The sequence below is a fragment of the Sebastes umbrosus genome, chromosome 21 (genome assembly GCF_015220745.1).
Source record: "Sebastes umbrosus isolate fSebUmb1 chromosome 21, fSebUmb1.pri, whole genome shotgun sequence".
Taxonomy (NCBI): domain Eukaryota; kingdom Metazoa; phylum Chordata; class Actinopteri; order Perciformes; family Sebastidae; genus Sebastes; species Sebastes umbrosus.
Window position 1 is genome coordinate 8,233,941 of NC_051289.1, and position 243,793 is coordinate 8,477,733.

A 243,793-nucleotide genomic window follows, 5' to 3' on the forward strand; every position below is an offset into this window, starting at 1 on the left:
TCATTGCTACAAATAGCTCACAATTAAGCATTTATTTTTTAATTGTTAATTTTCAAATCATGAGTAGGAGAAGAAAACTTTACTTTTTCCAGGGTTGCAGGAGTTGATGAACATTAATAAGGTTAGATCTTTGCCCAATTAGCTGTAATTAAATCTCTTGAAAATCAGAGGGAGAGCTTATTACCCTCGAGAACAACACTGCAGCATCAATGTCACATTTAGACAATTAGCAAATCTGCTATTTGCAAATTCTTTAACTTCTCTGGATTCAAAGATTTTAAGCGACTTTTCAAACATTTAGACACAGAAACAAACTAATGAGGCGCAGCATCCGTGTTTTCTCTCGACATTGAATGCCACGTCTCAAGCGTGTGCCCGCTGCCCCGTGGTTAGCATTGCATAAATAACTTTTTTTGACACTAAGGAGCATGCCAAAACTGTCAATCACAGCTGTCAAACAACAGAAATGAGCTCTTGCCATGCAAACAGTTTGTGGCCTTCACATTTAACCTTCTGATTTGACAAAGTTCATCTGGAAATTATTGGGAGCATCTAAAATAGACGCTAGTTTATTTTGTAGGGACCCAGCATCTGGCTGGTTTCAAGTGACCTCATGACCTCAGTAACCTGATCCTTGACCACAGGACTCATCTCAGCTCTCATTGGCTACAGTAACATTTCACCCAGAGGTGTGAAATTCACACAGAACAAAACCAGAGGAATGTCCTTTGTTCCTCCCCTTTCGACTCTTTCTTCTCATCTGCTCATCTCTCCTGACGTGCCAGAGGTGAGCTGCTGCGCTCTCTCTGCTCTTCATCTCCTCAACCCAGGCTGACCTGGTTGAGGTGAACGGCTCTCAAGTCCAGAACTTGCAAACAGTTCTGGTTCTGATCAATGGCCTGTTAGGAAACAGCCATTGCAACCAAGGAACCAAACGGCAGACGACGCGAGTGCTCTGCCCTTTCCACCAGCTAACTTCAAGCTATCAAGCAAAGAAAGCACCAAACTAACAGCAAAGACGACCTCTTTGACTTGGAACCACAACTTCAACACATGGAATCACAAACCCTTTTCTTCCATGGATTGGTAACGTACCGGGCCTTAGCATTAGCAATCGCACAGGGCTGAGCAAGACTGTCCAACTTTGATTTCTAGAAAGTACTTGTATTGATTTGGTTTAATGTTATTCATTGAGTTTGACTGTGTTGATTTATCTGTATTTGATTTTTGGGTAACTGGCTTCGCCACATCTGATGTGTTTAGTTTATGCTTCACATAGACAAGGTCTTGCATGCAAACTAACCATCTTTTCTAACCCACTGCATATCTAACACACATTAAGATCACATACAGAAACTGTGAATTAGTTAAACATAAACATACAGCTTCAGATAATCTTAACCCCCACATCACCCCCCTTCTTTGCCCTTCCTGAGCACATGGGTTCAGAAGAACAAAGAGGCCATGTGGTGACATGCTGATGGCCATCTTTGATTCCGCCATCTTTGATTCAGCCATCTTTGTAGTTTTACAGTGCCCGCCATTTTGTTTGTAGGCCATACAGACATTTTGAGACAAGAACCCATCTTGTTCCCCCCCCCCCTCTCTCTCTCTCTCACACACACACACACACACACACACACACACTTTGTTTGGTTTGTTTAGTTTAGTTATTTAGTTAGATTAATATTGTGTTTTGAACCTTTATTAACTTGTAAATAAATGTTTGTGGAATATACATGCTGGTCTCTTTAATGTTGCACAAGAGTGAATACTGCCAACCTCTGCTATGTCAAGAACTCCGATATCCTTCAACCTTTACTATCTATTTTGGTTATAGTTATTAATTTAATTATTAATCAACATTCCAAATTGATAGTTTAGCCTATATAATGAGACTATATTAACGTTTTGGTCATTGGTCCCTGATTCCAGGGTGGTGCCCCGTTTATTATTAATGTTTATTGATAATCTTTATTAATATTAATAATTATATTATTATTTATTAATTAATTTGCTAATAACCAAAACCTACCAAAGTAGAACCCCTACAATTTTTAACGTATAGTGGAATAAACTAACTCCTGAAACAGGAAACTGATGTCTGTAGTTCCATTTAGGAAGTTATTATCACAGTTTTGAATAAGATATATAGCCTAAAAAATAAGTCATTTCCGAATATCACATTTCCAAGCCGCTGCCCCCAAATGAAGTTTTACTGGGCTGTGTCTGAGATGCAGCAATGTCACATCGGAGGTGAATCTTATTGTGAAAAACCTGCTAAATTATTTCACACAAAGACGGGGGTGCGTCATCGGGACAGGAACATTTTGTATTACTAAATCAGTTATGACATTTTTATTCAAATCTTACCCCTAAGCTAAAAATTTGTGAGGCATGTATAACCAGGACACCTCTAGCAGGTAGTGAAGGACTCTGATCGGAGCCAAGGACATCAATATACCATGAGGGCCTGTTTCCTCTGTGGCCCGGAGACAGGTATAGGTCCTGCTCTATAGAAACTTAATTATAATAATCTATAATAATAATAATAATAATAATCTAAATTAATTTGTAGTCCGTATCATTAACTGATGAAATAGAAAAGTTTGTATACTCAACTTCTTCAGCATGCCTGTGCACAAATAATTAATGATTCTCTTGGTCTCAGATGTACCTTATTAAGATGTCGGTCCCCAAAATAGCCTAATTGGTGAACACTTTTCAAATGTGTTTTCTTTGCTTTTTACATAATATTGTGTATGTAAATGTTTTGAAAAATTTCTGATAATTTCCTCAGCTTTAATAACAGGCCAACTGAAAAGAAAAATAATAATTACTAAGAAACTGGCAGTTTTGTGAACATTAGGAGGAAAATGTAATTTTATTTTTGGGGTACAGATATGGTGATTAATGCTGATCTACCAGACAAATATAAACTGCACTTAATATTTCTCCTCCTTCATATGGATGGCAAGACTCCCGTTCCTGACTCCCGTCAGTTCATCAGTATACAATGAGATGATCTGAGTGGTCTCTGTGGGGGAACCGGATTATTAAAACGTCTGTGCGCCTGCATTATCCATGGTGCTGTGAGTTTGTCCTATGGGGACATTATGGGCATTAAATTAGATCATGGAATCAGTCACCTTCGTTGTTTATTACCAAGAGGACCGGGATGTGGTTTAAAGAGTTTCATAAATACAAACTTGCCAGGAGTGAACTTTTAAATTCAAGTTTTATAGGGAGATAATAATCCTGGCAGAACGCATTAGAAAGAAGCATAAATCCTTTCATGACTTCATCAAATATTTACTTGTTTTCGCACCGTCTTCTCATATAAATAACTGAATTTATGTAATGAAAAAAAAAGAAGATATTTAGCTGCAAACAAGACGTGAGTGCAGATTACAACAGATGAGCGTTGGAGCCTGTCGATGGTGGGTCATTGTCCTCTGAGCTGCAGGAGCTCCACACTCATGTTACCCCGTAACAGTAGTGAGCCAGACAGCAGCAATTATTCACCATAAAGCTATGTAGCGCTCGCTGGCTGAGAGTAAATTACAGAGAGAGCCTGGACCAATTACTTCTTGTTATGGTGAGACAAATCTCATTTGACACCATAACACCCTTTGCATTGAATGGACCAATAATGAGCAAGTCTTACAAAACAGAGACGAGGAGAGGAAAACACTCATGATGCATCCTCTCAATTAAACGTGAACAAGGGGATCTGATATAATTACACCAAGCTCATTGAGACTTTTATTCATTTTGGAACAGCATAATTCAGTGTAATTTTCACTACAGGTGGCCGGGGGAATCTTTTCTCCTCCAGATAGATGTTTTTTGTTTGACCGGATCCTCTTGGGGGTGTATGAGCTGATGAGATTCAGGGTGAGGTCACTGTCACTAGAGGGGGCATCGCTGTGGACAAATGAAAATGTCTCCCCAAGAACACACAGGCCGTAACGAGCACTATTAATAACACGCCCACCTCTTGGATTGTGGAAGATCACCTCAGGGTCACATGCTGGTGTGAACTTTAACTATATGTGGTAATTATTTGTTGAAAATTACAACACGGCTTCGGTTAAAGGGAAGTTTAGAAATGGAGGGATGTTTGCTGTCAATTAAAATATCCTCTTATTAATAAGACATTTTTCATGGTATTCCAGCTGCCTGAGGAAGAGATCACCTATGACTGCATGTTTAACCTCATCATTATATTTAGGTGTATGTTATTTGTGTGCTAATTAAGTCATCAACTTTAGTTTTCAAGTGGCTTCTCCTTCAGTTTTTTAAAAATAGCTTTTTTGCCTTATAAGAATTTTTATATTTTGGCCTTTTTGCCTGTAGAAGATATACAGGATAGATAGATTGGAAAGGAGAGAGAGAGGGGACAACATGCAGCAAAAGGCCACAGGTCTAAGGTTTATTGGTCAGCCAAAGTTTGCTTTTTTAATCAAGTCTTCATTAGCTTTATAATGAATAAGAAGTCACATACAACACAACATTGTGTATTCCAACCCGGCACCACGCCAAAGCGTGTAATTGACCCACCTGTCCACCAGAGAATGGCATGTCAGTGTTACATTGTGCTTTGCTGAGAATATTACAAGCATGTATGAGGGTGCAGTACCAGCAGGGGGCAACAAAACCACTCACTTAGGTTTAGGAAAAATGTCATGGTTGGCCTTAAAATAAGTACGTAAAATATGTACAAAACAACGTAACATAATTACGGAAAAGACGTCGTTAACGTAACTTACAAAACAAAAACACCAGTCTCCTGGTTTAAAGTTGTGTGTTTGTTGGACCCATTCACCTCTCCTCCCGCCCACATGCATATTTACGCAGATGCATTTACATTGCAGTCAGTACAGACTACACGGCGTAGCTACAAATGAAACACAGAAAGCAAGAACAGCGTTCTTATTGCACGCTTTTGCCTTGCACATTATCGTGTCATTCATACTCCTTTTCGTGCGACTGAGCTGTGTATTCATATCTGACGATATACAAAAACAAAGCTGAGTTTACATCCATGCATTCTGTTCTCATACACCGTTCGTAGCTATACCTACAAAAAGTAATTCACTGTAATTCCTATATATCCCACAAAATCAATTCGTATGTAATCCACGTGATCGTGAACCGGGAAGAATAAAGAGTGCCAAACTCTGCGTAGGGACGGGGTCAGGTGGATGGGTGGATTAAAAAACACCCAGACTAGACATCCACGCCGTGGATCAAAATCTGTAAGTGTGAGAGAGGAGATAAAGAAAGTCCACCATATGACAGCAAACAAACATGCAGAGTATATAGAAGATGATTGACAGTAGATTATCTTTCATCATAGATGACACTTCTTCACTCTGATTGTCACCGTATATGAAACACCAATATGAAAAGCATCCGTATGAAAAGAGAGAACCTGTACAGAAAATGGTAATATCCCTTAATCTGAGAGGCTGCAGAGGACCAAGTCCCAAGGGTCTCCAACTTGCCTCCCTCTGCATCCGAGCAATACACTATTCACTGTGAATAATGTTTGAATAATGTTTGTATGAATGAATTTGTAAAGTAATGATGGGCTGTGGGTGAATTGTAAGCATGTTATAGTAGCTGTGAGACCTCCTAGTATTATTCATTTCCACTGTGGTGAAAGATTAAAAGAGGAGTCCTTGGTAAGACTTAAAGGAACAGTGTGTAACATTTCGGGAATCTAATAGCAGAAATATAATATAAAATTCATAACTATGTTTTCATTAGTGTATAAATCACCTGAAACTAAGAATCATTGTGTTTTCGTTAGCTTAGAATGACCTCTGAGCGAGGCGAACGGCGTTACCACGGTTTTGCACTCGACGGCTCACGTTACTGCAGTCTTGGAAAGGGAGGAGTGAGCGGAGGCAGTTGGTTGCAATCTGCAACCACACCACTAGATGCTGCCAAATCCTACACACTGTACCTTTAAAATATAGTTTGGTATATACTGAATTCTACGACGTATACTCAGTGGATGAAACGTGAACTGGTCTCATGAACTGACACGTTTATAAACAGTAAATCTGATGCATAAATTAGATTTAATGATCAGGAGCGACTGTGAATCGCCCCAGCAGATGTTACCAGTGTCGTCATTCACACTGGACTGGATACGTCTCTAAAACAGACGTGTTAAACTGGTAAAACTTTGAAGGATTCTTTTTATTTCCATTTTGTTTGATTACAGTCTGATTATAACAATATCAAATTTAGTGAATTAGCGCAAACAACCGCAGCTCCTCCAGAGACAAATCAATGTGTTTTATAATGGAACCATTGGCGATGTTGCTCACTCTACTCAGACTGAAAAGCCTCGTAATCACAAAAACCTCTGTTGCATCCTCACTAACAACCTTTAGAATATAAGCTTGAGAAACAAAATTATTACCACTTTCTCCTCACACCATATGTTAGTTCACAATGTGATCATCCGTCTGAGAAACGGCTCTTTCGTGAGTCTCTCCTAAGTCACCGTGGCACTTGATGAAGCCATCCAACAAATATATGAGGTCATTAGATGGGTTCGAATGGAGCAGCAGGACATAAGGAAGAACGGAAAGTGCATAGGATGACACCCAGGGGTGCTGCCCCTCCACATGTCTCCAAACACTAAAGAAAAAGGCTTTACTGAATGATTCAGGGCCGTCAGCAGATATGGCGCACTCAGTCTTTTTTAATAAGCTCAGAGCTTAATAGTGCGGCTCCCTGTCAGACAGTAATGGTGCTGATTCTGACATAAAGGGTTGTTTGTTGCTCTGCGGTGATTTTTCAGCGCATGCGGGGGGCAAATAAGCGAGCGTCATGCATTTTTCAAGACTTTTTAGCTTCAAGGAAATAGATTTTATGAACGGGATAGAACTTGTTCCGTCTTTAAAGTCTGCAGCTGCTCTGTGTTTCACATCTGTGATGTCTTATTTTGGAATTATTTATCAGCTACAAAATGATGATGTCAATTCTTTCCAGTCCCGCTGCTTCATCAACGCTTTTGCCCGGCAGCATTACCTCAGGAGGAGGAATCTGAGAGAGACAAGAGACTTTATTTCAGGAGCAGTCACTGTCTGCTGAGATGAACTGTGAACAGCTAAAGATAGAGGCTCTATTTTAGTAACTGGAGATATTAAAGATACATATGAAACAGGCAGAGCAGAAGATGAATGATGGCGCGCTCATTCAGATCTGTGGCGTGTGACTAAAAAACTGCTTTTTTATGAAGCACCCAGAGGTTATCCACCAGTGTAATTATGGATGTTTAATTGACAAAAGGTTAGTTAGCTGCTGATTAGCGGTCAAGCAGCAAATTAGCCCGACATCTGAGGAACAAACCTGCAGCTATTTTTGGTCATTAACCTGATGACTCATTAAATAAACCCGGTGCATGTTTGTGTTTCAGGGGCAACATGAAAACAAGACAATTTGCATACTATATTCAGCATCATCAAGGAAATCTACACCAAAGACGCTGGTTGCATCGCAAAGGGATGTTAACGACATGTAAAATCCAAAGAGGGCTGAATGAGTCATTTGCTTAACAGGATAATATTCAGAACAAGCTGTCTAATCATGTATGACAGGAAATTAATTTCTTCCACAAAGCAGATTGTATTGAATGGTCACGCAGCTAATTTAGAAATAAATTTGAGCTGCAGTCAGATCTAATTACCTCTCTTATTCATCACCTGTTTGTCTGTGAGCCATCACGAAGGTGGCCGCTCACAAGGGTTAAAAGAATCCGTGAAATCTTATTAGGTCACCACTCACTTTGGGAAGACTGATGGAGGAAATCTCCAATGAAGATGAATAACAGGAGCCTTTTCTTGAAATGTCAGCCCGGAGCAACTGCTGTACTGATGTGGAGTAAGAGGAATGAATGGACTCTTTATAGCATCAGTGTAGATCTGGCCGTGCACAGTGTGAATGATTCGATTTTTACAAAGATTTATATGCAAGTATTGTTTCCATTGACAAAGTTAGAGACTAGCTGGTGAACATAGTGCAGCATTTAACATATTAAGGGACAGATATTCACTTTAGGAGTTGGTGGAGACCAAAAACAGAGCTAAAAGGGGGGTGAAGATTGGACTTACATTTGTCAGGTGGTCAGAACTGTCACATCATCAACTGTTTGCAAGCAGGTTGATCACACAACCCGATATTACACCAAAGTGTGTAATAAACCTGCCTGTCCACCAGAAGATAGCACGTCAGTGTCATGTTTTGCCTCGCAGAGATGTTAATATTAAACCCCTGTATTAACGTGCAGTACCAGCAGGGGGCAACAAAGCCTCTGATATAGGTTTAGGCAAGAAAAACACTTCGTTAAGTTAAGGGAAAACGTCATGGTTTGGCGTAAAATGACTTAAACTAAGTAAAACACATATGGAAACTACAAAACACATGACAAATGTCATTAACGTAACCGATCGTAACACCGGTCTCCCGGTTGAAAGACCTGTATGTTGGGGCCATTTATACTACGTCACTACCTCTGAGGTGGACAGAAAACACCTGATAACACTTCATAACACTGCGCATTATTAACATTCGCCTCCCGTTCACTTCCATTCTATGTGAGCGAAGGGGCGAAAAAAAAATCGCTTCTGGTGGCGAAACATATTTACATCTACACATTCATGTGGAGTTCAACTTTTCATGAACTTTTGGCAGATGATGGTCACTCACATGAATTTGCACATGTGTGACCGTGCCTTAACCATGTCAGCTGTTTGCTCAGTTGTCATGGAGATAGATCAGTTGTCTTTCCCATTTTTATGAGCAGTTTTATGTTTCTTAGATTTGGACACCACTGAGAAGCCAATTTTAGGCAAAAAAAAGTCAATGAAGACATGAGTAAAGTGTGTCAGAAGCTGATCATTGGTCATTTATCTTATCTTTTGCTATTTAATTTTTTTATATTAAGTTGCCTTTTTGTGTTAACAGATTGTATCTGGTTTATATCGGTAGTGGACAACATGACTAAGCCGAGCAGCTGGCGATTTGTTTGCAGTCGTGTCAGTTACAGAGTGCATGTATGTGTGTTTTGTGTTTCTTCTCTCTGAGTGTACAGGGAATAGAGAGAAGTGACAGCAGTTCACAGCATACCTTGTTAAGTGGTTGGAACTTCTCATCCCACCTTTCTAACTGACGCCGTTTTTATCCTCAACAATATCTACGAGACGCCGTTTGAACACAGACCCAAATCTAAATAATGAATGAGTTTTATTTCCATAATCTTTTTTAGCTCATCCACAGCACACATCCCATCCCATCTTTCGTGTTTCTCCGCCACCTTCCCTCTCTCTCTGTGGACACCGTACGGTACATCAGAGCCCAATTAGCATTCTCCCCGGCTCAGACGTCACCGGCAGTCTGGGTTCAGAGGCCAGAGGTAGGGGAGCATGTACCTGGATTTGGACTGAACGCTGTACTCATTATTGGGCTGTCAGCTGACCCCTGATGTCATTTTCCTCACATCATTAGCGCTACTGTAGGTCTCCAAGGCTAAACTGAGCACACACACACTCACACAGGCCACAGCGCCATTAATATGCATCCACTGACGTCACGCTATCGATCCATCCATTAGCACGCCGTATTACCTCATGAAATCATCACTGAGAGAGGACATCGGCGGTAACTTTGCAGGCATACAGCATGAAGAAGGTCACAGAGATTTGGCAGATATGTACACAATTAAGTCACACACCTCTGCACATTACAGTATGCTCACAGTTTTAGGAGGTCGTAGAAAGAGAGAAGGAGGCTATTAAGTGTCTTGCTGTGGTAGTTTTCTTATCTAGACGTTCATCATTCATCTGACACCAATGAGACGGCGGTGATAAATCAGTGTGGCATGCTTTGCTCTAAATCCTGCTAAAGATAGAGGTGGAGTTAATTCATCTCACTCGCGCTGACGTGGATATACCTGTCTTCTGTTGTTGCGGGAGGTTCACCGCAAGCACAGATAAATCATACGCTACCTACGAGAACAGAGCATTCAGTCATCTCTTACAAGAGAGCATCACTGCAGCCTGTTGAAAACATACTTTTACCTGATAATTCTTTATTTGAGCCAAAGTATGATACAAGACAAAAAGTGTTGTTTTTCTGGGAAAAGCTTTGTATATATGCTACCTTTACTGGGGCTAACATTTATTTTGTAATGTAATACGTTAACATAGCCTATATTAAACCTGCAAAAGAAGATATTTCATTTAATTGTTCAAAACACCCACATTGATTCATAAGTTTCTACGTGATATGCCACCGTTGTCCAGCTATACGCTGACTACTCCTTCTGACTCTAGCATAGACTGTATATAAGAAGTGGACATGGTCAACACGATGTCACCAATTGGTTTGTGAACTTCCGTTTTGAAGTCTCGAGTTCGGCATTTCGGCCGTCGCTATCTTGTTTTTTTGCAACCAGATGTGACACAAGAGCGAAGAGTATAGAAGCAAAGAGTGAAGACTGAAAACACTTATTATATTTATAATATTTGATTGTTCAACACAGGCAACTACAACTACATTTCAGTAGAATATGACAATAGAATAGTGTAGCTCTGCTGCTGGGCGCTGAAGTTGCAATGGAAGGTTTTTCTTTGTGGAATATTACCCCCCTCCCCAGGCGCCGTATTTTAATTTATTTTTTAGACCTACAATGGCCCTAATATGCCGTCGTAAGAATGTGTAAGAATTACATTTTTGCTCCACCTGCAGCACCGAATGGTTAATGCGCATGCCGTATAACCACAACGTCCCGGGTTCGATTCCGACCTTCTGACCTTTGTTGCATGTCATACCTCTCTCTCTCCATTTCCAGTCTGCCTCTACAATGTCATCTGTCTAATAAAGGTGGAAAATGCTCAAAAAACTTCTTTAAAAAATAAAGTTACAGCCTCACACTTCAAGAATGCTCTAAAATGTCAAGGTTGTTACACCTCAACATGAATCACATTCTTGTCATTCTACTTCATTCTTAAAGAGATTTAATCTTGGTATAAAATGTTGTTGACTCACAGCTCCAATACAAAAATGTTGTAAGTCTATAGTTGGTCTTAAAAGATGAGTCCCAACCCAGCTCTGAAGAAATGTCTCCTCCCTTCAAATGTAGAAGATGACAGATCCAAAGTCAGATCCTGTCCGCTCACATAACAAATGAATCCTTTGCTAGAGGTCTGACATTAAAAAAAAACGACACCCTTCACCAGCGTGAATACAGCTATAGCTTTCCATGATGGCTGAACTTTTGCACCATGCTGCAGTCAGTCAAGCAGGGCCCAGGGGGCGGCACTGATGAAAGGGTTTCATGTGGATTCCCCCTCCAGAAAACTGTCACTCACACGGCCCCAAGAGGAGCAGGGGGGATCCTGGGTTGAAGCTCGGAGTTTGGGGTTGTGGAGTAGGAGTTGAATGTGTAACAAAGACAGTCTGAGTTGGATCTGACTGGAATAGAAACAATGTCGAACAACGACACTACATATATTAGAATATATTTGCTGTGTGATCATAGGGCTTGGATCTCATCTTATCTACACTAAACTAAGATGGTGAACATGGTAAACATTGGACTTGCTAAACATCAGCATGTTAGCATTGCCATCGACTGTAATCACAACACTGAATACTTTGACCCCTTCAGGCCTCAAAATCCTTCAAATTGAGATGGAGAAAACACTCTTTGGTACAGACCATAGACTATAAGAAGTGGACGTAGTCACCGTGACGTCACTCATTGGTTTGTGGACTGCCGTTTTGAAGCCTCAAGTTCGTTTTTTTGTCCGTCGCCATCTTGGTTCTTTGGAACCAGAAGTGACACAAGAGGGTGGAGCTACGCCGTGGTAGCAACCTGTCAATCACAAGGTAGCCATGCCCTAAAGCATACTCTACTTTATGGTCTATTTGACTCTAAATGGGACCATAATTTACTAAATGAACATCATGCTGTATTGAAGAAGACTTGAAACTAGCGATTGAGACCATAAACTCATGTTTACAATGTTTACTGAGGAAATAAATGAAGTGAGAAGTATGGTTATTTTCTCATAGACTTCTATACAATCAGACTTCTCTTGGCTACCAGAGGAGTCGCCCCCTGCTGGCTATTAGAAAGAATGCAAGTTTAAGGCACTTCAGCATTGGATTCACTTTTCAAACAATAGACTGTATATAAAGATGGACGACTTGACGGTTCCCCAAAAGTGAAGCGAAAACATCTTTATTGGCCCCTGGTGGCTGGCTGCAGTATCGGTCATGAATTCCGCCTCCTCCATGTTAGCGGATGGGACAAAGTACATGTCAAATAAATACACAGATACACTTTGATTTGTGTAAGCATCAGTGTCTTTCTTTACGTCTGTGCACTTTTATGAATCACTATTATTCAGCCTCTGTTTTCCTCTCTGAGAGCGTCTCTATCAGCCAGTTAAAAAACAACACAGCTGAGACTGAAGCCATTTGAGTGAAATATATCCAGCGTGATCTTTGGGTGCCCAGGAAGGTCCACCGGCGCCCCGCCCACTCCCAATGCACCCTCCTGGGACTGGTTGCCTGGCAACACTGGCTGATTGGGTTAGCCGGGTTAAGAAAGGGGTCTGGCACGGGCCGGAGGAATCAGATCACTCCCATTGATCATCTTCTCTCTGCGCTCCTCTGAGAGCCGAGGCCATGGCCGCAAAATCAAAGCCCTGCCATCGTGTCTGAGAGGGGGTTATTACGCACACCGGGGAGACACGGCGGGCTTTGTGTGGCTGCTCGGTCTGACATCCCATAACGCACATGACGGTGTGTGTGACCACTCACAGTCACAAGAAATGTGATTCTAGTTGAAGCCCTTTAAAGAGATTTCAGGGCCTAGACGGAGGTGTAAAGCCTTCAGTGCTCTGTGGTGAGTTATTATCACATATTAAGAGATATGGGGGATCTATTAGCAGTAATCTGGAGTATAAAGTGGAGGGTGGAGGGCTACAGGGAGGGTGGAGGTATTCCAAATGCCACCTGCTGCACCCACAGTGTGGGAGTCCCCTGAGGGCTCAACAGGAGGGAGACACACTGGACTGATGGGTTTCATGTCACATTATATCATTATATTATAGAGATTATTCCACTTTTAATAATAAATTATGGTTTAACATCCTGCTCCCGCCTAGAGATGAAAATCAATATGAGCTTTAATGTGGGTTGTGAGGTTAATGCTGTCAAATATAATAAACAGACTTTATCTAACATTGTGCGCCAACACTGACTTCATGTTTGCTAGTTTTCTTACAGGCATTTATCTTATGATTTGTTGTGAAATAAATAGATGTAAGAACAGAGATTTTACCTAAAATGTGAGTGAGCGAGCATCGAGGCTGTCTTCCAAAACCTGCATGTGTGAATACTAGCTGCCTGCTTGTTTTTTAGAACTTGTTTTGTATCTGTGCATCTCATTAGGTGCAGTCCACAGCACCACAGGGATTGTAAAGGGAAACCCTTTGAAGGCTAATAAAGCCACTCTCTGCAAGAAGACTCTACCTGTTTGTTACAAACACACCCAAAAGACCTGCCCACCCGACCCCATCTCATGGGAAGGTGTATAAATAGCACAACATTACAAGGACATTCCACATATCATGAGGATGCATTTTAGCCTTTTCATTTATGCACCTTTTTTGAATTTCATTTTTCCCACTTAGGGTTAGGAAAAACATCATGGTTGGGCTTAAAATAAGTATGGAAACTAAGTAAAATGCGTACGGAAACAACGTAACAGAAGTACAGAAAACACGTCACAAACGGTACTAAAAAACATTTGAACAAACGTCACTAATTTGACTCATGACTCATACGTCTTTTAGTGTGACCGGGGTATACTGGCTAGGTGCAAAAATACAAGAAAAGGGGGGCATCTGTCATGTTGCTGTGTCTCCTACTGCTGTACTAATTTTGCATGCAAATAATGTCAGACTGCAACTAGCATATATTTATTTATTATCGAATCATCTTTTTACTATTTTTTGGATTAACCAAATAATTGTTTGACTATAAAAGGTAAGAAAATAGTAAAATAAAATGACAATTTTCAATCAAATTAGAATCCCAGAGATTTGAATCCAAATCCAAAGATATAAAATTGTATTATCACAGAGGATAATGACTAGCAAATGTTCAGAAGCTGAAGTATTTTTATCATATATTGACAATTATTTTAATATCATAATAGATGCAGATTAATTTTCTGTCAATCTAGTAACCGATTAATTGACAAATTGTTCTCTAAAATAATGCTGCAAGAGTGCTGCTGCACTACGGCCTGCAACCTTTAGGAATGCTCTATATGAAAACATATCCATTTAACTTTAAAGAGGACCTATTTTGCTTTTTTGCTTTTTCCCTTTCCTTTAGTGTGTTATATAGTTTTTTTGTGTATGTAAAAGGTCTGCAAAGTAACAAAGCCCAAAGTCCAGGCCAAGTGGGAGAAACATTGCTCCTGAACTGCCTGAAACGCCTCGCTTGAAGTCCCGCCTTTTCTTCTGTAACGTGGTGATGTCACCAAGTAACACATTTTGCATATGACCTGCCAAGCGGCTAGTTAGGCCTCAAACAAAGCTAGTTAGATCGGAGCTGGAGCGGAGTCCGAAGAGTTTGGTTCGGTTGACCAATCACAACAGAGTGGCAGGAGCTCGAACAGAGCGTTTCAGACACAGGGTGAAACAATAAAGTCTTTTTTGAACGTTAAAGCATGTAAACAACCCAAAATACAATCTTGAATCTAAAGAAATAGCATAATATGTCCTCTTTAAACTTTATATAACTGGGAAAGCCACAGCATGAGACTGGATTGCAATGTGGGTGGTGCTGTGGAGGCATACTGGGGGGAGATGGCTTCTCCCATAGCAGCTGTACCACCAGAGAATCTGATGTAAGACATAAAACAATTTCTATCTGAATACATGTGGATACATCCCCTCGTTTCTGAGGAGCTCTCGTGCTTCACGCGTCGACATTGTTGTTTTTGGCAACAGAGTGAATGTACCAGTGTCGAGACCAGGCCAACTGTTCCACCACCATTACCAAAGGCCTTTGGTGGCGACTGCTGAAGTCCTGGAGAGGTGTAAAGTGTGTGGAGCGGCCCGGGCGATCCCTCCCACGTCTCTTTACTCATGCTGTCCCGAGGGGAGGTGGACGGCTGGCCAACTGGTGTCACTGCTCCTCCGCCAGAAAGCCACTGAGTCACCATGAAAACGGGGCAGAGATTTGTCTCATCCTTTGTCTCTTATTTATTCTGCAACATCTTGTGGTTATTGACCGTCGATCCACACACTTATTTTTGTTATTTCAGCATGATTTTAATAGTTTTCTTCCCCAGTGTGTGTTGCTTTGTCTCATGTGATGGTGTGTGGTCTTTTTGATGTTTCATCGTGTCCCTCTGTGATGTCCACAAACTCTCTTTCATCTCTCCTTTATGTAACATCCTGTTAAACCTGTCGAGGGAGCGTCCATCTCCATTCTAATAATACAATCTTTATTACTCGTTTTCATCCTCTTAAATGTGTCTTAACTTATGGTGATATTGGCTTCAAAGATTAGACGAAATTTTTTTTGTTGTTTACAAAAATTTATTCATACAAATCTTACAACACTTTTTTTTTAAACATTTATTGACTTGACCCTTGCAGATCGCCATTTGAAGTAGTAATCTAATGTTCACTTTCTACACAGTAAATATATATATATATATCTTTGAAGATTATTTCATTTTTAGTAAGGCTATTGGCGCTTTCATTATCATACATATGATGCTTCATGGAGACGGGAAACTGATCCTTCCCTCTTATTTTCACACAAATCTAGTGCTCTAAAAACAAAGTGCAAAGGAAAAGCAAGCGAGAGCGCTTGACGTCTAAAAGCTTGGATGCTTTCCTATCAAACGTCCTGTGCAACACAAAAACAACACAACAGAAAAAGGTGAAATGTAAGCTGATGATGTGCAGCATTGTAGGGCCACTAAATAGCCATCTGTGATTCATGGCGATTTTTAAAGTCGATGCAAGGCACCACAGCCGCAAACTGCTTCCTGCGTCACAAAGCCTGGAGGAGAATGCAAAATTAAAGAGAGATTGATACAGTAGACACAGATCGAAGAACTTTTTTTTTTTTACCCTGCTGAACTCGCTTTTTCTGCAAAATATGTATTCCTGCCTCACAAATATGTGTGCAGATGGGGGGAATGTGATTGCTTACAGTCAGTTTTTTAAGTCTTATCTTGTAGATTTGACTCAACTTTTCAAAATCAGCATGTTCTTGATTCTTTATTTGTTTTCTCTAACTGTTTTCTTCTTATGTTCCTGCATCTCATCCTTCCTCTTCTTTAAATCTAATCAGTTATGGCAGCCTTTAAGCCACTTTAAACATCTAAACACAGCTTTTTCTTCATACAATGTGTTACAAAATTAGTTTAGTAACAGATAAAGCATGACATTAGACTGGGAGCTTCTTGCCAGCAGTAAAGTACATTCTTCAACATACAGTTTGTGTAGAAATGTGAGAGTAACAGAACACAAAACAACATCCAGAAATGACAGGATATGTATGTTTGCAGTAGTCAGAAAGCAAGCAAAACCATCTAGTTGGAGTCGTCTGCACGGATGCGGTGGCTAGTGCAAATTACTTTAATCATGCAATCTACTGGTTTTTTTTTTAGTTACATTGGTTCACATGACAGAAAAAGGGAAGCACAATAGACCCAGAAGGTTCAAACACAGAAGTTCAAACTGCCTCGTGTGTCTCTCACAAAAGAACAAATCGATGGTCACCATGTAACAAGTATCTTCTTTTTTTTTATGCTTTTTTTTTTATAAATTTGCCTGATGGTGCTTTAGATGCTAGTGATACTTATTATATGGGCAAAACCGTCAGCAGAAACCAGTTGATAGAAAACACAAGATTTACATGAGTTAAAGGTGTAAGCTCACTCTGTAAAGACTACAGAAGAAGAAGAAGGAGAAAAACCTCAGAAGTACTCTGGTCCTCATCTCAGATTTAGTTTTTTTATCTACTTTAAAAAACTATCATTTTGAATGTGTTTAAAGCCAACAGGGCTCTCGTGTGATCAGATCTACTAAAATAATCATCCTTGCATCCATAAAGAGGATAAATCAATCAGCACTGATATGTATAACATATCAGTCTGAGCAAAGTGTCTCCACATTGTGGGATTAGGAGGGATTAAATGTGTGAGACTCGAGAGACAGGAGCACAAATGAGGCAGAAGAAGAGTGTTTGAAGGCGAGAAGAAGAAGAAGAAGAAGAAGGGAGGGGCATGAGACGCCCCAGCGAGAATTGCGGCCTCGGGAAAGAGCCTGAAACTCACCGAGAACTGTTTCAGCCAGTCTCCCAAAAAAGCCTCAAACTCATCCCCGTCCGGGAGGGCATCAAAGTCTATCTCTTGTAGGATATGGTGAAAACCTATGTCTTCAAGGCTGTTGTGAATAAAGACAACTAAACTCTTAATGTCACTTTACAAAAAGCAGCATTCAATACATTGATTGTCTTTTAAACTATTTATTTTCTCCCACAATTTGCTAAAACGTTTAAAAGACAGGGCTGTTTTGGAGCATGGCAACAAACTGTCTCCCCTCAATAAATAGGTCTAAAAAAAATAAATCAATGAATACATAAATAGATTTTTTTTTTTTTTAGAATGAACAAAAAAATTGGTCCACAAAGTAGATATGTGTGTCCTCAAGTGCTTTAAAGTACAAAATAAAAAACAATATTATTATCAAAATATTCATTTTAATGGCTTACTTCATACATAAATACATGTTTAAGAACACAAAAAGCGATCCACTGATTGTTCAGATCTCAAAATGACTTCATGTGGGGCTGCACACTTAAGTTTTTTGATTTTTTTATGTTTGTTCAGGAGGGGGAGGATGCTACAAATATGCCAGCCGGCGTCCTTTGTTTCTAATTCTCTGTCTATACCTTTTCCCCAGGACTGCTGCCAGGTATTTCTTGACTGCCATTTGCTTCCGGTAGCGGCTGTAGCTGTCTGTGAAGATCCCGTCTGAGTGTCGCTTGGAAAGGGGCTCTGAGCTGTCGTCCAGCGTTTTCCCCCCGCTGTGGGAGAGACAAGAGGGTTCACTATCATCACACTGATACATTCATATTCACACGACCCCCCCTCTGTGTGCTGAGGTGAAGAACCTCATCATCTTAGAGGGGAAATAAATCAGATTGTGTGTGCAGAGCTGTGCAGAGACACAATCTGTGTCCTTAATTTGGAGCCTTTTAGGGAAAATAATTCAAGTTTATTCCATGACAAAGCATAGACTGTGCTTGCAATGTCAGAAGATTTTGCATTAAGAATCTTTGCCTTAATTCACATAGAGATATGTTCTCTCTTTGTTTAACTTCTAGCCCATGCCAGGACAATCTGTCCCATATGTTCAACCTGCACTAAGATGTGATGGGCGTGCTCATAAGGCTTGAGTAACTGCCTCCTCCCTCCTCCCTCTCCTCCATCAGGAACCACTGGGACTCCATCCTATAAATTATTCATATGGAAATAAATTTGAACCTGTGCTGGTTAATCCTTCCCTCACTGCCTGAAAACGACTCAAATCAATCATTGGTGCTCTTATATAGCATTAATTAAGGCTGATTCAGAGGCATGCTGGGAGATAATGGGACATGTACAGTACATATAACAGAGTGAATAATAAAAGATCAGTACAAAAGAAACACACACACAAAAACGCACACAAGACAGTACCATAAAAGAAGAGGTGATCAACCAAGAAGGTGTTCTTACCCTACACGTTTTGCCATCAGAGAATGCAGATATTTCCTTGCTGATAACTGACCCAGCGCTTTCCTGTAGGCTTTATTAAACATGCCGTCTGCGTGCCTTTCCGTTCTGGGATGACACACAGTAAAATCACCACACACCCAGAGCAACAGAGGCAACAATTTCAAGTAGCTGCACTGCAAAAAGAAATCTTAATAAGGCAATTATGGTGGAATTTAATGGGCCTCATGCTCTATTTGTTTGGGAATATAAAAATATTTTATTACTATTATTGTGCCTTTTTTAGTTTTTTTCTAAAAATTAATTTTTCCAGAATATTTTGCTTTGATTCGACATTTTTTTTGGCAGAATATTTCACCTTTTTTTTATTTCAATTCTTAAGAAGTTTTGCATTTTCATTACATTTTTTCATAATTTTCTTGCAGTCTGAAGATAATTTAAAGAAAGCATGCTTTTACTCGACTAAGTTCCCCTGGGAATTCACTTAAAACAGACTATTTTGGTGGATGCATGTCTCCAAATAATAAAATAATCATTGTGTTGAAAGTTACTGACAACATTTCGACACAAAAACGTACAACATACGTGGACAGAAATAGGACTAATACAGCAATGAGACGTTCAACACACGGAGATGTCTCCAACAAGACAACAACAGGTTTAATAGTCACCTTTTCTCTGGTGGGTAATACAAAGTGTAGACGTCGTCAGCCACAGACGGAGGGCTCCTCACGTCCATCTGGTCTCTGTCGTAATCCAGGGACTGTAAGGAGTTCCCATCCTCATCATAAACCTCATTGTCCAGTCTGGAAAGATGAGACAAAGTGAGTGACATTAAAATATTATTGGCATATTCAGAAACCAATTTTTTTGTCTTAAATTTTAAAAAAAAAGCATTATTCTATATAATTATTTATTATTTCTGTATTTATTTGTATTTATTTTGCAATAAAAAAACAAACATTTTTTTCTCAATTTTCAGTAAAAAACAGATCTTTAAACCTTTGTTTTTTACATAAACATTTTCTATTAATTATCTAATCACATAAATTGATCTATTAATGGCTGCAGGATAAATGGAGACACTGTACCTCACTGCCTAATTGGCATTACAGCCACTCCCTGGTGAACGTTTCCCATCTATTATAGCTCCTATCCTATTATCCAGTAATCCAACAGGCTATTATAGGTAAGGCAAGGCAGCTTTATTTGTAGAGCACATTTCAGCAACAGGGCAATTCAAAGTGCTTTACATAAACATTCAAGAACATTGCAACAAAGTGCAAAAGAACATTAAGACATAATTAAAACAGTTATAAAAACATTAAAGATTAGAAAATAAAAACAAGCTAAAAATAAAAGCTATAGGATAGAAGCTAAAATAGAATATAACATACAAGAGTAAAAGCTCTAGTGCAGTATATAAGATCATTATTATAGCCTCAACCTGCACCCTGCTGCTTATTGTGCAAAGTGCCAAATCCTCCTTTTCAAAGCAAAAAAAAAAACAATCAACATGTGTAAAGTGACACTTAAAGGATAAGTAAGAGAGTACGTACCTAACACTGGGAAAGCTAAGCCCCACAGGTGAGCAGTGGATGCTGTAATGCATTATGATCCCATAGATGAGTAAGGCTAAAGTCGCTTTACTAGACATTGTCCTGCTGCAAAAAAAACAACACAGTAAGTGAGTGAACAACTCTTTCTTGTTACTTTCACACCTTTAAGTTCCTAAAAGCAAACAATAAAGCATGCACACCTGACTTCTCTCCAAAAAGTGCCTCCTCTTACCAGTTTGTGAGATGCTGAAGACCTCAACTGTGAGAGAGTGAGATAGGATCTCTCTCTATCTCAGCCTCTCTCTCTCTCTCCCTCCTCTTCCTCTTCCTCTATTCCCCTCGGTGTGAAGCTCCTCTTCAGCCTCCTTGTGCAGCTCAGTTCTGGGGGATTTTTTTCTACGTGTAGTCGGTCATGGAGAGAGCTGCTCTGCGTCCTGAACTTAACTCCCCTTGGTTTTTTATGCATGAATTCGAAAGGCATGGCTTTTTCACTTGGCACGTAGGAGGAGGGGGTTTGGAGAGGAGGAGGTGGGAGGCTGCGTCATCGTCCCATTGGAGAGCATCTTTCTTCACGTCAATGAAAAGACCCCGAGCCACGTCATAAAAAAGAAAAAAGAAATGGATCCTGGACTCAAACATTAATTACATTTTTTTTTTTTTTTTTTTGTCCTTTCCTTTTTTTTTTTTTTTTTTTTTTTTTTCGGTATTGTCTTATTTATTGTAGTATTTATCAACTGTACTGTACTATTTATAGATTTTAAGGGCTGAGAGAGAGCCAGGGTAAAATGCATTTCATTGCATTTCACTGTACACTGTACTTTTAAATGCATATGACAAATACACTTGAAACTAGAAATAACAAGCATCTAAATATCAGAAACAAATGATAATAACTGTATATAACCTATACAGATCTGGGACATATAGGTGAGTTGATTAAAATAAAGTCTAAAACTTATTTTTCTGAGTTTTTTTTGGTCCTTTTCTTTTTTTTTATTCCTTTTTTTTTTGGTTTGGTTTGGTTTTTTTCAGGTATTGTCTTATTTATTGTAGTATTTATCAACTGTACTATTTATAGATTTTAAGGGCTGAGAGAGAGCCAGGGTAAAAATGCATTTCATTGCATTTCACTGCAAACTGTATTTTTAAAATGCATATGACAAATAAACTTGAAACTTGAAATAACAAGCATCTAAATATCAGAAACAAATGATAGTAACTGTATAGTAATCTATACAGATCTGTCTGTATAGACTGATAGAAGTCTAAAACTTATTTTTCTGTTTTTTTTGGTCCTTTCCTTTTCTTATCATTTTCTTTTTCTTTTTCTTTTATTTGTGTGTTGTTTTTTTGGGTGTTTTTTTTGGTATATGTTTCATTTATGTTGCTGTCGGATTTAATTCATTTATATGTGTAAATGTAATTGTTTATGAAGTTAACTCTGCTTATTTAATGGTGCAGTAATATTGTTATAGGGATGGAGGGTGAGGGGGGTTATAATTAGTTTATATAATTATTTATTATTATTTATTTATCTAAAAGCATACTATGTGATGTAGTTGTGTGTTGTGCGTTTTGTATGTTCTTTCTTGTATGACTGTAGTATGTTTCTTTGTTTTGACCTGCCAAGGGACTACAGATGTGAATTAGCTTAAAGCTATAATCTGGTACTGTGCATCAAATGGTGACATTTATGTTTTAAACTGTACATGGTCCCTTTTAAATAAAATAATAATAATAAAATAATAATAATAATAATAATATTTTTGGGGATTTTGTACAGAATACCAATAAAATGACTTTGAGCAAAAAAAACCAAAAAAAATTAAACTGAATTAATGACAACATTTGACGTCACTCCAATAGGATCACATGGGGCCTGGTGGGAGGAGAGGGAGCTGTCCAGTGCTGAAATGTAACTGACGGCTTCTCTTCTGCAAAAAAAGTTTCCCTCACTAAGTCATCAAAGAGATATCTCTGAGTTGGCTGACTTCATTCATCAGCAAACTTTTGAGTTATTTTATCCCCATGTTTCACTCCTCTACCTCTGTTAAGGTCAGACGGCAGGCTAAGTTACACAACAAGATACTTAAAGGTGCAGTCAGCGATTCTAATCCAGTACACTTCTTGTCAAATTCAGTGAATATCTCCTCACGGTACACTAGCTGTCCATTCTCTTTGTGCTCCAAGGGTCAACCTCCACTTCTGAAAAGTGGTGCTAATGCTGAAGTGCCTTAAACTTGCATTCTTTCTAATATCCAGCAGGGGGCGACTCTTCTGGTTGCAAAAAAAAGCCTTGAAATTGCTTGTTTTATTCAACCACAATTCAAATATATTCAAGTTTATAAAGGTATAAAACAGAGATAAAAAAGCAAATCCTAACATTTGAGGATGTGAAACTAGTGAATGTTACTTAAATGATTTATCAATCATACATTAAAGCCAGTGGGAAACTCCGGGGTCTGAAAAGTGAAGCCAATGCGTAAGTGCCTTAAACTTGCATTCTTTCTAACAGCCAGCAGGGGGCGACTCCTCTGGTTGCAAAAAGAAGTCTGATTGTATAGAAGTCTATGAGAAAATGAGCCTACTTCTTTCTTGATTTATTACCTCAGTAAACATTGTAAACATGAGTTTATGGTCTCAATCGCTAGTTTCAAGTCTTCATCAATACAGCATGATGTTCATTTAGTAAATTATGGTCCCATTTAGAGTCAGATAGACCATAAAGCAGGGTATGCTTTAGGGCGTGGCTATCTGGTGATTGACAGGTCGTTACCACGGCGTTGTTCGGTCTTGGAGTAGTCCATGTTTTCGTCTTACAACTTTAACCTTTTCACAGTGTATTTTCAGTTCATGAAAGTTAATTGTAACATTTAGGTTGCCTAAAAAAGTCATATTCAGCGTTCAATTGTACTTAGCTCCATCCTCTCGTGTCACTTCTCGTTGCAAGAAACCAAGATAGTGATGGCCAAAGTGCAGAACTCGATGCTTAGAACAGCATACCACAAACCAATGGATGACGTCAAGGTGACTACGTCCACTTACAGTATGAGTGGGAGCAAGAGGGACGGTAAATCTGGGTATTTGTTTGGGTGTTGAGTTCAAATATGAACAATCTTTCTCCAGAATCGCTGGCTCAACCTTCAAGTATTGTTTGAACCTGAATCATCTGGTTGAAGGATTTGGATTAACTTTTTCATTCTTTTTTTTTGGTTTGTGTTTCTTATTTTAGGCTTCTTGCTGTATTTCTCATTTGCAGAAATAAAATAAACGTCACTCTCATGTGAAGGCCATGTAGCTCCAAAACATCAGCGTTCAATACAGGTTTGTTTTCAGCTTTGTGATGATGCATTTTCCAGATATATTTAACTATTAGCTATGATGTTGAGGAGCTGTCCCGTTCTAAAATATGACTGACGGTCTTTCTTCTACAAAACGCTGGCACCAAAGAGACGTCTCTGAGGCAGCTGACTGATTCATAAATATATTTCCCTTTTTTTTCCATGTTTCATCTCAGTTTCAAGCTCACTTATAAAACCAGAAACTTGTCACGTATCAGTCATCTGATCGTCTCTTTCACCACTTGGTTTCAGTTGTCATACATGCAAGAAATGTATGACACACCCAATTCAAATAATCAATGCAGTGGTGGAAGTAAAAGTACCAACAATATCAACATGCTCCATTACAAACATTCAAACTGCATCATTATCTGTAAAATTTATAAAAAGTAAAAGGACTCCTTCTGCAGGATAATAGCTGTTGTCAGTGAAGTATTATCACATAATTAGATTGTTCATTCTACTAATTGTATATACAGTTAGGTAATTTAGTCCAGTGGTTTCCAACCTAGGGTTCAGGCCCCTTCAAAAGGCCACACGATGAATCTGAGGGATCGTGAGATGATGAGGAAGATTTTATACTCATTTATTTTAATCTTTTTTCTTTGTGAAATAATCAGCCTGTTTTCATTCCCAGGGCACTAAATACCGATGCTTTGTCATGGCCGCCGGTGTTCGATACCGCCGCACAAGGCACATTCTAGGGCCGGTATGAAACGCACCAGGCGTTCCATTAACTACAATGTAAACCCATCCGCGGCAACAGTAAACGCTCCGAGAAAGTGCACCGGGAGTGTGGTGACGTAGTTTAAAGAGCAAAAGAGACATTAAGGGCAGGTACATGGGTCCAACAAATACAAAGCTTTCATACATGAGACCGCTGTTTTGCATCCGTGAGTCACATTACAATCAGCTGTTCGTTTGTGTCCCATCTTCGCAACGTTAAGTGTCATTTTCACTGCACAAACGTAGTAGTTTAAAGCCCAACCATGTTGTTTTTTCCTAAGCCTAACTAAGTGATTTTGTTGCCTAAACCTAGTGATGCCAAGGTGCGTGATGTGATAAGCTGGGATGAGAACCTGCTAGAAATAATGACTAATCTTACCACATTGGGCCTCTAACTGTATTTAAATGGAGCAGTCTGATAAGTTTAGAGGGGACGTCACTCTTTGATGAAACTGTTAACAACTCACAGACATCTGAAACATGACAAGGAGCCCCAGCTAAACTGTTTTTTATGTATTAATCTGAAAAGTAATTAGTAACTACAGCAGTCAAATACATGTAGTGAAGTAAAACATTCAATAGTTCCCACTGAAATATAGTGAAGTAGAAGGATAAAGTACCTCAGTATTATTATATATTATATATTATTAACCTTTATTCTCATGTGGAGGCTCTCATGACTTTATTGTCTTTATTAATCACTATTCACTCAGCTTCATCCACACAGGTGTCAGCACCACGTGTTGAATCTTTAGTGGGTGATTCAGACCGATCGATCCTCGTCTGGCTCTGACGTCGTGATGCGACCGTTCAGAAACACTTTGACTTCTTAAGATTTAGAGAGGATGAAATGTGGGAAACGGTCTGCTGAAGCGGAACACTGTGTTCACTCTGAGAGAGCACCGCACCCATGTGGTTATGAGGAGAAAGTGCACTGTAGTGTGTCAAGGTTTTTAAGTAGTCTTATACAAGATACAGGATCTATCATAGTAGGAATTACCAAACTGTATCAATTCAAAATAAAGAGAGCAAAATCACCGTTTTAATTGTGTTAACTTATTAGAAGTGGAAGCTGGGAACTAGATGATGAGGCTATAGGGTTTTCAAATGGGTCAATAAAGTCTAAATAACATGTTCATGTTTGTTTTATAATGGCAAATACTGTACATTGCTGCATGGAAAAAGACCTTTGTGTGTGCCTTTTTGACCCTTTAATTATGATTAACACAAGACAATCATAATATAATCAGGATTGTCTCATGTTGAGTCAGTGATAACAGTAAAATGCTGATTACACGGCTGGATTTGATCATTTTTTAATCATGCTTTTAATCAATATTTGAGCTGTTGTTACCAGGATGTCACTTTTTTATCATCTAATTACATGCACAGAGCTGAGAACATAAAGTAGATAAGAATATTGACTCATTGCAACCATATACTGTAAGTGCCTTCCTGTAAGAATCATAGTGGAATATTAATAAACTCGTTGCCCTGTGTGATGCTTTTCTTGCCACACTCTTATTACAATGAATGCATGTGTTGATATAACATCTGGATTATTTAGTGAAGCTGATAAGCAATGTGATAAATGTAACATAATACGATAAGTTTTAAAAAATGACTCCTTACAGTAACTCATCAATGACTCACTGTCACACTGTAAAAGCTCTTGTTTGATCAGATGTGTCTGCAAACAGCAGCTGCCTTCATTTCACACTGTTTAATGTCTTTATACTCGGAAAGAGAGCTGTGAGTGATCATACCAGTGTGTGTGTGTGTGTGAGCTTTATATCACCGGAGAAAGAAGAACATATGACTCAATCTAATTTTAGCACTGTTAGCTTTTTATAGCGCCTGCTGGTGTTGACATGTGGTGTTTAAAGAGCTTTATTGAAGCTACCGTCTCATGATTCAAGTATTTTACTGCTCAGCTTTTACAACGACAAGTGTTGACAGAGAGTGGCTTCTTAAATCTAATATGTACAGTGTGTGTGTGTGTGTGTGTGTGTGTGTGTCAGCGGAAGGGCTTACTAAATGAAAGGGACATTAAAGGAGTTATGAAGATGCAAAATGTACAACCTGTACATTTCATTTATTATCTATTTAATTTTACGCGCCATTGTTTTTGTTTTTTTGCTCCTTATTTGCAGCTTATTACTGTAAATAAGTGCTCCTGTAAGAACCATTTATCTCCTCAACATCATCTTTTCATGAGTTAATAAAAACAGATTTGTCTTCAGCTTTGTGATATGATTTATTTAAAATAGTTCTATGTATTTTTAAATGGTTTATTTGGCTTAAGAAGAAGGAGAATTTTCTTAACCCATAAAGGAACACTTAATCCTTGAGACACTACTGTACATTGTTTTTTTCTTTTAGGCTCATTGCTGTAAATAAACAATAAAGCTTTGCGGTCCTGTCAAAACCATGTAAAATTACTATAATACCACTCAGTATACGAGTAGTATCATGTACTAGTGATCTTGCAATATTTATGTTCCATATATGGCCATGAAATATTACTACAGGTCAGTTTATATATAGCAACTTATATTTGCAGTGGTATATGTAATGGCAATTTTCATATCTGCAGTTAACACTGTACCTTTAGATAATCTCAGGGCCTCATATCTAGCAGACCTTGTCACCATAAGCATTAAAACAGTGACCCGACAGTTTTATCTTCTGTGACTATAAACACCAGAGGGCTGAAGTACTTGTTATGTCTTGTGATGCTCTGTTGTCTGTTCTGTGCTGACGTAATGATACACTTTCTATCTTTCTCTTCTTTGCACTTATCTGTGTGTTATGCTTTAGTATGCATAAATACTGACTACTCTTTGTGTTCAGGGCTCACTTGCCACAGTCCACTCAGGTGGCTGTGCTCGTGAGTCCATCTGCAGATGCTTTTCTTATTAATATATGCTTTTTTATTAAATTTACTTGAAAGACAAGTTGTTACCTTGGTTTGTGTCTTGTTTTAACAGAAACTGCCACCACATATATTTATGATGTGGTTGTCCTTTAGCAGCAACTATACTAATGAGTGACATGGCCCTAGACCTAAAGCGGACGTCCAACATCAAACATCATTAAAAAAAGGCCCAGCAGAGGGTGTAGTTCCTGTGCCAGCTCATGAAGTTAGATAGAATAAAACTTGATCTGGGTAGAACAAGGCCAATTGAACAACAATGAAATTATATCCTCTAAGTTATGACAGGGTAGAGTGTGTACTGTTAAGGGAGTGCTGCCTTACTGCAGCGGCCCGGGTTCAAGTCTGGCTCAGGCCCTTTGCTGCATGTCATCTCCTCTCTCTCCTGTCTTTCCCGTATCTCTCACTATCAAATAAAGCAGAAAAAAAAAAAAAAAAATAGATAAAAGAATAAAAGCCAATAAGAGGAGGGAAATAAAAGAGGGATAAAAGGGAAATGTGTAAAATAATATTATTAGAGGAGGCATTAAAACAACCAGGCACTGGCAATGTTGCATCCTGAGCCATAGCTTGTAGTGCACGGGCACAGGTAAATTAATATAAATATAATACTTAGAATAGTAATAAAACATAATATAATATAATAACAATTACAATAATAATAATAATAATAATAATAAAAAAATCTACTGCACGGTGTTGCCATATTGCAACAAACCATTCCTTTGCCACTTCCTTAAATTGTAAATAAAATTAAACACTAACACAGATGGCAGTTATGACACCAGTTTATCAACAGTTCAATGCCACAGTTGGCCACATGGAGCATATATACCAACCACACAGTCTAACAGATTACTTACCTTACTTTACCTACCTAGTAAGGAATTTAACTTGTCCTTTTTCTATATTGAGCTCCTCCAATAGGAGAGCCTGTAGGGCCTATGTCTATTTCTATCTTGTGTCGTCTTGTCTTTTAAATCTTTTTCACTTTTTTTTAGAATTGCTTTTCTGTGATTTTATCCATATTCTATGATATTTTACTTTTGTTTTACTCTCTGTGTGTTTTTATGTGTTTAGTGTTTTTTTTGGCTTTTAGTTAATTTCGTTCTCCTTGTGTTTTAATTACATTGTTTTTATTATAAAGCGCTTTGTAACTGTGTTTTGAAAGGTGCTATATAAATTAAAAGATAAATAAAGTTTTTTATTATTATTATTATTATTATTATTATTATTATTATTATTATTATTATTATAATTATTGTCATTATTGTCATTATTATTACTTTTACTTGTTTTATTATTATTATTATTATTAGTAGTAGTAGTAGGAGTGGTAGTAGTGGTAGTATTGTCATTATTATTACTATCACTCGTATTAATATTATTAGTATTATTATTAGCAGTAGTAGTAGTAGTAGTATTGTCATTATTATTGTTATTGTTATTATTGTCATTATTATTACTTTTATTCGTTTTATTAATATTATTGTTATTGTAATTATTGTTATTATTGTCATTATTATTACTTTTACTCGTTTTATTAGTATTATTATTATTATTATTATTAGTAGTAGTAGTAGTAGTAGTAGTATTTTCATTATTATTACTATTAATCGTATTATTATTATTAGTAGTAGTAGTAGTAGTAGTAGTAGTAGTATTGTGACGGTACTGAGTTCCCCAGACTTTAGTTGTTCAGTCAGAAGACTGAAAAACAGTTCCCATCCACATAATAATATAAAATAAAATGCCTTCTTAATAATAATAATGAACAAATGCCTCTATATTAACAAACAATTAAGGAAACTGAAATATTGGTTTGTGTTTTTCCTTTTACCCTCCTTTAAAGTTTTCCCAAATAAAATACACTAAAAGAAATGGGTATAAAGGGTTTCATTGAAAATCAACAAATGAATAGAATACAAAAATACAGCCTACAGGCGTTAGGCTATTGTAAGGCAAGCCAGATCGTTGCACAAATAGTACCTAAACGTCCCAGTGCAGGAGTCAACACTCTCAACAAACAAAACACAAAGATCACAGAATCCCAAAAGGGCCCAAAACAGACCAGAGTTTCTGGTAAAGCTGCTAACACATGTTGCATTGAGTGAAGGAGAGATCAGAATGACACTGGGTGTGCAGTTTCCCTCCTCTTTTAAGCCCTACAGAAAGGGCGTCGTTACACCCTGATTGGCCAAGAGGGGAATGCACCAAGCTGCTCTCAACTATCATTTAAGAGCCAGTCCCCACACCCTGCGCAACAGGTGAACTGAATAACCCTCTAATCACTCAGCAACTCAACCAAAAAAACACCAGGGAAAAGGGAAACAACAGCAAGCACCAGAGAATTGGCAGCTGCCACAGTATTGTCATTATTATTACTATTAATCGTATTATTATTATTATTATTATTATTAGTAGTAGTAGTAGTAGTAGTATTGTCATTATTATTATTATTATCATTATTATTAATGTAATTATTATTACTTTTACTGGTTTTATTAATATTATTAATATTAGTAGTAGTAGTAGTAGTAGTATTGTCATTATTATTACTATTACTCGTGTTCTTATTATTAGTAGTAGTACTATTAATAGTAGTAGTAGTAGTAGTAGTAGTATTGTCATTATTATTACTATTACTCATGTTATTATTATTATTATTATTAGTAGTAGTAGTAGTAGTACTAGTAGTATTGTCATTATTATTATTATTATCATTATTATTATTATTATTAGTAGTAGTAGTAGTACTAGCAGTAGTTGTAGTAGTATTTTCATTATTATTACTATTTCTCGTGTTATTATTATTATTATTATTATTATTATTATTATTATCATTATTATTGCGTATACAGGATACAATAAATCTGATTCTGATTTGCTTGAGGTGCAGATGTGCAGCTGCAGCACCATCAGTAACCATCAGTAACCATGGGTAACCAGCAGGTGGTGCTACAGATCTATATTAGTGACTGAGAGATTGGTTCACATTGAGGACGCTTTGAGTCCACCCTTTTTTCTACATGAAACCATCCTCTATCCAGTCCGCCGGCCGGGTCCTCTCTCTCGTCTCTCACATTATATCTTCTCTTTTATATAATATCTTTATATCCAGCCTGGTTCTCCTCCTCATCTCCTCCCTGCTGACCTCAGAGCAGCTGCTGGACCGGACGGATCTCTGCTGCTCCAGCTCCTCCAGCTGTGTGAAGCTCACCAGTCCCGCAGACAGCAGCGTCGGCCATGTTGTTGTGTGGTGGGGGTTGATGTAAGTTTAGTAGTAGGAAGTAGAGGCTACAAAAGACCTGGGACACTTTCAGGATCAGGATCTGCACTTTTGTTTTGTTTTTACTGCTGCAAACTGGATTAATCCTGTCTGAGGACAATGACTGTCTCCTCCATCCTCTCACACATCTGTGTAATTTAACTTAACAACATTATAATCTGACCTACAGTCTCTCTCTCTCTGCTGGATGGATGAAGTGAGGATGAAGGCTGTTCGGTCCTGGTTGGAATAACTCGGATTTTTTTTCCCCCCACCAGGATTCAGGATAATAAAAGGAAAAAACACAAGAAGAAAAAGGATTTGTGAAGGTAAAAATCCCAAATTAAAGTGTTTTTTAGTCAACAGGATTAGATCAGGATGGGCCTGTCTGACCTGTCATCAACAAAGGAATGAAACTGTCTTATAATAATACACATAAATGTACCTGTCTATATGTGTACTGTAAGTCTGCTTACAAAACAACATCATCAAATCAGTTTTAAATAGGTAAAACATATCAGTGATCATGCAGCATGTGCTTAAAGTCCCACAGGAATATTAGTGCAACCATATCAGATAGAAGTAGGACAAGGTCAATATACCACAGGTATTTTACACTATAATAACATTTAGATATATTAAATACTTCATAATAAATGGTTTACCTTATATGTCATTTAATATAATAGTAAAATAAAAGGTTAAAAGTTAAAACTCTAGTGAAAAGAAATGATTTAATCTGTCTTTTTTTGTCACTTTAGTCTGTATTTCCTTTATAGATACACAAATATAACACAAATATTACAACAAAACTGTTTATATATGTACTGGAAGTCTCCCTGCAAAACAACAGCTATGTATTCATCATTAAATCAGTTTTAAAAAGGTAAAGATATCAATGATCATGCAGCATGTGCTTAAAGTCCCACAGGAATATCAGTGCAACCATATCAGATAAAAGTAGGACAAGGTCAATATACCACAGATATTTTACACTATAATAATATTTAGAAATGTTAAATACTTCATAATAAATGGTTTAGCTTATATGATATTTAATATAATCGTAAAATAAAAGGTTAAAAGTTATAACTCCAGTGAAAAGAAATGATTTAATCTGTCTTTTTTTGGTCACTTATGCCTTTATACATACACAAATATAACACAAATATTACAACAGCAAAGAGGACAATACAGTTCACAATTATTGATGCAATATACAGAAATATTTTCTTATTAAAACATTTCCTATAACATTATTGTCAATGAAATTATACGGTGCCTGCCTTTATTTCTATACCTAATCCATTTTTACCATTTTCTGTTAAATTTATTCAGTTTAAGAGATTTAATGTCTTTTTTTAAACTGTTAAACAAAAATATCCTCTTTTTTTAATCTGTTTTGAAGATGTTTCCCACTTATTGTATTCATTTAAAGAAAGACACAAGAGGAAAAAAGTGCCACCTCATCATTTCACATATTTAACCCAATCTTTGTCTCATGCTGAGTCAGATTATTGTTAAATCAGTAGCAGGTTAGGACAAGATCAGTAGACTATACCACAAATATTTTACACTATAATAACATTTAAATATGTTAAATAGTTCATAATAGATGGTTTAATTTATATGTTCTTTAATATTAGTTGTAAAACAAAAGGTTAAAAGTTAAAACTTTAATTCAATTGCAAATCAAAATCAAAAATCGTCACTTTTGTATCTGTTTTTAAGACGTTTCCCACTTAGTGCCACCTCATCATTTCACATGTTTAACCCAATCTTTGACTCATGCTGAGTCAGATTATTGTTAAATCAGTAGCAGGTTAAAGGAGGAGGAGGAAGAGGAGGTTCAGGCCCCAGAATTCAAACTTCCTGATCGAACAGCTGAGTCACAGTTTTATGTGTCCTCCCAGTTTTAGTGATGTTGCTTTCTTCTTCTTCTTCTACTGCTTTTCCACCTCCACTTTGAGGGCAGAGACTGGAGGATTGTCCTCATTATCTGCACAGTGTGTGACACATTATAACTAAACTGGCTGTCACGCCTGAGGTGACTGGAGAACTTGTCATGTAAAGGATACAGCAGCGTATCCTGAACAGCTCTGACTGAATCATTGCTAGTGTGAATCCATATAAGGGCTGCTGAACTTGGGAGTGAAGCAAGTTAAAGGGGAATGCCGCAATTTCTAAGATAAGATAAGACAATGAATGGACAGTGACTTTGTTGACTCATATGACTTCTGCATGAGTTATTTTCAATTCCTGTTCATATTGCCAGCTGGTTAGACTGTTATCAGGTCATTAAAGGTGCGTTATCAGTGGTTATAAGCCTCATAGATGTGGGTCAGTAGGGGCCTGCTACACATACTAGTAGGTTTTATCATCGATTGACATGGGCGATCAGCGAAAGAAGGGATAAAAGAAGACGACCTCTAGCGACCGCAGTACAGTAATTATGACAGGAGCAAAAGCGCGGGAACCCTGTTAATAGAGACAGGAGGAGTAGACTAGTACCGAATGCTCGCAAAGCCTTCTATCAGGCACAAATCAACTGAATAGAAATGGAAATAGCAGCTACAATATTGTTACAGCACGTTTCACAACACAACACCGCATAAAACAGTACATAAAGTAAATATGATGAAACAGTAATTCACTGTGTGCACCGCCATGTTACTGTGACGTCAGGTGTGGTTATGTCGGCGAACTCTAGCCCAAGTTTCCGACATGGAATTCCGACTTGAATGGCGGTTCCATTGTACTTTTCCGTGTTGAAGGTCGGGAGGTCGTTTTTTTCCCCGATTACAATGTATTGCAGCATTTCACCCAGGAGTCTGGGGTTCGTGTCTTGTGTTCACAACCTTCGCTTTCCCTTTTGAAACATAGTTATTTTAAGCCAAATATCTTTCGCTAAACCTACCTAAATGGTTTTATTGCCTAAACCGAAAGAAGCTCTTTTGTTTGTGTTCAAAACTAAACGTTTCGTCCAGTTTTACATGTTGGAACGTGTTGCTTTTAAGTTTTGCTTTGACTTTTGACCAAAGGAAGTTATGACTCAACAAACAGGGATCCAACTTCTTCTCTCCTGGTACAGATTCTCAACTCAAGATATCTGCGGATACCAAGTATCGATCTGATACCAGCACTCAGTGTACCTCACTGTGTGGAATCCATTTATATTATTTTTATGTATGAGGTAACTCATGGCAGAAACACTGACTTTTAAAAGGACATTGACAAAACAACAATTATGTAATTGCAGATCCCTGAACCGCTTAATAAGGTCAGTGTCAAGCTGATGCCAACCCAGTGTATGGGATCAAAGTCACTATGACATTTAATCTGTATGGAGCAGCTGATTTTTTATCACAAATTCAGATGTCTTTCTAGCTTTAGGAAAGAGCGTTGCAAGTTCATAGATACTGACTAAATGTTCCAGCATTTGAGAAAGGCAAGGCATGAAATCACCTCATACTAACATGTGAAACATCTTCTTGTCATCAGTCAATATGTGATAGGGGGTTTGGATATCCAGGCCATCGCATGGGCTTCTACAGTCGCTCTATTAGATGTTGACAGTTCAAACACACGGCCCTGTTATGTGCTGACAAATGGATGATTGTAGTCCCAAAATAGCTCACACATTTACCCTAGACTCAGGTGCCAGTATTCAGATATTCCCATGAGTCCTGTTTATTCTAGAAAATGTGTGATGTCTGTTCTGTGGCAGCACAATAACTCACAACAAAAAGCTTTTGTATGAGGATTTGTGTACAGATTTGTTAAGTAAATTTAGTGATAATATAAACTCAAATTTCCAAGACTGCTTTTTACTCAAGGCAGCTGAGGAATTAAGCTTTCAGAGTAAAACAGTCACTTATTGATGTTTCTCTAGACGCTCTGAGGCTTCACATCCGTACCATCACATGACTTTTTCTCCAGACCCAGTTTTAACCCTTCGGCATCAGAGGAATGTGGTAGTAGACAGCATCTGTTGCAGATCTGAAGCCCAGTAAAGCTCCAGAGAGCCTCCCCGTCTGCAGCCGCTAACAGCTGTCCGACGGGATGCTGGGCAGCAGGGTTTCCTGGTTGATGGATGGAGGAACTCCACCTTCATACCCTTCGGCTCGGCTGCTTGACATCCGGCCAGATGACGACTTCATCAGAGTCTAGATAAACTAAAACCCCAGAGGAGTGGACGTGGTTTAAACAATGATGCTAAAAGGACCAAAATATATTTAAAAATCAAGGTTTTCGTTTTTTTATAATGCATGCTATGGAAAAGAAACATTTAAACGCATCTTTTCAGTCAGATTGTAAGTTCTGGATGAGATAACGCTTAGTTTACTTTTGTCCAATAATGTATCCTTTATTCATTTTTACCTTAACCCATTCGATTCGATAAAGTTTCTCTTTTACATAGTAGGGCTGTCATGTTATCAGATTTTCACTACACGCGTATCATAGCCAAAAGAATCAAAATAATTATATTATTGCGATATCTATAGAAAATTCAGTCAAATTCATATTTAACTTTGTTTAACTTTGTTTATTGTGCATTTTGTCTCTTTTTTGGCAAATGAATGACACTCAAAATATGAGTGTAGGGAGGTGAGAGAGAGTCTGTAACCATAACTGTACATATACAATGATTTAAGAAGCGCTGGATTATTTACACAACATTATCATATGTGTATTATTAACATGATATCAATATTTTATTTTTAAATATCACGATTATAGTCAATACCGGTATATCGTGACACCCCTAGTACAATACAAAGACCTGTCATTTCAATTAAAGTTAAATTTAGTTAACGTGTAACTGTCGAATAATACTTCAAAATGCTTATTTTTTCAATGTAACAGTCAGAAAAATTAAAAGGTTTGCAATTAAAAGTAATAAAAAACAGAGAAAAGCAGCCAATCCTCACTTCTGATGAGCTTTAAAGAACGACGTTTTGGAATTTTTAGCCATCAATGACATTAGTATTTAGCTAGCATTAACGATTTCAAATGTATATATTTAGCCAGTTTGCTAGTTCTAGATCAGATAATATGTAGGCTTCTGTTTAGACTGGTCACTAAAAAAAGACGTAGGGCTACAACAAGAAATTATTATTTTTTATGATCAATTATTTACTCTTCAAAAAGCTTGTTTTGTCCATCTAACACCCCGAAAGCCAAAAGTAATAAATTAAAATGATATAAAACAAAGAAAAGCAGCAAATCCTGGCATTTTTGCCTGATAAATGATTATTACGAGTGTTGGCGATAAAATGCCTGTCTACTTGATAAATCAATCAATCTTGCAAGTGCAACTTTAGTAAAGTATATTAAAGCTTTAGGCATCTCTTGGTTTGTAAATGTGGATAACCAGACCCTCCAGTAATCCTGCACTGTCATCCTACTCAGCTAAACTTTGTCTCTGCAGCCTTCTCTATTGTTATTCTGAACCATGACCACTGCAAGCACACAAACTTCTTCATCGTTCTATCAGTGAGTGTGTGAGAGAGAAAACACTGAGCGATCCTCCCGTCTTATCAGCTTTTTGCGAAGCCTGTGTGGAATTCTCTCACTGTGGTCGAAGTAAAGCAGGTCGCTGATAAGAAGAGAGCAGGTTTAAAGTTATCAATGTAACAGAAGAATATGGACAGTCGGGCCTTAAAAGTATGTATGTTCTGGGTGGTAACAAGCTGGGATAAGAGAGGTCAAGGGTCAAAGAACCTCAGCTGTTCATGGAGGGGAACATCTACCACGGCGTTGTCCGGTCTGGGAGTTGTCCGTGTTTTTGTCTTACAACTTTAACCCTGTGTTTTCAGTTCATGAAAGTTAATTGTAACATTTTTGGTCGCCTGAAAATGTATTATGGTACGTCCACAGGGGCATTTTTCATTGTGAGGGATCACCTCGCTTCCCAGCATTGAACGCTTGATGGGCTGTCACTAGACACTAGGCATAGGCACCTGATTGGACGAACGCTTTCCCTCGTGGGCTACTGCTCTCAGCTTTCCATGTGGAACCAACATTGCGGCTCGTTTGGAAACTTTCTTCTCTTATATTATGAAAATAATTCACCAAAATGTGTTTCTGAAAACATTTTTTTTTTTTTTTAAAGTTATTTTTTGGGGGCATTTTCCATTTTTATGACAGGACAGTGGATAGAGTCTTGAAAGGGGGGAGAGAGAGAGTGGATGCGGAAAGGGCCACAGGCCGGATTCGAACCCGGGCCGCCGCGGTCAGGACCAAGCCGCCCGCTCTACCAACTGAGCTAACCCAGGCGCCCTCTGAAAACATTTTATGTGAGAAATAAGACATGCAGTTGATGAATCTGTCTTTATTCACAGAAGGCGCCCCTGATTTGCATAAAGAAGCTTAGACCTTAATGCAAATGAGGAGCGGCCAACGTGATGCCCCGTCTCTCGAATCGCGCCGCCACGCTACCAGAATGCATTGCACGGATGCTTGCATAAACAATGAATGGGAAGTGTGGAAAGGACGAAGCTTGTGAACAAGTACCATTATTCAGCGTTCAGTTGGACTTAGCTCCACCCTCTCGTGTCACTTCTGGTTGCAAAAAAACAAGAAAAAAATGCCGAACGTTAGGTTTCAAAACGGCAGTACACAAACCAATGGGTGATGTCACGGTGACTACGTCCACTTGCAGTCTATGGTTGTTGCTTGGCCTCTTGCAAGAGATGTGTTCTCCCTATATTGGCTGTGTTGGAAGCTTTTTTAAGAGCAAGTGGGTTGATCAAACTTATTTTAGAAGAGTCCAAAGTGAAGCTCCAGAATGACAGATAATTATTCTGCAATTATTTTGATAATCAAATGACCGTTTTAGTCATTTTTTTAAGCAATATTTCCTGTTTTCAGCTTCTCAAATGTGAGAATTTGATGCTTTTCTTTGTCATAAATGATAGTAAACTGAACATCTTTGTCTTTGGACTGCTGGTTGCAAGACACAGAGTCTCTACCAGATATCGGTAGCTGTCGGAGCAATCTGACCCGCCTGGAGGAGGAATATGTAACATAGATAGTGTCAAGTCTGTGGCACTGAGAGCTATTGAGAGAGGAGAGACAGTCGACAGTAGAAACTAAGAGTATTCTTAGAATTCCTTTTTTCATTTTCTGTAGGTCACACTAAAGAAAAGGCTTCTGTTGGCGATGAATAAAAGAATACACATCTTTATTTTTTAAGATTTCACAGTCGTGTTGGCTAAAGAAAGAGACATTTTTGCTTTAAGCGGATCATTTCGAACAGTCTGTACCAAATCACAGTGCTTTGATTGAAGCTGAATGAGAAGTCAGGCTTGCTTTGTATTTATTCTCTGTGTCTATCTGTCAGAACAGACTATAATAGCACAGCGTCTTTCGAGGAAGGAGCCTCCGTTTATACATCTTTGTATTTTATGACATGTAAACTTCCTCATCTAAACTCTTCACCTTCCTCTCTCATTGTTTCTGTGTATCTCTCTAACTGGTGCAACTGGGAATCCTCTCGTGTTTGCGTGCGCTGTGCTGTTGTAGGTCATGTTATCATCCTGGGGGCAGTGGGATGTTGTCAGCAATAAGAAAGAGTTGCTATAATTAGCAGCAAGGCAGATTTTCCCTGTGGTTTCATGGCTCTGCTGTTCAGGAATGAGCTTGTGTTTAAGTGAAGTCAGTGAGGTTTGACATTTCAGATCCAGTCTGGCTGTGCAGTTTCTGACTTACATTATTTATAAGATGAGGCGTGATCGTTCTTGTGACACTTTTCATTAATACTTCTTGCCCTTTGGTGCCTTAAAGGAACAGTGTGTAACATTTCGAGGGATCTATGAGCAGAAATAGAATATAATATTCATGAATATGTTTTCATTAGTGTATAATCACCTGAAACTAAGAATTATGTTTTTGTTAGCTTAGAATGAGCCCTTCATATCTACATAGGGAGCTGGTCCTCTTCACGGAGTACGCCATGTTTCTACAGTCGACCAGAACAGACAAACCAAACACTGGCTCTACAGAGAGCCTTTAGCGTTTTTACGTTACCTGAGAGCCACTCAGATAACTTATGTCTCCGACACGCTTGTGAAACTGCGGTAACGTGAGCTGCCGAGTGCCAAACCATGGTCACGTCATTCACCTCCATAATAACACTACTTTAGGAGCAATGGAAGTCAGACGGCAGCTGGCGGTACCACGGTTTTGCACTCTGCGGCTCACGTTACCGCAGTTTCACAAGCGTGTCGGAGAACTACAGTGGTCTTCAGGTAACGTAAAAACAGGAAAGGCTCTCTCTAGAGCCAGTGTTTGGTTTGTCCGTTCTGGGCTACTGAAACATGGCGGACTCCGTGAAGAGGAACCACTAGTAAAAACACAACGCTGTCCGACTTCCGTTACTCTTAAAGTAGTGTTATTATGGTAAGGATGACCTCTGAGCGAGGTGAATGGCGTTGCCATGGTTTTACACTCGTCGTCTCACGTTACCGCAGTCTTGGAAAGGGAGGAGTGAGTGAAGGGTTACTCAGTTGGTTGCAATCTGCAACCACACCGCTAGATATCGCCAAATCCTACACACTGCACCTTTAAATGCCACCCAAAAGGCATTATTTTTGTTGCATCGTATTTTTACCTCATCTGGGGTCGCTGCATTCTCACTTTGGTGTACCAATCTGAAGTGTGGAGAAAGCTCACAGTGTCATTATGTGATGGCTGAGCTGGTGTGACCAAGGTGGCACTGATGGAGGGTTAGCTGAGATGATTCAGGGCCTCTGGGAAAAGCATCGTATCACAGCAGCCCTCCATCAGAGATCCCTCTCAGCTCTGAAACACATCTCACTGTTGAAAGTATTGAGGGTCACCACCTAAATGACCACGTGCAGGTGTCTGTCAGTCTGGAGTCGGCTCTGTTCCAGCTCCAGGCCCGGGTGGTCACTCCTTTTTTTGTTTTCTGTTATTATCCTCTTAGGGTAAAATCCTCCCTCCATCCTCATAATCCTCCTAGTAGTTCAAGCTGGTGTAGCTGGCGCTGTATGCCATGGTCGCCCCCTCCCTCATCCAACCAACCTGCTGTTCCCCCTCTCCGTTTCTCTCCTAGACTAGATCCAAATCAGTTTCTTTATGCCCACACAGCCACTAATGGGAATTTTTATCAGTGTGTATTCTGTTGCTTCGCGGTGTGCTCTACTTATCACCCTGGATCCAGTGGGAATCGTCTGACATGGATATTGTGGTTTTTATGTGCATAAAAGGCAACGATTTACCATATTTTAAAGACATTTCTGCATTTCATCTGTTGTAGTATAGTTCAGTTTTAGTTCAGCTCTTAGGAAAGATGGTGGAACATAATATATCATATGACTGTATGTACACACCCCGTCTGCTGACAGATAAGCTCTTCTCTCTGCTGGGAATATCTGTGTATTTGTAACACAGCTTGAAACTCAGAATGTAAGCGTATAAAACCTGTGCCAAATCAAACATACGGATCATAAAATCTGATTTCCATACCGGGTCAGTCAAGGCCGGGTTACCAACTAGATGGAAACAGATGAACTAAAGAACGAACAAGCTGACAGTAGAGAGATGACAGGAAATGAGAGGAGAGAGAGAGACGGGGAATTACCTGCAATGTAAGCAAAAATAAAACCTAATTATTACACAAGCTTCTTATACAATATGATTATAAATGACAATATGCTAATGTGGTGTTTTAGTTTGACATCCTTTAATCTCTTTAAAAGGCTCCATTAGTTCAGCTCAATATTTATGCATTAAAGATCATTTTGAAAGAGTGATGTAACGGCTGACGTCTCATTTTTGGAAGTGAAAAAAACATCCTTACTTTGTTTTATAGCGCGGTAAGTTCACTGCTGACCCAACGAGCCTCTCAGACTCGCGTCCGTCTGATGATGATGAAACACAAGCCCACCATAGTCGACTCTGAGCGAAGCCCTCTGCTTTCCGTGACTCTGGGTTTGTCTCGAGGTTAAAGGAAAGGTTGGCTTGGAAACTAAAAGTCTTTTTTCTCCCGTGCCAACATTCTCAGTATATTGGCTCTACATCTAACGTCAGATTTATTGGCCCTTTGAAGGCATTTTTAAGAAATCTGTTTCATTTTGACACGTCCTCAGCGACTGACCACTCATAATATGGTTTTGTAGAGGATGGGGCCGGTGCTCAGCACGAGCTGTAACCTGCAATTTAAACGTTTGTACGGTTTTATTTGAGCAAAGTGTTCTGAATCTTTGGAAGGTTTCTGTGGTTTGTCCCCATTTTGTTGATTTCCTTGGCAGTTCAGTCGGAGAACTCGATGAACTCTGAAAGCGCCCCTCCTTCTCCGATGAGAAAAAATCACTCCCACCTCCCAAAATCAAGGCCACTGTTCTCAAATCAGTGAAAGGTGTATTTACCGCACTGGCAGATCCTCTTCTATTTCACCGATGCATGTGTGACCCTGCAGTCTTGTCACTCCCGTCACAGACTGTGCCACAATGCTGCTCAGTAGCACTGTGTTTGTTTAGTCTACTTTCATCACTGAATAAAAGCTCCTGTTTCACTTCAATCCTCTATTGTTTTACTGTCTTGTAATGTGTCGGCGCCAATTAACCAAGTCCAACTCCTCGAGCAGCTGTTGTTCCTGGAGAATGAAAACCTTCTGATCTCCCCGAGCTTAGGCTTCTTTACGAGCGTGTCTGATTGTCTCCACATTTTTTGGGGCCTTCACCTCACAAAAGAATGCGAGTGAGTGTGACTCCGGCCAAATTATGTTAGGAGGAGGAATGACAACCACGCAGATGGAGACACACCGATGTTTTGAATCTTGTAGTGTGGTCAGGCTGAGGCCTGGATGGATTATGAGACAATGAGCTCTGGGTTCACACATGTAAAATCAAAAGGCCCTCCACCCTTCAGCCCTCCTACGTACTGTAGGAACAAACCAGATTATGTCTGTGACATTTTACAGGTGAACCAGAACTCTCAGACTCAGAGATGTTGTTTGTAGTTGTTTTGTGTCTCTTTGCAGTTGTTTTGCGTAACTTTTGAGGTCGTATTGATCGTCTTTGTGCTAATTTTGAGTCTCTTTGTAGTTGTTTTGAGTGTCTTTGTGTCCTTTTTGCATCTCTTTGTGGTCATTTTGAGTCTCTTAAATCATTTTGCATCTGTTTGTGCTCGTTTTGCGTCTCTTTTTGGTTATTTTGATTCTCTTTGTAGCTGTTTTAAGTCTCTTTGTAGTTGTTTTGCGTCTCTTTTGTTGTCATTTTGAGTCTCTTTAGTCATTTTGTGTATTTTTATGTCCCTTTTGTGGTTGTTTTGATTCTGTTTCTGGTAATTTCGCTTCTCTTTGTAGTCATTTTGCATCTCATTGTAGTTTTTTTGAGTGTCTTTGCATCCCTTTTGTGTCTGTTTGTTGTTTTTAGTGTCTTTCTGGTCATTTTGCATCTCCTTGTTGTTGTTTTGCCTTCCTTTTGTGGTCCTTTTGATTCTTTTTGTGGCCATCTTGCATCTCATTTGATATTCCAAAAACAAATATTAACGTCACACTGTTATACTGTTTTGGCCCAGTGACCCATGAACCCTTGGGCCCTTGGGTCTGTGCCCGGTAGGCAGGTTTAGTAATTCCTCTCTTTGAATCTCAACAAGGAATAAACATAAAACGCAGCACTGATACTGCAAAGAGTTCTTATTTTTCTCCATTTCAAGGCAGATTGGATTTAATCTGTCATTTGTATGTAAACAATAAGGGATCTCTTATTATGGAACAATGACATGTAATAGATCACAACAATATAAAATGATAATCACCTTTTTATCCTTCCGTTTTGCAGATGTCATCCCTCAAATCATGCATGCACAATTGAATCTACACGTTTGAGTCGTGCGTGGTTCAAAGCGGATTTACCATTTACCCATATGTCCCAGTTAGCACACGGCTTATAGTCTTAGTGGGTCGCAACAACAAAATGATTCACATGAAAATATCCCGTCATTAGATTTTCATTTCATAACCCATGTTCCTGCGCCTACAGGCCTTATGTTGCAGGCGTTAATCCTGCACCTCTCTTGGCCCTTCACTTTATTTATGTATCATCAGTGATGAATCGGATGCTGTATTCTTCAATCTGCTGGCATTAAAGTGACGGCTGTGTGTGTTGTGTCTGTCCAGGCAGGGCGAGACGATGGGCTGCATTAAGAGCAAAGAGGACAAAGGCCCTGCGATGAAGTATCGGCCAGAGAACTCCGCGGCGTCAGACCCCAACTCCACCATAACCACACCTCACGTCGGTCACTACGGACCGGATCCCACCCAGCTGCAGCAGAATCAACCTCCCTCCTCCTCATCGGGCTCTGGGGCTGCAAACTTCAACCACACCCTCACGCCGTTTGGCGGCGCTTCTGCCATGACTCCCTTTGGAGGAGCGTCGTCCTCCTTCTCCGGTCCTGCGTCCAACTCGTTCTCTGGTGCTGTCTCAAGTGAGTAGTGTTTTATTGTAAGATGTTCTTACAATGCTGATAATGGCCTTCATGGAGAGCACATCCCTGTTAATATCATACTTAAAGGACCATACCAGGTTTTTTTTTTTAAAGGGTCATTTTGTAGCATTTAGGGAGATCTGGCAGAAATGGAATATAATGATAGTAAGTATTTTTTCTTTAGTGTATAAACACCTGAAAAATAAGAGTTGTTGTGTTTTCGTTACCTGAGAATGAGCCGTTTATATCTACGTACAGAGCAGGTCCTCTTCACAGAGCTGGCCACCATGTTTCTACAGTAGCCCAGAACGGACAAACCAAACACTGGCTCTAGATGGGGACATTGGCATTTATGCATCAGCAATCGTAGTTCTCCTACACACTTGGCACATGGGAGTTTCAATTGAATGCAGTCTGCAACCTCACCACTAGATGCCGCCAAATCCTACACACTGCACCTTTAATGTTGTAGCCCATTTGTTTTAATGCTGACCGCATGTTTTTAAAGCGTATCATCGGGTTTTAGTTTTTTTATGTATTTTTCTTATCTTCCAGGCAGACACTCTAATCTTTGTATCCTTCAATCAGCTTTCTGCAGTAGTATTTCCATAATACCATATGGTATCCAATCTTTAGTTCCATATTTTTTTAATTTAAATCAAGTTGTACATTCTTGACTCGCTGCAGATGTGTAATCCATCATGTTTTCATCGTTTTCAGTCATGCTAGTAGCAACGTGGCTCTAGACATCTACTGCTAATCCTTTCGACGTTGGTGATCCCAAATGTTTTTAGTATCGCCACCATGAGGTTGACAATTTTGGTATATAGGTCATTTTGCATCTTGATAACGATATGTATCACGATATAGCATGTTTTCTTGTAATTCAATAGATAAATAGAATATATATGAAATAACGACATGGTAAAGCCTTTTTTGCATACTCCTGTGTGAGTTAAATACATGACACATGAAAAGTATTGAATATTTCTCATGAACTTTAGTGCAAAATTATCACATTTTCTGAGAAATTTGAGTTATATGTGCTTGTTATTATCAATTTGGACGACGTAATTGTGTGTCACGATATATCACTATGATTTTATCAGGGTATGATTCCATTGAAAGACAATGAATTATCATATTGAATTTATCGTTCAGCCGTAACCGTGACTTTGTCTGAAACTTTTGTTCATGGCCAAACACCGGCAAAAATGACATTCCCATTACTAACTTTATGTTTAGTACTAATTAGATAATGTTTGCATGTTAGCACGCTAAACTAAACTCTTCTTTTGTCATTTTTGCTGTGTGGTTTCTCTAACTAATCTGCACTTGCACAAATGCATGGCCACACTACGATAAGGATAAAAACGTCAAAAGTAAAAACAGACATAACTGTGATATAAAATGCCCTATTCTGAGGAGAAAGGTCAGCAGTAATACAACGTATACATGACAGTAAAACATGCAAACATACTTAACACTGAGCTTAACGTGGTGGTGATCCGACAGGTCGGTGTCACGGCTAATACCGCAGCCATTGTTGTTTTAACTATCCTTGTTAGATTCAACACATCATCTGTGATCACCCTAAACGTGTCTGAGCTGCTTACAGCGACCCCTGAGAGCACAGAGATGAGATTGAACCCTCCTGTTTCGGTGGGATTTAGGTTGTAATCCCCCTCCATGTTGGATTATCTGCTCTCGGAGGGGAGGGGGGGGCAAGGTTGCACTGCCGTGGTATTTGCTTTCTGCGGGACATAATGGGATTAGTGTTGACAGCATTGTTGTCAGTGGTTGGTATATGAATGTCATCTGTCTGGGGGCGTGGCTGTACGGTAGGCAGGATGTTTTACAGGATGTTGGCATGGGACGGAGAGATGAGTTGACTCATGCCATAATTTACTGAACTTTGTCTTATAAAATGTTGTGCCAATAATATGTTTAATACTTAAGTATGGGTATTAAGGATCTAGATTATGACTGTTAAGGAGACGGTTTAATGTATTGACTTTCCTTTGGCTTGTCCCTGAATGTTTAGAGTCTAGTCACAGTCGTATTTCTATGCAGGGGAAGTTCTCATACTATAGAATTATAAGCCATAGAAAATCAATGCAGGTTGAGCTCTCAGACCTTGGCGAGACACATTTATCTACTTTAATTGGCCTTTTATACACACACACAAATAAACCTGCTGTTTCCCGATTCAGTCCCTCTACAGCATCATAATGTCCTCTATTATGTGTTTACTCACTTTCATAAGCTCACAAGGTATTTATTCATTACACGTGGGTCTGTTTTTGTGCTTTTAGGTGGTGTTACGTTCTTTGTGGCCTTGTACGACTATGAAGCTAGAACATCTGACGATCTCTCATTTAAAAAAGGAGACCGCTTCCAGATCATCAACAATACGTAAGCATCTTCCCAGTTTCTCTCTGTTTATGGGGCTTTTATTTAGATATGTTTCCAGTTGGTTTTTTGTTATATATTATATATTATACTATATATAATATTATATTAAATATTTTTATTTAATTTTATTACCATTATTTATTTATTTAAAAAAAATAATATAATATAATTTGAATTTAATTTAATTTTTTATAATTTTTGCTTATTTATTTTTATTTTTATATTTTATAATAATATTTATTATACATTATATTATATTTTATATTTAATTGTATTGCTATTATTTATTTATTTAAAAAAAAAAATACCATTTTATTTCATTTTATTTTATAATTTGTCCTTATTTATTTGTATTTCTTTTTTATTATATAAAAATAATAATCATTATTATTATTTTCTTATTCTTAATTTAATTTTTTCTCCTCCCTTTTTGTGAATACTTTGTTTTTCAATTTACATTTACTATCTGTAATTATATTTACATATTATTTTATTTGTTATGTTTAATGTTGCAGTCATTTTTCTTAAGGAAACAATAAAAAGCATGATTAAAAAAAAAAGATATGTTTTCCAGTTACGAGATGCCTCTCTCTTTTTAGCAGTTATCCTCAACTGCACCTGTTCCTTCTCGTGTCTTCATGAATACGTTTGATTGCAACTTGTTTCCTGATGCCGCCTTTCTGCACACTGCTGCTGTGGATCTTTTGTTTGATTCACGCTGTGGCAGAAATGTCGCCCAAGGTTATATCATTGTAATGTAAAGTAGATTAGTCTCATTCAAATCCCCATTGTGACACTGTTTTTCAGTCCTACCTCACATTTTAGTTCAAAATTTGAATCCGGAGGATTAAATGAATGCAGAACAAATTACTTAAAAAGAGATTTTTAAAGAAGTGCCTTCAGAGCATTTCTATAAGCCACCATGCAAGTGAGGATAATAATTTACAAGGCTGATGCTTAAATTATTAACCATTAACCATTATTAACCGGTTTTCCTCCAGCATCAATCAAAGCAGGATATAGTTCCAGGCCTTGGTAGACTGTTAAATGAGCGAGTCATTTGTCTCATCTCTGCTGTGTCATTGTCCTCCTGCAGAGAGGGGGACTGGTGGGAGGCTCGCTCCATCAACACGGGGAGGAACGGCTACATCCCCAGCAATTATGTGGCCCCTGCTGACTCCATCCAGGCTGAAGAGTAAGGCCTTGTTATAACCTCATTACTTCATCTACGGCGACTGCACCAGGAGGCTAATAGCACTAGCATGATCCCATCTCACGTGGCTCGCAACACGGTCCTGATTTTCAACAGTCAGCTTCTCAGTCACCACTTAAAGGGGACATATCATGGAAAACTCACTTTTTCAGTGCTTGTTCACATACATATGGGTATCTGGAGTACCTACCAACCCTCAAACTGTGGAATATGAGCTGCCTAGATCAGAAAACGTGTGATTCAACAAGCCATTCAGATGTGGCTCCCCTTCCTATGTCTCATGCAGGCCCATTAGAATATATCGCCCACAGCTTGAGAACTACCTTTGCAAAGGTTCACCATATTTTTCTCACTATCCAATCAGAGCAGACTGAGCTTTTTCAGGATGGAGGCTTAAAGAGACAGGGACTAAAACGGAGCGTTTCAGACAGAGGGTGAATACAGGTATATTCAGACAGATAGTATGAGAAAAATAATGTGTTTTTTGAACATTAAAGCACGTAAACATGTTCTAGTAGAAACCTGAAATACAAGTATGTACCAGCAAATGTCCCCTTTAAATTGTGAGTTTGTCAGGTTTTTATTTATATGCTTTCTCTTGACAGGTGGTACTTTGGTAAGATGGGACGCAAAGACGCTGAGAGGTTGCTGCTGAATCCAGGAAACCATCGAGGAACTTTCCTAGTGCGAGAAAGTGAAACTACTAAAGGTGATGATCGATTCTTCTTCATAAACAGTGTAATGTAGTAATAGTTGTAGAAGTTGGAGCGCTTTACGGCAGAAAACTCTCCCGGTTTAATCATCAGTTCATAAGATGAGCAACTGCATCAGAAAATATATGCTTCTTTTGTTCTTTGATTAAATATTCAAAGGTTAAAACTGTGTGCAAAACGTAAGGAAAGAAGTTTACTTCAACTCCCAATGAGCATTTTGGTATGAAGCATCCGATCACAGAGACTGGCTTCTTCTCCAGAGCAACGTCAGCTGATAATCATGGGTGTTGTCGTATTTAAAGCACAAGTCAGACGAGCAATCACACTTTATTTATGGAGACAGAAGCATTCCAGGAAGAAGAAAAGTAGTAAAAGTAGCAGTAAAGAGGGAGATAAAAAGAGAATATAGTGTATAACACGCCTAAGATTCTATAGTCATGCTAGCAGCTCTGTGAGGCTGTACTTAGGCTTTGAACTAAATGACAATATGCTCTTGTCTTAATTGTCTTTTTTTGTGAATAAAGTTTAGATACAGATATGCATTGGAAATTATAAAAAAATATATACATAATTCAAAACAATACATTAATTTAAAAAAATAATAATAATAATAAAAAAAATTAAATTAAAAAAATAATAACTAATAATAATAATAATAAATCCTCCCAAATATAATAAAAATAAAATAAATATAAAATAAAATAAAATAAAATAAAATAAAATAAAATAAAATAAAATAAAATAAAATAGATAATGGCGACTCCCACCCCCAAATATATTTCCGTGTCTTCTGTCTTTTGTTGAGCATATTTAAAGCCGTTTGCCATGCCAAACTGATGGAGAAAAATCACTTCTAAGAAAAGTTTCCATGTTTCTATGTTGAGGAGAAGACATTAAAAGATAACTGGGATCTTAGCGTTTCATCTTATTTATGCACCATACAGTCTGATCTTTGACACTTTTGTTTTCCGTGGATGAAGAACATTTCCTTCGTCTCCTCTAGGTGCTTATTCTCTCTCCATACGAGACTGGGATGAAGCCAAAGGAGACAATGTGAAACACTACAAGATCCGCAAGCTTGACAGCGGGGGATACTACATCACTACTCGAGCGCAGTTTGACACGTTACAGAAGCTCGTCAAACACTACACAGGTATGTAGTTTGCTAATACTTCCTCTCATTCATTAATCATCATCACAGTCTTTAATCACACCTGAAAATTACTCTCAGTCACACCCGCTGCTCTGTGCCACCATGTGCCACCTGCAACAAGCCCCCAGACGTGAATATACTTTAATTTTAATAACAATTGATGGAGCAGTTAGGATTTTTGAGCCTCGGAGTTGAGGTTAAATCTCTGTTATCCCACTACACTTCGACTCTGGAGGGTTTTGCTGTGTTAAAACTCATTTATATTTCATCACAGTTAGTATAAGAGCATGAATCCATCCACATCAAATGGCATGAATGATGCATGAAACCTTTAAAAACACGATATCCTGCTGGTTCAGAGACTCGTGTGTGTTTGTGTCACTACTGGGTGTAATGTACCGTTTTTGATCTCTGCGTCTTCGCTTTCTCACAGAGCACGCCGACGGGCTTTGCCACAGGCTGACCACAGTTTGCCCCACAGTCAAGCCACAGACACAGGGGCTCGCTAAGGATGCCTGGGAGATCCCCCGGGAGTCCTTGAGACTGGAGCTTAAGCTGGGCCAGGGCTGCTTTGGAGAGGTCTGGATGGGTAAGAGCGAGACAGACGACACACGCAGGAACATGTTCAGACAATGCTTGTATTTGTTTAGTATTCAGTTGTAATTATCTAGATGGGGAAATACAACATCAGCCCAGATTTATGTAGGAAATGCAGACATATGCGCATAAATCAAACACTCCTATAGCCTATATTTGTGTCTATTCTTGTCCAAACTGGGGAATTATCCACTTCCTGCAGTCGCTTCCTCTGTTTGTTGTATTCTCTTTATCTCCAGAGATCTCACTCAGCTGCAGCCAAACTTATTTTGAACCGCGGCGGTCTCGTATCCGCTCATCCCAGGCATATTTCTGCGAGGAGTGCACGCATGACAGCACATGTCTGAGCAATTACACGACCTAATTAATGATATTGTCTCGCTCCCAGCCCATTAACAACACTGATTACCCCGGTGGCCTGTGGGCGTTTTTTTCTCTCCCTGTCTTTGTCTCTGCAGGCACGTGGAACGGCACCACTAAGGTGGCCATAAAGACGCTGAAGCCGGGCACCATGTCGCCTGAGGCCTTCCTGCAAGAGGCTCAGATCATGAAGAAGCTCAGGCACGACAAGCTGGTGCCTCTTTATGCTGTGGTGTCTGAAGAGCCCATTTATATCGTCACGGAGTACATGGCAAAAGGTACCCGCTCATTCCCGAAACATACATGAAAACCTTTTTAAAGACTGGCATATTTTATTAGTAGGGCTGTCAAAGTTAAAGCCACGTTAAGGCAAAATCGTTTTAACACCACTTCAGTTTTAAAGCTAGAGTGAAGATGCTGGTATCATATGAAACTATAAAACCTAAGTAATCCATTGGTACCAACTATATCACACTAGCTTGTAGCGAAGGATGTTAAATAACGCTCCAAACTTGCACTAAATTTTGTAGAGGAAAAACTGTCATGGCCATTTTCAAAGGGGTCCCTTGACCTCTGACCTCAAGATATGTGAATGAAAATGGGTTCTATGGGTACCCACGAGTCTCCCCTTTACAGACATGCCCACTTTATGATAATCACATGCAGTTTGGGGCAAGTCGTAGTCAAGTCAGCACACTGACACACTGAAATGAAAAATGTGCGATTAATTTGCAATCAATCACGATTAACTACGGACAATCATGCGATTAATCGCGATTAAATATTTGAATCAAATGACAGCCCTATTTATTAGCAATTAAACTGACTTTCTGAGAACTCTCAACCCTGGGGACTAACAAGACTCAGCTGTTTCCTGTTACATGACACTGATGTGGTCTATTTTTAAAGAAAAGCAAAGCAACATCTTAGACTTTTCAGGCACAAAATTGATCACGCAGCTCTGGTTTTTCAGGCGCTGATGTATGTATGATATATGCATGGAGATTTCCTTAAAGGAGAAATGTAAATTTTATGGGTGCTTTAATTAATGTGCTGCACGGATTGAAAGTCCTTGAGAGTCCCTTGTGGTTCCCCAAGGCCTGAAACTGGGATGTTTAATTGAAAACTGCAGTAGTTTTGCGGGAGGTTTTCATAGCTTCAGCTGCAGTGCGCTTTTATTTATATGTGCATGTGTGTCTAAATGCCTCCAGTGTGTTGATCTACTGTGTGTCGTGATCTCATAGATTTACTGCCGTTCCTCTACTCCTCATGCAGAAAACGCTTCGAATCGCATACCAATTCACAGTCAAGCTTCTTTTTTTCTTTTTTTTATTGGTGCAAAAACAAAACAGCAGTGACTTTACAAGAAGTACAACAATGATAAGAACGAAACAAAACACCCAAGAAAATAAAACAAGGTGACACTCAGAGCTTGACAAGAGACATAACAAACAAAACTAACATAACAAAACTAACATAACACGAAAAAAGGATGAAATAATAGTCATAATAATTCTAGTAATAACCTCTTAAATAAATTAAAAATTAAACATTATTATTATTATTATTGTTATTATTATTGTATAATGTTGTTGTTATTATTTAATTAATAACTAATAGTAATGTCAATAATAACAACAATAATAACAATAACAAACAAACATAACCAACACAACAAAACCAAAAAAAGATTAAATACTAGTCATAATAATTATAGTAAGAATATCTTAAATACATTTTAAATAAAAAAGAAAACATTATTATTATTATTATTATTATTATTATTATTATTATTATTGTTATCAATAACAGCAACAACAACAATAATAATAATAATAATAAAAGTAATAACTAGGTGGTAATAATAAGGAGGGAATTAAAAATAAATAAATAAATGAGTAGTTAGCTATTGTAGTATGGAGGGACCTGAGCTGAGAGACCTCAAGTGTCTTCTTTATATTCAGTATAATTTCCTAACCTGCTTTAGTAACACTTCATATAGCAGTACATTGGTATGCAGCTGGTATCGCGGATCCTTTTATTGCTCCTACAGTATATCATGGCTGTCCTGCATTTACGACTTCTCTCTGTTGCTGCTTTTACAGGAAGCTTACTCGACTTCCTCAAAGAGGGCGACGGCAAATTCCTGAAGCTCCCCTTGTTGGTGGACATGGCTGCACAGGTGAGACTAACCACACATACCTGGGTGGTTCTGCAACTACGGTCACTTTCGACTCTCCCAAATTAAAAAAAACTCAACACACAACGCTTTAGAGATGCTTGTAGGCAGATTTTGTTCCCTTCAGACAGAGCCACGCTGTTTCCCCCTGTTTCTAGTCTTTCTGCTAAGCTACTCTAACCGTCTCCTGGTCTCCTGTAGCTTCAAATTTACTGAACAGATATGAGAGTGGCATCCATCTTCCCATCTAACTGTCAGCAAGAAAGCAAAATTACATATAGGCGTTGAGATTTAAAAAATGTGTATTTTTTTTACGGTTTTCATCACTTATTCCGTAATATTACGATAATGTTGATTTTATACATTTTGCTTTTTAAATTTCTATAATATTTCTAAGACATTTAAATTAATTTTCATCAAGCTTTGTGCATCATTGTAAATATTGATTTAAAAATAGGGGATTTTATGATTTGCTCTACACCCTGAAAGATGTAGATAGTAACCTTAGATGTCTGTCTTCATACACAAAAAATATAAAATATGTTGTATTTTATGACAGATATTTCAATTCTAATGTCTAATGTCCTTACCGCAACAGCTTTAGGTGTTGGACATGTGTAAGGACATGTTGCGTAAATTAAATTTCTGTTGATATTGCAGAGAAATGGCAGCTATTAAGATGTGCTTCGTTAGCTTTGACTCTTAGCATTTAATATACACAAATTCAACAGTAATATTAAGTTATTTTTTAAATGTAGTTGAAAATACACAATTCCTACAATAAATGCTTCTGAAGAAAAGGTGATCTTCACCTTGTTTTTCTTGATCTTGAGGGTCACCTATGTGGGCGGCTCATCCTGTCATCCATGTGCTCACCTGCTAACTTCTGTTTCCATGGAAACTAGACTTGTTTGTCTTTGAATAAAAGTTTTACTATGACATTTGTTCAGTGTAAGGACTACGGACAGGTGCATTCAGACGAAAAACTCATATAAATGATTTGTAAACAAATGAAATAATGTCATATTATAATTGAATTAGCTCACTTTACGTATCTCATCATTGAGACCACAGTTGTGGGACATGAAGAACAGACATGAAGTGGTGTTTGGACCCATAAACTGCTTGATAAATTGTATTAAATCACATTATTTAGTAATTATTTTTTATGTAAAGATGGGTAATAACACTGTGTATGTATTTATCAAGCATTGCACAGCAAATTTAACATAAATCCCAAATTTCATTGGTTGCAGAAATACCCACCTGTATTTTTTTGTTTCTCGAGTCCAGAATTTGTGTTAGTAAATGTTAATTTTAGCTTTCTATTTTAAGCCTCAGATTTTTTTCAAAGAGAACGAAGGCCTCAGGTATAAACATGTCTTCCTCGGTTTGTTCTTTCATTATTAGCCTCCTCTTTATGTCTGACAGAAGGTTTGATGTTCTGTGAGAAGCTAAAAATTATTTAGCGAAGCAGCCGTCGTGAGATGCTGTCAAATGTTTTTGTTTTTAGATCGCTGACGGCATGGCTTTCATCGAGAGGATGAACTACATCCACAGGGACCTGCGCGCCGCCAACATCCTCGTCGCCGACAACCTGGTGTGCAAGATCGCCGACTTCGGTCTGGCCAGGTTGATAGAGGACAACGAGTACACTGCGAGGCAAGGTGGGTTCACATAGACACAGACTGAGTCACAGGTGAATGAGGTGTCAGAGCAGTGACCTCACAGCAGGGACGACTCCCTGTTGTCTCACATCACGGTGATTTGGATAATAGTGGAAACCAGATGCTCCTGTCCCCTCTGATTAGTCGCGCTTTTCACACACTGGGAGAGTTCATCTCACTGCTCCTTAAAGGGCTGGTTCACCCAAATTACTACCTTACCTTTGAGATTTCCCTCTCTGATATTTCTGTCTGCAACGTAATATAATGGAGATCCATCACGGCAGCATAAATATCCCACAATGGAATGCGGCAGTAACGACAACGTTCATAACGACGTTAACGGACAGCTCTGTAACGTCAATTTAACTGTAAGTATAAGATTTCACTTTGCTAGGCGTAATATAGCTTTTAATTTAATTCAGACTTTTAATTCTCAACTCACATGAGGTTGGCACGGGTTACCATGGTTACACTTGTCCAACTGCAAGGAGGCTCTCAGGAAGTGACGACGTGAAATTACAGCTCAGTGCGTCCGAAAAGATTGGGTTTTGTTGTGCATAGTATGTTATTTCGGACGAAGCCCAGGTGTATGTAAATGACATCAGCTGGGAGGAAGTAAACATGGACCCAAGCTGTTGCCTAGCAACGCAATTCCTTTGCAATTGCGCTAAAACGGAGCGTTTCAGTCAGAAGGTAAATACAGGCATATTCAGGGCAGACAATGAAGAAAATAATGTGTTTATTGACCATTACAGCATGTAAACATGTTCTATTAGAAACACAAAATACAAGTATGAACCTGAAAATGAGCACGATATGGGACCTTTAAATTTATTCGAGAGACTTTTCTCTGAGTCGTATTTCCAAGCTAAATACCAAAAAAAATATGTGGTCTTAATGATGTAATAGGCTTTATCACAGACGACATTTTGACTTGTCACGGTAGGAAAAACACAGGTGTAAATAATGAAATGAACGATGGCTGATGCTTGTGGACTCTTGAATAGGACAGAGCCATCGTTAGTGTTATTAGTAACACCTGTGCTTTTCCTACTATAGTGAGAAAGGTCTGTTGTAGGTCATGATGGCCATTATGATTTCCTGGAAACAAAGCCAGACATGAAGGCGTGCGCCCTCTAGTGGAACCACCTCACCCCTCTCCTCTCTATAACATTACAGGAGCCAAATTCCCCATTAAGTGGACGGCCCCAGAGGCTGCCCTGTACGGCCGCTTCACCATCAAATCTGACGTCTGGTCCTTCGGGATCTTACTCACCGAGCTCGTCACCAAAGGCAGAGTGCCCTACCCAGGTAAGTGACAGTGACACACACACACACTCGTTCATTCACACACCGGGGCGTGAAATGAAAATAATAAAAAAAAAGTGCAGGCTGCCGTCGGAGGGCGGTGATTCACGGCGAGAGTTATCAGCTTTCAGTCTGTCAGTAGACGTCAAGCTGGCGTGCTTGTTAATGTCTGAGGATGAAGTGAAGCCGTCTGACATTGTCTGCGCTGGTTGTTTATGCCTCTGCAGGGGGAACACTGACACACACACACACATTTGAGATTAGATGAGACCATCTGGTGGAGGACGATCAGGAGATTGAACACCACTCTTGTTTATAACCATCTGCCAGACTGACGCTGCCCCAGGGAGCAATGCCTGCAGTGTTTTGCACCACCTTCAGATGTAGCACTGAAACCATTAACAGACCAGTCCACTGACGAACTAAAATTAATAAAAAGAAAACTATTATGATAATTGATTTAAGGACATTTTGGGAAATATATTCACTTTATTGCTGAAAGTTAATACGAGACGATCAATACACTCTCATGTCTGTAAGCTAAATATGAAACTAGTATCAAACACCGTCCTTCAGATTGATGGGCGACCCGCTCTACCTCTGCTATTCCTCCGTTATAGTCAAGAACCTGGCGATACGATACGTATCATGATACAGGGGCTACGATTCAGTATATTATGATAGATTGCAATACTGTAAGTAAGGCGATATATTGCGATTTTTTAAATCAAATTTTAGGAAAACTGTTATAGTATAAAGAACAATCCACCATATGCATAAAGTCTGAGTGAAATAAAGTTTAATTTTTTATGCAATCAGAGCAGTGGGATCTACATTTGCATTTATCACAGTCCATATAACATCCAACATTATAGCACTACTTTTTGTGCAATCTGAGCCACGGCCAAATCTTTGCATGTTAATTAAAAATCAATACAGTATCACTAAACATATTATGGTGATACTCAAGTGTATCGATATTTTCTTGCACCCATAAACAAGATATAACGTGTTAATTATTGAGCTTTAGAGATGCTTGTAGGCAGATTTTGTTCCCTTCAGACAGAGCCAAGCTGTTTCCCCCTGTTTCTAGTCTTTCTGCTAAGCTACGCCAACCGTCTCCTGGTCTCCTGTAGCTTCAAATTTACTGAACAGATATGAGAGTGGCATCCATCTTCCCATCTAACTGTCAGCAAGAAAGCAAAATAAGCATAATGTCCCAAAATGTTGATCTATTTTTTTAACTATTTGCGTCATTTATCTTAGAAGAAAATGACAGATATTTGCTGTTTTGAAGCTCTTTTCTCTGTTTTATATATCTGATCTGATTACTATAACTGAGCCCCCCAAAAAGCTATTGAAAGCTCTGACAGCCCTTTGTGCCTCCCGTCTCCCCCTTCAGGCATGGTGAACCGTGAGGTGCTGGAGCAGGTGGAGCGAGGCTATCGCATGCCGTGCCCCCAGGGGTGCCCCGAGTCCCTGCACGAGATGATGAAGCTCTGCTGGAAGAAAGACCCGGACGAGAGGCCCACGTTCGAGTACCTCCAGTCCTTCCTGGAGGACTACTTCACCGCCACAGAGCCACAGTACCAACCTGGAGAGAACCTATAGCCTGCTGCGTATCCCTACGCCTGGGAAGACATGAGCTCTTAGTTATTGGACTCTATGAAAAGTCGACTGGAAACCAGGCTAACCAGTCGCATAAACCACTACTTGCTCTACACATTCTTGATTTTTTATTTGTTTTTGCTTTCAGCGTCCGCCACCATTTCATATAACTTTATATTTTTTTGTTTTCATTCACGGTACGAGACAAGTCTGTGTGAAATGTTTGATTTTTAATGTGGATTTTATTACCATGTACAATAATGACTGTGGTAGAAAGAGACAAAATCACTTCAGTTGTGTTAAATACACTACATGTTTCTCATGAACACAGTATATTGCTGTAAAAAAAATAAGCTGTGATGATAATGCCTCGCAATAGAAAAGTCCAACTGCTGGGCTTTAATGTGGTTTAATGTGGAGATCTCGCGCTCCATTTGCCTCCAAATTGTATTCTTTTGTGGTAAATTGGTAAATTATGCATTGAAACAATGAATTATTAACAGAGATAATATATTAAACTAACAGGGAGAAGCTCTCAGGGGACTGGTGGTCATTATCACAGTCCATTTGGCAGTAATTATTTAAAAGTAAATCCCACACAGCAGTTACATTTCATCAGCTACAGTGCAATTCTTTTATTTGTTATAAATGGGTGACTAGACTGAGACTGTGACATGGTCTTTTATGCCTTTCTAATATTTTAAAATGCATTTTGATTTATTTGTTTTTATATTCTATGCTCCTTTGTTATCACATTGTATTCATATCACATGGACGTGGTTTTATAGCTTCATTTGAAGACTTTCCCGACTGTCCATCATCATCCAGAAATCTCTGCTAAGACTTTGTTTTTATAACAATGCCATAATTCATTCTGTCCCTCAATGCCCGGGCCGTATAATCTCACAGCGATCACTACAGAGACATGCTTACATAATAAAGCTCTGTATAATCAGTGAGTTAAACAGTGATGAAACTCGTGAACTTGCGGCTTCTTCTTGCTGAGCCAGAATGACACTCCACGGACACATGATGATGATTTTACCGGCTATAAAAGTGGAAAACAAACAACAGAATTGGAAACAACCATTTATCTTCTACAATGTGACTGACTGAAGCACTTGGGACTCTTTCATGTTCATGCCGAAGCTATTTGTATAGCAATGATGACAGTTTTTTTACAGTTTTGCTCCTGCGTGGACTCAGTGGGGGACAGTATTATGATGGGTTCGTGGGAATAACACTAATTGATGACTGAGCTTGTAAAGAAGGGCTTTGTATATTATAAAATCCTCATTTTATAAGATTATTCATAAAAAATGGACAAGATTGCAACATATATTTGGGTGGGAGGTAGTGGGTGGAGACTCATCTGCGGAATTTGTACAATAAAAACGTGATTTTACAAAGTCTAGTGTTGTTTTTATTTTATAAATTAAATGTTTTGATTTGTCTCTTTAAAGGTACAGTGTGTAGGATTTGGCGGCATCTAGTGGTGTGGTTGCAGATTGCAACCAACTGAGTACCCCTCCTCTCACTCTTCCCTTCCCAAGACTGCGGTAACGTGAGCCGCCGAGTGCAAAACCGTGCAAACGGCGTTCGCCTTGCTCAGAGGTCATCCTTACCATAACAGGGCCACATTGAGGGAAAAAACATCTGAGATTTCCGTAATAAAGTTATAATATTACGAGAATAGTCATAACTTTACGAGAAAACATTTTAATATTTCGAGAATAAAGTCATAACTTAACGAGAAAAAAAGTCGGGATATTATGAGAATAAAGTCAAAACTTTACGAGAAAAAGTCGTAACATTACGGGAAAAAAATTAAATAACAAAAATTACTACTTTATAATATTATGACTTTATTCTCATAATACTACGACTTTGTAATATTACGAGAATAAAGTCATAACTTAACGAGAAAAAAGTCGTAATATTACGAAAATAAAGTCATTACTTTACGAGAAAAAAAGGAAATAACACGTAAGATTACTACTTTATAATATTATTACTTTATTCTCATAATACTACGACTTTTTTTCTCGTAAACTTCTGACTTTATTCTCGTAATCTCTGATTTATTTATTTTTCCTCAATGTGGCCTTAATACTCCGTCGTACCGTCATACCATAGACCTAAAACAATGATAAATAAAAATGAAAATGTAAACAAAAAACAGTTATTCATTTCCATTTTTATAAATCCACGGAGCCACCTGAAATACCAAAAAATAGATCCCCTGAAATATTACACACTGGCCCTTTAAGTGATTCAAGAGGGTTACTGATTAAACCAATGACAGGCTGAGGTGGGTGGGATCAACTTCTGCAGGTCACTTCAGAAGTGTCTGAATCACAAGACAAGTTGCAAAATGTTGCACAAAATTATTAATTTGACAGTCAGGGATGTGAGATTCCCCACATCTCTGGAGCAACACGGATCTGATGCAATGGTGAGGAAGTTTTGCAAGTGCGTGCATGTTTTTTCTGCTTGCATTTCGCAAGAGCTTTCTAGTGACTGTACATGTAACTTCTCACCCTGCAGCACACAGACCCAGATTACTCAGCCGCATATGTGGTGATCCACACGGACTGCGGGTTGAAAGGCTTCGGCCTCACATTCACTCTGGGGAATGGCACAGAGATTGGTAAAACTGCACTTTATACATGCACTTCTGAAATAAAAAACTATATATATAGCTCCATAACATGACCTGCACTTGCTGCTGCGTTCAGGTGCTCCAAATAAGATCCGAATTTCTACTTCCTGGAGTGTAAATACAACTTATTGCAAGTTCCAATACATGTATTTGTGAATGTAAGCAAAGGGTTTTAATTATATTTATATGTGTTAGGGCTGTCAATCGATTACAATATTTAATCGCATGATTGTCCATAGTTAATCGTGATTAATCACAAATCAATCACATTTATTTATCCATTCAAAATGTACCTTAAAGGGAGATTTGTCAAGTATTTAATACTCTTATCAACATGGGAGTTGTCAAATATGCTGCTTTATGTAAATGTATGTATATATTTATTATTGGAATCAATTAACAACACAAAACAATGACAAATATTATCCAGAAACCCTCACAGGTACTGCATTTAGCATAAAAACAGCTGTGTCTTGTTATTCCCCAGGGTTGAGAGTTAATAAATAGGGCTGTCAATCGATTAAAATACTTAATCCCGATTAATCGCATGATTGTCCATAGTTAATCGTGATTGATTGCAAATTAATCGCAGTTTTTATCTGTTCAAAATGTACCTTAAAGGGAGATTTGTCAATATAAATATGTTTGCTTTATGCAAATGTATGTATATATTTATTCTTGGAATCAATTAACAACACAAAACAATGACAGGGTCTAATTAGTGTCAGTTTAGAGGTCCTTGATGTGATTAAAGAGCCACTGCTGTAGCCTACTCCATGAAATGTTACATTTAGGTATCAGAAAGTTTCCATTATTCTGACTGTACATGAAGGCAACATTTCTTGTCTCACTCTCTTGTGTGCAAAGTTGAACCATACACTGCCATCTTGTGGTAAAGTTTATTAAACACAATACAACAGATTTCAGGTTCCCTCTGTTCAAAGACTAATACAGTAAAACATATGGTGCATAATGAGGTTTGTCTGTCTAGAGCTGTCCTCTGTTGTTAGAGGCTGATGTGTGTTGATGTATCTCCTCAGTGGTGTGTGCTGTGGAGGCTCTGGCTGGACTGGTTGTTGGGAAAACCTTGCAGGAGATTGTGAGCGACTTCAGGGGATTTTACCGCCTCCTGACCAGTGATAGTCAGATGAGATGGGTAAGATAACAGGCACACAAGCACTGGACAATATAATGTTAAAAGATACAGATATTTATCATATTTATAACCTAAACAACTGTCTCATTGTAGAATAACTTTTAATAATCTTTTTATGGATTCCTTTAAAGGTCCCTTATCATGCTCATTTTCAGGTTCATACTTGTACAAACATACATGGTTCTACTAGAGCAAGTTTACATGCTTTAATGTGGATTTCCTCATACAGCCTGTCTGAATATGGTTTTATTTACTCTGTCTGAAACGCTTGTTTTTTACATAGGGAGCAGGTCCTCTTCACGGAGTCCGCCATGTTGCTCCGCCATGTTTCTACAGACAAACCAAACACTGGCTCCATAGAGAGCCTTTCACATATTTACATTATATGAAGGCCACCGTAGTTCTTCAACACGCTTGTGAAACTGCGGTAACGTGAGCCACAGATTGCAAAACCATGTTACCGCCAGCCGCCGTCTGACTTCCGTTGCTCCTAAAGTAGTGTCATTACAGCCTGTTCTCATTTGTGAGGCGTTGTCACAGCTGTTGGCGTTCTGTACCGCCGCACCCAGCACCCTTAAGCGCTGGTATGAAACACACCGGGTGCTCCATTAACTATATTGCAAAACCCATTCACAGCAACAGTAAACACTCGTAGAAAGTGCGCCGGGAGTGTGCTGACATAGTTTATAGAGTGATAAGACACATGGCGGGCAGGCAGGAGCGGAGGTGGAATCGGTCCAACAAGCACAAGGCTTTCATCGTGTCCAGTGCGTCATGTTACAATCAGCTATTAATTTGTGTCCTGTGTTCACAACGTTCAGTGTCATTTTCACTGTATAAACGTAGGAGTTTTAAGCCCAACCATATAGTTTTTAAGTGTAACTATAGTGGTTTTGATACCGAAAATAAAAATGAATCCAAGGGGCGTGACAAAGCGGCGGTATGTGACAAGTTGGGATGAGAACGTGTTGGATATTATGGTAAGGATGACCCCTGAGCGAGGCGAACCGCGTTACCACGGTTTTGCACTCGGCGGCTCACATTACCGCAGTCAGTGAGCGGAGGGGTACTCAGTTGGTTGCAATCTGCAACCACACCGCTAGATGCCACTAAATCCTACACACTGTACCTTTAAGTGTTATTTCAGTGCCTGTGTGTAATGTTGAACTCATTAAGAGGATGTCAAAGGTGACCTTTGTAAACTCTCGCCTGAACCAGTTGGGTCCAGAGAAAGGGGTGATCCACCTGGCCGTGGCTGCAGTCCTGAATGCTGTGTGGGACCTGTGGGCGAGGGCAGAGGGCAAGGTGGGAACTGTGTGATGAGGCATTATTAGAAAACATTTCCTTCACAAGTATCATGACTCACATTCTGTTGTCATCATTTTCCCGCAGCCGCTGTGGAAGCTGTTAGTTGACATGGTGAGTCACAGGAAGATTAGACGTTTGATTCATGTCCAGGATGTGACCACGAGGGAAATATCATGTCTTCTCATGTGTGTCCATTCAGGATCCCAAGCAGATCGTCTCCTGCATTGACTTCAGGTACATCACTGATGCGCTGACAGAGGAGGAGGCGCTAGGTGAGACTGGATTATGACGTATAATATGTGTCCAGTATGCATGTAGTGTAGTCAAAGCGACACTCTTCCTGCTTGTCTTCTCTCATTCAGACATACTCGTGAAAGCACAGGCGGCCAAGCAGCAGAGAGGTGAGCACACTATAAAGAGTCATTAATTACAAGGCTGAATGGGGATGTTGCGGAGCGAAATTGCCTCTTTAGAAACTAACAGGAGTGCTTTTAGCCTGCATAATGGGCCCCTGCACTCCACGATTGCTCTATTAAAACACACTTCTCCTCGAGTGTTTATTACCTGTGTGGACTGCTTCTTTCGCCTCCCAGAGGATCACATGCTGAAGGAGGGTTACCCTGCCTACACCACCTCCTGCGCATGGCTCGGATACCCAGACCAGCTGCTCAAACAGGTCTCTGTGCTGTAAAATACATTTCTCAGGGTTGGACAAGTCATTTTTTAAATAACCATGTGTGTTTCCGAAGCTCTGCACAGATGCACTTAAAAACGGTTGGACCAAATTCAAGGTGAAAGTCGGTGCTGATCTGGAGGACGACATACGCAGGTGCCGCCTCATAAGGCAAATGATTGGACCCAGTAACACTTTGGTAAGGTTGGTTTTCCCCCCATCCCACCGTTGTATTTACATCAGGAAACGACAGCGTACTGAAGTGTTTATGCGTCTAGATGATCGATGCCAACCAGAGATGGGACGTAGCCGAGGCCATCAGCTGGGTGTCCAGCCTGGCTGAATTCAAACCTCTTTGGATCGAGGAGCCCACGTCTCCGGATGACATCCTGGGTCACGCTGCTATCTCCAAGGTGAGAGAGAAGTTAGATTTACCAGCTTTGTAGCCATTTTGCATCTCTTTGTGGTCGTTTTGTGTCTCTTTGTGATCACTTTGCATCTCTTTGTGGCCATTTTGCATCTTTTTGTAGCAGTTTTGCATCTCTTTATGGTGGCTTTGCATGTTTGTGGCCATTTTTCATCTTTTTGTGGTTGTTGTGTAACAATTTTGAATTATTTGTGATCGTTTTGTGGCCATTTTGCATCTCTTCGAGGTCGTTTTGTGGCAATTTTGAATCTTTTTGAGGTTGTTTTGTGTCTCTTTGTGATCATTTTGTATCTCTTTGTGGTAGTTTTGCATATCTTTGTGTCGCTTTGCATCCCCTTGTGGTTGCTTTGTACTCTTTGTGGCCATTTTGCATCCCTTTGTGGTTGTTTTGTGACCATTTTGCATCTTTTTGTGGTTGTTTTGCATCTATTTGTGGCAATTTTGCATCTTTTTTAGGTCGTTTTGTGTCTCTTTGTGACCATTTTGTGTCTCTTTGTGGTCGTTTTGCACCCCCTTGTGGTTGCTTTGTACTCTTTGTTGCCATTTTGCATCTCTTTGGGGTTTTTTTGTGGCAATTTTGCATCTTTTTGTTGTTGTTTTGCATATCTTTGTGGTCGCTTTGCATTCCCTTGTGGTTGCTTTGTACTCTTTGTGGCCATTTTGCATCTCTTTGTGGTTATTTTGTGGCCATTTTGCATCTCTTTTGTGTTTGTTTTGTGGCCATTTTGCATCTTTTTGTGGTTGTTTTGTGTCTCTTTCTGTTCATGTTGCATCTCTTTGAAGTTGTTTTGCGTCCCCTTGTGGTCGTTTGTTGTCTCTCTGCGTACCGGGCCACTGGGCCTCTGCCCGGTTGGCCCGGTTGGCCCGGTTGGCCCGGTTGGCCCGCTCAGTAATCCATACACGGTTGAAGACTGATAAAAGATGTTTGACTTTGTTGTTACAGGCTTTGGCTCCACTCGGGATTGGAGTGGCAACAGGAGAGCAGGTCAGAGCTCATGTTTATTCTAGCATACATATCACTGGCTGATGAATTGATATGTAGTTGATGGTTGGGTGACTGTTTCCTCTCCAGTGTCAGAACAGGGTGATGTTTAAGCAGTTCCTCCAGGCCTCGGCCCTGCAGTTTGTCCAGATAGACAGCTGTCGGCTGGGCAGTGTCAACGAGAACCTGGCTGTGCTGCTGATGGCCCACAAGTTCCAAGGTAAAACTCAACACATACAAGAGTTACACATGGAGCCCCAAAAGAGATAATAAGAAGCTTAATTTTTTATGGCGACTCAAACGTGACAAAAAGGAGTAAAGGGTTATTAGACGAGTCCAAAATATAATTCTTTTACCAACATTTCAGGGGCTCCATAGTATTAGGATATCCAAAGTGTAGTATACTGTATGCATGAAAAACGTGGCTACAATAAACACACTACTATGTCTCTTCCCTCAGTGCCTGTTTGTCCTCATGCTGGAGGAGTCGGTCTCTGTGAGCTCGTCCAGCATCTGATTCTGTTCGACTACATCTGTGTGTCTGGAAGCCTCAATAACCGGTGAGAGCAGGTTTTGTTTTTGTCACCAGTTCTCGACTGTAACCGATCAGCAAATTATATTCAGCTTTGTTTTGTTTTTTTATTTCCAGAATGTGTGAATATGTGGATCACCTGCATGAACACTTCACCAGTCCTGTGGTGATTCATGACGCCCACTACATGCCTCCCAAGGTAAGATGAAGGACAGGTGGAAACTGTGACAGACAAAATTAATCTTTACATTACTTTAAAAAACAAGTGTTACATCTTCCACACTTGTTTCTTTAGGCCAGTAGTAAAAGAAGTACTCAAATCTTTTACTTAAAGTCAAGATGAAATGAAAAATGCCTCTTTTTCGCGGTCCAATCAAACATGCAGGATATTATTTAAGTCCCTCTTGTAACTGTTCACCGCTCAAACATCCAGTTTCACTGCGTAATACTCACAGTATAGAAGCTAAAGACGCTCTAACTTCCGTTTCACTGGGACTTTAAGTAAAAGTAGCAATACCACAGAGTAGAAGTACTTTATCACAAGTAAAAGTCCTGCATTCAAAAAAAGTAAAAGTATCGGCATCAAACATACTTAAAGTACCAAAAGTACTCAATATGCAGAATGGCCCATTTCAGAATAATGTATATTATCTTATAGACCTTTTCATTGTCATTTCGTTGCTAGGGCAACAGCTGCCTGTCAGCTACTTCATTAACAAACAGGAAATACAAAGGGGCCCATTTAAAATGTTATGTTGTCAAGTTTGAAAAGGTCTATTGAATTAGAAAAACTGATGCATGAATATGTACATTATTTTATTGTTGCAGCTGGTAAAGATGGAGCTTATTTTTCACTATATATACTGACGGGCACTTTGTGAATTCCCCCTTGTGGATCAATAAAGTCTTTTCTTTATCCATAATAATACATCAAAATTGATTTGTTGATTATATTTTGTGTAATTAATCTGAATCTGCAAAGTAACTAGTCAAATAAATGTAGATGTGGAGTAAAAAGTACATTATTTCCCTCTGAGATGTAGTGGAATAGAAGTATAAAGTAGCAGAAAATGGAAATACTGAAGTAAACTACAAGTACGTCAATATGTTACCTCTTTTCCATCACTGCTTCAGGCACTTGTTTTGAGTACATTGTGCTTATTGTTCTCAGGATCCCGGCTACTCTTGTGAGATGCTGGAAGCATCAGTGCAGAGACACCAGTACCCTGAAGGAGATGTGTGGAAGCTCATCACAAACAAATAAACATTTTACCTAAGGCTCTTTTTTAGACGTATAATAATCAGACTGGGTTAAGTTGAGTGAAAATGATTTACACTAATAAACTGCAAGTGTAGCAGACACTGTCAAATTCAGACCTTTACTAGAGATAATTTCCAGTGATGGTGGTGTGGTATGACAGACCATACACTAATATGTTCCTGTCTGATTTAATGTGCAGTCTATGGCTATAACTCATCTATGAAATCATCTCTCACATGCTCAGAAATCAAATTGATCACTACCACACTACACACTACCAGTTACCAGCCAGCAGTGACTAATATTTACATTTGAAGGATAATGTAACCGCCATTATTCAGAGTTTCAGCCACTTAAGCTGTAATGTCATCCAACCTGCATGTGCTTCCATGTGACATGACTTGAGGGTGTGTTCAGTGTTTCCACAACAGCTTATTCAAAATACTTTCGTCCATAAACTACCAACATTAATATGATCCTGAACACAATGTAGTCCTTTCAGATGACAATGTTTTCTGCTTTAGGGAGCTCTGATAGATAACCTAGTAGTTCATTCTCAGCTAAAATAGGAGAATGTTGAAATAATTTTAATGGACATTTGACTTTTCCTCTCATTTTTCATGTGTTTTCCAAGACTAGAAAATAGTCAGCTGTTTTCCAGGACATGTGGGAACGCTGAATGTGAAATAGTGTTTTGCTGCAAGGCTCCTGTTGGGTCAATAACAATTCTGTACAAATCCAGCTGACACAAATATAAATTATTTATTTACGAAATGCTGATACCCATTTTAAACTTTAGCTGGCAGTGTTAAATATTGCTCCTTTAAAGTATCAGTTCACAAAAATAAGAAAAAATGAACCCACTTAATCCTCTTTTTTTGTGATTTGGGAGAACTGAACTTTTAAAATATAGTCTTTCTAAAAATGGAAGTGAATGACATACTATAAAGTAAATCTAAAGCAATTTGAAGATTTTCTAAGGCACTTTCCACACCAGCATATTGATCCCCCATCACCATTAAATTTGTATTTTTACACAGCCATCTGCATCTTAATGGAGGGATGAGGGTTGTAATCGCAGATCTCAAAGTCCTCTGCACGGAAATCATCGATGCTCTCCACTTTCCTCAGGATCTTCAGCTTTGGGAAGGGCCGGATCTCCCTGTCCAGCTGCAAATTCAGACACATGTGTTAAGTATGAAATCAGACAGCGAGCAGGGAGACAGAACGCCGTCTTTAAATAACCCACCTGAATTTTTAGCGGTTCTATGTGGTTGACGTAGACGTGAGCGTCTCCCAGTGTGTGAACAAAGTCGCCAGGCTGGAGGGACAGAGTAAAAAAACACAAACACGGCAGGTGAGGCGAGCACACAACAACACGCTCAAGATGAGTTTTGACAACAGTGCTCTTACCGTGAGTCCTGTGATGTGTGCGATCATGTAGGTGAGAAGTGCATAGCTGGCGATATTGAAAGGCACCCCGAGACCCATATCACCAGAGCGCTGGTAGAGCTGACACGACAGCTCGCCGTCGCACACGTAGAACTGACACAGGGTGTGGCAGGGTGGCAGAGCCATGAGGGGCAGGTCTGCAACATGTGAGAAGACGAGATTTAAAATGATAAAACATCACTATGATCAGATTTAAAGAGAGCAGTTTAGGATTAGTTCAAGTAGCCCTCGAAATTAAGGATGTCCCGTTGTCCCAGGGACAATAAACACAGCACCTGGGACACAAAGATACAGGGACTGGACTACAGGTCTGGGACACTTCTGGGACAGTAGAGAAACTTATGACAAATTACAGACTAGACGGCGCAAAAACCCCGCGGTCATCAAAACGCTGAGGTAAGTAAGTAAGACTTTATTTTTAGGTGGCTTAACAACACCAACGGCGGCAGCAAAGCAAGGAAGAAGGCCACAGCGCGCTAGCTCATAAAATGACGTGCCGGCATCACAGAAAGAATGCTAAAAGTCAGTTGAGATCCTTTATCATGGTGGTGGACACTTCCCAGGTTCAACAGAAATACGTTTTAATCAAAGTCTTTTCTTCCCTAAACCTAAATTGTTTTCGTGGTGGCGACACGTAAATTGTAATTGTAAATGCGCTGTTCAGGTAGCTTTAAACTTTGTATATGACGCACCTTTGGAGTTCCAAGCACACATGATGATCCGTCTGTCCTCTGGATTCGTATTGATGGTGTCAATGATCTTCTGCAGCTGGTCAACACCTTGTCCTGTGTAATCTGTTGAAGGAATTGATGAAAAGGATCATTTAAGTTCTGAGGCACAGTAATGTGTGTAGCTGCTACTGTGCAATATGCCTACCAGATATGATCAGTTTTAAATAAATACCTTATAAGAACCTTATTTTAAGTCTTATATACTGCCTACTAACTGAGTGACTAAGTGTGATTTTTACCAGCAGAACTGAAGTACACTCAAGCGACGGCCGGGCCGGTCTCAAGGCACCCGTATGACATGCATTGTGGGGCAGTTGAGTATGTGCAGTAAGCTCACACCGCATACTCAGAATGAAGTATGCATCCGGGCTTTTCTTGCATACACAAAATCCACATACCATGCCGTGTGAACGCACCACAAATTAATTTATTAAATTAATTTGACGTCATATTTAGTATGAATAGTATGTAAAATAAAGGTGATTCTGATTTTAAACGGTTATTATTTTCATGCAAAGATTTGTACGTTAGCAGGAATGTAGCACAACATGGAAGTGAAAGCCAAATATTATATTTAAATGCAAAAGTGAAATAATATTTTGTCCCTAAAATGAATGAATAATCGTGACAAATAAACTCAATATTGATCAATATTTATTTTTTTTGGCCATAACCGTGCAGCCCTAATTAAACCAAATCCAAATTTGGTTACCTCGAATTGTATTTAAGCAGAAGTAGGGGATAAAAGAAAATGTATTTGTGGGGACATGATGTGAAAAATAGATAAAGAAAGAAAATAGAAATGCGTGGAAACCTTTAAAAAGGGAATGTGTGATTGTAAAACTTGAGTAGATACCATATAGCAACCGAAAACTAAAAAAAGCCCTTTGTATACTGGGTGTAGCTCTACTATAACTGTACCTGCGTGCATGTTTGTGTACTCGGCCCCAAAGTGCCTCCACTGGAAACCATACACGGGTCCCAGGTCGCCTTCCTCTCGATCTGTGAAGCCCAGGTTGTCCAGGAAGTTCCGGGACCCATTGGCGTCCCAAATCTTCACCCCTTTCGCTGAGAGCTCCTTGGCGTTTGTTGATCCCTGTGACACACAATAAAAAATAAATATCAGAGCCCAACTCAGTGCTTTTTGACACCTTGGTCCAATCCCAATGTCCCCCCCCCTAAGGCCCTAAGACCTGAACCCGCAGGGACTTATCTGACGTCACCTGGTAAATGGTTGATTGTGAGAGGCTAAAAGGGCTTGAAATGGTATAAATATGAATGGGACAGCACTTTGCGGCGACACATCACGTTACCTTGGCGACGCCAATTGTGTTTTTTGTCAAAATTCATTAAAAGGGGACATATGCTCATTTTCAGGTTCATGCTTGTATTTAAGGTTTCTACTAGAACATGTTTACCTGCTTTAATGATCAACAAACACATTATTTTCCTCATACTGTGTCTGAATATACCTGTATTCATGCTCTGTCTGAAACGCTCCGTTTTAGCACATTGGACATGAAAATCTCACTTTTTACAATATGGGACCATTAATCAAAATGGTAAGAACTGGTTGATAAATAAACCAGGTGTGTAATACAGTCTAATGCTTGCATTAGTCTGATTGCATGTGTTTTTATGCACCATCTTAAATCCTTAATGTTTCTGTGTAAAGTTAAATATGCCTGGCTGAACATCCGTGTGCCGTCCTCTGTTTACCTTTTTTTTTTTCTTCTTTTTTTTTTAACGTCACAACAGTATGAATTGTGGGTAATTCCCTCAGGCAAAGTCTGCATGTGACTTTGAAGGAAGAAATAGTTTCTCAGGTATGTAGCCATGTAGATATGTTCTGGTTTAGGTGCTCAGGTGTTGAGATATTCATCTCTGAGATTTCTGCATCTGATGTAATGGAGAGTTTCTGGAAAGCCATGTTACTGGGTTTTTTTTCCAGATGTGAATATGTCAAAATCTAAGCACGCAAACCCAACAATCTGCATGGCTTGATACCAGAGGAAAGTGAGAATATATATATATATATATTTAAAATAATTTGGGTGAACTGACCATTTTAAAATGGTGATAGTTTTATCATCCTAACCTTAACAAACCACAGCAATTCTTCAAGGACACCTTTCCAGAACACTTTCTTGGTCGTCAGCAAGGGAAACTGATCTGCAAGTAAACAGGAACAGAGGAACAGGTTATTCAACATCCCTGACTACATAATAAAATACAGCAAGTTGTTCCTAGTGGTGGAAATACATTACAGCACATTGTAAATAGCCTGGTAGATACTTTCTTTATAAAAACAGACATAAACAAACATATTTAAGGGAAATTTAAAAAGTTTTTAAATGATCAAAAACATATCTTTGGCATTTCTGTACCAATATATAGCTAATTTCAGCCAATTTATCAGTCTGGGTTGTTGTACTGTACATTCATGCATGTACTGAATTACTTTTAATTGAGTATTTTTCATTTCATGCTCTGAAATTCTGCAGAAATATTGTACTTCTTACTCCACTACATGTATTTGACAGCTTACTTTGCAGATTTTACAAACAAAACATGCACTTTTGATTGAATAAACCACTTAATAGTGTATAAATGTCATTATTATCCAATAGTATATGAAAAACGGAACTTTACTTTTTACATTTTTAGCTTATTTTGCAGTTATTTTGAATTTTGCATGCAGGATTCTTATTTTGCATTATACATTGTGGTAATACTTCCTGGATTCTTCCTCCTCCAGCCCTGTTTGTTACCAGTATTCTTCATATTTACAGTAAATAAAGACTTAACAAACCTCTGAGGCTGTATCTGACCTGAGCACCGAACAGGGAAATGATTCCTGTCCCGGTTCTGTCTCCCTTCATTCGGCCGTGCTGCAGGATGAACTCCACCAGGTCCACGTAACCTCGCTCATCACACAAAACACCGGAGCTCTTCTTCTTCTTCTGCTCCGGCATTGGACAGCCTTCTCCGGTGTGTATCTCTGAAGTGGCGGGCATTGTTGTGGAGAGAAGAGCGGACGGTTTGGCGGGTTGTACTGTTGTGTTGGTTGTATGAGCGCCTTTGCATTACCCGCGCGTTTCTTGAGTCACGTGACCACAGTGACGTATTCCTCCAACATTGTTGGACACCGTTTTATTTCAAGTTTGAAGGGATAGCCAATCACAGCCATCATCTTCATCATCATCTGCCTCGCGGAAGGAATTTAGGATTATTTTTTTTTTTTTAAACAAATTAAAATTTACAAACAGCATGGCTCATGGATCATTGCATTAGAATAAAAGCACAAGGTGCATACAGAACAAGAACAAATAAAATATCTAAAATGATACATGGAAATAATAAATAAATTAAATTAAGGGCTATAGGGCTGTACCTGTAATTCATATTCTTCTATTATACTACAGTTTTTCTCGATTGTTTACACACATTTTCTGAAAGCATGCCTCATACTCTCAGAACTCTACACACAAATCAAAAAACACACACACAATGGGCAAAACCCCTCAATTCTCCTGCAAAATGAAACTTTACATTCAAAACAATGTTATTTCTTCTCAAAATGGTATTTTGTTTTCAAATGACACACACAAACCATCATATGAATAGACATTTATAAGAACCAGTTGAACACTGATGTGCTCAATGTAAAACACTATGATGAATGGAAAACACTTCTTCTCCATTCATCATAATGACTTAGGCCTTTTTTTTGTTCAGTGTTACACTTACTACAGACAGTACATACATCAGTGTGTTGTAAAATATTTTAGAATATTGTTTTTATACTCAGAACACACAAATACACGGTAACAAATATATTTTATTTTCCCCACAAAAACAATGTACACAGTGAACATCCCAACCAACACAGAGTTGCACATACAGTGGTCTACATACAAAACAACAGAAGAATTTACTGTATACAGTTACAGTAAAAAAAAACTATGCTGCATCCTCTCTTCTGTTTCGGTCTGGCCACAGCACCTCATCCACATCACAAGCAATGTCTTCCCTGGCCAAGCAGCGGGGGAAATATTGCTTAGCATGTCAAATACAGCCATGAAAAGCATCAACTGCTATATCTCCACATGCGTCTTCCATAGCTTGGAGAAGGGGTATACGCGTTTGTGGATTTCGGTCATACACTTTCCATGATTGCTAATTGTAACACTGTGTGACAGGTGTTTGCCCATGTGATGAGTCAGTGTGCATAGTAGGGCAATTGACTTTAGAATTTTGAATGACAGTGTGTTCCTTGTGAAAACGAGATTTTCTTCATGAAAATTGTGCCAAATGCAGAGAATTGTGTGTAGTGTTTTGAAAAAAGTGTGTTTTAGAACTGCAATTTGAGTGTAAAGCAGGAATTGTGCTTGTAGTTTAGCAGAATTGGTTCAGGGGGTTGGTGCATGAGTTACATGTTGTGGTCATTGTGTGTCAAGTACCAGTATTTGTGTGTAAACAATTGAGAAAAACTGTAAGAAGTTTCAATGCATTTTTGTTTTTCATGACTTTAAGGGCTTTTATGTAAGAAAGAAACTCAGAATGAGTAACCTAGGTTTCACCTTCATACACTTGTATTTGTGCAAATAAAATTTTCCAAAAATGAGAATGTTATTCACCAGAAAGTTATTTTTGTTATTGTCCATGACAAGTCCATACAATGAAAAAATAAATGATCAGTAGTTTCAGTATCATCACAAAATACACAGTTATTGGTTTCCATTCCAAATCGTTGTCACAACAAATCCCTGGATGGATGGTGATACACTCCGTTTAATATTTTAAAATGGAGTTCTTTTGCTTTAGGAGTTATGGGGAATTTTAGATATTTAGTTTGTAACATGTGAATAGTTTTATTGTTGCTCGTATTATTATTACTTTTTGTTTTTCATGACTTTAAGGGCTTTTATGTAAGAAAGAAACTCAGAATGAGTAACCTAGGTTTCACCTTCATACACTTGGATTTGTGCAAATACAATTTTCCAAAAATGAGAATGTTATTCACCAGAAAGTTATTTTTGTTATTGTCCATGACAAGTCCATACAATGAAAAAATAAATGATCAGTAGTTTCAGTATCATCACAAAATACACAGTTATTGGTTTCCATTCCAAATCGTTGTCGCAACAAATCCCTGGATGGATGGTGATACACTCCGTTTAATATTTTAAAATGGATTTCTTTTGCTTTAGGAGTTATGGGGAATTTTAGATATTTAGTTTGTAACATGTGAATAGTTTTATTGTTGCTCGTAATATTATTACTTTATTCTGTAAATCTCAGATGTCCCCTTTAACTCTTATCATTTTGAAGGTCTGAGACTGTTATAATAAACTAATATGCTGAGGTCAAACCTTGAATGAGAAAGAGGCGAAGCCACGTCGACATTTTGAGGCATAGAAGGCCTTACAGGTATCTTCAAGACACGGTTGACACCCCTCAAAGGAGGATTTGGTTAAATCTCTACATTGCCTCTCAGCCTCCTCTAGTTTCTGCTCCGTTTCCCAGACCAGCTGCATCGCCCCCTGAAGGAACCCCAAAACAGAAAACCCCTGTCACAGATACATTACCTCTTAATAAACCAGAGAGGATAACATGTGGGTTTGGGGGCTTTGGCTCAAAGCCTTTTATTTTGAAATGACATTAAAAAACACATATTAATCTACAGACAGTTCATTTATCCTGACTGCAGTAAAACTACACCCAGACTCCCTAAACTAGCCCCACTCCCACATCCATTATTCACTGTCTGCTTTGAGGTTTCTCTGTGTGGCTTTGCCTTTATGAGGCAGAAAATATGTCATGGGCTTCAGAATAACACACAAACACTGGCATGTAACTTCTTAACTACACTGCACATGTGCTGTAAAAAACTGTTTAAATACAGCCTGACTTCATGGTATTTTGTGGCAGAAACACAATTTATAGCTTCTTCTTGTCGCTGCTGTGTCTCAGGACGTCCATGAGGTGTCTGTGCTTCTCCTCTTTTTCCTCCATCGTTTTCTTCACCTTCTTCAACCCGAGTAACGCTCGCTTTATCTCCTCATCGACACACTGCCCTCCTGCTGCAGACAGATCTACACACACCAATGAAAACTGGACAATATTATTGGACAATATTAGTAAGAAACAGTGGTGGAAGAAGTACTCAGATCCTTTATTTAAGTAAAAGTAACAATACCACACAGTAAAAATACTCTGTTACAAGTAAAAGTCCTGCGTTCAAAATTCTACTTGAGTAAAAGTACAAGAGTATTACCAAAAAGTACTTAAAGTAGCAAAAGTAAAAGTCCTCAATATGCAAAAACGACCCCTTTCAGAGTGTTTAAATATGAAAACTAAAGATTATATGTTTTTTTATCTTACGTACATAAGATAATACGTTATTATTGTGTGCAACAACATTAAAAAAAAACATTTTTGGGGGGCTCTTCCAGGGATGTGGGCCTTTAATATAGAACAATGCATCATATTTAATATATTTGTAAAAATCAATGTAACTACAGCTGTAAAATAAATGTTGTGAAGTAAAAATTATAATAATTCCTCTCAGATGTAGTGGAGTAGAAGTATAAAGTAGCATAAAATTAAGACACTCAAGTAAAGTACCTCAAAATTGTACTTAAGTACAGTACTTGAGTAAATGTACTTATTTACTTTCCACAGCTGGTAAGAAAAGGTACATTTAAGTGTTAATGATGGCCTCACTTTTCAGCGTGTCCTCGCTCAGTGGAGGAGAGATAGCAGCACAGAACAGGACCTCAGTGATGCAAAGGATTTGAACGAGCAGCCTCCTCATCCTCTTGAGCTCTGTATTATCATTATCATTATTCTGCTATGGATTACCACACATCTCTATGTGAACGAAAGGCTTTGATTGTACTAACAGTTAATGGAACATGTTATTTAACTGCCACAAGGTGGTGCCATTTCTCAAGCATTTTAAAAATGAATACAACTTAAATGCAACCAATTATCCCAATTTTCATTCATTAGCACACATGATTACCAAAAAAAGATCCCCATTAACTAAAGCTACTGCAGTTAACAGATCTAATCACATTACATAACAAGGAAAATAATTACAATACATTACAATTTAATTATTTACTGTAAGTTAACAAAATTACAAGCTCATTCCTTAGTAAATAAGTTAGTATTCTAACCCCTGTAAAGGTGGACTGTTGACATTCAGCAACAGTGTGCAGCTGTTATACTATGTATTACATCTCTGTGTACATGTACAGTATAAATTAGGGCCAAAACTAACGATTATTTAATTGCCGATTAATCTGTTGATTATTTTCTCGATTAGTTGTTTAGTCTATAAAATGTCAGAAAATGGTGCAAAATGTCAATCAGTGTTTCCCAAAGCCCAAGATGACGTCCTCAAATGTCTTGTTTTGTCCACAACTCAAAGATATTCAGTCTACTGTCATAGAGGAGGAAAGAAACCAGAAAATATTCACATTTAAAAATTGTAAAATTGTTTAAAAAACTTATATTTACCTTTATGAGAACGTCAGACTCCAGACACAGAAGCAGCAGGTTGTGCTGTAGGACAGATGAGATCTGCTCCCTCAAAGGATTGTTCTATTTCTATGGATATACTCACCAGCACAGATCCTATTAATGTGTTTGCATTAGTAAGCTTATACACATGCAGCATAACTACAGATCTGTTTAAGCCGAGGCTTTACTGCACAGTATAAACATTACATGCTCAACTGTTTGCAGGTCTATCTCACTTAATTGCCTCCCAACATACTGTGGAGTCGTCCTCAGGTAAAACTCTCTGCTCTAATCCCCATCAGACTGACAGTAAGCCTGAGCCCCCTGCAGAGACCTGGCACACACTGGCTGGCAAAGGTCCTGGCTTAGCTCTAGCCATGAGAGGAGCAGAAGGAGTGCATGTGCAAATATGCAAAACATTAAAACCAGTGTGCGTGACTTTTAACTTTAACTACAAATCCTGTGCTGTATTATAAAGAACATCCATCATATTGCTTCCTGTCTTTCAGGCCTCTGTTGTCAGGCTGTTAAATATGTGTTATCGGTCGCTATAAGCATCATAGATGTGGGTCGGTAGGGGCCTACTACACACCATAGTAGGTTTTATCATCTATTCACATGGTCGATCACCAAAAGAAGGTATAAGAGAACATGACAGCGACCTCTAGCGACTGTAATAATTAGACGCCACTAATTTCTTTAACTCATTAATGCATTAACGCACCCTGCGATCGCGAAGGATACTAAATAACGCTCCAAACTTAAGCAAAATTTTGGCAAGGAAAAACTGGCATGGCCATTTTCATAGGAGTCCCTTGACCTCTGACCTCAAGATATGTGAATGAAAATGGGTTCTATGGGTACCCAGGAGTCTCCCTTTTAGAGACATGCCCACTTTATGATAATCACATGCAGTTTGGGGCAAGTCAAGTCAGCACACTGACAGCTGTTGTTGCCTGTTGGGCTTCAGTTTGCCATGGTATGCTTTGAGCATATTCTTTATATTAAATGCAGTACCTGTGAGGGTTTCTGGACAATATTTGTCATTGTTTTGTGTTGTTAATTGATTTCCAATAATAAATATATACATACATTTGCATAAAGCAAGTATATTTGTCCACTCCCATGTTGATAAGAGTATTAAATACTTGACAAATCTCCCTTTAAGATACATTTTGAACAGATAAAAAAATGTGTGATTAAGACAATCAATCGATTCAATATTTTAATCGATTGACAGCTCTAGTAGTTATGTTTGTGTTCACAAGCGTTAAGTTTTGCTTTCACTTTTGAAACGAAACTATTTTAAGTCAAAAAGTAATCTTTTCCCTAATTTTAACTCTGTGATTTTGTTGTCTAAACATAAAGAAGCCTTTTCTTTTGTGTTCAAAACATAACTTTTCATTTAGTTTTACATGTTAGAATGTGTTGCTTTAAGTTTGCCTTCACTTTTACAGCATAGCAGGCGTAGTAGGCCCCTACTGACCTATATCTATGGTGCTTATAGTGACCAATAACGCCTATTTAGTGGCCTGATAACAGCCGAATTGGGTGCTCTAATAGCTCCAGCGTCTCTCTCCTGCTGCACACAAGACAGTCTGAATGCTCTTATCATGATATCTAAACATGGCTGCAGCGTGGTGAATGTGGAATTCCTGTGTGCTTTCTCAGCTCTCTGCTAATCTGAGCCCACTGCTAAAAAGCCTTGACCCAGCAAATGAGGTCCCAACCTCTGAATGAGGACCAGCAGGAGCAGAGCTGTCAGATACCTGAACCCTCAGCTGCTTTTTATCAGCTCGCCGCGATCCCTATCTGGGCCCTAATGCCAGCCCGCTGCTCCAATTATAGCCGACAGTAAAATAACAGTTTTGAAGCCTTTAGGAAAACAAGTAATTAGTCGCTTTATCATCTCAGGCTGGTCTGGTGTCTAAGACGGGGTGGACCGGGTCAAACTGCAGCTATTAGCACTGAGCCCGGGTTTGAAAGCTCTGTTATCCGAAGAGAGAAGAAAAACAGATCTGAGTTTGATGTCAGAGGATGTTAGAGCTGGGACAGTTGGAGTTATCTGTATCTTTTTCCTGTAAATCAATTGGTCTGAACTGAGATTAACATCAGAGCCGCAGCAGTGCAACGTAACCCAGTGACTGTGTGGAGACATATAAGAGTGGGTCTGTCTGATGCGGCTGCTTTCTGCCTTTGATCAGTGATCTGCATCTGCAGGCCGGACAGATTACGGGACACATGAACTGTTGAAATTATCACTGCACCTGCGGAGTCAAAGGGAAATGGCCGCTGGTAAACCTTACAGTCTAATTTTGATAGATTGGGGTCAGTATGCAGCAGAAATCATTGTTATAGCAAAAGTAAACAAATGCAAAGATCAATTGTCACATAATGAAAAGGTTAGGAAGGATATTATCTATCACAGCAAAGCAAATCGATCTTGTTTCCTGTATCAAACAGAAATACCAAGGATGATTGAAGATACAACTATTAAGCAGATACAGATAACATAGAAAAATAGTATATAGTATAGTAAAATGCATAGTGAAATACAAAAAACTATATCTTTAACTGGTAATTTTTGTCTATAAAGAAGTCCAAGAAATGTTTTAATCAAACAAATTGATAAAACTACTACATTTCAACTTAATAAAATAATTTGTTGTCATTTTTCTTGATTTTAGTGAAGCTATTTGACTTTGTTTCAAGATACTAGAACTTATTTCTAGCAATTTCATAAAAGCTTCTTGTTTTTAGCCTTTTGGGGGCCGCTGATCGTCCTAGAAATAAAAAATAAATAAAAAATGAATAAATAAATAAATAAATAAAATGTTGGTGGGTGTCCATCTTAATTTTCTGCATTCAGGTAACAGATTAACAAATAAAGAAAAAAAGAAAAAAAGATACTTTTCACCCCTTTAACTCTCTTTCTCACACTTTTTCATCTGCTTGGTCGCAGTTATTTGTTAATAAAAGTGTAAATTGTCATGAAACTGACTGAACACTTTTAAACTAACGATATCAGGGACCAATCGTTTATTTATATTATAACAAATACAATAATTTATGAAAATAAAAATCTTAATTTAAGTCTTAAAACCATTGTGATGTCTGATATGTGTTGCAGTTTATGGGGCTCCAAATCCAATTTTTTGCTTAGGGCACCAAAAAGGCTACAGAGCCGGCCCTGGGCCTGCTAGACCAGATTGAAATAATTTAAATGTGCTGTTTACGTTTCTCTTAGAAATAATAGATAAATATCTTGAAAATATGTACATTTTTGCAGTTGAATTACAAGGAATGTTGGGTTATTGTGATAAATCAGTTGATAAAATACCCCCAAACCACATTTAATGGGTACCACATAGAGGCCAAATGGCCCTAAAGGAATATCATGTGAATATGAAAGTGATTTTTCATCCTTAAAGGAAATGAGATGTGAATATGTAAAAACACAGGAACTGTCGCTCCACCTCCCCTCCCAAAACCTTTGAAATTATCTTTAATGGGTACCAGATTTCCACCCCGGGGACACGATTGCCATCAACCCCCAGTAACTTAATCTCATCTCCGGCTGGATTACTGCAACGCCGCACGACGTCTCAGGGTCTGTCCGCTCCTCCTCTATCCCCTATAGGGGGAGACTCTGCAGGAGATGATGGGACAGTCACTAGTAGGACTTTAAAAAACCTGGTTGTAGCCAGAGGAAAAGAAAGCTAGAGAGAAATGTGGGGGGGGAATGGAAATGAGGCTTCAAAATAAGAGTTTTGTAGGTTGGCCTTTATTTTTGGGGGGCAGAAATGTCTTTATTGGTTGGTTTGTGAATATCAGCAGATGGAGCTAAAGCAGTATTTTGTTTCTGAAGGTTGCTAGAAGCACATTTATGGCCTTTTGATAGAGTCATTGTTTGGGTAACTGTGTTGAAGCTGTGCTAACGGCTGTACAGAGGCCCTTTGGTGTGTGGTTCTGTGAGGGTGTGTCAGTACATAGCCTTTAGCCATGCAGTTAATCGGGGTTAACGTTGCACTTGGACAACCCAACATGTCTCTGAATACAGCACAGCTAAAGGTGGGCCTTTGTTTGACATATGAAACAAGATAGGATATAGTTAACACAGTATGTTTTGTTTGTTTAATCTAAGGGTCAGCAACCTTTACTGTCAAAAGAGCCATTTTAGGCAAATTTTTTTTAAAAAGATCTGCCTGGAGCCGCAAAACATCTGCAGTGAGGCAGGGGCCACATTGAGGGAAAAAAAAATCTGAGATTTAAAGAATAAAGTCACAACTTTACGAGAAAAAAAGTCGTAATATAATGAGAAAAAAGTCATTACTTTACGTGAAAAAAATTCATAATATTACCAAAATAAAGTCATAACTTTACGAGAAAAAAAGTCGTAATATTACGAGACTAAAGTCAGAATATTACGAGAATAAAGTCATAACTTAATGAGAAAAAAAGAAAATAACACATAAAATTACTACTTTATAATATTATGACTTTATTCTCATAATATTATGACTTTATTCTCGAAATCTCAGATTCATTTATTGTTTTTCCTCAATGTGGCCCTAATACTCCGTCGTACTGTTGTACCATAGACCTACAACAATGATAAATAAAAATTAAAAAATTTGCATATTTCCAAAAATGTTAAATTATTCCTTTGAATAAGACTTTGCGTTTGGAGGCATCCAGATAAATTCCAAACAGTTACAGTAAAAAAAAAAAAAAAAAATTTATAAAGGTTGAAAAAGCAACTTTATTTAATTCCTACACAGTGTTACACAACAACACAGATTTAATTCTGAAAGGAACATCGGAAGTGCAGCTTGTTTTTTCTGTGTAACTTCACAGCTGTTAGTCCAGCACGTCTTCCTCCTGCAGGCTAAACATCACATCACTCCTGCAACAAAACACTCCTCTGAAACAAAGCGAGCAAGAGAACAGAGACGATGGGATTTTAAACTGAAGCCTCGACATGAAGACACACTTTTAATAGTTTGTATTATTTCTTTTATTACTGTGCTCAGTGGGACAAGTTTACAATATTGCACTGGATGCTGAGATGCGCAGAAAGTGACAGGGGTCCTCATCTCTTCTAAAGTCCTCAACGAGTTAGAAAACGCCATGAAAGGTATGTTTCCTTTAGCATGCAGCTGATACTTAAAAAGTTTGTCCAAACGCACAGATCACACTCTTTACAGATTTCTTTGTGGTGCACATCTGGATGACATTACAGTACTGGGGTGCAAGAAGTTGTGAAATACTTGGATTTGTTTTTCTTCTAACACCACTTAGTTTCACCCCATTGAAGGATATTAAAGATCAAATGATGTTGCACAATTAGGATGCTGCATCTGGTACAGAAAGAGTCTTTACTTGTGATTTATGAGAAACAAGATGCTGCTTCCAAACAAACGTTATCATGGTAGAGATCCTGCATGAGTGATGATGACTGCATGACTTAGTTGCACCCCATTGAAGGATATAAAAGACCAAGTAATGTTTGCACAATTAGGATGCTGTATCTGGTAAAGAGTTGTGTCTTTACTTGTGATATATGAGAAACAAGATGCTGCTTCCAAACAACTTTATCATGGTGAAGATCCTGCATGACTGATGATGACTCCAACCAAAGCCTCTTATAGTAACATACTGTATTTGTAGCATCAATAACTACAATATTATTATTTTTTTCCCAGGAGAAACTGAGGTGAAATAGCACTCTGACCCCCCACCAAAATAAAAATCTTAATTTATGTCTTAAAACCATCGTGATGTCTGATATGTGTTGCAGTTTATGGGGCTCCAAATCCAAATTTTGCCTATAGGACACCAAAAAGGCTAAAAATATGTACATTTTTGCAGCAGTATTACTAGGAATTTGGGTTTATTGTGATAAATCAGTTGATAAAATACCTCCAAACCACATTTAATGGGTACCACATAGAGGCCAAATCGCCCTAAAGGAATATCATGTGAATATGAAAGTTATAAAAGACCAAATAATGTTTGCACAATTAGGATGCTGCATCTGGTACAGAAAGAGTCTTTACTTGTGATATATGAGAAACAAGATGCTGCTTCCAAACAACTTTATCATGGAGAAGATCCTGCCAGACTGATGATGACCATTGAACACCTTGTAGTGCATGTGGTTTTCAGACTGCTCCAACCAAAGCCTCTTACAGCAACATACTGTATTTAGAAGCATTAATAACTACAATATTATTATTTTCTTCTAGGAGAAACTGAGGTGAAATAGCACTCTGACCCCCCACCAACAAACACACACTCATCTCAACCCCGTCTCCCCCCCCCCTCAGTCCCATCTGTTTACCATTACCAGTGATGTTCCCCCTGCTCTGCTCCAGTCTTCAGTGTAGTGCAGCCGAGTGTAATTAGGGTTTACTGTCAACAACCAGGGGAAACCGCAGCCTGTGGCTTTTACAGTTCTCTGGACCTCCTATCTCCACAGTTACAGCCTAGAGATGATGCTCCACTATCTAATGCCTAGTTGGCTGCCTCCACTGTGCCAAACAGATCATTGTAAACAAGGATGACATTATGAATTTCCTGCCCTGTAGTCCTACCAATTGCTTTAAATACAATGTACCCCATGTAGCGTGCATGTATGACCTACTTATGTGATGTTTCTGTTATGTCACACAGACGACTTTGCAGACGAGGAGGAAGTACAGTCTTTTGGATACAAGAGGTTCGGTGAGTAAAAAGTTTCTTAAGGTGGAAGAGAGAAAAGCCGACACACTTGGAGGTCTAATCATAAAACGTTTTTATCGTTTTCAGAATGTGTATTAAAGCCACTAAGTGTGTGGGCTCTTTTCTGTTTTCTGCTGTTACTTACCTTGATAAGTCTAATTGAATCTTCTAGTTAACACAAAAGGAACATTTTTCATGTCAAGGTATACAGCAAGCTGCCAGAGCCTCCTCTGTCCTGATATTTAGCTCGGTCACTAATGGTTCCGCAGGGTTTTGGTTTAAACATAAATGTGGCCGACAGTCTGTGAGGTCCGCCTCACCGCAGGCCCAACGACTGCTGACAGGGCTCACCAGATCAAGAAGTTCCACAAACTCTCTCTTCTCTCTTTCATCCACTTAAATTGAGTCACTTGAACACGTTGACTCACGAAAACATGCCGCAGTGCCGCAAAAATATGAAGTTACTCCAACTGAAATTGTAGTCAACATATATCTTTCTGTTGTGGTGCAGACGGAGTTCACATGCATTTGGTTTATGTACAAGTGTACGCACGCACCATGTAGATTGAGTAGCTTAAAGGGATAGTTCGGGTGTTTTGAAGTGGGGTTGTATGAGGTCAGTGTATTACCTACAGTAGATGACGGTCGGCAGGCCTCCAGCTTGGAGAAACAGACATGAGTTACCGCACAGGAGCAAAGCAACGTACTGCTGTGGACGGGGCAGGCAGCAAAACGTATTTTAGCCACCTAAAAGGAACGCTCACCAAAACAAATCAGTATCAGTTTAAGTGTACGCTATATAGAGAGTATTTCTGACGGTTTACCTTGCCGTGAGACAGCTATACAGTCTATGTTTACGACGAAGAAACTGAAGCCGTTATCTATACTCTCGCCAAAGCCACCAGACTCCATTGAAAAAAACAGTAATTTTACCTCGCAGAACACGGGAGTTGCTGGTCTACTGCTGCCTGATCGGTTAGTTTGTAGGCTTGTCGCGGTAGTCGATGTTACCGGTGTTACACAGTGTTTGGGCATACAGCGATAACATAACTTGCCCACCGTTCCCACGGTTTTATAGAAATTTAACCCATTGAGTTAATTTTTGCATATCAGCGCCGTGTTATCAAGACATCGGACGACAGATGATACAAACTGAAAGTGTCTGCTCTATACGGAGTCTCGGAGTAGCAGGAGTCAGATTTCACACACATGGGACGAGAGAGAGTTGACAGACAAGACGATGGTGGAGGATTTGGTGCCAATGTGAAAAGCAAAAGCGCTTATTTGGCAATATTTTCAATTAAAGCCCAGCGCTATAAGGGAACTATAACTTGGCGCAGCGGTGCCGAGTGGAAACCTGCAGCGAAAGTTCGTCCGGAGAGGCCAGACACACAGCCATCCAACATTAAAGATCAAAGTAAGCGCCCTACATATATTGAGCATCATCTTTTCTTGTAAAATGTCCAGTGTGATCTGTAACACCGGGGTTGTCACAAGTTCATTGTAAAATGTCCTCACCGTGACATCCCTATTAGTTTGTTTGTGTTATTGTGTGACTTTGGTTACAGTTCTTTGAAGCTCCTTTAAAGGATGCAGTCGGGCCCCATTTTCAGTTAAGTTTTCCCATTGGACTTGTACACTGGTAGTGAACCAGACAAGACCAGAATGATGAAAGGATAAAAGAGCTTAAAGGGTCAGTACACCCAAATTACAAACACTTAACCTCTAGTGGTATCAAACCATGCAGCCAGTGTTGGTTTGGGATATCTGTCCAAGGCATTTATGCCTCCAATATAATGAAACAACATGTCTTTCCAAAAAAATGTCCCCATTACACTGGGTAATCCACAGACCTCACTGTCAATAGGTTTTCTTCCAGACAAATAGTTCCTATGACTAATACTTCCTGTAAAGTGGAAAAATATGTCTTTTATAATTTTGGCAAACTGACCCTTATAAAATTTGCATTTCTGGTCCATTCTGTTCTTTTCCTTTTCTTCTTCAATGCGATAAGTTCACACAATTTGCATTTTTATGTCATAAATGCACATTTGTTACTCTTACATGCTACATAATGATCATCAAGCACAACTACCTTCATGCAGAAAGGATCCGTTTGTTTCACCTCCAGTTTGCTGGATTTTGGTGAGGCATATGTTTGCCATCAAGTGCATGCGTTCATGCTTTTGGATGAAGAAGAAAAAACTGGCAGCAAAGGGCAAACGCTGTGTCACACACACACTCAAACACATCATTAGAACTTTCCTTGGAGACGGAGCGCGTGCTCCATCACCGTTCCTGTTGCTTCATCATTGATTTGGGATCAGGAGCCTCTGTGTCTCTGTGTGTTCAGGGTGTTGCTGCAGTATGACTCATTCTCACACACAGTTGGGCCGAGCTCCACCAGAGTGGATGTGAGGCAGTGGACTACGGCACCAGCTGAGAGGAGTTCAAACTGTGTTAAAACACAAATCTCTTTTATCCGAGTCACCCGAGTAGAAGCATCCTGTTTGTCTTTCTCCGTGAGCGCGTGCGAGTCCCGCGCATGGATTAGATTAGAGAGCTGCAGGGCGGGGGAAGCCAAATCCTGCTCTCACTTTTAACTTTATTCAGATGAACTCTTGACATTCGGAGGAGTAGGAAGAGAGAAAGCTGCTGAACTCTGAGCTGAGCGCCGTCGGCCCTCTCAGGGACACGGCAGCTGTTTGGAGGGGCCGACTCCGAGGGTCTGTCTCACCACTCCAGAGGCTTTGTTGTGCAATAGAGCTGCATTCATGCAAACCATCACAAACCCTCATTCCTCCACTATTAGCTCTATAATCTCAGCACTCAGGGGTAAACAAGCTTTCCTCTCTCCATGTTTTGCTCTAACTCATTGCATTCTCCCAGGAGACTGATAGTGTTTAAATTGTTTTGATGGGTCAAAGCTGTGACTGTGATAAAGTCACCACTGAGAACACTAACACATGGTAAGAAACGGTGCATACAGTACCAGTGGGTTTCTGTTTTTCTTAGCCTATTTACGTACACATTCCACACATGTTGCTATTACTGCTGTCTTCAGCTTGGCATAATGAGAATAGCGCTGGTCCACTTTAACGGTCTGCCCCCCAAGTTGTGGCTAACTTTGGGGCTAACCCAGACTGTGAGGCTTGTGTCTTGAGTTGTCACATTTATTAACCGACAGCTAGGGATGTCACGGTGAGGACATTTTCCCACCGGTTAATAAACTCGTGGGCGGTGGGCAAGTAATATAATCGGTGTCTGCCCGACCACCGTGTAACACCGGAAACACCAACTACTGCGGCAAGCCTTAAGACAGCCTAAACTGTACACACACTGCACAGCTACGTTCACAGCTTTAACATTACCGCTGACTTCATACTCGCCGTCAGTCCATCACACACACGCTCCCTGTCTCTCTCTGGCTCTCCCTGTCTCTCTCTGTCTCTCTCTCGACCGCAAACACCAACACTTGCTACCGTTAAGCACACAATCTACGTACTGACTTATTCCTTAAAGGAGTTTGCTAGTTGTATAACACATTTAAAAATCTATAATTCCCCGATGCTTAGGCCTGGCAGAGAGTCAATTTAAGCCCAGCGGGCATATGCTGCTTCTAATACACTGGTGGAAACTATGGAGTCTCTGCAAGTTGTTGATTTTCATTCCTTATGTAAAATGATTAGAAGTCAGTGGTTACTGATCAATAAATCAATCTTAAAACTCATGAAAAATGAACACTGTGGTCCTTTCATCAGGACCGACGAGCTTGGTGGCTTGTATGCTTTAAGTTTTCCTTCTAAAACAATCTATTATGAAAGATAATGGAGCAATGAAATAGCACAAGGTCTGATGGTCGGCTTCATCCCCAAAGAAAGTTCTTTACCAAACTCTCCTCCAATTCTTTGAATTCCAAAATTCGATGCGCTCATCTCTGTTTTGTAATAAAATGCTGCAATGCAGTTGTTATAATCCGACACAGCTTTCATTCAGTTGTTTCACTGCTTTGGCTGCAGTTCATCCACAACAACAAACGCAAGCTTTCCCTCCAGCCTTTCTGCATTAAAAAGTACAATGTGTGATATCAATACACATGTACAAATAACACGAGTGACCTGTTGTTGAAATATCTTTAAAAGTACCTTCGGGGGTGTTTGTACGTTTGCTGACGTGCAAAGTACCAAGGCAACTTTCCGAAGGTCAGAAAGAGCCCGATGGGGGAAACACACAACCACACACACACACACACACACACACACACACACACACACATGCACCTTTTAAACAGAGTGAACTGTTTCTGATTCTCTATCTTACTCAAACGTCATCCAGAAAGCATGCATACATCATGTATATTTACACAAACACACACATAGACGCAGATTTTTCCACTCGTTTGTATACAAGTGGAAATGCACAACACACACACACACACACACACACACACACACATACACACACACACCAGTACGTCCACTGAGTGAATTCATCTGGTAATCCCATCTCTCTCCCTGCCAAGTTGAAGCCAGGCCGGAATTGCCTCCACAGTGCTCGAGCTTTAAACATATTTATTTTGCAGTGGGGGGTTGACATAAGAAGGCCATCAGAATAAAATAGAAAACTACCTGAGCTTTGGCTGAACTCTTTAGAGCTGGTATCATCATTGGTCATTGGCAGTCAGCAGTCGCCCCTTGGCATGACTCAAACCAGGAATCCTCCACTTATAAAAACCTTGTAGCTATAAAGTCTGGGTCACGTCTTTGGCAATATAGTCCTGCGCACATCCACAAAACCTCAGTTGGATAGGTGCTGCATACAAAGTTAAGTTATCTCGCTCTTATCAATATGTATTGCTCACTCTCTACATGTATATAACTTTAAACATGCACTATAAAAATCAGGATATAACTTCCAGCGATAATACTATATAGTAATAGCATTCAACGGAAGCAGTATTAGTACTGATGTCTGAGACAGTGGTAGGGTTTTCCTGAACAAGAAATAATGCTTATACTGTATGTACGAGGTCTATAGGTTCAAAAGAACTACAAAGTTTTTTTCTGAAAGCATAGCAAATGCAAGCAATTCAAACATCATGAAAGGATCGAGGCATACATTAGATCTTAACACAAACAATCTTAGTCACAAACACATGTCAACCGTTGAAATAAATTGACTTTCTTAGGCAATGTTAAAGGGTAAATTTGTTTTTTTTCAACCTTGATCCTATTTTCCTATGTTTTTTGTCTAACTGACTAATGGGGACAACAATTTCTGAAATTGGTACCGTATGGAGGGAGAACGCTGTACACAGCAGCTGCTCATGGGCTGCAATACGGTGCTATTGGGGCAAGCTGGCACCGTCATTTACGTGCACTAAAATGCTTGTTTTTGCCATTACAAGCTCTGATTGTTATCGTAAGTGTCTGACATTATGGAAATGGAGTCTCGCTCAAGGTGAAGTCTCGTTCTGAAATCTGGCGAGGTGACGTGTTGCCGGAAGACAACGGTGGAATAGAGTAATACATCCATGGTGGAAACACGAGTGCCAGCCGGGCAGAGAGCGTAGCTTAGTGTTATCTAAAAGATTTTCAATGTCATGGCTGAATATTTAGACGATTTCGACAATGTGGATGAGGCCTTTGACTTCGATGGTTGCCCGTATTTATTTGAGTATACGAATATTCAGATTTCACAACGAGACTTCTCCTTTAGCAGGACTTGGACACAATAACAAACAGACTGAATCAAGAGAAAAGTAAGAAAGACGTTTTATTTCTCTGTAGGGTCCTTTCCATATTGTTGTCGGACACTTATAATAACAATCTGAGCCTGTCAGTGGCAAAAAAAACAAGCAGGATGTAAAATACCATTGCCTTTTAATGCAGAACAGTGTGACAAGATTGAGGCAAAGTCAGTACACCAAAGAGTAAATTGTAAGACTCTGTGAAATTGAAGTTGTAATGCTCTGAACATCACATATTGAAAAATAAATAACTGTGTGCAAATATCAAAGCATTCGTTTTTCACAATTCAGTGAGTTTACAGTTAAGTGACACCATATTTTATATAAATGGCATTCACCACCTTCCTGCACTGGCTCTCATGTCATGCATTGCTGGGCCGTATTGCTCTATTGATTTGTACTGGAGGCGTGTTGGTCTGCAGGTAGGAGTCATTATAATGGAGGCTTGATTGCTCCGTACGCTGATGTCTGGATGAGGGTCATACTCCCTCCGCTGCCGTGTCTCCCGTTCCCACACATGTGGGATTGGAGAGACCGGGCTCAGGAGGTTTGCGGCCGGCGTGGAACCCAGAGTGCACTAATCTATTTCCTGCACTTGTTATGGTTTCTCCAGCGAGGCCCGGAACATTCCTGGAGCTGAGAGCGTTGCATTGGGGTGTCTGTGCCTGGAACCAGCTGTGTCAGCACGGCCGGGGCTCGGTTCGGTCCGGCGGGTTTCTCTGGCAAAGAGCATCCCCCGCCTTCGCAACCACCTTCAGCTGTAGCCGTAATGACACCTCGCCTACCACCTCATCCATCCTGGTTAACATGGAATCAAACATGGTTATGTTGACGCTAGTAGCCAGCTTTTGTCAGAGCCTGACACATTTAATAAGTACCGTCATGTGATACTTGGCAGCGTGTTTGTCAGAATGTCTGATGAGCGTTTTGATGCACTTTGCTGTGGTTTCTTGGCCTTTTCTTAAACAGAGTTGTTTTGTGGTTTTCTCAAATTCTGCCTCTTAGTTCTTTCCTAACGTTGCGTGGCAGGTTTTGATCACTTAATACTTTGGTAAGGCGTATAAAGCCTTCTTCAAAATGTTCCTTTGGCCTTGAGACTTCACAGTCAGCATGCCTTCACAAACTTATTTATTCTGAGTGTGAGCACATGTTATTTGTTACATGTGTTATTTGTCTTTTTTGGACTGTGCCTCTCTTTGCTGCGACATTTTTTCTCACGTGATTCTCATAGTAAATAAAGTCACATTTTCTTATGTTGCTCTGTGTCTGTTAGATGGATGCAAATTTTGCTTACATGTTACCGTATCAACTTAATAATATGTCAACGTTGTGATGCACCTTGTTTCTGCTGCCCCCGACTGGCCAAAAACAGTTATTGCAGGTTTGTTTAAATGCTTCATAGTGACCTTTTCTGTTGAAAGGAGCTCTTGCAGACGCTCCAGACGTAGACATACTTGACTTGAGTCTGCAGCGGGTTAAACACCTGTTTTAGAGAGCAGACAGAAATGGGAAAACACTTACTGAAGTCACCTGCTAAAATGGGGCAGACCAGCAATAAAACACAGGGTTTCTCTTTGACGTTCAAGGAGTAAAAAAAAAGGCTTTTAGAATAGTGATGCAATTGCGTGCTATTTTTTAAAAATAATTTCAAGACATTAATTCATTTTAAGCATTTTCAAGCACACATCATTTATCCTTTATACATGTTTTCCTCCTATTAAAAGGTAACATGCCTCTTTAACACCTATTAATGATTATTTGTGGTTTACTGCCACACACCTGTTGCTTGTTGGCTAATTATGCCGATTCAGTATAAACAGAACTGTGCGCTGTTGCTCTGTTTGGCTCTGATGATGATCTCAAAAAGTGCTGCACTTCTCTGCATGTTAGCTTAATTGCTTGTACAATAATAGAGATTTAATTTAATGCCATCTGGTGTCATGTGCAAGTCCTATAGCCTGGGCACTTACCTTTTTTTTGATTGATTTGTCTCGAAACCCACAGGGTTTTTAAGTATTTTAAAAGCTGTGGGGAGCCCCGAAAACACCTCAAAGCACTTTAGAGAAAATGGAGAATTTGAAGTGGAGAAAGAATTGAATTAAGCGTGGGTGTTTGTGTGAGTGAGAGACTGAAATTGTAGGCAGACACCCAGAAACAATGAAGTATAATGTGATTAAAAAAATAAAGTCAGATGTCAGCCAGTGGCTTACAGAAACCAGCTCCATGTCTCAGTTTCACATCAGGCTTTTAAGTCTTATTTTCTCTGTGCATGGAGAGGAAAGTGCACCCTAACATTTTGGAGCAGGCTGTTAAAACTGCAGCGTCTGTGTGTGAACAGAAAGATGATGTACAGACCAGGGATGAGGGATTTCCTCGTATCTGGTTTTGGGACAATCTCACACCGCCGGACAGACGGGGAGGAGAGATAACACCAAGATGCTGAATGAGCTAGAAGAGCAGGGGCCGCTGACGAGAGCGTATTTTATCCCAGGAGATGGTAAGGGAAGTGGGAGAAGGTGGAGGAGACGCAGCCGGTTGTAAGAGAAGAGCAGGAAGTGGATGGATGGGTTTGGAGGCGCATGAGAGGAGCTCTTTGTGAGGAGATAAGGCTTTGTGAGTGTGTGTGTGTGTGATGGTAGTAGATAAGGAAAAGAGGAGGGAGTTGTAACCGTATAAGATCCAGCTGGAACTGTTTATCTGAAGCACAAACTACACACCTGTATGACATAAGAGCATATGCACTCACATATATACAATTAAAAAATCATTAGCTAAGGGCTGCAGTTTCTCAGACGTCATTACTCACGCTCTCAGACGTTTAGACACTGTCTTATCTCTGTTATAATTCAATCCTGTCAACTTTGAATCCCACAAACTGTCTGAATGTGAAGAACGGCAGCCAGAAAGGGAAATGGCAGCCGATCACAGAGGACTTTTATGAACACATCATTTTTCTTTTTTTTGTGAGTTTATCCTGGGATGACAGAAGCTGTGGTGGAAAGTACATTTGCACACAAGCTGTCCTCAAGTGTATATATATTCTGTTTGTTCTTGTGACGTACGTTCTGTATGTCATCTGGACTTTAGCGTGAGACAGGTTAAAAACAGAGTATTATTGATGATCAATTGAAGCAGCAATGGCTGAGATATTCTGACTTTTAGTTTTCTAAGGCCTTGATCGGACAGCGTTCTATTTAGCAGACTGGGGCGGCTTTTTGTAATTGTTTTCAATGAGATTGAAGCGTTTTACGCACTGCTTTTGTGTTGCTGAGCGCTTTGCGTTTTGCCACTCTGTGAACCTCACATTTATACAGGAGCGCCCTGAACGCCTCGACGTCATAGGCGTTTTTTCTAGGGCTGTCAATCGAATCGATGGTGATTGTTAGGAAGACAAACTGAGATGGTTTTGGTGAGTTTTATTTTGTTTCTGTCGAGTTTGAAGTGTTTTACGATCCTCCAGCTGAAACTACGGTGGCGGGGGAGGGGGGTGCGCGCCGCATCGCACACATACACCTGCACGAATATATCAGCAATGGCGGTGGCCGGTTGGAAAATGTTAACATATCGCCCAAACCCGCAAACCTGCAAACACGCTCTGTCTGAGTAGGACCTTATATAGATCCTACACTTCCCATAATGCAACTTGACACCCCGAGGTTGTAATGCAGTTTTTGGATTAAACATCCAATCCAAACCTGAATGTCACTTGAGTAACTTTCTCAGACTTTAGAAAGCTAATAGTTACTTAATTGAATTTGACGTGTAAAATCAGTGGACTGTAAATGATCTGAATACATGTTTCAACAGTGGACAGCAGGTAGAGAAACAACAGCACAACAAATGGTTTTAACATAACAGTCAGTTCCGAGGGATCCTGTAAACTTCTGTACAAACTTTCCACCCCCTCCTCCTCCTTCTTTTTCTCTCTCTCCGTTACGCCTTCATTAGTCTGAATAAAACAGCAGCAACATGACTCCGGGCGCTCGATATGAAGAGCAGGCGTCGATCAGTGATGTTTTTGCCAGGACGACACATGTGCTGGTAGTTAGCTGCTATTTTCAATCTGGCCTGTGATCATCCGAGTGTCAGTGACTTTTCTGACTCACCTCTAGAGTGAGGAAAAGCAGCAAAGTCCCCCTGCAGCGCTCACACACCATAATAACCCTGGTGTCCTTGATGTGACCCACATGCAGATGTCAGGGGAGGGTTTCTGGAGTTCAGTAAGGCCTCTACTTAAGAGCCTTTAAGGGGGTGTTCAAGCAAGGGGGTCTGAGTCATTGATTCAGTAATTAAATAAAAGAACAGCAGAGCGTAGAGAAAGCGCTCCAGGACACCTGCGTTCCTTTAACGCCTCCCGTGGAAAGACTTGTGCTCGATTTGGCGAGCTGCAGTTCTTTGTTCTGCGGGGAGCGTGCTTCTACATTAGATCTTACATTTGTATTCCCTCCAGTGTGTGTGCATGTGTGTGCAGCCTTACAATAACACACAACATCACGCTTTTGTAATACAAACTGACCTCTTGTGTCCACGAACACTGAAAGTCCTCCAACACCTCCGGCAGCAGAACACACAGCCACACTTTTACAACGAATTTGGGGATTCTAATACCTCCTCTTTTCGTATAAGTAATAAAACCCTTCTAAATCTGTTATTCACGGTCCAAAATCTTAATGAAAGGGGGAAAAAATGACTGCGAGCGCTGCCAAGATCAACCTACAGCTTCCTGGTTTTTCAAAAGGGAGTTGAAGCGGAGAGGAACCGTGAGGAACGGCTCCAAAACTCTGTCAGATGCATAATGACTATCACATTTTCCATGTGTGGCTACAACTGCAGACAGAGGGAATTCACTAAATTCATTTTCTGGCACCTTACAGAGCACGATGCTCGTCGTGCATGCATACCGTAAATTAACAAATTAAAAGGGAATGAGATACAGTATTATTTCTGTTGTTCACATACCTCAGTGAATTTAGTCTGAATTCAGTGACTTGATACGTTTCCAACTTGCCATGTATGGTAGTGTAGTTTAAGAAACAGCAATTTGCCAAACAAAGTAAGGGTTTGTAGATATAACTGATAAAATGTCAAGTGCAGAAGATGTTTTTATCTGAGGAGGCAGTTGTTGAAAAGGGTAAAAACATTAGTGCTGCTTTATCATCCATGTTCTTCATAAAGAAAACGAGCTGTCGCCATCAGGCTTAAAGCACAAACTATCCAACTACGTACATTTTCTCTGGTTGCTCTGTTGTTTATGTTACGGAACAAAAGTTTGGTCCTATTTGTTGATATAGGTGTTCAAGAAAAGTTCATATCAAAATATTACGTTTGTGTTGTTGCACACAACTTATTAGCAACTTTTTAAAGATTTTTTTTGACATTATTGTCATTTTTTAAATATACCAGGGCTGCAACTAATGATTATTTTCATTTTTGATTAATCGATTAATGGTTTGATCTCTAAAATGTCAGAAAATATAGAAAAATGTCCATCCCAGTTTCTTAAAGTCCAAGGTGATGTCTTTAAATGTCTTGTTTTGTCAGATATTCAGTTGAATATGATACAAAACAGGGCTGAAAAATGGCTGGAAATCTTCATATTTGAGAGGATGAAAACAGCATTTTCTGCTTTTTTTGCATGAAAAATTATTTTAATGATTAACCAATTATCAAAATAGTAGCAGATTATTTTTCTGTCGACTAATCGTTGCAGCTCTAAAATATAATTGCAAGTATTTCCATCATATAAAATAGATAAAGTGATATCTAGGAGTGCTAAGTCAAAGGCAACCGGACCGGCTTACAGTATGTTGTTGAAGACGTTTCGTTCCTCATCCAAAAGGTTCTTTAGTTGCCTTTGACTTATCATTCCTAGATATACGACCTGGATGCCTGAGAGTCTTTACAGACACACTGTAGATATATGATGTACTGTATATACTTCACCAGTTTATTTATGTAGTTTGCATGGAGAGCTACTTTGTTTTCAGTTTCTAAAGACGTAAAAGTTCGCTACTATTGAAAGGGCCTCTGAGTTTCTCATTTTCAGCGGGAAATTGTTCCGGGAAGTTTGTGTAATCAGAATACATTATTTTGTTTAGTTAACAGAATGAAAAACAGGATGATATAGTACGTGATCACTGACAGTATTCTGTTACCCGCCTCTGCATAACACACGTTGCTGAAGCTGAAAAGCTCTTTGGTCCCTGATGATCAGATTCTTCCACCGTTCAGAGAGGAGTTTCCCTTCCCGGCACTTCTTCTAGATTACCCTAAACAAACAGTTGTGCGGAGTAATTTAAAGCCATTGTCTGGTGTTGATTACTGCTTTCAGTAAGCGGTGTGATTCATGACCCCAGATGTCAGACAGCTCCTCTTGATACCTCGTCTTAACTTCAGGCTGCTCTGAGGTAGAAGAGCGTGCTACCCTCATGTCTGGAGTGTGTGTCGGAACACATTTTGGCAGAAAAACTTCCTCTTCTCCCTGACCAGCGGCGGGAGAAGATGGCTTGTTGTCATTCAGACTGACAGACCACACCCCCGCATCCCACCGCAGACGTGGCGGGCCACCCAGGAGGAACTCCAGCACCCATGATGCTGCATAACGGAAGGCATTTCCATTGTTACCGACCTCAGAGAGCATCCCATCAGTCTTGTTTTTGTATTTCATCTTGCTGACTTTGGAGCGGAAAAGTATATAATTTTATAATTGAACATTCTGCATGTGGTTTGCTCTCATCCTTGAATTTGAAATTATTGTGCTGAGCGATTCATACAAGTGATCATCATTTTTCCATTCTAAAGTTTAGCACTGCGGACTCATAGAGACACCGCCACCTGTTTGGCTGTGTGGAGTTTGTATTTTTCAAATTTGCATACATTTTCACCTCATCTTTGATTCATTCTAAGCCTCTTTAAGGCAGTCTAATCACCCGACAGCACACAGTCGTACAGCCCTCCGTGTTCTCTCAAAGCCACTGTTAAATCATAGAGCGTCTTATTTCAAGCATCTCTGAAAATCACAGAGCGGCTTTCTCCACGATGACCATAATGTTATACCGACATTACCCACAAGCGACACCAAAGCAGAAACCACCGGGTCGGGTAGAAATTGTGAGTCCATATGAGTAGATCTGTTGGAGGAGAAACATTCACACGAGGTGCTTCGGTGTAGGCCTGCCCTCCGTCCATGTGGCGGCGTCAGTGACGGATGTGGTCAACATGGTGATGAGTTTGGCTGATGTGGGCACGGCCTGTAAAAGATCCGTCCCACTGAGATTTTCCCCAACCGGCTTTCTGTCAACGATCCCAAAAAATCTGCACAGCTCTTTAAAACCTTCCTGGTTTTATCTGGCAGCACCTCAGCAGAGCAGGAACTGTAGTTCAGTACATTTACATTTCACACTCTGTTTTAGTAGGACATGACGTGCGACAGTAGACTGAAGAATGAACTAGAATTGGCCTCTTCCTCTGCATGATATTTTTAGTTTTAGATGTTTGAAGAACATTGTGAAGTTTTGTCAAAGCAGAAAGAAGTGGACACAGAACAGCATTTCTGAAACTGTCTATGTGTTCATTCATCCAGCTGAGACGCCTGTCGTCCAGCAAGCCGACCAATTAGACTGTTATAAGGCCATTAAATATGTGTTATCGGTTGCTATAAGCCCCATAGATGTGGGTCAGTAGGGGCCTACTACACCCAATAGTAGGTTTTATCATCTATTCACATGGTCGATCACCGAAAGAAAGTATAAAAGAACACGACAGCGACCGTAGTAATTATGACAGGAGCAGAAGCGGAAGTCAGGCGCCCGTGTAGTTGACTTTGTGTTCACAAACGTTAAAGTGGTTTTGTTGCCGAAACCTTTGTTTGTGATCAAAACGTAATGTTTCATTCAGTTTTACGTGTTAGAACATGTTGCTTTTAACTTACGCTTTCACTTTTACAACCTAGTAGGCGTGGTAGGCCCCTAATGAGCCACATCTATGGCGCTTGTAGCTGATAACACCTACTTAATGGCCTGATAACAGTCGAACCGCGGGCAGCGAGCAAACAAACCCAACATAAAACACACTTTTCTTTAAGAATTTCAAAATATTTAACAAAAAACACGTTAGACTAAATTCATTTTTGAGATCCCAACTTCACGTAGTCTCAGAAAAAGTCTATTACCTGTATATTCCTGAGGTGATTGTGGGGGTTTTTCTTGCATGTTTAGGAGATTTTGCAGTAGTTTCCAGCACTCAGCTATGGTGGTTGCAGCTCTGAAGTATAAATCAGTCAATACAAGTCATTTTGAATGCAGGAGTATATACCTTCTTTACCACAACCAGGATGCTGTTTACGTTGTACTAGCAGGTAGATACAAGTTTTGGAAACAGGGTGCAAACAAGACAGAAAGAGGTAGATTTTATTGCCTCAAATACCCCTTAGTGGTTTATTATTGCAGCTGCTCATCAGAGGGAAAATGTTACGTTATTTATTTTATTTCTGTTTTTTCTCCGACTGGCGACATTTAGCTGTTTGTTTTTCTTTAAAGTACTCGCCAGTGCTCCGTCGGCACTGGGGGTCTTTGTAGTGGTTTTCACATTTTGACTGGCACCTGAAGCAACCAGCGGGAGATCTAGACATCCATCGGATGAGGTTTCGGAGACAGAAACTCACATCCTTGCAGCTGAGAGTCAACTTTGATATTGACTGAAAGAGAATTACAGATTCTCCGATTTTCTTGTGTTGCAATGTTGTTTTAAAGGGGATAATATTCAAATCCTGTGTGGTTATATTGTGAAGTGCTGCATTTTGTGATCACTTCTTCCAGTTGAATGGCAGCTGACTGAAGACAAACCGCCTTTGAATCTTGTTTTTCATTGGATAAAGTGTTTCTTCTGTTTTTCTTGTCCTGCTCTCCTGCATTCTCACTTTGAACTCACTTCTTCTTTTTGCTGATGGTGTTGTGTTTCCTCCAAAGTTGAGCGTAGGCAGGCTATCAAATTCTGGATGCTAATGTGATGGTCATTAACCGGTGGGCCACACACACACAGGCAAAAAGACACACTTACTAGAGAGCTGCAACGTTTTGGGGTGCTTAAGCTCCGATGTTTTGCTTTGTAACTAAAGCCCAAGTCACTCCGCCGGGCCCCAAATCCCTTAGCTGAGTAAGTCCATTCCCGCTCCCCGCTCCATTGTTGATGTAGTTTTCTGGAAAGACGACCTGTTTGTGTAACTGCAGCGAGCGCTGAGTCTGTGCAGAGCCGAGCGGGGCCTCCGGGCTCGTGGGAGGGGGCGGGGCTGCAGGGCGGGAGGATGCTGCCGCCGCCGCCGCCTATACGTTCCTGTCTGACCACAGCTCATCTGAAAACCATTTTGGACGTGTTTATTTCTCTACCTTTACTATCAGTTGGTGAGACGTCATTATGGTAGGATGAGGAGTGGGCCGTTTGGCGAGCTCTCTGTCTCTTTCCAGAGATATTTGCAAAGAAACCACTTGAGATTCATTGTGTTAAAAAAAAGAGAACAAAGAAAAGAAACCAAGGAAAGTTTTTGTATTTCATTTTTCCCTCAGGATTTGGCTCTTTGGCAAGAAAAAAACCTGCTTTGATCTTTTACATTTGCCAATTAAACTAGGAAGGACATTTTATAATGATATGACCTCAATATAATGATTCATCCTGAAGGTATTTTCACATTAAAGCTGCACTAATCAATGTTTTTGTATTATCAGTAGATCGAATGTGTAATGGGAAATGGGTTGCTAGCAGTTAGAGAATCACCGGGTTCCCCTCAGCTCTTCAGAGTTTGTGTGTCTTTTAGCTCATTGTTTTGGTTTTATGCCTATGATAACTCCACTTTCATCAACTTTGTTTCCAGCTTTGATCCGTGGGCAACCTCCAGTTCTGAGAAGTGAAGCCAATGCAGAAGCGCCTTAAACTTGTATTCTTTCTAATAGCCAGCAGGGGGCGACTCTGATTGCAAAAAGAAGTCTGATGCGGCGATTTCCAAATAATAATCGACTAATTCCCAGTGATTTTCCAATAGTATTTCTGCTTGGAACGCACATCCCTAGCTGATATAAGTGTTTATGTACTCGGTAAGCCAAAATACAACTGTATTAACAACAACCCAAATTCCCTACTTCTTGCCTCTTTCCTTTTTAATATGCGTTTCTAATGGAACCTCGTAAACCTGTCACTGGATCAGAGCAGATCTGACGGATGAATTCGATCTTTTATGTGGAAAAATAATAATGATTCGGGCTCGCTCCCCCACGACGAGGCGGCAGACAGTTGGAGCCGAGAAGAGCTGCTGGATGCTGCAATCTTGCTTGCCTCATAATTTGACAATGCCTTTTGTTGGATGGGACACAAAGCTCAGCCGGAGATGTTCTTTTTTTCTCTCCTTTCCCGTTTTTACGTGGATGATCTGGCCCATGTCACGGCCCCTGAGAGGTTCTTGGCTCATCATGGACGATGTGACAGGGGTTACTGGCTTTTGCAATCCATCCGTCACTGCTTTCTTTCCACCTCTCGGAACTTTAAATCATTTTTTCCCACTCTACCTCACATTTTCTCACATTTCGTTATTTTTCTCTGAATTCATCAGCCTTGCCTTCCCTCCTCCTTCATTCACTCACAGTCATGAGCATCATGCCCGCTTGTCTCGTGTGATGGAGGCGTATGGTTTCCATCACATGTAATAAAAAAAGATGGAGCCTGAATCAGGCCACACATGAAGCTGGGAGGGTGTCGGTTTCCCACAGGGCCCCAAAGCCATCCTATGAACTCAGAAGCCTTTGGCCCTAATTCTGCACTTCCTGTGATTGCATCATTGGCAGGTACGGCTTCGAAGTGAGCGCAACGGGCTCGCTTAGTATATTCTCCAAGCTGTTAAACAGTTAGTTATTAGGCGACCGTGAAGCCAGGACCTCCGCTGCGAGAGAGCTTTGTGCATTGGCTGTGGATTGTGTTCAGCGTGTACTGGAGGGGAAAAAAAGAGCTGTTAGTGATGTAATTTCCATTTCTGTGTGTATGTTTTTGTTTGGTGGTTGCAGAGTTTTGTATTAAAAAATCAAAATCACATTTTCTTTGCTGGAAAATCTCCCTGATCTCCTTCTTTCCGAACACAACAAGTTTACTTCTAATGCTTTCTAGGATATTTTGCATAAGTATAAAATCACCAACTGAGATGGATGCTGCCAAGACAGGTTGAGGGAAAATAGGAGGTACATTGAACCATCACTAAACGTCACAGATTGCTAGTATTTTAAGTGAGACGATCCAAAAGGGGACTATGTCTTTAAAATCACATCTCAAAGTCACTGATTTATGTCCACAATCACTGAAACACTCGTTCACACACACACGTACACACCGTTGCAGCTCATGATTGAGTGCAGGCCACCTCACCATGCCATTGAGAAAGCTGAGCGGTGTATGACTCATTCATTGAGCCATCATCTCCCTGCTGACTGTAAAACATCTTGGCTCAGATTACAGTGTATCAGAGATGTTGTAAAACTGAAACTTATTTCTGTTATGAGTAATGAAGGACAGATGGTATGAAAGATTACTGCTATTCGAGGAAACAACTGGAAACAAACAACTGCACGGTTTTGGCATTCAGTGAAAAAAAACAACTCATTTCACAATCAGCAGAGACTCTGTTGGTGGATAACAGCCGTCCGCTGTCTTGGTGATGCAATGATGAAATGCATTTACTCAAGACTTCAGTAGAGCTTTGAGGTACTTTTAGTCTCTATGTGTAGAATATTTATGTGATTGTCGTATATTTTAAATTATTCTGAGTTTTTCTTTGCAGAAGAATTAGACATTTATGGTGAAAACTGGAGCAGTTTGTGTCATTTTGCGTCTATTCATCTCAATGTCATTGGGTTGAATCCGTGGAATGATGGGAATGTTTAGATACTACCACTAGGGGGCGCCAATGTCAAATCTTTAAAGCAACAAAAGCCGGGTTTCCACCAAAGGTTCCCGGGACTTTAAGTCCCAGGAACTACTTTTCTAGGAGCTAAAAGTGTCCTTCAGTTCCTGATTTGCCTAATCTTCGCAGATCTTTAGACCGCGGTGGAAACGAAGACGACAATAGGCTGAAGGAACCTTTTAGTTCCTTGAAAAGTAGTTCCGGGATTTTTGCTGGAAACTCGGCTATAGTGGCTTTAAGTATTGCCATTTTCTGAGGAAAACTATCGTACTTTTTACTCATCTTTGTTTTATCTGGTTGCTGTAGTTACTTTGCAGGTTAAGTTGACCTTAAGTTAAGTTGTCTGTGTTTTCGTCTTACAACTTTAACCTTTTCACAGTGTGTTTTTAGTTCATGAAAGTTAATTATAACCTATTTGGTCACCTAAAAATGTCTTATTCACCGTTCGGTTGTAGTTAGCTCCAACCTCTCGTGACCAAAATGCCGAACGCCAGACTTCAAAACAACAGTGTCACGGTGACTACGTCCACTTCTTATATACAGTCTATGGTGCATAGACATATTTTGTTGTTTAATTTGGATGACTTGTTCTTTTTGTACTTCTTTATTCAGTTTAAGATCTGTGGCTCAGGAGGTAGAGCGGGTCGTCCTTTAATTACAAGATTGGTGGTTCGATCCCTGGCTCCTACTGTCCTCATGTCGAAGTGTCCGTGAGCAAGACACTGAACCCCAAGTTGCCCCGATGGGCAGACCAGCGCCTTGCATGGCAGCCCTGCCACCACCATCGGTGTGTGAATGGGTGAATGAGAGGCAAACTGCCTTTCTTTATCTACTTATGTCTTAGTTACTTAACTAACTTCTTTCTCTCTTTCTTTCTTTCTTTCTTTCTTTCATCCACTTTCATTCACTGCCCAGAAATAGTGAAAACTGAGGGCCTTTCCTTCTTCACAATGAGTATTTTTGATATTTTAGCAGTAGTACTGTATAATTTTAAATACAGTCCTTTAACTTGTCCCGTTCTAATATACTTTGACTTAAGTGGAGGCTTACAGGACTTCTTCCAGCGCTGCAGTTTGTCTTGAACTCGTCTCTTTGTCTTTGGTGCCAGGTATAATTTGGTGATTGCCCTCTTGGAGTAATCTGCACTCTGGTTCCTGTAAAGGGGTTGAGTGTGTGTTAGGCGAGGCAGGGATCCAAATCACAGTTTGAGTGACCTCAGCTCACAGCTTTGTGTTCTCATCCGTTACTATAGCGTCCCTTCTGCTATTTACTGTAAATAAACATTGTCTTTTAATGAGTAGGGCCCACGCATCGGCCGTGCTTTGCTGTGGAAATTATCTTGGCATTTCTGGGGCAAATGGATGGCCATGTTGAGATGAAAAAGATGGTGTTTGGGTAATCCTGTTTCAGGAAATGAGGCTGGTGAAAGACACAGACTTGGAGACACTCAATTATCAAGGTGGACACAATCCGAATATTATTTCAACATTGAGGTTTTGCATGAACAATGGGTGACTTTATCCAGCCAAAACACACAATGACTTTCACATTTGGAAACCCTCTGGTGTTTTGTTGTTGTTTTGGAAAGGCGCTTTGTCTTTGGAGCATCAGTTTTCTTTCGCTATGAGCAGTAAAAGTGTTGTTGTCATCTTGTGGTCTGAGCATCCTGGACTATGGTTGTTCTTGAGGTTGTGGTCGGTCAGATCCGACTGTGTCTGACTGCGCAGGCGAAGGGGAAAGATGACGAATCAGAGTCCGATTTAATGACGAGCAGCCAAACTAAAGGAAACAAAGTCTCTGAAGTTAAACTGTGAACAAGGAGTTCAGTGTTCACTTTTTTCCACAGTCTGCTTCAAGTTCTCTTCTTCCTAATTTTGAATATTTAATAAAAAAGTGTGTCACACTTCTTTTTTTAACTTCGTCACATGTAGCCAAACTTCATGTGCTACAAACCTCAAGATATTTTATCCATGTGGTGGGATTTGTGCATCTGGGCCCCGTTAGTGTGACAGATATTTGAGAATGTGTGAAAGACGTTCGTCCCGACTCGTCTCATTTCCATCTGGACGTTTGTCATGTACACAGCTAGTCAGGGAATATGGAGCGATGCCATATAGATAGTTTATTATTGCTATTTGTCTTCAAGGAGGAAATATTTTCCACAGTAGGTGCATACATAGCACAAACAAGTAAGACATGCAGGATTATACAAAATTATACAAAGAGACAAAGACATGGATAAACACTCTACATACCACATGTCATGGATTCAGTGTTTTTTTATGCAAACTGTGTCAAATCTAGCTTGAAATTTCTTCTAACAAAACAGCCTGAGTAAGAAGATATGAATGTGACAATATAGTTTACAAAGCCGCATCCCATATAAGCATGGTTTTGGTAATTTGCAGGTTAAAAGAAGTGAAAACTGAGCTAAATTTGGTTGAAAAGTGAGCTTTATAGATGTCTATAGTTACATATAACCATTGTTTTGACAGGATTTCAATGATCACCTTTCAATGTCTAATTAGGACCTGCTTCACATTGAAATGTAGTCATTTAAATGCTGTAAAAACAAATAATCTTACTTACCTTTCAACCCAATCTAGCCCAGCTCTAAATCTAAACACTGGATGTCTTTTCTCTCTCTCCATGTAGGTATGTGGCAGAATCTAGCGTAACTATTGTAGTTATTATTGAACCTCAATACTTCTTTGGCACTGACAAAAATATTTGGCGGCATCAAATGTTTGGTCTAATTCATACTCTGATTCAAACTGTCTTTGATCAAACAGTTTCTAATTTAACTTTATTAATTTAGACAAAGTGTATGGCTTTTACCATTAAATGAAAAGAGGTTTTTGTAGAAAAGCATTTACGCTGCTCAAAGAAAAGTGTGCTGGAAATTCAGGTATTGTTGAATTAGTAGTAGAGCTATACCTATAACGTTATCAGCCTATATTAGAGCTGTCAACGAATATCGCCGTTGTCCGCCTCGCACACACTGATAGCACCACATGATGCAAGTCACACAACGTCACTTTCATTAATTGAAAATGAAATGTAACGTTAGGTCAAGCTGAACGAGGAATAATTCAACAACAACCGTAATGATGGAGAGAACTCGGCCGCAGAGAGAGAGATGCTGTGTCCAAACAGCTAGCGTTAAGTAACGTCATGTAAACAAACCATATACCTATCAACTATGTGCTCCAGATCAGACTGGAGATGTTACCACTTAAAAGATGGTGAGTAGTACTTGCTATCTTCCGACGTTTGTACTTTTTAAACTTTCAGCTGGTGATCTCCCTCCAGCCAACTGCCACCTTATTTAGGAGGAGGAGGTATCATATAGATAATTTCTCAATTCAACTTCACCAATCAGCCGTTCCTCGTCCCTTGTGGCGCTTTCAAAGCAGCGACAGGAATAAATAGAAACAGGGCATCCGACAGAAGCTCAAAATGCTGCGCTGTGCAGTGCTGCGGCGCTCACAGCCTGTTAGGACATGGTGTCATGGACATAATGTGCAAAAATAAACGTTAGAATAGTTCAAACCTATGTGGTGTTTTAGAAGGAATATTCAAATGTAATTTTATTAACTCACTCAAAACAAACCAGTCAATACAATAAACGAATGGCAAACAGCTTCTTGAAGGGAAATAACAGCCCTGATATTTTCACTTATGCTGATGACATACATGTTTATAGAGACATCACTAGAAACAATGTAAACTAGACAGGAAACACAGATGAATGGCACACAAAACATCAATATTATCCTTAAGCTTCACTCGGCAGTCCAGCCCAGCATCTGTCTCTTCTCCTTATTTGTGCTGCTCATCCAGGAAGTGACCCACTGGGAAATGAACAGCAAGCGGGTCACGACCCCTTGATAAAGCCGTAGACAGCCCACTGGTGTGTCGACACTCGGGGGTTGAAGAGATTCCAGCTGCTCCATCTGATGTCCGTGCGCTCATAGAGGAACTGAAATCTCTCCTTTGTTGTCGTGTTGTCGGCCATGTGTTTTGTGTTATGCCAGGTGTCCTCCATATTTGACAGCCAACGCAAAATTCTCCAGTTATCCACTGAGCATCTGAAGATCATCAGTCACTGAAATGGAAAAGCCTCTTGCCTGTGTAATAGTTTATACTGTTACAAAGTGTTTTGGTATCATTTCAGCGCAGCAGATTTGTAAACACTGTCAGCCTGTTTGGATTGGAGAAGCAAAATTTGGGCTGTAGCGCTTTGATTACTGTGAACTGATGAACTGATATGCTTGCTTTATTGTGGAAGCATGCATGAGCTGACACTTCAAACATGTCAGCAGTTATGAATGATTCAGAAAAGCAATCATTTATCGTGGCCGTATTCCCAGAGTGCACTTCTCTGCTTACAGTTAAACCGGTGGCGAGGGAAGACTTTGGTAACTCCTCATACACAGCTGTGTTAGCCCCTTTGTGCTTAGTAACGGGCTGCACACCCAGAGCTGTTCTTTTAAAAGACAAATGACTTTCAGGCGTATACACTTGTAAATACATTTTAAAGAGCCCTTTGAGGCTCTTTACATGATTCAGATGTGAGCATCAGCCATGTTTTAAAGCTCTAAAAGCTGAGATCACTCTCAGGTGTGTGGCACAATATACTGTAAGCCGAAAACAACACAACACAAGGATAGTTTTCCTCTGACGCCACATGATTCTTATCATGCTTTTCTAGCATTTTCTCTCCACCTTTTGTTAAAACTTTTTTGTTCCCACATAATTCTTGCCGAGAAGATATTGGCAAGAAATAGTTGATTTAGTTTATGCAAAGATGTCACGCTCTAAGATTTATATACACATTGTTCAGTGCAGCTTCAGGCAAAAAAAAGTAAAGAAGGATTGTTATTTGGCCTGAGAGGCGGTGGTGTCATCTCTGTTGGCAAAGAGTCGAAACTGTCGAAGCATCACCTCAAAACCCTGTTTTAAAATACTCAGTTTAAGGCTGCTCAAATCAATATTTTTTTATTAACTATCAAATGACTATCTGAAAGGACTAGCTCACAGTGACAAACAGAGAATCATCTCTAACTCTGTACCGACTGAAAATGTCTTTTTCAACCACAGCAGGCAGTTTTCAGTGAAAACTCCAGCACTAAATGACAGAAAGACAAAGTTAGCAACTAGCTGGTGAACATAGTGGAGCATTTAGCAGCTAAAGTGCCAGATATTTCCCTCAGGAGTTGGTGGAGACCAAAACAAAGCTAAAAAGATTGGATTTATATTCGTCAGGTCACTGAAAACACACCTTCAAATGAATGCTAATGTTGCTCCGTATCAGCTGGATGTGTAAATACAGTAGATGATTGTTTGCTAACACATTCACCATCTAAAATGTATAAGGTTATAATGTCAGTGTTGTGTTTATGGCTTGTTATGCTGCCCCAATTGGATGACGGTTTGAAGGTCCCATATTGTAGAAAGTAAGATTTCCATGTCTTGTAATTTTTTTTTTTATGCCGCTTCCTTAGACTAGCTTTTTTAAAGAACTCTCTGTCATGTGTTTGTGAATTACCTCAAACCTAATTTTCAGCTGCGACCAGCAGCTCTATAGCTCGCTCTCTCGGTTGGTCGGTCGGTCAGTCCACAAAAATTTCCCCACACTTTGGCGGCCACAGTTTTCGCCATAGGAGGCTGAAATTTGACATGGATGTCAAGTGGTTATGTATGTGTGTGAATGCATGAACACATGGATGGATGCCTCTATGTGGTTGCAGCTATTGCGAATTTGCGCTTGTTCATTCCTGTACTGCAATTTCTGCATTAAGCGAATTGATTTGATAAGTTCTTCACTCATTTGTGGAAACACACGGCTGCAGCTTTTGGCAGATGAAATATAGTTGGTCTGTATTTGGCGGTGGAGTCATTTGAGTTGGCAAAGAATCAAAACCATTGAAGGATTAAATTTGAAAACCCTTTTTGCAGGAATTGCCCGTGCTATTTTACCGTAAATCTCATGTTCTCTGAGGTTGGCCGGGTGCTGAGGAGACCTCCCTTCCAGCTGGACTTGGTGTTTAACGGAGGTCTAACATTCGGTGATCGTTAACAATCCCTTCACACCCATAAGAACGAGTCAAGTTATTAACTTTGGCATCTAAACTCCCGCTGAGACCCCGACCAGCCAATCAACGCTTCACTTTTAATTAATCGATGAATTACATCATGTATTAAACTAGATGTGTGGTGAAATCTTTGGCGCTAAATGGTCCTGGCTCTTTACAGGTTGATGAATAATGGGTCATGAGATTGACTGGCTTGATGGTGATTTTGCACTCTTTGTGCTGCCATGTTGAATAAGATCTCAGCTATTTCTTCATATTATGAATGCAAAGTGAGTTTCGTTCCAGGTGCATGAAAACCAGAACCCCCCCCCCCAAACCTTTCCACACACAGACACACACTTCCTGAATTGAAAATGAAACGCAGCTGTTTTCCCGTCAGCGCTGCGGATCTCGCCACTCATCTGTCATGAAAGATATCCTCGGAAAGAAATATTCCCCCACTGTCCCCACTAGCGAAGGCCTTTTAGTTTGACTCGTGAGTCAACTGAAGCTGCAAGAAGAGAACTAAAAAGGTGCAGATTCACAATAAGGCAGCATTTAATGTTTCACAAAATGATTTACCTTCAGTGCTTCTTTTGTAAAACTCTGAATCTTGGTGCACACGAGAGAGACGTCGACTGAAAAAGAGGAAGTTTGCCGAGTGAAGCCTGAGTTCAGGAAAACAAGCATGTCGCTGAGTGTAAACAAATCAGCGGGGGGGATTGTTTTTGTGTCCCCTGCCCCTTCACCACCCGGGCCCTGAGGGAACTGCTGGACTCTTTAATGTAGAGTCCAGGCCTGTTTGTCCAGATGTGGGACTCCTGGACATGCAGAATCCCTAGCTAACACCAAACTCTACCCACATGTCCTTTTTAGACCTTTCTGCTCCAGAAAAAAATGTACTGAATCATGTGGTCTTTTCTTCTTTACGCAGGGATCCAGGAGGGCACCCAGTGCACTAAGTGTAAGAATGAATGGGCGCTGAAGACCTCCATAGCTCTGCTCTATGTGCTGTGTACTCTCCTCACCATCGCTGTTGCTGTGCTTGGATATAAAGGTAAGACGGTCCAGTAAACTACACTCTACTCTCTCTTCCTTCACTTTGATCTGATGGGTACAATTATAGGATGACAAACATCTCTAAACATCACTTCAATGATGCAATTTGTTGTCTAAAAAGTTAAAATGATTTGCTCACAGTGCGCTGAGAGAGCAGGCGTCCAAACGTATCATTTGGTTTCTCTTTGTGCTGCCAAGAAATAAGATCATTGCTGTTTGATGAGTGTGTGAGTACACTGAGAGCTAGTGTGTGTTTGTGTGAGAGAAGTCTTCTGCGTGCCCAAGCATGACACGAATCTGCTTAAGCAATGTTTCTTTGTCATTATTTAAAGGAAATAGATCAGTAATGGAAAACTTGAGGCTTGGACCACCACACCTATCAGAAAAAAATCACCAGTCTTTCTCTCAGAAGTCACTTGTACATACAGATAAAGGGTCAGCTTAGTTTAGTTTAGTTTATTTGTGAAGGGACAGTGCAAATTAATAAATACACATGGTAAAACAAAATGCCAGAATTAGCCAAGAGGCTATTTTTCCTTTGTTGTCCCGGGCCAAGGCTTCCTAAAATACATCAAAACAAAAACAGGACATGCAGTTTAAATGTTGGACACACAGTTGTTAAAAGCAGTAGAAGCAGTAGTGACATTTATACATATAAAACAACATTGCAAACAAGCAAGACATATAGATAGAAGCAGCAAAGAGAGGGTTTAGTGCTGACATGTGCATGCATTAATCATCCAGTGTTCTAATTGGTTACTGAAAGATCCATACGTTTTTAGTTGTCTGATATGAATTGGAATTATAATGTTATTGACATTTTGTGAAATACACTTATTGACGTTCTTGCCGAGAGTTAGATGAAAAAGATCAATACAGTTCTCTTGTACTCTATCTGTCTGTTACATATGAAACTACAGCCAGCAGCTGGTTAGCTTCGCATAATGACTGGAAGCAGAGGTAATCAGCTGTTTCCCCCTGTTTTCACTCGTTAAGCTAAGCTAAGCTAACTGGCCATTGGCTGTGCCTTCATACTTAGCGTACAGATATGAAAGTGTTAGCCGATCAATAATCTCATCTAACTCTCGGCAAGAAAGCGAATAAGTGTATTTCCCCAAATGTTGAACTATTCCTTGAGTGCGAGTAGCCATGCAATTACTGTAGTTTTGGTATTATATGTCAACATTTTGGGATATCTGTCTCTGAGGTTTCTGCTGCTGGCTCAATTCATTTTTTGGTTTATTTTTGAAGGGACACAATTAAAACTAATTAACCAGAGTTAGCTAGAAGCTAATTTGCATCTGTTGTATTTGGGCTGGTAGACAAAAAACAACCACATGGCAATAAATACTACATTAAAACAACACAATACATAGAAGTCTATCAATACAATGGAGTTAAAATGAATTGCGTTTTCATTCATTAAATTCATGAGCAGCATCTGTGGAAAGATGCTTTCACTGTCAACTATTTTTATACAGTTATACAGTACAGTTAACTGGACACTCTCAGCCGAATGCGTCGTGATTGCTCGTAGTGACGGCAGCTGTGTCCTCACAAAAGCCTTCAACTTTACTTTAATCAATTTTAAATACGTATTCATCTGTGTTTATTATCTACGCCAACCATTACATTACCATTAAGTTATTACGAGCAACCACGGACGCATTCGACCTAAAGTCACCAGTTAATACTGTTAGCAGACACTGAGTCACTGCGACTTGCCACCGCAGTAATGGCGGCGGCACTAGATGGCGGAACACCTAAAGCGGTAGCCGGATTCGTCTATATCTACTCAGTAAAAAGTATATCCAATAAACCGTTCACAGTAACTGGGACACTGATTTTGGAATGATACTTTTTAATGCTGTGAACACCACATATTAAATGTTCATTTACCGGCATTGTATTTAGATGGAGACAGAAAATACACATTTGATTGTAATTTTGGTGAACAGTCCCTTTAAGTTTCAACCCTGTCCCCTCTCTCTGTCTCCACCCCTCAACCTTCTCTCCGTTTATTTTACCAACACCCCCAAAGCTCACTCCTCCGGGGAGGGTCTTCAGGCTTCGTGGAGCTGAACTTCCTGGTTGGCTCTTTCACATTTTTTCCAGGTCGGGAAATGGTCCCGCCGTCTTTCGGAGAATTGAACTCTGAATGTTCCTGCTGTAATTGTGCTAAACGCTCCAATATGCGGCGGCGTGCGTCCCCCTCTTTATTTTCAGTTTGTGAAAGTTAACATGTTCAGGGGTTATCTGTGCGTCTTGAGAGCATTAACAATGATGTATCCTTACTCTCCGAGCTCAGTCGCTCCTACTTGTTCCGTGGTGCATGTTTTCATGCAGGCCTTAATTGATCCCAGATGAGCGGCGAGTGAACTCAGTGCAACTCCGGCAGAACCCACTGAAATTGGGTTTTTACTGGCACTGAAGCAGCGCTCTGTCAAGGGAACCACAGCTCAGGCTAAACACACTCCCAGCTCCAGATGGTTATGTAGTGAGACCCAGAGCGCTCTATGCACTTAACATGTGTGCTCCTCTCTGTCCTCCATCACTGACCCACAGGAACGTCCTTGATGTCGCTCTTTTGTTGTGATGTAGTTTAACCTTAGAGGTTTGGCAGGAAGTCAGTGACCTCTGTCTTCTCTCCTACAGCCAGGCGTCTTGATTGACACGACCAAAAGCAATATGAGGTCATTCTCTGGACTCTGGAGGATTTAAGTCCCATTCATTTTCCTCAAAAGAAACTGGAGGAGGACATAAGCTGAGCACTTTACCTCCCTCCCTGTGTGAATGTCTTTTTATTCTCAAACATCAACTGGTTTAAATATGAACATGATTTTCCTGCTACAGATCTTCTTGGTCTGGTATGAGCAGTAGCTTATGGTGGCTAATGTTAACAAGCTTTAGCCATTTCTGATTTAAGGACTCTCCTCTACTTATTTAAGGGTTAAGAATTTCCTTTTGCACATGTACCATACTGAACCCAACTCCATGTCTCATGTAAAACACACTTTCTATGAATGAATGAATGTTTGTAGCCTGAAACACAAAGAAAGTCCACACCTCTCAGTCGCTGCTGAGAGTGTAGTTGTTGAGTTATTTACTCTCGACCAAGGACACATTTAGCAAAACACTCAGTAAATAAAACATGATCAAAATCATATTTTCTTAAAGAAACATTAGATGAAAGCTGCAGGTTTATGTGTAGATGCATTCGGAGCTCCGAGAGTTGGTTGTTGAGAGGAGGATGATGCACAAACTGCCAAGCATAATGGACAACAGTTCACATCCCCTCCACGATCTACTGGTCAGACAGCGTTGTGTTTTCAGTGGGAGGCTCCTTCAACTCCGCTGTAATAAGGACCGCTACAGGAAATCATTCCTGCCTACAGCCGTATCAACATACAATGACTCTCCTCTGTGCCAGGAGAGGAGACTTCTGAGTGGCAATGCGCAATGTACATTCAACTTCAATTTGCACAGCAGAGATATACAGTATCTTTAATTCTATTTTACTGTATTTTTTATTTCCTTTATCTAGTTTAAAGGAGTAGTTGGTATGTTATATTATATTTCTGACTTCATATGTCAAGGATAAGGAAGCTGGATTTTACAAGACAACCTGGACGGTTTTAAGAACTACTCACACCAGAGCTGGAAAGAGTTCAAACTTGGTACAATACAGCTCATTTTTACAACACTTGGACCTATAGGGTTACCTTCTGCCAAAATAGCACTTTCCTCCGCAGCCCTCTTGCAATTTCAACTTCTTTGCATGTGTGTTTTATGGTTGATTTTGCCACAGTGTGATGTAATGAGTCTCCCTGGAGGCCAGTACACGAACAGAACATGTGGAAAAGGCCCAGAAATGTCTGAATGTGGGAGTCCGCTTGTGTTAGTTTTGAGTTTCCAGGCTAGTGCACGTGTGAGTGTCGGTGAAAGGAGCAATGTGCCATACTGTAGGTGTAGTGTCGGTCTGTGGACGTGAACTCAAAGTGTCTTTTGTGCTCTGCAATGCTGAACTGTACGTTCTGTGTCTGGAAATGTGTCCCATCTAGTTTGATGTGTGGAACATTTCCGGTACAACTGGTCATTTTCTGTCATAACTAAAAATAAATTTTGTTCCATGAGACAACTTTAGGTGCTATTATTGGACGTCTACGAGGGTAAAGAAAGGAAACAAATAAACAGCTTTGACTATTTTGGTTTAAACATCCATTAGCCATTAAAACAGTAAAAGATCTTTTCTTCTTGCAATCTGGAGACTAAAGAATATTTTTTTTTTGCTGTTGAAGTCTTAAATCTAAAGGAAAACATTGACATTATGAAAAATTACGCTTATTTGTTTTCTTGCAGAGCGTTATTTGAGATCATTACCACTCTGATATCTCTAGAGAGTGGTATCAATCTTCTCATGTAACTCTCAGCAAGAATATTTTGGGGACCGATGGCGTTATCTGCTGTAACCGCCGTATGAGCAGTGGCCGTGAGCTAGCCAGTGGGGCACGCTCACATGCACTAATAGGCACGCACGGCCAGCCTGGCTATGTCAACAAAGCACTGAGAAGCTTGGATTAAAACACAGAGAGAAAGAGAGAGAGTGACTTCATTCTCTGCTCAGGTAGACATTACTCCTCTATATCTTTATATAGACAATAGTTGTTTGCTGCTATATAAATGCTCTGAATGTCGTATAGAGAACCTTTAAGTTTAATATACATGAGATATAAACTAGTAGCTTACTGTACCACGAAATTTAGGCCATTTTTAGTGCTTTAGGGCCATGAATAAAAGGCTTTACCTCTGGAGGGATGGAGGGATGGAGGGATTTGAACCAGCTCATCTCGTCTTTCTGCTGATTTGAACGCCTTGTGACTGAACTGTTGTCGTAACTGTCGGGAACAAACAATTGCGATGCAGCTTCCCGGCAGAGGAGCCCATGCAGTTCCCAGTTAGAGGATGCGTGTCCCCCTGGCGAGGCTGGCGGTAGAAGTGGGCTGATTCCCGGGAATCCCAGACGCATTCCAGAGGAAATGAACGCTGGTGTCGCCTGTGGGGGCGTGAAGAGCCTCCGTGCCACAGCGTCTGTCTCCTCTGGGCTGTCTTTGATCCGCCTGTTTACTGAAGACCCCCCCTAGGTCACTTCCTGTCCCCCAGGGCCCTCGTCAGTGTCTCCCCGTGCACCTCCAACCCCTGGGTCTGTCATTGACCACCCACTCCATCTTTGCTGAGTTTCTTCCTCCCTCCTCCTGTCTCTTTCTCAGTGCCTACCTTTTTCTGTCTCTCACTTAAAAATTGAACTGCCCTCCAACTCCAAATTCTGCTTTTTCTGCGTCTCCCTACCTTCTGTCACACTCTAAATCTGGCCTAACCCATGAGATTACAATAATCAAGTCCAGCATTATTACATGCCTACAAGACATGTATATCTCGTATAGAATACGTCAGCGGTTTCCGCTCTGATCCCTTTTATATATGATGTCTGTGGTTGCGGGCATTTCTGGTCTGTTAATAAAGAACGGAGTCTGTGATGAGACTATGACACTAACCTTTGTCCTACCTGTCCTGTTTTTCTTCCAGTGGTGCAAAGAGTTGACAGTGTTTCTGAGGGTATTGCAAACTATGGAGGAAAGATAGTAGCTGTTGAGACTCATTTGAAAAAGCTCGGTAAGTTCTGTGCGTTAAATTGAAGCAAAAGCTAGAGTGAGTGGTCGAAATATTTTTGTAATTTATTGTACAAATCTCCACCGTCAGATGATCAAGCAGGAGAGAAGTCGGAGAATACCACCACGGAGATCCAGGCTTTCAAGAACAACATCTGGACTCTCCAGAGGCAGCTGTCTGCGGTGGAGGAACGCATCCAGAGCGATCAAGTTAAGCTGAGTCAGCTGCAGAGCGTTGGCTCAGACATCCAGAGCAACCAGGGCTCCATTCAGGGATTGCTGGTTAGCAACACAGCCACCTTGCACTATGTTAACGGCACCCTGCAGTCGTACGGCGGCGTCATCGGCGGTCTGCAGGATGACACGGTCCGGCTGCAGAGGGAGCTCCAGCAGCAGGTGAAACTTCAGGACCAAGCGCTGCTCAGCATCAGCAGCCTCAACTTCACCCAGGCACAGCAGAGAGGCCTCATCGCCGTTCTGCAGCGCTCGGTGGACGACACCAGCCAGGCCATCCAGAAAATGCGCAATGACTTTCAGAGCCTGGAGCAGGCGGCCCGGCAGGCGCGCTCTGATACCGATTGGCTTCGTGGTAAGGTGGAAAACCTGCAGGTCATGGCCAGTAACGCCTCGGCTCTCGCAAAAGCCAACAACGACAGCCTAGAGGAGGTGGGATCGCAGCTCACTTTTATGACCAACGAGCTTCAGAACACCAGCAGCCTGGCTGACGCTCACGACCAGACGCTGAGGGAGATTATGGACCAGCAGAGGGACTTCGGCAACCTCACATCCACCAAGTTTGACCGGCTGGAGGTGCGGCTGGATGAGTCGGAGCAGAGCATGGACCGCGTGACCGGCAACATCAGCTTCACCACGCAGCTCCTGGGCGCCATCAACCTCAACCTGAACGACCTGCGGACTTGTTCCGAGACCGTCGGCCGCCACTCGGATTTCCTGGTGAACCTCAACAGCAGCGTGACGGACATGAGCACAGATGCTGCCAGTCTGAGGTCCCAGCAGGAAGTGCTTGCGGCGCGTGTGGACAAGGAGGTCACCACCCTCTCTATTGTCATGGAGGAGATGAAGCTGGTGGACACCAAGCACTCCCAACTCATAACCAACTTCACTATTTTACAGGGTGAGGGACGTATGGCTGCTGTCTGGTTTGTTTTAGATGAGAGTTTGATGAGAAGATCAATACCACTGTCAAAAGGGTACAAAATACAATCTTCTCATCTAACTCTCAGCAAGAAGCAAATAAGCATGTTTTCCAAATGTGGCACTATCTTTTTTTAAAAATACTTTAAAGTTTGTTTACCTAGCTTACAGTTTGTATTTTTTTTTCAGGTCCCCCTGGTCCCAGAGGGCCAAGAGGGGACAAAGGACCTCAGGGAACGACTGGTCAGACTGGCCAGAAGGGCGAGAAAGGCGAAAAGGGTGGTCCAGGGATACGAGGAACCCGAGGAGAGCAGGGTTACCCAGGACAACCAGGTCTGCCAGGGCTAAAAGGCCTGCCAGGCGTACCCGGCAGCCCCGGATCTAAGGGCTCCCGAGGGTCAGGGGGAAGGGCCGGACCTTCTGGATCTAAAGGAGAGCCGGGTACTGCCGGTCTGCCTGGAAGAGATGGACAGCCCGGTCCTCAGGGGGCACAGGGCCCACCGGGTATCAGAGGCGCAATGGGGCCGGTTGGTGAGCAGGGGCCAAGGGGACTGCCGGGACAAGTGGGGCCTCCGGGGCCTCCAGGGACATCAGGTCTACCAGGGATGCCAATCCAGGCTCAGTTAAGTCCTTTGGGACCGGTGTCTCTGCAGGATGAGGCAGTACCTCCGACACTGTGGGCACCAGGTACGACTCTAAACCTTATCACCAGTTTTAATGTTTCAGCTCTTTACTAGAATCAGCTTGAGTAATGAACTGAATCAGATTGCATCAATGTACATTATGTTGCTTAACTAGAATATTCCCACGATGGCATCTGTTGTATCATTCCAGAGAAATAATACTGAATTACTCAGATTAAATGGCGTGTTCAAAGAATAGTTCAACATCTTGTGAAATACATTTCGCCTTCTTGCTGAGAGTTGGATGAGAAGATTGATACCACTCTCATGTCTGATAGTAGTATCAATCTTCTCATCTATTTCTTGGCAAATAAGCTAATTTCTCAAAATGTCAGTTCTTTTATAATGAATATTTTTATGTATATTAATTTGATAATCTATCATTATTGATAATAATATGGTCATTTTTGACTCCATGTTTTTACAGGATGCCCTTTTGAGTGGGCAAACTACAGAGACAAGTGCTACTTTTTCTCCAAAGACTTGCACAGTTTTGATGAAGCAAAAGCAACCTGTGAATCATCGTCTGCATCTTTGTTGATCATCAGTGATATGGAGGAACAGGTGACTAGTTATGAGTATGAAATCCACTAAAATCATTATGCACTGGAAGGGAAGGTTGTCATTGCTCTGTAATATGTGAGGTCTCAGTTATGACTTTTTTTTTTTGTCCTCATATGATGTCAGAAATGGCTGAAGAAGCACACCGTTGGAAAGGGCTACTTCTGGATGGGTCTGACCGACCGGGAGGAGGAGAACGTTTGGCGCTGGCTGGACGGGACTGAACCTGCTTTCACGTCAGTATTAAATCAGAAAACACCTCCACCATAGGGAACATCTTATCCTGTGTGAAAGTAGGTGCTGTTCCTCGGATGGATATTCTGTTTCAGAGCCGTCGGATATACTGCTTTCCAATAATAATAACAAACTGTAGGTTTTTACTTACAGGAATAACAACCACATAACCACGGAAAATCTCAACTTTCTAATATTTTCTGATTGCTTTGAAATGCAAAGCATGAACTCCACTATTCCTGCTGCCCATTCAAACAAAACAAATACTTTAATATTAGGTAAACCTTTAGGGTGGTCCAATCAGAGCAGTTCACCCTTGCAACAAAAGCAGAAATCCAACATTTAGACAAACATTAACGCTTAGAAAACTGCAAATAAGGATAAAGATACAATTTGTGTTGTCACGATACTGGAATTTCTAACTGCGATACAATACCTTGAAAGATATTGATATTCGACACCACAGGGATAAATTGACACAACATTGAGGGCATAACATTTTTGATTTTAATTAAAAGATAAATAGCAGTGTGTATGTGTGTGTGTGTGACACTTATGAAATTCATCAAACCCAGTATTGAATATTATCTGAACTGAATCAACCTCAAAGATCTACACCTGTGGTCTCAATTAAAAGTGTGCCAAAGAAATCAGATGATCCAACTTCAGTTCCTGCTGCAGTTTCTTCTCTTTTACCTTCTCATTTTCCACCAGACTCTTAGAGGAAATACTGTAAATCTAATGTGTGAGCGCCCCCTGTTGTTTTCCTGCAGGAAGTGGAAGCCAGGTCAGCCTGACGACTGGGGCCACGGGCATGAAATAGGAGAAGACTGTGCAGGGCTCATCCATGAGGGACTGTGGAATGATTTCTTCTGTGAAGATCTCATAAGCTACATCTGTGAGAAGGAAATGGAGACCTGTACGTCTGTCTTCTTTTTCCTTTCCAAATGTCACCATATCTTGGAAGGTTATTTCCTCAGAGGTGTTCTGATGTCATTCTGTGTGTTTTTTCTGCAGCAATGTTGCCCGTATCGTAGCGATGTGTTGAAAGGGAGCTTGCAGTGAGCAGCTAGACTTCCCCCATGTGGCTCTGGTCCACCGACACGGCACATGGAGAGTCCGTACGGAGAGAGAGCAAAGGGACAATTTTGAAACGAGCCCAGGGCTGCAGCGGCGAATGCTGAAGAGACGCCTTTCTCCTCCAAAGTGAACCCAGTCCAACATTACCAGCAAGTGCAATACAGCAGGGCAATCACAGGAGGGAGGACTTTTATTTTTAAGGTACCAAATCACCAATGATTTATATATATATATATATATATAAATATTTTTATGGTTATTTGAAATACATTTTATAAAACTGTATTCCACGTGCAACTGAATATCTGAATGTATATTTCATAATGCAAGTTTTATAGGATAAATTCTATGAAGCCAAGTGGACTCACCGTAGTGCTTTTCATCACATATAACTGTCTTAAAAATGAAAAGGTGCAAAATGATGCGCAAAAAACATGAAATGTCGCTGATGTGCTATCTTTGAGGAACCTGTTATCTAACCTCATGAATGTCTATATAGCATTTTCACTTATACGAGTAGAATCAAATGAAATATTTACACAGAAATATGTCACAGTCAGTTTACAGTTTAATACTCTATGTATGATACAGTTTTTTTTTGTGATTATGAGATTTATTTTTCACTATTACAGGCGTACATATGTTTATGAATCTGTGGATCCTACCTACAAATATAAAAATGTGCCATTTTCTGCACTCAGGTACTGTTTCCTGTTAAGAAAAACACTTGAGTTTAAACAACACTACGAAAGATGAAGGAAACACTCACAAATAAATATGTAAAAAACACACGAGATGTTTGGATTTGTTGTATTTCTACGTTTTTATGCAGATCCAGATAAACAGATCTGCTTATCTGACTGCATAAAGGCCGTTACACACCGGTGGCGTGACAATTAAACAACATAGAGATGCCTAGTTTTACCGTTTGATCGGAGTTGGTGAGTGATTGTCAGCTGCCTCCGTTGAATGAACAACCAATAGGAACGCTCTCTCTCTGACCTGTGATTGGTCAAAGTCTGCTGTCACGGGCTAGAGTTTTTAAAGCCTGAAAACAGAGCCATGAGGAGGTGCAGAAGTCTAGTTATCTCTCAGAATACTTGAATTACAACATACTGAAAGGTTATTATGGATTATTTGCCCAATGATGCCAAAAATATTCTGCCTACTGCAGGTTTAAATGCGAATTAATCACACAAAAAAACGCCTCTGGTGTGTAAAGGCCTCAAGTGTGAAGGTCAGCACAAAACTCTCCACTTTATTGTAGAATTTAGTTTATTGATTTTGCACAAAAAGGTATTTTCACATTTCTATTGTTTTGCTCTTGAAAAATAACTTTTTCCAGTGAATTTTGTGACTTTTATTGTTTCTCTCCTCTCTAACCCAGATTATAATCAACAAAAATGTTGATTTTCTTCTATGCAACATTTCCTCTCAATCATTTCACATCCTGTTTTCCTACTTCAGGTCAACTCCAGACACAGTCACTCCTTCAGCTGCACAGAAGATTGAAATGATCTTACAATAGCACCTTTTAGTAGGAGGGAATACAACTACCTTTCTATCAACACGGGATTCTTTATGTTATAAAACACAACAGCGACTGAAGACTGCGAGTGCTCACAAATAATCTGAATTGTAGTCTCACCTACGGCGGCCTGTAGAAAAAGCTGCTACTCTTTGAAGACTCAAATTTTTAAGATGCACTCTTGTAAATTAATTTGACAAAGTAAACATCAAAGCAACGTAGAAGAATGCAGGAGCCAAGCGGACAAAATGTTAAGTTTGAGCTGTGCTTGCTCTAAGTGATAACAGTATGTGAATACATTATCTTTAAGAAATATGCTTACTATCAACCGCTCATTTCACATTGCATCATTTACAAACGTACACAAAAGAAGCAGCATATTGTCTAAATGTGGATTTATTGTTGAGGTATGATAGAGCTATGAATATTTTCTCTTTTAGTTTGTACAGCCACGCTACTTCTGTATAAAATCACTGGTGGAATACACTTAAAAAATCTGCCAATTTGGGTCGCTTTGGGGATGAACTCAGGAGACGCTACTTACAATCTTCCTCCCATGTTTCATTTCACATTTCCCTGGAAGCCTCTCATTTACCTTTTTCTCCTTCAGACAGGTGTTGTGGCTGCTGTGGCTCATGTGCAACAAGGTGCAGTAAGGCGAATAAAGGATGCTGAGACACAACGTCAGGCTTCTGTCTCGAGCTCCAGCAACACTGGGATTGTAAACATGTTTCCAATATTACCATTCAGATAGGAATTAATCCTGTGAAGACTTAGGATCAGTTATTATTGCTCAGTACTGGTGAACTCCTTTCTTCCTGTTATCGCTCTCGTCAGACAGGTTGTCTCTTCCGGTCCCGTGCGATGAAGAATGTAACGGTCGATGGTGCTAAAGATGAGGTGGCGATGAAGAGGGGGAGGTGAGGGTGAGGGTGATGGTGGAAGCGGGCTGGCTCAAACGAAGGCATGAGGTGGTGGCTCGTCTAGTCGTCCTTCTCCACTATGACCTCCCCGTGAAGCACCCTTCTCCTCTGCCGCAGCATGTGGAAGTAGAGCTGAGGAAACACTGCGGGGATATAAACAGGATAAATCAATACTTCTCTAATTACTGTTGTTACAGGCAGGAACAGTCAACAATCTCCAATTAGTGCCTATTATCATCATGACAATCTCAAACAGGGTATGTTAATGATTCATCCTGTTAAGATGTTTAAGGGCTCAGTCAGACTAAATTATCAACTTCACATTTTGAAGTTAACTAACAAACAATTTTTTGAAAATAATCACCCTGCCTCAATGAAAAGCAGGACACCAAGAAGCATTTTTAAAACATGTAAAACTGAATATTATGTTACATATGTGCAATTCAGTACAACATCTCAAACTATAGCAACAACGTGTTCGTTATCAACTTTTTAAAAGGAACAGTGTGCAATATTCTGTGGGATCTATTAGCAAAAATGGAATATAATATTCATAACTATGTTTTCATTAGTGTATAATCACCTGAAACTAAGAATTATTGTGTTTTCATTAGCTTAGAATGAGCCCTTCATATCTACATAGGGAGCGGGTCCTCTTCACTGAGTCCGCCATGTAGCTCCGCCATGTTTCTACGGTAGCCCAGAACAGGTAAACGTGATAACGTGAGCCGCAGAGTCTAAAACCGTGGTACTGCCAGCCGCCGTCTGACTTCTGTTGCTCTTAAAGTAGTGTTATTATGGTATGGCGTTACCACGGTTTTGCACTCGGCGGCTCACGTTACCGCAGTCTTGGAAAGGGAGGAGTGAGCAGAGGGGTGCTCAATTGGTTGCAATCTGCAACCACTCCACTAGATGGCTCCAAATCCTACACACTGTACCTTTTTAAAGTAGTATTCTCTGCATTCATGTTGTGCTGTATAGGATTATACAGTTATGTTATGCTATATGTAGCATTTTAAACATAATTTATTTAATACCAATTACATTTTCAGAAGTGGAATTTTGTTTCTGCCACTTTATGGCATGAAAAAAAAAATATATGGCTGCAGGTCTCCAACATAGTTTGACATATTTGGGAAATACGTTTATTCATTTTCTTGCCAGGAGTTGATTGAGAGGATCAATACCACTCTCATGTCTGTAGGCTGAATGTAAAGCTAGAGCTTCCTGGAGTCTTGTCGCCACCAAATGAGACTCCAGGAAGTCACTGTACAGATTAAACAAACAAGATATAGCGTGTTAATTAAGGAGCTTTAGAGGTGCTGGTAGGTGGATTTTGTTACCTGTGGACAGAGCCAGGCTAGCTGTTTCCCTGTCTTTACGCTAAGCTAAACTAACCCTCATCTATCTGGGGTCATCCTCCTCTACATGTTCTATCATAACGTGCAGTGTGAGAGTAGAAAATGCTCCTTACGTGGGATGTAGGACAACATGAAGATGATGAGGCAGTAGTAGTAGTCGAACGACACGTTATACTTGTTGGGGAGCCTCATTGAGTACATTCCAGATCTGCGTACGAATGGCAGACCGGCGTAAATGGTCAGCAGTTCTCCGAAAACTCCCAGGGGGTACAAGACGATGAAGAGGTTGTATCTGAGGAGGAAACGATGTACACGGTCACACACCTGCAACAAAACACTCCCGCAGTTAAAGTTTGCGGATGTTAAAACACTCACATGCTTAGATTTCGACACGCACACACTCAAACAATCAATGCATGCTCCCTAAAATCTTCTTTTAAAGAGGACCTATTATGTGTTACTTGGTGACATCACCACGTTACAGAAGAAAAGGCGGGACTTCAATCAAGGTGTTTCAGGCAGTTCAGGAGCAGTGTTTCTGTTGGGGAGAGTAACTCCCTTTGGTGTGGACTTTGGGCTTTGTAACATTGCAAACCTTTTACATGCACAAAAAACTATAACACACTAAAGGAAAGGGAAAAGGCATAATAGGTCCTCTTTAATGTAACCTAATGGAGCAAACCAGATGGTCAAGAAGGATCTCCAGCACTGACGATGGTCAAGCTGGGTATCCCCGGTGAAAAAGGATTTGATTAGTGACAGTTATGTTTTTGATTACTAGGCATACAGATAGGATGATTTGATGAAAACCAGTGTTTGATGCTTACAAACATCAATAGTAGTAATAAAGTATCGATCTTTTACTATATAAACTATTAACCTCTTAACAATCCGACGCTCGGCGGTCGCTAGTCTGTCTTTCAGAGGTTGTAGCAGCCTTAAAGCTAGAGCGAAGATATCACATGAAACTAGAAAACCTAAGGAATCGATTAGTACCAACCATGTATTGTTAGCCGGTCGGGAAGAACGCTAAATAACGCTCCAAAGTTACGCCAAATTTTGGCGAGGAAAAACTGGCTTGGCCATTTTCAAAGGGGTCCCTTGACCTCTGACCTCAAGCTATGTGACGGAAAACTCTGAGATGAACAGAGTGAAAACTGTATCTTATTAGATCAATTAAATGTTGACAAACTTCATAATTTGCAGTTGCAAAAAGGTAATAAATCGCAATATATCTTATCGCAATACTCAGCATATCGTAATAAGATTGTATCGTGACTCAAGTATTGTGATAATATCGTATACTAATAACTTTGTAAACAAATCTGTGAATCAAGACATGGTCCCATATTTGTCATGAAATCATCTAATTCAGAATAGAGCTGCTCTTTATAAAATCATTCATGATTATCATGGCTTTCTGCTACATCACTTAACATAATTGTGACGTAGCCTGCCTCCCTCTGTAGTACGACATACACGCCATGACTCAGTGCTACAGAGGTCCTGTATTTAGTCGGGACCACAGCAAAGGCTCGGGGAAGTGTCTCGGCGGATGTGAGCGAAATGTTGGGCGAGCATTCCATGACCAAAACAGATGGTCTTAAAAACATGAGCAGCTGAACATGAGCCCCTCTCCTCTCGGGGGCCTGGCGTCTCCTCCGTGCTTAAAGAAAGCCGTAAAGGGTGGGGGGCAGGGCAGAGTCAAGACCCAAAACAAAAGAGTAGCTGGCACAAAACTGACGGGAATATGACACCGAAGTAGCAGAAAAAAATATTCTGTTGAACCTGCGGAGACGGAGCAATGTCTCACCTCGTACTGATGTGATAAACGTCACTACTCTGAGATGAGATAGCCTCTCTCGCTCTCTCTCTCTCTTGGCTGTAAGATGCCAAGCCTGTGTGTTGGACAGCTATCAATGTGTACAGCTGACGTTCCTCCCAGCGACTCCGATTTCAGCTCAGCTACTGTAGCAGAGAGACTGCCACGTCACACAAGTGCTCTTCATACAGTAGTAGGCCGGCATTATGTCACCCTAGAGCCGAGAAATGTGTTGATCGTCATCACATTTCACTGATGGTCAGAACAGTTTCATGTTTTCTGTGCTCATAATTGAGGCCTCGGATTTAAAACAACACTTTTTAGATTGCTAATATTGACAAAAACAATTGTTTTCTTTTTTTACTGTAGGTAAACCATAAATTAACAGAAATTTTAATGTTTTTTTAATTACAGGACAAAGTCCGGGTAATGAGCTGCCAGTATATTTTATTTTATTTTACGTATTTATTTAACATTTGCAGTTTTTATACTGTAGGTATACTATTAAATAACAGAAAGTGTATTTTCACTATACAGTAGATACACCATTAAATAATATAAAGTGTCTTGTTTTTTACTAAAGGTACACCATGAAATAAAAAAATATTTTGTTTAGTTTTTTTATGATAGATACACAATTAAATAATATAAATGTATTTTTTTTTACTATAGATAGACCATTAAATAATATAAAATGTTCTGTTTTTTTTACTATGGATACACCACTAAATAACAAAAAATGTTCTGTTTGTTTTACTATAGATACACCATTAAATATTAGAAAATATATATATATATTTATTTTTTTTACGATAAATACACAATTAAATAATATAAAATGTTCTGTTTTTTTTAATATAAATTAGATACACAAATAAATAATAGAAAATGTTCATTTTTTTACTATAGATACAACATTTAATAATAGAAAATGTTCTGTTTTTTCATGATAGATACATACTAGATATATACTGTGGGCACAGTGTTAATTAATACAAAATGTCTGTTTTTTAATTATGGTACAAAGTCCGGGTAATGAGCTGCCAGTACTTTTTCTGTTATTTTACGGCTTTTTTGCTTAAAGTGATCCTTATCAGAAATTATGCTTTTTTTGTTTATTTGTTAGAGCAAATTACAGAATACATTTATACTTAAATCTATTTTTTTAATAATTGATAAAACATCTAAATAAGCCCTAAAATGATTAAATGTCTTCTGTAACTTCTGCATCATTAGCAGTTAGTTCAGCCACTATTGACGAGAGAATGGCAAATGAGGTGCTAATCAATAAACACACACATGCTTCTCCTCTGTGTGTGAGCCAGGCGATACTTAAGACACACACAAGGCTGCACTACTTCCTGATGTAAAGCCCGTCTAGGCCCGGCGGGGAAGGGAAGCATGCCAAGGTGAAATCGCCAGATCAGACATGCTTAGACAACAATGTCCGACACAGTAAATGACAGTTCAATGACAGGGCCACGAGGGGTTAACGGCGACTCCACCTGGCCCATTTGATGAAGTACGGCAGGTGGTGGAGCAGGTTGAATGTGTAGTAGGAATATCTGGTAATCTCTGTCATCGTCCACACGACCAGGAATAGGATTACGCTTTCTTCATTCTGGATCTTCATTTAAAAATCAGAGCAAAATATATGCAGGCAGATATACAAAGGAAAGAGAAAACAAAATGTATACATTTTTCCTCAATGTGGCCCTAACACTCCGTCGTAGTATTGTTTTTTCTCACAGTAAAGAAAATAAGTAAACATGCAATATGTAATTTCTACAACTAGGCGGCTCTCAATCAAAGGAGTAGTTTGATGACGTCGTGAAGTAGCGTGGGATCATGGGAGTTGGCGTCTTCACCATCGCCAATGTTCACGGACGAGGTAATGTATAAAAGTTTTATTCAGGTTATGTAATTTCGTTCTAATGAAATAATCGCAAGTAACGTAACGCTAACTCGCTAACTTACCATTAGATGAGTCGACTGCCCAGACAGCTAATGTTACTGTAATGTTAAACAATCATACTAAAAATTACTTTATGAGTGCGTTGAACGTTGTTGTAACGTTGTAACGTTACCGTAAACATTAGCTTGGTTCTTATTTATTTTTATTTTTTTTAATTTAATTTAATTTAATTGTATTGTATTTAATTTTATTTAATTTTATCTTATTTATTTATTTATGTATTTATGTATTATTAATAATAACAATAATATAATTATAAATAATAATTATTTATTATTTTATTATTAAGAATTATGCTACTCTTCATTGGTTTGTACAACTAAATAAAAGCCCACAGTAGCAGCAGCAGAGTCTGTGATAGTTACCTGTCTGATGCTGTTGGTGATGAACCAAACTATGAAAATCCGTGAAGACACTTGCACCCCGGTTACAATCACAGAAGTCCTCACAATCCCTGCAGCAGAACATGAAGAAAGAGAAAAAAAACAACAGTTTACAGCTGCAGAGATGTCGGCCGTTTACATTTTAACATAAATCATAATCCAAAATCGTCACATACCGATGGCACAATGTCCCACCTGTAAGACAAGGTACATAAAAATCAGTTCATTTCCTCTCATCTACCTATTTAAAGTCACTGTACAGACAGTATTTTATCAGGTCATGTTCTTACCTCAACTAATGCAAAGGTCTGGAAAAACTTGAGCGTCCTTGCTATACTTCTGTACAGACCCTTGCGTGTGCCTTTCTGGATGTAGAAGCGCATCATCGCCATCGCCAAAACCAGCCACCTGCAGAAACAATAACAACAAATATTACATAATGACACCACTGAGTGTGAGATGGATGGGGTAAGAACTTGCCCATAGTTTCCTAATCCCAGTATTGATAGAAGATAATCTGGAAAGTGTCTCTAATGATGAAAATCATGTTATTAAGCTCTGCATGTACTTGTGCTCTGTGTATTTATTGACACGGCAAACGCTCATTTATTTGAAACCCTAAACCTGCATCTTCTCCCAGCTCTGTTACATGCACTTTTCTACTGTATATAGCCTTTAGTCTTAGCCAAAACATCTAAATCATATTCCCACACATGCGTATATTATTTCTTCAGTTAGGAGACTAAAGAACAGCAGAAGAATAGATTGTTTTTCATTTAAATGTCTGGAAGAGCTCCGTAATAAATTGTCAAATCATATTTTAGTTGCTCTGTGTGAGTAGATATAAATGTAACTGATTGTATTAAATGTGCATATCGTCTCATATCGACCGCAGGCCCCTGAATTGAACTGAATTGAAATTGTATCTTGGCAGACTTTGTGATATCAGCAAATATCGTATCGTTGTCAAAAGAATCAATATAATATTGCATCAACACTACCTGAGGACATTTTTATCTGGCTGCTCCTGTGCTTCCTCATAGTGTAAATTGCAAAAGACGTAACGTTAGAGCGGCACCAAACTTGTGATTGTCCTTCAGTGACAGTAGAAGTTTGCTGGTGAGGGATTGACATGCTAATGAACAAGACGATTAGAGACTCAGACAGAATGTTTCAACTCTACTACTTTCGTTAAAAGAACGACATTTGAACAGACGTCATTACTCAGAAAATGTGCATCTACTACAGCAGGAACGTAACAAAGAGCACCAAAAGTTAAGTCTCCATTAGTTCTTTGCGATATGAATCTTATTGTCATGTCTGCTTCAAAATGATTCTTGCACAAATTGTATTTACATTTTCACAGTCCAATATTTACGGCTTCTGTAAAATATTAGCACATTAACACCTTCCCAAAAATGAGTCCTAAAATGCTCCTTTATGACAAACATGTCAACAGTAGCCAACTCTTCATATAAGACAATGCAAAAACTATATTCCTTTACTAAAATATCCTCGAAAAAACTAAACTGCTCTTCATCCTTTAAACAAATCATCACGTCGTCTCCCTTTCTGAACTCAGAAACATACAAACACAATCAAACTGAGGCTGAACAGGAGGAGGAGACTCCTTTATAATCGACTATAACCATGGAAAGTTTGTCTCAAAGAACTGTTATCAGGATCAACGGTATTAATAACTTAAAGGGTTAATATTAAGGCTTGATTGGATACAGGGCTGCAAGTCATTGATTCATCTGCTGATTATTTTCTCGATTAATCGTTTTTACCTTAAAATATTACAAAAAAGTTTAAATAAAATATGCTTATTATACTTTCTGAGAGCAACATCTTTAAGTTCCCTTTTTTAATCCGACCAATAGTCCAAAACCAAATGTAGAAAAGCAGAAAATTGTCACATTTGAGAAGCTGAAACTAGTGAAAATGCGTAATTTTTGCTTAAAACAACGATTAATCGACTAATCCTTTCAGCTCTCACTGGAAGCTTTAAATCTGGACTTCTCTGATACATATTGTATTGTATTCTGTATCATGTTTGTTTAAGTATGTGAAATGACAGTTCAGTGTGATCATTACATCATAGAGGATGACACAGTAATTTGAGGTCAAACTCAAAATGATATCTTACTGTAAGCTGGCATTTTTAAAATCATCGCTGCAGAAATCAGACACACGTTGCTTTTGCATGAATTCAGACAACAAAACTGTAGCTTGAATAACAATAATTTTAAAATGAAGCCCAAGATATGATGGATGATAAACAATAAATACTGCACATAGTAGTTAAAGCTGGAGTAGGCCAGATTGGACAGTGACAGTAGTACGTGAAACAGGTAACCTGAAAAAAATCATGTTCCTCTGTGTCATCCGGGGCTCCTAACGGCATCTACAACATTTCGCAGACCGGAGGAAAGCAAGCAGTAAGAGCTGATCTGAGGTCTTCTGTCCAGCTGCCGTCTATGAGAGCCCGCTGTCAATATTTTGTTACGTTAATGCCTATTTCTCTTCTCAAATGTTTTCAGAATCATCTTGTAGTGTACGGTTTAGCTGTAAAATGAGAACGTTTGTGACGCCGCCTCCATTGTAAAATCTGTTGAAGGAACGCCAAGTTCTGGTCACATGACCGGAGCACAGCCAATAGGACCACTCTCTCAATGAAATAACCTGTGATTGGTCAAAGTCTCCCGTAACGGGCTAGATTTTCTAAAGCCTGAAAATAGAGCAATGAGGAGGTGCAGAAGTCTAGTTTTCTCTCAGAACACTTGAATTACAATATACTGAAAGGTTATTCTGGGATTTTTGCCCAATGATGCCAAAAATATCCTGCCTACTGCCACTTTAATGATAGTATGTTTGTATGACTGGAAAAGTATTCATCCCCACATGTGTTGATGTACCTTACCAATTAGAGCTGCAACAATTAATCAATTAGTTGTCAACTATCAAATTAATCGGCAACTATTTTGTCATTTTTTAAGAAAAAAAGTCTGAATTCTTTCATTCTGACTTTACAAATTAAGATTTTTTTGCACACAAAACATACAAAAAGCCTTTAAAACATGATGTTTTGCTATAAATTGAACTACCCAACAGTTTACACAGCTGATAATGATAATGATCATAACAAATAATCCTTTACAAATGAGCTCCACCTCAACCAAATACAAGAGTAAAATCTAGTTTTTACATTAATGCATGAGTAATAATAATCTAATAATACTATATATAATAGAAGCTATAACAGTCACATGGCCATTGTTTCTGCATTGAGTACTTTAACTTTTAATACTTTACTATATGTTAGTACATTCCTGGTACTGTTACATAAATAGCATTTTGAATGCAGGACTTTTACTTGTAAACTGTAGGCATGTTATAGTCATTATTGATCCACTGGGTGCCACTGATCAGCTGTTTAATAGGCCTAATCATAACTGAAGTGACATGACAAGCACCTGTTTGTCCATCCAGTCTATAAACACCACACAAAACGCTCTGTTTGCAAAATCACAAATGTTATGTTGTTATTAAAAAATCTGCCTATTGAGCATTTGAGTGTCCCAGACAGACCCTGAGCTCCAGTGTCAGCTCTCTCCGGCTATACTTATCACTGTGTGACTGTTGGACTGACTGAGCTGTTGCAGGGCCTTGACTCTGACACCATGCAACTCAGCCCTATTTGGACACAACGCCAGCCTGTCACTTCAACCACCAAACACCATTCATTCATTTTCCTCACACTCACACAAATATCCTGGCCCCTTTTATATTTCTATTAAATATCAAAATGAATCACAAAAGTTTTCCCCCAAACTCTTGGTGAGCTGCTATATTGAGCAGGCACTTTGGCACAGAGACGCACACAGAACTATAAACAGCAACACAGGGGTTTTTAGGGAGCGGCTATAACTTATTAGAGGGGGTTTCTTATTATAGGGGCTTCGTTATTCTTATTATGACGCACGTACCCGGCGGTCATAGCGATGTTGTAGAAGGTGAGCCATGCGGTGGCGAGGGCGCTTTTGGTTCTTCTCTTGTTGTTGTTTTCCTTCTCCTCCACCGAGCCGTCCTCCTCGCTGGACGCCATGGTACCGGGGGCAGGCTGGGCAAGTCAGGAAGGAAGGGAGCTGACAGCTGGGTGAGGGGAGGAGGAGGAGGAGCAGAGGGGTCATCCATCACCTCTCTCTCTCTCTCTCTCTCTCTCTCTCTCTCTCTAGAGGGACTAGTGTGTGGCCTGCTGGTGGTTCCAGAGACTGTTATTATTATTATAGTGATGAAAATTCATTCATTTTTCATTTCAAAATGTATTTCGAACATGTAGAATACAAAGATTTATCATTTGTAGTTTTTATACTGAAAAAAAAAATCGTAGTTTGATAATAAAGTCAGAAGTTTACGAGAAAAAAGTCGTAGTATAATGAAAATAAAGTCATAATATTATAAAGTAGTAATTTTACGTGTTATTTTCTTTTTTTCTCGTTAAGTTTTGAGTTTATTCTCGTAATATTACGACTTTTTTCTCGTAAAGTTATGACTTTATTCTCGTATTATTACGACTTTTTTTCTCGTAAAGTCATGACTTTATTCTCATAACATTACGACTTTTTTCTCGCAATATTATGATTTTTTTCTCGTAAAGCTATGACTTTATTCTCGTAATATTACGACTTTTTTCTCGTAAAGTTATGACTTTATTCTCGTAATATTACGACTTTTTTCTCGTAATATTATGACTTTATTCTCATAATATTACGACTTTTTTCTCGTAAAGTTATGACTTTATTCTCGTAATATTACGACTTTATTTCTAGTAAAGTTATGATTTTATTCTCGTAATATTATGACTTTATTCTGTAACTCTCAGATGTTTTTCCCTCAATGTGGCCCTAATACTCAGTCGTACATTTGCTCTTTCGTCCTCACTGCATTAGACTTATATACTATATACTAGACTATAACCTGTGTTACCTTCATCACATTGATCAAATGTTTTGCGGCTCCAGACAGATTATTTTTTATTTTTTTTGCCTAAAATGTCTCTTTTGGTAGTAAAGGTTGCTGACCTCTGAACTAGGCGCTAATGTTGCAGTGAAACGAACAATTGACTTTCACATCTTGGCTAATATATAAACTCTTTGGACGCTCACAACGTCAAGTGCGAGTTTTGGTAAAACAACATGCCCATATTTGGTGACCGTTACCCCTGCTGCAATTTGATTGGTTGCTTGCCAAGCACTGATGTCGTCACTTGGGTAACCAGCTAGCTGTCAGGAGTTAACGGCGGTGAACGATGAGGATTATCTTCTACAGCACACATTTAAAAGTCTGTCTTTTGAAGAAACAACTTGAGATTAAACACCTCGGTGCTCACCAGCTGCGGGATATTGTCATAAACTAATTTTCGGGTAAATAATAATCGCATTTAACGTCGAGTTAAAGTCCAGGATTAAAACAAACTGGCTAACTGCTAACGTTAGCTTGTCAGTGAAGAGGTGCTTCCGGTGTCGTGGTGCGGCATGGTCACACATCCGCAACATTTGCATTGAGTGGACTTCAACTTTGGTGAACTTTTACTGACGAAGTCACCTCATCCAATAGCAAAAAAGTGTGTGTGGTTGACCCCACTTAGCACCGGCCACATTCAGCATGAATGTCTCTTCATTCATTTGTATTAGTGCATGTGTGACCTTGCCCAAACACCTCTTCCTATCATACAAGGAGCAGCAAACTCTGGATGTTCACGATAATACTGAGGAGGTAATGGCATTTTTTGGGGGCGACATTGTGATTTCTCCTTCTGCAAATGAGTAAGTGTCCAAGTTATTTATTCATACCTAATGTCATTTTCTTACGTTTTAATTTTTTTCTCAGCTAGAATGATTAATTTGTGATTTGTGCACTTTGATATTTTGTATAGGCTTACAACTATATAGGCTGTAATAAAGAATGATATTGATTAACTGTCAGAATAACTGAGTTATTTTATAATCTAGTAGTTAAGATCAGAGGCACATATGTTGATGGATTATCACAAACGACCAGTATATATCAAAGTTTAGTCAGGATACTGTTTTGAAACTATTTTTTTTAATGGTAGCACATTATTTCATCTGTTATCTTCCTGGGTCAAAATTGATCTGAACTGGTGGTTTATAAGGCATGAAGTATAAATGATCACCTAATTCTGTGTTACACCTTTTTAGCCAACTTCATTCCAACTCATTACCACATTTTACACTTCTTTTTTTGGAATTTATGGTCAATAGACCTCATTTACATAAAATTCTACCACTTTATTTTTGAGATATTATGAGTTATTTTTGATCATCACAGACTAGTATACATTAGCCAGGATATCCACAGGTCAGAATTGACTGATGCAATTAAAGTAGACCTACTTTATTAATAAAAAATCTTTGTTTACACTCTGGCTCAGCGAAGTGTCAGCTCAATAATGCAAATGACCACGCTACTTTGAAAAGGAATGCAATGAATAGGGTATTCGTTTTGTTTCCATATCATCGTTGTGATCTTTTGGACTCATTTGGACTAATCGTTTGACAACAGTATGCTGCATATGCTGTTTTGAAACAAACGGAGGACCGAGCGTTGAAAAGTTTAAAATATTGGAAAAGCGTATTGGATATTCTTTATGGCTTTGGAAGTTGTGCTTGGACTTGGATACAATTACCAGACTACGGTTTCTGACTGAGGAAAGGGTGAGTATATAATGCATTTTTGAAAATGTATGTTTTGAATCAGTGTTTTTCAACCACTGATATGTTTCTAGTATTTGTTACATCATTTTGCAGCTGACATTTTACAGTTATCACATTTTGCCACTAGATGGCGATGTATGAATACAAGAAAAGCCACAAGGGCCTTAGTGACTTATGTTTGCTGGTTCAGATAGATTACAGTATATGGTATAACTAATGCACAGCTACATGCATTTTAGATGCTCAAAATAGTTTGGGTCATCTATTATGTGTAGCTGATTGATAAAACAGGATTTTATCTATAAAAGCACAGATATGATGTGTCGTTTTCAAGGCTAAATCATGCCACTGAGATGTCTGTAGTACATACAGTACATATCCTTCAGGGTGCAGAGTTAGACAAGCCTTTGTTTATTACCCTGTATATAAAGAGAGTAAAGGGCTGGTCACATCACCGTCACACCGAGGTACACAATACCTAGTGCAGTGTAAGCAGTTGGGAGAGCAGAGAGCCAGGGCTGTGGTGTGTGGAAAATGCTAGTGGAGGCAGACAATGCACTGGTCCGAGGCCTGACCAGCCCTCGGAGGGACAGGGGTCGCCTCACTGCGACAACAGCCCCCGTCTCCCTCCCTTCTTTTTCTTTTTATGAGCTCCACAGCATGGGCTCGGGGAGGACGCTGAAGTTCGCCCTGTGCGAGGTGCTGCAGTTTGCGGGCCTGTGCGTGCCGCTCTTCATCGTCATGCAGAGGTTCGCCGTCATCGTAGCATTGGTCAAAACGTCGACGCAGCCCCCCGGAGACGGCAGCACGGCCTACTGGTTGATCGTGGCCTCCTCCATTGCCTACGTCACCTCCACCGCCCTGCTGGTCTGGGTACCCATGAAGTATATGGTCTTCGTGAAGAAGAAATTTCTCATTGGGAGGAAGAAGTGGTGAGTTACTCCTGCTTTTGTCCCGCTGTCAGGGGCTCCAGAGGTTCGTAGCTGTGTAGGAGTAGCAGCTGGGACCGCAGCGCAGCACTGACTGAGACCAGACCAGCTGGTTTGTCTGTGGCTAGTGAATACCATGAGCTAGCAAGTCCTGCAACTACCTTTGTGTTCCTTCCTTACTTCTTTCCCTTCCTTTGTCTTTGTACCAGGAGGCCTGTGGCCCTCGTATATGTGATCCTGTCCACATTACCCTGCTTTGCCTTTCTCATCGCCAGCTCTGAGGTACAACATGTTGTGGAGTGTTTGTTTCATTTGTTTTATTACATCAGTTTATCTGTACTCTGATCATGAACTTTGACGCTTAAGGCCCAGACACACCAACCCGATATCAAAGAACTAGCGGCGACAAAGGTCACCAGTTGCGTCGCCTCACGTCGCCTTTGTCTTGGCCACAAAGTTACACTCAAACACACCGCAAAGACTACAGCCGACGGCCAACTACCACGTACATTCTGCGACTGTCTGAGATGAAAAAACTCTCCCTACCAGCAGGTCGTGGTAGTCTGCATTCGTCATTCAAAAAGGGAAACCGGAAGACCGAGGACGGCGAATATAAAAGCGAAAAGAGCCTTCTGTGTTTTTCCTCTTGACTTTACTCGTTGGCTTGCTTTCCTCACTTCCTTTTTTCTTCTTGTGAACTGATTCTTTTAAGCTGAACTGCCAATCAGAGTTATTTTTCTCAGCGATGGGCGCCAGCGCTGATTCAACATGCTGAATCGGCTGAAAAAGCTAAAAAAAACTCAGACACTGGCAGACTAGAGCCGACGGGAAGGGACACACCGGAAAAAACTAGTCCGACCGATGCTCACCAACGGCCCCAAATTGTCCAACGGCCGACCATCGGCTTGGCGTGTCAGGGCCTATATGTTGCCATATTTGTAACAAGAGTCTGAAATTGTAGATCCTTTGTAGTTATTTTGGATGATTGTGTTTATTATCCAAAGAAGCTTGTTGTAAACTTAGAAAAATACTCGCCACAGCTTTACATTTGGGACCAAAATTTAGTGGAATCACAGTGTGAGGCATCTGCGAGTGGAATAAAGGTGATGATTTGTGAGGAACCATTTGGTTCTCAGGGGACGAATATGGATAAGGAGCTACTGATAAGCAGCTTGGTTCCTCTTCCTGTCCAAGCTGCCCTTGTCAAATCATCTGTCCATGAGGCACATTTTCACTTCCTCGCTGGCTGCAGCCCAGCTCCTATTTGCTGTTTTACGTGGCCCTTTCTAGAGCCCAAGCTGACCTTTTGGCCCATGCTTATCTGGTGTCTTTTACATAAGTGCAATAAATTCTGCTAAGATGACCAGCTTGTCTGCTTTGTTCTGTGTCCTGTCAGTATGAAGTCCTGACTCAGGCAAATACCAGCGCTGCAAGTGATTTAACCCACAAACCCAGCGCTAGAGGAGTCAGACATGTAAACGCTTGGTGCAAAGGTGCTTTATTGTTGAGATGTGTTCTATATTGATTGTAAGTGAGTAATTAATTCGATTAAATGTTCTAGTATGTTCCAGCTAATGATTTTCTGGCTGTTTGCCCAGGTTCAGATAAATAACAACATGAAACATGATACGTTCACGGAGCTCCCTGTATCACTAGTCCTCTTCTCTCTCATCTGTATTGACGTTGTGGAGAGGATACGCTACTGCAGACTGACCGGCCAGGGTGAGCGCTGCTCTCTCAACACATTACACAAATCCCTCACCGAGTGCTTTAGATCCTGAACTTTCCCCTGCCTACTTCTATAGTGACACCTGTCTGGCTTTACTTTAGCTAACAGTTCTTTATTTGATTCATCCAGAACAATTTGAACATTTTATTCTTTGGCTCTGTGCCCGCAGTTGAAAAGTATTGGTGCAACAGAGGAAGCGAGCAGGGCATTGGTTAGCCACTTCTTGTAACACAGTGCTGAACGGGCAAAAACTTGACCAATGTTTTTCTAAAGGGAGGCATTGACATGTTCATGTGGTATTCATTGGAAAAACACAATCCTTTTGAGAATTTTTAATGCTGGACGTCATGAAGTTTTGGCTTCAACTACACAGCAGAGTAATGGTTGCATTTTTATTTCTAATATCTGGTGTCGCCATGTTGTGTCTCTATTATACTGATTTCTCAAAATGTCTTTTTGCACAACTTTGGCCAAAATAGGGCTGCATAATATGACGATATATATCGTCAAAATGATATAAAAATGTCTATCTTATATATTTTTATATATTGTTTCTATCGCGACATATACGCTAGGCCAGTATTTATTTAATTTTTCTCTAGAATTTCACTTAAAACTGTTATGTTAGTTTTGCACTTAAGTTTTTAAAATGAGAAAATACTCATTACTTTTCATTTGTATACAAAAATAGGCTTTACCGTGTGGTTATTTCATATAGACTATTTATTTATTGAATTACCAGAAAACATGCTATATCATGATATATATCGTTAGGTCAATTCATATCTTGATAACAATATATATCATGATATATATATTCCGATATACAGGTGCAGCTCAAAAAATTTGAATATTGCGAAAAAGTTCAATATTCTTCGTCTGTTATTTAAGAAAGTGAAAATTGAATATATTCTAAACTCATTGCACACAAACTAAAATGTTTCAAGCATGTTTTCATTTTAATTTCCATAATTACAGCCTACAGCTCAAAAAAGAAAGAAAAAGGTATCTCAAAATATTAGAATATTTCACAAGATCAATCAAAAAAAGGATTTACAATACAGAAATGTCCAACTTCTGAAAAGTATGTGCATTTATTCACTCAATACTTGATATCGAGTGAATAAATGCACAAATAACTGCATCATTGCGACGTGGCATGGAGGCGACCATCCTGTGGCACTGCTGAGGTGTTATTGAAGCCCAGGTTGCTTTGATAGCGGTCTTCAGCTTATCTGTATTGTTGGATGAAGTTTTTCTCATCTTCCTCTTGACAATACCCCGTAGATTCTCGATGGGGTTCAGGTCAGGCGAGTTGGCTGGCCAATCAAGCACAGTAATATCATGGTCAATAAACCAGTTAGCAGTAGTTTTGGCACTGTGGACAGGTGCTAAGTCCTGCTGGAATAGGAAATCGGCATCTCCATAAAGCTCGTCAGCAGACGGAAGCATGAAGTTCTCTAAAATTTCCTGGTAAACGGCTACGTTGACTTTGGACTTGATAAAATACAGTGGACCAACACCAGCAGATGACATGGCACCCCAAATCATCACCGACTGTGGAAAGTTCACACTGGACTTCAAGAAACTTGGATTCTGTACATCTCCACTCTGCCTCCAGACTCTGGGACCTTGATTTCCAAATGAAATGCAAAATTTACTTTCATCTGAAAAGAGGACTTTGGACCACTGAGCAATGGTCCAGTTCTTCTTCTCCTTAGCCCAGGTAAGATGCTTCTGACGTTTTTCTGGTTCAGGAGTGGCTTGATACTAGGAATGCGACAGTTGTAGCCCGTTTCCTGTAGACGTCTGTGAGTAGTGGCTCTTGATGCTCTGACTCCAGCATCAGTTCACTCCTTGTGAAGCTCTCCCAACTTCTTGAATCGGCTTTGCTTGACAATCTTCTCGAGGCTGCGGTCCTCCCTGTAGCTTGTGCACCTTTTCCTACCACACTTTTCCCTTCCAGTCAACTTTCCGTGAACATGCTTCGATACAGCACTCTGCGAATAGCCAGCCATTTCAGCGATGACCTTCTGTGGCTGACCCTCCTTGTGGAGGGTGTCAATGATCGTCTTCTGGACAACTGTCCAGTCAGCAGCCTTCCCCATGATTGTGGTTGCGTGTACTGAAGTAGACCGAGAGATACACGGTATTTGTTCTGTATGAATAGTAATTTACTCAAACTCGAAATTAGATATTCTAATATTATGAGATACCTTTTTCTTTCTTTTTTGAGCTGTAGGCTGTAAATATCGAAATTAAAATGAAAAAAAATGCTTGAAACTTTTAGTTTGCATGTAATGAGTCTAGAATATATTAAATTTTCACTTTCTTAAATAACTGACGAAGAATATTTAACTTTTTCACGATATTCTAATTTTTTGAGCTGCACCTGTACATAACGATATACATCATGATATATATCGTATGAACACCACATGAAGATAAGCAGCATAAGCAAATGTAGTTCTTATATTTGCTTTACTCTGTATAATCTTGACTTTTCTCTCCCCAGCTAATGACATGGAGAGAGATGCTGACATCCCCTCCACTGTCCTCACACATGTGGAACAGGTAACACCAGTAACACCTATCAGTCCAGCTGTGCCGGGGCCAGCTGTGCCTGGGCAAGCTGGACCAACTCCCATGCAACCAGGAGGAAGCCAGCATAATGACAGGAACCAGAACCAGAACGGACCAGGGGCTCGACCAGAGACCAACGGGACAGTCCCGGGGATACCGGGTAATCCTGGGAGACCGTTTAGCATCTCTGGGTTGAGCTCACGATCAGCGAGCAACACAGCGTACCACTTATCTCCGTACGCCTACACGGGTCCACTGAGGTTCCTGTGTGCCAGTGACGCACGAGCTGACGTGTTTGTGGACAGCTTTATATTCTGGATGGACACAGTGGAGATGGTGCGGGTGGCAGGACATCCCCTTGTCTATTACTCAGGCTGGGTGTTCCCCATCTACATCTTCAGCTACCTGTCGTGCCTGCGTGTGGTGGTCATGCCCCACAGCCCCCTGCTTTCCTCGCTAGGAGTGGCCGTGCAAGACTTCCCCTTCTTCTTTGTGCGTGTCGGCCTCATTGCCTTCTTCGGCTTCGTCACACCGATCCTCTATCTGATGAAGAACCTGCTGGTCTGCCTGGCCTTCGTCTATTTCAACTTCATGACCAGGCTGAGGGTCTTCAACACAGAGAGGATGTTCTTTTGAGACCAGCACGTCAAGCAAAGACATTAAAACATACAGTAGGAGCAACAGAGTGGTGCAGGAATGAGTCCTAAAACCCAGAAATGAGTTAGCATTTTAGCACTTCTGGTTCCCTCGTCTGGACATCAATGTTTTTTTTGAATGTTTTTTTTAGTTAGATGCCTGAAATAAGGTCTGTGGTTAACTCAAGCTGAAGAGATTTTAACGTTTTGTTCTACGACATAAAATACATGCCTCCGAAGCTTCGGTGAGAAATATTTAAATGTATTCGAAGCTTCGAGGCGTGGCGCAGCGCAGCAGGCTGATATGTTCTTCTGTCTGTCCGTCTCCATCTCCCTAACTAATAATAATTCATGTTGAATATCAATAATGAATGATGTTGTGGGATTATTCCTTATTTCATGGGCTATTTTAGGATTTATACATTATTATTGGATACTTGTACAGTATATAAAAAAAACAAAGCATTCAAATATTGATATGGAGGTTGATTACCATGGCAATGGTCGTAGCTCCGAAGCATTCGGGTCAGCTTAGATCGTGGTGTAGTTTGTTTATAGCCCAACGTTAGCTTTTTATTTCTGGCGATTGCATTTACGCTTCAAATATGATAAAGTGGTGTTCATTTGTGAAGATTATCTTACAGAACAAAACTTGTCAGTATCATAAACATTTGTTTGCCACACAGAGTTTATTTTCTGCAATAATCCAAAACCCAATGGAAAAATCCCATTGGCTTTTTGTCGAGGGAACCACGGCGATGCTAACTTCCGGGTTGGCATACAAAAATACGTCATCCCTGCAGCGCTCTATAGGTTGGTACAATCAGGATGCTAGGATTCAGGAGGTGGTTGTTCCAGTTCTTAGGAAGAACTTTAGGCACAATTTAAGTAATAGTATGAATTTGCGACATTTTGTTAAAATGCATGATGGTACTTTTCACAGGCCAAAAGGGAGCTCTTAGGCAATGTTTTCCCATAAAGGACATTATGTGTCAAATGACTGTTGTTATGTATTATTTACCTTTCATGTTCAAACATTTTTTTTACCCCTCAAAACCCCTCACCCTCACCAAGCATGGCACTTTGGGAATGTACCTGTCATATATGTTATTTGAGAGTTTATAGCAGATTTTTTTTCGACCATCATAAAGTGCAGTGATCATGTAAAAGCTTAAATCCATGTTGTTTATATTAGGTTTTTCTTTGCCAAGTTATATTCACAAAAGAAAAACAAAGTGTGAGTTTGTATCATTGATACATATATATTTTTTGGTAAGATTAATAAAGAAAATCATTCAAATATACATTTCAAGTTTCAGTAGTGTGATTTATCATGTATGCAGAATGTTTTTGACCTTCATTCAAACGTTTTATACTGAAATTTATCGCATTTCTTTCCAATCACTGTCCAAGAGACCAGGTTTACTGTCATTATTCTGCAAAACATTCTCATCACGTCTTTACTTTAGCTAACAGTTCTTTATTTGATACATCCAGAACGATTTGAACTTCTTATTCTTTGGCTCTCAGCCCACAGTTGAAAAGTATTGGTACAAGAGAGGAAATGAGAAGGGCATCGGTTAGCCATTTCTTGTAACACAGTGCTGAATGGGCAAAACTAAAGAGAGGAATTGACGTGTATCGCCGTTCATGTGGTATTCATTGGAAAAACCCATCCTTTTGAGAATTTTGAATGTCAGCTGTGTCATGAAGTTTTGGCTCCAACTACACTGCAGATTAATGGTTGCATTTTTATTTATAATATCTGGTGGCGCAATGTTGTGTTTCTATTATACTGATTTCTCAAAATGTCTTTTTGCTTAACTTTTGTCAAAATAGTCTGGGCGATATGACGATACATATTGTCAAAATGATATAAAAATGGCTATTGTATATGTTTTTCTATATTGTTTCTATCAATATACGCTAGGCCAGTATTTATTTCTTTTTTTCTCTTTAATTTCACTTAAAACTGCTATGTACATTTCACACTCAAGTTCTTAAAATGAGGAAATACTCAGTACTTTTCATTTCTAAACAAAAATAGGCTTTTCCATGTGGTTATTTCATATAGACTATTTATTTATTGAATTACCAGAAAACATGCTATATCATGATATATATCGTAATCAATATAGGTCAATTCATATCTCGATAACGATATATATCATGATATATATTCCAGTATACATAAAAATATACCGTATATCATGATATGAATTGAATGAATGATATGAATTGACCTACTGTATATCGTGATGGAAGATTTTGGCCGTATCGCCCAACCCTAGGCCAAAACAGTATTCAAAATAAAATCATGCTGAACATTATGATTCTTGTCATGTTTGGTTCATTTTCAAAAAAACAACCGTATGAACACCACATGAAGATAAGCAGCATAAGCAAATGTAGTTCTTATATTTGCTCTACTCCCCTCCACTGTCCTCACACATGTGGAACAGGTGACACCAGTAACACCTATCAGTCCAGCTGTGCCCGGGCAAGCTGGACCGACTCCCATGCCACTGAGAGGAAGCCAACTCAATGACAGGAACCAGAACGGAGCAGGGGCTCGACCAGAGACCAACGGGACAGTCCCGGGGATACCGGGTGATCCTGGGAGACCGTTTAGCATCTCTGGGTTGAGCTCACGATCAGCGAGCACCACAGCGTACCGCATATCTCCGTACGCCTTTGTGCCAGCGAACCACGAGCGGACGTGTTTGTGCACAGCTTGTAGTGTTAGATTCTCCTACATCGTTGTGTTTAACTCATTGTCCATTTAAAGGACAGGTATTTCACAGATACTTGTCTGCATCCCATTTGTCTGCACCATTGGGCATCCCTGCAGACAGTATTAGGCCACAGTGGTCAGATCTCCACTCACTTCCCCCTATAGGAAGCAGGATTTCCTCCTGTCCTCTCTTTCTACTGACTTGTATCATCACTGCACTCCTCACCCGAAGCCCCCGCGGACCTCCTGGGGGCTACTATCCCACGAAAACTCTCACATCAGCAAAGTGCTTCAAACCTCATTTAATCCTTATTCACTCTGGCTCAGTTATTGTGAAACTGGCACATTCCTGATCAGATGTGAATCTTCTGAAACTTCTTCAAAGCCCGTCTTGCTGAATGACATCTGCTCTCGGGCACAGATTTAGCACAGACTGAAGGGCTATTTATAATAGATCAAAAAACTCAGATAAAGGCAATATATTGAACTTTAGAAAAGCCTGCTTGCATAAATTAATTCCCAAAATCCATCATCCGCTTATACTTTTTCCTTTGATTTATTAAAAATAGATTTATTGTCCTATCCTGACACTGAGTTATCTTGAAGCTATCATGGGTGACGTTCTGTTTCTTGTTGAATAGTGAGATGAGATTGCTCGCTTCCGACTTCCTTCCTCTCCTCTTCCAAAAAAAAAATTCTGTGGAAATACGTGGAAATTGCTGTCGCTTGACCAAGCTTAGCTACCCATGTGACAGGATACCCATCACTGTGATTAAGAGGGGAAAACCATGTCTCTGTGTCATTGTTGCTCCATGTCACACACCTTAGCACACACCAGATCCCTTCTCTCATGACTGGAAAACTCTCCTACAACCTCACCCACCACTAAGGATAATGTTACCCTGTTCAAATGTTGCGCTGGTCCTCTGTCTCCTGCAAGTCCTCTGCATCACTGCAGACATAGGTATGTACTCCTGACACAATTTCTGTCTATTCAATGTGGCTGTGAGTTTGAGTAATCGGATTGTAAATTCATTTTCTGAAGCTGTTCTGTTCTGCTCCAGACAGTGGCTCCTTCCTGATCTTCAACGAGGACCACAACAAGTGCATAAGGGTGGAGAGTGCCACCTCCATGACGGTGGCCCCCTGCAATCCTCATGCCAAAGAGCAGCAGTTTCGCTGGGCCTCCGAATCGCGCATCCTCAGCCTGTCCCTCAAGCTCTGTCTGGGGGCCACAGAGATTAAAGACTGGGTGAAGGTCCTCCTCTTTGAATGCGATGAGAGTAGTGACCTCCAGCATTGGCAGTGCAAGAATGAAACCCTCTTTGGCCTAAAAGACCAGGACCTGCACTTAAACTGGGGCAACTTCCATGAGAGGAACATAATGATCTACAAAGGCTCAGGGTCATGGAGTCGTTGGAGGATATTTGGCACCCGGGGCGACCTTTGTTCAAAGGGGTATCAAGGTAGGAATTGTGGGGACACAATTGATTCTAATAAAGACAAAGCCTCAATAGTGTTTACTGTAGAGTCTAATCTTAAGAAAGACTGGAAGGGTGTTTCAGAAAGTCCTGCAAAAGTGTTTGTTGTGCAGAATCTTCCCATGCTGGAAATTGTTGTCAGACATTTAATTTTTCAAGTTAGGACAAAAATAAATGTTTGACAAGCAATACTATATTCATCAAATTGTGATTTCTACTATGTAGACACAGTAATCCATGGCTGTAGATTAGATGTCATTTAAAATGTAAAGAATCTGTTAAAGTGATGGACGTGCTATTTGACAACTTTTTTGACCTTTTTAAGTTAATAATTGATCTTGATGTGATCAAGATTCTGTTTGTCTTGTAATTTATTCTGCACCAAAAAAAAACATAATCAGATCAGACCGCAGTTTACTAAAAGAGCAAGTTGTGGTCCTGATGCCATTCTTGTAGTCAAGACCACCTAAACTGAGACCAAATCACCAAGACCAGAGTGTATTGAGACAGAGACAAGACCAAGACTTTGAGGGGTGGAGACCGAGTCTAGACCAAGACCAGACCAGTGCGAGCGACTCCCACACTGCAAGACAAAAAAAATCCAGAGAGACAGAGACACGACCGAGTAAACATGCGGTTGATTCCTAGACAAGACCGAGACCTTCAAAAAGACCGATCTTGAGTACTGCAACACTGCCTGATGCTTATTTTGCATAGTTGTGGAAAACCCTATACACTTTATTCTTCTAAGTTTGGACATAGTTATTGACCAGGAGATACGTTAAAATGAAGTAAAGGCATCAGCAGAAGTACAGCATTAAAGTGAGTGTTTAAGGCCGACTACCCATTTAATAAGGATTCAAGCACATTATTATATCCAGAATTATCCAGAATGCCACAATCGGCAATGTGTCGCAAATATCAAGCATGTTTGTTACAAGGGGACTCCACAGGACTTATCGGAGCAGCAATGAGATCCTGCAAAACCTATTGGTAAAACTAATTTATGTTACTGATTAGAAATACATCGTAAATGGTATACTAGCCATTAGCATATCAGCATAAAGCCCAAAATATGTGGATTAATAAAATTAAATGAGGCAGTGAACCAATGTGCAAATTCCACATGTGCAAGATTATTACAGGACTAAAACAGAAAGGAGTGTGGTTGAGACAGAAACTATAAAGCTGATAGTTCTCTGTTAGACAGAGGTGAGGTGTTGTGGCAACAGTTTGAGGAAGGCCCTTTTATTAACGTCATCACCACCCTTGTGCGTAAAGTAAGGTCCATAAAGAAATTGAGCTCTAAATTTATTGTGGAAGAACTTGACTGGCCTGCACAGAGCCCTGAACTCAATCCCATCCAACACATCTGGAGCTGTGAGCTGGGGCTTCTCGCCCAACATCAATGGACGACCTCGCTAATGCTCCTGTGGCTGAACGGGAGCAAATCCCTGCAGCCAGGATCCAAAGTCTCTGGTGGAGAACATTCCCAAAACATGCTTGTTATAGCAGCATACAAATGGTCTACAATCATGTTTCAGTGTAATGATCCAGTGTCCACATACTTTTGGTCATGTATATCTAGTAGGTTGCTGATTCATTCTGCTAAACTGATTTCTTTAACTTCATGATGTGTGTCTCTTCAGAGATTTTCACAATAGGGGGCAATGCCTTTGGAGGCCCCTGTCAGTTCCCATTTAAGTTTGCGGAGAAGTGGTATGCTGAATGCACAAAGGAAGGTCGCTCAGATGGACAGCTGTGGTGTGCAACAGAGAGAGATTACGATAAAGTGAAGAAGTGGGGCTTTTGTCCCACCGAAGGTAAGAAACATCCATAATAACCAACATTCCTGAAGAATTCTTTCAACGAAACAATGCAGAATTGTCTTGTTTGTCTGTAATTTCTGTATCATTGAGGAGGTCAGTGCTGACAGGTCTGGTTTCTGATCCCCTCCTCTCCCTCAGCACAACAACACTACCACTTCCTCTCATGAGTTGTCAACACAGCACTGTCCTTATTTTCCTCTTCTCACAGGCCCGTCTTTCCCCTGCCGCTGCTCTAAAACTGGGGCAGGAAAGGGCCAGAAAAAGATAGCGAGCTCACTTTTATTATTGTTTTTTTATGAAACACAGCACAGACAGGGGCGTATAGTTTTGAGACAATTATTATCCCTTAAAATCCATTCAGGTCAACATGTATTACACTACTTTTACTTCAGGAAGTAAATCCGTTTCCCTCAGTTTGATCATTTGTGTCTGTACCATAATGCAGCATCCTCAGGTTGGGACACTGACCCGGTCACGGGGGTTCAGTATCAGAGGAACGTACAGTCAGTGTTGACCTGGCATCAGGCCAGGAAGAGCTGCCAGCAGCAGGGAGCCGACCTCCTCAGCATTGTCGAGCTACATGAGCAGTCATACATTTCAGGTACAACCTTGTATCCGTTACCCATACTACAATGTTATATCATTGAGCTTTTGTAAAACAATTGCATTATAATGTGTGGATTTATGCAGGGTTGACGAGTATTTTGGGAACATCTCTTTGGATCGGACTGAACAGCTTGGATTTTGAGAGCGGATGGCAGTGGAGCAACGGGAACCCGTTCAGATATTTAAACTGGGCTCCAGGTTAGTGAAGATGTAATATACTATGACAGGAGCAGGACTTATTAAAGGGGACATATCACAAAAAACTCACTTTCTCAGTGCTAGTTCACATACATTTGGGTATCTGGAGTGCCTACCAGCCCTCAAACTGTGAAATAAGACGACCCAGTCAGTTTTTTGTGGGTTGTCTAGATCAGAAAACATGTGATTCAACAAGCCATTCAGATCTGGCTCCCCTTCCTATGTCACATGCAGGCTCATTAGATTATATCGCCTACAGCTTGAGATCTACCTTTGCAAAGTTGCACCATATTTTTGTCGCAAGCCAATCAGAGCAGACTGGGCTTTTTCAGGAGGGGGTCTTAAAGAGACATGTGCTAAAACGAAGCGTTTCAGACAGAGGGTGAATAAAGGTATAGTCAGACAGACCGCATGAGAAAAATATTGTTTTTTGAACATTAAAGGCCTTTGCACACATTGTCGCACATTTAAAAATAAGTAAGACCTCAACTTTCGTCCACCATCAAAGTTTTCAGTACAGCTTTGATTTTTCTGAGTTTTTTCACATCCGTTAAAAGGCAAAGGATTTGACCGCTCAGAGCCACCATCCATGCAAACTTCATGATCCAAAATGGCATCTGATAAACTTTCACTTCATCTCCCAACACAAAGCACTTTACGATAAAGAAATAAAAGAATACAGAGACGCAGAATACAGAGACGCAGAATATAAAGACGATTGTGGCCGGTGATTGCAGAACAGCTTGGAATCGGGGATGGTCAAAAAAAAAAGGATGTTCAAAAGATTAGACCGTAGTGATTGTGCTCTAGGGAGCTAAACGATAGCTTCTTGTTAATGTCATTCATTCATTAACCCCCTTTAAAGACTTTTAAGAATGTAAACATGTTCTAGTAGAAACCGAAAATACAAGTATGAACCTGGAAATGAGCATGATATGTCCCCTTTAATGTCACTAGCTGCATGATAACAGTAAGCTTCTTAAATGATTACATATGTGCAGTTTTTGTTACAAATGCTTCTCATGAATTATTAATGAAATTTTACATTAAAAACAAATAATGCATGGATTGATGTTTCCAACAGGTCATCCCTCGTCAGAGCCCGGGCTCACCTGTGCAACCCTAAATGCCGCAAAAGTCTCGAAATGGGAGAGCAGCGCCTGCACCAAGAAACTTGGTTACATTTGTCGCAAAGGCAACTCTACCAGTCTGCCTGCACCACCAAGTAAAATAATATAACTCCAAATGATCTGGCTTATTATTAGAGTGAGTCTTCATAGTACAAACCGAATACGTTTTCTCACCTCTTTTGGTCTCTACCTACAGGCAATGACCAGCCCAGCTTCTGCCCGAGTCACTGGGTTCCATACGCCGGTAACTGTTACTCTCTGCAGAGGAGTAAAAAGATGTGGAAGGACGCTTTGGCTGCGTGTCGCAAAGAGGGAGGAGATCTGGCCAGCATACACAATATAGAAGAGCAGAGCTTCGTCATATCTCAGTCTGGATACTGTAAGTGTGCTATAAGTATTTTCTTTCCAGTGATTTTAGTTTTTTACAACAATCATCTACAGTATGCTGTAGGGATGTCACAATACCAGAAATGTAGTAGTCAATCCCAATACCGGTGAAATTATATGATTCTTGATACCAATTTGATACCACAGTAGAAAACGAATAATCGTATTTCCCAAAATGTCAAACTATAAATCTAAAGAACAAAAAAAATTAAAGCCAGAAGAAAATTGTGAGAAACCACCACATTAACATCCACACATGCATTTAAAACCCTCAGTGCCGACCGATGTGCTCTGGATTGGCTTGAATGATCGGAGGAACCAGATGCTGTTTGAATGGTCTGATCACTCCCACGTTACCTTCACCCAGTGGCAGAGTGATGAGCCATCTCACGCCACCAACCTCCAGGAAGACTGCGTCCTCATCAGAGGAAAGGTACCAAATGCAAAAGGTGATGAATACAATGATAATACGAGTGGTGCTGCTCTTACCTGCTGAATGTGGTCCGTACAGGACGGGAAGTGGGCTGACCACATGTGTGAGAAGACGCTTGGATATATCTGTAGGAAGACGGCCTCCACTAAACCACCCGAAGGCGCCCAAGAGGACACCAACCCGGGCTGCAAGCTTGTGAGTGATGTAATTTCCTTTAAATAATGAGTGTAATTAATACAACAATTAGTCTCACTGTGTTTTTTATCATCTCAAGGGTTCATTTAGGTTTGGTTCTTATTGTTACAACATTGGATCTGAGACAAAAACCTTAGAGGATGCAAAGCGGGCATGCTCAGCGGCTGGCGGTCACGTGGTGGATGTGACTGATAGGTATATTTTCTTATTTATGTCATGTTTATGTAAAATTTCCCCCATATTGTAGTCATAAAAATGATCTAACATACCTGTTTTTTAAAGAGGACCTATTATGCTCCTGTGCTATTTCCTTTTCCTTTAGTGTGTTATATCGTTTTTGTTCATGTAAAAGGTCTGCAAACTTATTAAGTCCAAAGCCCAGGCCAAAGGGAGTTACTCTCCCCCACAGAATCACTGCTCCTGAACTGCCTGAAACACCTCGCTTGAAGTCCCGCCTTTTCTTCTGTAACGTGGTGATGTCACCAAGTAACACATTTGCATAATACCTGCCTAGCGACTAGTTTGGCACGCCCTCAAACAAAGCTAGTTAGAGCGGAGCTGGAGCGGATAAAGCATTTTTTGAACATTAATTTATGTAAATATATAGAAGCCAAAGTATGCACCTGAAAATGAGCATGATAGGTCCTCTTTAAAGTATTTCAATCACTTTGATTAGTCTTAAAACAAGAGTTGAATGCTGTAATAAGTTTAATTTTTTGAAAGTATTTTAAATCTAAGAATGGTTTGTCTGTGTTCAGGCTTTATTTTGAGATGATTTCATTGCTCACCATTCGGCTTTTATATGTTTTCATACAGATATGAGAATGCCTTCTTGACCAGTTTGGTGGGTTTGAGACCAGAGAAGTATTTCTGGACAGGTCTTTCCAACACAAACGACATAAGCACTTTCAGGTGGACCACCAGAAGAAAAGTCACATTCACTCATTTCAACATGGGCATGCCAGGTACGGCACACTTCTCTTTAGCTGTTAATCTGTGCTTCCCAACAATGTCATACTGTCTGATGCAGCAGGTTGATGTGTACTGTTTGACATTGACATTTGTATTGGATGAGAAGAGTCTTGAGGCACCATGTTTGGTTAATTTAATGCTATGCTAAAGGCATGGCTCTATTGAGAGTCGGTCGGTCCACCATTTTTGGTCAGACTGAAACAACTATTGGATGGATTGCCATGAAATTTAGTACAGACATTCGTGTTCCCCTTAGGAAGAATTGTAATAACTTTGGTGATTCCCTTAACTTTTCATCTAGCGTCATCATGAAGTGAAAACTGAGAAGACTCCATATGAATTTGAATTTTTGTGAAAGCTCAGAGTTTACAAGTTGTAACGTGTTTGCTTGCGTTGTCAGAAATGGCGGAGGAAATTGGAAATTTTTCGGCACATAATAAGTTAATATATTGTAATTTTAGTCGTATATTGTCTTTCTTCGTAATTTTATTATATGTCTGAGGAAAATGTTGATATTCCCAACATCTTTTTTCTCTGTCATTATGCCTTTGCATTTCCTTCATTACGTTACCTGCTTGCTAGCTTACTAAATTGTTAGCCTCTGTGGCTTCTAGACGCCGACAGTAACGTTAATATCGCCGTTGCTTGGCAGCGCTGTTCTCACGACTTAACCACTTGAACGCCAAGCATACTGTGCACACGACTTTACCGTGTCGTAACCATGAGCTCACAAGTTCCATTTGAAGGCAGCAGTTTGTGTTTAGTGCTAAGCTAAGCTAGGTTAGCATGCTATTACTCTAAACTAAGATGGTGAACATATTGAACATTATACCAGTGTTTAGCTCAAAGCAGCTCTGTGCTTACATACAACCTCACAGGACACAAGCTGTAGACTCTTAGTCATTTATTGCTATATATCTTTTCTTCATCCACATTCATTGTTTACTCCATAACACCTTCCTTAATCGTTATAATTGATTGCAATCTTTACATCTTTGAGCTCAGTTCATCGATATTTTTCCCATTTCTTCTGCCACGTTTAATAAAAGACAGACACCAAGGATGCGTTGCCATGACAACTGGGGTTTTTGCTGGATTATGGGATGTTGTCAGCTGCAGCAACAAGGAGAAGTATATCTGTAAGAAGCCAGCAGAGGGTGTACACGTGACCACAGTCCCGCCCACCACTCCGACCCTGAGCTGTGAGTCAGGGTGGACCCCCGTTGCCAACAGGAACGTCTGCTACAAAGTAGGAGGACAAACTGAACTAAACTGTGAAATTGGAGCGATTTTAAGTATGTCAAAACACATTTTTCTTTTTCATTAAAAAGCTTTACAAAAAAACAAGGAATCTTAAGAAGAATTGGTCGGAAGCGCGGGACCACTGCAGGTGCATTGGTGGGGACCTGATGAGCATACACAGTACGCAGGACCTGAGCAACACTCCGTATGTAGCCGCTTGTATATATCAGAATTTAAATTATATTATGCTACTCAACCACTGAAGTAATCAGTGCTGGTGTTTTCTGCTGCCATGAAGGTTTCATTCCTCTAGCCCAGCCTGGATTGGCCTAAGGCTTGGTACCAATGGAGCTTTTGGATGGACTGATGGGTCACCTGTATGTAGCTCTTCATTGTCGTCACAAAAAGCTTTTCTCACTGTTATTCTCAACCCTGGCCTAATTATGTGTATTTTTCCCAAAACGGTGGCCTAGTTCGCATTTGAGAATTGGGGCTATGGGGAACCGAACAACCACAATGACAACGAACACTGTGTAGAAGCTCACATTTACTACGGACGGCACTGGAATGATCGGCACTGCGAGGACTACAATGACTGGCTCTGTGAGATACGCAAAGGTAACACCAACCCGTCTCATCACGGAGCTGAAGTTTAAATAGAGCCATTTGTTAACAAAGTTATGTGATGTTAAAGTAGTGCTTTGCCCTGCTGTTAAGACTTCCTTCATGGATCTTTCAGGTGTGATTCCCAAACCTGAACCTACCGTAGTTGAACCAGGTAAGTTTCAGCAGTGGCCTCCTCCCGAAACAGCTCCAGCTTAATTTCCTTGATTTACTGAGCTAACTTTCTATTTCACCAATTCTCTTTTAGTCATGCTAGCGGCTCTATCGATGGCAAGGTCAGTCTGTCGGTCCACCACTTTGGTCCAGACTGAAATATCTCAACTATGAGACAAATTACCATGAAATGTTGTACAAACACGGTTCCTGGAGGATAAAGCCTAGTGGCGTTGGTGATCTCCTGACATTTTTGGCATTTAGTGAAATATCTAAAAATTAGGGCTGTCAAAGTTAACGCGATAATAACGGACCTTGTGATTTGTAGGTTGTAGCGGGCTCAGCTTTAAAGCTAGAGTGAAGACACTGGCATCATATGAAACTATAAAACCTACGGAATCCATTGGTACCAACCATGTCATACTAGCTTGTCGTGAAATAAACTTGAACAAACTTTTTGGCGAGGAAAAACTGTTATGGCCTTTTTCAAAGGGGTCCGTTGACCTCAGGATATGTGAATGAAAATGGGTTCTATGGGTACCCACGAGTCTCCCCTTTACAGACATGCCCACTTTATGATAATCACATGCAGTTTGGGGCAAGTCATAGTCAAGTCAGCACACTGACACACTGACAGCTGTTGTTGCCTGTTGGGCTGCAGTTTGCCATATTATGATTTGAGCATATTTATTATGCTAAATGCAGTACCTGTTAGGGTTTCTGGACAATATTTGTTATTGTTTTGTGTTGTTAATTGATTTCCAATATTACAAATATGCATATATTTGCATAAAGCAGCATATTTCACCACTTGAATGCTTGACAAATCTCTATTAAAGGTACATTTTGAACAGATAAAAAATGTGTGATTAATTTGCGATTAATCGTGAATAACTATGGACAATAACGCGATTAATGGTGATTAAATATTTTAATCGTTTGACAGCCCTAATAAAAATGTATGTATATATACATATATACACAGTATATATATGTATATATATATATAATAATACTTTATGACTAAATACTTGCTATTCCCATTAGCCTCAGCTGTACTTTGTGTTTAGTGCTAATCAGCAAATGTTGTTGAACATAGTAAACATTATATCAGCACATATATCAGCATATTAGCTTTAGCATTTAGTTCAAAACACCGCTGTGCCTCACAGAGCTGCTAGCATGGCTGTAGACTCCTTGTTTTCCATCATTACCATCCTTAATGCTGTATCTGTTGGACATCTGATGAGAATTTTTTCTCCCTCTACAGTATACAACACCACAGAAGATGGCTGGCTTATATACAATGACACACAGTATTTCATCAACCTTCGAAGTCTAGACATGGAAGCTGCTAGAGCCTTCTGCAAAAAGAACTTTGGTGAACTTGCGATCATCACAGGAGACAGCCAGAGGAAGTTCCTCTGGAAAAAGGCAAGAAATGCTCAAAACTTTTTTTTCTCAAAACGACAAATGTTTGAACATTGAACATGTATTTTTTCACAAAACTGATCTGATGTGTCAAAAGTACTGAAAGCCTTCTGTGTAAAAACTGATTTAACCTTAATGTCTCTTTTACCATTATGTTCCAACAGATACTGAAAGGCTCAGACTCACAGTACTACATTGGCATGACGGTGGATTTAGATAAATCATTCAGGTAGATCCAAATGTTGTTTAGGCACATTACTACTGTAGGTATACTGGCTACTTTCCATTAGCCATCCATCAAAGTCTAGTCTGAATATGATGCTAAACATAAATATAGATAATAAACTGAGTTTTTTTCTTATTAGTGACGTCTAATGTTGTTTCCATTTCCAGCTGGGTGGATGGCACCCCCGTGTCGTACACTGCATGGGAGAAGAATGAGCCCAACTTTGCTAATAATGATGAAAACTGTGTGACTATATACAGGAGCATGGGTGAGTCTAACACTCCATAAATCTTAGCTTACCCGAACTAATAATTAATTTATTTTTAATATTTAATCATTGTTCTCTGTAAACTCTGCACATACAGGGTACTGGAATGATATTAACTGTGGTTATGAGCTACCTTCTATTTGCCAAAGAAGCAGTACTTTTATCAATGCAACCATCGCCCCAACCACCGTTTCTAAGGGAGGATGTGCACCGGAGTGGCTCGCTTTTCAAGGAAAGGTAATGATATATAACTGCAGATAACAAAACAGATATCAATGCTGAAACTCAGCTTACTATTCTTTGATCAAGACAAAGATTTCCTTTTTCGGCGGCGCTTAACTAGCAGAAGTAGAGTTGGACACGCTCTAAATGCACTTGCGCCATGCACTTTAGACCGTGCGCTATAGATCGTTTAAATAGTGCCCTTGATTTTGGTGCTCAAATGTCAACGTTTTTCACTGTGACCTCACGTCCGTCCCATTCTCGTGAACGCGATATCTCAGGAACGCCTGAAGGGAATTTCATTACATTTGGCACAAACGTCCACTTGGACTCAAGGATGAACTGATTGAATTTGGTGGTCAAAGGTCACTGTGACCTCACAAAACAGGTTTTTGTCCATAACTCAAGAATTCATATGATAATTACGACAATTTCAAACAAATGTCTAACAGGATAAAGTGATGACGTTTTGGATGTAAACTGCAACTTGACTGGTTGGCGGAGGCATGAAACAGCGCGGCGGTAGTTCTAGTTTCACACTGTCCCTTTGCTTGTTATTCTAACGCACAGTGCAAATTCATCTTGTTTACACAGTGCTACAAAATAGCTGTGGGGGATGACAGTAAGAAGTGGCAGGATGCCAGGACGTACTGCCAAAACCAGGGAGGAAATCTGGTTTCTATCCTCAACGCCAGAGAGCAAGGTGAGCGTTTTCTTGGTGTTTGTCTGTGAAGGTTACACATCATCGTGGAGTGATGTAAATAAACCACAATTTTATGGAGTTTAACAATAATTGTGTCTTCATTTCTAGCATTCCTGACATCGCAGATGCTGAGATACAATGGCGACTTATGGATCGGCATGAATGATGTCAACTGGGAGATGCACTTTGCGTGGACAGATGGCAAAGGCATTTCATACACCAACTGGGCAAAAGGGCATCCAGGATCAGTGCCTGAAGGACGTTATTCATTTCTGGACGAGGTTATTTCAACTTCAACTCCTGTATTTAAAGCTTTATCTGTCCAACTTTCGATCTCAACAATGTGACGGTCATATTCTTATAGATTCTTGTGAAAAAGACACCTGAAATCTCAACAGCCTGTCACCCCTACCAAAGCACCTTGTATATCCTAACCTCAAAATTTAAAATGCCTAACTAATGTCATTTTTCTGCCTGATAGACGTTTGACTGTGTGATCATGGTGGGCGGCATCTCCAAACTAACAGGATTATGGAAGGTGGAAGACTGTCACTCAAAACAGGGCTTCATCTGTAAAAGAAACGTTGGTGAGTAAAATGTTAGCGCTCACTGTGGGGGACTACATCAATTTGAAATTTTGTGTTTTTTGTCATGATGTTTCTTGTTTACAAAGATTCTCAGATTGTAGTCCCAGCCACGACTGTGTTACCAAAGGCTTTCTACAAACTTGGCAATGACTCGTACAAACTGGTGGCCCAGAAGATGAGATGGGACGAGGCGAGGAGGCAGTGCCAAGCAGACGACGCAGATCTGGCCAGTATCCGGAACCCTGTCACCCACGCGTACATCACCTTGCAGATTTCCAAGCACAATGAGCCTGTGTGGATCGGCCTTAACAGCAATGTGGTAATACCACTAACTAACAAACAGGATTTCAAATTGAGACCTTTTAGCTCTGTTTCTACTTTCACTAATGCAATTTTTTTTACACAGACTGGTGGGCGGTACAAGTGGGTCGATAACTGGCTGCTGTTTTATACCAAATGGGGCACAAATGAGCCTAAAGACAACTATGGCTGTGTGTATATGGATGTGGACAGAACATGGAAGACTGCACCATGTACCAATACCTACTATTCCCTTTGCAAGAGGTCACCAGGTCAGACAATCCCTCTGATAGTTCTTCTGCACTATATATATATATGTGTACTTATTTATTCTGCTTTTAATTTTTTCCTTAAGAAAAATGACAATTGAAAAATTGTAAATTGAAAAACAAAGTATGCAAAAACAAGGGAGGAGAAAAAATGGTAGTAATAATAATAATAATAATAATAATAATCATAATAACAATAAAAAAATAGAAAAATATAAATAAATACGAATTGTAAAATAAAATAATAATAAATTAAAATAAGAGAGGAGAAAAAATGGTGATAATAATAAAATAATAATAGAATAAAAATAATAACAGTCATCATAATAACAATAACAAAATATAAAAATATAAATTAATAAGAGTTATAAATTAAATAAATAAAATACAATTACAATATATTCATATTTTAATTTAATTTAATGTTAATACAAGTTATTATTATTATTATTATTATTATTATTAATAATAATAATAATAATAATAATAATTTGCAAATAAATAGAAATTAATAAAATAATTTCACACACCAGGTTCACAACTCCTTTACTATACATGCATACTCTACATAACCAAACACTACGCACGGTTAGCAATGTAATCTCTTGTCTCCTTTTCAGACATAGCACCCACTGATCCCCCACAACTCCCAGGCAACTGTCCAGAACCAAAGAAACGAAAAACCTGGATTCCTTTCAGAGGCCACTGTTATTCCTTCCTCAGCTCAGTGTCTCACGCCTGGGCTCACGCCTCAGTTGAATGCCTGAAAATGGGTACGTTATGAAAGATTTTCACCAATGAATTACAACTTGTATGTGTGTAGAATCTTGACAGTGTGCTTTTGTTCATCAGGTGCGTCTCTGGCGAGTATCGAGGACCCTCAGGAGAGTCTGTTCATACAACAGAACCTGGAGCTTCTGCAGGACGGCGCCGCGTCCTTCTGGATCGGCCTCTACAAGAATCATGCAGGTGAGTCTTACAATTCCTTTTTTCCAAAATATAAAGAAGTTGAGACCCGTCCCACTTACATATTACACAGTACGCTACACTAGACAAATAAAAAGTAAATAAACCGATAAAAGTTACATTAATATAGACAAAACATGACTGATAGTAAATTAATACATTTAGTTCATTTTCATTCATGTTTGACACATTAGAACAAATGTCATTTTTGGCTAGCATCTTGCTTTGAGTTGGGAAATACTGTAGTGTACTGGAAAATACAATACCTACTGTATAATCGGTAGAAATGTACTGTTTAGAAGCACTATTGTCGTATATTTACTGCTTATCCCATTTGTGCCAAAAGACTATATTTAGTATGATAAGGAAAAATGCCACAATATTTGTTCTGATTTGTCAAAAGTCTTGAAAATTGGTACGGCCATACTTTGGGCATGTATCTAACAGTACTAAAAAAATCACATTTTTATTAATAGTCAAAGTCAGGATTTGTGAAAAATGAGGAAACACTGTGTTCATTAAAAGTTTTCCATATGAATTTGTTTTTTTTTAACAACATATGTGTGCAGATCTTTGATATTTAACTTGTTATGAGTTCATAGATGCCAAATACTTGATTGTGCTTTGTGCTCCTCGTAGTTTTTGAGATACAGCCATTTTCTTATCATACTATATATAGTATTTGGGCACATGGGACTATTGTTTTTTACTAAAATATATCGAGTCTATTGCAACAACAGTAGTCCCATCATGTGCCCAAAGACTATAGTATGATAAGAAAAACTCAGCCGTGGTTAGACCGATTTTGTGCTTCGACAAGCCCAGAGAACGCTTCCACCAAAGGAAATTCAAAATGTAATTTGCGGGCACAAATGGGTTATTATAATGCCTGTATTCATTAAATGTGTCTGATCTAGAGATGCACTACTGCTGCCTCAGCATAATGGGACAATATAATTGCGAAGTGTGAAGCTGTCTTGTGCATAATCAGCGAAGGACAGAACTCTGTGTACCGAGCATATCAGAATATGTACCAGAGACGTAGTAAAACTCAACTGCGTATTATCTGATAGTCACCCACATCAAGTGGCCTTGATGATATGTATATAAATAAGTGCCTGTGACTGAGAGACGTTGCTCTTGCAGTCTGAAGCTCTGTTCAAGACTGTTGCAAGTGTGACGAATAAATCTCAGAAAGACACTCTTTGTTTGTGAGCCTTTATTACATAAGTTTCCACCACAGTAGCAACCAGGGAAACGTGTTACAATTCTTTTCTATTGTACAGTGGACTGAATTTTGTTGGAAAATCAAATTACAATACAAGATAAGCAAGATAAGTTTACTGACTAAAGTGACAAGCTTCCTTGTTCCAGATGAGTGGCTGTGGATCGACAACAATGTTGTGGACTACGCCAACTGGAAAACAGGGATGCCAATGTCCGAATTATGTGTGGCCGTCCACTCTGGCAGTGGACAGTGGAGTACAAGCCACTGCGGCAAATACAGGTCTTACATCTGCAAAACAGCCAAAGGTCAGTTTAATCTGCCGTTATGTACAGTACAGTAGTTTTAATTTGACCCATCAGCCACTTACATCGAGTATTTATTCTCTTTTTTTCAGTTATTACACCTACAGAAAAGCCACAACCTATTGGTAAGATATTTGAACTAAGATATATTGAATATAATGTTTCAAAATGTAGTAATGTCACTGTTAATACTTGTGTATGTTTTGCCTCCACAGTCCGGGTCGATAAAGAACCTTCTCACGGGTCCGCTGGCATCACTACTGCTGTAGTGCTAGTTGTGATCGCCGTAGTCGGACTCGGTGCCTTCCTCTTCCGGAAACGGATACCCAGCCCCGTCTCTGTCTTGGGAGAAAACACCTTTGACAACAAATTGTACTTCAGCAATCCGATCCGAGCCCTCGTAGACACCAAAGGTCTGGTGGCCAACATAGAGCAGAATGAACAAGCATAGATGAGGTCAGTGGTAATCAGCACGATGACAATGATGTGATTATGGTTTCATACTTTATTTTGGATCACTTTACCGGTAACTGAATCTCAACCAAATTACCATTTAAAGAGGACCGGATCGAAGATAATGATTCATTCATACAATCACTGGCACTGCACTAAGTGAATTAGGGACAAGATAATATAAGTGAACAATCAATGACAAATTTTACATGATTATGTGATTTGTGAAATGTGTACAGTTTATTTTTTACTTTTACCAATCAAGATAATCAATAACATTTGTAGACCAGTTAAAAATCAAGAAAGGTGAAGATGTTTTATTAATGCAATTATCAAGATTTTTCTCAACTGGGTTGCTTGTTTTTTATTCTCCATGGGCTGCTCATCAGCCTATTTCTGGCTTAAGACGTTGTAAATAGATGCTCAATAAAAGAAAATGAAATAAACAAAACTGAATTGTCCTCTTTTCATGCACTTTTATCTTCAGACCAAAAACAGGCCGACATTGCTCAACCATGATTTGTGGAGAACTGTGATGAGTTGCATTAAGACATATATAAAAGTAACTAAAACTGTTTTTATAAGAAAAGATAGAAACAGAGGTTTTGATGACGAGCACAACATGTTCAATGGACACGAGTTCTGGCACTATTAACTAAGCCAAGCTAAATGCTAACATCAGCATGCTAACATGCTCACAATGACTAAGCTAGCATGCTGATGTTCAGCAGGTATAATGGTGTCTAGAAGATAAGCCCCAAGTTGCGAATCTCTCGCGAGATGGTTAAGGTTAGGATATGTTGTCAGGCAGTGAGTCTTGCAAGAGTTTCTGCAATTTGGGGCTTACCTTCTAGACATGACCGGGCATAATGTTTACCATGTTCACTCTCTTAGTTTAGCATGCTAACATTAGCTAAATAACACTAAACAAAGTACAGCTGAGGCTGAAGGGAATGTCATCAGTGTATTTGGCCATAAACCATAATTAACCTAATGGTGACGCTAGATGAAAAGTAGGGCGATCACCAAAGTCATTAGGATTCATCCACTGGGCACCGTGAATATGTGTACCAAATTTCACGTTAATCCGTCCAATAGTTGTAGAGCCATTTCTCTAAAAAACAAAAAAGTCAACCTCTTGGCAGCGCTGGATGAACAGTCAGGGGATCAACAAAGTCAGTAGGATTCATCCTCTGAGAAACATGAATGGCTGTACCAAATGTCATGACAATCTGTCCAATAGTTGTTGAGATATTTGGAATAAAGTGATGGACCAACCGACCGACCAACCAAGTGGCAGACCAACATTAGCATGAGTGATGGCTCTAGCATGGCTATAGATCTCAAATAAAGGCAATATTAAAAAAAAATAAAAACTCCTAAATATTTATCAGCCCTATTCTTATTTGATTTATTAAAGATATAATATTGTTAAACCGGGATCACTTTTATTTAAGTTATTACAGGAGTAAGAGTGAGAAGGGGATGCTTGCTTCCTGCCTTCTTCTGCCAACAATTATGTGGAAACTTTTGGGAAATTGTTGATGTTTGGAGAACCTTAACCACCCATGTGACAGGATCTCCATCAGTGTCATTGTCACTTTATTTCACACATAAGACCCCTTCTCAAATGACTAGGTACTATCCTACAGCATTGTTCACTTTTGATTGCAAACTGTATAAGAATAATGTTTCCTTGTTTGTATTTTGCTGTGGTTCTGTATCTCCTTACTGCTGATACAGACCAGCTTTGGTTGAAATACCAATTTTAAATTGTTATTTAGATACCTCCTGTTGATGACAGTGAGGCGTATGACCAGATTATGAAACATAAGCCAAATGTAAAAGCTAATTTAAAATGTAAACGAAGCTTTTTATTTGTGAAAAATATTTGTGATTTGTAAAGATTATTTTGATTATAATTAGATCTGAGCCCAATTTAGTAAAACTATCAAGTGACGTCTGTTCTGTAAATCTGCTTTTTGTTTAAATTATAAATGATTCATGCTCATTTTCAAATTTTCTAAGTATAACTCTGTCAGGCATCAGCCATTCAATCCCCCCTACCAGCGGCTGGCCACCCCCATCACTTAATGTTGAAAATGAGGCAGCATTCTCCATGGAAACCGCAGCCCTCTGAGGCTGTCGCAGCTAATCCTCAGAGGCTTACTCAACTCTTACTGCTCGTAAGAGGGTTTTAACAGCAGCACCAATGCCCAAGAATTCTCCCCAAACCAGCTCTGGATCTTCTGTTTATCCCAGCGGAGGAGCAAAACAAACCGAGTTACGTACAGCAGCAGAGAGGAGCAGAGGGGTTCATCATCCGGTAAGCTTTTTCATCTCTTCTATTTCAGGTATTACTGCAGCTTTAGTCCTCTTATTGCTCAGTCGGTTTGACCTGCAGGGTGTGCGGCGTGGGAGGATGTTGGAATGTGTTTTGCTCTGCATGTTTTGCTCTGCATGTTTTGATCTTTGATGAGATCATACAGAATGTGATGTTAATGTTATGTACTAGATGTGGATATCTATGTCCTTATTCTGTTAATAAAAGCTTTTCCCTACTCCCTAATTTTACTAATTTTTTTCTCCTCCTCCATGCCCCCTACTCCCTGCCCCTGTGCTCTCTCACTTGCCTGCACTAATCCTTTTGTTGTGGACTGAGGGGCCCAGGCTTTGGCTGACCGATCGGCATTGTGCTTCATCTGAAGGGAGCCCTCCTGTCCTCCACCAGATCAGACGGGCCTATTACTAACGCCTCTTCTTTTCTGGAAGCTTTCAGGTCTCTCTTATCGTTCTCTCTCAAGTTGTTTCCATCCTCTTCTTGTTGTCTCAAGCTCTAAGCCAGTCCTGGGAGCTTGAGGGAGTCTTGGTAGGAACATGCACTTCAGGAGCACTTTGCTGCTGCTTCTCTGTCTGCTGGAGCTGGAGGTGAGAGGGCAGGAGCGGGGGTACCTGCAGGAGGCTCTCGGGGCCTTGGATCTGCCCCTGGGTACCAACGACGAGCCACAGCTCCAAAAGAACCACACCGGCGTCCTGATCTCTAAGCTCCTCGGGGCAGTGCACTGTGCAGAGCGGACCGGCACCTCTCAGGATGTCTGTGGCAAGGTAAGGTAACTTTTACATCCATATGCTGAACACTTCTCCTTTCTACAAAACATGCTTGTTATGGCTGGAATGTGAGTGAATGTGAAGGCTTAAGTCCTTGACCTGTATGGGGCATTCATGCTGAGTGGCTTTAGACATCCCTCAGTTTGACATAATAAACTCCAAAGAGTGGAGTTGGAGGTACTTCACATGTTTGTGCAGGCGGGTTGACAATAGGATTATGTGCATGTCAAGCCTTGAAAGTGAGATTTAAAAATTAAACTTTCCATCACTGCTTGCTGAATAGTCTCACCCACTCTCCTAACCTTCTATATTTATTTGTGTGGGTCTAATTGGGCACAAACAGCAGCACAAAGCTACCATTTTTCTGGGAAGCAGCGTAAGCAGGGAGAAAATACTGTAGGCCTTTTATTACTCCTCTTCTAAGGTCACTTGCTTTTCAGTAACATGACCTGGTATTTTGCGACTTTCCCTGAGACTCATGGCTCTGTTTTCAGGCTTTAGAAAAATCTATATGAATTAATATTCTGTTACTGTAATGCCTATTTCTTTCCTCAAATGTTTTCAGAAACATCTTGTAGTATACTGTTTAGCTGTAAAACGAGAAAGTTTGCTCCAGCTGGTGGGCGGTGCTTGGTATTTCCTCAACTGATCTCAACATGGCTGCCGGGTCACAATCTTTCTCATTTTACAGCTAAACAGTACACTGCAAGATGTTTCTGAAAACATTTGAGGTGAGAAATAGGCATTACAGTAACAGAATATTGATTCATATTTGATCAGCGCTGCCTAGTTTGACCGTCTGATCGGAGTTTGCGAGTGATTGACAGCTGCTCAGAGACGGCAGGCTCCAGCTCGGCTCTGATTGGTTGTTTCCCTCCGGTCTGTGAAATCTTGCAGATGCCATTAGGAGCACCGGAGGACACAGAGGCGCATGATTTTTTTTTTTCAGATTACCTGTCTCATGCATTACTGGCAGGATATAGTGACTGTAGCTTTAAAATAAGCCTTAAAATGTCTCTCGTTGTCTTTCTTCCTGCTCTTGTTACAGTGCCTGACACCAGATGTAGCTCTCTCTGTGCTAGAGCATGATGGGAAGGCTTACCTCACTGAGGAGGACTACCAGCGGATCTCCACCGTTCTGCTGTACTACATAATCAACTTGCAAGACCTGTGTGTGTCAAATGCCGCCTCCCTTTCTTCCTCCTCCTCATCCTCATCCCCCTCCTCATTTGGGAACTATCAGTTCTACCTTTTGGCACTCACTAATATACACCCGGCTGAGGACAACCGCTTCCTGTCGTCCAGAGAAACAGAAAGTATCCTGCAGCTCATCAACCAGCACTACGAGCCCTCCGATCAGGACGCCTCATCTGATTTGCAAGTAAGGATTTTTTATATGAGATACAGTATCTATTCTGTCTCGACAGGTACACCTCCGGATGTGATCACTTCACCTTTGATTCCACAGTGTATCGATGCCGCTCGCCTCCTTGAGGATGTTAACGTACAAGAAGATCCAGGGGCTGGTGTCTCGTCTGTGCCCAAACTGGCTGCGGCCATCATCAGCCACATCCTGCAGGGCCGCTGCTTCAGACAGAGGAACCTCCCGTCTCCTGCTTTCTTCACCGACTACATCTTCCAATCCCTAAATCGCACAAGTGACCTGCAGATAATAGGTAAGTTCAAGAGTACAGTTGGCTTGTTGTGCACATTTAATTTGGCAGAAATTGGAATGTAATATTAATAAGTATGTTTTCTTTAGTGTAGAATGAGCCGTTTATATCTACATACGGAGTGGGTCCTCTTCACGGAGCTCTAGAGAGAGCCATTCAAGTTTTTGCATTGGCCACCATAGTTCTCCTACACGCTTGGCACACAGGAGAAGTTTCAGTTGGTTGCAATCTGCAACGTCACCACTAAATGCCGCCAAATCCTACACACTGCACCTTTAAGTCCAATATTCACAATCTTTTAGCTCTGTTTTTGGTCTCCACCAAGATGCTTATGGGAAATGTATCGGAGTAAAAGTACACATTTTATTTAGGGAATGTAGTGGAGTAAAAGTGAAAGTTGTCAGAAATATAAAAAACTCAGGTAAAGTACAGATACTCCCAAAAAATACTTTAGTACTAACAAAGTATTATTACCTCATTACATTACACCACTTTGAGCAACAGCTGGCTATCTGCAGGCTCAACCCCAAATCTCAATCTATTCTTTAATCTCATCTGCGTGAAGTTGCATTTTGTCCCAAACAGACATATTGATTTGACTGAATCTCACCTGCTGCACAGTTATCATGATGCAGTGATTTCTCTGCTCAGATTTAGAGGAGTTGCTCCATCAGCTGGGAGTAGGACGGGAAGCAGCGACGCACTCTCACAACAGGAAGAGGCGGAGTTCACAGAAAGGGGCCGGGCCTCCGCCGGATGGTTGCAACCATGAAACTGGTGAACTGAGCAGAGACTGGGCACAGGTGAGGCTGAGGAACTATCTGTTCAGAGAATCACAGGAAGCATGATAGCGTTGCTGTAATCTCACTGTGACTCATCCACACATTTGTCTCTTCCCTTTGAATCTAATCAGGTGTGTTTTTCAGCCAATCAGCTAGTGGATATTTTTGCTCTGAATCCTCATTTGACAATTTCCAAGGAGCACTTCAGACAAATGTGCCCAGCCATCATTCAGCAGTTGCTAGGCAATGCCTGCGAGTCTGCAGAGCAAAAACGAAGAGGATCTCTGCCCACTGCTCTCGAGAGTAAGATATTTTACCTCATCGGCCTACAGTCACTAATAAATACATCAGACAGTTAGTTTGCAACTAAATCAAGCAGATATCGCTTTATATCTCATGAAAAACTCACTTTTTCAGCACACATCCATTTGGTATCTTGCAACCCACAAACTGTGAAATAAGACAACCCAGTCAGTTTTTTGTTGACTGTCTAGATCAGAAAACATATGATTCAACAAGCCATTCAGATTTGGCTCCCCTTCCTATGTCACATGCAGGCTCATTAGAATATATCACCCACAGCTTGAGAACTACCTGTGCAAAGGTGCACCCATAGAAATATATCTGGCGATAGCAATGTGCTTTCCTCCGCTGCGACAAGATGAAGCATTAAGTTGATAAATTTGAGTCATTTACATTTCCTATGTGCCTCGTAACGTTACTACTCCACTGCTTGTTTAGACGTTACTGCAAAACCTCACCTCAGTGAGTCCGCGATTTCCCGCAAGTTGGTTTAGTTTATGCGGAAGTTTATCTCTGGCAACGGAACACATAAAAATGGCCGCCGCTCTGACAATCCTGCTACGTTGATTTAAATGGCAACTCCTATATTCTATTTCTATGGGTGCACCCTATTTTTCTCGCAAGCCAATCAGAGCAGACTGGCTTTTTTGGGGAGGGGGTCTTTAAGAGACAAGCGTGTTTTTTGAACCTTAAAACATGTAAACATGTTCTAGTAGAAACTCAAAGTACAAGTGGAAATGAGCATGATATGTCCCCTTTAAATATTTTTGTTTTATGTCATCGATTGAACTCATCAATAAGGTTTACCATAATTCTGGGAAAAAGAGCCACAAGCAAGAAACTGGTTATGAATTACTTGTATAAATTAGTGGCCTAAATATACTTTTTGTTTAGAATTATAAAAGACAAAAAAGACATACAATAATAAAACTTAATGGATGAGCACAGGTTCATCCCCAATAAAAGCTACAAATATTTACAAAAAGATAAAAATGTAGCCCTCAAAAGATTGATCTGAGTGGTGTTTTATTTTATTTTCTTTTGTGTTATTATCAGACAGAATTTATAATCTTAATATTTGGACAAATGTGTCTGTCCTCCCTGCAGAGTACGGCTACAGCACGGCCGCCGTCCTGCTCATCACGGTGGGCTCCATGCTCGGTATCTGCCTCATCTTCTTCAACTCCTGCCAGGAAACCTACGCGCTCATCCTGCAGCTGTTTGTGGGTCTGGCAGTGGGAACCCTCTCAGGAGACGCTCTCCTGCACCTCATACCACAGGTATAGGACACAAAGAGCCACTGCGGCACCCTCTGTAACTGTGAGTCAAGCGCCATACCTGTATAAAGAAACTCTCTGTTGTTGACGGTGGAGTAAATGTCTAATTGTTTTCCTCTCTGTCTCCTTTGGAGATCCTTGGCCTCCATGATAACGCACACAGTCACGATGGCGAACACTTTACAGAAGGGAAGGAGTATCTGTGGAGGATTTTGGGCATAATTGCAGGGATCTACGGCTTTTTCCTCATTGAAAGAATCGTCTCCTTTTTTGTTCCCCATGGCCATGTAAGCGTTTTGTTATCAGTTTAATGATACACTAACAAAATACTCAACCCGTAGTGTATCCAGGCTGATTTTCTTTATCTAGCCAGAGTTTTCCATGAACAAGCAAGTTTGTGCCCCGTCTGAACTTTTGCAGAGCTGACTGTTGAGCAACAGTGGTCTGGTCTCATGACTTTCTTTTGTCTGCAGGGTCATAGTGACTTTCCCTTAGAGCTCAACTGCAACGGCCAGTCACAGAGGGGCAAGTCCATCTCCACCATACAGCTGGTGAGTCCCATCACTACCAAGAACTATTGTTCTTGACAGGAAACCCTGATTCCCGTCATCATCGCTGTTATGTACTTGTTAGAGGGGATGCCCGGAGGACCATGACAAGGCAGTTCCTGGAAGTTAAACAGCAAGATATCAAGTGCATAGAAGAGAGAGGAAACGCACAATTATGAAGATATTATAAGGTGCAGTGCTTCAGCCCGCTCACACTAATTGCCATATGAATGACACGGTAATCGCAAGTAATCTTGCGCGAAGTAAGAACGCGGTTCTTGCTTTTGGTGGGTCATTTGTACTGACTGCAATGTAAACGCATCCGCATAAATATGCTACGCTCAGAGCTAGTGACATAGTATAAAAAGTGAGAAAGGCGGCTTATGGTGGGCAGGAAGGGAGGTGGATGGGTCCAACAAACACAGGATTTCCAACCAGGAGAGCGGTGTTTGTGTGGCTAAGTGTTATTGAGTTATTTTGAAGTGACGTTTGTGACGTGTTTTCTGTACCTAAGTTACGTTGCTTCTGCGACCGTTACCGTAGTTTTGTTGCATGGCGTAAAAATGACACGCAGAAAAAGCAAACAAATGATATGTGAAAAGGCTAAAATGTTTTCTTAATGACATGCAGAATGTCCTTGTAATGTCGTGCTACTTATACGCCTTCCTGTGAGATCAGGTTGCAGCGCTTCTACATCAGTGTTTTCTATCTAACACATTGGTTAAATATTGTGTTTACTGTGCTGTACCACTGTGGAGTTATTCAAGTCAATATATTTTCATTCGCCCCAACGATGCTTCACTCCCACACTACTCCTCCAGCCAGCCGAGCATCAAGGAAGCACTAATGCACTAGTTATAAACAGTGGAGCTCTGCTACAGGGCACTGTTGATAGGAGGACAACCAGTCAGTTACAGCACAAAGTTTGGACAACGTTTGAGTTTGCACACATATACAACAGCCTAAAACCAGATAATGGAAATAAAACGGATGTGACAATGACCCAACCTTCATCACATGAAGGATAAATGAATCAATTGAATCACAAAAAAGTGACTGAAATTCACCTTAATCAATTGTCCTGTGCAGCTTTTATATAACAGGCAATGAGGAGTGGTGTGGGAGGGAATGAAGGAACAGGACATGTAGGATGTTGGAGAATGAGGAGTATTGAATCATTCAGAAAGCACTCCATGCTCGTGTTGAATACATGCTTCAAAACGAGAACATTTCGGACACAAAGACAAGTCACTCACGTGGAAAGGGACCTACTTTCCAACCGTCCTTGTTACATAAAAATATCATGTATGGGTGGATCTGTCTCATTCAGCTCCCTTCACGTAACTTAACTTTAATTCGTCAAATTGGAATCAATAGTTAATAAAGATAATTATCTGTAACCTGCAGGGGCCAGTGGATGACCTGGAGTGTACAGAAGTATCTCCTGAACATGTAGACATGAGGAGCTCTTCACATCAGAGTAAGCTCCTTCACAACACGGCTGAATGTGATGTACTATGTAATTAGTCGCCTGGCATGACAGAGCGATTGTCACGGTTCGAGGATGAGCTCTAACGACACAGACTCCCTTTTGTGTTCCCAGGACAAGGGGTTCCTCTGCTGGCTGTGATGGTAATCGTGGGAGACAGCCTTCATAACTTCGCCGACGGCCTGGTTGTCGGGGCGGCCTTCTCCTCTTCACCCGAGACTGGCATGGCGACCACCGTGGCCATCCTGTGCCACGAGATCCCGCACGAGATGGGTGAGAGGTCACGGTTACTCACTGAGGGAACGCTTTTGTTGTTTTTTTGGCTGAGGCCAGGAAACGCTCTGCTTGGCTTATCTGTTTTTCTGCTTTCTGTCTCAAAGGGGACTTTGCAGTGTTGTTGAGCTCCGGGCTCTCAGTGAAGACTGCTGTGCTAATGAACTTTCTCAGCGCTCTGACGGCCTTCATGGGCCTCTACATCGGACTGTTTGTTTCCTCGGAGATGGAAGTGCAGCAGTGGATATTCGCTGTTACTGCTGGGATATTCCTCTATTTGTCACTGGTAGAAATGGTAAAGGAGCCTTATTAAAGGATAATACTTTTATCAACAAATCCCATGAAAAGACCAAATGTGGGACACGTTACCAATGCTGAGAGGAAGTCTTAAATTTCGATATAATATAATATAACCTAACTTAAAGGTGCTATTGATAACATTGATAACATTCAGCCACTAGATGTCACATTCTCCCTCCCCCGTTCCATTGCATTTACTTCACAACAAGTCGTTGCCAGGCACTTACTGTCAATATCAGCCATTTATCTGTTTTTTCCACACTAACTGACGACCCAGAGATACCACATGATACCAACATCGTTTTACTATTGGCTACCACCTCATTGGTTTTGGTCTTTTCATGGGATTTCTTGACTAAAACAAAAATATAGAATAATGCCAGCCTTTTCTTTAAAAAAAAAAAGTCCTCTTTCTAATCAATATTCCTATCAAAACTGTATTAATTTTGTTATACATTTCTGTTTTCCTGTCAGCTTCCAGAGATGAGTCGGGTGAAGACGGACCGACCATGCCTCATGTTTCTCCTGCAGAACCTCGGCCTGCTGATGGGTTGGGCCTGTCTCCTGCTCCTCGCTCTCTTTGAACATGAACTCAAATTCTAAATGCAGTGAACGTGAGTCGTGACGTATCTCCCTTCACACAGGGTCGAGCCCAAACAACTTGTTTTCTAGTGTTCTTTTGACTTGAAAGTGTTAGTGTGTCATTATTGGTCAACGAGTGAGTATTTCATGATGTCGTAGTCTCAGCACTGGGTGGTAAATGTACGTTAGCTGTATGAATCCTCTCTTTTTTTTTATACTTCATGATTTATTTTTGTATGTTACAGTAGGTGTCTGGACACACTAAATAGTTTAAACTCTAATAATGATCCTATTTGGCAGATTCAGGTACAATTGTGCATATTGTTCTGTGAAATATGTACGTTGCCTCAGACAATCAAATCATTTGATTTTGAAGTCTCACAAGCAAAAATATAAAGTTAATCGTAAAAAGTAAATCTACTTGTTTTGGTTTGTATGTATTTGACGTCAGTCTTCATACTGATAGCAGGGTTCAACGTCGGGCAAGTGGGAAATCTCCTTGCTCAAAGTCAATTTTTACTAATCCCGATACAATTTGTTTTATTTATTAGTAATTATCAAATAACAACAAAAACTGAAGTTAATTGCCATGATTAATTTTAGTTTAAGTAAATTAATCTGGAGTTTTGTCCTCTTCCTCTAACTCCATGCAACTACACTCCTGTATGTCTTAGTTCATACACTGAATTTGGCAATGCTTTATTTTACAGGCTCGTAACTTCTGCATAATTTCCGAGAATTTGCCAAGAAGTTCCCTGAAAGAACTGTGAAAATTTGAGAAATTATAAGGAAAATGGAGATTAGTCTTAATTTTGTACACTTACAGTTAATTAATTCTGCCCTTCCACGAATCGGAGGACTCACAAAAGACACATTATTCAAAGATCTCCAGATTTTTAGCCCCTCTTTCATTAGACCTTCTGTGCCTTGTATATGACTTTCAGAGTCACCTTTTATGTTGAGGAAATCCATATTTTCCTCATATGTACCAATTTATATATTGTGCTTTCCGAGAAACTTCCAAGGAAATCGTTAGAGAATTTTTTATAAAATGATGGTCCCATAAATAAGAGCATTACCTTGATTTGAGCTTAGAAATATTATACACAACTAGGGCTGTCAATCAATTTAAAATATGAATGCAAAATAACCCAAAGTTATGCTAAATTTTGACGAGGAAAAACTGGCATGGCCATTTTCAAAGGGGTCCCTTGACCTCTGACCTCAAGATATGTGACTGAAAACCCTGAGAGTGAAAACTGTATTTTATTAGATGAAACAGATGTTGACAAACTGCATAATTTGCAATATATCTTATCGCAATACTTGAGTATTGTGATAATATCGTATTGTGGGGCCTCTGGTGATTCCCACCCCTAATTGGTTAATGAGAAACTCTTATATCAGGTGCAAAGAAAGGACTAACATCTCTCTGTTAGGCATAAGCGGCCCTAAAATACATTTATTTTTGAAGCCCCGTTTAGATAAACGCTCTCTTTCAGCGTCTCATCTCAGAGGCATTGTTCTTTGTTTTGGAGGCCTCTCTGTGATCCAATATGAGGGCACTTCCACCCACCTGAGCTACTTGTTCTCTTCATCCACCAACCTGGGTGACTAATGCTCGCTGTTCAAGACAGAAACTCCGGAGCGATCCGGCCCACACAGCAGCGCACACGCTCTTCACCGGCCAGAGTGGGCCTGCAGAGGAGGAAGAGGAGAACATGAGGAATACATCAGCACAATGAGATAAATGAAACAAATCAACTTATTTGTACATCAAATTGGATTTGTGATATTGAAAGAATGAGTGGGCTTAAGAGAAGATTTTCCTGTTTTTTAATCAGCTTGCCGTGATTAAATTCCGGTGCTCTCAGCATCAACGTATTTCTGTAAAATTTGAACAAACAGCTGTCAAGCAGTTGCTTTATTTGTGTCGGGGATTAGTTTCATTGCACAATTTGCACGGCGATTATGTTAATTTGCCATTCCGAGCTTACAACCAAAGTGCAAACTCAGTTGTGTTGACAGTGTGATTATTTGGCTATCACATCAGAAAAAGCTGACACCATTTATTGTGACTTCCCGAGTAACGTTCAAACAATAGCAGGAAGTCCATTGCGTTTTCTCTTATTCTAGCATTTTTGCTGTTATTTTGGAAATGCCAATCCCATTGGCATTTCCAGGAAAGCTACAGGCCTACTGGTGTGTGTGTGTGTGTGTGTGTGTGTGTGTGTAAATGTGCCCTTTTGCACCAAAGTGTCATTTTTTTTTGGCATGTGTGCGTCTTTTCAAGGCAGCTGCTGCCAGGATAGAGGAAGGAAGGGCTTTTTATCTGGGCCATGTTGGTGTGAACACTGAGTATCCTCACTAGCTCATCGGAGACCTGTCAGAAGGAGAGTTCAGCTCCGGGGTCGTTGGGGCAGCAGAACACACACAGACGATAGGAAATGCCAAAGAGAGAGAGACAAATAAAGGAAATATAAAAGTGTTTTCCCTTTGATTAGAAAGGATCTGACTGAAAATCATCCTTCGCACCTGTTATTGTTATCACACAAAACCTCCTGGGATCAACTCATGTGGAATTTTAGTTGGATTCACAATCTTGACATGCACTGTATTTTTTATATATAAAATTATTTATAGAAAGCAGCAAACTTAAGCTCAGATAGGTGAGTTTCTTTATTATTTTGGCTAAAAACTGCTAGTTTAAAGGGGTACTCCATCAATTTAGTACTTTTGTACTTTTATAAAGTTGGGGGACTTGCAAGAGATAGATATTTTTAAAAATAGATTAAATTGCAGCAGCAGAGGCTGAGATATTAGGCAAGAAGAACCTCTGGTGGGGTTTTTTGACAATAGCTTCTGCCGCCATTTTGGACTGAAAATGCTTATTATATTTATGATATTTTATTGTTCAACACAGGCCAGAATATGACAATGGAATAGAAAAAAAAATTGTTTTGACTTTTTTAGGTGGACGTTTTACTGGCGTCTGGTAGTCGCTTTCAGTCCAAAATGGCGGAAGCAGAAGCGAAGTGAAAATCAATTGTTCATTTCATTGCAACATCAGCTGCTGGGCGCTGATGTTGCAATGAAACAAACAATTGACTTTAACTTCTTGGCAATATACGTTCTTTGATATTAGGGTAAAGTTCCAAAAACACTGGATCCTACATTTCCCATGATGCAACTCAATAGCATCTTTCATTAGAGCTTCCGTGCCTGGTAAACACCCACATCTTTCAAACGCCACGCAGTTTGTAACGCCGGCTTTCTGTGAAAGATTTCCTCTAAATCCACGCCGAGATAACCCAGATGACATCACTACAGTATGACATCATTATCGTTTATTTAAAGCTCCTTCCAGAGCCACAGAAGACATCATACAACTGTTTTCACAGGCTGAATAGTACCAACAATGACTAGTAAGGTGACTGATGTGTAAAATCAGTAGAGTGGCCCTTTAAAATGCAAAAGCTCATGAAACCACTAGAGGGCGATAATGAATAACAAAACTTTAGAGAAACTTATCTGATGAAGGGGTTCACTACTTCAGCTGCAGTATATTTGGTATGCATGGTCTCTGGATATACCAATGTATACAGGGCTGTGCATCACAGCATGTAAACATCCAAGTGTCTGCCCCATTAGGCTGAATGATACTAAGTAGATGCAGTACCTCTCCTTCACCTCTGTGGAGAACTCACCTGAACAGGTACAAACAGCTACAGCTGGGACAATACTCTGTTTTAGCAAAAGTCCCACTTTAATCTAGAGCGGAAACAATTACTTGATTAATCTGCAACGATCCTTATTGTTACACTTGCTTAATCAAGAAAAAAATTAGGGCTGCAACTAACGATTAGTTTCATTGTCGATTGATCTGACAATTATTTTCTCAATTAATCGATTAGTTGTTTGGTCTATAAAATGTCAGACAATTATACAAAATGGGGATCAGTGTTTCCCAAAGCCAAAGATGACGTCCTCAAATGTCTTGTTTTGTCCACAACTGAAAGATATTCAGTTTACTGTCATAGAGGAGTGAAAAAAACAGAAAATATTCACATTTAAGAATCTGGAATCAAAATTTTGACTTTTTTTCTTAACAAATTACTCAAATCGATTAGTCGATTATAGAAATAGTTGCCGATTAATTTAATAGTTGACAACTAATCGATTAATTGTTGCAGCTCTACAAAAAATGGCAAATATTTTCTGGTTGCAGCTTTTCAAATGTGAAGATTGGCTGCTTTTGTCTGTTTTCATTGTAAATAGAATATATTTGGGTTTTTAACTGCTGGTTGGACAAAACAAGACATTTGAAGATGTCACCTTAAATTCAGATTTTTTTTTTTTTACATTTCAAAGACTAAACAATGAATCAATTAATTGCAACAATATCCAGATTAATCAATAATGAAAATGAGTACTTGCAGCACTATTTTAATCCATCTATTCATAATGTAAGTGACCCAGTTTGCATACAGCCCAATGGGATGCAGGCTAAAACTCTGCAGGCTCAACAATAACGTCAAAATGTACCTGTAGAATATTCACCTAACTACATTTGGCTACAACAGTCAGGGACTAGTAGTAGTTAATGTAAACATGTTTTAATAACAATGATGATGATGATGATGATTACCTGACCTGCTCACTTCTTCCTCACTCAATAGACCTTTACTTCTATTCAAGTGTCCCAGTAAGTCATGACAGCGTGACAGTGACAATACCAGGACCCTAAAAATTACAAATGTGCTTTTTCCTACAGTGACATGTCCAAATGTCAGACCCAGTAGATGTAACCTTTGCCTTATCTTTCTTCCAGCATTTATATTCCTCTGCCTTCCTGTCACCAGTGATCTGCCTCCTTGTCGTCACCTTTAAGCTTTCATTTTCACCCGGAGAAGACTGTTTTCACTAAAACTACCTCGACTTCTGTGTCATTTGGGTTCAAAGCCTGTGATCAGTCACAGATAATAATAAGGGTTTGGCAACAGCCTGGCTTTGAGCTTTAATATATTCCTTAAAATTACCCAAACAATTTACTCAGCTCTCCATCAATCCCTCAATTTGTATTAACTGACTCCAGAAAAACATCCTCTGTACCAACACATTATATATTCTATAGTTTAAAACTGTTTTCATGCCTCCGTGCCGGCGACAGCCGTGGCAGGAAATTATGTTTTCAGGTAATCCGTCCCGTCTGTCCATCCGTATATACGTCCGGTCCATTTTCATGAACACGATATCTCAAGAACGCCTGGAGGGAATTCCTTCAAATTTGACACAAACGTCCATTTAGACTCAAGGATGAACTGCTTAGATTTTGGAGGTCAAAGGTCAAGGTTACTGTGACCTCATGTCCATCCCATTCTCATGATATCTTGGGAACACCTTGAGCGAATTTCTTCAAATTTGGCACAAATGTCCATTTGGACGATTTTGGTGGTCAAAGGTTAAGGTCACTGTGACATCACAAAACTAATTTTTGGCCATAATTAAACAATTCATATGCTAATTATGACAATTTTACACAAACGTCTAATAGGATGAAATGGTGATGTGATGACATTTTGGACAGGCATGGATGTTAACTGCAACTTGACTGGTTGGCGGAGGCATACGACCACGAGGCGGTAGGTATTTTATAGTTTTAACATGTACGTATCATCATTAAAAATATAAATATAAATCCAAGCATGCTGTATATACTGTAAATAGCCATGTATACATGCAAATACAGTAGTGTACATTCTCCCACTTCATGTATTATAAGGGCAATAAAGTAGCCATGAATCATTCAAAATTTATTTCATGCACTCTTTGCACTCCCTTGCACTGTTATATTCCTGTTTATAAACAATTTTACATGTATATAAACACTGTATGTTGTTCATTGATGCTTTTTATATATATTTATACATGCATTTATTTTTTTCACTTACTTGTGAGTACATAATTGTTAAAGGTCCCATATTGTAAAAAGTGAGATTTTCATGTATTTTATATTAGAAAGCAGGTTTAAGTGCTATATAAATACTGTTAAACTATCAAAACGCTCAATATACGGAGAAATACACACAGCCCGTATTCAGAAATTGTGCGTTTGAAACAAGTCGTTAGGATTTCTGACGATTTGTGATGTCACAAATATACAATATTTAGTCCATTACACGGTTTTAAACGTAAACATTCTAAATGTATCCCAGTTTATTTCCTGTTGCAGTGTATGTAAATAACATCAGCTGACAGGAAGTAAACATGGACCCAAACTGTTGCCTAGCAACGCAATTCCCTTGCAATTCCGTTGAAATGCACTAAAACGGAGCGTTTCAGACAGAGGGTAAATACAGGTATATTCAGGCAGACAGTACGAGGAAAATAAAGGTTTTTTTTTAACATTACAGCATGTAAACATGTTCTAGTACAGGGGTCTGCAACCTGTGGCTCTGGAGCCACATGCGGCTCTTTAGCTCCTCTCCAGTGGCTCCCTGTGGATTTCTAAAAATGGAAATGAATAACTGTTTTTTGTTTACATTTTCATTTTTATTTATCATTGTTGTAGGTCTATGGTATTACGGTAGGACGGAGTATTAGGGCCACATTGAGGAAAAATAAATAAATCTGAGATTTCGAGAATAAAGTCATAATATTACGAGAATAAAGTCAGAAGTTTACGAGAAAAAAGTCGTTGTAATATGAGAATAAAATCATAATATTATAAAGTAGTAATTTTACGTATTATTTCCTTTTTTTCTCGTAAAGTTATGACTTTATTCTCGTAATATTACGACTTTTTTTCTCGTAAAGTTATGACTTTATTCTCGTAATATTACGACTTTTTTTCTCGTTAAGTTATGACTTCATTCTCGTAATATTACGACTTTTTTTCTCGTAAAGTTATGACTTTATTCTCGTAATATTACGACTTTTTTTCTCGTAAAGTTATGACTTTATTCTCGTAATATTACGACTTTTTTTCTCGTTAAGTTATGACTTCATTCTCGTAATATTATGACTTTTTTTCTCGTAAAGTTATGACTTTATTCTCGTAATATTACAACTTTTTTCTCGTAATATTATGACTTTATTCTGTAAATCTCAGATGTTTTTTTCCCTCAATGTGGCCCTAATACTCCGTAGTACATTTGCACTTTGGCCCTCACTGCATTAGACTTATATACTTTATACTTAGACTATAAACTGTGTTATCTTCATCAAAATGCTCAAATGTTTTACGGCTCCAGACAGATTTCTTTTTTTTGCCTAAAATGGCTCTTTAGATAGTAAAGGTTGCTGACCCCTGTTCTAGTAGAAACACAAAATACAAATATGAACCTGAAAATTAGCATGATAAGGCACCTTTAAATGTTGTTTTTTTTACCTATCTTTGTTCAGCTTTGTTGTCCTTGTTTATATATTATCTCTAACAAATGTGTTAAAGGGAATAATTTCTCCCACTCTTTATAACCATAGATCTTTTATCTTTCAGTTTATCTGCTTGCAAGCTGTTATTCATCCTTTCTTTGTTGCTGAGAGAAGAAGGCAGAGGTGTTGGCGTTGGATGGAGCAGCCAGTGTGGGTACAGTAGGAGGAGGAGGAGGGCACTGATGATGAGGAGGCTCTGTGCTGTGCTGAAGGCTATAATATCCGAGAAATCATCACCATCATCTGAACTAGAGGAAAAACTGCTCCACAGATCCGCACAAGCTCCTCCTTTAACCCTCCTGACTGTCTCAAACTTGAAGATTGGCGGTGCTGGTTGAGAAAGCAGCAGAAGCAGCAGTAGCGCCTCGGTTTACCGTCTCTTTAACCCGGTGATTTAAAGAAATGATGCTCTTTAATCTTGGACACAGCTGGGACACCTGTCCAAGCCGAGATGTTGTGTTGACTGTTTATCAAATGGTGTAATGGTCGTCAATACTACTCCCACAAAAACAAGAGCAGCAACACCTCTGGACAAACACATGGACTCGCTGGAACATCCCGTGTTACAAGTAAGTTAATTAACATTTTAAATGACAGTTGTAGAAAAGTTAGCTTAGCATAAGAAAGAAGCAACTCACCTGTCCGCTTCCTCCTTTTCTCCTATTGGTGGCTGCTAGCATAGTTTAAAATTAACGGTTGATTACGGAACGTTATATCCATGGTAACGTTCCTTTGAGCTCGAGCTGTGACCGTTTTTTTGAATTTCTAACGGTTGATTTTAAAAATTCAAAAATGTCGAACGTTTAAAAGCCGTTAACTTTAAACGTTGGTGTTAGGCAGGTTGGTGTCTCTGCATCTTTTTTGTTGTCTTTTTAGCCAAGTATTTAATGTTTTAATCTTAGTAATTGAAATATCAGAAAGGTTTTAACATGATATAAGGTTGCTATTAACATTTCTCTACTTTTACATTCGTATTTGCATCCTTAAGTTGGCTTAAAAGTAGTGATTAAGGTTACCACAATGTAAAAATACACCATTGGTGTCTCTGCATTTTTTTTTTGTGTCTTTTTAGCCAAGTATCTAATGTTTTAATCTTATTACTCGAAATATCAGAAAGGTTTTAACGTGACATTTGGTTGCTTTAACATTTCTCTACTTTTACTTTCGTATTTGCATCCTTTACTTATAGCTAAGTGGGCTTAAAAGTAGTGATTAACGTTACCAAAATGTAAAAATACACCATTACAAGTAAAAGTCCATATATGGACTTTTACTTGTAATGGTGTAAACTTTGCTGACAGGTAAGTGTACTTACCTGTCAGCAAGTTTACTAATAGTATCAAGAGTGACTTACTCATTATGTCTCCTTTTACAGTATACTATTAGGCTACTGTATTATTTTGTATTGATATATAAGCAGCTTCTTTAATGTTGTAGCTGCTCAAGAAAAGCTAATTTGAACAAATATAGTGTTGGGTGCATTACATTCAAGTAACTGTAGCTGTCAGATACATGTAGTGGAGTAAAAAGTACAACATTTCCCACAAGTACAAGTACTTCAAAATGGTACCAGAGTAAATGTACTTAGTTACATTCCACCACTGTTTTACTATGAAAATATCTGCTAATGCAGGATGTTCAGAAAGCCTCAGGTACCACAATGTAAAAATACACCATTGCAAGTAAAAGTCCATACTTACCTGTCAGCAAAGTTTACTAATAGTATCAGGAGTGACATACTCATTATGTAGAATGTCTCCTTTAACAGTATACTATTAGGCTACTTTATTATTTTGTATTGATATATAAGCAGCTTTTTAATGTTGTAGCTGCTCAAGTAAAGCTAATTTTAACAACTATACTGTTGGGTGGTTTAAATTCTAACAATATATCATAATATTTCAATAACTGATCAGATGTTTTGATTGAAAAGTCATAATCTGCAAAGTAACTGTAGCTGTCAGATACATGTAGTGGAGTCAAAAGTACACTATTTCCCTATGAAATGTAGTAGACTAGAATTATAAATTAGCACAAAATATAGTACTTCAAAGTGGTACTTGAGTAAATGTACTTAGTTACGTTCCAACACTGTTTTACTATGAAAATATCTGCCAATACAGGATGTTCAGAAAGCCTCAGGAGTGTATTATACATTATCTTTCTCATTATTGTATTGTGTTATTTATTTGGGTTAATTAAATCTCATCCTGTTCCTCCAGACTCTTTCTTTGCAGCTCAAACTGTTCTACATGACCGGCTCCTAAGAAAACAGTCTGAGTATCTCGCTGTCTGTTTTTATATGCGTGATTAACACGTCCCGGGGGAACGGGCTGCAATAAAAGGCAGATTTGACATGAATTTCTGTTTTTTTCAGTTGCTACTAGCAACACACGCTGTACGAACACTTGAGCTGGGTGCATTACTTTTCCAGGCCCTCATCATATCTGCTTGCATATTGGAGACCACCCACATAATTATATTGTTTTTATGATACCTGTCATAATATTACACTTCAAATAAAACATTGAAAGCTGTACTTAACTAATTGAACTAACAGTGAGGCTCTATGTCTACACTGGAAGGAGAGCTTCACATTGTTTTCAAGCCTGTGTTTAAAGAGTACTCACACGGCCATTATGTACAGTTAGTCGATTTGTGCATTGACGGAAAAATTATCAATAACTATTTGGCTACTTATAAATAGTTTAAGGGCTGCAACCAATGAATATTTTCAACATTGATTAATCTGCAGACCATTTTCTCAATTAATACATTAATTGTTTGGTCTACAAAAAGCACATACAATTTTCCCATAGTCCTTGATGTCATCATATATCCTGTTTTGTCCAACTAACAGCAGACAACCCAAAGATATTCAGTTTTAGGGCGGTCCTTGACTGAAGAAATTCTTAGTGGACTAATCAATTAGTTGATTTAATCAACAGATTTGTGAGTTTCTCCACAAAGAATCTCCCAAAAGTACCACTTTAAATCTTATGTTTACCAGAGATGTGCTCATTTCTTGGAAATAAGTCATTCAGCATGAAAAAAACATAAGAAATGACTAATGGACCAAAGAAATCTAAGTTGACTAAGACCAAGACTATTTCTTTCATTGGAATAGTGTTAGGAAGAGATCTCTTGACAACCAGTATGGACAGGACAAACTATAACAGCAACAAAAACAGTTGCAAGAATACATATGTGCATGCAAGTATTGTATTAAGATAAGCTGGAAAAGATATGAACGTCATTTAACAATTTTACTCTTTGGCTCTCTGCAGTCTCAAAGCAAAGGAGCTCGAAGAAAAGGTCGATTTAAAGGTTCAGATGGCAGCACCTCCTCCGACACCACAACCAACAGCCTTGTTCGCCAGGTAAGGATGGCAGTTCACTTTTTAAACTTTGGGGCGCCCCCGTGGCTTTAGGGGTTAACCCCAGTCTTCTGTGGATATTTGTTGCATGTCCTTTCATATCTCTCTCTCTTTCATTTCTTGTCATCTCTCTACTATCAGCTGTCTGATAAATACAAATAAAGATTTCAAAAGGTGCAACGGTCTGTGGACCATACGCTAAGGTACGGAGAGAGTAGGTTTCTACTAACCTTGCATGTCAGCTAGATTCTCGCAATGTCACGAGTAGGGATGCACCAATCTGACTTTTTCATTTCCGATACCGATAGTGATACCTGGACTTCAGGTATCATCCGATACCGAGTACCGATCCGATAACGGTGTTTAATTAATAAGCTGTATGCCTCACTATGTGGAAGTGACTGGGATCATTCTTTTATGTGTAAGACAACATCAGGCTTGCTTTCTTAACTTTGTAAAATAAAATGTAACGAATGAATACATGGATATAAATTATTTTATTAAAATAATAAATTGTACACCAGAAACTTGGTCGAAAATCAAAATTAACAGGAATTACAATTCAAGTGTAAACCTTTTTAATGCAGCAACAGATTGGTCAAAACTTAAACCGGAATTAAAACTAGTCACAAGATCACGCGTGAATCACGGGATCAAATGTCACACAAAAATCCATCTTGTCAGGCTTCAAGTAATGCGTTTGTGTCCACGGGCCTCTCAGATGGTTCCGTGAAACAAACCATCTGACGGGTTAGGTTTCTACTGCCTACGGGAAAAGGTTTTGTTTTTCACATGGTCCAAGGAAGATCTATCTGATCATTTTGTGCACCACACTCTTATATCATAATGAATAATAACATTTCCTGGTAACAGTTGCTTCATTCAGGAATGTAACACTTGTTTGCGTGTGCCTGAGTGTGTGTTAATCCCTAACGGTAAATGCAAACGGGCATAAGAGCCCAGCCTCAGTCATCATCATCATCATCCATCAGGGATGAGATGTGCATCGCAGTGAAAGCCGTCTGTAAACACCGTTGGGTACAGTATGTTAAGTGGAGGCCTCTCCTCTGTGCTGCATCCTCAGCAGTGACACAGTGGCCTGTTATAAAGCAGACCCCGCGAGATACACACTCAAACGTGTCTGGTATTTGTTGAGCGGACCTGCGAGGGACAGGATGGGCCGGGTTAAGGATGCGCGCCCCTGCCTAAATGTTTCTGCCTTTTTTGGAGGAGGCGTGCATCGCCTTCTCTTTGGCACGGTAGAGGCAGAGCGGCGGGACTTGCTGGCCTGCTGTCTGCTTCGTCTCAAGGCCACGGAGAACTTCTGAATGAGCTGCTATCATCATCAGCTCAGCAGGAGCTGCTTGATGAGAAATTGTCTGATTTTACCACCACCCGTGGGAGCTCATGCCCATTCCCACAGTCCTGCCACCAAATGAGGAGTTTCCCTTTCAGTCTGAGTCATCGCAGATAAACTCAATTAGGCTGAGAGTGAGTGTCTTTCTGCAACGCAACACCACATCCTATAGAAATGAAAGGCCATTACAGTAAGAGACAGTAGAGGGATGCGGTGAGAGTGGAGGAGTGATGTGTTTCAGGGTCAGCGAGGCCCTCGCATGCCGAGCAGAAATATCCCCTTTTAGATGTTTGCCGCAAGAGGGCCCCAGAAATAGCAGACCTTCCAGTAACTTCTCCTGTGTTTGGATAATAATGTAAATACTGTTTTTCATTTGTGTTGTTATCATAACCGCAGTTTTAATCTGACCTTATTTCCCTTGCCCTCATGCTCAATCATACTGCCTGTGATTGTTTTCACTTTTCACAGAAGAATGAGGACGTAATATTTAGATCGCTAAACTAACACCATCCCGGGAAAGCTATCCTTTTGTGTGGTTATCTCACCGCCTATTCATCAATCTGTCATTTGGTTCTCTTTGTTTTATCATTTCTCTCCTCACCGTCGAAGCTGCTGTTTTCTAAAGACTGTTTGCATGACTGGATTTAAGATTTTGTATATTGTCTTTAGCTCTCCCTCCTGTCTGACCTGTTGTTTTTGTGCCTCATAGTCCTGGCATTCCTGTAGGCGTCGTAAGAACAGCTCAGGCTGGTCAAGGTCACTGCGTGATCGATCCACGGCCGCTCCGAGCGTCATGAAAACGGCTTTCCAGTAACTGCATATAAACAGGTCCTAAAAGACAGAATTACTCATGCTGAGGGCAGAGGGCAGACAGAGAGTAGGTTCAGAGAGAGAGGATGAGAGACGATCCCTGTGGTCGTGGCCTGATGCCCGGGGGAGTATGGAGGAGGCTGGGAAGGGTGGAGGTCCAGGCCAGACCGGACCGCTCAGCCGTGGGAGTAGCGAGGTCAGTGTTGAGCTGGAGCTCAGCTCTCCATTGAGAAAGAAGAAGGGCAGAACTGTCATAGATTTGTCGGCAAACTTCAACATCAGGTGGATGGTTTATTTTTATTCATGTGGAGGTTTGTTCTGCAGTGTAAGCAAAGAAATCGTCTTACCAAACATTTTGTGATTTGTGGTGCATCGTCCTTCTCTTTATGCACATCCTGAGGGGCGGCAGATGCTAATAAATAGTATCGAGATTATGATCATAAACTCTACATCATTGTTTTAGCACTCTGCATGGATTTCCTTTTACAGTCCAGACATTTACGTCAACCCATTTCTCAGGAAGCAGTTTGTCCACCTCATGCTCAGTTAAAGGAATAAATGCAATTTCGATATGATTTGCAATTTTAGAGGGAATGATATTTTTTTACATCATTATTCTCATTTTCACTGAAAAACATATTAAAATGATTATGGTGTGATTTCCGCAGGGATCTGTGCCAAACAAAGATGTTTTCTTAAGCCTGTAGAATATGATGTGTAGGCCAGGACATCTCTGCAGCACCACAATAATTAATTTGAAATAGTATTTTGACACACATTTCACCAACAAATATTGTGCCTCCTAACAAACAAGATATAACATGTTATATAATGAGCTTTAGAGGCGCTGGTAGGTGGATTTTGTTACCTTTGGACAGAGCCAGGCTAGCTGTTTCTGCCTATTTCCAGTCTTTATGCTAAGCTAAACTAACCATCTGCTGGCTGTAGCTTCATATTTAGCGTACAGACATGAGAGTGGTTTTGATCTTCTCATCTTACTCTCGGCAAGAAAGCAAATAAAGCGTGTTTTCCAAACTCTCCCTTTAAACTTTTTTTTGTTTTCAAAAGACAATATAGTCATGTTTTATTGTGCATAGTCGGTGACACACACCACATAGAGCCTTGAGTGCTGTATTTTCTGGTCATATAGGTGTAAATGTGAGTGATTGTCCATCTGTAGACTGGCAATGTGTTTAGAGCGCCTGCCTTGTGCCTAATGCATCCTGGGAAACGATCCAGCCCCCCGTGACCCTGAATAATAATAAACTTTCTTTATATAGCCCTTCTCTAAAAACAGAGTTAACAAAGTGATTTACAGAGAGTGAGAAACAAAGCTCAGAGCAAACAACAGGATTAAACACGACGAGGGGAAGAACTGCTTGAAAGCAAGTCTACAATAGTTTGTCCTAAGTAGTGAATTTAAAAAAAAAAAAAGACACTGACTTTGCAAGTGTAATTTATTCTGTAAGGCTGTTCCAAAAAGTAGGATCTTTGTTGTTGAAGTTTTTGTAATTATTTATGGCTGAGAAACAGTCTGATGAGCTCCCCTTGAGGATGTCAGTTTGCCCTCTGGCTCTTGTAGAGATATTAAGATGTAGTTATAGACACCTGGCTTCAAAAGTGTTCACCAAAGTCTAAATAACTTCTGCAAGTGACAGGTAACAAATAAAGAAAAGCGTAAATTTTAAGGAAACAAAGGAAAACAACAACAACAGGCATGTAATAAAATGAATCGATTCAATAGCAAAGCACCTGCCAAAACCGATTTTGGGGCTCAGGTGAGGATAACTTGAATGAGACCTTTGGTGCTAGAAACAACATACAGTAAATACAAGGATCTGAGGTACCGTAGCTCAAACTGTGATTTGCATAACTCCTAGAATATTATGTCATAATTAACCTTGTGCTGCTTCCCACACTCGCACTGTTTATGTAAATGGTTGCACCAGGCTCTGCATCGCCTCCACCTCCACCTCCATCTCTATATAACAGTGTGTCTTGATGTCTCCCACTGCAGCAGCTTTTCCATGGCACATTGTTACATTTCGACCCTCTTTGTCAGCTCTGTCTGTACATTCAGTACATCCAGGCTGGAGAAAGGGATTTGGTGATGGACGGCCGCCTGAGAGGGCGTGGTGTGGGCAGGAAACCCCTTCTAACTCTCCCTGATTGCGAGCATTTTTCCTTTTCATCATCCTCTAGATTATTTTCTCTCTCCTAAATGGAGAGAGGGGGTGACGCAAAGAGCTTATTATTGACTCTGATACTTATCAGATCTGGCAACCCTTGACATTTTAAGTGACTGATACCAGTGCCATACTATAGTGGTATGGAGAAGCTGCCATTGGAGATCTTGTGTAGAAAAGTGTAACATTAACCCTGCGGTTCTTTGCCTGAACTTTGAGCAACATATGTCATAGTTTTCCAAGATATTTCTGGAGAGCCATATGTGTTTTCTGGCATCCAACTGCAGTAATGATGCATGGGGTTTAAATACTGTAAATGTAGAAACCACTGCTGCTCAGTCAGCCATCATTGAAGCACCAGGCTGCCATCTAGTGGCAAAATGAATGAACACAGGTATTTAACTTCAGTGCCAGAGTAACCAAATCAGTCTGCAAAATCTCTATTTGGACTCTGAATTTCCTGATCATGGTACCGGAGCTATAACTTTTAGCATTTGTCTCTAACATTTGACACTAAAACCACACAGGCAGTTTATTTTTTACACATGTTTTTTTAAAAAAAACATTTTGTAAGTAACAACCAAATGTGAAAAATGAAGGTAAAAACACATAAACAGGGAGAATGTTTTGATAAAAGACACTTTAGCAGTGCATGTCTTGCATTCACAGTGGCCTGAATCCAAGTTTCTCAGCCTCCACACCCTGCTGTGTTACAGCAAAGGCTAAATTAATTTGGCACTGTGTTGATGCAATACCCCCCTTGTGGACAAGGTCAGTGCTTTCTGCTGTTGGTATGAGCGATTAAAGTCTTTCGTTTACATAATGTCCATCAAAATGCGATATCAGACATCGTTTTAGGTTATAAAGATGGATGCAGCATGTTACACAGCGTTTCTAAACCACTGATTTGAAGAAAAGTGCTGCTGATCATTCACACATTTTTAGTGATTATCATATTTTAGTAGTGATTGGAGTTTGTAAGCCACGCTATGAAATGCATAAGAATGCTGCTGGGGATTTTATATAGGTGCTTCATTTGTATTGTTCATAAATAGGGCTGGCTGTAACTAATGATTATTATTTGTTATTCTGCCTGTTGGTTTCTTGATTAATTGTCGTCGTCTTTAGGTCAATAGGTCTATAAAATGTCACATACGACATCACAATTTCCTGAAGTCCAGGGTGACGTCCTCAAATTGCTTGTTTTGTTGAGCCAACAGCCCAAAAACCAAAGATTTTCAGTTTACCATCACCTAATACAAATAAGGAGGAAATCCTCACAGATGAGAAGCTGGAACTTAGTAATGTTTTTCCTTGAAAAATGACATCAGAATAGTTACCGATTTGTTTTCTGTCGATCAAGGAATCGATTAATTTATTATTGATTGTTTCAGCTCCATTCATACAAGGCATACATCCCAAACTGTACTGGGAAAGTAAACCTTCTAAAGTGATTCACAATACTGCATTTTTTAATTTTAATCATAAGATGGATGCATTTAATTAGCTCATTGTCATGCCTTGGGAGTTTGCTCTCGTCATCAGGTGTCTGCTGCGTCTGTGATTGATTGAGATTGTAAACTGGGTAATAATGGAGACTTAGGAGAAGAACTAAATGTCTTTCTCTGTTGCAGTACTTGCTTTTTCTCAGTTGGTTTCTATCTGCTTGTGAATAACGGTTTGTGTACGTGCTATGTTTTTTGAGTAAATGACCTTTAAAGTTGCGTCTGTGTCTAGAAAGCATAATGAACCTAAATTAAACGGGCAGTATTTTAGTTTGTAGACATGATCTCCTGCAGTATTTTAGTTTGTAGACATGATCTCCTGCAGTATTTTAGTTTTGTAGACATGATCTCCTGCAGTATTTTTCATGGCGTCAACAGCAGCTGAGTGATGATCACAGGGGGACAGACTCTGACAGATTACCTGATAGATAGGATTCCCTTCTCACTATAAGGAGCTCTGTTCATAATGCTGCCTCTACATCACAGCAGACACATGTCAGCCAGTGACTTATTGGCAGTGAACCAAAGAAGCTTCAATGTTGATGAAAGACGGTGCCAGATTTATGTTGGGCTGAGCGTCTGTCAGACCAGAGCAGTTGATATATACTACTGATACTATCACTGATGAGCTGCCTGTGTTCACCAAAACATCACTGTGATCGATAGACCTTAGACTCTATGTTTCAGCATGGTGTGATGGAAGGAAAAAGTTAAAAAGGAGAGATTCCAGTGACAAAATAAAGGCCTTATAAGGGTGTTATGTGGATATACAACCCAAATGTTTTGCGTGAAAGGCAGCTTTAGGAAAGTCAACTCTCCGAAACTGTCTTAGTTAGTGTTTCTACTGGTCTCTTCCACTGTTCCAACAATAGTAATTTTGCTTGAAATCTTGAAATGCACATCCCTAATGGAAAGTTGCGTTGGCCGCTCCGAGCTCAGCGAACTGCGGCCATGTTGATTCTGCTGCAAAGTGCGGGCCAAACTAAAAGTTGGGGATAGTTTAACTTTTAGCGGCGAAGTGCAGCCAGAGAGAACCCGCAGCCAATCAGTATACAGAGTCCTGTGTTCCAAAGAATTTCTTCCCGCCTGAAACACATGAACACGCCTCCCGGCTGCAGAAATATGTAATTATTGTGACGAGCCGCACTTCGCTGGTGTGATTTTGGTGCAACCCTTGAATATTCAAAAATTAGACATTCATTTGACTCTGGGCCTAATTAATCCATTTTTAGCTTATAGTAGACCAGAACCCAACCCTAATTGTAGGGTTAAAAAGTGAAGATTAAAAGTGCAATATGATATAAAGCAATACCAGATATTTTGTTTCCATAAAGAGCACCCGCTTGGTGAATTCTTCTGAGAATTTGTAGAGAGAGACCGATAGTTGAGTTTGTCTTTATCAGTTTTTATAGCTCTGTCTGACAGCAGAAATCATCTTGTTATTTTCCTGGTGCCAAACTCGAGTGACTGTGTGGCACCTCATACAGAGGAACAACACTGATAGAGTGTGTGCTGCAGCAGATGAGACACGCTGCCCTTTTCTTTATCAAGCATAAAAGTCAGCTCTGCACAATATTAAGATGGAGCACACTGTTCATAAGGCTGCAATAAAAGAGGAAAAAAAATAAAATTGCTTATACACAGAGAGATACCAACATTACATTACAACGTTACAGTTGCTCTTGTATAGACAAAAGAAATGTAAGAAAATAGAAATAAAGGAGTATGTAACATGTAAATTATGTACATAATGCTACAATATAATCAAAATATATGTAAAGAAATAAGTACTAACATTTAAAATAATAAAATGTGAATAAAAAGATATGAAATATGTACAAATATTTGCATTAGGATGTGAAACATATAACATATAACCACAGTGCAAAAAGTAAATACAAATGGATATAAGTAAATAAAAAATGCTGAGAAATGAATATACAGTATAAATGCAGTATTAATGACAGTTGAATTATTGCACATATTATTGTAAAGTTAAGTCATTATTGTAAATATGAGCAGAACTTTACTCTTGCACAATAAAGTTACATAATTAATGCATGTGGAAATATTAGCAACTGGCAAATTTTACCATCCAGTCAAATTATGTAAACGTAGCCCAACTGAACTGATGCATCTTTGGTTCATTAAAAGCCATGATGTATTTACTGTATCTGTCATTTCAAGGAATGTCTGTCTATTATCTTAATGTTGTATTAATTATATTCAAGAGTTGCAGGAAAGACATTCCAAAGCCAAAGGGCATTGTTAAGTCATTGAAATTCAGTCCGTCACTCATGCTGTGTGCCCTTGTTGCCAGATTAGATACAAAACCACGTCCACAGTCATGCTGCGTATATGAATATCACCTCTGCAGCTCCCCTCCACATGTGTCTTTCATTGAACACTGAGGCAGAGAATATGTGCACTTCTAGCTGACGCAGCAGTTACAACGCAGCAGCGTGAGGCTGCCAGTCAGTCTGGGCTCAATCACCTGAACGCAGTGGGGAAGGGGCGAGAGCGGAGTGGAGGTGTGTGACGGGGAGAGACAATCATGCCAGCGCTGCGTTCACACTCGGCATGACTGAACTGTGTGTGAGAGACTCTCTGTAACATGAAAGCACAGTGCAGTCTCTTCAGCAACCAGTAGCCTCTGTCCTAATCAGGCACACAGAGAAAGTATGAAGGGCAATGCAAATGAGGACTGCACGACACACAGGAAAAAAATAAAGGAAGAGGCAATAAAATCTGGGAGGCAATAAGTCAAGAAGAAAAGCCAGAGTGTGTGTCAAGCTTTTAAAGCAGACTTGGATGAAAGGAGGCGGAGAGTATTGTGGCGGCGTCCTCCACTAGGAATCAAGGGACAGCGGTCAATAAAGGACACTCAGAACTCCACCTCCTTCCCATGCTGAGAAGGAACTTGTGTGTGTGATGATGTCTAAATCCACCAGCAGCTGAACCAGTGTGCCAGCCTGCCTGCAACTGTACGTCTCTGCCACACAGCACAGCAGCACTGCAGAGGATTTGGCAGCCCAGCGGATCTGCTGGAGTGCTTACAGATTTCAGGGTGGGGTAAACAAGTCCTGCACCTCACTGTCAGCGCGTGGACTGCAACAGTCTTGAGATGGGCAGAAGATGAAGAGGAGGAGGAAGGGGGCTGACTTTTCGAATCCTGAGAGTTTCTGAGTCAGGGGGGCTTTGGCGTACACGTGGGGGGTGGGTGGACAGAAGTAGGGGGCTGGTGTGGATACGTCAGCTCCCTCTGCTCACTCCTCCGTCAAGGATCCCCTCCGTCCTCATCATCTCCTCTGCGTCTTTTGGTGGTCTGCGCCCCCGCGGGCCAAGCTTGCCGGCATGGACCGAGGCTGAGCGGATGTTGCTGCCTGACAGGGGAGTCTGTGAGACGGCCGTCCGTTCCTCCCCGTCCGGGTCCCCTTCATGCCGTGCTGTGGGCTGGGCCATCGCCGGAGAGCACAGCTTCCATATGTGAGTTTGATGCCGATCTATGACAAGGGTTAGAGGAGAGAGTGTGCATGTGAGAGATTAAGAGAAGCTGATGAAGCAGGCAAAGACTAATGTGCTTAATGCGCTTTATCATGATTGTTTCATGATGGTTGATATGAATAATGGATTCGTGCTGGTGTTTCAATACATGCACAAGTTTACTGAAAATATCAGCTTCAAAGCACCAGACTGAATGGATCAGTGGACGCCTGCCAGCTTTCCCCCCTCGATGTTGATCACTGCTAGATCTCTATCCCGAACCAGTCCTGAATGCTGCAGGATTTAGCTGAAATATTTCAGCTGCACTGGCCCAAGCTCTCTTCGTGCCGCCAGACACGATAAATCTTTTATTTCCTATTTATTCCGGGACACAGCCGAGGTTGTACTGTTATTGAATACAGAGGGTTCAGACTGCAGGCACATGCTCGGTTGACAGCTCCACTTTATTGGGCTTTGCTGGTTTATTTCATGTGTCCTTTGTGTTTTAAAGCTGTGTATTATGAGAATAATACCACTGTGGCTGTTTTGGTGTAATGAAATGCAGTGTGAGGACAATGTGGGCGTGCTTCTGATAACAGGTATGACTTGAGAAGGGGAATTTGATGACGCAGGCATTTTCTGTACTGTCCTTTGCATCCTTAATTCTGTCATTCAGCTGTGATTGTTTTCTGTAGACTAGCAAAAAGGAAGAGGAATATTTTCTGCTTTCTAGAGTCTTTATTACACAGTTCACCAGTAGAGCAATGCAAAAAAATTTTTTTTTTTCCTCATCCCCACAATCCTCCAGTACTGCAGATAAAGATGGGCCTCCCTAATTGAGTTTTACCACTAGATGGCCATGTTACACTTTTACTCTCACACATACTGTACACACTCATAAATGCATAAATACACCATTTCCATGCAGAGAGAACGTGCTTTAACATCCTCAAGGCTCAGAAATAAAGTTTTCATGCGGTGTAATTTTTGTATTTTATAGTCACAAATGAGTTATGATCTTATTCCCAAATCCAAGACAGAAGCTCATTGGACAAAATGTTCTGAGCTAGGGCTGGGCAATATGGCCAAAATCTTCTATCACAATATAGGTAATTTCATATCTCAATAACGATGTATATCACTAAAATATCAATAAATAGTCTATATGAAATAACCACATGGTAAACCCTTTTGTGTGTGTACTCCTCCTGTGTGAATGAAATACTTGACAAATGAAAAGTACTGTGATGGCCATTTTTCACAATTTTCTTACATTTTATTAATGCCAAAATGGATTATAAAATAAAATATATAAAAATGATGTACATTATAATATAAGCTGTTTCATCCCAATTCAGGGGTTGGATCTTCTGAACCTGTGCCACATGTCTAAATGATACTTTCTGGCCTCACACAGACTGAAACTAATGATTTTTCAAAGCAGCTCTCTTCAATTTGTTTTACAGTTGACATTTAACTTCAACACACAGTAATAATAATAATGTCTGATAATAACGCTGATTAATTTCTTCATTAATCGATTAATAGTTTGGCCTTTAAAATGTCATTAAATGTTGAAAAGAGCCCATCATAATTTCTCAAAGGCCAAGATGATGATGTTTTTTCTGACCAACAGTCCAAAATCTAAAAATATTCAGTTCATCAAATAAGACAAAGAAAAGTTGCAAATCCACATAATTTAGAGGCTGGAAATAGGGATGTTTGCCATTTTTTTACTTGCATAATAACAAAATAGCTGCCGATTATTTTTCTGTGCGTTGTTTAATGGATTAATCAACTAAGCGTTTCAGCCTTAATATGCATTTGCCAGTGAACTATGAGCACCTGGTCACAAACACCAGCTTAAAACAACATGCTAATGTGACGTTTCCTGACTTTGAGTGAACAAGGATGACCTGAATGCTTGATTAAGTAGTGCACAATGCGTCATAATGATACTGAGGGCTGCAAGTGATACACCTGTTGTGTAATGTTTAAAATCCAGCCAAAATAAGCTGCTTTTCATTTGAGCAGCCTTGAAAAGGGACCAAGACTTTTGAGCCCATTATGACGTATTCTGTCTAGGAATGTGGACTTCGACGGGTCCAGCTTCTGAACGGGGACGCCAACTTTGTCTCAGTTATTGAAGAGAAGGAAAACTGCTAGTGGCCCTGTGCAGACTACTGCAGTTTGGTTACACAACCTGGTTTAACAGGCTGCAGTAGGCTGAACCAACATTTACTCTACAACTGAGTAAGCTTTAATTTAACTGATGAGTGGATTAGTGTAGGACCAGCTGTTGATACTCCACACCGGACGGTCTAAGCCCCATGTGTAAGGTGTTTGCATGAAAACAAACCATTTAGTGTGGTGGTGTATCACTGGCAACATGTGTTGGTGTTTAATTACTGAGCTCAAACTAAGCATGTTGAAATTAATATGAGTGTCGTTAAAACCAGAGGTTTTGGCTCACAGAGCAGGACAGTCCAGTCACTGTAGCAAGCGCTGACCTTGAGAGGACCCCAGCTGCCGTGAGACGGCACTCTTTTCTATGACACTCCTCTCACATGTTTCCAATATGGAGCACCAAACCGCCGTCTTACGTCTGAAATGGGGCAGAACGTAATTCCGCTCTGGATGGAATGTGGAGCACGGAGACCCGGCCGGATGGGACTCCGTCTGACAGACTGAGTGGCCAGTCCCAGACACTCCTCACGGAAACTCAGCTAATTGAAGACAGCAGGCCCTACTCAATTCCCCCGTTTGTTTTCTAGGCTTTCCTGCGTGCCATGATGCAGCAGTGGTAGCCGCTACTTTCTGTGAATTTAGCAGAGAGCTAATGAAGTGCACAGAAAGTTTATGATGATTATGATTTCTGTTTTTTTATGATTTTACAATTGATTCTTTAACGCCAGAATCAATATATTTGCTTCATTTGAGTCTATGCGGAGGACGTGACATCATATCTGTTCCGTATTCGTCAACCAAAACTAACCGCAGCCGGCCGAAACTAGAAAGTAGAAAACGGCGGAGGGTCCAGATACGACCTGCACCCTCACATTTTAAATCCAAAGTGATAAACACTACACATACAGCAAAGTATGGAAACACTTTGGGTTTCACACATTGCCAGGAAAAGTAGAGCTAGACATCATGGCTACATGCTAACTCTGTCATGGACAGGGAATGTTATTGTATTGCGGTAACGTGCGGTCAAGCCAGCCATCACTCGCATCTCCGTGGTTAAATCCACCGACGCTACAACTATAGAGCACCCATATACTGACATTTATGTTAAATACAGTTAAACTGAGCTGACCGTGGATGTATAAAGAGAACGAAGCTGACGGCAGAGCTAGCGACGCACTTGGCGAAATTAACGGAAGTATACACGCGTGACTACGTCCGGTTTTCAAAATAAGGTGTTAACAAAGGGAACTGTACTGTATATACAAAATACGTATATGGTATTAAGACTGATTGGATTATATTCATTAGAAGTATAAAACATTACATGTCCCCTATAAATTAAAGAAAATACCAATAATTTGTGAGGGAAATGTCTTTATTCTTTGATTTTTGGGTTGCTAGAAAAAAATAATAATAGAAATGCCTTACAATGACTGATATATTTGACTTCAGGACATCTGTGACTACATGCATGCTGAAAATTCCCATGGTCTAGTGTTAAAAGAGTTAACAAAAATCGTAATATTGAATCACAATACTTGTAAAATCGCAATACATATCGAATCAGCACCAAGTGTTGTGATAGTTTCAAATCGGGAGATAGGTGAATCGTCCCAGCCCTAATTTATATTGTATAAAATTCGGAATGTGTGTACCAAATTTCATGGTAATCCATCCAACAGTTGTCGAGACATTTTATTAATAAACAAAAATGTCAGCATCATAGTGGCACTAGAGGAAAAGTCAGAGGATCCAATGATGAGCCAATCCATTAACCAGATGCTGAGATTTGACACGTGATAAGTGAAAACTTTGGCTAAAAATACCGCATACAGAAAGAGAAATGGCAGATACTGGAGTATTACACAGAAGATTGTAATTATCCCCAAAAAATACTGAGCTTGTGTGTGTGTGCTTGTGGTGAGCTAATCTCCCATGGCGAAAAGTGTGACCTGGAATTCCCAGTTTTCCAGGCTTCGGGATGCAAGCCCAGGGAGGAGTGTTGGGCCAGCGCAGAGCAGACTGGAGCAGGGTTTCCTTGGCAGCAGTTGAGCGTTCTTTCACTTTTCCAGAGAATATGGAAATGTCCGGAAACTAAGCAGCTAATTGGCCACAGGGGCCCTCAGGAATGTCTCGGATTTAGGTGGATTTTTACTGCTTTTACATAATCCATCACCTCACCGTGGGGCTGGAAAGTGTGATATATATGTCTGTGAGGGCCTATGTAGTGTATAGCTTCACTGCAGCCTGGAAACACTGATGTCAGTGACACCGTTTGCTGAATCTGTGTGCACTGACCCCGGTTCGGTTACGAATGGGCTGCGACAGTCTGAGTTTTAAAACCCTCTTTTGTCTGGAAACGGTGAGGTCATGGGGGGAAAGATGCAGCTCATTCCCCTCAAAATATACAGTATTATGTAGGGGTGTAATTGTATTTAACCGTTCGGTACAGGACGTTCAGTTCTATTCGTGACATCCTTTCGTTACGCCTTCTGACCCAAACAGCTGTTTTTGTCTTGTATTGACAATGTGCCAGTATTTGAGTGAATTAGCTGGTAGAGTAAGAATTATGGACATTCTATAGTGTAGAATGTAAACATTTTCAAAACACATGAAAAGAAGTTATTTTCTGCATTTTCTTTGTTTTCCCCATTGTACCGAAAACGTATGAAACTGTGACCCCAAAACCGAGGTACATACTTAACCGTGAATTTTGTGTACCGTTTATTATAGTATTATGTTAATGCTACGATGAATCACTATATCACTATGGATGGGCTTTTCACTTGTTTGTCTGCTTGGAAATCCCTTATTTGGGGCATGTTGGTAGTTGAATGGTTAAAATGCATATAACTTAATCTCAGCATACCTGGTGTAATTCTAGCTGGAGACACTTGCTGCATGTCTCTCTCTACCCTCGTCCACTGTCTGCGCCTATACCATCAACTGTCCAATACAGGTGAAAATAGGGCTGTAGTCAACCAAAGAAAATCTTGGTCCAATTTTACCTATATTCTACCTTTAAATTCTGCATGTTACTCTACATTAACTAAATGGCCACAGTGCCCTCTACATGGTAGCCTAAAGGAATTATAAATAAACATAAAAAGCTATTAACAGCATATTAAATTATTTAATATATTTAATTATTCTCTACTTAAATGATAACAACAGACTCAAAGTCAACCAGCGCTCAGGTGCCCATATTCATATGATCTCCGAAAATACAATGAGCCGCCAAAGCTTTTCTAGCACCTGCAGTTATATTGTAAACAAAATGATTAGGCTATTTATGAGACAAAACTATTAAAAACAATATTGAAATATGCCAATTCTGATTGTTCACACTCAATGCCTATCGAGAAGTGATGTGCGGGACAGTGTTTTTTGGCTGTACCAGTTGTACCAGCTTTAATTGCCTATCGTTTATAATTCTTTAAATGTGCGTGTACGTGTGTATGTATTTTGAACATCATTAACAAAACCACTGTACAACAAAAAGTAATGGTATTAAAAACCTGAGGAAATTTATTCAACTAAGAGTCTACAGCCATAGCCGGGACTGATGGGAATGTTATTAGTTTTACAAAATGTACAGCTACTGTATGGCCAATGTCCATAAATATATATTGAGAAGAATCACTACTGGTGTGCGGTTTTACAACCTGCTGCATGAGATCCATACACATGAAGTAATTTGCTCCCTGTGGTGAATGTTAATTTTAGCCACATCTCTCTCTCCTCCGTTGTCATATTGGCTGCTTCACTGCTATCAGTGGAAAGCAGCTGCTTTGAGGCCTGGAGTGCCGTCATCCATTTCTGTGAGGCTTGCAGTTTCTGGCTCAATCTATTCAGTAATTCCATTTATTGGCGTTACGTTACACTACGACACATGGCTTTAGGAAGAAATATGTCTGTAGTAGATTCTCTTCTGTTGTTGGAGCTGTTTCTATTTAACTGTATATGAGACATAAGGTTTAGTTTAAGGTTCACATTAGTTAAATTTGACACCATAACTCCTCATCCCTCATATAATACTTTCACTTTTCCTCTTGCACCTTTTTATTTTCCTCTGTGTCTCCAGTAACAACCTACAGAAGGTAAAAAAAATCTGCAGCAAAATGGACAATCATGCTATCATTAGAGAGATGAAGGAGCTCACGCCCATTAAAATGGCACCTCAGACAGCGAGGGCAGCCAGGCCAAACCGAGCATCACTTAAAACAGGAGCAGATGTTCTTTGAGGCCAATTAACAGCGGAGAGATGCAGACAACCTTGTGCACCAGAGGAGGGCTGCCAGCCCATATGGATACTACAGACAATTAATTAGAGCGACAGACGTTAAAAATGGATCAGGAGATGCGTAAAGATTGGGTTTTAATTATATGTTTGCTATTTGGTGGTTGTCATCAGTGATTGAATTACAATAGATTAATAGTTTAGGTCCTTTTTCAAGCAAAAATGCCAAATATTCTCTGGTTCCAGCTTCTCAAATGTGACAATTTACTGTTTTTCTTTGTCATATATAACAGCTAACCGTCAGTTTTAGACTGTAAATTGACATTGCTTTGACTTCTGGGAATTTCTGAATGCCAAGTTTCACTGTGTTGAAGCATTTCATAGACTAAATGATCTAGGGATGCACCGATCCGACTTTTTCAGTCCCGATACCGATAGCAATACCTGGGTTTTGGGTATCGGCCGATACCGAGTACCAATCTGACACCAGTGTTTAATTAATAAGCTGTATGCCTCACTGTGTGGAAGTGACTGCGATCACTCTTTTATGTGTAAGTCAACATCAGGCTTGACTTAAAAATTGTTTTCCTAACTTTGTAAAACAAAATGTAGCAAATAAATACACAGATATGAATTTAATGAATTGTTATTTGTTAAAATAATAAATCATGCACGAGCAACTTGGTAAAAAATCTAAAAAAATTAACAGGAATTATAATTCAAGTGTCAACTTTTTTAATGCTGACAAATTGGTCAAAACTTGGAACAGAAATTGAAATTCAAATATATAATATATATAGGATATAAACATATTGAATAGAATATATTGGCCCCATTGGCACCTATACCCGATCCAACTAAGTCAGGATCGGCCCAATATCCAATCCGGTATTGGTGCATTCCTAAAAGATTGATTAATTGAGAAAATAATCGTTAGTTGCATCCCTAATGAAGTTTTTTGAACATTTATATATGTTAATATAGCACTTTTTACAAGTTAACTGCTTTACAAAAAGACATGAAACAAAAAAGCTAAAGTAAATAAAGATAAAATTGTATGAGATGTGATTTAGTAATTTAAGAAAAGGCAATTTAAGAAAAGGCAAGTCTAAAATGTGTTTTTAAAGGATATGTCTTAATTATCTTTTGAATAAAGATAAATATTTATCTGTCACTCCTTCCCTATACAATCTGCGGGGATGCACTGTGCAGGCTGTTGGTTTGCTGGCACCTTTTTATTCCAGTTAAAAGCACTGGTTGTGCTGGTTGTTCATGTACAGTCTGTAGTGTTTTCTGCTGATCTGGAGATCTGTATTTTTGTAAGTGCGGCCACTCAAATCAGCAAAGATAGCCTCAAAACTCTTCACTGATCTTTTTACAAGTAATCCGGATCGACTTGTGCAAACAGACGGCCATAAGTGTGGAGCTAATGGTGTCAGAGAGAGGAAGATAAGAAGGGTGTAGAAGTAGGAGGGTGAAAGGGGACAACATTTAGAGTAGATTTAATTCTCGGTCAGAGAGCAGTGCCACCACTGAATGAAAAGAGATGAAAGAAAGAGAGAGGGAATCCCATTTTCACTGAGCATCTTTTATATGTCACGGCACTCGTCTCTTAGCAAAGAGGTGTCATGACAACAGGTACCAGCCGGGCGAGGAGACGGACCCCTGAGAGAGAGGAGTGTAGAGGAAGGAAAGTGAGATTAGGAAGGGAGAATAGATGAAACAGAAAAGAGGGTGGGAGGCACAAACAGTAGATGAAGACAAGGTCAATTACTTGAAGTTTCCTTCTGCTACTTCCTGTTTTTTTTGTTTAGTTCCTGGAGGTGTCAGTGACCTGCCAGTCAGCCCCGTCCTCTCCTCCAGAGAATCAGTATGTTCATCCTAATGCTTCTATAAGCTCACCCTCGGGAGCCGGCCACAAAGATCTGCTCCGCGATTGGGCACGCGCTGAGGCTCAGCAGGGCGGGGTTAAAACCTGCTGGGATGTTTCATATTCATACTCGGCGTGAATACATAATCAGTCCATCAGGTCACTGTGTGCTGTCAGGAGGAAGAGACTTTGCCGGATGATTCTTGACTTTTTTGCCATGTGAAGAAAACTTTGTCCTCTTCTGCGTTGAAGTGCGGTCTGATCCTGCTGACAGATGCTGGGTTCAGTCAGAGCGGGCGTTTTGAGTTCGCAGATTTGCAGGGCAGATGATGACCTATGGCTGAGCGCGACGTGCCCCCGGCCATCACCCCTGATCCCGCTCAGACCTGCCCACACATCAGGCCGCAGGGCTGAAATCTGCTGAGGAGGGGGGCTCCTCTCTCCACATTAGCGGCCTGCTCTCGTTGCCATGATCAAACAAGCCAAGAATAAAAATGTCTCATGGGTAAGTGAGGTGTGTTGGTGGAGTTTTCTCCTCTACTCTTGAACTACTTACTCCTTCTGCATGTGTGCTGTGCTCCTTTCGAAACAACTGAACGCCATGTAACATTTTTACATAACTATTGATAAGATTTTCTGGTTTAACAGATTATGTAGAGACTATTACAGTATTTTCCTATTGGTTTTGATGCTCCTGTGCCCAGTGGCTATTCCAAAGAGAGGCTTAGAGATTTAGGTATTATATAACGACAAGCTACTACATGCCCACTTTATGAAATCTGGTTATCAGTCTGCCAACTCTACTTGTGTGACAAGGAGTTGAAATTATAGATAAACTTAAGGTTGAATCTCCAAGAAAATGCGTAGTTGTTTGTTTATACTCATAATAATAACAGTAGTATTTTCTGTCATGTTGTCCCAGGTTTCTTTTAACGCGTGTGAGTTTGATATCTGATTCTTTACCAGTGCAGACGGATCAGGGGAGATTAGAGTGAGAGTGGCTTTGCGAGGATGAAATCAGCTACTTGGGAAATAGGGGGGTGGGGCAGGGAGGAGAGGATGTGATGGAGTTACTCCAGAATCTACCTTCTGTCTGTCTGTGGACTTTAAAAACTAGGGCTGTCAAAGTTAACGGGACAATAACGCGTTGACGCAAAATAGTTTTAACGCCACTAATTTGACTTGATTTTATTGATTTTATTTTTTATTTGATAGGCACGATGCAATTTAACATAATGCAAATACTCTACTGATGTGCTGCACAGAGAGTTTATAGCTATTGCTAATTTCCAACTCTTGTCCCTAGTTGGGCTTTTACATGTAAAGTTTCTTTAACACATCAACACAATTGATTTTTAGGAGGTTGTAGCGGGCTCAGTTTTAAAGCTAAGGAATCCAATGTTACCAAACATGTCGTACTAGCTTGTCGCAAAGGAGGTTAAATAACGCTCTAAACTTGCGCAACATTTTGGCGAGGAAAAACGGGTCCCTTGACCTCTGACCTCAAGATATGTGAATGAAAATGGGTTCTATGGGTACCCACGAGTCTCCCCTTTACAGACATGCCCACTTTATGATAATCACATGCTGTTTGGGACAAGTCATAGTCAAGTCAGCACACTGACACACTGACAGCTGTTGTTGCCTGTTGGGCTTGAGTTTGTCATGTTATGATTTGAGCATATTTTTTATGCTAAATGCAGTACCTGTGAGGGTTTCTGGACAATATTTATCATTGTTTTGTGTCGTTAATTGATTTCCAATAACAAATATATACATCCATTTGCATAAAGCAAGCATATATGTCCACTCCCACGTTGATAAGATGATTAAATACTTGACAAATCTCACTTTAAGGTACATTTTAAACAGATAAAAAATGTGCGATTTGCGATTATTCATAAATAACTATGGACAATCATGCGATTAGTCTAGAATAAATATTTTAATCGATTGACAGCCCTATTAAAAACATCTTCCCTCTCTTGATTCTGCAGTTGTGTGACCTCCAGCCACTCAGCTCAGCCTCTTTGTTATGTAATCCCTTGTGGTGGAGTTACTGTATGTCAGGTGCAAGTGACACATTCATGGTGTGATAAACCTGAGGCTTTATTTCTCCTCCATATGCACCATATGCTGTCCTGTCCTAAACAGGCATTCGTGTTTGACACGGCGATAACTTTATATTTTTGTCCAGTATATAGCACGTGTGCATAAATAGAGATGTACATACCGTATGTGTTTTCCTCCGGAGGGAAACACTGCTCCACTTTAGCTCAACCCACCCATATGCTGCATATGTCACGCTGCTGCTCTGTGCAGCCCAACTCTCTGTCCTCACATTGAACCTGATCATTCCTGCACACAGAGCTGGGACGTTGAGTACCTTAAAGTACTGTAATGTCACAGTGCTCCCTCTCAGTCTTAATTAACTATGAATGTAGCTCACTAGCAGATATCAGCAGAGCAAATCTTCAAGCGTTTTTGAATTTATATCAGATACATTTTCATTTCAATTTCTTTTTGTGAATACTGTTTTATTCAGTTTTCTTAAATAATTACAACAGAGCAACGTGAATATACAAATCGGGGGGAAGAAAAACTATCAACAATTTGAAAGAAATTTCAGTTTTCAGGTCTTAAATATTGAAGTCTCATTAATTATGTGAAGGGAAGGGGAAGGGATTGACTGCATGCTGGTAGTCAGCTGGTCATAGTTTTTGTAGTCTTTGTGTTTTTTTGTAGTTTTTGTGGGGTGTTCAAGGTCAATTTTTACCAGGAAAGTTGACATGAGGCAAAACAAGATTTAGTCAGATGACCTTGATGTTGTTATAGTGTGTCAGGGCTCTTGATGAACAACATACTGATGATGCTCTCTGCTAATATGGCTTTACCAGCTGTGGGCCTAATTTTGTTTTTAAAAAGTTGAGCTTTTTAGATAGAGAAATGTTTATCTCCTTGGGAGCATGAATGTGTTCAGCTAATTTAATGGCAGTGTACCCATGAAATGAACATTTTTATGTGCAAAGTTGACCTATAGAAGCAGGTACTGTATGTCCAAAAAGGAAGGAGTGTAATCCTAGTGAATGTTTCATTGCAATCTGCTTGTTGGGTTTTAGTGCAAGTAGAAATGTTGGCCTGATGGTGGCGACTATCAAGTAATGGTCAAGGAAACATTTTCATTGGTTAGGCCATGGAGTTAGGCCCACTGCATTGTTCTCAAGTCGGGCTTCACAAACCTTCACACTTACGTCATGGCCTACAGCTGCACTGGCTGCACTCAACTTCTTGTTGATGATTCGTCTGTAGAACCCCAAACCAGCCACTTCCTCTTTCATCGCCTTCCAAAACACACTGGCAATCTGCTGGTTGCCAACATATTTTTAAAGGTGCTAAATTCCAAATTCAGAGCATGTGTCTGGTCTGGCCTCTCCGGTCGAGCTTTCGCTACAGGTTTCCACCTGGCACCGCTGTGTGGTGCACACCGGCTGTGAACGCTCCATTCTCCGCACGGTGATTGCCTCATTAACGTTATGGTACCCTTATAGCATTGGGTTTAAATCCGAAATATTGCCAAATAGTCGCTTTTGCTTTTTGCTTTGACACCAAATCCTCCGCCATTGTCTTGTCTGTCAACTCTCTCTCATGTGTGAAATCTGACTCCTGCTGCTCTGTGCCGAGACTCCAGACACTTTCATTTTAAGTTTGTAGCGTCTGTCATCCAACTATGTATAGATAACACGGCGCCGATACGCAAATGAACTAAATGGGTTCAAGTAATGTAATCCGTGTACAGCCGAACACCGTGTAACACCGGCAACACCAACTTCCACGGCAAGCCTAATACCTGGGAGGGTTGACAAAATCGCTACTGATATCTTTGCAGAAAATGCAAATTCGTGCGATGCAGCTGTAGCGCCTCTGCAGTTGACTGATCCCAGGTATCTACAGGACTTGTCCTCCAATAAGCCTAATGACTTTGAGGGCCACGTTCATAATCACAGTGGTAGTCAGTGCCAGGCGGATTAGGACTCCAGATGGTGCTGTTACTGCCTGACTGACTGTCTGTCTGGCCGCTGATGTACAGCTGCAAGAGGTCACATGTTTTACTACAGCGGTCAGCTCTGCCACTGCAGCCCAGCAGCTCAGCATCACATAGACTCTTCAGTAACACTAACGCTGACTATCACAAGTATCTGTTGACAGAGTATTTCTGGAGGTTTAAGGTATGTTTGTGTATGGGGCGTGTGTTTCTGTCTGCTTCTAAAAGCGTCATGTAGTTGAGTTGACCATGCAACAGATGTCACACTATCAAATTAAAGCTTAATGCCCGGCCAGCTGAAGAAAAACACTTCAGAGCTGACCATGACACCGCAGAGCTTAAACACTCGATTGTGTGTGTGTGTGTGTGTGTCCGCTCGTGCATGTGTCTGTTATATCAGTATGTGTGTGTGTGATCTGTCTGAGAGACTCTTCACTCCACATGAGGCATGACACTTGCTGTTGGAAGAGCTCTTGAGGATGACCACATCTCATTTCCTCTCCTCCATAGACCTCGCCAGTGACACTGCTTGTATTTAACTTGCCAGGTGCTGTAGCGCAGTAGCAGTCAGCAGTCAGCAGTCAGCGTTATCCCTTTTTGACTGAGGCAGAGAGGTTGCTTTTTTTATGCCAGGCGTCAGCTGCTTGCACCCCTGGGTCATGGTACTCTGAACAAAAACCAGGGGATTTGCATAATTCATTACAGTCGCTGTGGAACGGAGAGGCGACACAGGTGTCCCGGGCATTGTGGGAGAACGAGCATGTCTAAGAAGCCAAAGGTAAAAAAAACAACAACAACAACACACTTGTTTTCTGTGTTAAATCAGCAGCTTACTTCTCTATCCAGAGCTTGTACTATTAGTTGTAGCGCTTGCTTGTTTTCTGTGAGCTTTTGCAGAGTGTTTTTTTTCTGTGTTTGCAGGATTCTTTGTTCTGTGCGTTTTTTTTTGTGACGACATCCTGAGTGTCACAGTATATCCTGTCTGTGAGGTCTCTTTACATAGGCCTATACTGTCGGACATGCACCTCGTATAAGTAGAGCTTAGTTTTTAATCATGGATTCATGCGGGTCTGCCTTTTAGTCCTGTAGAAGGGCATTGATGCTCGTAGGTGAAAGACAATCTGCTGGGTCGTCTTTCTCTTTCCATGTGTAGAAACCTCTCTAACAAATCTAATGAAAGTTTGTTTTGAGTTTGTTCATGCAGCTAAATCCTGTCTTTGAAAACTCATTTAGATGCTTTGGAGCAACATTATTTAATCTTAATTTTACACAATGCAGGGCAGTGTTTTGGAACTTTTTAACATGTGATTCCTTGAAATTAAGCAATTTCTGCCTGTGATTTGTTCAACCAAAGTGATTTTTTTGTTTGTATTTCAAGAATTTTTATAAGCGTTTTCAACAAAGTTATGTTTACATTCAGCATCACTCACCAAAATGCATTGTGTCCATCGTATCGCGTTGAGTGCATTTCCTTATCATAAGATACAGTTTTGGAATATTTTAAATCATGTATTGTTTACATCCATGTTAACTAGCTAGCAGTCTTCTTCCTTACTGCCTTTGTTGGTGCATTACTACATTTATTTGTGCGTTTCCGCTTGCAAACGTCGACCGAGAAATAGTGAGGAACGGGCAGCAGTAATATGTATTGTGTGCATGTGTGTCCTCATGTGGGTCCATGATATAGACTAAATAAGGACCCACTTGTAAAAACATTATTCCATAGCGCTAATAGTGGTCATAAACTCTACAGGAGACCTTTTAAAGAGGTCAGATAATCCAGTAATTCACAAGAGAAAAGGCAGAGATTAGAGGAAAGTCTGCAAAAATAAACCTCCGGGTTTGTAACCACTGCTGTTGAGTACACTCTCCTTTTTTATATTACCGTAGTAATTTTGACATCTTCCGAGGTACAGTATAAAGAACAGATTTTAACCGTTTCTGGCCATGTTTCATGGTCATTCTTTCAACTCTTAAATCCTGGATTGGTTGAAAGGCAGAAGCAGATTTAAATCTCCTTACTGAAAGAAGCAATCATCACAAAGTGAGTCAGGGGATCAAGTGGACACAAGCAATCACCCCTGTGGGTGTTATTGTGTGCGCAGCATGGATCGTTCCCTCCCTCCTGTAGAGATGTACAGTACGCAGAGGAACATGTGACGACACAGCGAATGATCGACTCTCGCTGAACTGCTCAAAACCGTTAAACTGTGTTCAAATTAGGAGCCCGTCAGCAATGTCAGAGCAGCACACACAAGTGGCTTTGTTAGTCCAAAAGTGTACAGAAAAGGAGGGGAGTATACTGTATTGCATGTTATGTGACAGAAAATGTAATGCATTATGATGTGTTCAGGAGCATGGGTCTATAAAGGGAACTTTTAGTATATTACTTTGACTGCAAGCATACAGTAGATGATGACTAACACTTAAAAATCTGGAAATTATTTAGCGTTTATTTCTGTAATTTAGAAAGCGTGATAATTTTATTTGACAAACAAATCAGTTTTAGGGAAATTTAGTTTTTATTTATTTAATGGGACTCTAATGCATAATCAGCAGCTCATCCGAGCTTCCTACCATTTTTATCTTAATTTTCTATTCCTAGAAACATTTTCTGAGCTGTCAACATTGAAAGAGGACCTCCTTTACTGTAAACGGCAGTGATCAGTGTCAAAAGAAGCAAGAAATAAACTTTTTTTTTTAATTTAATTTATTTTTCTTATTGCCAACAAATCCCATGAAAAGACCAAAACCGATATTACTGATATAGGTTACTCCTCTATGCTGTAGACCTGAGCTTTAGACAGAGCCAGGCTAGCTGTTCCACCCCGTTTCCAATCTTCCAATCAATCTTGCTAAGCAACGCTAACCAGCTGCTGGCTACATCTACATATTAAATTAACAGACATGAGAGTTGTATTGATCTTCTCGTCTGACTCTAAGCGAATAAGAGCATTTCCCAAAACTATTTCATTAAAGTTAGGGTAGTCAATGAAGTGTCCTCTTAAGTGACAAGTGTTTGTGCATGTGTGTAACCCAAACCCTAATCACTAACTTACTAGATATCAGGCCGTCCATTTAACTAATTAAAAATTACCCTAGCTCTCTGCCAAAACCACTCGCGTGTACAATGATGTGTCTGTTTATCTCCCCTTACATCCATCATATCTGTGTCGTCAGAGGGCAGGGGAAGTTACTGTAAGTGTGAAAGTGTGTTTGCGTACAGTGTGCGAGTGCATCACCCTCTGCCAGTGTTTGCCTGACCTGTGCGTGACTGCATTGGTCACAACGGTCCCAATTTGCCGGCTGAAGAGTTTTTCCTATGACTCCATGTGGGACAGTTGATGTGCTCAGCGAGCGTGAAGTGACTCAGTGCCACACACTTGCATTGCAGCCGCCAAACGTTGTAGTACAAGTCAGGGCTTCAGAAGTCATCAAATCTTTGCTCCCACTCGCTGTCAAACAACTCTGAGCTCATGATCTTCATACCCCTGGGCATGCTCGACAAGTTATCTTTGTCTCCACTGACTAAACACATCTTGGGAAGGGTAAGCTCTACTCAACTTTTAACTTCAATCTCAACTGGAAATGTACCTTTCTTCTAATACCACATTAATAGGCCGAGGCTTTAGTACTTGAGAAGTACAGCAGTGTTGCATGATGTGCGCACAGGTTTGATGCTATTCTCAGGTTTAGCACACATGCTAGCAGGATGCCCTTTGGTGGAGTGGAGGAAACAGCAGTTGAACTCTCGAGTCGCTCAGAGAGGCAGCAGGAAACAGAACAGCTGGGGCTTCTATCTCTCTTTCTCATCCTCTATCTCCATCTCTCTCTCCCTTATTTTCCCTCCTTTCCTCTCTCTCATTGTCTGTAATTAGAGATGGTCCCATGGCTCGAGTGGCCTGGCATGTGTTGTAGCTAGGTAACCTCAGTCAGATGGGCTGGCTGCCGGCCCTGGGGGTTTCATTAGATGTGAATCACAGTCCCAGCGGGCCCAGCATGGATTCTACAGTCTGATCTGGATATTATGCATCAGGATCAGTAGAGTCCTGCTCTGAATTCAAGCGTTATATCAGTAGAGTTAGGTATTTGAAATGTCTTGGTAATGGTACCGAAACAATACTTTTTTTAATACTTTACTTTTTTGTTATTTTACTTTGGTCTTTAAAGGATTACATTTTGGGGAATTAGATTAGAAGATTGAAACCACTCTCATATATGGACGGTAAATATGCAGCTGTAGCCACCAGCAGCCGGTTAGCTTATCTTTGCATAAACACTGGAAACAAGGGGAAACAGCCTGGCTCTGTCCAAAGATAACAAAATCCACCTATCGGCACCTCTAATGCTCACTAATCAACATTAAGGTTGCATTCGAAATTCCATACTACCATGCTATTTAGTACGCTAAAACAGTATGTGGGATATTTTAGTGTGTCCGAAACCTTAGTATGAGATCAATAGTACACTATTTACGGTACAATATTACATTATGCAACGCTGGACACTACGGCGGCATAAATATCCCCAATTAGTGACGACAACGTTCATAACAGACATTGACAGTAACATCAATAACGCTTCATGTTTAAGTGTATAGTATAAGATAGTATAAGATTTGTCGTATATTAATAACATATATTTTAAATTAGTTCAGACTTTGATTCTCACAAACCGTCGTTTTGGTCACATGAGGTTAGCATGGGTTACCATGGTTACACGTCTCCAACCTGCAAAGAGGCTCTCTCACGTAAATAACTGCTCAGTGCATCCGAAGAGATGCATACTAATGTTTATTCACACAAAAGTATGTTGAACTATGGTACACATATTTGGAGTTTTCAAAGTATCCTCGATGGCAACGCCTGTGTTTTACCCACCAGCAGCTATGTTCTGTCAGCTTGGTTGCTCCTATACAGTGCTGCATTTGCTAAATAGCAGATTTTACTGCCTTTTTAACATTTTGGACAACAAAGAAATAGACTTAAAGTGAATAGGGAACTTTTCATCCAAGGAAATTGATTTATCCACCAGCACTTGAAGTCCTGTAGTCCAGTTTCATTAGTATAATAGCATTCTTGGCAAGGCAAAACATATTTGGAGGAGCCTTTCTGACAGATCTTCAATGATCTAATTGTGGTTTATTTCACCCCATTAGTGATCTTTTAAGTTAACTAAACATCCATAACACCATTTGCATGAATCACGGCCTGTTATAATAGCAATTTTGACAGAAAACAAAACACTGTTGATGTTATTGGATAAGATGCGTCAGGTCAGATCAATCAATAATCTTCAGTATCTATCATTGTGTTGTCTTGTGTTATGATGTCTTCTGTGTTATGATCTTGTATTGATGTAACACAGATTAACTCATAATCCTGAGTGCTTTAACGCTGGCTAGTGTGTTTGGCAGAGTGGAGAGTTTTTGTTTTGGACTGTTTACCTTAATAGTGATCAGTGGCCACTGTGGAGTCACACCAGTATGAAAGTGTCGGACCTCCTGATATGGAGGTAGAACGACCTGGTGGCCTGTAACTAAAAGTACACAGGTGTGATTGCCGCTATAATGCAAACTGAATCTCTGAATGATGCGGCTGAAACAATTAGTCGATTAATCGGTAGTCAATCAACACATAATTAAGCAGCAAAAATGCCCAAAATTCACTGGTTCCAGTTTTGCGAATGTGAATATTTGCACGTTTTCTTAGTCATTTATGATATAAAACTGTATATCTTTAGGTGTTGGACTGTTGGTTGGACAAATCAAGACATTTGAAAACGTCACCATGGGCTCTGGGGACTACTTTCTGACTTTTTATAGACCAAAATGTTTAATCGATTAATCAAGGAAGTAATCTGCAGATGAAGCAATAATGAAAGTATTTTTTAGTTGCAGCACTAATAAAAATACATTTTAGGGGGTTGCAGATTTTAGCGAATAATTGACAATCGCTCACCATCAATAGAAATTCATGTAAGATCAGTACATCAGGAACACTTTCACCTATATGATTTCTGTGGTTGTTGTCATCCACATTAAAATGCAATAAACCAAAATATCTACCATGAGGTTTTATGTTTTCCTACTGTCAACAAATCCCACTAAAGACTAAAACCAATAATGAACTGGTCCTACTAACAAGTAAACATATTGTCTGTGTTGCAAAAGCTGTTATAACAGCCAAAACCTATAAAAAACAGAAATGGCCTTGTTCTTTTCATGGGATAATGTTTATAATAATAACAAAAATATAGAATATCACCAGCCAAAAACTATTGTTGTCATGCATGTTATATTCAGGTATTTTCACTTTTTATCTGAGTTACAAACCTTTATTGCACAATGTACACTCTTTTGCCAGTGTTTAGTAGTAGCTAAAATGAATGCAACAGTCCTGCAATAAATCCTGCCTTCATGAAGGTTAAAATGTTCAGTTTTTGTAGAAACTGTTTCAGAGAGGTGTCGATAAAAGGGTTTATTGCAGGGCTAAAATGTAAAAAGCAGCAGAATCAGAAGTGTGTCTTCCATCCTGCACAAGGTGACTCTTTAGTAACTGAGAATGAAAAGAAACAACTGTTACCAATGTCATTTTTTTTTCCAAGCGAAACACATCGGGATGTTGTATTGATCTTCCTCGTGGTCCAATTACTGTATGCTGGTTTTGTAAGCTATCCTTGTTGGCCTTTGTGTGCCTGTCAGCGTGAATGCCTGCTGACGTCATTGTGTGCATGTATACTGATCGATAAGCCAAAGGCAACGCCGGCACTCATTTACCAGCGCTGGCAGAACTGGGAGACATTGATCCGTCAAATCCCATTCAGAGCTGATTATTGCTGTCAGCAGTGAAGGATGCTATTGTGTCGTTACATTATAGTAATTACACAAAATAAAGCAGCCTATCTTCTTTTGTTAATTTGACATATTGTCTGCAGTATATGCTTGTAGAGGCTTTTAGCTAAAACCCATTACACACATTAAACACAGTGAACTTTAGTCTGGGTGACCTCAACATAAAAATCCTGGCAGAAATAGCTGGAGCTACACAGGATCAATAAACGTAGTGTTTTTTACGCAGCATTTTGATTAAGTGGCATCTTAAAGTGATGATTCAAAGTGTTTCCTGATCGCTATCATAATCTCACTTTGATTTTTTCATTGCTTTGATTGTCTTGCAAGTAATTTTTAGTGAGCATTCAGAGGGACGAAATCACACTTCCTGATCAACTGTCACCACGCTCAGCATGCGGAGGTTTTTGCCTCCAGGACTGAACTTAATTATAGTCTGCTTTTCCCCTTCATTTACCTTGACCTCGTGTCACCACTGCAGGGTTTAGATTGGACCACAAACTGTGATGTAGTTTAGGGCTGAAAAAGCAAAAAACAAAAACATTCACTAGTTCCAGGTTTTCAAATGTGAATATTTGCATTTTTTTTTACTCTTCTATGATAGTAAATTCAATAGTTGTATGTTTTGGGACTAATACTAGACTAAAGAAGACGTGAATATGAAATAATAAAATGATTAATCGTGAAGATAATCTGCAGATTAATGGATAACGAAAATAATCAGCCCAGTTCCAGCCCTAATATATTTATCAGAACTGGAGCCTGTGGTCGTTATGTAAGGATCACTCTTGCCAAGAGTTATTTGTGTACAGTAGCAGCAGAGTGGAAACAGGGGGAAACCAAAGGTAACAAAATCTGCCTACAAGCACCTATTAAACACACTAATTGACCCATAATAATAAACACAATGGACACATTTTATCTAACACCAGACTTACCATGCGTTTTGGGTGATCGGATTGCAATCAGATAGTGCTTTACCACATGAAAGTGCGCTCTGTGCTCAGCGTCTTCTCTCCTCATCGCTCTGTGTGTGCGAGTGTAGTTGTACCTCAAAGTCGCGTTTGCAGGCCTTCTCCCCCTAAACGGTGGCGTTCTCTGGTAGTACCCGTCTGCAAGCCTGTGCATAGTGCAGACTCCGAAGGCTTCCTCTCAGCCCTTTCAGAGCGATCGGATTTCAATGTGGACACTGGAGACACATATTAATACCAGGTGTAAATGCAATAAGGTTAAATCTAGATACAATCTGGATGCGAGATGCATTTTAATGCCAGGTGTAAAGGGGGCCTAATCTGTACAAAGACCTAACTATTTCTTGGACAGAGCCAGGCTAGCTGTTTCACCGTTTCACAGTCTTTATGCTAAGCTAAGCTAACCGACTGCTGGCTGTAGCTTCTTTCTTAATGGACATATCGGACAGAGTCGATTCAATCTACTCATCTAGCTCTGTGCAAGAAAGCAAATATTTTTTTGGTCTAAACTTTTTTAAATTATATATATTTAAAAGACGCAATCATATAAAATGTTATAGGTTGTGTTATAATACAACTGAAAAGCTTTAAAGCTGATTTTGTTATCTCAGACAACAGAAGAGTTTTTATTGCAAACTGATGCCTCAGCACTTGAAACCATTGTTCTGGTGAAACGAGGATAACTATCCCACAGTTAGTCACGTGTCGAGCACGCACCCTGGATGATAATCCTCAGAAAAGGGGTTAACCCTGATCAAGCACAATATAATCCAGGATTTAGGATGGGCCGCCCAGAAACATTTTTTTCCCCACGGAAAAAAATACAAATCTGGGCTTTACTGGGATGTCGAATAAAGCTCAGAGCTTGTAGTTTTATGGTTGTATGATCTTACAGGTTGGACATACAATGCATTCAGTTCTCATCTGTGCTGTTCAGTTGGTATGTGTTTCCAGTGACAAAGCTGCATTCCTCTCTTGTTGCTCCTGTTATAACAGGAACATTTAGATTAGTCATGGTTTCATTTTGTGAACTCATGACTCTGGCAGTTTCCAATTTGTGTTTTAACTCGTGTTTTACCGCTTTAATAGAATATTTAACTTGCTCAGCCTACAAGAGCTGTAACGTAACAGCAGCGTGATTACAAAACACACATCACAGCTTCAGAGTGTCTGATGTCAGATCACAAAGAGATTCTTTGAAGTCAATGTGCTTTTTTTTTTTACAGTAACCACTACGTTGTCTTAGATGCGTACCAGCTGATATCACTGGAACTCTGACTGGTGATAGAAATCTGTCATTAAACCAACTTTTATATGGCTTTAATTTTATAGATATAAGTGTTTGCACTGTGTAAGCGCTCCTATTCTACAGAGTAACTTCCTTTTGTTTTATTTTGTTAATGTATGGTGTACCATGAAATGACCAAATGGAAAGTTTCAATGACTTTGGTCCCCTTGATCATGAAAGCAAATATGGCATTTCGTCGATGTAGTGAAGATAATTACTTCCTGAAGTTTTGGTCTCAACAACATGTGTCGAGACTGTACAGTACAGTGAGTTCAAATTCTGTAGCCTTCCTCTCCTCAGAGCGTAACCTCTTTAGGGGAACACATGTAAACTCCTCAGATCACACACTCGCGCACAGACATAAAAAGCTTCTGCAGCTGCTTTTGGTGCTTTCTGGAATTTTCAGGCCGGCCCTGTTGGCCAGAGATCTTACTTCCTAACTGTGTGTGTGTGTGTGTGTGTGTGTGTGTGTGTGTGTGTGTGTGAAGCTAGACAGAGTGTATATATGTGTGTGTGGGAGGGGAGAGGGGCAGGGGGGCTTGTTTTTGGGGCTGGAGGACGATCGCGGCGCTCTGAAGGAGTGTTCTCCCAGCGTGGGAAAGACGCTGGTCTTTTCTCTGGCTCTCAGGGACTAAAGTAGGCCAAAGAAGGTCCGAGAGGAGCTAACTTCTTTCCCCCGGCTCCAACTTTTACTGCTCGGGCTACGGAGGCACATCCGTTTCCCTCTGGAGCTGGGACAAGGGGATTTGTAGGAGCGAAGCCGTCGGGGTAGTCGGAGAGGAGATGGGCAGCAGCTGAGGAGGTTTTCTCCCAGCCGGGCTGAAGAGCAGAGAGTCGGGGAGGGCAGAAATGTATCACTCCGGCAGTGAGGAGTCAGACCTGGTAAGTTTGAGTTAACACGCTTTCTGCTACTCAAACAGTATCCTTTCACACTTTTCTGAGCCTAACTGGGCTGTACCTCTCACTCTTCTTTCTCTCTACCCTCTGAACAAAGAGGAAGGGCTCGAACTGCAGGAGAATGGAGGTTATTAGTGCAGGATTTAAAGGGGCGTAATCATACACTTCCTATTTTTCTCCCTCGTCGCTGCTTTGCCTGAAAGTTAGTGAGAGTAATGCTCACGATGCACACTGTGACTCCCTCACTGTTTTGTGACAAAGACGCTCATTTAAGCATCTTGTCTGAATTTGCGAGCACCGCTGCATGACCACTGCTAGCTCAAAGTGGGGAACTGAGACAGTGGTTAACAAGCAGAGCGGGGGAAAGAAAGTAAACAGCAGGGGTAAGCTTGGTCCTTTATGTACAGAGACCGGTAGAGAGCACAAAACAACTTGGCTTTGACCTAGAGAAAAAGGTAAAGTTTTGTCTTAGCCACATGAGCCAAACAAAGAATCGATTTCGAGCAAACTGGGTCCTGGGTTTGAATATTTCAATGTGTGAACATTGTAAGGCTTCAATGAAGAGTTGAGACAAGACAATGCACAATATATTTTGTATGATACTGTCCAACTGTGTGGAATAAGAAAAGGCGAACAAATAGGGCCCCTCATAATCGGACTAATCGATCGCTATGGTCTTTAGTCGATTAGTCATTTTTTATGTTTTTTTTATGCTGAATGACTCATTTCCAAGAAACTTACACATCTCTGGCAAACACAAGATTTAAAGTGGTTCTTTTGTCTGATTCTTTGTCGAGAAACTCAGTTTTACAGATCTGTAGATTAAATCAACTAGTGGAAACCGCTTATGGATCAAAAAGCTTGGGACAGAATCATTGTTATACAAATACTGTTTAAAGAACTTGCTTAGTAATCAAGTAGTCCGCTTACAGTGTTCATTTTGGGTCTTTTCATACATGACAATATATGGAAAAACATTTTAGAACTACGTTAGACCAACGTTAATTGAATTTTTGTTTTGTTTTTTACTTTACTCCCTTGATACTTTGTCTTGCGGACCGTCTACTTTCTGGCTGATGCTGCGTGCACATTAATATCATAATGGGAAAAAGAAAGTTATTTTCTCTGAATAAAAAACGAATGCGCATGGAGAAAGCACCTGTGGTTGAAGCCGCCCCCGTCAAGTGGATTGATAATGCTCCCAAAGGGAAACTTTGCTGATCCTCAACCTTAAATCATATATTATTTAGTGCTAAACCAGTATGCATGTGTGTCTGTTGTGTTTCCATGTTTTAAGGGTTTGTATGCAGCAGGTACTGTTGTCTGTCTTTCTTGTTGATTTATAGTTGTGGGTAAATGAGAAACTACCTGCTGTTCTCTGCTGCTCAATCTATAGCTGGTTGTTCATTTGGAAAACCAATTACTCTCTCACACACACTGAGAAGCTCCTGTTCGATTTTTATGTTCAGGAGTTGTAGTTTCCATGTGACATGTCAGCTGGGAATAAAGTACAACGCTATGTTTAACATGTTCTGTAATTTTGTTTGCATTTTAAATAACACCTCTGACAAGAGTATTTCACATTTATAAAATCTATCACAGATTCAAGGTTAAGGTAGAATAGATGAGACTTTTATCACTCCTTTTGGTTCAACATAAGTCTAATCAGCAAGATTGATTGAAAACACCTGTGTGGGTCTGCACGGCCTTTAATGAAGTGTTGAAAAGGTGATTTAATAATGAGATTAAAAGCCGGTGTGAATTATCTGCGTTGCCGTGCTCCGATTTTCGTCAATGAGGCTCAGTGAGTTTCCTAAATAGTGCTCGTGTCCACCTCACACAACAAAAATCTATCCAGACAGAAAATGTCTACGGGGCTAACGTTAACTACACAACACATAAACTAATTGGACCCCAAAATGTTTGCTGACGTTAGCTGTTGTGGCTAGCCCGTTCCATGACTAACATATAACATTAGCAAGTGCATATCAGCTACATTACCATCGTATCCCAGCTGCTGGATGATCTGAGGCCATATATCGTCTTTGTCGTACATTATTGGGTGACGGCCCATTGTTACGAAGGGTCCATTATTCCGAAACACCAATAGTCCGAAAAATTTCTCATCCATACTCTTTGATTGGACCTAAAGCTCATTTGTCCGACAGTTTGTTACCCCGAAAACAGACTCCCCGCTCGAATGTTCTGCAGGGGTGTGCAAGCTTTCATAAGAACCCACAAAATCAGTTTTTATAAATTTCTGTGCAAATTTTTCGGACTAAAATCTGTGCTTGGTGTGAGACGGCTTTTAACTGATAAATTAAAACTAAGCACCAGTTACATGATTTCTAAAGACTTTCATTGTGAATAATTGAATTAATTAACGTATTCTTAGAGCTGAAACAATTAATCAATTAGTAGGTCAGCTATTTTGATAATCGATTTATCGTTTCACTAATTTTTAAGGCACAATTGACAAAATTTCAAAGATTACAGTTTCTCAAATTTGACTAGTTGGTGCTTTGATTTTTCATATATGATAATGAACTGAATATTTTGTAGTTTTGGACTTTTCGGATATGATGAAAATCTGAGCAAATAGGTCTACTTTGAGTTTTATGTAGGGAAAGAACCTCTATTTTAATGGTTAACATAAAAAGTGTTTAAATTGACCTTTTGTGAGCTTTCTTTAGAGACATTTTTTTTCATTATTTATCACTGAAATCTGGGAAATCCCCATGCATCCTTGGCATCAGTTTTTGCATAAATCACAACTTGTGCCAGGAATTGGTCCAGAGTATGTAATTTATCTCTGTATGAAATAAAATAAATGAGGCTGAAATCATTTTACTCGAGCACAGTCCCATTTGCCGGACGGTATGTTATGCTCCGCTGAAGATGGTTAGCAGCTCGTTCTGCTCTCTTAGCCAGTTGTCATCAATCATCCACAGCCTGCTTCATGTACCAGGAAACTGCCAGGATATTGATGACGCAAGCACAAAATAGCGGCACCGAGCAGCCCCTGGCCTCTCTCGCTGTATTCTCCTTGATCAGCCATCATCCTATTATGGTGCTGTGTTTCCACAGAGGGACCTGAGAGGGAAGGAACAGCGAGATCAACTGGATCTCGCTGTGAGGGGGATTCACTGTAAATGAGAGCAATGCCCCTCAAGGGACTGCTGCTGCTGCTGGCTGCAGGTAATACTTACTAGAGGGAAAGGATTAGCACATACAGTATTTTGCAGTTGTAGGGGTCCCGTCATACCCTGCATTTGTCTTAATGTTGCTCTCTGTGAGGTGCAACACCAAATAGTACATGTTCATTTAAATACACGTAAGTCACAACAGCGGCTAAAAAGGTTTCATCTGTATGGGTTTAGAGTCTAGGGCTGCAAATAACTATTATTTTCATTGCCGATAAATCTGTCAATAATTTTCTTGATTAATCAATTAGTTGTTTGGTCTATTAAGTGTCAGAAAATGGTGAAAAATGTTGATCAGTGTTTCCCAAAGTCCAAAATGATGTCCTCAAATGTCCTGTTTTGTCCACAACTCAAAGATATTCAGTTTGCTGTCACACAGGAGTAAAGAAACCAGAAAATATTCGCATTTAAGACGCTGGAATCAGAGAATTTTTTACTCTTTTTTCTTAAGAAATAACTCAAACAGATTAATCAATTATCAAAATAGTTGGGGATTATTTTAATAGTTGACAACTAATCGATTAATCGTTGCAGCTCTACTAGAGTCATCAATATTTCGTGCCAGAAGTTGATAATTTGATGGCACTACTTTGGTCCAGACTGAAATATGTCAACAACGGTTTAATGGATTCCCATGAAACTTGGTGCAGATACTGATGCTCCCCACAGGATGAATCCTGCTGACTTTGTTGATCCCCTGACTTTTGCTCTAGTGCCACCAGCAGGTTGACCTTTTTATTTTTTACTGAAATATTGCAACAACTGTCGGATGGATTATCATGATTTTAGTAGATATTTATTTATTTCATTTAGCACATTCATCTGGTCAAAATGTTTTAATTTGTCCAATGCTTTGGTTTATGACTAAATACTGTACCTGCAAAAGTAAGGATAGTCCCATCAACATTTGTTTTGTGCTAACTAGCAACTTTTAGTATGCTAACCCCCCCAAACTAACATGGTGAACATAGTAAACATTATACCTGCTTATAATGAGCATGTCAGCATGGTCATTGTGAGCATTTTAGCATAATACTAATACGTGTTAATTTCTGCCTTATTTATGATTCTTTTTTAAGAATTACTGTAATTGTTATAACTTTTTTCTTCCTTTACCATTGTGTTTTACTATTTTGAGTTTAAGTTTTACAATAATAATAGGCCTGTGTGCACCAAAAGTTTATAAATATACAAACATATTCAAAAGGCCCTCACCATGTGGTTGGTTTCTAGCTAGCAACGGTGTGCTCTTAGATCACGTGACTGACAGCCAGTGAGTCCATCACCTCGATGGGATGATGCACTTATCTAATGCACTGGCACATGGGATGCTGGGTAAACACTTTTTTCATAGGCCTGTCAGTGTCACCTTGACGTCCATGCGGCCAATCCCTCTTTTGCCACGCCAGAGGGATCATTACTCCTCCCCACTCCTCTATCTCTCTCCTCATTTCTCTCTCACACTCACTTTTTCTTTCACAGATGTACAGACAGTCTGTTTCTTTTTGTCTCTCTTGCTCACTTGGTATTAATTCCACTGTGTTAAATATTAGTAACCATTCCTTGTTGCAGTCACACATCTCGCGCTCTTGGCTGTCATGTCTGCTCTCATTGTCTCTGTGTGACAAAGAAGATGCCGTTGGTGGACCGATGATTTAATTGACTTTGTGTTGCACTGAGTGAAGTGGCAGTGACGGACAGATGGCTGGGAAAAGAGGCTTTGGTTCCAGCCAAGAATGAATCATGCCGAGCCCGAAACCGCTAGCACACTCGCTCAGCCCATTGTCAGCCCGCTGCAGTCGGCTACAGTCCGTCAGCCAATACTGAACATGACTTGGCACGAGCAGCAATCTTCATTCTTCAATCATGATGCATAATGTGAGCTATACTGTGCTGTCTGACCACCCTGCCCCATTAGATTCACTGCTGCCGCTCGTCTGCATTTTGGTTGTTTTGATCATAACCCATTAACCCCTTGAACCCTAGTCTATTTTTACTTTGTTTTTATTTCCTTTTATATTACAGGATTATGGTCTGGTGCCACTACATGTCTCAGCTAAGCGGGATATATTATTTTCTAGAATAATTGGTATGTGTTTGGTACTTTTTATGAGTCTAAAGCATCACTAGCAGCTTTGTGAAGCTACACTTATGCACAGCATTGCTTTAAAGGTCCAGTGTGTAGGATCTGGTGGTATCTAGCAGTGAGGTGAGGAGGTTGCAGCCAACTGAAGCCTTTCCCGTGTGGAAGCTTGTTGGAGAGCTACGGTGGCAAATACGAAAACGTGATTGGCCCTCTCAAGAGCCATTTGGAGCAGAGCCATTGTGTAGAGTGAGTGGTGAAGCAAGAGAGAGAGCGCGGTGGCGGGAGTGAGTTACGTTATCGACTCCGGCCCAAGCAGGAAAGTTAACAGAGTTTGGTTTATCCGTTCTGTGCTACTGTAGAAACATGGTGGTGCAACATGGCGAACTCCATGGAGAGGGGACCCGCTCCCTATGTAGATATACACAGCTCATTCTAAGGTAACAAAAACACAATGATTCTTATTATCAGGGGATTATACACTAAAGAAAACATTTCCAATAGATCCCCTTAATGTTTCACACTGGTCCTTTAAAGTCCTCATGAAATGAAAAATTTATTTTCCCAGTTTTAATCCTGCGTCCGTGTGGGTAATTGTTTATTTACCTCATTATATGTCAGATATATGTTAAAAAAACAGTATCAGAGAATTTTTACATAAAAAATCCAATCAAAATCACTGTCTTTTCCCTTCCTGTAAACGGTTTCAAATGTTGGATGGCTCATCCTCGGGGGCGTTTACAAAAATTCATCCAGTCAAATGAGACTTTGGGCGAAGTACCTAACAGAGTAATATAGAGAGAGACAGGAAGAGATGTGTTTTGGGCTATCAGTGGGCAAAAACGCAGTTTTCAATGTGGCTAACGTGTAATTCATTCATGGGAGACTTTACCTATTTTCAACCGACTCACTGCAGCGCGCGTGACATGTATGACATGTCGTCCACTGGATGACCTGGCTTGGTCTAGTGCGTTAGCATGTTAATATTTGCTCAATCTCTGAACCCTTCGGCTATCTGTCTGATGACGATTTAGCCTCTGCAGGCAATGGCCAATATTCCTGGGGTTCCTGTGTAGCCAGCGGATATCCAGATAACGGGTAACGGATATCCGGGCTTGTCCCGTTGCCTACAGAATCTGTATTCATATGCAGAATTTGTTTATAGAGATTAATATTTGCTTACTTGACTCCTTATCAGCAGATGTTCAAACTTCTGTCACTGGAAAAAGATGAATGTAGACATCTGTGCATTTCAGTATGACGTAGTTATGATACTGACAAGAACGGGAGTGATTTTTGACGTAAAATGCATCAGTAGCTATATAGTCACAAATGCAAGAGATTATTGTCCAGAAAAAGCAAGAGATGCACATAACCTTCCTCACCTTCTTGAGCAAACTATAGAAGCAAGAAAGCCATTTGTAATCCCAAGAGAGAGACGGGAGATGAGAGCAGCAGAGTAAGGGGTCAGTATGGGATTGGATGAAATGGAAAAAGGTGAAAAGATGTGGGAATGGGAGAAATAACTGCAAGGAGAGGGGACATCAATGTGGACATGCATGAATATAAAATTAGTAACGGTAAACAAGCTGTAAGTGAGTGTGCAGTGTGGCCCGAGTGGAAAGAAAGAAGCAGCAGTCTCACTGTAGGTAAGAATTGATGTAAAAAAGAAGTCTTCACAAGGACTTCTTGACCACAAGAGCACTCTATAGCTCACATGTTCAGCCTTTATTTTCTGCATGACTACAGCTCTCCATTTTTCTAATGGATGCAGGTAGAAAATAACTCCTATAGCGGCTAAAATGAAAATGGAAGCTTTCACATCATGAAGACATTCCTCTGTGTAACGGCTTCATCCACTATAAGTGATTCTGTCAGACGCAGGAGGCAGCAGTGACTGACTCACAGCCTCCTGTTTGACTGTGGTAATAACCACAGCGATTTGTAAAGGTCTAATGTAATGATCGCCGTGCCACTGCTGCATGTAGAGGTCATTGGTGGTCTTACAGCAAGGACCTCTGTCCAAATGAATCAATGAGAGCGGACCACTGAGACCACAGGACCATTGCCCTTTCAATCCACCCCCCCTCAGCCCCCTTCCTCTGACCAATGTATGGTATGTCTGTTCTGCCAATGTCATCAGTGCAGATTTGCAGCCCATTTTCCTCAGGAAGGAGGATTGATATTGCACAATTCTGCAGGACACGTTTAGTTCTAATGCCAACTTTCAGCTCCAATGCAAGAAGTAGTGGATGGGACTGTAACGCTGCAACATTTAATGTAGCAGTTATAATGTTTATCATATTCACCATTTAGTTTAGCCTGTTTTAGCATAATATTAAACTAATTAGCACAAATCAAAAAAGTGCTTTTGCATGTATTTGGTTACAAACCAAAGTGGACAAATTAAAATATTGACCTGATGATGGCGCTAGGTGCAATCAGTCAGTAGAATTCACCCTGTGGAGAACATGTATCACATTTCATAGCAGTACATCCAATGGTTGTTGTGATATTTCGCTCAAAATCATAAATGTCAACCTCATGGAGGCGCTAGAGGAAAAGATGATACATCATCTGGGAATGTGAAAATTTTGTGCCAATTCATTTAGTAGATGTTGAGATATTTCACAGAATAAGTGAAAACTTTGACCTACTGAAGGCCCCACAGGAAACATAGTGGAATCACCAAAGTCATTTGGATAATTGTCGAGACATATCATTAAAAAATAAAAAAAATGTCTGCAAGTCAGTAGGATTCATCCGTACAAAGATTCATCTTAATCCGTCTGATAGTTGTTGACATATTTCAGTCTGGACCAAAGTGGTGGTCTGACAGAAATAGCCATCCCAAGAGCCATGCTGCTTGTACTGCTAAAAAACACTGCCATCAAATGTAGGGTTGTAACGGTATACCAATAAACAAGTATTAATAATGAACGGTTATCATACTGTGTACATTTGCTTATCTACAGTATTGAAAAAAAACCTGACGTGTGTGTGTGTGTGTGTGCGTGTGCGTGCGTGCGTGCGTGCGTGCGTGCGTGCGTGAGATAAAGATACAGGCAGGAGCTGCCAGGCTGTGCTGTCGCACACCTACAGTATATGTTAATTGTTAGTAATCATAGAACATTATTTTAAAAGCTCACAGCTGATGTTATTTTTCATTTAGTAGTTAATTGCATGCTATAGTGCTAACATGCAAACTAACATGCTTTAGTTATAAATTATAGTTATATGCTTATATTTGTTTTATCAGGTTTATAATTCTGTTTATTATAATTCTGTTCTCATTCCTTTAAGGGTCATTGTAACTTATAACAGTACTAATAATACTACTACCACTTATTATAATAAAAATAATAGACTAATACCGTGAAACTGTGAAACCGTGATATTTTCTGAGATAGTTAAAATGTGAAAATCTCATATCGTTACAACCCTAATCAAATGCAATGCAGTGTTGTGGTGAACTGTCCGATATGCGGTATCAACAGATTTGCCGCCTTTTCCGGGTCATAGTACAGTGACAAAGTTAACAGGAAGAGCGTAAATCGGAAGATTTACAAAGTTTTCAAGAGTCAACCGTGCAGAGTTGTCTTTGAGCAAGACACCAAATCCCTGCTATACTTTGAATGGAGCTGTGCTTCTCAGTCTGCTGGGTGAGCCCACATAAAGAACACCTCTCCTCACGGAGCTAAGCAAGTATCATACCGCTGTTAGATTATTATTAGTGGCCTGTGTGTGGGTGACACAGTGCTGTCAGTATCAGTGTGGCAGCGGGTCTGGAGGTCAGTCATGTCAGGCAGCCGGAGGCTCGTTCTGTCGCTGTGAGTCTTCGTCAGTGTTGCTATCGGAGTGTAGCCTTCACAGCTCCACCACTCTCATCTTCAGGCTCCACGTTCAGAGCATCTGTGCCCCGCCCTGAGACCTCTGGAGGCTAATGTCAACCCTTCTTATTAAAACATATGTGACCATTGCACTATTTCTTTAAAAACAGGCAAAGCTACGGATTGGTGTACTTTCCTAAACTGTAGCTGAGGTGACCAGCGAGGTTTGATGTGACAATAGACAAGATCCATTTTTTCTTGTCAACCATTCCCATCATTTGTGGTAAAACATAATCTACCTCAGGTAATCGCCTTCCTCGTTAGGCTAATTGATCTTAATGAGCTAAAATCACATTATCTTCCTCCAGCTTTTCCTTTCATGTAAGACGTGTCATTTTTAAGTGCACGTGTCTTGTTGAAAAGACCCTGAGCAGATGGAAGCGTGTCATTGATTGGTTATGATAAGCACCACTGATTAGCATGTCATCCTTTGATCTACAGTTAGTGCTCCTCAGGGAGCGACTGCTGTACATAAACCAGAGAGCCTATTTCAACCGCTGGTCCCACGGGCCGACCCCTGACTCCTCTGACCTCACACAACCTCGTGACGGGTCACACCGAGGAGCGCCGTGCGTCAGCGGTGCAGCAGTGCAAATAAAAGGGACATTTTGAATAATCCTTCTGCAGGGTTTATCTTTGGCTGTTCCTTTTCATGAGAATGGGAAGTTTTTAATTAACGCGTAATTATTCTCATTTGTCCTGTGTGGCTTTGCGATGCTCCACTCACGTGTAATGAATCACCGCTGATCTGACAGGCGAGGATTTAGAGCAGCTTTCACCTCAGAATCCCTAACGCTGAGACCAGAGTGAAGAGGAGATGATGTAAAAAAAAATATACAGTATATTTCACTCTTTCTTTGTCTCACACACGCGCGTACACATTTAATGCTCACTATTAGGGCTATAACTAACTATTATTTTAACTAGCAATTAATCTGCTGATAATTTCTTGACTAATTGATGGTTTTGTCTTAAAAAATGTCAGAAAATAGTGAAAAATACGTAATTTCCCAGAGTCCAAAGTGGCATATTGTCTGACCGAAACCCCCAAATATTCTGTTTACTATTGTGTATGAAATTCAGCAAATTCTTTCATTATTGAAGCTAAAACCAGAGATTCTTTTGCATTTTTGCTTGAAAAATGACTATTCATCAATTTTCAGATTTGTCGGAAATTAATTTTTCTGTCGATCAACTAATTGATTAACTTAATCATTGCAGCTCTAATTTTCATTATTGATTAATCTGCTGATTATTTCCTTGATTTTTTTTCTATAAAATGTCAGACAATTGGGAAAAATGTCTCATCACAATTTCCCAGAGCCAAAGGTAATATATTTAAATTGCTCATTTCTTCACACCAACAGTTCAGAGGTCAAAGATATTCAATTCACAATGATATGAAACAGAAATCAATCTGAAAATACCCACATTTAAGAAGCTGGCACCAGGTATTTTTTTGTATTTTTGCTTAAAAACTTACTGAAACAATTCAATTATTCAGCTCTACTCAAACTAGACAATCGATTGATTGAAAAAAAAATTACAGATAGAAATTTATTCAGGTGATGCTCATTGAGCAAACACTGCTGTAAAATCGAAAACGTGAGAAAGCGTGAAGTTCATTGTAGATATAGCAGGAGAGCTTTGCGTTTAGTGTCTAATTGAGCAGCATTGTTTGGCATTTACACGCCAGTAACCATTCAGAAATATGAAATGAAACATCTAGTCCATCTTCTAGATAATGTTGTTAAATAAATCTGTCTTGTTGCTTAAGTCTCCCCAGTGTTGTTACTGGCTGATAAAATATTAAACGCAGGGGTAGGGGGTGGGCGTGAATTATTTTTGGCTTCCAAAGGAGGGCATGAAAGGAAACGTCTGAGAACCAGTGCATGAATCGATAAGATGATGCATGATGAAAGTGAGCAAGTAAACAAGCTCACCTCTGAGAAGATGGCAATGTGACACCTATTTTTTTTTTCACTATAAACAGCTCATGAACGTAGTGTGCTTACAACTCAAAAGAACAAAACAGCATGCGACACATAAACAGTATCCATATAGCACATCACATCACTGCAGAGACACAACGAGCAGATGGACTGACTGTGAGGGGTAACTGAGGAAAAAAACGAGGGGAGTGACAGAGTAGAAGGAGGAGGAGGAGGAGGGTGAAGACAGAGATAGAGAGGCAGAATCACTGAAGGAGTGTGCAGGACATGCATTGAGAGGCTGAGACACAGAGAGTGAGAAAGAGGGAGCTCGCAGCACCTGAGAGGCAGCGGGCTTCATTTGCATCCAGAAGAGTCGGTCACAGGCAGCCTCACCAGGACTCATGTAACTGCTGTTATCCATCGCTTGTGGAGCAGCACGGGGACGCTACAGCGGAGGAGGAGGAGGTGGCTGGAGCTTGAACGAGACGCTGAGAAGCATCGCTGCCACCACCTGACTCATACTGGGAGTCAGCCTCAGCACCTGCAGCGGCAGTCTGAGCACTCAAGGAGACCGGGGCAGACGGGGAGAGAGCTGCTGAGATTATGCGCGGGGCAGAGAGCTCCTGTGGATTCCCCATCTTCGGCAGCGGCAGCAGCAGCAGGAGGAGGAGGAGGAGCAGGAGCTGTGGCTCTACAGATAGCAGCAGGGCTAGCTGGAGCTGCAGCAAAACAAGGAGCCCCAACTCCAAAGCTTTTTATTTACCCAGAGACGAAGGTAGCATTCACAGCCGAGGTGTAACAGGAACCAGCTGTCCATGTTGCCACAGTGTTGAATGTACCTGTAGCCAGAGCAGCAACAGCCGCTGCAGCACTGGTGCAAAAGTGACCACAGTAGTGCAGTTAGGTATAGTTGTAGCAGTAGCAAGGGGGGGCAGTGGCTCAGGACACTGAATGACCAGTGTGGCTGATGAAGGCCACCTGGATCCGCTTGCTGAAACGAGCCAAGGGAGGTCGCGTCAAGAGCTCCGATGCCTGTGTAAGCAGATTTTGAGTGTGTTTACATCGTGTATTTCTGTGTGTCTCTACTTCATCCATCAGTCCACAGTGTTGGGGTCAGTGTGGCACGGTTGTGTATTGCCTGGTAATGATGAGAAGCTGGATGTTGTTATCAGTTATGGCTGTCAGATTCTGGGCAGAGCTCCATATCACCTCCCTCTGACCCACTGGGACGGCGTTCTCCATCACGCCCCATCGTTAGCCGTGACCTGATGGAATAATCATACACCAGGTATTTTCACCTGCACTTTCCAAGGCCAAATGTAGCTCGTAAAAGAGAGTCTATACGATATAAGATTGTGCATTAAGATGCCAATTTGAGCACATTTATATCTTATCCGAATGTGGAAGTGCTGCAACTCGAGCTTGAGCAGCATTTGACACGTAGTTCAGATGCTTGTTGATGTTTTGAAAGCCTCTGGGAGATTAAAATGATCATGGATGGATGGATGACAGCAAAAGCAGCCCTTGGATATTTAATGAGCGTGCTTTCAAATGAGTTATTCATATCAGGTACAAAGTGGGGAGGATGAGAGGGAATTCACGAGCGCAGGGTTTCATTGTAAGTTGGAGGACATAAATATGAATAACCTTGTATTATGTAGGGTAACAACACTTGCATTGTCTGTGTACACAAGCCAGGTAACGTAAGTGGAGAGGACATCCTCCTTTGTATGTATGTGATGGCTGGGTAATTCTAATCAGGCACAGAGTGAGGGAGGCTATTTTTAACTCAGACAGCAGCGTGTAATGGTGCAGTGAGATGAATGAAAGACCTTGTGTGGGTGGCGTAGTAGTGTGCAGGTAAGGATAAGGCTCACACTGCCTTCACTTAGTTAAAAATTCCCTCTTTTAATCTTAAGACTCTCATTTATATTTAACTGAAACTGATATGTGCAGCTGGGAAATTATTCTGCAATGGAAATGTATTGTATTCATTCAATCATCCGAAAATGAAATTATAAAAGTTTTCCTCACATTTTAATGTTTTTCATCAGTATTTTATTTAGCTGTAGCTGTCAGTGCTGTCCTACAATGCAAAAATGCAGTAACTACATTATATTACGCCAGTCAAAATGTAGCTAAGACCAGAATCTGACTTGCTGGTATTTTTTTTTAAGTTATTTTTTATTTATATGTATACAAATGATATTAATTTATTGTGTATACACATTTTGTAGGCCATAGAAATGTATAATTTCAAAGAAAACAGCTAAAGACTAGAGCTTCAACAATTAATCAATTAGTTGTCAACTATTAAACTGATTAATCGATTATCAAAATAGTTGCCGATTAATTTGAGTAATTTTTTTGCGGAAAAAAAAATCAAATCTCTCTGATTCCAGGTCCTTAAATGTGAATATTTAAATGTGAGTTGTAGACAAAACGAGGCATTTGAGGACGTCATCATGGTCTTTGGGAAACACTGACATTTTCACCATTTTATGACATTTTATAGACCAAACAACTAATCCATTATTTGAGAAAATAATAAACAGATTAACCGACAATGAAAATAATCGTTAGTTGCGACCAAAGCAAGAGAGACACATTCAGCTTTACTAGCGAAAGCTAGCTGTGGCTAAAGCTAAATTGACTTACTTTTTTTTACCCCTTGGCTGTTTCCTGAAATTTAAATATACCAATTTTAATGAACTAGCACCTTGGTATGTGCTTGTCTTCCCACATCAATAAAGTAATAGCTAAATCTGGTCATAGCGAATATAAACAGCTAAACTAGTCATGCTAAAAGTTGGCCAACAAATTCATGATTTGTCGAGATTAAGCTACTTTTTTATCCACATTTAAAAAGTATTAAATTGTAAATTAACAAATAATATAGATTTCAAGATGGATGGAAATCTTAAAAAACACATTTTGTTTGCTAAAACTGTATTTTCTCCTTAGCTTTCCCAAAAGGCACAATACAGTTTTTAGGTTGTGTCTCTGGTCTATATCAGTTATTTTCTTGTTGTTTAAAAAGACATTTTACATCCTATCCAGCTGTTACAGTTTACCCACTCAGCCAGTAAAATTAAAACCCTTTTTTCTCTTTTTCTTTTCAACTTTTCAGTTTGTTTGTTGTAGCTGCTCTCTACCTTTTGTAGAGGCATTGTAAACACTGCGGCCTATATAGCAATTATTTATGATCTGTTTTCATGTAGTATATAACAAGATTTGTGATGCACGTGTGGTGGTGTGCACCAATGCACTGCACTCAAGAGTGTGTGTTAAGGTAGTGATTGTGTGTGTTTTGGTATGTAGTGAGTAGTGTGAGTAGATCTGTCGCAACCCCATATCACATAGAGACACACTGGAGCCTGGTGTTCTTCAACATTTCCCCCAGTGTTTCTCACACAAAGATCACAACAAATCTGCAGGCGAGCAGCTGAGAGAGAGCTAAGGATAGAAGAAGAGCTGCTGGTGATGTGATTCTATGAAAGACAGTTTGTGTCCTTTGGCATCCTTTCGCAGAAAAAGAGGAAGTGTCCGTAATTTGCTACAGATTAGATTTCCCTCAAGTTGTTGCAGTGATGTGATTGATGGTAGAATCACATGCCTGCTCGTTTTATTGAGCACAGCCTCTACATTCATTATTTCATGAGATTCCTTTGATGATCAGAGATCAACACTTCAGTCTGTGTGGGCGTGTTTGCACATTTGTAAGTTGCACATCAGATGCTCAACTCCAAAGTTGAGCATTTCTTTGAAGAGGGAAGCGCGATGCAAAGCAAATTAAGTTCTCAAGATGTTGTGAATCCCAGCGCTTTCCCTGACACCTGCCATTTTTAAAGTGTGAACGCCAAATGTACAAAGCTGTGTCTCGGTGCAAAAGCGTCGCTGAAGTGTTAATGTTTGTGTCTCTGCAGGGTTCGGCCGACTCCTACACCAGCCGTCCATCAGACTCCGATGTGTCCCTTGAGGAGGATAAGGAGGCAGTGCGCAGGGAGGCAGAGCGACAGGCTCAGGCACAGATCGACAAGGCCAAGGTGGGTATCCAAAGCCAGCAGCACTAAGGTCACTCTGTCCAGTTCCTACATAATGCTCTATGGGGGGGCCACAAGTCATGTTTTAGACCTTGAGGCTACATCCACACTAATACATTTTCGTCTTAAAAACTTTTGCTACATTTATGCCTAGTGTCCATACTACTCCGGTGTTTTCGAGCGCCTAAAATAGAGATGTATGAAAAAGCTCCTGACCCTATTTTAGTTTTAAAACTCCACGTTTTAGTCTGGACGAACAGAAACGGAGACCTTTGAAAACATTGACGCAAACACCCATGTTATCTTCTTGATTGGCTCTTCTCAGTCATGACGTGTCTTTCCCTGATTCGTCACGCTCTATCACATGAACCCTTTCCAGAAGAAAACAAAGAAAACATTAGCTTCGACCACGAGTGGTTAATTTCAACATTGATAACGAGTTACAAGCAATGATGACCTTGTTGTCTATGCTAGCAGCTGTTCTGCGGTTAAAGTCTGCATTTTATAATGCTACTACTGCCCTCATGCGCAAGAGGCAAGGTATTATTCAAGCGCTTTGCATCAATTTCCGTGTCTAGTGCTGCTTACTGTTTACACCGGCACATTCATGCCTAGTGTACGTGAATGGTCATGTGATATGCGTTTTCAGGCATGGTAGTGTGGACGGAGATTAATTCTGAAAATGCCCTAAAACGCTCATCTGGAAGGAGATTGTTTTCGTTTCAAAACTCTGTTTTAAAATTAAAACTGATTAGTGTGGATGTAACCTGAGAGTGAGAAAATATGTAGAAAAGTGAGGACTATTTAGCTGTTTGAGGGTTATAGGTGGAGCTTTTGACCTTGTGTAGCACTATGTCTTTACTTTCAACAATTGCTGGCGATAATGAAAAAAGAAGCATAGCAATGTGCCCGAAAAGGCAAGGAAGAAGAAGACTGCAAGATAGCAAACAATGAATGCAAACATTGCACAATCAAAAATATAAAAAAAGCAGCTTTGGAAATGTTTGATGACATATAAATAACAGGTCTAATATAACGTGTTTGTTAGACCTCAGTGTGTTTTGGTGGGAACCACAGAATGTAAACAACCCTTTGTTTGTTTGCAAGAAAACCTTTAAGACTAGGTTTTATGGTTAACGTTGAGGCCTTTACACACCGGCAGCATTTTTTTCCGTGTGATTAACTTGCACGTCAATATATTTTTTCAAACTGTTGTTTTTGTCATGAGTACTTTCACACAGAACGTGGCGAAAAATCAACAATTCTTGTGGGTAACAAGGTCGATTTTCTGAGCTTTCACACTACAAATAAAGGCATCAACCAATCACGTTGTGCGAACGATTGAATTGCAGCTATATTTATGAAACAACAACACGGAGGCTCCGTAGTCCGACCAGGACGGAAAACTTTATTGCTCCTTTCATCCTTGACAAAGTGCTGCGTTTGTTAGACCAGATCCACTCTTTCTGCTCTTACCTTTCACAATAAAAGCCCTAGACATATAATATTCACAAGCAAGTATTTTGCATTTTTGTGTCGTTTATTCGTCACGGCCCCGGTGTGTAAAGGCCTTTTAGAATTAGTCTTAGGTTAAGGTTAAGCTCAGAGGAAAGGCTTAGGCATGTAGTTGTGATGGTTATGGCCAAGAGAATGTGTTATCTTGAATATTGTTATGTCAGTGAAGGTCCTCAAAAGTATAGAAGTGTGTTTGCACAGACAAAATCTGGTTTATTTTGCTTGAATGAATATTGTGCAGCATCACTCAAATGGTAATATAAACGTTACACTGGTTGGTTTGTTATTGGAGGATGAATAGCTGCGTCTGCTTCCTTTTTGGTCTTATTTCTTAAGCCTACATGTTTATTCTTCTTTTTCATGGAGGCAAGAACTTTAGCTATCGTGTTCTCATTCTTGTAATCGGGTCATCAGTCAGATTTCAGTGAGGACCAAGGTCACTTCAGAGAACTGGTCTCCAGGTCAGAGCACTTAATAGACCAGTCTGGACAAGATTTCTGTGCAAAGTTGGTGCAAAGTTTTCTTATTTCTTCCCCAGCTTGTCTCACCCACGCTCTGACATTAAAACAATAATGATATATCACATGTTGTTTTACTATTCTTGGGGTGAGATAAGTGGAAAATGCTGCAGGACTGACTAAGTGACTATGAGAGAAGCAGGAGCCGATTTCAGCTGGTTTCTGAGACGAAGAGAGGGCTGTTAGGGGCTGCTGATGTGAGAGGTTAGGGGCCTCAGAGGGCTCAGCGTCACTGTTTATCAGAGCCAAGCCTCGCCTGCTCTGCTCTGCTCTGGGCCACAATTAGCAGCATATAAACAAACACACACAAGGCAGAGCAGGCTCGCCTTTGCGCGACAGGAATTGCAATCAGCGGTCGCTTCCACAGAATCACTCAAGTCGCTGGCACTGTTAAGATTTATGCCTTTGATCTATTCAATAATTTGACTGTCTTCTGTGCACATTTTGTTCTCTTCCTTCTTTACAGCTCATTGGATAGCTTCTATTGTTGCATATTAATTCAAGCACGTGTCTGAATAATAGGTTTATTGCCTTTCACTTTAGTGTCTGTTACAGCATGCTCATTATCTGTAAGCGCTAAGCTTTTGGCTATCCATCCATTCTTGCAGACATGTTCCTCCTGCGCTGTGTCTGGAGGTAGCTCGTAGCTGGCAAAGACAGATCATTCCTGCAGATCTATGTTGTTATTGTCCAGGGTCGCCCTCTCTGGCTCACTAATTAAAAAGATAAGTTGGCTTTATAGATAACCTGGCATAGATTACCCCCGCTGGCATTTTACATGACAGATGACTAGTAAAAAATAGCCTCTCAGCGGTCTGGCCACCAGAGAGAGAGCGAGCTGGGGTCAGAGGAAGTGCAGACTCTCTGACTGTGAGCCTTTATGGGCAGTAATTCACAAAGACTTCCCTAACATACCACAGATATTCAGTAAGGAGTGGAGATAGAGTTGATGCCTGTAATGTTTCCCTAATATACTTCTTAACATTACATCATACACACACATACTAAACACCCTCTGCGGTGTCTAATTGACCTTAAACTAACACTTCATCAATGAAAACAGCTGTGTAATGTCTTCTTTGGCTCTAGAGGAGTAATCAGGGGTTATCTCGGGTAAGGCCTTGTCAACACGAACACGGGTGTTTTGAAAACAGGGTTTTTCCCCCTTCTTTCTCAAAGAGAATCTTGCTCAAAATGAAAATGCAGATGACTTTCCTTTTCCTGTCACGATATCAATGTGCACGCAGCATCAGCCTCGGTTATCCAGCCGTAAAGCAGACGGTCTGCGAGGCAAAATATCAGGGGAGTAAAGTAAAAAACAAAACAAAAATTGAATTAACGTTAGTCTAACATAGTTTTAAAATGTTTTTCCATATGTTGTAATGTATGAAAAGACCCAAAATGAACATTACAAGCAGACTACTTGATTACTATAAGCAAATTATTGTTATTACATGTATGGGAATTATTCTGTCCCAAGCTTTTTGATCCATATAAGCGGTTTCCACTATACTTATTGTGCATATCTACAATACACTAAAGCAACCTTGGATAATATTAGAACTATCTTCCCACGCTAAATTAATGAAGGTTATGTTCCCTTCATGCCATATAATAATACATTTTACAGGCTCTCCAGCCTAAGGCCAGTGCACATAGCTGAAGAGAATTCATTTAAAATCGATCCACAACGTCCAAGGTGAAACAATGTGGGAATCTTGATTTATAGCATGAGATCCTGTGTGTGCTGCTAATGGAGAAGCGTGTGGCCTGTGACGTTGCAAATCAGCCCCAGCAAGGGCAAGTGTTCACTCAGTCAGTCAGTGTAAGCACAGAGAGGACTCGGAGGTATTAGCTATTGAAATATTCATGGTGGGATGTGATATTGTGACGAGCGTCGTGTGGTGTTAATTGGCTGTGGTCCATCGCGCTGCCTCCCAGGGTTCCCAGTTACAGATAGGGCTTCTATTGAGCTGGTTATCTCTGTCTTATCCTTCTGCCTCTTATCTCCATGAATGTGTCTCCTCTCACTTCCTGTCCTCCGCTTCCTTTCTTTGGGCACTACATTGTGTGCTATCCTTCCATCCATCTCCTTTCCCTTTCTTTTCTTTTTTCCCCTCCTCCCACGCCTCTTGCCCGGTCTCTAACCCTCCGCCTCTGTCCTTCTCCCTCCCTCACTGCGGTCAATATGGCATCCATAATGAACGCCTGTCTTACGTAAGAAGCAACAGAGCAGTATTGGCTCTGTAAGGAGATGTAGAGATACTATACAGCAGTGTAAAGGTGCCACCTGTGATAAAAGGTGGCATGTTAGGCCGTGTGTGTGTGCGCGTTATTGACTACAGGTTCGTAAAATGTCACATTAAGCCTATAGAAAGCTTCACCTGACAGGCGGCCATGATGGATAAAGGCGAGCAGAGCAGCTGGGAGGGAGGAAAGAGGCAACGCTCCATGAGACACATACATACATGTACTAATGGACCTCATACCTTCATGCAGCCATGTGACTCAATGCATGCAAACGCCAAGGACGCTTTGTCCTCTACGGGGCCCGGCGATGCACATTGGATTAGATGATCTCCTCAATGGAGATGTCACACACACACACACACACACACACACACACACGCAGCTTACAACCATCACTTCATGGAATATTTACATTACTGTCCGCATGAGGAAAGTGATTCCCGGAGGATTTCACTAATGTATTATTTCCATAATCCCTCGTAGTTCATCACAGTCACTTCACACCTGTTGTATATCAATGAGGCAGGAGTGGACACAGCGATGATGAAAGAGAGCGCTCGTCGTACGTAAAGCTGATGAATTACTCTCATAGCACTGAGCTTCACTGAGCATCGCTGCCTGTTTGAAAGATCTCAAGTAGCATTTAGATCCAAGCGAATCCAATCAGTCACTGTTGGAGGTTCAAGGTGAATGGGGAAAGTGCTGCACGAAACATATTAATCTTTAAAAGTCATTTAATTTCATTGAGTATTTGAACCTGCAATAACTGATATTATCTGCCAGTTTGCTGCAGCAGAAACAAGTTGTGAACACAACGTTGACATATCATCACCTTTTGTTGCTTATTTACACATCCAGCAGATATAGAGCATCATTAGCATATGGAGTCGTGTTTTGTGTCCGCCTAATGAATGAAAGTCCAATAATCACTCTCGAACCAACTCAACTCACTTGTGCTGATCAACAGCGATGATCATCACGGTGTGCCGACACGCCACTCCGCCAGAAAACTCCTCCAGGGAGCAGATTTTAGATCTGCCTCGCTTCGTATGCTTTCTGTGCACTGAATTGAAACCCAACCTGTTGCTACGTTTTATTTTTAGGTTGCTATGGGAAAATCAGATTGGAGCACTACTATGACGCACTTTGAAAAGCATTTTACTGAATCTGTATGAGGTCCAACTAAAGTTACAGCATCAAAGCTCCGGTCTAGTTGGTTCAGTTTGGCCTCCAGCTGAATATTACACACCCTTCCCCTCATCTTGCTCTCTTTCATCTGCAGGTTAATATTTAGCGTGCGAGTCTACGCTGGGAGATTACTCTAAGCTACCTACATCCCTGTGCATTCGTTTTGGCTTTTCAGTTGACTTCCGTCATGCTTGTCACACAGTCAAAGGCAAATGTAATCTGGTTGAGGGCATGACCGTGTTGCCAACTGTTGCTGCCATCGCCGCCAGGCTGGCTCCAAGATTATGTCCAAAAGCATTTTATGTAATTCTTAAAGTGGTGTGTGTCTTACGTGGGTATATTCTACTCTTGCAGATATCTGGATTCAGAGGGTTTGTCTGTGAGCATATGGTTCTTCCATTAAATTTTTTCATGACGTGACCTTATTAAATCTTCCCTTTTTGGTAGAAAATGTAATGCGTCACTAAGGGCAGAGGAGATTCGCTTTTGCTTTGTGCAAAAATATCTGTGTAAAGAAAGAAAGTTGCTCTCTCATATGTGAACAGTCATTAGTGTTGGTGGTTATATCACAGCTCGCAGGAGTACAGGAAACATTTCATTAGCTGAATGCATTATCTCAATGGACTGTTTGTCCCAATGGGGAAGGTCAGCAGTGATCTGATAGGAAGGCCAGTATTGATTCAACCACTGTAAAGATTGTGGGATTGATTTGTGAGCCATTTACACAAGTGCTGTTTGTGCTGCTCATAAGTGAGCGCAATACAAGAGTCCTGTTTTACTATCGGCGTTGAAGTGGTGATTGCTGCAGACACTAACATGTTGCATCACTCTGAGTCGTATTTTAGCCTGTAGCAGAGAGACAGTGCAGCAAGCCAAATCATTCATGGAGAGATACTAAGTCTGGATGAGTCAGAGACTACTTGTATCCCTCACCTAGGGTTATTTTTATACCTCGCACAAAGACAAGAAACACAGCCCACCAACAGTGCACAAAAACACTTTTTAATGAACAGGCCTCCTCTTTCTTGTGGATTAGGATTTAAGGATACAATTACCATTTATATCTGTTGCACAATCTGATATTTTCATTTATCTTTTCTCCTCCCACCAGACCAAACCAGTTGCATTTGCTGTTCGCACAAATGTCAACTACAGCCCGTGTCACGATGATGATGTCCCCGTGCCAGGCATGGCCATCTCCTTTGAGGCTAAAGACTTCCTCCATGTCAAAGAGGTGAGTGGTTCTATTCAAGACGGTGATGCCGACGGAAGTAAGGAGGATGCTCGAGATAACTGTCTTTGCTTATTCTGTGTAGAAATTCAACAACGACTGGTGGATAGGACGCCTGGTGAAGGAAGGCTGTGAAATCGGTTTCATCCCCAGTCCAGTGAAGCTTGAAAACACTCGTATCCTCCAGGAGCAGAGAGCCAAACAGGGCAAGTTCCACTCCAGGTAAAAACCCTCATCTGGTCTCGGCTTGGAGATCGACTAAAATTAATTTGGATCTTCTTAAAGGGACTCTCTGTAAGAATCAGAAATTGCTTGTTAACAGTGACACCTGTGGCCGTTAAGTCAACGACAGTCAGCGTCCTGTTGCTCCGCGCTTGTGTTCGCACTACCGACACACACGAGACTGAACGTGATTGACAGGCATCATGTTGATTAACATTAGCAACATTAATCAGCTAAAACCACAATATCATTATATATTTCACATGTTTAGCAGTAATGTTAGCTGAAGGTCCCTCCAGAAATTGAAGGCCCGGCCAATGTTGATCCCAGTATTAACTTTTCCTGCTTCAGCCTCCCGACCGTGGTCAGAAGGCACAGGGTTAGATAACGTTAACACGATAACGTTACTCACTCCGGAGCCCCGTCACTTCACTCAGCAGCAGGGAAACAAGACATTTCTGCACAATCTGCAACTTTCGCTGTACATTCACTTGATATTCTCAAAGCTAAACTAACTCTCTTCTGCTCCACTGCTCGCTCGTTTTCTCACGCACTCGCCGACGCTCTCTCTCTCTTGCTTCACCACTCAATTGCCACGTGCACACACACTCTTCACGCTGACTCTGCTATACTCCCACAACACAGTTTTCCCTCGACGTCGGTCACATTCCTATTTTGCAAGACGGGCTTCACTAGATATAAGTTTGTTTTTTTGTGCTTCCATGTAGTTTATGAATGTTGGAGTTTGAGTTGTGGTGGCTGGTCGTTTGTTGGCGTTAGCGGACTCCATTTCTAACTGAACTTTAGCTAGGGCTAAGGCACTCGCGAGTACACATGACGTCACATCAGTTGGATTTTCCCAGAAAAGCAGGCCCGTTTCTTCACATTAAAAGCCGTCTACAGGCTGATAGAGGAAACCCAGAAAGTCGCGGAAGGTCTCATATTTTAGGTTAGGTTACAACCTGATCACACATTGGCAATAAAAGTGATTCATACATTTAAAAAGTTACATACAGTTCCTTTTAAGAGTTGTTGATCTCACATGTGGAACACTTTTTCTCTTTTCAGTAAATTGGGAGCAAACTCATCCTCTAGTTTAGGTGAAGTGGTTCCTAACTCTCGGAAATCTACTCCTCCTTCGTCTGGTGAGTAGCTTGATAGGCAACTTTAAAAACTCCAATTTTACACTTAATAAACAGTCTTTGATGTATTTAAACAACTTTTAACCACTCAATTCAAGTTGACGGTAAGATGTACTACTTACATTTTTCATATTTTGTATTTTTACCTGCAATAAAGTTGACGTTTTCCTGTCAGTTATGTTTTAATGGCCATGATTGTACTTTTACATGTTTCATTTGCTGTCAATGTATAGCAGCATAAATTCTGTGCTACTGTCAATGAGAACCTGTGACCTCCTGTGTTCATCTGTGTGACGGTGGTCTTGTCTGTCTGTGCGTAGCCATTGATATAGACGCCACAGACTTAGACCCCGAGGACAATGAGCTTCCAGTCAACCTGCGGTCCTCTAAAGCCAGTCCAAACACTGTCATGTCACCCCTAGCAAAAGAGAAACGAATGCCCTTTTTTAAGAAGGTAAACCCTGGACTACCCAACCTACTCCTCTTCTTCTTCCACTATCCGTCCGCACGTCTCTGACTTAACGCCTGCTTGGCTTCACTCAGCGGCCCATCCTGTTTGTCTACAACACCGTCCTCGTCCCTCGGCGTGCACCCGTCCGTTAGCATGCATGCCTGTCCTTAACCTCTCTCTTTCTCCTCTTCCGTCTCACCACAGCTAAGCAGAAGCAGAAGTCGGTAAGTCGTGGCGTGCAGTGCACCAGCTCAGCAGGGTCTGGAGATGACCTCTGGGGTCTGACCTGTACAAAACCCTCTGACCTCTCACCCTACTCACTGCTCCTGCAATCCTCTGTGTTGTGTTTGTGTGTGTTTACGTGTTTGTTAGTGATCCTGATCGAGTGAGAGCTCAGTGTGAACAGCCTTTTAATGAGCTAGACAAGATCTGAGTTTAATGGAATAGTTTGGGAAAATATGACTGTTAGCTTTCTTGTATCCATTGTTTAATGTTTTGCATTTGCCTACAAATATGGCTATAAAAACTTTTATTGATATTTTTATCAATGACAGGAGTGATAAAGGCCGTTTGCTATAGAAAATCAACATCGCGACATTCAAAAACATATTTTTTCCCATTATCACATGCTAAATGTATTTAAAGTCTTCTCACATATCTAAAAACAAAAATCCAATTAAGTCAATTTCATTTTGTAAAACGCTAATACATGAAAGTTTCCCATGACTACGCTGACGTTAACCACGTAATGCAGAGTTGAACCTAGGCTACCAGAAGTATTTGTGCAGAACCACATTGTCCAATAATATCCTTATGTTAGTCAGCAGTAGTGTGCATCAGTTCCCACAACGTCCCAAAGGAAGCACAATGACGACAGCACATGTTAGAGAGAAAGGAAATGTTAAGAAGTGGAGAGAGGAAGATGAGCGAACATGAAATCTACTCATCATAAAGATAAAACAGACTGAGAGCAGGTTGACCATTAGGACAAATAAGGGGAGAAAATGAGTAAAAACAATAGTGTGTGGTGGATATGATAATCAACAGTCTGCTCTCCAACAGAGCTTCACCTTAGATCCTGCACTGTTACTGCATTTTAAAAAGAAAAGAAAGAGAAAGTACTTTAATTTTCCTCCAGTGTGCTGGTATATCCACACGTCCAGATGCCGGGGACTAATTTGAACGGTACATCCCTAATTCTGTCGATCGACTGACTGATTAATCGACTAATTGTTTCAGCTCTAATTTCAAACATCTTATCTATGATTTTTGATTTAAAACTGAGGCTGTTACACAAACTGAGCTCCCACTTTGTCCCAACAGCAGTGATCAAGTTTTTCTACCTGTTTCCTAATTTCTTTCCACATTTTTTCTGTTGATCTACTGAAGCGTTTTCTCCCTGTCCGACTAACCTTTCCTGTCAAGTAGTTTTTCCTTTTTAATCACTGACATCAGAACCATGAAATGAGAGGATTTATCTAAATATTGTAATCCATCATGAAATATTGTAGTTTACTGTAAGCTGCTTTGAAGTATCGACAACGTGATGATGTCAAAATTTGTGAAGTAAACTGCCAAATCTATTATATAAATCAAAGCTTGTGTTTTGTCGGGCCAGCTGGGACGTCCCATTTCATGGTTCACAATGTTCCAGTGCTTTTAAATCTAGTCTGGGTCATTGTTGTTCCAAATCCCTCAAGTGATTTGTGATGGTGAGTGTTTACTTTGTCTCCATAAATGTGTGCAACTGTTTTTCTTCTTCTGCTCTCTTAAGGCGGAACACATTCCTCCGTACGACGTTGTGCCTTCTATGCGGCCCGTGGTTCTGGTTGGACCGTCACTGAAGGGCTACGAGGTGCGTCAAAACTCAATTTCAAACACTGCCTTTGTTGGGAAATTATCTGGGAAATGTGTGTCCCTATTAACTGTTTTAACTCCCTAAATTTCCGGTCCACAGGTGACAGACATGATGCAAAAAGCACTGTTTGACTTCTTGAAACACAGATTCGAGGGAAGGTAAGTGACCTTTTAAAAATACAAGCTCTCATCCTGCTTCCTTCCTCATTCCTCCTCTCTCTCCAACTCTATAGGCTGGTATTTATCTGTCCCCTGAGGTTAGCCGAGGGAGTGTGTAACAAGTTTGTTTGGCCTGGAGATGTGTGTGCTGCTGCTGCTGCTTTAAATAGGCCCTCTCCATGTCCTTAATAGGCCATAGTGGGCCCTAGAGCAGAGCAGGATTCTCCTTACTCAATGTTGAGTCCATCCATCCATCCGAAAGCAGAGAGGCCATGAAGTTACACAACACTAAGATCCACTCAGACCACCAGCAGCTGCACTGAATGCTGTTAATTCTCCTTTGAACTTAGAAAAACATTGTCTAAAGGGTAACTTTGGTATTTTTCAACCTATTTTCTAGGGGTGGGAAAAAATATCAATTCACCTATGTATCACGATTTTGTTTAGCATTTTGAAATGCTAGAATCGATATATTTGCTTCATTTGATTCTATGCAGAGGTAAAACAAATTTACAGTTTTTATTGTTGTAGACTGAGTAACGTGACATCATATCCGCTCCCGTTCCGTCACCTAAACAAACAGCAGCCAGTCGCTGCGAGGCTAGGCGAAAAAGTAGAAAACGTCAGAGGGTCTGCGTGGATACGACCTGCACTCTCACATGTTAAATCCAACGTGGTAAACACTACACATACAGTAAAGTATGGAAACACTTTGGGTTTCACACATTGCTCTGATAGTTTTTAAACCACCTTTGAAGAACTGTAAAATCCAGGTCAAATCATCAACAATCAAATCAACTTTACTCAGTTATTCATGTTCAAAGAACTGGGATTCCCCTTTTATCTCCACCTTTATTCTGTTTGTTGTAACTCTCAGACTCCGCTCTTGACTATTTGTGTTTTTACAGCTGTTTGCTCCTTTATTTTTGGTCTTAATACATGGCAAGAATAAAGTGTTTGTCCTCCTCCCTCATGTCAAACAAACAAAGTCCATAATATCTGGTTAACCGGGTATTTTCTTGTCCCTTGTTTCAGAATATCAATCACTCGCGTCACGGCGGACATCTCTCTGGCCAAACGCTCAGTCCTGAACAATCCCAGCAAGCACGCCATCATCGAACGCTCCAACACGCGCTCCAACTTGGGTACGTTTTCGTGTTAGAAATCACTGCATCGCCTGGTGGGAACATCTGGTGTTTTGATTCATAATGTTTTCAAGGAGACCAGCTTATGTGGAAAAGGAAGGAACCGTTTAAAGAAACTCTCGTCAACGGTAATGATAACTCCCGACGGTCCGGAAAGGCCTTGGCCACTTTTCTTTTGTTAGGAATGAAAGATAGAGCATAAATGCAAGATAACAAGTTCAAGAGCCGCTCTGATTTGACTGAGGTTGATCTGGGTTCAGATGTGATTAGAACGAAACAGATTCCTGAGAGGGGACAATCTTTGCTATGTATCAGCGTAAGCATCAGTCCGCGGCTGCAGCAGAGTAAGATGTCCCAGGAAAAGCCTGGAAGCAAGAAGTGTGTTATATTTCATTTTTTACGATTATACAGAGCCACCACACTACCATTTGATTTTACTGCTGCTGCTGTCCCAGATAAAAACTCGAAAGGAGCTTTAAGGCAGCAGCTCCTCCACTTCTACTCTCTTTTTAAAGATACATTAGGACAGAGGCACATTAAGAGCAAAAACTTTCCCTTCATATTTCACCCAAAGCTTTTAAGTTTAAGCAAGTGCCATTTGGAGTCTATTTAGTCTGTTACATACTTAATCTTTAAAAAAATATCCATCTTAACAAGCTATTTCGTGCTCTATAGAGCCTGAACTCTTCACTTTCCCCAAAAGAAATCTGCCAAAAGATCAAGATTTGTACATTTGTTCTGATGAACATTTTCATGAAATGTCTTCAATCAAAAGTGACATTTCCTTAATGCGAGTGAAGCCTTCCTCGCCTCGAGATACAATAAATGATTTCAGAAAAAACTCTACATCAGAAGTGAAATTATCTCACCCCTTTGGCATATTTTAGCAGGAAAATTAAAATTCGTGACTCACTCATAGCTTGAATGAGCTGTTAGGTTTGAATGTTTTCATGTTATCAGTTTACTTCAAATTTTTTCGTGACTGGAAGTCATGAAGCTTTGCCGCGATTCTTCTCAGATTGGGAATCGTGCCCTGCTGTGATATTTGTAGGATAGTTTTTGCAGTCACGTCGTCATCTGTTGGAGGAGTGGAGGTTGTGTGATGTAACACTTGGTGTTTTTTTTAGAGATAACAGAACATGGCTCGCTGTTCCTCTAAGAGCTATTGGTCTCTAAGCCTGGTCCCTTAAATCATGATGTCTGTTGAATATTTAAGTTTCTATGAAACTGTAAGGAAGGAGCCAAGGTTAAAAGTCAAGTTATTCAAACCACATTTAGTAAATAAGTAAAGATTTATCTATATAGCACTTTTCAAAACAATTGTGACAAAGGACTTCGCCATAAAAACATGAAATATGAAACAGGCATGGTAGTAATAAAGCTAAGAGCAACAAAATAGAAGTTAAAAAGACAAAATCTGATTGATGAACTCCCGTTTCCATAAAGAAACAACCCCTGAAAGTGGCTTTACTTGTGAATAAAGAAATAAAGTCGAAGTTCTTCTTTGACTCACACTTTTTCCTTCTTCTCCAGCTGAAGTCCAGAGTGAGATTGAGCGGATTTTCGAACTGGCCCGGACATTACAGCTGGTAGTTCTGGACGCCGACACCATCAACCACCCGTCACAGCTGGGGAAGACTTCCCTCGCCCCCATCATCGTCTACGTTAAGATCACGTCTCCCAAGGTGAGTAAAATGAACATGTTGGATCCAGTGACAATGTGAGTTAAAAGGAAAACTAGCTGTGATTTTTAAATACAGCATGTATACAGCAAATGTGTGAGGGGACTGATTCATCATCACACTCACTCAGCGTGAGTTAAAAAAGGCTCATGATTCAGTGATCAATAAAAAAACACGGGCATTTGGGTAACATAGAAAATGAGAACAAGCCTAGCTAAAGAGGGATGAGATACAAGCTTTAAATCAAAGTGGCATCAGTGTGAATCACACTCACAGTGGGATAAAATAAACTGCTTTCTACCACCTGTCCTCTCAATTACAACCTGCTGCCATATCATATACAGCTAAACTTAAAGTGTTTTTACAAGTTATAATATAACTGTATATGCAGGGTTCGGAGGGGTTACTTCAATAAGTAACCTAATCCAATACAGTATCACAATATACAAATAATATAATCTGATTATGAATATGCAAATAAAGACAAGAGAAAAGAAAAATGCTGAAATTGCATCATTATTTTGTATGTAAAGCAGAAAATGGGAACATCACAGTACAGTACAGTTCTGCCTTGCAGCTGTGAAAATGCTGCCATCCTCCAAGGACTCGAATCATTTGGCACATTAGTTACCGGATTTTAACTTGGAGCAGCAGCAGTGCCCATATAAAGTAAATTAATTTAACCCCCATGCAAATTTCTAGGGCTTTACCGTGTGTTACTGTGGTTATATAAATGTTATTTATGGTGCTGTTAGATTGCTGCTAGACCTCCCCGTTAATAAGTGGGTACCTTCCTTTGCTCACTCTGTGAGAGAGAGAGAGAGAGAGAGAGAGAGAGAGAGAGAGAGAGAGGAGGGGAATAGAAAGTGGAAGTTATCAGTAATAATAATTTGAATGTCAACGTTATGAATGAAGCTTTGAACTGTTCGTTTCAGCCCTACAATTTTGCCCGGATTGTCCAGCATTATGTTTGCTGGAACAGAAATATGAAGTGGTTTGCCATTTCCTACAAACCGTCTTTTCACGCTGGGATGCCTCTCGGCAAAGAGAAGAATCTTGATGAACTGGAAAATGTGCAAACCCTTCCTGCTTTTGATAACTTGTACGCTGTACTGTGATGTTTCGTGCTTTGCATAAAATTAATGCTCTACCAAAACAATTACCACCAACTCTGTTGCGTGGCAGTAATAAAGTATCTTGTATCTTGAACATCTGAAATGTGATGCCCCCAACTAGATGCTGCTTTTTTTGTAGAATTACAAGCCAAAAACGTCGGGAACCACTGGAAAAAAACTTCATCTGAAAAGTAGTCGAGTAAAAAGTACAAAATTTCCCTCTGAAATTTAGTGTGGTAGAAATATAGAGTAGTAGAAATTAGATATACTCCAGTAAAGTTCAAGAACCTCAAAATTCTTCTTATGCCTGGTTCAGACTACATGATATTTTTGTCTGTTACGATGGTCACTGTGTCAGATTTGCAATTATTGAGTCGGAAAATCTTGCCGTGACTTGGCCGCAAAACATGACCGACTACACGTTGGTACACGACCAGTCAAAGCTCCATGTCTTTTAAAACATGCATGATGTCATTGGGAAGGAGTTGCAAAGACCAACCTCCAAAGAACAAGAATGTAAACAAACAATGGCGGTGTGTATGATGCTGGCTGTCTTGTGTTCGGAAAAGCCGAAAAAACAAGAACTTCACCACCACCTGCTGCACCAACAACATCTTTATATTTCACATCATTCCTCTTTTGCTTTGCCATGTTTACAGTTGAAGGTCAAAGTCACGGTCGTGAGGGAACTTATAGTCTTTCTGTCGGGACATTGTGAGGTGTCCCAGATGCGGCGTCGGTTGTTGTCTACTATGACACACTACACAGGATAAAATGATCGATTGACGCAGCCGTTATCATTTACAATCTGAGCCGACACCCTACGATGGCCGGGTCGGGCTCTAATCCAGTTGATATCGTGTAGTCTGAACCAGGCATAAGGACACTACTTGAGTAAATGTACTTAGCTTCTTTTTAAGTTGAAGTCCTCACAGGCAGCGGTGGAAAGTAATATTTGTTTCTGGATTTGTTTTTGTACAGTATAAAAGTCAATTTCATAGACTTGAATTTTGCTAACACAAAGCTTTATGACCTTGTTACCTTATTTGCCCTCAGGTGCTGCAGAGGCTCATCAAGTCCAGAGGCAAGTCTCAGGCCAAACACCTCAACGTCCAGATGGTGGCTGCTGATAAGCTGGCTCAGTGCCCTCCTGTAAGTCTCTGCATTGGACCCAAACTACCCAAATTATCCCCGTCTTGTCCTTCAGAGATGGTTTTGGCTCTGGGTTTTAGTTTCATGCGTTTCTGAAGTCAGATTTTTTTTTTGAAAGCTTTATAATTCGTGCCAGTTCTATTTCTGCTCTTCTGTAATCTGCTTAGTTATTATTTTAGAAAATGAAGCAAGCACTCCAGGCTTGTGAGAGTGCCGGCTTAATTTAATTCAAATAGCAGTCCGAATCTTTAGGGAATCACTCTTTAAGATTTTCTCAAAATTTATGCCATTTATTACGCAGCTTTGTTGAATGCTTGATTCTGATTGGTTAATCACAGCGTTCTAAGGTCTGTTATTTCTTTATAACAAACCGTTACTATGTATAACAGTCCGTTGCTGTGGGCACAGTTCTGATGTCGGACTCCGTCGGACCGTTTTTGTGTCAAATTATTGATTTCTTAAGTAAGTAGCTGTGTAATAAGCAAGATAATGAACAGCTAGCGGGTTGTTGTTGTGAAATAAACCCCTTCGATGCAAGACCCTCCGATTTGCGTTGGGGTGCGGCATCGTCCTGTCAGGGTTTATTTCACAACAATGACCGGCTCACTGTACATTATCACTTACCTAGTGCTTAGTTCAGTGGGTGGATTCCAACATAGCTCTGAGCATTTTGTATATATAAAGATCAATAGCATTAGACAGATAGTTTTAGTCTTTTGTTGTGAAATGCCACGACAGCACCGTCTTGTTTTTTCAACCTCGAACATGTCTCCTTTCCATTTTCTTTAACCCTGTCTGCACCCTTCTCTCCTTCCTCAGGAGATGTTTGACATCATCCTAGATGAGAACCAGCTGGAGGATGCATGTGAGCACATGGCTGATTACCTGGAGGCCTACTGGAAAAGCACTCACCCCACCAGCTGCAACCCCCCCAACCCAGTGCTAACGAAGCTGCCCACGGCCGCCCTGCCGTCCAGCCCGGCCCCGGTCTCCGGCGTGCAGGTACAAGAGCAGAGGCCACAGAGAGAGCGGGGGTACCTGTAGTGAAACTATACAGATGAACGGGAAGTGATGAGGTCTAGAAAGAGGGCTAGACAGGGAGAGAGGAAGAAAACCTGCAGTAAATGAGGTTTAGGGTCCCATCCAATACCCACACTTAATGGTATTTTGTTGAGATGCTTTGTTGGTGTTATTTAATTTCCACTTAATGAACAATAAGTCGGATCAATCATACTCTTTCATTCAGATACAGTCACATTCAGGCTCCAATTTAGAGAACACAGGAAGTTGGACGACATCATGATTACCTGAAACCCTTGATTTCAAATTTAGAAGTTATATTTCTTACTAGTAAACATGGCTTTTTTAAAGGATAGATTGTCATTTTCATGGTAGGATTTTTTTATAACACAACTTTTCAGCTAATGTCACATATCTGAGTGTGTAAATGCTGTATAATCCCTTAACCTCTACCCCTCTCTCCATCCACTGCCATCACAATGGGAAATGTAAGACTGAAAATGAGGAAAATCCTGATATTGATGAGGAGCAGGAGTCAGCTTGACATGTGATTGCTAGTGTGGTGAGTGTGGAGAGGCCCTCTAGATAGATGTGTTTTAGACTTCAGGTGCCAGAAATCCATGAGAAGTCCATCTTGGTGCTGCTGAGTGAAAATACAAACCTCCTCCTCCAGGATTCATTAACCTTCAATGGATGGTTGATGAATATTCAAGCAGTGTGTGTGTTCAAGTGTGAGTGCATCTATACAATACGCACCAGAAGCAACACGGGTGAAGTGAAAATTAATCTGCATGAGTTCTGTGTGTGTTTGCAGTGCATTTTCTTGCTTTGTGTCACCCGACTGACTGACATGTGTTACTGACCTCAGGGCGGCAGTGCGGAGCAGAAAGGAGATAAAGCGTTAGTGGAGAGAAAGGGCTCCAGAGATGATCACCAGCACCATCATCACCATCACCACCACCACCACCAGAGCCAGGACCAGGCCGACGCCGATGCAGAGGCCGAGGGGGAGGGCAATGAGGAGGAGGAGAGGCCTCCGAGGACGGAGGCCTCCAGGAGAGCCCAGCACATCCACCACCGTTCGTCTTCCACCAGGACTGAGCAACACAACCACCACCACCATCACCACCAAAACAGTCGAGCCCGGGGTCTCTCCCGGCAGGAGACTTTGGACTCGGAGACCCCCGAGAGCAGAGAGAGCCGAGAGAGCCGAGAGAGCAAGGACTCGGCTTATATCGAGCCGCGCACTCAGGTCCTCCACCAGGAGGAGGAGGAGGAGGAGGAGGAGGAAGAGGAGGAGGAGGAAGAAGAGGAGGAGGAAGAGGAGGAGGAGGATGAGGATCTAGGGGAGGGGCACCCCCAGCAGCAACAGCGTTATGAGCCACTGCCCCACCGGGACCACAACCACCATCACCACCACCACCATCACCGCGGTGGGGCGGAGGAGGCCGGCCACAGCACGGGACACCACCGCTCAAAGGAGCGCGAGCAGGACCATAACGAACGGAACAAGCAGCGCTCGCACCACCACCGGCCGGCACGCGACCACCACCACCACTACTACGACCGGGACAGAGACAGGGACCGAGAGGGGGAGGTGGCTCCCAAAAAGAGGGGTGACGCGGGGGAATGGGCCAGAGACTCCTACATCCACCAGTGACAGACCAAATCCCTCCTGAAGCTCAATTTTGACTCTTAACCATTCTGTTCTCCCATCGTGCTGCTATACCCCGAAAAACCACAGCATCCTATTTATGTACACTTCCTTTGTAAAATGCTGTTGCATCTTTTTCAACGGCAGGATTTTGATTACATAGATACAAATATAAATATATAAATAAATATATGTATGTGTATCTATGCATAGACGTTGTTTATGTGTGGATATGCATGAATATTCTCAAATATGCATATTTTAAAAACCTGTGTTTGATGAAGCATGACACAAAAGCAGAATTTGTTTCTGTAACTGAGCTGTGCTTTCTGTGATTAGCATTTTTTATTTTTTATTATTTTTTTTGCTTGCTACCACTTGAATAATTTGTTCCGTCAGACTACTGCTAGGGTTGACTGCAACGGTTGACTAAACCAAGTTAGTTTGATGCTGTATTTGCAGCGGTCTTTTGTTTAAAAGAATAGTTGGGCAATTTGGGGAATACGCGTACTCGCTGTCTTGCTGAGAGTTACCAGTTTATTAGGTACACCTTAGCTAAAACTAATGTAGTCTATGATTTTGTTCGAGGATTTGTATTTTTTTTTTGTATGGGTGTTGAAACAACAGATCTAAATAACAGAAACATGACTGTTGTATTAGACTTCATTAGTTTTAGCTACCTAATTAACTGCCAACTGAGTCTAGATGAGAAGATCAATAACACTCATATATGAAGCTACAGCTAGCAGCCAGTTAGCTTAGCTGAAAATGGGGAAACGGCTAGTATGTATGAAAGTGAAAAAAATCATCTACAGCTTGCTAATTAACACTTTATATCTCTGTACAAAAACTAAATCTAAAAACAACAAAGTTGTGGTTTTACACTGTGACTTAGTGTTATAAGTGGTATCAATCTTCTCATCTCACTCTCAGCTAGAAAGTTAGTAAGTGTATTCCCCAAAGTGTCAGACTACTCCCTTAATGTTATGTTCATCTTCTATTGCTTAGTTCCTTTTTTAAATTCTGCGTCCATTGATTTTGGTTTTAACATATTTAAGCCTCCCTCGAGGTGCACCTTAGTCTTACCTTCCAAGACGAAATGAGCTCTACAATAACTTCCTCTCTCTTACATGCAGTACTGTTCTCTTTGTATGGGTCCAGAGACATTTTGTACACCCTTTATTCTGCACTTTTACTGATTCACGTTGGTTTCAAGTGAAATTTGATATGACATTGCAACTTTACTGTAGGTCAACTACCAAAACTCCCATCAAGGTTCATCTTTTTATTATAAGTCTGACCCCCTTTTTCTAATGAATGTTGTTTTATTCCCACAGAGTATAAAGAATGTTAATTTTAGGACATCTTCTACACTAAAAAAAATTTAAAAGATGCATTTGCAAACAATTCAAAAATGTTTACCAGACAAACATAGTTTTGTCTTTTACCATTTGTTCACTCCCTCTGACTAACACGATCTATTTTAAGAGACAATGACGTATTGATGTATTAATTCATGATACTGAAAATCTGAATTGAGCTGCCCCTCTGTTTACAAACCCACCCTGTCCATTCACTTTCTTTGATTTTGCCTGACAATTGTAATTATAAAAAAAAACTCCATTTCTATGCTACATTGGTAGCACTACAGATTTTCTAACAGTGTACATGTGTATGTACATAATGCATAAATATAAAGAATAAAGTTGGCAACAAAGGACTTGATGAGAGGAGGAAGAAGGATTTGATGTGTGCTTTGTCAGAAGGACCCAGACAGAAGACAGAGGAGAGCTGTGTCTATAAATAGTCGTCTGAAACTCTGCTGAAAAATTGAGGTAGACTCATCGGGCCTGCCTCCTGAGTCGTCATGACAACATCGACATGAATGACAATACTGAGGGGATGCGTCTAAAATAGCTTCTCCACACTCGGATGCCTCCAAAATAGACAAACAGAGATGCACCTTCAGTGCA

The 243,793-nt window shown here is 40.2% G+C and overlaps 10 protein-coding genes and 1 long non-coding RNA gene across 23 annotated transcripts; 7 read left to right on the plus strand and 4 right to left on the minus strand.

Annotated features, from left to right (window-relative positions):
* Positions 1–15,627: 15,627 nt before the first annotated feature.
* Positions 15,628–20,973, minus strand: adcyap1a (adenylate cyclase activating polypeptide 1a). Of its 3 annotated transcripts, XM_037757644.1 has the most exons (7): positions 20,639–20,924; positions 20,407–20,511; positions 19,519–19,653; positions 18,851–18,955; positions 18,022–18,156; positions 17,405–17,513; positions 15,628–16,122 (listed from the first exon to the last, which is right to left on the minus strand). In XM_037757644.1, exons 2-7 carry the CDS (start codon positions 20,502–20,504, stop codon positions 16,114–16,116), a joined length of 591 nt encoding a protein of 196 aa, XP_037613572.1. In that variant the 5' UTR covers positions 20,505–20,511; positions 20,639–20,924; the 3' UTR covers positions 15,628–16,113. The 3 variants fall into 3 exon arrangements, with proteins under 3 accessions (XP_037613572.1, XP_037613570.1, XP_037613571.1); XM_037757642.1 differs by having other exon boundaries at positions 15,628–17,513; positions 20,639–20,940; XM_037757643.1 differs by lacking the exon at positions 18,851–18,955 and having other exon boundaries at positions 15,628–17,513; positions 20,639–20,973.
* Positions 20,974–30,415: 9,442 nt separating this feature from the next.
* On the plus strand, positions 30,416–57,756 carry LOC119480731 (tyrosine-protein kinase yes-like). 2 transcript variants are annotated; one of them, XM_037757266.1, is made up of 13 exons: positions 30,416–30,679; positions 30,955–31,005; positions 42,825–43,132; positions 45,448–45,547; positions 46,644–46,742; positions 47,366–47,469; positions 48,477–48,626; positions 49,060–49,215; positions 49,682–49,861; positions 51,689–51,765; positions 53,276–53,429; positions 54,609–54,740; positions 56,140–57,756. In XM_037757266.1, exons 3-13 carry the CDS (start codon positions 42,838–42,840, stop codon positions 56,346–56,348), a joined length of 1,656 nt encoding a protein of 551 aa, XP_037613194.1. In that variant the 5' UTR covers positions 30,416–30,679; positions 30,955–31,005; positions 42,825–42,837; the 3' UTR covers positions 56,349–57,756. The 2 variants fall into 2 exon arrangements, with proteins under 2 accessions (XP_037613194.1, XP_037613193.1); XM_037757265.1 differs by having other exon boundaries at positions 30,416–31,005.
* A 909-nt stretch (positions 57,757–58,665) lies between these two features.
* enosf1 (enolase superfamily member 1) lies at positions 58,666–65,459 on the plus strand. The gene is made up of 15 exons (XM_037757299.1): positions 58,666–58,800; positions 58,893–58,995; positions 60,048–60,163; positions 61,382–61,468; positions 61,556–61,582; positions 61,671–61,743; positions 61,834–61,872; positions 62,065–62,147; positions 62,221–62,343; positions 62,423–62,557; positions 63,515–63,556; positions 63,644–63,773; positions 64,014–64,113; positions 64,203–64,284; positions 65,257–65,459. Exons 1-15 carry the CDS (start codon positions 58,720–58,722, stop codon positions 65,347–65,349), a joined length of 1,314 nt encoding a protein of 437 aa, XP_037613227.1. The 5' UTR covers positions 58,666–58,719; the 3' UTR covers positions 65,350–65,459.
* Positions 65,460–66,089: 630 nt separating this feature from the next.
* On the minus strand, positions 66,090–70,668 carry tyms (thymidylate synthetase). Of its 2 annotated transcripts, XM_037757301.1 has the most exons (8): positions 70,342–70,666; positions 69,628–69,701; positions 68,451–68,625; positions 67,491–67,592; positions 66,760–66,935; positions 66,596–66,667; positions 66,297–66,516; positions 66,090–66,224 (listed from the first exon to the last, which is right to left on the minus strand). In XM_037757301.1, the coding sequence occupies exons 1-7, from the start codon at positions 70,544–70,546 to the stop codon at positions 66,379–66,381; spliced, it is 942 nt and encodes a 313-aa protein (XP_037613229.1). In that variant the 5' UTR covers positions 70,547–70,666; the 3' UTR covers positions 66,090–66,224; positions 66,297–66,378. The 2 variants fall into 2 exon arrangements, with proteins under 2 accessions (XP_037613229.1, XP_037613228.1); XM_037757300.1 differs by having other exon boundaries at positions 66,090–66,516; positions 67,491–67,595; positions 70,342–70,668.
* A 9,245-nt stretch (positions 70,669–79,913) lies between these two features.
* Positions 79,914–116,773, plus strand: LOC119480704 (collectin-12-like). Its single transcript, XM_037757220.1, is given in 11 exon segments — positions 79,914–80,155; positions 80,157–80,199; positions 81,738–81,788; positions 106,481–106,603; positions 112,189–112,275; positions 112,363–113,406; positions 113,616–114,113; positions 114,537–114,673; positions 114,797–114,906; positions 115,678–115,823; positions 115,922–116,773. Coding segments are annotated over 11 exon segments (2,292 nt in total). The 5' UTR covers positions 79,914–80,122; the 3' UTR covers positions 115,942–116,773.
* Positions 116,774–117,245: 472 nt separating this feature from the next.
* hacd1 (3-hydroxyacyl-CoA dehydratase 1) lies at positions 117,246–128,122 on the minus strand. Its single transcript, XM_037757229.1, has 7 exons — positions 127,966–128,122; positions 124,267–124,384; positions 124,153–124,171; positions 123,959–124,047; positions 123,124–123,245; positions 119,910–120,088; positions 117,246–118,578 (listed from the first exon to the last, which is right to left on the minus strand). The coding sequence occupies exons 1-7, from the start codon at positions 128,082–128,084 to the stop codon at positions 118,496–118,498; spliced, it is 729 nt and encodes a 242-aa protein (XP_037613157.1). The 5' UTR covers positions 128,085–128,122; the 3' UTR covers positions 117,246–118,495.
* Positions 128,123–129,243: 1,121 nt separating this feature from the next.
* Positions 129,244–136,742, plus strand: LOC119480922 (transmembrane protein 236-like). 2 transcript variants are annotated; one of them, XM_037757569.1, is made up of 6 exons: positions 129,244–129,559; positions 129,673–129,804; positions 130,663–131,648; positions 131,855–131,927; positions 133,244–133,367; positions 135,890–136,742. In XM_037757569.1, exons 3-6 carry the CDS (start codon positions 131,251–131,253, stop codon positions 136,591–136,593), a joined length of 1,299 nt encoding a protein of 432 aa, XP_037613497.1. In that variant the 5' UTR covers positions 129,244–129,559; positions 129,673–129,804; positions 130,663–131,250; the 3' UTR covers positions 136,594–136,742. The 2 variants fall into 2 exon arrangements, with proteins under 2 accessions (XP_037613497.1, XP_037613498.1); XM_037757570.1 differs by having other exon boundaries at positions 129,716–129,804.
* A 3,371-nt stretch (positions 136,743–140,113) lies between these two features.
* On the plus strand, positions 140,114–155,974 carry mrc1a (mannose receptor, C type 1a). Its single transcript, XM_037757545.1, has 30 exons — positions 140,114–140,290; positions 140,391–140,792; positions 142,457–142,630; positions 143,082–143,237; positions 143,327–143,440; positions 144,525–144,665; positions 144,767–144,949; positions 145,233–145,390; positions 145,469–145,585; positions 145,665–145,780; positions 146,402–146,550; positions 147,607–147,806; positions 147,889–148,004; positions 148,098–148,176; positions 148,273–148,417; positions 148,539–148,577; positions 149,847–150,010; positions 150,172–150,236; positions 150,401–150,501; positions 150,599–150,738; positions 151,318–151,426; positions 151,535–151,707; positions 151,908–152,013; positions 152,100–152,332; positions 152,420–152,585; positions 153,203–153,355; positions 153,435–153,551; positions 154,923–155,081; positions 155,171–155,203; positions 155,294–155,974. The coding sequence occupies exons 1-30, from the start codon at positions 140,221–140,223 to the stop codon at positions 155,527–155,529; spliced, it is 4,314 nt and encodes a 1,437-aa protein (XP_037613473.1). The 5' UTR covers positions 140,114–140,220; the 3' UTR covers positions 155,530–155,974.
* A 135-nt stretch (positions 155,975–156,109) lies between these two features.
* LOC119480910 (zinc transporter ZIP12-like) lies at positions 156,110–166,282 on the plus strand. 3 transcript variants are annotated; one of them, XM_037757553.1, is made up of 13 exons: positions 156,110–157,857; positions 158,366–158,636; positions 159,688–160,020; positions 160,108–160,315; positions 160,964–161,115; positions 161,226–161,397; positions 162,505–162,677; positions 162,809–162,961; positions 163,148–163,225; positions 164,630–164,702; positions 164,826–164,984; positions 165,092–165,279; positions 165,759–166,282. In XM_037757553.1, the coding sequence occupies exons 2-13, from the start codon at positions 158,409–158,411 to the stop codon at positions 165,885–165,887; spliced, it is 2,046 nt and encodes a 681-aa protein (XP_037613481.1). In that variant the 5' UTR covers positions 156,110–157,857; positions 158,366–158,408; the 3' UTR covers positions 165,888–166,282. The 3 variants fall into 3 exon arrangements, with proteins under 3 accessions (XP_037613481.1, XP_037613482.1, XP_037613483.1); XM_037757554.1 differs by lacking the exons at positions 156,110–157,857; positions 158,366–158,636; positions 159,688–160,020; positions 160,108–160,315 and having other exon boundaries at positions 160,975–161,115; positions 162,505–162,717; XM_037757555.1 differs by lacking the exons at positions 156,110–157,857; positions 158,366–158,636; positions 159,688–160,020; positions 160,108–160,315 and having other exon boundaries at positions 160,975–161,115; positions 162,838–162,961.
* A 1,013-nt stretch (positions 166,283–167,295) lies between these two features.
* On the minus strand, positions 167,296–174,139 carry LOC119480912. The gene is made up of 2 exons (XR_005205032.1): positions 173,939–174,139; positions 167,296–167,564 (listed from the first exon to the last, which is right to left on the minus strand). It is a non-coding gene; the product is annotated as an uncharacterized LOC119480912 (long non-coding RNA).
* cacnb2a (calcium channel, voltage-dependent, beta 2a) lies at positions 173,318–243,557 on the plus strand. Of its 6 annotated transcripts, none has more exons than XM_037757546.1 (14): positions 173,318–173,869; positions 176,588–176,680; positions 223,403–223,522; positions 230,102–230,224; positions 230,307–230,443; positions 231,512–231,588; positions 231,906–232,039; positions 233,811–233,891; positions 233,994–234,052; positions 235,088–235,197; positions 236,731–236,882; positions 239,051–239,146; positions 239,966–240,148; positions 241,035–243,557. In XM_037757546.1, the coding sequence occupies exons 1-14, from the start codon at positions 173,783–173,785 to the stop codon at positions 241,824–241,826; spliced, it is 2,244 nt and encodes a 747-aa protein (XP_037613474.1). In that variant the 5' UTR covers positions 173,318–173,782; the 3' UTR covers positions 241,827–243,557. The 6 variants fall into 6 exon arrangements, with proteins under 6 accessions (XP_037613474.1, XP_037613476.1, XP_037613477.1 ...); XM_037757548.1 differs by lacking the exon at positions 231,906–232,039 and adding an exon at positions 232,241–232,260 and having other exon boundaries at positions 173,337–173,869; XM_037757549.1 differs by lacking the exons at positions 173,318–173,869; positions 176,588–176,680 and adding an exon at positions 185,765–186,021 and having other exon boundaries at positions 241,035–241,826.
* Positions 243,558–243,793: the final 236 nt, after the last annotated feature.

Coding starts and splice junctions, on each gene's coding strand:
- adcyap1a (XM_037757642.1), bottom strand. CDS start 20,504: ATGTCTAGTAAAGCGACTTTAGCCTTACTCATCTATGGGATCATAATG. Junction 18,956..19,518: donor TATTACCCACCAGAGAAAAG/GTGACTATTAAA, acceptor GTGTCATCCCAG/AACGGAAAGGCACGCAGACG. Junction 17,514..18,021: donor GCAGCAGTCCTGGGGAAAAG/GTATAGACAGAG, acceptor TATTCACAACAG/CCTTGAAGACATAGGTTTTC.
- LOC119480731 (XM_037757265.1), top strand. CDS start 42,838: ATGGGCTGCATTAAGAGCAAAGAGGACAAAGGCCCTGCGATGAAGTAT. Junction 46,743..47,365: donor GACTCCATCCAGGCTGAAGA/GTAAGGCCTTGT, acceptor TTCTCTTGACAG/GTGGTACTTTGGTAAGATGG. Junction 47,470..48,476: donor AGAAAGTGAAACTACTAAAG/GTGATGATCGAT, acceptor CGTCTCCTCTAG/GTGCTTATTCTCTCTCCATA.
- enosf1 (XM_037757299.1), top strand. CDS start 58,720: ATGTTGCACAAAATTATTAATTTGACAGTCAGGGATGTGAGATTCCCC. Junction 62,148..62,220: donor CAGACCAGCTGCTCAAACAG/GTCTCTGTGCTG, acceptor GTGTTTCCGAAG/CTCTGCACAGATGCACTTAA. Junction 63,557..63,643: donor GAGTGGCAACAGGAGAGCAG/GTCAGAGCTCAT, acceptor TTTCCTCTCCAG/TGTCAGAACAGGGTGATGTT.
- tyms (XM_037757300.1), bottom strand. CDS start 70,546: ATGCCCGCCACTTCAGAGATACACACCGGAGAAGGCTGTCCAATGCCG. Junction 66,936..67,490: donor GTGTGCTTGGAACTCCAAAG/GTGCGTCATATA, acceptor CACATGTTGCAG/ACCTGCCCCTCATGGCTCTG. Junction 66,517..66,595: donor TAGAACCGCTAAAAATTCAG/GTGGGTTATTTA, acceptor CTGAATTTGCAG/CTGGACAGGGAGATCCGGCC.
- hacd1 (XM_037757229.1), bottom strand. CDS start 128,084: ATGGCGTCCAGCGAGGAGGACGGCTCGGTGGAGGAGAAGGAAAACAAC. Junction 123,246..123,958: donor TCACCAACAGCATCAGACAG/GTAACTATCACA, acceptor TTTTAAATGAAG/ATCCAGAATGAAGAAAGCGT. Junction 118,579..119,909: donor CATGTTGTCCTACATCCCAC/GTAAGGAGCATT, acceptor ATATCCCCGCAG/TGTTTCCTCAGCTCTACTTC.
- LOC119480922 (XM_037757569.1), top strand. CDS start 131,251: ATGCTAGTGGAGGCAGACAATGCACTGGTCCGAGGCCTGACCAGCCCT. Junction 131,928..133,243: donor TTCTCATCGCCAGCTCTGAG/GTACAACATGTT, acceptor CTGTTTGCCCAG/GTTCAGATAAATAACAACAT. Junction 133,368..135,889: donor CTGCAGACTGACCGGCCAGG/GTGAGCGCTGCT, acceptor TTCTCTCCCCAG/CTAATGACATGGAGAGAGAT.
- mrc1a (XM_037757545.1), top strand. CDS start 140,221: ATGTTACCCTGTTCAAATGTTGCGCTGGTCCTCTGTCTCCTGCAAGTC. Junction 150,502..150,598: donor GACTATATACAGGAGCATGG/GTGAGTCTAACA, acceptor CTGCACATACAG/GGTACTGGAATGATATTAAC. Junction 152,333..152,419: donor TCGGCCTTAACAGCAATGTG/GTAATACCACTA, acceptor TTTTTTACACAG/ACTGGTGGGCGGTACAAGTG.
- LOC119480910 (XM_037757553.1), top strand. CDS start 158,409: ATGCACTTCAGGAGCACTTTGCTGCTGCTTCTCTGTCTGCTGGAGCTG. Junction 160,021..160,107: donor ACGCCTCATCTGATTTGCAA/GTAAGGATTTTT, acceptor TTGATTCCACAG/TGTATCGATGCCGCTCGCCT. Junction 163,226..164,629: donor CCATCTCCACCATACAGCTG/GTGAGTCCCATC, acceptor TGTAACCTGCAG/GGGCCAGTGGATGACCTGGA.
- cacnb2a (XM_037757546.1), top strand. CDS start 173,783: ATGGTCGTCAATACTACTCCCACAAAAACAAGAGCAGCAACACCTCTG. Junction 234,053..235,087: donor AAACACAGATTCGAGGGAAG/GTAAGTGACCTT, acceptor CCCTTGTTTCAG/AATATCAATCACTCGCGTCA. Junction 236,883..239,050: donor TTAAGATCACGTCTCCCAAG/GTGAGTAAAATG, acceptor ATTTGCCCTCAG/GTGCTGCAGAGGCTCATCAA.